The sequence below is a fragment of the Neoarius graeffei genome, chromosome 20, assembly GCF_027579695.1.
Source record: "Neoarius graeffei isolate fNeoGra1 chromosome 20, fNeoGra1.pri, whole genome shotgun sequence".
In the NCBI taxonomy this organism is placed as follows: domain Eukaryota; kingdom Metazoa; phylum Chordata; class Actinopteri; order Siluriformes; family Ariidae; genus Neoarius; species Neoarius graeffei.
In genome coordinates, this window is record NC_083588.1 from 7,859,338 (window position 1) to 8,103,130 (window position 243,793).

A 243,793-nucleotide genomic window follows, 5' to 3' on the forward strand; every position below is an offset into this window, starting at 1 on the left:
AGTTCTGTGGTCAAGACAACGTTTTAAGGTAAGGACGCTTGATTATTAATGTTTGCCCGCCGTGGCTTGTTGTTGACGAAAGGCCCACATGATTTTGCCTTATGCAGCTACTGCTAGCGTTATGCTTTGAACTAGGTTAAGCTCATTTGCGCTAAAGGATGGGTTTATTGAAGGACTTTGATGTAGCTAGTTTCTTTTTAAAAAATCGTATGCTCAAAACAGTATGCCCGTGTTCATCATGTTTAACTTTTTTCTTGATGGAGTGCGTGAAATATTGTTGCAAGTGGTATTTCAAAGCAGTCATGTCAAAAAGGCAGTTGAATGCACGGTCTTATTCAAGGAGAAGGAAGACTTGCATGATGCTTGAACATAGATCGGTAAAATAGACCCTAGTAGGACTTGGTTTCGTGTATTTCGGTCTGTAGAGTTAGGAGTTTGGCCGCTGTCCATGGTGTTTACGTTTCATGTGGCCGCCGAGCCAAGTACCTTGACTTGCAGTGAATGTTTGTTTTCATGCCGCCAAGCTATTTTTATGTATTTTATTTTTTAAAAGGACTTGTCTGTAGGTGTGTGTGTGTTTTATGTTTACAACACATAGGTCTACATTATAGCGCACGCGCGCTTGTGTGGTTTTCTCTGGCCATGCCCCTGCATGAAAGTTACGCAGTATCACTGTCCTGTCCGTGGTAATAATCACAACCAGCTCTGTAATGATAATGCACGCGTTCTTCTCTCCCTCTGTGGTCGGATGTGTTAAGCAATGTGAGCGTGGGCCTTGCGCAGCTACGCTGAGCCAAACGTAACCTATCGTAGGCTTCTAGGCTAATTACGCGCTTACACTGTAAATGCTTGACATGTATTGCAAATAAAATAAGAGTGTTTTCCTGGCCAACGGTAAGGGTAGGGTTGACAGGTAGCCTATGAGGGGCCTAGCCCCTGGGCCACGGGTGTTGATAAAGCGCCCCTGCTTGTGTGGCAGCATATGGTAAGGAGACACGCTAACCCCCATGACACAGCAATACGAAGATATTTTGGTTAACGGAGGGAAGACAAATGTTCGTTTAGCAAAATACCCGGCTATGTGTAAACAGCGCCATAAACTGCCTGTTCACTTACATTGTCATCTCGAGACTGTTTTCATTTGCAGTGACCCCGCCTTCTCATTTTGAGAGCATGGAGCAAACATACTGCATCCCTATCATATGCGTTCCCCCTCTCTTAATTTGGATACAGTGCTATTCTTATGCCTACTGTGTTTTCATCCTACCTTATTAATGCACCATTAATGTACTACAGTAATATGTTGGCACTTCCAACATGCTACAACTGTATTGATTGTCACAATCCGGTCACAATGTCTGTAAATTCAGTGAATTACAGACTTTTGCTTATCCCGTCCGAATGCGCCACAGAATAACACAGAGGTGTGGGGGTAATTGCGAATTACCAGAGGTCCATAGGTAATACTTATCCCGTGCGAATTGTACATTTGTCTCACAGTTCTTCATCGTGTTTCTACTGAGAAGCTGAAGTGGAACCAGTTCACACACACATGTCTTACTTGTTAGTCAGCTTTTATCCAAAGTGGACACCAGAATGTGTGTTCTCGCAATATTATGTCTCATGTCCTCTTCAAGATTACAGAGAACCTTCCAGAAGAACACACAGTCCTCAGATTAAAAGACAAATATGGAGCTGGAAGAATTCAGCATCTGATGAAAAACAGTAGTTTCACTTCAAATATAAGTTTGCAATTACATAATCAAATTTAAACCTTGATTAAACAACACTGCTCAGAAATCTCATCTCATCTCATTATCTCTAGCCGCTTTATCCTTCTACAGGGTCGCAGGCAAGCTGGAGCCTATCCCAGCTGACTACGGGCGAAAGGCGGGGTACACCCTGGACAAGTCGCCAGCTCATCACAGGGCTGACACATAGACACAGACAACCATTCACACTCACATTCACACCTACGGTCAATTTAAAGTCACCAGTTAACCTAACCTGCATGTCTTTGGACTGTGGGGGAAACCGGAGCACCCGGAGGAAACCCACGCGGACACAGGGAGAACATGCAAACTCCACACAGAAAGGCCCTCGCCGGCCACGGGGCTCGAACCCGGACCTTCTTGCTGTGAGGCGACAGCGCTAACCACTACATCACCGTGCCGCCCCTGCTCAGAAATCTCTCCTTAAAATGGAGCAGAGTTTTAGTCTCCCATGTCATGATGGAATAAATGTGTGAGTCCTGATGATGTAACAGAGGAGAAACATGCTGTATTTTTCCTGAATCCACTCATTAAACATTTATTCCAACTGTAAAATGAAGGGATTAATAATGGTTTTGGAAATTAAGTTTTTGGAAGGAAAAAAATCTGAATATGACAGGGTTAAAAAAAATTTTCTTCTCTTCCTCCTCCATACCCATTGCCTCTAGATTTTATTTGAAAAAATTTCTAGGTCCTGAAAATTTATGACTTTCAGTTTTACCAAAAAGCAAGCAAATAAATGAATGAAGGAATGAATGAATGCTTTCTTAAAGAGGCTTAAAGACAAGAGTCATTTTCTGACGATTTACTGACTCATCAAACAGTGTGGATTCTGCAGCCTGGTTTAATGAGACACTGATTTAATCGATCTGTAAGGTCTTAGCTTCATAACAATGTTGCAGTTAGAGTTTATGACTTTAATGTAAATCCCAGGAAAACATGTTCTCATATTTATTCCACTCTCTCAGTCCTTTGAAGCTCAGCATGTTGGGTAGATGTTGTGTGAATAGAGAACACGCGTCCCTCGCAGGCCTTAAAGCTGAAAGAAAAACACCATGTTCAGACATGTCTAATGTAGCTGCAGGATAAATATTACAGGAGAAACTAAAAGACCAAAGGTGGAGGAAACTTTTTAAATTTGACTGTTTATCAACAATGGAAAATAATTTGCATTTCTACGGGTGAGAAATGGCTGCAGTATTTTTCTCTAGCTGTTCAATAACTTATTGATGTCAGAGAACAGATTTATGGATGATTTACTCAACCTTCCTTTTTCCCCAGCATGCCTTTGGAGGAGAAGCTAAAAGTCGGTGGACAAATGACACATTTTCTGATCCTATACCGTATGAGTTACAAAAAAGGACAGACAACAGAACTGCACTTTTAGTGTTTTGTTGTAATAATTTACTCCACATTATTCTGATGATGGCACGGATGAGACCTCATGATGCAATGTATGACGCAACATGAGCAGTTTAACTGGCAAGCATTTGATAGATACGTATTAGATTTGAGACTGCCGACTGTTAATCGACTGTTTGTGTGATTAAAAATGCCACAAACTATTAAAACTTCATTGCAGTGGAAGAAAGTAAAAGTGTGTCTGAGATGGTTCATTAGTTGCATTGAGAGGATGTCTCGAACGAGTGTCTAAGTTTTTGTAAGGGGAATCCACTATCCTGTGTTACTGTGTGTCTCTCGCGCAGTAATACACAGCTGTGTCTTCAGTCTGCAGATTCTGTCCTCGAATTGTTATTGTGTTAGTAGCAGTGTCTCTGGAGATGCTGAACTTATTTTTCAGTTTTTCACTGTAATCTGTACCACCACTATTATAGATACGTCCAATCCATTCCAGAGTTTTTCCTGCAGGTTGTCGGATCCAAGCTGTATAATAGCTCGTAACTGAGTACGAAACCTTGCAGTGGATGGAGAGACTCTGGCCTGGCTGGACTGTCATGGAAGCAGGCTGAGTCAGTTCCTCACCACACACATCTGTGGAGAAAAACTCATGGTGATATCTCACACAATATATGCTGCACATTTATTGTTATTGTAGTAAATGAATGAATTTGATAAAGCACTCACAGGAAGCAGCTCCCAGCAGGAGAAGTAGAGATGGAGAGAACATGGTGTGTGTTGTTTGTACTGGGGTCTTCTCTGTTCTCCAAAGTTTAACAGAGACCATCACACCACATAAATAGAGCGATATCCAGCCCTGATGCTTGTATTTGCTTATCTGCTGATGACAAGAGGAGACCGGATTTCAAATTTATTTAAATCATGAGGAGGAGATTCATCTCAGGGAGAATGTGTGGCTTTTGAATGGAACAAATCTTTTCCATGAAAGAAAGCTCTTTACCAACTTCCATTATTTATAAATCAATAATAGAGGGAATTATCCATCGAGAGAAACTCACAACAAGGACTGATAAGTTGAGTTTACTCAAACAGTGTTTGGAAACTGGTTGCCTTGAAATTTATAGTACATTAAACTTCAGATGTCTTGTAAATGTAAATTGCTTTACCATGCAGCATGAACTAACCATTTTAAGTTTTTTGTACTTAAAAGCCTGATAAGTTGTATTTACTCAAACAGTGTTGGGAAACTGGTTGCCTTGAAATTTATAGTACATTAAACTGAAATATGTTTATTTGATTGAACTTAATATTTAAACTTTCCTAGAATTCATCTTTAGTGATTATACTTTACATTTTAACTTAACAAGAATTCGATTTACCTGTTAAAGCAATAAAACAAATGACAGTGTATAAAGTTTTTCCATTGCATTTGTATTTTATTAACAAGAAGTGCACAATAAACATTGAAACATGAAACATGTTTTTTCTTTAACCAGATATGTGCTAACATTAATACGTAGCCCCTTAACATTCCCCGTACTGCCAGCGGGACGCTGTATACTTACATTATCCGAAAAGTTTTCAAAAAAAAAAGTGTCTCATTCCAAATCCAGAGAGCTCTCCACAGTGACAAAAGCAACTTAGCCAACAGATGAAAATGACGTGAAATTGGTAAAATACCACCTGTAACTATCAAACTGTAAAACACGCGATTTCCACTGCTCTTAAAGTTAAAACAAACATTCCCACCGACAGTCAGGATCCAAAATACTAAGTTCAGAGAACAAACGTTGGCTGAAGCTCACTCTGAATTTTACCAAACCTCACGTAACTGCTGCTGATCTGTGAAAGTTAAAATGGTGGCTTCACAACTCTGCGCAGATTAAAAAAGAGGTGTGGTCATGACTAAAACTAGGAATTTTAAGGCCATTCAACTTAAACTTATTAACACTTTTGACTATGTGTACAAATTAGTAGAATATACTTAATATTTTTTAGTAATGCAATCAAACTTAAATTTTTACGTACATTGTAATTAAAACATTTAATTAAATACAAAGTCCGGGCTTACAGGGTGATGATTATTATCTGTGCTTGAGGACATAAATTCCTCTCCTGCCCACTTCTGCATTTATTTTTCTTTGCAATATTTTCTCACAAACTCTGTTGGTTCTTTTCCCCACAATATAAACACATTAGTCCTTGATACCACAGTGACGTGAATAAGGATGAAGAAGAAAACGTGTCACGCAGCATCACATGAGCTCCCAATACACTGCCATGTTCATGTTTCTGGTCTTTTGTGGCTCCCACAAGCTTCAAATTTGACCACATGCTGCTCTGACTTCATTAGAGCTGATTCCCCTCCTGATGCACACCTCAAGACTGTACTTTTCTCACAACTATTTTTTTTTTCAAAATGAAACTAATTCTAGCCACATTGTTGGACATCAGTCCTTTTAATCTCTCAGTCATTTTAACCTCAACATGTTGGGCAGATGTTGTCGAAGTAGAGAACGAGCGCCTCTCAGAGGACTGAAAGCAAAATGAAAAGCAGAATATTCATGCATTTCTAATGTCGCTGCAGATCTATAGAACCCAATTTCCAGAAAAGTTGGGATATTTTCCAAAATGCAATAAAAACAAAAAGCTGCCATTTGTTAATTAATGTGAGTTTTTATTTCCTCCGGGTGCTCCGTTTTCCCTCACAGTCCAAAGACATGCAGGTTAGGTTAACTGGTGAGACTAAATTGACCGTAGGTGTGAATGTGAGTGTGAATGGTTGTCTGTGTCTATGTGTCAGCCCTGTGATGAGCTGGCGACTTGTCCAGGGTGTACCCCGCCTTTCGCCCGCACTGAAAAAAGTAACCTATAGAATTTACCCAATAAATCTGAGGTAACAATTTGCATTGACTTGTTTGGGGTAGATTTCATTCCATATACTGAGTATAAAATAACTGAAATAAAAAGCTATGAAATACTTAAATAAATTGGGTAAAATTTACCTCACATTTATGTATCTATTCAACAGCTACTTTCTCATTGAAATTGGGTAAAGTTATCTCTTGTTTGCTAGTAGGTAATACCTGATAATTACTAATCAAAGGTAATTAATATGACTTAGTCAAAAGTCAAAGAGTCCCATATACGTTTTCATACATATGTTGGGGAGTGCCTGTTAGAGAGCACACTCTGTCTAGGCCATCGGCATGGTGAGGTAGGGTGGCCAGTTCCTTTCCTCGCCGCCTTTAAGTTCCCCAGTGTTTCCACCAGGTCCTCATTCACTGCTGGGTGGACAGGAGGCGAGCCCCAGATCACTGTCCGAGGCGAGGCTCGAACCGGGGACCGTTCGCTTAGCGGTCAAGCGCTCTAACCACTTGGCCACCTCGCCCTATATGACTTAGTAACCATTACTTATTCGGAGAAGGTAAGATGTACCCCCCAAAAAAAGACTTTCAGATGGTTCATCATCTCAATGTTTTTAATCCATAAAATCATCAAAAAAAAAAAAAAAAAAACCACAGAATAAAGTGCAGTAAAACAGCTTCACACAACATTTCAAGTAATGAACCTGTTTTATAACTCACTAACTAACAGCTTCAAATGTTGTTTCTGGACTGACCAAATCTGCAGTCCAGGTGCATTTATACAACAAATAACTGAACCGCCTTGTTTATATGCAGCAATGATGCACCAAATGATCAAAAAACACAGAATAAAGTGCAGTACAACAGCTTCACACAACATTTCAAGTAATGAACCTGTTTTATAACTCACTAAACTAACAGCCGGAGAGAGGAAGATGGCAGTCCGAGAGTTCCCTGTCCCGCTCACTCAAACGCGCGCAGTCTGACGCATGCGCAATTTGGAGCACAGGACTCACGGCTTTGGGGTAGATTTTACCGTATTTTTCCATGTAACGGTTGTTACTGTTAACGAATAGGTAGCATATGTATAATTTACCCATTACTTTATAATTCCTCGGCTGACTGCAATAATCGAGTAAATTTTTTCTGGTTTGCATAGATTATATTTACCACGCTCCAAAATCACTTCTTACAGTGCGTAGTAGTCAGCTGGGATAGGCTCCAGCTTGCCCATGCGACCCTGTAGAACAGGATAAAGCGGCTAGAGATGATGAGATGAGATGAGACAAAGAAAAGATTTTCAATAGTTTTACGGACCAGCTTAATTATATTTTCTGAATATGAACAAAGTTTGAATTTGATGCCTGCAACACACTGAAACGAGTTGGGACAGAAGCAAAATAAGACTAAAATGTTGATACGATATTCAAGTACCACTGTTTTGGAAGATTCCACAATAAGCAGGTTAATTGGAGAGATGTAACACGGACAGAGCTGCAGGAGGACCAAGTTCAGACCCAACGCTCTGTGAAGCCTGGAAGCATGTGTAACCTGTTGGGGGGAAAAAAAAGGGAAGAGAAACCTAACTGTTAAATTAGTTCTGTAACCTGTTGAGAAGGGAAAAAAAAGTGTTACAACATTTAGAAATATTTTTTCATTCATTGAGCATTATTTTCATTTAATTCCTAATCATAGCCTTTATTTAATTCTGCATTTAATTTATTAATTCATTTTATCCCAGAGGTCTGTTCCCACTTCAGTCGTGGTTCTGTGAGGAAAAAGTGATTTCATTCGTTCGTCGTGGTGTAGCTGAATTGCTATTGGTGGAAACAACTCATGTCCCGCCTCCTTGGCGCAGGTTAGCGAGACGCGTTGTGAGAGATACACAGAGCGAGAGCAGGAGGAGCAGAAACACGGGAGTTGGAGTGAAAAAACTCGTTAAAACACTTGATATTGTGCCTCGTGTTTAAAAAAAAAAAGAGGAAGGAACTGTTCGAGTTCATACGTGAGTGTCCGGTGAACCACGGAGAAGCGACCCTGGGAACCTGACCTGTGTTTATTCTTTTATTTTCTCGGTGAATACTGTGAAGCAGAAGGAGTTAGCATCACCTCATGGTGTGTTAGCCTCCAAGCTGGAGCATAAGCTCACAGTGTTGTGTTAATTGTCTTGTGATAGAAGAGAAAAACGTGTGTTTAAAAAAAGAGTATGTGTGCATGTTATTTACATTGTGTGAATAGAGAGAGACATCATTAAGGCCCCGGTCAAACCGCCCGAACTTTGCTGGAGCGTTCCTGGAGCGGTGAAAAAAATTCATCACCGCTCGTAACCGTTCACCACCGTTTAACAAAAGTTGGCCCCCGTTAAAGCAACGCCGTATACGCTCGGCCACCGCTGATGTTTCTCGAGGGGCCCTCCTACCGCTCCGAAAGTTGAGCTGCACAAAATATTGCGAGCGGTGAGGAGGGGGCAATTTTCCACCCCGGCAAAGTTCACCCCCGCTCCACCAACGCCCAGTCAAAGTTTGGCACCGCTAGACGCAAGTTCGTGGACGCTTGGGTCCGCTAGGCCAACGCAGAAATCTTGAACGCTGGACCACCGCTGCTTCGCCAGCGTTGCCCGGGCGGCGATTAAACGTTGCACAAACTTCGGTGGAGCGGTTGTAAGCGTTTTACGAGCGGACACGGGGTTGCTGGAACGGTGTCGGGCGTTGAAGCAGCTATCCATGGCGGCGATGAACTTTGGTTTGGCGTTGGTATAGAGGTGTCGGAGCGGGACCAGAATTTGGCTATAAATACGGGGAGAAATGGACCAGAAGCTCATTTGGAATCGAGCTGCCGTTGAGTTCAGACCTCATCTATATCGAATTTGCTCGAAGTTACAGTAAAACTGTATCACCATGGATGCTGAGAGACTTGCTATGATTGGTGCTAAACCAACTTTATACCCCCGCTGAGCCAAAGCCCGCATGCGCAGAACGCCGCTATACCAACGCTCGCATCACCGCTAAACCAACGCTCGCTACCGCTAAACCAACGCTAAAGCAACGCCGGCTTCAGCGGTGCACCGCTAAGCCAATGCCCGTGTTTTTGATTTTTTTCCCATTTTGTGCACGGTGACGAGCGTTTTCAAAATTCGGCCCCCCCTCCCTACCGTTCAAGGAACGCTCCAGCAAAGTTCGGGCGGTGTGACCAGGGCCTAAGATGAGTGTCATGGGTTCTGAGATTGCTTCATTCTTCTGTATAACACTGCTGTTGCACACAGGCACGAGATAGCAGGGTTGTGAAACAAACTTAGAACAAATTCATATTACATTATTTTACTTACCTTAATCCAGTGTGAGAAATTACTGTTGAACTGTGAGTGGTTTTATAATCATTTACATATGGGTTTCTTGACTGTTTATCAGTCAATTAATGATTTTATTTTCATTATAAAAAACTGTGAGGCTGATATTTCATATGCTATCACTAATGCAGCAGTTATCTTCTCGAAGTTAAGAGTTAAATGTTGTATTATACATTGATGTAGATCATAGTTAGAAACTGTACAGTGAAAAAGAAGTGAGTGGATTTAAGTCTGTTTTATATTGTACAGGCTGGGTTTTTTGGATACCCTGGATTTTGGATGGAACTGGATTCTCTCCCTGACGAGGGGCATGGTGAGCCAACAGTGTGAACATCTGGGCTGAAGAGGACCCTCTCCTCTTTTATCTGTCGTCCTGTCAGTGTAGTAGGATGGAGAAAGACTCACAGGAATTGAGAGGAACTATTCTTTTTTATTTTTGGAAAAGAAGAGACATTTTATTTTTTTTAAAGGGTGCACCCAATTTAAAAGACACTTCGAAGAAAACAAACTGAAAGCCGGCTGTAACTGTAAAAGCACTTTATTTTTATGCCTTCGCCACCGTAAGGTGCAGGAGGCATTATGTTTTTGGGTTGTCCGTGCGTGCGTGCGTCCGTCCCGAAACCTTGTGAACACGATATCTCAAAGGCTAATGAAAGGAATTTCACCAAACATTCACCATTTGTGCGCTTTGGGACAAACATGAACTGATGAGACTTTGAGATCAAAAGGTCTAAGGTCAAGGTCACTGTGAGGTCAAATGCCTGTCCGAACACCTTGTGAACACAATATCTCCAAGGCGAATGAAAGGAATTTCACCAAACATTCACCATTTGTGCATTTGGGGACAAAGACAAACTGATTAGATTTTGAGATCATAAGGTCAAGGTCACTGTGAGGTCAAATGTCTGTCTGAAAACCTTGTGAAAACAATATCTCCAAGGCTGATACATGTAATTTCACCAGGTCAAGATTACTGTGAGGTCAAATGTCCATCCCCAAATCACAACTTAAGGCATGTAGTCTACCGGGCTGAGGCATCTCCATCGACGCCATTGGCGTCGAGTTCTATCGAGTTTTTAATGTGTGTTAAAACAGTGATCTTGCTCAAACTTACCTCTGTGTGTTTCCTCTTACTCAATTGGTGGCAAATCCTATCCTCCATCATCACTTCTCCCTGTGAATCTAGAGAATTCTGGTCCAGTGGTAACTTGCCTGCCAGGTGGGTTGCACAAACAAACTGGAATCCTTCTGAATTTTGTCTGTTTTCTTGCCACAGTTCTTTTGACCAGTTTATGTGTCCTGTTTCACAGCAGAGTTTTCTTCCCTCATGTCCTTCATCCAATAAAAATACCAAAATATATTTTCAAACCTTGTGCTTTACATTTCATTCCAGTTGTGTTCTGTGCCATCAGACACACTGACTGAGTTGTTGATTAAAGTCTCTGATACCACAGTGCTGTTGAATTCTCAGTTCTGATTGGTCAGAAGGTGTTGATTAATTTTCTATAACAGCAGCTCTGGCAGTCATGCTGGCTGCAAGGTTGATATCTGTATGGCGCTCCATATCAATGGATATAAAATTTGTGTGATTGACATGGTCAGGTTTTCTCCAAAGAAATGTTTATTTAGCCTTCAGGGAAGGAGACTCCAGTGTCAGCACTTTGTTACAGTCAGAGGTAAAAGTGTAACTCAGCTTTTCAGAAAGTCTTCAGAATGGAAGGGTTTGTAGTTTCTCAGTGACAGAACAAGCTGCAACTTCATGAAAGAGAAATAAGAGAGAGGCTGGTGAGGGACCAACTGCTGATACTGCTCTAACGGAAGTGATAAAAGGAAATAACTTGTTTTGTGGACGTTTCATCAGATTACTTGTCACTGTCGCAAATAAAAAAAAAGTATACAATGTCTGGAATTCATAAAAAAAGCAATTCTTCCCAAAATGCTGTGATATCAGAGGGATAAAACACTTCATTGTGGATCCAATGACAGAGTGATAAAGTCCTGCTTTACTAGTAAATAAACAGACAAGCAGGGTTTATAGATACAGTCGGGAAGATGAAGGTCTCAGGAAGGGTTTGGGTGTGTTTTATGCACTTTGGAAATCTTTTCAGTTGTGTTTAATATCTGTGTTTATTTTTTTTCATACCATGCCTGAAATCTCTCTCTTTCTGATGTTTTAATTTTTATTTTCTAATTATTTTTTTCTATCTTCCTTTTCTTTTCTAGTTTGCTCAGATAAAGCCCTGACATACCATACCAGTCTCGCCTCTACAAAGCTGAGACAAAGGGTTGTGTCCAAAGTTGGCCTGAAGTAACCTTCCTGGCAGGTGCAGGCAGTTCAGGTTAATCAGCCTGGAGAATTCTGGGTAACTGAGTTCTCCTGCTTGGCTGCTCTCACTGTGCACCGCTGCCCCCTCTGCTGGCTGCCGACGGTGTAGTGCAACCTCTTCCAGTTCCAGGAACATCATCAACTTCAGCAACACTTTGTAACTCCACCCTGTTGATCATTATGTTCAGCATGTTTCCAAGTGTTTTATTGTTGCCTCGGGCAGAATATTTAATATTTGGGAGAAAAAAAATCTCTGATATGTTCTGAAGTGATCAGGACAAAAAAAAAGACAAACTTCCATATTATGAAGGGGTTGATGTTCAGCTCTTAAACCTCATGTGTCCCTGTGCTTCTCTAGCACCGTAATACACTGCAGTGTCTTCTGTCCTCACACTGTTCGTGTGCAGATACACCTGCATCTTACTGTTGTCTCTGGAGATGATGAAGTGGCCATTAACTGCACTGGAGTAATATTTGTTACTTCTGCCCTGTGAAACAGTTGCAACCCATTCCAGCCCTTTTCCATTTCTAGGCGCCTGTCTGATCCAAGCCATGTAACAGCTCCTAAAGTCAGTTTCTGAGACTGATCAGGGTTGATGATCACCGAATCAGACTCAATTGGTTTCTGAAAAACCAACTCGAGTTCAGTGACATTTAATTGTAGTTTATATTGTATGTACTGGACATTCTTTGTATTATGTATTAAATGTACTGACTCCCAGTCACCATAACTTTCTCAGACTTGTAATTGCAACATGGAGAGTTGAAGGTTAAATAAAAGTATATTTTTACTCATGATCCTCAGCAGTAGTCTTCCTGTCACGTTAACCACAACAGTAAATGCTATGATATCCTGCAGCCCCTTCATCCTGTTGACCAACAGAAAAACTGTCATTTTACACTTCCTTACATTATGCAAACTCAGTCCCCACCTTTACTTCAATAAAGCTGGACCGTCAAAGAGCAGATCTGACCAGTACAGCCTCATCTTCAACCATGTAGCTCCTTTATTCCCTGGTGCTGCTCGTCACTGCATCCTGGAAGTTCACACGTTGTAGTATCCATTGTTGCACTTTGTATATTTGTTGTTTAGAGATTTTCGAGAAATTAAATTACTTTTTTTTTTTTAAATTGCAGTTGCATTTGGTGCAATTGATTTTGCTCAATCAGGTCATGTGATTGTCCAGCCTGGACAGGCTTTGATCACTGGATTTCAAGTTCAAGTAACTTTATTTGTAGCCGACGGTAAACTTGTTTTGCAGTGAAGTGAGTCAGCTTTCTCTTCCACACCTGCCAAACAACACTTAAAACATCTAACATAAAACACAATGTGATGAACATATTAAAAAAAATGATAAAAAACATGTAACATAAAACACAACATTAAAACAACACATAAAACCCCACATGAAGCTAAGACTTATTAAAAAGGCTTATGGCAGCAGGAACAAAACTGCTTTTATAAAGCTTGGTTTTACATTGTGGTACTTTATATCTACGTCCTGACGGAAGAGGCTGGAGCTCACAATGTAATGGGTGAGAAGTAGAGTTGAGCCGGATACTTGGCTGAAACGAGTATCCGGTATGGATAAAGCACTTTTGCCGAGTACGAGTATTATACGAGTAATACGAGTCAATATCTGTGCTCAGCCTGAATGAAAATCCTCACACAGCATCACAGTGCCCCTCCCCTACAGACACCGCTCTGCTCACTCACACAGAGAACAGCTCTCTGTCTCTCCCTCAGTCACTCAGGTTTGCGGGTCTTTTGCGTTAATGTTTCAGGTTTCTTCAGCTTCAAGTTTGTTTTTATTTCAGTTTGTACTTACTTATAACCAGTAGAGTTCTGGTAAACGTGGGTTCATTCAGATGTGGTGCTTGGTAGAAAGCGACTCGCGCTGCGTCTCTGCCTGTTGGAGATTTTTTTTCTTTTTTTAACTGTCGGTTAAAAACAGGGTTTTTTTTTACTTCACGCATTGAGTGTCTGACACTTTCTTGCTGTAATACATGTAAAAATAAAGGTAGTAGTGGTATAAGTATTACAAATTAAGCTACACACACACACACACACACACACACACACTCTCTCTCTCTCTGCCGGTCATTGGAGGGTTTTTTTTTTAAACCGTCAGTTGGCTCTAACCAGTTTTATTTTACTTCACGCACTGAGTGTCTGACACTTTCTAGGTAGTAGTGGTATAAATAATATTACAAATTAAGCTACACACACACACACACACACACACACACCTGGTGTGGAAATAAAAAAAATTAAAAAAAACAAAAAAAATCACACTGATCATAAAAAAATTAAAAGTTAAAAAAAAGTTATGTTGAGTATGAAAACTCTTGTTCATTACATTTCATTTCATAATTGCAACCGCATGTGTTGTATTCATTGTTGCAAAACTTGTTCTGTAAATAGTTCGGTTGCTATCGTGATCAAAACCATTGACCTGAAGCTCAATGCTGATGCTGTCCTGTAAATAGTTTTCTAATCAGCAATAAATATAACAATTTCTGATCAACCCATATCAATTGCATGCTTAAAATAACAAACTGATTAAAGCCCCGCCCGTTTCAAGACAACCAGACCGACTTCCGGGTTAAAACTCCGCCCACTTCTGGGTTAAGCCCCGTCCACTCCGAGTACGGATACGGATACGGATAATACATACTGTATGGTTAACAGATACAGATAATGCTGTACTCGCTAATCCCAAGTGAGAAGTGCCCTTTAAAATTGATCCAGATGTCCTCTGTACCTGTCTGGATTACAGTGATTCTGGATTTAACTGCATCTCTCCCGTCAGCTTACTGTACTACTTCACTATTTGGTTCAGGCACCTCTTATTTTTAGACGACAGATTACCAAACCAAGACACCAAGCAGAAAGATAAAACCGATTCAGTAAAAGCATGATAAAACAGGGTCAGCAGTGTTTTGTCAATGTGAAATAATGACAGTTTCCTGAGGCAAAACAGACACTGGTTCCCCTTTTTATATACAGCTTCACAGTTTGCCTCAAAAGTCAGTTTACTATCAATGACTGTGCCAAGATACTTATATGTTTCAACACATTCTACTGTCTGACCCTTTATAAAAGTGAGTGCCTGTGCCTGGGGGAGTTTCCTGAAATCAATTAACATGTCTTTGGTTCTTAATATGTTGATCTGCAAAAAGGATTCGTCACACCACTGAACAAAGTCCTGAATGACTTGACCGTGGCAGGTTTCATTGTCCTTCAGCAGACTGCCAATGACGGAGTCATCTGCATACTTTAAAATGAATCTCCCCTCCCTGCTGCTACGACACATGTTTGGGTAAAGGATGAACAGGAGAGGTGACAGAACGCATCCTTGTGGGGAGCCAGTGGAGGAACAGACCTGATCAGACAGAGTGCCGTTCACTCTCACTCTCTGTGTTCTGTTTGTTAAGAAATCTAAAATCCAGCCCACAAGATCAAAACTTAGATTAAATTATTCTAAAAGCCTCTCTGTAAAATGTGGGGTTGAATGGTCTTAAAAGCAGATGAAAAATCAATGAATAAAAGCCTTGCATGTGTTCCCTTTCCCTCAAGATGTTGAAGAAGCAGGTTCATTAAAGTGACTGTGGCATCCTCAACTCCTCCAAGTGGTCGATAAGCAAACTGCAGAGGATCCAGGTCATTCTCTTCTTTATGATTTCAGACCTCACCAATTTTTCAAAGATTTTCATCACAATGGATGTCAGTGCAATGGGTCTAAAATCATTCAGGGTTTTTGGACCTTTTATCTGGGGAACAGGGACAACTACACCCAGATAGCAAGCTGATTGAAACGATGTAGAATCAACATTGCATTGTCGACGTTAAACCATTGAATCAACGTCAGATTTCGATGTTGATTTAACATCAGTTTGCACCCTCCGCTAACATTGAAACGATGTTGATTTATTAACTATGGACACACGTAACTTCAATTGTATTTCAATTCGCGTCGATATTGAAACAACATTGAAATTTCGACATAACTAAAAATCAATGCGCTTTCAATGTTATTTCAATTGATAGCCTACCAGAAATATCTGGCTCATATATCCTGGTTTATCTACAGCCAGGATCTCCATTTTAATTGCCTAAAATAGTAAATATGAAACACATGCCTTTTTTTTTAAGAAAACAAGATTTTTATTTTAAGTTCATTTAATTTTCATGTCTTTCGGCGTGAGCGACACCTCCAGTTCTGTCTGGCGCATATCGTAGCCATTTCTGCACAGCCTGGGTGAAGACCAGATCATTCATGCCAGGCTGTTGAGTGAGGGCATCTGAAACACACACAAAACATAGTTTTCAGTTACACATTGTACTACTGCTGCTAATAATAGGCTGCTACCAAAAAAAAAAATAGGCTATATATTTTGTGGAATACTATTATTTAAATGTCATCTATCCTCATAAAGGTCAAACACGCTCAGGGAGGGGGAAAAGATAACAAAAAGTAGGCAAGTAAAACTCGAGGATCATAATTACAGTAAACTAGAACGTCCGAGCTAGCTCGCTAGTGCTGGCTCGCAGCCGGCTAGCTCGCGGCGGCTCGGAGCCAGCGCTGGCTCGTGGCCGGCCGCGAGCTAGCCAGCCGCAAGCCAGTGCTAGCGAGCTAGCTCGGACATTCTAGTTTACTGTAATTATGATCTGGCAGCTATTTACACCGTATCCAGTGTAAATAGCTGCCGGAGCCAACGTCCGAGGTTCCGGAGCCAGCGCTAGCTCGCGCCCGGCCGGAGCCAGCGCTGGCTCGCTAGCTCGGACGTTGGCTCCAGCAGCTATTTACACTGGATCCGGTGTAAATAGCTGCCAGATCATAATTACAGTAAACTAGGATGGAATGTTAACAGCAATGTAATGCCTTTTCTGGCTAATTTTATTCGTCTTACCTCCAACAAAGTGGTCACTACACAAGCGTTGGTATGCCGCTATCCATCTTCTCTGTCGGTCAGCATATACCGGGATCCGATAAAACGATAACCCTTGCCTTGTTTGTTGATGGTTACTACATCCAGGTACACAACAATATAGTGGCATGATGGAAGTCTTGCTGAAAGTAAAAACTTTCTTTGCTGTCGTTCCTCAATGTTGGCTGTGGTAAACTACTGGTAGTACATGTCCAAAATGACGTGAAAAGGGCCCATACATTGAACTATGTGTAAGGATTAAATGCTGAAAGTGCTGCTTACCTGTAATTGATCCCGGATCCTAGAACGGGTGCCTGTGCGCCGCTGCCGGTCTTTGTCTCACGCTGTCCCCTGTCCCGTTCAACAATGATCGATGACTTTTCAATCATCTTTCCCGGTCAACTATATATCGATGGCTTTTCGACCATACGTGATTTCCCGGTCAACACAAAATCAATGACTTTTCAACATGACTGTTATCACCCGGTAAACCAAATATCAATGATACATCAATCATAATAAGGACGACTATGAATCAATGTTGTTTCAATATCACTGCTGTCAACTTTATTTTAGGTCGGATTACATCGGTTTAACAATGGTGATTCAACATCTATTTTGCATCAAGATTTCAATGTCGATCATTCTGATGATTCAGATGGAAAATCAATATCTATTCGACACTGGTTTCCCTTTTTATATACAGCTTCACAGTTTGCCTCAAAAGTCAGTTTACTATCAATAACTGTGCCAAGATACTTATATGTTTCAACACATTCTACTGTCTGACCCTTTATAAAAGTGAGTGCCTGTGCCTGGGGGAGTTTCCTGAAATCAATTAACATGTCTTTGGTTCTTAATATGTTGATCTGCAAAAAGGATTCGTCACACCACTGAACAAAGTCCTGAATGACTTGACCGTGGCAGGTTTCATTGTCCTTCAGCAGACTGACAATGATGGAGTCATCTGCATACTTTAAAATGAATCTGCCCTCCCTGCTGCTACGACACGTGTTTGTGTAAAGGATGAACAGGAGAGGTGACAGAACGCATCCTTGTGGGGAGCCAGTGGAGGAACAGACCTGATCAGACAGAGTGCCGTTCACTCTCACTCTCTGTGTTCTGTTTGTTAAGAAATCTAAAATCCAGCCCACAAGATCAAAACTTAGATTAAATTATTCTAAAAGCCTCTCTGTAAAATGTGGGGTTGAATGGTCTTAAAAGCAGATGAAAAATCAATGAATAAAAGCCTTGCATGTGTTCCCTTTCCCTCAAGATGTTTAAGAAGCAGGTTCATTAAAGTGACTGTGGCATCCTCAACTCCTCCAAGTGGTCGATAAGCAAACTGCAGAGGATCCAGGTCATTCTCTGTCTTCTTTATGATTTCAGACCTCACCAATTTTTCAAAGATTTTCATCACAATGGATGTCAGTGCAATGGGTCTAAAATCATTCAGGGTTTTTGGACCTTTTATCTGGGGAACAGGGACAACTACAGCCTCCTTCCAACATTTTGGGACAAGCTGAGTCTGTAAGGATTTATTAAAAATATAATAAAATATTGGGCACAGTTTGGCACACGATTTGAGCAGTCGACCACAGATGTTATCAGGTCCCTGGCTCTTATTTGTCTTCATGGAAGAGAAAACCTTCACAATGTCTATGTGTTCAATCTTAAAATGATGGTTGGCTTCAAGTTTATGACTCACTTCCTGCATCTCTTTGCTAAAATCAAAAACATCAACTCGAGAATAAAAAAACAATTAAGAGCATTTGCTAGATCAGAGTCTGAGTCAAAACCCTCTAAAGTGACAGTGCTTCTATTTTTTGGGTTACTTACAGTATGCCTGCTATGGCTTTCATACTTGACCAGGCAGAGCCAAGATTATTTGTAGCCATTTTGTCTTTCAGTTTAATTTTATAGTCCTGTTTTGCTTTTAAAATGTTAATTTTCGGCTCCTTAGTGGCTGTGTGCAAAGCAGGGACAGAACCAGACTTGAAAGCACATCTCTTAGTCTGTAAACTGGATTTCACAGATTTTGTAACCCAGGGCTTGTTATTGGGGAAAATTCTGACCTTCTTGCATGATATGACCATGTCTCTGCAGAAGGCCACATAGGAACATGTTACATCTGCTAGTTCATCTAAATCCCCATCACATGCCTCTTTCAACATATTCCAGTCTGTGCAGTCAAAACAGTCCTGCAAGCACTGCACGGACTCCTCTGTCTAGTTTTTAATGTCCTTTGTTTGGACTTTTTCCCTCTTTAGTACAGTTTTGTATGTGGGTAGAAGGTGGACACAGTTGTGATCTCCATTTCCCAGGGGAGGTAAAGGAAAAGATATATATGCCTCCTTCACTGACCCATAACAGAGGTCGAGAGTCTCATCCCACCTAGTGGGACATGTTACATATTGAGTAAAGTTAGGAACTGTCTTTTTAAGGGAAACGTGGTTAAAATCACCCAATACAAAATTTGGGGGGGCGGCACGGTGGTGTAGTGGTTAGCGCTGTCGCCTCACAGCAAGAAGGTCCTGGGTTCGAGCCCCGGGGCCGGCGAGGGCCTTTCTGTGTGGAGTTTGCATGTTCTCCCCGTGTCCGCGTGGGTTTCCTCCGGGTGCTCCGGTTTCCCCCACAGTCCAAAGACATGCAGGTTAGGTTAATTGGTGACTCTAAATTGACCGTAGGTGTGAATGTGAGTGTGAATGGTTGTCTGTGTCTATGTGTCAGCCCTGTGATGACCTGGCGACTTGTCCAGGGTGTACCCCGCCTTTCGCCCGTAGTCAGCTGGGATAGGCTCCAGCTTGCCTGCGACCCTGTAGAAGGATAAAGCAGCTAGAGATAATGAGATGAGAGATGACAAAATTTGGGGCGTCAGGTGAGATAGATTGAAGCTTCTGCACAACATCATAAATAGTTTTACAGGCAGAAGACGCATTGGCTTTCGGGTGAATATACACAACGGTGATAAAAAGCTGGGGAAACTCACGGGGCAGGTAAAAGGGGCGCAGAGATACTGATAAAAGTTCCACATCAGGAGTGCAGATGCGCTCTCTCAAAGTCACAGAAGTGCAGTATCTCAGGTTAGTGTAGAGGCAGACCCCTCCTCCCTGTGTTTTCCCCGTCACCTTAACGTCACGATCTAGACGGTGCAGTGCTCCAAAGCCACTGACTGACAGCTCACCGTCCTGGTCATGTTCAGTTAGCCAGGTCTCTGTGAACGCCCTCACGCAGCAGTCTTTAAAATCCTTCTGGAAGCAGACATTTCCCTGAAGTTCATCCACTTTGTTCCTGAGGGACTGAATATTCGCCAGGATCATCGAGGGCAGTGGGGTCCGGTTGAGCTGCAGTTTCCTCAGCCGTAGCCGGACACCCCCTCGCTTCCCTCTCTTCCGCCTTCCATTCTCCTGTGCTCTGCTGGATTTATTCTCGTGTCTTTGTCTCAAAATGCGGTCTGGAACCTGTAGCGTGACACTTGGCACACCAGCCGGCCTCACACAGTTCAGTTTCAGCAGCTCATTCCTGCTGTACTGCCTCCTGGCTTCGTTTGCACAACTGACATACAGCATGAACAGGAGAAAGAGTAAAACAAAACAGCTCAGGGCATAACAGATCCATATTAAGTCAATAAAACACAGCGCACACTTAAAATCTCAATAAAGAAACTTATACGTACTTAAAACCAGACAAAACAAGATAAAACAAGAATGAATGTGACGCTGACACAAGAGCGCCAACTCTCACTGCCAGTCGCAGCATGCGCGTGAGCAGGGCCGTGCAAAGACCTTTGGAGGGGCAGGGGCTCAACATTCAAAAAAGGGCACTTGGAACAAATTTTTCACACAAGTTAACTTTATTCAAAACTAAATTTCAATTGCAACTGAACATTCTGTGTGTCTTGATAGAATATGTTGTGGACGTCGTCATTCAGCCTTAAGTTTTCGAAGCTGCTAGAATATGTTATTAACGCCGTCGTTCAAACTAAAGTTTCCGAATCTGCTACGTTAATGAAATGGATGGAGCAAACAGTTTAAATATAGCCTAGGCGGCTTCATTAAATGATAAACAACCCTACGCATTTACTGTTGTGTTCTAAGCTGCACAATATTGCATGTTCAGATAAGAAATGAAAGGAGACTTTCAGTGTGACCTTACCATGCCGTTCCTCGCACTGTCTCCCACTGTCAACCGCCTGCATGCGCTTTCTGCATGGAGGTTCACTGAATGCATGACGTCACGGATTGATGCCCGCATTTACATAGAAAAATGTTATTTTATAAATCTATAATTTCATATATTATTGTCAAATTGTAGAGAATATTGATGTTGGAGCTAACTTATCTTTGAGAAATATTTAAAAAAACAACAACAACAAAACAGTCCCTATGAAAAGGGCACTTTGGACAGCAAACAGAAAAGGGGCAGGGGCTAGAGCACCTGTAGCACCGGTTCATTGCACGTGGGTGCGCGTGAGTAAAGTATATAGCTTGAATGATAGCAGCTATTGTACAAACTGGATCCGACATGCTCCAGGGAAAAAGATGCAGTGGACTTGTAGCAGTGGAAGCACAGGGTGCACAAATTATTATCAATGCTTGAGGATATTGGAATCATGATCGTGGAAAAATTCTCCTTCTCTTCAAAGTCATGACAAAATACTCTCACACTTTCTCACACATGATATACAAACTCTGATTTGTTGGGGTGATTATTTGTTCCCAAATGAGACTACAGTGTAACAAGTGCTTGTCAGTGATGTGATTATAATCATGTGTATAATGTGCAGCAGTGTTAGCGATGCAGCACTGTGGTTTCAAATCTACACGACAAACTGAAAAGAAAAAGGTGTGTGTGGCTCCTCTCTGTGCTGTAGCTGGAGGTCTCAAAGTGGGTGTAGAAAGTGTTGAGGTCATCCGACAGGCTGTCTGTGGAGCTGATGGTGCTGGTGGTGGTCCTGAAGTCTGTGAAGTGCTGCAGGCCATGCCACATCCGCCCGGGGTCAGCAGTAGAATAGAAGCTGTCCAGCCTCTTGGCTGCTGTAATGGCTTTCTTCAGTCCATACTTTGCCACTTTGTACTCCATTTCATTGCCTGATCTAAATGCAAGAGATAGAGCATGCAGCATGTGTCATACCTGACTGTTTACCCAGGGCTTTTGGTTGGGGAACTTCCTGATCTGTATGGTGGGCATGATGTTGCAGACCCTCACATTTTTAGAACAGCAGCTCTGACAGTAGTTTCGGCGACAAGGTTGACAGAACAGCGCTTGTTCTAATATGTTTTCATTTCTAAATAATTTACACAGACACTTATATTATGGATGCGCCACATAAATTTATTTAAAACATGGGGAGGAGATTCATCTGATGGAGAATGTTTGGCTTTCAATGGAACAGAAGCCTCTTTATCATATACTATAATTTTCAATCAAATATTCAAGAATCAGTGATATAGGCAATAAGGATTAAATACTGAATTTAGAATGATAATAATTATCAGTGCTTGAGGATATTGGGATCATGATTATGGAAAAATTCTACTTCTCATCAAAGTCATGACAAAATGCTCTCACACTTTCTCACACATGATACACAAACTCTGATTGGTTGAGGTAATTATTGTTCCTGAATAATACGACAGTATAACAAGTTCTTGTTAGTGATGTGATTATAATAACATGCAGAACGTGAAGCAATAATGGAGATGTCACACAGGGGTTTCAAATCTATGCTACAAAGTACTTAAAAAATAATTAACATGGAACTTTGTTGTAATTTGTGGGATTATTTATTTTTTAGTTTGACTCAGATCTACAAGACATTTTCAAAAGAAGAAGAAGAAGAAGAAGCCTTTATTTGTCACATGCACACTCAAGCAGTGAAATTCATCCTCTGCATTTAACCCATCTGAAGCAGTGAACACACGCAGACACACACCCACAGCAGTGGGCAGCCATAGTACAACTGCCCGGGGAGCAGTTCGGGGTTAGGTACCTTGCTCAAGGGCATTTCAGCCCAAGGCAACCCCATGAAGACATTCTGTTATACTGGACACTGTATGAGGTGTTTTTGTACAGGGATGTTGCTGATTTGTCTCACTGTGGAGAGCGAGCCCAATAATACACAGCTGTGTCTTCAGTCTGCAGATTCTGTCCTCAAATTGTGATTGTGTTAGTAGCAGTGTCTCTGGAGATGCTGAACTTAGTTTTTAGTTTCTCATTGGAATACAGACTCCCACCACTATAGATGTGTCCAATCCACTCCAGACTTTTCCCTGCAGGTTGTCGTATCTAAGATGTACCTTCACTCGTAACTGAATATGAAACCTTGCAGTGGATGGAGATACTCTGGTCTGGCTGGACTGTCATGGAAGCAGGCTGAGTCAGTTCCTCACCATGCACATCTGTGGAGGAAAACACATGGTGATTTCTCACACAATATATGCTGCACATTTATTGTTATTGTCGTATATGAATGAATCTGATAAAGCACTCACAGGAAGCAGCTGCCAGCAGGAGCAGTAGAGATGGAGAGAACATGGTGTGTGTTGTTTGTACTGGGGTCTTCTCTGTTCTCCAAAGTTTAACAGAGACCATCACACCACATAAATAGAGCGATATCCAGCCCTGACACTTGTATTTGCTTATTTGCTGATGATGGGAGGAGAACGGATTTCAAATCATGAGGAGGAGATTCATCTCATGTAGAATGTGTTGCTTTTTAATGGAACAAATCTTTTCCATGACAGAAAGCTCTTTAGAAACTTCCATTATTTATAAATCAATAATAGAGGGAATTAAACATTTAGAGAAACTCACAACAAGAATTAGAGACTAAATTTCAGGCAATAATTATTATCTGTGCTTGAGGACATAAATTCCTGTCCTACCCACTTCTGCATTTATTTTTCTTTGCAATATTTTCTCACAAACTCTGTTGGTTCTTTTCCCCTTAATATAAACACATTAGTTTTTTAAACCACAGTGACGTGAACAAGGATGAAGCAGAAAACATGTCACGCAGCATCACATGAGCTCCCAATACACTGCCATGTTCAAGTTTATGGTCTTTTGTTACTCCCACAAGCTTCATATCTGGCCACATGCTCCTGTGACTTTATTAGAGCTGATTCCCCTCGTGAAGCACACCTCAAGTTTGTACTTTTCTCACAACTATTTTTTTTTCCAGAATGAAACATAATTCCAGCCACACTGTGGGTGGTAGAAATGGGCAACTGGACTTGCTTGAAGATTCTTGAAAACGTTTCACCTCTCGTCCAAAAGGCTTCCTCAGTTCTGTCTGAATAATAGGGAGTATCAGATATTTATCCTCTCCTGGATCAGAATCAGAATCAGAATTCTGATGACCAGCTCATCGAAAGTGTCATTGAGGCATCATGTTGGTGTGGGTCACTGGAGGCTGGGTGTGAACGGCGAGTCATTAGGGTGATCAAAGGATTGCCCGTTAGGGTGATCAATGGCAATCTGACTCTCTCTGTCCTCCTGTGAGTCACCGAAAACAGCTGGGTCCTGGCGTACACCCAGCCGTCTGGGAAGAGTGTCCAAGACCGCCTTGTAGATGGTTGACAAATGATGTCTTAGACCCCCACCTCTGTTCAGTGATGGCCATTCCAGGTTGACAAAAATGGCTTCTTTAACTCCTCGCTCATACCAACGATCCTCTCTGGCTAAAATGCGTACATTACAATCCTGAAATGAGTGTCCTTTGTTGTTAAGATGAATGTAGACAGCCAAGTCCTGGCCTGAGGAGCTGGCTCTCCTGTGTTGGGCCAAGCGCCTGTATAGCAGTTGTTTTGTCTTCCCAATATACGAATCCGTGCAATCCTCACTGCACTGAATTGCATACACTACGTTGTCCTGTTTGTGTCTGGGTATTCTGTCCTTAGGGTGGACCAGTTTCTGCTTCAGGGTGTTACTGGGTCTGAAATGTACCAGAATGTTGTGTTTGTAGAAGATCCTCCTGAGTTTCTCAGATAGGCCAGAAATGTAGGGAATGACAATGTTCTTGCGTTTGTTACTGTTATCATCCTTGTCAGTTATGTTCCTTTTTATGCGCTTTAGGAAAGCCCAGTTGGGATAACTGCAATTCTGAAGTGCTTTCTTGATATGATTCTGCTCCTTCTCTTTTCCCTCTAATGTTGTAGGAATGTTCTGTGCTCTGTGTTGCAAGGTCCTAATGACCCCCAATTTATGTTCCAGTGGGTGGTGAGAGTCGAAAAGTAGGTACTGGTCTGTGTGTGTGGGTTTCCGGTAGACCTCGATACTAAGGCTTCTGTCTTGTCTAATGTGTACATCACAATCCAAGAAGGCTAGGTTATTCCCACTGACATCCTCCCGAGTGACATCCTCCCGAGGAACACCCTGAAGCAGAAACTGGTCCACCCTAAGGACAGAATACCCAGACACAAACAGGACAACGTAGTGTATGCAATTCACTGCAGTGAGGATTGCACGGATTCGTATATTGGTGAGACAAAACAACTACTATACAGGCGCTTGGCCCAACACAGGAGAGCCAGCTCCTCAGGCCAGGACTCGGCTGTCTACATTCATCTTAACAACAAAGGACACTCATTTCACGATTGTAACGTACGCATTTTAGCCAGAGAGGATCGTTGGTATGAGCGAGGAGTTAAAGAAGCCATTTTTGTCAACCTGGAATGGCCATCACTGAACAGAGGTGGGGGTCTAAGACATCATTTGTCAACCATCTACAAGGCGGTCTTGGACACTCTTCCCAGACGGCTGGGTGTACGCCAGGACCCAGCTGTTTTCGGTGACTCACAGGAGGACAGAGAGAGTCAGATTGCCATTGATCACCCTAACGGGCAATCCTTTGATCACCCTAATGACTCGCCGTTCACACCCAGCCTCCAGTGACCCACACCAACATGATGCCTCAATGACACTTTCGATGAGCTGGTCATCAGAATTCTGATTCTGATTCTGATCCAGGAGAGGATAAATATCTGATACTCCCTATTATTCAGACAGAACTGAGGAAGCCTTTTGGATGAGAGGTGAAACGTTTTCAAGAATCTTCAAGCAAGTCCAGTTGCCCATTTCTACCACCCACAGTTTACTATGACCTGGATGATTGAGAATCTTCACAGACAAAATTCCAGCCACATTGTTGGACATCAGTCCTCTCTCAGTCCTTTTAATCTCTCAGTCATTTTAACCTCAACATGTTGGGCAGATGTTGTCAAAGTTGAGAAAGAGTGCTTCTCAGAGGACTTGAAGCAAAATGAAAAGCAGAATGTTCATGATGATGTTTATCAGAAATGACTCTGGGGTTGGTGACACGGTGGTCTAGTGGTTAGCGCTGTCGCCTTGCAGGAAGAAGGTCCAGGTTCGAACCCCGTGGCCAACGAGGGCCTTTCTGTGTGGAGTTTGCATGTTCTGTCCATGTAAGTTTCCTCGGGGTGCTCCGGTTTCCCCCACAGTCCAAAGACATGCAGGTTAGGTTAACTGGTGACTCTAAATTGACCGTGAATGTGAGTGTGAATGGTTGCCTGTGTCTATGTGTCAGCCCTGTGATGACCTGGCGACTTGTCCAGGGTGTACCCCGCCTTTCACCCGTAGTCAGCTGGGATAGGCTCCAGCTTGCCTGTGACCCTGTAGAACAGGATAAAGTGGCTAGAGATGATGAGATGAGACTCTGGGGTTCAGTTTCCTGCTGAGGGAATGTTTACAGCTCATGAGGACGTGCTTGTGTAAGTTTTTGTACAGGTCTGGAGTCTGTTGTGTCAGTGTGACACTCGTGCACAGTAATAAACAGCTGTGTCTTCAGCTTTCAGACTCTTCACTTGGAGGTACAGCATGTTTTTATTGGTGTCTTTAGTGATGGAGAACTGGCCCTGCAGAGACTGAGCGAATATCGTGTCACTGTAAATGCGCCCGATCCACTCCAGTCCTCGTCCTGGTTTCTTACGGATCCAGTGCAAGTAGTAGCTGCCCACTGAGAATCCGGAGACAGTACAGGACAGAGTGACTGACTCTCCAGGTCTCTTCACCACAGATGCAGAGGAGGTCAGGGACTGTCCATAAGAATCTGGAAGAGAAGAGTATAACTCGCTAATGTTATAATGTTTATCAGGACAGAATGGCTATTTTTCATTCCAATAATCTCATGAAAAATCTGAAACTTACATGAAATGAGTCCAAATAAAATACACTGTCCGAAAATCATCCTTCTCTGAGTTCTGCTTCAGCCAGATTTAAAGTGTGTGGGAGTGTTATCTATCACACAGCTCACTGGAAACTCGAAGAGCCAAGAACATGCTGTTTATACCTGACTCTATTTGAATAGGGATTGTCCATGAGCACTATGGATGGATTAAACCCACAACCACAGGCTGCTCACTGTAGAGATGAGTGGATGATTAGAAGGTTCTATGTGGAACCCGACAACAGAATGTTTCACTCTTCGAAATAGTTCAGAGTAGAACCATTTTGAGAATGAAAAAAGGATATGATTTTCTCCAGTGTAACATCATACAGATTCACAGTTCATATGAGAAGTTTAAACAGAGGTTTATTTGTATAAAATTAGACAATCGATCAACTTCCTTCTTTCAATCCTTATGAATTTACCATGAAATCAGGTTCTCCAGAACAAAGAGCCTTATCTACTGATCAACACAACACAGGTTGCTGATATGCTGTATGTAATTATATTTAATCTGAGGGTCATGATTCACAGCAGAGTGTGAGAAGAAAAATGGCCTGAATGTGCAGAGAGCAACAGGTTGAGATGGTTGAGTTTGCACAGACTGCCCTCTAGAGGCACAAAAGTCCTGTTTTCAAAATATCCAGAACTGGAATGAGAGATTTTAAAGAAAAAGGTTCAAATGTTCTTGCTGTCAATAAAAAGGTCTCCCATGGAGCAGCGATCCAAATGAAGGAAGTCTGAATTCCAGATTGGAGCATTTGTATCAGCACGGTTTAAAAGAGAGAATGCATGCAGATACAGCATCAGTGGGAAATTAAGTCATTTATAACCGTGTCTTTATGAGGGAGTTTGTTCTTCACTCTCTGTGATGAAGCTTCTCTCATGTCATTTAAAGAGCAAAATAAAGAAACGTCCTGAAAGATTAATGAAATTGATGAAATGCATTGATACAACTGTGCTGCTGAATTCTTGAATCTGATTAAAGTGTTGATTCATTTTTTTGTGGTTTTTTTTTAGGTCGACTTGTTGGACACGTTTTGTATCTTGTGGACATTCTGTTCAACTGTACGAGGTGTTTTTGTACAGGGATGTTGTTGATTTGTCTCACTGTGGTGTTCGAGCACAGTAATACACAGCTGTGTCTTCAGTCTTCAGGCTGGCCATGTGCAGATACACTTGCTTCTTGCTGTTGTCTCTGGAGATGGTGAATCTTCCCTGAACAGACTGAGAGTATAGTTTAGTACTACCACTCGGAGCAGAAATATATGAGATCCACTCAAGGCCTTTTCCTTGAGCCTGTCTAATCCAGGAAATGTATGCATTGCCATCACTAATCCCAGAGTAGGTACAGGTGAGTTGATGAGATCCTCCAGGTTTAATGACCACCGGCTCAGACTCAGTGAGTGTCTGACATCCGCAACCTGTCAAATAGATTTCATCATTTCATAGTTTAACATCATTACACAGTTTATCTGAGTGAGACATGCACAAATAAGCTGTTACTCACGGGTTATGGTCAATAATGTCAAAATAAAACAGTAACTGATGAGTGGTTGCATGGCTGTTCCTGAAAAAACGTCTGAACTTAGTGGAAATAATGCAGCTGGAGTCTGTGCTTATAAACGGAAAGTCTCATTTGCATGTCCAACCTACAGAGGAGTTATAGATGATATGCTACATGATCACTTTAAGAAACAGGTGTTGTATATGGGAGGAAAAATGTCAGTCATTTGATCTTAGTGATGCGAAAGGATAGTCAGATGACATTTTTCACGCTCAGGTGCTTCATTAACACTGTGGGCCATGATTGTCTCAAGAAGAGTGAATGTGGAATCAGCTGAAAGCATGAAACATTTCAGTTAAACTGTGGACCCAGAGACAGAAAGCAGTGAAACCAGTGAGACTGTTGCTGTGCTTTTACTGACTCTGGAGTGAAATTTAACCAAATTGTGAGAATTTTTTTTTGTCTTAAAATCAGGTTGTCATTCCACCAAAGTCTTTCAAAGTCAAAAATGTTGAGTCAAATTGAGTTATTCTTCATAATTTGTGTTATTTTTCAAATATATAATATGCTCTTGCCTTGAGTTGGATTTTCTCGAGGCAAACGGGGTGGATGTGGCATCATGTCAAAGCAGTGTATCATGAAACCCTTCATGCCAAAAGTGTTGGTGATTCACTCAGGGGAACAATTAGTTGTTGTCTTGTGGTCTCCTGAACACAAATCATCATGGAACATGAACTGAAACTGCTCAGTTTGTGAGATTATTGTAGCTCTGTGGATTGAGTGAAGTGAACAGATGTGATTGAGCAGTTCTATAACCACAGTAAGAGAGAGATTATATTCATCATTTGTAAAAATGACAACAGTAATGATTCATTCAATAAAATACTGTGTTAAAAATATATGTCTGGTTTTTGTACAGCTGCTTCCTCAGCTCCAGTCACTGTGGGTCTTCAGGCACAGTAATAAACCGCAGTGTCTTCTGTCCTCAGACTCTTGGCCTCTAAGTACTGTGTGCTTGCTGGGACGTCTTCTGTCATGGAGAACTGGTTCTTCACAATCTCTGTGTATGTTGCTTGATTTCTGCCTGAACAGTGGTGCTTGAAACTTTGTGAACCCTTTAGAATTCTCTATATTTCTGCATAAATTAGACCTAAAACATCATCAGATTTTCACACAAGTCCTAAAAGTAGATAAAGAGAACCCAGTTAAACAAATGAGACAAATATATTATACTTGGTCATTTATGTATTGAGGATAATGATCCAATATTACATATCTGTGAGTGGCAAAAGTATGTGAACCTCTAGGATTAGCAGTTAATTTGAAGGTGAAATTAGAGTCAGATGTTTTCAATCAATGGGATGACAATCAGGTGTGAGTGGGCACCCTGTTTTATTTAAAGAACAGGGATCTATCAAAGTCTGATCTTCACAACACATGTTTGTGAAAGTGTATCAAGGCACGAACAAAGGAGATTTCTGAGGACCTCAGAAAAAGCGTTGTTGATGCTCATCAGGCTGGAAAAGGCTACAAAGCCATCTCTAAAAAGTTTGGACTCCACCAATCCACAGTCAGACAGATTGCGTACAAATGGAGGAAATTCAAGACCATTGTTACCCTCCCCAGGAGTGGTCAACCAACAAAGATCACTACAAGAGCAAGGCGTGGAAAAGTCGGCGAGGTCACAAAGGACCCCAGGGTAACTTCTAAGCAACTGAAGTCCTCTCTCACATTGGCTAATGTTAATGTTCATGAGTCCACCATCAGGAGAATGCTGAACAACAATGATGTGCATGGCAGGGTTGCAAGAAGAAAGCCACTGCTCTCCAAAAAGAACATTGCTGCTCATCTGCAGTTTGCTAAAGATCATGTGGACAAGCCAGAAGGCTACTGGAAAAATGTTTTATGGACGGATGAGACCAAAATACAACTTTTTGGTTTAAATGAGAAGCGTTATGTTTGGAGAAAGGAAAACACTGCATTCCAGCATAAGAACCTTATCCCATCTGTGAAACATGGTGGTGGTAGTATCATGGTTTGGGCCTGTTTTGCTGCATCTGGGCCACGACAGCTTGCGATCATTGACAGAACAATGAATTCTGTATTATACCAGTGAATTCTAAAGGAAAATGTCAGGACATCTGTCCATGAACTGAGTCTCAAGAGAAGGTGGGCCATGCAGCAAGACAATGACCCTAAGCACAGAAGTTGTCCTACCAAAGAACGGTTAAAGAAGAATAAAGTTAATGTTTTGGAATGGCCAAGTCAAAGTCCTGACCTTAATCCAATCAAAATGTTGTGGAAGGACCTGAAGCAAGCAGTTCATGTGAGGAAACCCACCAACATCCCAGAGTTGAAGCTGTTCTGTACGGAGGAATGGGCTAAAATTTCTCCAAGCTGGTGTGCAGGACTAATCAACAGTTACCGCAAACGTTGAGTTGCAGTTATTGCTGCACAAGGGGGTCACACCAGATACTGAAAGCAAAGGTTCACATACTTTTGCCACTCACAGATGTGTAATATTGGATCATTTTCCTCAATAAATAAATGACCAAGTATAATATATTTGTCTCATTTGTTTAACTGGGTTCTCTTTATCTACTTTTAGGACTTGTGTGAAAATCTGATGATGTTTTAGCTCATATTTATGCAGAAATATAGAAAATTCTTTAGGATTCACAAACTTTCAAGCACCACTGTATTCATCCAACCAATCCATTCCACAGCTTTCCCTGGTTTCTGTTGTATACAGTGTATATTGTAGCTCGTCATTGAATATCCACTTATTTTGCAAGAGATCTTCACAGTTTCTCCAGGTCTCTTTACCACAGCAGGAGACTGGTCCAGTCTGATCTCAGCACTGCAAAAACCTGCCAGATAAAACAATCAGAAACAATCATGAATGCATTCAATCATACACTCAGTGGGAAACATATAAAGAAGGCTCAGAGACCTTGTGTTAACATGAGGATAAAAATGCACTGCTGAATGATGCTCAGCCCCATAATCAAACTCTGTGATGGCTGGAAGTTCTGGAATTCAGTTGGGTGATATGAGCTTTAGCTGAGCAACAAGCTGATTTTTATGCAGAGCAAATAAGAACAGGATGGATTTGCATCGACATCTTTTTAACCAATAGAGTCGGGTCTATAATATGAAGATCCACAGGCTGATTTTGCATTTGCCGAGGATGAGAGCGATGACACATTTTACAGTTTGTCAGTTCAGTTTAGTGGTTGTTTTTAATAATTGGTGAACATGCAAGTGACCTTCAAAGTTCTTGTAATTTAGTAATTTCCTTCACTTTTAAGATGGTTTTTAATTATTAATGAACATACTGTATGAAATGAATAAATGTTTTTTTTCACTGTCTATATCAGTGTTTATAATATCCATGTTGAAGGTGTCTGAATTGATGTGTTGAGTGTGTAACTGTTGTTATTTAGATGATGTCTCTGCTCCTAATTCTGAGAGATAATACTTGTGTCTTTTCTCATTTCAGATAAAAAAAGCAAGTTTGATGAGTTTAACCTCAGGAGACGTGAGATACTGCCCTCTATAAGTGCAGAAACATTTACACATTTATTTTAACTGTTCATGAAATATTCTGTGAAATGAAGAAATGAATAAAAGGTTCAATATGACTAATCTGGAAAGAACATAATTTGAATGCAGTTCTTTGATTAAAACTATGAATTTTGTGTTTGAAATAACACAAAAGATTCAAACTTCATTCCAGTGAAATTTATTTAAAACATGGGGAGGAGATACATCTGATGGAGAATGTGTGGCTTTTAATGGAACAGAAGCCTCTTTATTAAATACTGTAGCTTTCCATCAAATATGAAAGCATCACTGAAAGAGGATTGATAAGTTTTGTATTTTGTGGACATTCTGTTATACTGTACACTGTATGAGGTGTTTTTGTACAGGGATGTTGTTGATTTGTCTCACTGTGGTCTTCGAGTGCAGTAATACACAGCTGTGTCTTCACTTTGCATGTTCTGTCCCCGTAAGGTCACAGTGTTACTGGAACTGTCTTGAGAGACAGCAAACTTGTCCTTCAGTGAATCTTTCTTATAACTACTCCCATCATAATAAATGGCGTTGATCCATTCCAAAGATTTTCCTGCAGGTTGTCGAATCCAAGCTGTTCCATAGTGGCTGCTGCTATCAGTGATCGAAGCTCCAGACACTCTACAGGTGAGGGTTAAAGTCTCTCCTGGCTTTATCACCACTGAGTCTGGCTGGATGAGCTCAGTAGCACAGAACACATCTGTGAAAAGAGAAAAAGAAAAGGTTGACATGTTGAACTGAAAGGATCAGATGAACTCATAAAGCTCTGATCCAAACTCTCACAGGGGGCGAGAGCCAGCAGCAGCAGTGGAACTGAAGCAAAAATGTTTGTGTTGAAGGAGGACGAATGAGAACCGCTTCCTCTCGAGATAAGCATGGTGCTAATATTACAAGAGGAGACGGAGATTTGCATAAACATGACAGAAGAGCTGTGTTGAGTGCAGCTCTGCAAATGTTCATCACAGTCACATCACATGTCTCAATTTAACATCAATTTAATGTGGGAAATAATTAATTTATGATTATTACTGGTAAGATTTTTTTTGGTTGAAAATAATGGTTCATAAATAAATAAATAATGTAATTCTCCCTTCTTATTTTGGTTGTCATGAAAAGTAAACAGAATTTTTGCCATAATACATCAATATAATAATAATAATAATGAGAAAAACAAGCTTTTATATCATTATCAGCCCTGTTCAGACTGCACTCTTGAGAATTGCGTGAAGACAGAGATCAATCTCATGTGTATGAAGATCCTAGTTTATGTTTAATGTTTATGATGGCAATGTCAAATCTAGAAGTTTCATTTATCGATCCAGAAGAGCAGTACATCAGTGAACCCCTCATTCTCATGGTGCTGGTTCTCAACTAACGAGCACCGTTATTTGTTGTCTTGTGGACTCCTGAACACAAATCATTCTGGTGTTGCTCGGAGTATGAATTTAAACAGCTAAGTTCGTGAAAGTATTTTGTCATTGTGTACTGAGGGAAGTGAACATCCTTTCCAAGCAACAGGAGGCACAAATTCTGAGCTCCGTCACGTCTGTAGACGAGATTTACCTCCAACTGATCAGGGCAGTTTAGAGAACTGGAATATGATCATCATTAAAGCTGTTAAAGCCAAACTTTCAGTGTCCAAAGACAGACATTATCTTAAAATTATAAACTGTGATGTTCATATCACCTGGCCTTTGGAGACTCTGGCCGAATCCCATTTCACCCCTTGGACATACCCCTTGGCCCTTCCCCTCCATTTTGCGCGTTCACGTGAAGGGGTAGGGGTATCCCAATCCCAGTTAACGCGGAGGGGTAGGGGAAGGGGTAGGGCTTCTGTACCCCTCCAAACGGAGATTTTCCTGGAGCTGACTCCGAACGAAGGGGTTTGAGTGATTTCCCACAATGCCATGCGGATTTCAGCGAGATTTCATGCGGATTTCAGAAAGATGGCGGTTCCCGCGGCGAAAGATTGTCATAAATGTATTTTCTCCATTATTTACGTGTTTTAAGTTGTTATCCAGAGGAAACACGCCGCTTGATTCGCTTTCGAGCTGAGAATGAGCAGCGATTTCTGAAATCCAAGCTGCTACTAAAAAGCTTCGGGAGTGAGTATTGTTTTCGGTTGCTTGACTGCGTACGTTTTGTTCTGTTATTCTCGCTTTTATTGTTTACATGAGTGTTCTGACACCTCATTCTGTCGGATGTGGTGCACGAAGCGCCAAAGATATCCCATTCAGTGGTGTTAGTTAACAAATCACACCCTGCCAGCAGAGATTTCTGGTTCTGGCTCTGACTGTAGCGGCTGGTCGCAGCCAATGACGCATTTGGTCGCGTTTTGCTAACGTAAACGCTGACGGAGGTACGCGATGACGTATGCGATCGTTGAAGGGCTATCCCAATACGTAGGGGTTGAATTTCAAGCCCTATTCCTTGTAGCTCAGTTTCAAGGGGAAGGGCCAAGGGGAATGCTGCAGTAACACTTCACCTCCTTCACATTATCTATAGATTGGAATGGAATGGAATGGACTGACAGATTATTCATGATAGATTAACTGTATATCCAACCTCATCTCATCTTCTCATCTCATCTCATTATCTCTAGCCGCTTTATCCTGTTTTACAGGCCAAGTTTACATTAGACCGTATCTGTCTCGTTCTCTTCGCGGATGCACTGTCCGTTTACATTAAACCGCCTGGAAACGCCGGGAAATGGGAATCCGCCAGCGTCCACGTATTCAATCCAGATCGTGTCAGCTCCGGTGCTATGTAAACATTGAGATACGCGGATACGCTGTGCTGAGCTCTAGCTGGCGTCATCATTGGACAACGTCACTGTGACATCCACCTTCCTGATTCGCTGGCGTTGGTCATGTGACGCGACTGCTGAAAAACGGCGCGGACTTCCGCCTTGTATCACCTTTCATTAAAGAGTATAAAAGTATGAAAATACTGCAAATACTGATGCAAATACTGCCCATTGTGTAGTTATGATTGTCTTTAGGCTTGCCATCCTTCCACTTGCAAGTGGTAAGTGATATGCGCTGGGATCACACACACAGCGGCTCAGTCACGAATCAGTGGTTGTGCACTTCACTCGCGTGCTCTGTGAGCTGCGCAGGGCCGGACTGCGCACCCTCCAGAGGGCACTCGCTGTTCAGGGCGGAGTGATTTGGAGCGCAGGATGCCTGCGGAGCCGAGCGTATCCGTGTATTGGTGTTGCTGTGTGCACGCAAATCGTGTATTGGTGTTGCTGTGTGCACACTAATCGTTTTAAAAACGTTAATCTGATGATCCGCTGATACGGTCTAATGTAAACATGGGCACAGGGTCGCAGGCAAGCTGGAGCCTATCCCAGCTGACTATGGGCGAAAGGCGGGGTACACCCTGGACAAGTCGCCAGGTCATCACAGGGCTGACACATAAACACAGACAACCATTCACACTCACATTCACACCTACGGTCAATTTAGAGTCACCAGTTAACCTAACCTGCATGTCTTTGGACTGTGGGGGAAACCGGAGCACCCGGAGGAAACCCACGTGAACACGGGGAGAACATGCAAACTCCACACAGAAAGACCCTCGCTGGCCAGAGGGCTCGAACCCGGACCTTCTTGCTGTGAGGCGACAGCGCTAACCACTACACCACCGTGCCACCCTCGTCTCATCTTAAAAAAAAAATCAAATGATTCCTGTTGCTGTAAATGAAGACAAACTGCTGGTGTTTTGTTGAGCTGAATGTATCGGCATAAATGGTTCAAACGCAGGATTTCATTTGCATGTCACGCCCACTAGAGATGTAAAAAGATTCACAGAGAAAGAGCCATAAAGAGAAAAAGTTGACAGTAAAACTCCAGCTGTGTTTCCTGCTGTCAAGTCCATAACTGCTCTTTACTCATGAGATCTCATGTCCTTTTAGTGCATCACTGTGTATCACTTTAACACCCAGAAGAACATGAAGTTTTCTGATCATCATTGAACAACACAAACTTTACAGATTTCATTTTCCAGCTGTGTCTCTAATCCAGATTATCTGAGAGAAACTGAATGTAGTTCCGGAAATAATTCAGCTCACAAATCATCACTGACTCATTCAGTCAGGAGCTCATGCCAACTCCTTGTCTGTTGCTAAAGCTTTCTCAGGTCTAGAATATGAAGATCCACGGGCTGATTTTGCATGTGCTGAGGATGAGAACGATGACACATTTTACAGTTTGTCAGTTCAGTTGAGTGGTTGTTTTTAATAATTGGTGAACATGCAAGTGACCTCCAAAGTTCTTGTCATTTCATAATTTCCTTCTTTTTAGAGATGGTTGTTAATTATTAATGAACATATTTTATAGAATGAATAAATGTTTTTAGTCACTGTCAATATCAGTGTTTATAATATACATGTTGAAGGTGTCTGAATTGATGTGTTGAGTGTTTAACTGTTGTTATTTAGATGATGTCTCTGCTACTAATTCTGAGAGATAATACTTGTGTCTTTTGTCATTTCAGAAAAAAAATGCAAGTTTCATAAGTTTAATCTGTGTGGCATCGGCTCGAAAGAGGGATCATACCGTAACTGGGTGCACAATCTCCGTGATCCTTTTCACCCTCGCCATGAATATATTGGTTAAGGCTGTGGAGACAGAGTGCAGAGGCCCCCTGTCCAAATTTGAAACCCAGCAGCCCCCCATCAGAGCCTTTATGGATGACCTGACGGTTACCACCACATCAGTTCCTGTATGTAGGTGGATTCTCCAGGGCCTGGTCAAGCTCATTTCTTGGGCTAGAATGAGCTTTAAACTGGCAAAATTCAGATCTATCATCCTGAAGAAGGGAAAAGTAGTGGACAACTTTCACTTCTCCATGGATGGTGCACTAATACCATCTATCAGTGAGAAGCCAGTCACCAGCCTCAGCAAGGTTTTTGAGTGCAGCCTCAAAGACACAGTGTCAGTCCAGACTACCATCAAGAAGCTTGAAACCAGGTTGTCTACAGTTGACAAGTCTGGTCTCCCTAGTAGGTTCAAGGTATGGCTGTACCAGCATTGCATTTTGCCCTGCTTCTTCTGGCCTCAGTGTATGAAGTGACAATGTCTACAGTTGAAACTCTGGAGAGAAAGATCAGCTGTTACCTTCGAAGATGGCTGGGTCTGCCTCATAGTCTCACCAGTGCAGCGCTCTATGGCAGGAGCAACAAACTTCAGCTTCCCATCAGCAGCCTGGAGGAGGAGTTTAGAGTCTCTCAAATAAGGGAAGCCCTAGCCAATTGTGACTCCAGGGACTCCAGAGTAGCATTGGCAGGTATTGTATTTTGGACGGGCAGGAAGTGGACAGCGCAGGAGGGGCTGGAGGAAGTGGAATCCCGGCTGAGGTACAGGGCACTCCTGGGCACAGTGGCAACCGGGCGAGCAGGACTGGGAACCATCCCACAACCATGATATGACAAGGCTTGTGGCAAAGTCAGACATCACCTGGTCCTGGAGGAGGTCCGAGCAGGTGTCAAGTATTCGGCAGCAGGGGGCATGGACGAGGTGGGAAGGAGCACTGGAGAAGAAACTGAGCTGGAATGGCATCTGGAAGGCAGAACCACAGTGCATCAAGTTCATGATCCAAGCTGCCTATGATGTGCTCCTCAGCCCAGCCAACCTGCACACCTGTTGCAAGAGTAGCATTCTAACTTGTCCAATCTGTTCAGGAAGGTTTTAAAATTAATTTCGGATTTTGGACCCTAGACCGGTCATGAGTTACAAAAGACACCTAGTGGTTTATGTTCAAATCTGTTTGGCCATTAATGCATTTATATACAAAGACTAAGTCTCTAATCTCCCTATCATAAGTCAGAGGAAGCAAGTGCAGGCTTCTGAGTCTGTCTGTGTAAGTAGCATCCCCAATACGCTGTTGTAGTATCCAGTGCGTTGCACGTCGTTGGACTCTCTCTAACAGGCTTCTAAGGTTGACACTAGCAGGGGACCTTACTCCAGACGCGTAACAGAGCTGTGACTTGATGAGTGACAAATATAAAGTACTCCTCACTTGAATTTCCGTCAGCAAGGGACAGGATCTTTTTAGAAAGCCAAGCATCCGGTTAGCCTTGTTGACTATTGAGCAGACGTGCAAATCCCATTTTAAATTACTTGAAATAACCACGCCCAGGTCTTTTTCTTTGTCGACTTGTTGAAGGCACGTGCTGCCCAAGTGGTAGTCGTGAATGATTGGAGGTTTTTTTCCACGTGACGGTCAATATTTTGCACTTGTTGGCATTATACTGCATGTTCGATTCATAACTCCACCCCTCGGCATTGGCTATATCACGCTGTAATTGCTCGCTGTCTTCGGATGTCAGGATAGTGCAAAAAAGTTTTGTGTCGTTTGCATATAGAGCGACTCCAGTTTCTTTATCCACGATCTCGGGAAGATCGTTGATAAAAATAATGAAAAGCACAGGACAGACCAGGCTGCCCTGAGGCACACCGGAGGTCACGGGCAGAGGCTTAGAGACCGCGCTGTCAATTACCACTCTTTGTGTTCTTCCCCTAAGATAATCTCGAAACCACTCTAGCGGATACCCATCGATACCGTACCATTTCAGCTTTTCGACCAGGATTGTATGGTCAACACAATCAAAAGCTTTTGCAAAGTCCAGATATCTCATTCTCATTATCTCTAGCCGCTTTATCCTGTTCTACAGGGTCGCAGGCAAGCTGGAGCCTATCCCAGCTGACTATGGGCGAGAGGCGGGGTACACCCTGGACAAGTCACCAGGTCATCACAGGGCTGACACAGACACAGGCAACCATTCACACTCACATTCACACCTACGGTCAATTTAGAGTCACCAGTTAACCTAACCTGCATGTCTTTGGACTGTGGGGGAAACCGGAGCACCCGGAGGAAACCCACGCGGACACGGGGAGAACATGCAAACTCAGCACAGAAAGGCCCTCGTCGGCCACGGGGCTCGAACCCGGACCTTCTTGCTGTGAGGCGACAGCGCTAACCACTACACCACCGTGCCGCCCGAAGTCCAGATATAAAATGTCCAATTGTTTGTTTTTGTCTAGAGCGTCACCGATTTTGTGAAGTACGGACAGAAGTTGTGTGACGTACGAGCGACTGTGCACAAAGCCATGCTGGACTGATGTTATTAGTCGCGAGATGTGATCATAAAGTCTGTTGCAAATGTAGTGGGGTGCATATTCACATTCTTTCTCCCCTCCACTAGGAGGAGTTAAGTCTCGGTCTTAACACAGGAACTAATTTTGGGCACTCTGGACTTTTTAAGGAAGTGGTGTGTGTTGTGATGGTAGGGGGCTGTTAGTTCCTGGTTGATGCAGTGGGACGTGTGGAGCAGCCTTGTTTAACTTGCAGCTGCTGCCGTGCTTACATTAGTTACTCTACAACAGGAGTACGCACTGGCTCCGGAGGTTGCTTTTTAGCGGAAGTTGTTTTCTTTCTCTCTGGTCTAGTGGAGCACTGTTCAGGTGCCTGTCCGATTTAGTCGAAGTACGTGTTGGCTTCGGAGTTTTTCTTCATGGTCCGTAGTGGAGCGTGAAGCACTGTTCATGTGGTATGTATCTGCTAATTTTCTTATCGTTTTATACAGGATTTATAGTGATCTAGTAATCGTTCTTCTTGCTTTGTCAGCTGGTCTGATTTAGTTGGAGCCGGTCTGATTTAGTCAGAGCACGTATGGAGCACTTGCATGTGACGTCACATCCGCTCCAGATTGTAGACAAACGCCATCTTGGCGGTCAAGCGCCATATTTCCGCCGCCTTTCCGATGCTGACTTTCATTTTTTTTTGCCGAAATATTCAAAAATTACCGTGCCACAATGCCGGATACTTGCATGGCATATAAATGCCACAACAGGAGAGGTCAGAAAACAGGAAGAAAGTTTCATAGGCTGCCACGGGACCCTGACAGGCGCGCAAAATGGATTGGTGCTATCGGCCGGGCTGATCCAAACAACAAGAACAAGGCATGGGTACCGACTGGAAGGAGCGATCACTGGCGCCTGTGCAGTGACCATTTCATCTCAGGTTCGTCATGTATTTATTTCAGTATATCCATGTGGTTATTTGCAGCATAAGTTTATGACTTGCTCTAATAAAAAAATTCCGGGAAGTGGGAGCCTGAGAAAAGAGGGTTGGGGTGGATTGGGTCTTTAGCGGTGTGGTACGAAAAAAAACAGTAAAGAGCTTATAAGAATTTACCACTGTCTTAGTAGTAAATCCTTATAAATATAAGGATCAATCCTTATAAGGACTTATAAATAAATATATATGCCCACACATCTTTAATTCTAAGAATTATGATTTATCAGTATTGCTAATTAAGGTAAAAACTAAGGAAATTAAACTGGACAAATACGTTTTTATTTCATTAAGCAGGTTTACCATATATACAGTAATAGTGATAGACTGATACTTGATCTAACTGATAATATAAAATATTCAACCATAATCGGCTGGTCAGTGCTATGCTAGATACTACTGATATATCTAGCATCAGTTAAGTGACTTACCCGGCCAATGACGATAGTTTTTTTTCTTCTTTACAAGATGCCACATCTTAGGGGGGCTGACAAATTCTGAATTTCTGTAGAGATAACTCTCCAGAGATTTATAAGCACGCAGTGCTTCACCACTGAACAGCGAAAGAAAGCTGATGAGGTAATTATACACGTCTGGGTATTCCACCTCCGGCAGTTCAAGATCCACTGACACGGTCGTGAAAACTCCGTCCGGAAAGCCATAAGGGTCACAAATCTGTAGACCGTTTATTTTAGACATGTATCTAATTATCTGTGCTTTAGAAAAATGAGCCGTGTAGTCCGTTGGTTGAAAGTGATCCATTCTGTACACGAGTGCAGCAGTATTCAGCTGTGTTGTTGCCCGACAAGATGGCGTCTGTGTACTTTCCGGTCACGTGACTGCAAGATCTCTATTGGCTTCAGAGTTTTTTTTTTTTTTCTTCCTGGTCTGTAGTGGAGCGGAAGTATTGTTTGCGTGGTATGTATGTACATGTTTTTTTTTTATTTTTTATCTTGCTATGTGTGGCTTATAAAGCAATTTAGTATTTTAAGTTTCATTTTGTTTTTCAGATTTGCATGTAAGCTGCTCGCCTACTGTTCCTATGGCTTTCGCTGCTGCTGTTTTGTCTCCCGTTTGATTTTCCACTGACAAATGGTGGTTGTTCGGCTTGCTTGCGGCTGCTTCACAGTTGCTGTTAGCCTGTAGGCTACTGCATACTTGGGGGCTTGGTGCAAAGCGGCTAAGTTGTAGTAATTAAGTGCTTGTTGTGTCTGTAGTTTTCTTTTTGGTTTTGCTTATTTGTTTTGTTTATGAAATGTACTACAGAGTGGGCTAATGTAGCTGTGCCTGTGGTGTTTTTTTTGTTTTGTGTGTTTGTGGGTGGATGTGTATGGTATGTGTGGGTATGATGCCAATTAAGTACATGTAGAACGAGTGTATGCATGTTTGTGGATCTGTATGACCTGTCTAATTTTGTCTCCTGTGACCAGGGTAGCTGTGCTGTGTGTGTGTGTGTTTTTTTTTTTTTTTTCCTTTTTCTGTCCAGTGGGAGCGCTTCGGGATAATATTCAGCCCTAGCTGTGAGGAAAGTTAAGTCACATTACTGTGCTCTAAGTATATTTAACTTTTTAGAATGCCAGTAGCTGCTGTAGGTATTTGCCTGATCTGTGTAATTTTCTCTCTCGTTTTGGACAGGAGTGTAGCAATCCAGGCGGGTCCTCGGCTGACCTAGAGGTGGTGGAGCCTTTTCACTTTTTCCTTTGTTGTGTCCACAACGGGTGATTTTGTTTTACAGTTGTGTGCTGTGATTTTGTTTGTGTTTTCTGGGCCTCTGCCCCTTTTCTCTTGTCTGTCAGCCTGGTGCGCTTGGTAAGCCCTAGCTCTGTCTTCGTTCCATTTATTACAGTAAGCAGTAGGTACTATGGCTAAATGGCTATGTGTGTGCAGTGTCTTGGGTTATTTGGAGTATGTTTAAGTGAGGTGTGAGTGGTTGTTTTAAAACCTGTATTTCTTTTATTGGTGCTTGTTATTCATGTGTTGTAATAAATATTGTGTGGAACATACCTCCCTGGCCTAAGAGTGTTTGAACCTGTGTTTATTTGTTTGTCATGGTTAATGTCTTGGTTAATGGTGTCTGGGAACATAATTCCCAGACTGGCATATGGCCCTTTTCCACTACCCTTTTTCAGCTCACTTCAGCCCGACACGGCTCGCGTTTCGACTACCAAAAACCAGCACGACTCAGCTCGTTTCAGCCCTGCTTAGCCCCTAAAACTCGCACCGTTTTGGGGTAGGGCTGAAGCGAGCCAAACCGTGCTGACTGAGGTTGGGGGTGTGAGCAGACACTCCCCTGTGCACTGATTGGTGAGGAGGAGTGTCCTCACATGCCCACACACGCCCCGCGAGCACGCTGGGATCTGTAAACACCGCAAACCCGGAAGAAGAAGAATTACGAGAATTTCTGAAGCCTTATGCGCCTCGCCTCATCTATACGCTCTTGCCAGTATCTGTTGGCGTTGTCAAGCCACAGCACCAAGACCAGCAACACTAACGACTCCATGTCCTCCATGTTTATTGTTTACTATTCGGGTCGTGAGACTACCGCTTAAAAGCTCACTGAATCAGTGACATACAGAGCATCGTGGACGAGTTCGCGGAGCGCAAGGCTCGTCGTATGCCCTTCAAATAATGCGCGCAGTAGGCTATTGATGTTTTATTATGAGCCATGTACAGTATGTCACCTAATGTTTTTTTGTTTCTGAGTTACATGCTCGTTTGAAGGACTTAATGTACAAAATAACATAGTTGCACCCCGGAGTGTTGAAATTGGTAAACACAGTGCATTCAGTGAGGTTTGCACCGCCCTCCTTTTATTTCTGACTCTTCCTGTCACCGTTGCAACCTCTGAGCGCTCATTCGTATGCCCTTCAAATAATGTGCGCAGTATAGGCTATTGATGTTTTATTATGAGCCATGTACAGCATCCTAATGTTTTTTGTTTCTGAGTTACATGTTCCTTTGAAGGACTTGATGTACTAAATAACATAGTTGCACCCGGTAGTGTTGAAATTGGTAAACACCGCAGTTGCGGACATTTTGTAGCCTAAAATGATGTTATGATAAGCTTTAATAAAGGGTCCGGTCATTTGCCCCGCCCCCGGCCCGGCTCTGACTTGTTCCGCCACTGTCACTGATCTCACTGTTTGCGCTGCTTAACGACATCACATGACGTCCACCCACTTTCGCTAACTCCACCCAATGTGTCCACCCACTTCCAGCCAGCACGGTTCAGCGCGGTTGTAGTCGAAATGCAACTCCAACAGCCCCGCTCAGCCCGACTCAGCTCGACTCGGCACGGCACGGCTCAGCCGCGTTTGTAGTGGAAAAGCGGCAATAGTCAACTACCAAAATTTACATTTAAAAACCTGGCCTGCGCTACACAAACACAGTGCTCCAAAACTTTACTTACAACTGGAAGCAAAGAGAGAGGTCTATAATTTGCAGCAGGCTCCTTTGAGTCCTCCTTGTGAACAGGAGTGACGTCGGCACATTTCCAGTTTGAAGAAAAGCGCCCAGTTTTTAAGGAGCGATTAAATAAATCACAAGGACTTGAAGCTATTTGTGAGCTACACTCCTTTAGAAGACGAGCAGGAATTCTGTCAGGACCGGTGGCTTTTGTTACATTTAGATTTGATACAGTCATGCACTTCGTCGACGGTTAGCATTATTTCAACTATTTTTTTTTTCCATCTGATCTCAAGGGACATGTATAACTGCAAAACACTTTATCTGAGCTGGGAGAAGTGAAAACGGAACCGAAATAGTTGTTAAACATTTCCGCTTTATCTGCGGGCTTACTAACGCTTTGACCGTTGTGAGTAATCAGTGTCTGTATTTGAGCGATGGTGCAGAATTGCTTTGTGATAGCTCCAAAACAGTTTTGGGTTGTCCCGAAAAGATCCTTCAATCCTAGCCCAGTAGTCACCATGTTTACATTTAACTAGGCTCTTGAGATCATTGCTAATATTTCAAAGTTTTTGTTTATGTTCGGACATTTTTGTTTTTCCTAAAGTTTTTTAGCGCTTGATATTTCTTCCGCATAAGATACCTGACCTCACCGTCAATCCAAGGCAGAGTGTTTGTATCGCGTATGATTTTAACTGGCACACACTCTTCTACCGCAGTTAGAAACAAATATTTCCACTGAGCCCAGGAATTATCGACATCGTCCGATAGAGAGAATTCAAGTGAGACCAGTTCCAGGCGTCTTCTGAGATCATCAAAATCGGCTTTACTGTAGTTGTACTGTACATCTTACGGTGCACAGTTTTGGATCATGTAAATTTTAGTCTTATGAAGAACTATCAGATAGTGATCCGAGGGAAATCCACTTTCAGCTGGAGTGTATGTTACATATTTAATAACCTCTGGAAAGTTACACAGCAACAGATCTAATTTGTTTCCCGCTATGTGAGTTGGTCAAAGAAATTATCCTCCATAAGAGTACGAAACGCCTCGTCTACTGAAGATACACCCGTGTTTGCTGAGGTAGATTCGTCCGGAGACCAGATGACAGAACGAAGATTGAAGTCTCCGACAAAAATAAAACAAGCTGTCTCGGGTGACTCTTGCAAAGAGAGGTTGAGCTCCTGTAGATCCTCAGGCCCCGGTTCAGGATGATAAAATGTATAAAGAATAACTGGTGAATTATTGTCCTTGTAGAGCTCGACTACTATGAACTCAGTATTGTCTCTCTCTAGTTCTTGCCGGCGTCGAGTCTTGATTTCGGGCTTAACTGCAATAAGTACACCCCCGCCAGTTTTGTTTACTCTATCCTTGCGAAAGATGGTGTATCCTGTAAAAATCTCTGAAGATAAGACTGACTCAACCAGCCATGTTTCACTAATGCAAACCACGTCGTACGAATTTCGGTAGACCAACTCTTGCAGAATGGCTAGTTTGCATATTTTACGTGAAGGGTTCTCTTCAAGTGGAATGAGAGCCTTGACACTTCTAGCATTTAAATATAGCGCGTTTGAACCACGCTCAGATGGAGCATTAGAAGGGCCAGGGTTGGGGCTCACGTCTCCTCTGAGCAAAAGCATGCCACTAGCGATTAACTTCAGCATGAGATCTTGAATTGAGTGACAGTGAATCCAAAATGGCCGATTGACGGCGGAGAGCCAAAGCGAAGTAGGCTTCTGATCCATATGGCAAATAGGCAGCATGTGACGGGCTGCCAAATAAAACAGGATGTAGATGGTGTCTTTGCAGAGGATTTCGCAGAGGTGTTTTACATCTGGCTAAAACTGTTAACGCACACAATGCGAGACAAAGCGGAGCTAGGAAACTGGTTTTCTGCATTTTTTTTGTGTTCAGTGTAGAAACAGGAAGTTCTTCCCCTCTTCTTCTTGTACTTGTACATTTTGTTGCGGTGCTTTTTACACATCCATGGTTTCCTCTGCTTGGCTCCCAGAGTGCTGATCTCGGAGCAGCCATCATAAACACAGCGCTTCGGCGTGCTCTCATCGCATGGCTTGGCCGGGCTCGGGGCGCTCTCCCTCGGCTCGGCTGTGTCCAGCGCGTCGCTCTCGTTTAGCCGTTCTGGCATTTTTTGTTTTGCCAGTTTCTCTGTTGACATGGTGTTCAGTCTGTAAACCGCCGTGTCGAGTTATTTAAAAATGCCGAATAAACCACAGGATTTGCGTTGCTTCAGTGAAAAACCGGTGGTTTTATCTATCCCCAATAAGCCTCAAGGTCTTGAGGACAGTGGCAGAGGCCACCAACGAACACATTGGCAGCCAAAGGAAGATCATCTTCATAAAGGCTGGAGAGAAGCCACAGCCAAAGCCCTTACCATCAGCCAGCCTGCTCTCAATGGCATCAGACTGGGAACTCTAGATTGACTTGGGCAGACAGCTCAAGTTCCCGGACTTCATAACACCAACATCGCTGAGACCAGATGTGGTGTGAACATCTGCATCTTCCAAGCAGGTCCTCTGACTGAAGCTGACAGTCCCTTGGGAGGACCGCATGGAAGAGGTCAATGAGTGCAAGTGGCTCAAGTGTCAGGAGCTCATTGGGGAGTGCCAGAGGAGGGGCTGGAAAGCTCACTGTGAGCCAGTTGAGATGGGATGCAGAGGCTTTGTTGCCCGCTCACTGTGCAAGATCTACACCCTGCTCAGCATCACAGGAGCAGCAAAGAGGAGAGCTGTCAAGTCCACCTCAGAGGCTGTGGAGAGAGACTCGAGGTGGATTTGGATCAAAAGGTCTGAGAAGTGTGCCAATAATGCCAGGACACAAGCCGGGGCCTGATGAACCCTGGCTGGGTCACCTGAGGGAGGGTGTCTGATGTTGTGAGACCCGAAACACCTGAAGATCTCAGGAAACATCACTGACTGTGTCCCAGTGCATCTCCAGATGTATCTACACATGAACCTCAGTAGAATGAGATACTGCCCTCTTTTGGTGCAGAAACATTTACACATTTATTTAAACACATTTATTTTTTTATTTGAAATGATGAAATGAAAGGGCGGCACGGTGGTGTAGTGGTTAGCGCTGTCGCCTCACAGCAAGAAGGTCCTGGGTTCGAGCCCCGGGGCCGGCGAGGGCCTTTCTGTGTGGAGTTTGCATGTTCTCCCCGTGTCCGCGTGGGTTTCCTCCGGGTGCTCCGGTTTCCCCCACAGTCCAAAGACATGCAGGTTAGGTTAACTGGTGACTCTAAATTGACCGTAGGTATGAATGTGAGTGTGAATGGTTGTCTGTGTCTATGTGTCAGCCCTGTGATGACCTGGCGACTTGTCCAGGGTGTACCCCGCCTTTCGCCCGTAGTCAGCTGGGATAGGCTCCAGCTTGCCTGCGACCCTGTAGAAGGATAAAGCGGCTAGAGATAATGAGATGAGATGAGATGAGATGAAATGAAAAATAGGTTCAATATGACTAATCTTGAAAGAATATCATTTTTATGCAATTCTTTGCTCAAAACTGCTGTTTGTGTGTTTGAAATGACACAAATGATGAAAAGTTCATTCCAGTAAAATTTACTGAAAACATGGGGAGGATATTCATCTGATGGAGAATGTGTGGCTTTTAATGGAACAGAAGCCTCTTTATCAAATGCTATAATTTTTAATCAAATATTAAAGGATCAGTGAAATAGGATGGATAAGTTTCGTATCTTGTGGACATTGTTATACGGTACTGTACACTGTATGAGGTTTTTGTACAGGGATGTTGTTGATTTGTCTCACTGTGGTTGACGAGCGCAGTAATACACAGCTGTGTCTTCAGTCTGCATGTTCTGCCCAGTTAATATTACTGTGTTGCTGGACGTGTCTCTGGAAACCTGAAACCTGTTTTTCAGTTTCTCGCTGTAGCCAGTGCTCCCATCATAACATATCCATCCAATCCACTCCAGAGTTTTTCCTGCAGGTTGTCGTATCCAGTGTGTACAGTAGGTACTTGTTACTGAATATCCAGACACTTTACAGGCCAGAGTCAGTGACTGACCAGGGGTTAATACTGTGGATCCGGTCTGGATCAGCTCAACACAGTGAACACCTGGGAAAGAGAAGTTATTTGAATGTTGGAAAAGCTAAAAGCTCTAAGGAAGAAAGTGTATTAAATGTCAAATGTAAAAACACTTACAGTGTACGGCTGCCAGCAGCAGCAGCAGGAGGGATGTAGAGATCATGGTGTGTTGAAGCAGAAGAAGTAAAAGCTCTTGGTCTTCACTGCTTAAATATATAAAAGGGAAGGACATTTGCATGGAGACACTCCTTATCTTAGACAGAGAGCTGAAGAAGTCAATCCCAGAATCTGCAATATTACCAGTCTCATGTCCTCATCTCAAGACGACAGAGAGACTTCTTGAATATACACTCCTCAGACAAAAGATAAACATGGAGCTCGATGTGTCTGATTCAGTGTCTGATGATGAAAAACAGTCATCTTTTATGAAAGAATAAAATGTTTGCTATTAAATTATCCAAGTAAAAAGTTCGCTGTCCCACCTGGAGAGAAGGGTGTACACGAGACAATGTTGAAATCTGATGACGTGAAGAGGTTTCCCAGTCCAACACACATTTATTCAGAGAGAACAAATAAACTGCTTGAACTTAAATTTGGTTGAATGTCTTTGAGTTCAGTCGCATGTTATGTAGTGATCACCTGTGAAGGACTGGGACTGGATGTGCTTGAATATATAGTATTTCAGAGATTTTATAAATTTATTTATTTTTCTGTTAAATAGTATAACCACACAAAGGGGTAAAAGATGATTCCTAATGTTCAATCAGGTCTTTGTCCAATGTTCATGGAGTGATATGACTAAACACACATGAAAGTGAACTCAACATAGTATAACCCTGGGAATGGTTTTTGGTAAAGGGAGATTCATCTGATGGAGAATGTGTGGCTTTTAATGGAACAGAAGCCTCTTTACCATATACTATAATTATCAATCAAATATTCAACTTTCACTGAAGTACCGGTAAGCAACAAGGATTAAACACCAAATTTAGAAGTATAATTAGTAATAATGCTTGAGGATATTGGGATCATGATCATGGAAAAATTCTATGTCTCTTCAAAGTCATTACAAAATGCTCTCTCACTTTCTCACACATGATACACAAACTCTGATTTGTTGAGGTGATTATTGTTCCCTAATGATACTACGGTATAAAAAGTTCTTCTTAGTGAAACTCAGTCAGGCTTTAAAAAATAACTTACATGAAACTGTCATTTGTATTCATTTTTTTTTCGTGAGACTTGGATAGATAAGTTTTGTATCTTGTGAATATTCTGTTACACTGTATGAGGTGTTTTTGTACAGGGATGTTGTTGATTTGTCTCACTGTGGAGAGCGAGCGCAATAATACACAGCTGTTTCTCCCAGTAATACACAGGAGCTTCTCCCAGCTTCCGAGGGAGGCGGGGGACATTGAGTCTGAGTGGACCATGTTCTTTGCCTCCATTGTCGACGCGGCTGTTCGGAGCTGTGGCCACAAGGTCTCCGGTGCCTGTCGTGGTGGCAATCCCCAAACCCGGTGGTGGACACCGGAAGTAAGGGATGCCGTCAAGCTGAAGAAGGAGTCCTATCGGGCCATGTTGGCCTCCGGGACTCCTGAGGCAGCTGATAGGTATCGGCAGGCCAGGCGTGCCGCAGCTTGGGCAGTTGCGGAAACAAACTCGGAACTGGGAGGAGTTCGGTGAGGCCATGGAGGAGGACTATCGGTCGGCCTCGAAGAAATTCTGGCAAACTATCTGGTGCCTCAGGAGGGGGAAGCAGTACTCTGTCAACACTGTTTACAGTGCGGGTGGGGAGCTGTTGACCTTGACTGGGGACATTGTCGGGCGGTGGAAGGAATACTTCGAGGATCTCCTCAATCCCACTGTCATGTCTTCCATTGAGAAAGCGGAGGCTGATGACTCAGAGGTGGACTTGTCCATTACCCAAACCGAAGTCACTGAGGTGGTTAGCAAGCTCCTCGGTGGCAAGGCACCGGGGGTGGATGAGATCCGCCCCGAGTATCTCAAGTCTCTGGATGTTGTGGGGCTGTCTTGGCTGACACGCCTCTGCAACATCGTGTGGCGGTCGGGGACAGTGCCTCTGGAGTGGCAGACTGGGGCGGTGGTCCCTCTTTTTAAGAAAGGGGACCGGAGAGTGTGCTCCAATTATAGGGGAATCACACTTCTCAGCCTCCCAGGGAAGGTTTACTCCAGGGTACTGGAGAGGAGAATTCGGCCAATAGTCGAACCTCGGATCCAGAAGGAGCAATGCGGTTTTTGTCCTGGTCGCAGAACACTGGACCAGCTCTATACCCTTCATAGGGTGCTCGAGGGTTCATGGGAGTTTGCCCAATCAGTCCACATGTGCTTTGTGGATTTGGAGAAGGCATTCGACCGTGTCCCTCGTGGTATTCTGTGGGGGGTGCTTCGGTAGTATGGGGTTCGGGGCTCTTTGCTAAGGGCTGTCCGGTCCCTGTACTGTACGAACGGAGCAGGAGTCTGGTTTGCATTTCCGGCAGTAAGTCAGACCTGTTCCCAGTGCATTTTGGACTCCGGCAGGGCTGCCCTTTGTCACCGGTTCTGTTCATAATCTTTATGGACAGAATTTCTAGGTGCAGCCAGGGGCCGGAAGGAATCCTGTTTGGGAACCACAGGATTTCATCTCTGCTTTTCGCAGATAATGTTGTCCTGTTGGCTTCTTCAAACCAGGACCTTCAGCATGCACTGGGGTGGTTTGCAGTCGAGTGTGAAGAGGCTGGGATGAGAATCAGCACCTCCAAGTCAGAGGCCATGGTTCTCGACCGGAAAAGGGTGGCTTTTCCTCTCCAGGTTGGTGGAGAAGTCCTGCCTCAAGTGGAGGAGTTTAAGTATCTCGGGATCTTGTTCACAAGTGAGGGAAGGATAGAGCGTGAGATCGACAGGTGGATCTGTGCGGCCTCCGCAGTGATGTGGCCACTTTACCGGTCCATCGTGGTGAAGAAGGAGCTGAGCCAAAAGGCGAAGCTCTCGATTTACCGGTCGATCTATGTTCCGACTCTCACCTATGGTCGTGAGCTTTGGGTAATGACCGAAAGAATAAGATCGCGGATACAAGCGGCCGAAATGAGTTTCCTTCGCAGGGTGGCTGGGCGCTCCCTTAGAGATAGGGTGAGAAGCACAGTCACTCGGGAGGAGCTCGGAGTAGAGCCGCTGCTCCTCCACATCGAGAGGAATCAGCTGAGGTGGCTCGGGCATCTCTTTCCGATGCCTCCTGGACGCCTCCCTGGGGAGGTGTTCCAGGCATGTCCCCCCGGGAGGAGGCCCCAGGGAAGACCCAGGACACGCTGGAGGGACTATGTCTCTCGGCTGGCCTGGGAACGCCTCGGTGTTCTTCCTGAGGAGCTGGCCGAGGTGTCTGGGGAAAGGGAAGTTTGGGCTTCCATGCTCAGACTGCTGCCTCCGCGACCCGGCCCTGGATAAGCGGAAGAAGATGAGACAAGATATAGTAGGATGAAGGTCTCAGGAAGAGCTCAGGTGTATTTTGTGCACTTTGGAAAATATTTCAGTTGCTTTCTTTTCAGGGTGTTTTTGTCTTTTTCTTTTCCTGGCCATGCTTTAAGTCATTCTAATACCTTCTTTCTACCACTTTCAATCTGTTTTCTTTTGTTTCTTTTCCATTTCTTTATTCCTAGTCTTATTTTGATTTCCAGTTTGCTCTTCGCTCATGGCAAAGCCTTGACATACTATACGGTACCAGTCTTCCCTCCACAAATTTCTGATTCTCAGACTTTTACTTGCAACATGATGTACACTGAAGTGTTGAAGGTAAAAAAAAGACATTTTTACTCATGATCCTCAGCAGTAGTCTTCCTGTCACATTAACTACGACAGTAAATGTTACAATATCCTGCAGCCCCTTCATCCTGTCAACCGACACAGAAAAACTGCCATTTTACACTTCCTTACATGATGCAAACTCAATCCCCACCTTTACTTCAATAAAGCTGGACCATCAAAGAGCAGATCTGACCAGTACAGCCTCATCTGCAACCATGTGGCTACTTTATTCCCTGGTGCTGCTCGTCGCTGTGTCCTGGAAGTTCATACATCTGTTGTCGTATCCATTGTTGCAATTTGTGTATTTGTTATTGAGAAACTAAATGACTGTTTATTATTTTTTTCCATTGCAGTTGCATTTGGTGCAATTGATTTTGCTCAGCCAGGTCATGTGATTGTCCAGCCTGGACAGGCTTTGACCATTGGATGTAAAGTGTCTGGATGTAGCTTGACTGATAGCAGCTATTGTACAAACTGGACCTGACATGCTCCAGGGAAAAAGATGCAGTGGATTGGATACATTTGTAGCAGTGGAAGCACAGGGTGCACAGATTCACTGAAAAACAGGTTCAGTATCGCTCAGGACACCTCCAGGAATAAAGTCACTCTCCCGGGTCAGAACATGCAGAAGGAAGACAGAGCTGTGTCTTACTGTTTGCGATACTATAACAGTGATATGTATCACTGGAGTGCCTGTACAAAAACCTCATGGATCAGCCTTGTGCTTTTTATCTTCATCTTTGCATTGTAAAGACATCCCATTGTTCACCTTCTGAATTTTAGCTTTATCTTATCATTAATTTGCTCAGTAATAGCAGCGGAGCACCATACCTAAGAAAAAATGGCAAACCCATCGAGTTGATTTTTTGTGATTTGTCCGTGTACGTGTACCACCAGTCATACACACGGCCTAGTGGCCAGTGTTAGTAATTACCAGTCATACACACCGCCTAGTGGCCAGTGGTAGCCAGTACAGAAATAAAACACAAGAGACTGGCTATGATATAAGAAAATTCTACAACCCAGAAACAGATGGGACCTCCGCTTTTAGGCAGTGCCTAAGTCTATATATTATCAGCATACTGTAACTGCATTGGTTAGAGTGGGACATGTCACACTTTTTACGCTTTCTTACATTTCCTGGGTGTGATACAAAACAAATGGGGATTCTTAATAATGAATTGAAATTACTTGAGAAAAAAAAAGCAGTTCATTAAGGCCGAATCCCATTTCACCCCTTGGACCAACCCCTTGGCCCTTCCCCTCCATTTTGCGCGTTCACGTGAAGGGGTAGGGGTATCCCAATCCCAGTTAATGCGGAGGGGTAGGGGAAGGGGTAGGGCTTCTGTACCCCTCCAAACGGAGATTTTCCTGGAGCTGACTCCGAACGAAGGGGTTTGAGTGATTTCCCACAATGCCATGCGGATTTCAGCGAGATTTCATGCGGATTTCAGAAAGATGGCGGTTCCCGCGGCGAAAGATTGTCATAAATGTATTTTCTCCATTATTTACGTGTTTTAAGTTGTTATCCAGAGGAAACACGCCGCTTGATTTGCTTTCGAGCTGAGAATGAGCAGCGATTTCTGAAATCCAAGCTGCTGCTAAAAAGCTTTGGGAGTGAGTATTGTTTTCGGTTGCTTGACTGCGTACGTTTTGTTCTGTTATTCTCGCTTTTATTGTTTACATGAGTGTTCTGACACCTCATTCTGTCGGATGTGGTGCACGAAGCGCCAAAGATATCCCATTCAGTGGTGTTAGTTAACAAATCACACCCTGCCAGCAGAGATTTCTGGCTCTGACTGTAGCGGCTGGTCGCAGCCAATGACGCATTTGGTCGCGTTTTGCTAACGTAAACGCTGACGGAGGTACGCGATGACGTATGCGATCGTTGAAGGGCTATCCCAATACGTAAGGGTTGAATTTCAAGCCCTATCCCTTGTAGCTCAGTTTCAAGGGGAAGGGCCAAGGGGAAGGGAGAGGGGAAGGGGGAGGGGTAGGGGTAGAAATTAGAATTGGGATTGGGCCTAAAAATTTTGGAAAATGAAGTGAAAAAACATTCAAAATGACAAATCTTGAAAGAATATCATTTTTATACAATTCTTGAATCAAAACTATTGTCTGTTTGAAATGACAAAAGCCATTCAAACTTCATCCCTGTGAAATTGATTTCAAACATGGGGAGGAGATTCATCTGATGGAGAATGTGTGGCTTTTAATGGAACAGAAGCCTCTTGAATGAGTCAGTTCCTCACCATGCACATCTGTGGAGGAAAACACATGGTGATATCTCACACAATATACGCTGCACATGTTTTATGTTATTGTAGGAAATTAATGAATTTGATAAAGCACTTATAGGAAGCAGCTGCCAGCAGCTTTACCAACTTCCATTATTTACAAATCAATAATAGAGGGAATTATACATATAGAGAAATTCACAAGGATTAGATACTAGATTTAGGGCGATAATTATTTTCTGTCCTTGAGGATATAAATTCCTTGCCTGCCCAATTCTGCATTTAATTTTCTCTGCAATATTTTCTCACAAACTTTGTTGGTTCTTTTTCTCACAATATAAACACATTAGTCCTCGAAATCACAGTGACGTGAACAAGGATGAAGCAGAAAACGTGTCACACAGCATCACATGAGCTCCCAATACACTGCCATGTTCATGTTTTTGGTCTTTTGTGGCTCCCACAAGCTTCATATCTGACCACATGCTCCTGTGACTTTCTTAGAGCTGATTCCCCTCCTGATGCACACCTCAAGTTTGTCCTTTTCTGACATTTTTTTTTTAAATCAAACATCATTCCAGCCACATTGTTGTACATCAGTTCTCTCTCAGTCTTTTTAATCTCTCATTGGGCAGATGTTGTCACAGAAGAGAAAAAAACGTCTCTCAGAGGACTTGAAGCAAAATGAAAACCAGAATGTTCATGATGATGTTAATAATAAATGACTTTGGGGTTCAGTTTCCTGCTGAGGGAATATTTACAGCTCATGAGGATGTGCTTGTGTCAGTTTTTGTACAGCTCTGGAGTCTGTTGTGTCAGTGTGAGTCTCGTGCACAGTAATAAACAGCCGTGTCTTCGGCTTTCAGACTCTTCACTTCGAGGTACAGAATGTTTTTACTGGTGTCTTTAGTGATGGAGAACTGGCCCTGCAGAGACTGAGCGAATATCGTGTCACTGTAAATGCGCCCGATCCACTCCAGTCCTCGTCCTGGTTTCTGACGGATCCAGTGCATGTAGTAGCTGCCCACTGAGAATCCGGAGACAGTACAGGACAGAGTGACTGACTCTCCAGGTCTCTTCACCACAGATGCAGAGGAGGTCAGGGACTGTCCATAAGAATCTGGAAGAGAAGAGTATAACTTGGTAATGTTATAATGTTTATCAGGACACAATGACTCTTTTTCCTTCCAGTAATCTCATGAAAAATCTGAAACTTACATGAAATGAGTCCAATTAAAATACACTGTCCGAAAATCATCCTTCTCTGAGTTCTGCTTCAGCCAGATTTAAAGTGTATGGGAGTGTTATCTATCACACAGCTCACTGGAAACTTGAAGAGCCAAGAACATGCTGTTTATACCCGACTCTATTTGAATAGGGAGTGTCCATGAGCACAATGGATGGATTAAACCCACAACCACAGGCTGCTCAGTGTAGAGATGAGTGGATGATGAGAAGGTTCTACGTGGAACCCAACAACAGAATGTTTCACTGAAAGTGTTCAAAGTAGAACCAGTTTTAGAATCTGAGAACCCTTAATTATCCACAGATCTGTGAAACCATCCAAATGTGTCTGAATGAAAAAGGATATGATTTTATCAAATGTAACATCATACAGATTCACATTTCATGTGAAAAGTAAAAACAGGGTTTTATTTGTATAAAATTAGACAATCAATCAACTTCCTTATTTCAATCCTTGTGAATTTTCCATGAAAACAGGTTCTCCAGAACAAAGAGCCTTATCTACTGATCAACACAACACAGGTTGCTGATATGCTGTATGTAATTACGTTTAATCTGAGGGTCATGATTCACAGCAGGATGTGAGAAGAAAAATGGCCTGAATGTGCAGAGAGCAACAGGTTGAGATGGTTGAGTTTGTACAGACTGCCCTCTAGAGGCACAAAAGTCCTGTTTTCAAAATATCCAGAACTGGCAGGAGAGATTTTAAAGAAAAAGGTTCAAATGTTCTTGCTGTCAATAAAAAGGTCTCCCATGGAACAGCGATCCAAATGAAGGAAGTCTGAATTCCAGATTGGAGCATTTGTATCAGCAGGGTTTAAAAGAGAGAATGCGTGCAGATACAGCATCAGTGGGAAATTAAGTCATTTATAACCGTGTCTTTATGATGGAGTTTGTTCTTCACTCTCTGTGATGAAGCTTCTCTCATGTCATTTAAAGAGCAAAATAAAGAAACGTCCTGAAAGATTAATGAAATTGATGAAATGCATTGATACAACTGTGCTGCTGAATTCTTGAATCTGATTAAAGTGTTGATGAATTTTCTAAAACAGCAGGTCTGTTAATTATAGAAAGACAACACACAGGTTAATATTAATTATTAATTGTAATAGTTTATCATTCCATAGGAACAACTGACACATGATTTGTATGGTGGATGTTTCACACAGATTTCAAAAATAAGAAAGAAAATAGTGAAATTTCATTGAATGTTGCTTTTTCCAGATGCTCTTCTCAGCATTGAGAAAAGTCATACAGTTCAGTTTTAGTCTCAATGAGTGCGTTTACATGCACAAAGAGAAAATCGAATTTCTGCCGTAGCTCGACTGAAATCGAAGTTCTAAATGGCATGGAAACACCTTAGCTAGGCTGAAACTGAACCAAACTTGATTTCTCGTAATCAAGCTACGCGACCTAGATTATGCGATTTTTGCCGAGCTACTTAGTGCATGTATACCCTGTTGAGCTACGTAGTCTAGCTACTTACTTCAGCACTGCCCCTTCCGGAAGTGACGAAACCACAAGCGGGAAACACAACAGCCTCGGTCGGCATGACACTTCACCTTAGCCACCACTTTATTAGGAACACTTGTGTCTGGGCATGTACGCACCCATTTCCAATTAGTTCAGTGCCATATTAAGCCAATGTGGTGCCCCTGGGCACTATACCTCAAGTGCCCCCCCCACCACCACCCTGCGCGCACGCGTTTAGTAACCTCCTGCACACACTCACAAACCTTGCCCTTTGCTGTCAAAAATAGTAGCATATACATAAACAATAGTACACATAAACAAGGCCATTCTTCCTCATTGAAAATTTATTAAGTAGGCTACATCAGGCCATCAAATTCACTGAAAACAACCAACGATATGCATGTAGGCATACTGAAATGTCTTATTCAAAAATGAGCAGCATATATTTGTTTGTCTCAATAAAAACCTTCAAAGCATCCATACTCTATCCATATTAAAATGTCTCAATTCAAAATGTGTATCAATTCAAACAGCATCAGCAATTTAAACAGCATCCATCTATATACAATACAGCATATTCAAATGTGTCAATTCAAAATATATATCAATTAAAATAGCATCGATCTAGGCAACATATTCAAATGTCTCAATTCGAAATATAAATTCAAATAACAGCCAGTACGGCATATTCAGATGTACAATGTACATATGTGTTTCAATTCAAAGAGTATCTGTTCTGTATGAACCTAGACATGTTCTCCCCATAGCGCAGGATCAGTTGAAATAGAGAAGTGTTCTACTGACGTCGGCTGCGCTGGGTTGACATCCATAACACCCTCGTCTTCCTTCTCGTCGCCATGGTGTGAACTGATCCCTACCTGGCTTAAAGTGGCTTCGCACATATCCTCCTCCCCGGCTTCAGCGCTGGTAGTGACAGCAGTTGTCGATGTTTTTATAAAAAAGCGATCTAACACTGGAACATTTTTAATTGCAGCTACACGCCTGGAGTCTTTTTTTTAATTTTCTCTTCGCACAACCACTCAAGTGATATCTATCCATTTTTCATTTCTACCGCGGTTTTTAAAAAAATTGATATATTTCACCATAGGTGGACTGGCTCAACTGACAGGTTGAGGAAAGGGGGGTTAATGGTCACATAGGCCACTCTTGCTCAGAATTATGATTATTGTTGTTCTTATGAAATTTAGTGTTCATAATGAATTACATATGACTATTTAACAATGTCAAGTGTATAACCATTTTAAGTGTACAAACATTCACAAAAAAATATTTTTAAAGTTTCTGTCATGTGATGCCCCCCCACTGGCTGTGAGTGGTTAGTGCCCCTGGGCACTGTGCCGCAGGCCCATATAGTTAATCCGGCCTTGAATTAGTTGGTAAGTTATTAGCATGTTAGCAGGCTAACAGTTAATATGTTCACTATTACAGATCAACTTCAACTTAGTGGCCATTTTATTAGGAACACTTCTGTTTGTACATACAAACTACAAACACTCTTCTTGTGAACACGGAACTGATAACTTTGTTTATACTCTTGAATAGCTCTTCTTCATGACGACAACCGGAAGTGTACCAACACGATGGGGCGTGTAGCGCCACCTGTGGCTTGGGTGCACAATGTACCTCACACAATAGCTCGATTTCCTTGTGTGCATGTAGGATTGGATTTCTCTGGCACCCCTGCTGGGACCCTTAGCTCGATTACCGACAGCAGCTCGATTTGGATGTGCATGTAAACGTACTGAATGTTTCCTTTGTTCTTAAACACTGATGATGAAAATGTGAGCTCACTTTCTGATGACAGCATGCATGTGTTTTTGTATTGACACCTCAGTAGAAGCATCAGTGTGGCTAACGAGCGCAGTAATACACAGCTGTGTCTTCAGTCTGCAGATTTTCTCCTCTCAGAGTCACTGTGCTGCTGGAGCCATCTTTAGAAATACTGAACTTGTTTTTTCGAGAATCTTTAGAACCAATTACTCCACCACCCCAAATGTGGTTTATCCATTCCAGGGTTTTCCCTGCAGGTTGTCGGATCCAAGCCGTGGCGTAGCTGTCATCAGTAACAGAGTAGCCAGATACTTTACAGCTGAGGGTTAAAGAATCTCCTGGCTTTAACATCACTGAGGTGGCCTGAGTGAGTAACTCAAAACTCTGCCTTGTCCCATCTCAAAGAATTCAAATGATTCCTGTTGCTGTAAATGAACACAAACTGCTGGTGTGTTGTTCAGCTGAATTTATTGGTATAAATGGTTCAAACGCAGGATTATATTTGCATGTCACGCCCACTAGACACATAAAAAGATTCACAGAGGAACAGCCATGAAGAGAAAAAGCTTACTGTAAAACTCCAGCTGTGTTTCCTGCTGTCAAGTCCATAACTGCTCTTTACTCATTAGATCTCAAATTAAATGACAAAAGCGTGCACTCGAATGACAATGACAGTGATTTCTGTCTGTTTTCACCAGTTAAAGCCTGCAGAGAACAGCGTACACTCGAATGACAATTTAACTGAGTCACTTTCTATTCCACAGTTTGATTATAATGTGAAATGTTGAGCCCAGGTTTAATGGCACCAATAAAAAGTTTTATCGACATGCTCTTCTGAAAACACTGCAATATTTCACCATGTGAGACTGGCAAAGATGGAAGCAGTTTCTCACAGCAGTTATTTTAACACCATCACATCTCCAACCCCAAATCAGAAAAACTCATGTCCTTTTAGTGCATCACTGTGTATCACTGTAACACCCAAAATAACATGAAGTTTTCTGATCACTGATCATCACTGAACAACACAAACTTTACCGATTTCATTTTTCAGCTCTGTCTCTCATCCAGCTTATCCGATAGAAACTGATATCCGTTGTTTCAACTGATTTCATAAACATGTTTATTAATAATAATAATAATAATAACAAGTTCAACTTATATAGCGCCTTTCAAGAAACCCAAGGACGCTTTACAATTATAGACTCATTCTCATCTCATTATCTCTAGCCGCTTTATCCTGTTCTACAGGGTCGCAGGCAAGCTGGAGCCTATCCCAGCTGACTACGGGCGAAAGACGGGGTACACCCTGGACAAGTCGCCAGGGGCCTCATGTACAAAGACCTGCGTGGATTTCCCACTAAATATGTGCGCACGTCAAAATCGGGAAATTTGCGTACGACCAAAAAAATCCGGATGTATCAATCAGTGCGTACGAAGGTTTCCACGCACTCTCCTGTTGTACATCCCAATCAATGTGGAATTCGGCGCACATGCACGAGCCCTGTTCCCAGCCCCGTCTCCTCCCTCAAATATTCCACACTGAATATGTTAATTAGGATAAATAGACCTGCAGTAAGGCCCGCGTTAGGTAAAAGACATGGCAACTTTTACTAACGCGTTAATGTTAATTAAATGTTAGAAATCTCGCGTTAATCAAATTAACATTTAACATTTATTATTAACATTTAACATTAACATTTATTCGCGTTAATCCCTGCCTTTAGCACAGTGTAATAGAATTCACATACATCACTTAACTGTTCTGTCACCTCCAATTAAAGTGATGTTCAAAGTGTATGCTATGAGACATGCAACGGTCACTGATTGTATGCCACTGAATGTGAATGTAGCCTATACCAAGATAACGGTATGATTCGCATCGTCCGCAGTGCCTGGGCCACAATGAGTGTCTATTTGAGTTACATGGGTTTTGAAAACAAAAAAACACCTTTAGTGCTCTAATGTGTACATTTTTTCGGGGACACCCTGTATTTGAGGAAATGTCTTCCTCTCTTAGTAGGCCCAATATTCCTAGCCACATGTAACCAGAAATAAAACGTGCACATATTTTCCACAATAGGATTTTAATGACAAATGTATTCTAGTAGGGTGCCAGGGAACAACAGGAGGCCCCCAGTCCATCCCACCCGAGCAGGAAGAGGACCCCCAGCTGAGCGGATCCAGCGTGCTGACGCGCGCGGTCCTTGAGTCGCAGGGGGAAATTTTAAAGGGGATAGAGGCGATTAACGACAACCTCGAGGGAATCCGCGAGGAATTGAAGGAACTGAATAACACATTAAAAGAATATCTTAAAAAATGAATGGTGTCCCGTGTCCCGTCTGTCCTTACCTTTTCACATTGTGGCTATTAAGCGCTGCCGGGTTTGTATGCCATGTCGCTGTGGCACCTCGTTGTGAGGCCCAGGGTCTGGGTCCTCCAGCAGGTCTCGCTCCATTATTGGCACGCCGTGCCGCTGCGCCACATTGTGTAACACGCCACACACCGCGGTTGTGTCTGATTTGTATGCACTTGGAAATCGTTTCATATATTGATCTTGGTAATTATGTGATAAGGCTACCCCATGCAACATCAACTAATAATATTTCAGTCTGACACCTCGCGGCAAATGCGCGAGGAAGATCTATTAAGCTAGCTGCAATGCATGGTCCTGCATGTGCATTCTTTAATTTAATTAATTAACCAATAGTCAATGGGAGTAATATCGAAATGATATTGCTGGGGTTTCTCATTTCCCGTAATTACAATATGGAAGGGATGGTTGATGGATCTGTTGGCATTTACCCAACAGTCTCGCATTATGTGTCTCGACAATGTCGTATGACTGACATACATTTCAATTCACGCATCCTGATGTTCCGATGCATTTTTGGATGCCTCTTATCGCCATGTCATGACTCTTGACTGAGTAGGCCTAAATGTAGTTGCGTTGCTCTGCCTCTAAGTGTCGCCAAGTACCAAGATGCACCAGAAATGTGCATACGCCAGCCATGAGGTTTGCGTAGAGTACCGCACTTTTCCACGCCAAGTCAATCTTTGTACATACGAATGTTTGCGCAGAAAGTGACGTACGTAGCTTTTTTGTGCATACGCAAGCTTTGTACATGAGGCCCCAGATCATCACAGGGCTGACACAGACACAGACAAACATTCACACTCACATTCACACCTATGGTCAATTTAGAGTCACCAGTTAACCTAACCTGCATGTCTTTGGACTGTGGGGGAAACCGGAGCACCCGGAGGAAACCCACGTGGACACGGGGAGAACATGCAAACTCCGCACAGAAAGGCCCTCGCCGGCCACGGGGCTCGAACCCGGACCTTCTTGCTGTGAGGCGACAGCGCTAACCACTACACCACCATGCCGCCCTACAATTATAGACAAAGAAAAAATAACAATAAAAAATAATGAATAAATAAATGAATGAATTAATAAATAAATAATAAAAAATAAAAGTAAAAAGTCCACCAAGTAGGGGTCAGGATGTAATTCCAGTGGTGTAGCAGCCACAGTCCCACCAAAAGGCGCATGAAAACAAGTCCCACATCTCCAGCACAGCCACCGTGACGCCGTCAGCCACATCACTCAAACACCACGCCATGGATCCACAAAGCGAGCAGAGAAGCTCCGCCATGCAGAGCGCTGGTGTGTCCCAAACCGCCTGCACAGCCGCCGCGACGCCACCGAGCAACATCGCTCGGAACATCACGCCAAGCATTAAAGCGCAGAGCGCTGGACAACCACGAATGTTAAATGAGCAGCAAGCTCACTGCAGTCCATAGCTGGGAGCGCAGGCATCGCCCACGGCGAACCAAGACCTGGAGGGAACCAACGCCCAAAACTGGGTCCGGAGCTACACCATAACCGGCGGACAAAACACTCAAACAAACATCAAACTACACAAACACACACACACACAAAAAAAGAAAACTGAAAAAGAAAGAAAATAAAAATTAAATTTAAAAAAAAAAAAGCTCTGGTGAGAAGCGGCAGCCAGAATGCGCACGATGTACTCTCAACCGGAAACGGAAACGAAAAAAAAAATCACTAGCATATGTGAATGAATGTTAAGAATTTTCTCATGAATTTGTTGACAAACTGGAGATCCTTGGCCCATCTTTGCTTATGCTTTGAAATCTTGGATTCTGATTTTTTTTTCACCAAATCCTGATTACAATCACTTGTTGGCATCACCTGTTTCAAATCACATCACTGTTTCATTGTTTTCCTCATCACGAACCCTAAATTGCTCCAGGAATGGATGGAAATGAACAAATGAAATGAAGTTGACAAGAAAACATGAAATATCTCGGGTTCATTCTTTCTGCAATGAAATACAAGTCAAAGAAAATTAGAAATCAATGCTTCCTTTTTTTATTGACATTTTCCATACCGTCCCAAGTTTTTCTGATTTGGGGTTGGAGATGTGATGGTGTTAAAATAACTGCTGTGAGAAACTGCTTCCATCTTTGCCAGTCTCACACGGTGAAATATTGCAGTGTTTTCAGAACAGCATGTCGATAAAACTTTTTATTGGTGCCATTAAACCTGGGCTCAACATTTCACATTATAATCAAACTATGGAATATAAGTGACTCAGTTAAATCATTGTCATTCGAGTGCATGCTATTCTCTGCAGGCTTTAACTGGTGAAAACAGACAGAAATCACTGAGTGATAACATTCGACATCAGGTGATTTTAAATTTTAAAAAATAATTGTGTTCTCCAGTGACCAGATGGCATGGCGAAAATCTAATATCTATCACCAGCATGAGACTGACACAGTTCTCTCTTCTGGTTCTTGTTTTTCTTTTTCTCTCAAAGGTCTAAAATAACCTTCTTTCAAAAATTCAATCAGGAGTGAGGCAGGCTTCTCTAACCTGCCTTGAAGTGTGAATGAGTGTGTGAATGTGGCATTATGTTCTGTATTTGCACTCAGTGTTCCTGGGATGGACTCTGGATCCACCTCTCTGACCAGGATAAAGTGTTTACTGAAGATGAACGAGTGACTGAATGAATGATACGATGTTTTGTGATTTTTAATTTTTGTATTTTTATTACAGTCTGAAAGCACAGACATTTGTTCTCTTGTCGAATTCTGAAGACAATTTTTTGCCTCAATTTCCATCAGGATTAATAAAGTATGGCTCTGTCCATCCATCCATCCATCCTGCAGTTGGGGAGATTGAACTTAAATTCTTCTTCTGCTTCTTCTTCTTTTGGCTGCTCCCAGTTAGGGGTCGCCACAGTGGATCTTTCATCTCCATTGCTTCCTGTCTTCAGCATCCTCCTCTACCACATCTGCCACTTTCATGTCCTCTCTCATCGGATCCATGTATCTCCTCTTTGGCCTTCCACATTTTCATTTGCCTGGCAGCTCCATCCTCAACATTCTCCTTCCCACATGCTCTGCATCTCTTCTCAGAATGTGCCCATACCATCTCAGTCTCATCTCTCTTAGCTTAATTCCCAAGCTCTCCACATGTGCTGTCCCTCTCATGTGCTCGTTCCTTATCCTGTCCAACCTTGTCACTCCCATTGCAAACCTTAACATCCTCAACTCTGCCACTTCCAACTTTGCCTCCTGTCTCTTTTTTAAGGGTATGGTCTCCAATCCATACATCACAGCTGGTCTCACTACTGTCTTATACATCTTACCTTTCACTTTTGCTGGGACTTTCCTATCACAAATGACTCCCGAAATTCTTCTCCAACTGCTCCACCCTGCCTGCACTCTCTTTCTCACCTCACTATTGCAGCCCCCATTTTCCTGCAAAGTTGATTGAACTTAAATTGATGAGAGCAATTTAGAGAACTGGAAGATGAACCTCATTAAAGCCAAACATACAGTGTACAGATACGGACATTATGTGTGATCAAAAATGATATCACCTGGCCTTTAGAGAGTCTGAAAGCTGTAGTAACACTTTACCTACTGACCATTCAAGAAAACATTACACTATAAGATTAATTCATTTGTCTCTGGTTGGGAATTGAAACAATTGTAAAGACAATGTGATTGAGCAGTTCTATAACCACAGTAAGATGGAGATTATATTCATCCTTTGCCTAAATGAAAAGTTTAAACCGGGATTTATTTGGAAAAGTAGACAATTGATCAACTTCCTCATTTCAATCCTTTTGAATTTACCATGAAATCAGGTTCTCCAGAATAAAGAGCCTTATCTACTGATCAACACAACACAGGTTGCTGATATGCTGTATGTAATTCTGTTTAATCTGAGGGTCATGATTCATCATAGAATGTGAAAAGAAAAATGCCCTCAATGTGCAGAGAGCAACAGGTTGAGTTTGCACAGACTGCCCTCTAGAGGCACAAAAGTCCTGTTTTCAAAATATCCAGAACTGGAAGGAGAGATTTTAAAGAAAAAGGTTCAAATGTTCTTGCTATCAGTAAAAAGGTCTCCCAATGGGCAGTGATACAAATGAAGGAAGTCTGAATTCCAGATTGGAACATTTGTATTGGCATGGTTTAAAAGAGAGAAAGCACTCAGTTACAGTATCAGTGGGAAATTAAGTAATTTATCACCCTGTCTTTATGATGGAGTTTGCTCTTCACTCTCTTTGATGAAGGTTCTCTAATGTCATTTCAAGAACAAAATAAAGAAACTTCCTGAAAGATTAATGAAATGTTTGAAATGCACTGATACCACAGTTCTGCTGAATTCTTGAATCTGATTAAGGTGTTGATGAAGCTTCTCCAATTTCATTTGAAGACCAAAATAAAGAAACTTCCTGAAAGATGAATGAAACGGATGAAATGCACTCATACCACAGTGCTGCTGAATTCTTGAATCTGATAAAGGTCTTGATTAATTTTTTGTGGGATTATTTTTTTTTAGGTCAAATTGTTGGATAAGTTTTGTCTCTTGTGGACATTCTGTTCTACTGTACACTGTATGAAGTGTTTTTGTACAGGGATGTTGTTGATTTGTCTCACTGTGGTCTTCGAGCACAGTAATACACAGCTGTGTCTTCAGTCTTCAGGCTGGCCATGTGCAGATACACCTGCTTCTTGCTGTTGTCTCTGGAGATGGTGAATCTTCCCTGAACAGACTGAGAGTATTCTTTAGTACTACCACTTGGAGCAGAAATATATGAGATCCACTCAAGGCCTTTTCCTTGTGCCTGTCTAATCCAGGAAATGTCCGCACTGCTATCACTAATTCCAGAGTAGGTACAGATGAGTTGATGAGATCCTCCAGGTTGAATGACCACCGGCTCAGACTCGGTGAGTGTCTGACATCCGCAACCTGTCAAATACATTTCATCATTTTACATCATTACACAGTTTATCTGAGTGAGACATGCACAAATAAGCTGTTACTCACGGGTTATGGTCAATAATGTCAAAATAAAACAGTAACTGATGAGTGGTTGCATGGCTGTTCCTGAAAAAATGTCTGAACTCAGTGGAAATAATGCAGCTGGAGTCTGTGCTTATAAAGGGAAAGTCTCATTTGCATGCCCAACCTACAGAGGAGTTATAGACGATACAAAACATGATTACTTGAAGAAAGAGGTGTTGTATTTGGGAGTAAAAATGTCAGTCATTTGATCTTAGTGATCCGAAAGGATAGTTAGATGACATTTTTCACGCTCAGGTGCTTCATTAACACTGTGGGCCATGATTGTCTCGAGAACAGTGAATGTGGAATCAGCTGAAAGCACGAAACATTTCAGTTAAACTGTGGACCCAGAGACAGAAAGCAGTGAACCCAATGAGAATATTGCTGTGCTTTTACTGATTCTGGAGTGAATTTTAAAGGTCTCATTGCATCGTTTTTTTATTAATTGTGCGGTGGTCTCTAGTATGAATGAATGCCCTGTGAGCCGGTTTTGGTGAAAAAAAATGCTGTGGTTCCCCTGTTTCAGTCTGTTCTAGTTTGGTGGAGGAGTGGGTGGTGGGAGAACGACAGGATTTCAGCTCTTATTCATTAATATTTGTAGCACCTTTCATCCTGACTTTGAGGTAAAAGAGATACTCACATCACTCTAGGTCCGGTCGGAGGTGCACCAGGAAGTGACTCACAAAAAGGAGTGGGTGTTGGCATTTGAACAGGTGATATTTTAATATAAATGCAAAACAAATAATAAAACATCAACAGCTTGGCTGTAGGCGGCACGGTGGTGTAGTGGTTAGTGCTTTCGCCTCACAGCAAGAAGGTCCGGGTTCAAGCCCCGTGGCCGACGAGGACCTTTCTGTGTGGAGTTTGCATGTTCTCCCCGTGTCCGCGTGGGTTTCTTCCGGGTGCTCCGGTTTCCCCCACAGTCCAAAGACATGCAGGTTAGGTTAACTGGTGACTCTAAATTGACCGTAGGTGTGAACGTGAGTGTGAATGGTTGTCTGTGTCTATGTGTCGGCCCTGTGATGACCTGGCGACTTGTCCAAGGTGTACCCCGCCTTTCACCCGTAGTCAGCTGGGATAGGCTCCATCTTGCCTGCGACCCTGTAGAACAGGATAAAGCAGCTAGAGATAATGAGATGAGATGAGCTTGGCTGTATTTTTATTTACCAAATTAAGGCACCACATAATAAAACAAAACAAACAAATAAAAAGAGTCCATAGAACTCGAGCTCTCCTGCTCAATATTCTGGTAGGTTCAGTTCAAGAATAAAGATCCAATGTGTGTGTATGTGTTCAGTGTATCAATGTCCATTCAGTTTCTTTGTCCTCAATTCCTATAAACTACTCCCCGGGTAGGTGAGGAGTGTGTGTGTCTTATCTGTTCTCAGTGTGAGACTCAGATGATCTGGAGTTATCAAGGTAGGTTCTGCAGCTGGCCACACTGCATCTCCCACTCTCTCTCTCTCTCTCTCTCTCTCAGAATCACTGGGCTGGGCTTGCCATCTTAATCGTTTCTCTCTATTTCTTGGACAGTAAATCAGGCGAGCAAAAAAAAAAAAAAAACAACCTACACAGAAGGTGCATAGTTGTAAGGAACTTCATCTGATTCTGTCTCAGCTTCTTATCAGTTTCTTATGATTTTCTTATGAGATCTCATCATTTTCTCAGTTCAAAGCATGAAATATATCACCAAAAATCAAGGAAATACATAAACACACAATAAATGAATTATTATGAATTAAAACTATTAGTTTTAACCATAAATGTACTCAATTATTCATGAATTATCACAACAAAAATACTATTTTTAACAGACACATAATGTATGCATCCTTTTAACCTCTATTTATCTTATATCATCAATTTTTAACTATTTTAATTCACCTTTTTAATATTTAACTCTAACATCATATGAATTACAGTTTTATCCACTAAAATGCAATTTCTTAATCAAAAATGAAATATACCACACCTTAACTGGTACTGTTACCCATTGCAGTGGCTAATAACACAAAATGAGCAGTTCAAATAGCATAAAAAAATAAATAAACTGCATCTTCCCAATGCAAAATGCATGTAGCTTAGTGATTAGCATAAACAATAGAGAAATTAGCATTTTGGCCTAGCGATTAGCATATCGCGGTCGCTTTTAGCATTAACTAGCGATCTTTTTTCAAACAATAAATTACGGTATAAAGTGCACAAAATCAGAAAAAAAAACATTGGAAAGCATTTTATGGCATATTTTAAGCACCATAGACCAACTTAAACCAAGTTAATAGCGCAATAATTGCATTTTTTCCTTCTGAGCAGCTATTGAATGATCGGCTACTGTGTGCTAACTCACCGGAGTCTCAAGCATTTACTCTCACAAAGTTTTTTTTTTTTTTCTCCTCGGCTCACAGCTTATCACGATGAAACCTGGATTTGCCTGTGACCACCGGGTTTGCCTGCGGACTTCTCTGCCTTTATCCGTGGCTGTTTACTACACTTTGCCTCGTGTTTTCTTTTTTTTTTTTTCTGCTACCGACTCTCGGTACGGTCTGCTCTGCTGCTGTCTGCCTCAGGTCTGAGAGAAAAATGGCATCTGCTCGCAGGTGCAGACTTCACGCGATACCTGACCTTGGTTCACTGGGAAAACAACACGAGCGGGGGAAACACTGCCCTCCTCCTGGAGGTTTACTGTAACTGTCTAAATGACAAATATAGGATTAGTGACCTGATTTTTCATGCTGGTTACATATTCATGACATGTAAACATGTTACCTCTGATTGGCTAACAGCACTGTGACGCTACCTCCAGTGGGTCAGAACAAGCAGATGTGGGTGTCTTTGTAAAAACTGTTTTGATTGGCTATTATGGTCTCGACATCGATGTTTTGACCAATAACAATGTAGATAACATGAATTTTACATCACATTCAATGAGATTTAAACGAGACTGAAGATGGCAACTTACAAATAATGTGTAAACATCGTTGAAGTTAATAAAGTTTGAACAGCATGAACGAACATACCCCAACCCCCCGAAATTAATGTAAAAAAATTCTCAACGGATTTGGCATAATATAAAAAGGTCTTTTTTTACTCAGAAAAAGCGGAAATCCGCCGAAAAGCGGAAAACTCTCATCCCTGCCTAGCTTGTGACCATGTCATGCATGCTAACGTGGAGAATATGAACATGCTATTTTGTAACAAAAACCTTTGAACAAAAAGTTCATGTTTTACTGACAGCTTGTGAGCTGGTGGTTGATAGTCTTGAAAGCACAGATCCAGGTATTAAAAACAGCCTCAAAGCAAAACCACTACTGAAGGCACCGAAGTTTGAAAAGTCACTGTGGTTGAAATGATCAGAACACAGTACTAACGTTGCATTATACTTCGCTGGTGGTGTTCCAAAGATAAATTCCAACCATTTCTTCTTCAGCTCTTCGATCTTGGGCAAGAAATGCAACGTTGATGTGTTACTGCCACAAATAACACAGGCATGAACTTGTTCTGCCATGTTTTCAACTTGCTGTGAGGTCCTCTTCGTTAGCTACTGATGAGATGGGCTCTGCTATCTCTCCTCGCACTTAAATCCGAACTTTTTTCCCGTGGGTGGTCGCAAGCCAAGGTGGGCGAGGCCATGACTACTAATTTTCAAACTTATGTAAGTTCTTAGGGCTTTTTCTGATTCGCTCATTTTTCTGACTATTTTCTTTCATAAGCTAATACAGGGAATGGGAGTAGAATTACATTTTCACATGCAGCATGCATGTGCAACTCGGAGTGAACTATGGTATTTCAAAAGGAGCCAATATTAAACGTTTTTGGTGGAATGGCACCTTTAACCAAATTGTGAAAAAAAAATTATATTAAAATTGGTTTGTCGTTCCAGCAAGGTCTTTCAAAGTCAAAAATCTGGAGTCAAATTGAGTTATTCTTCATAATTTGTGTTATTTTTTCAAATATGTAATATGCTCTAGTCTTGAGTTGTATTTTCTCCAGGCAAAGGGTGTGTATGTGGCATCATCTCAAAGCAGTATATCATGAAACGCATCATTCCAACAGTGCTGGTGATCAACTCAGGGGAACAATAAATTCTTGTCTTTGTGGTCTCCTGAACATAAATCATCATGGAACATGAACTGAAACAGCTCGGTTTGTGAGATTATTGTAGCTCTGTGGATTGAGTGAAGTGAACAGATGTGATTGAGCAGTTATATAACCACAGTAAGAGGGAGATTATATTCATCATTGACAAAAATGACAACAGTAATGACTTGTCCAATAAAATGCTGTGTGAAAAATCAGACCCTCCAAGATTTCGAGATGTTGTGATTTGCAAATTCAACCAATCCCCACGAATTCAGGGCGGTGTTGCAATTATATCCAATCACCGCAACTCTCCCGCAAGTTTGACCAATCGTTGGAGTCGTCTTGAGGTGACGTCGACAAACTACCTTCCGCCTTACTTCCGTGTATACGTTCAAGAGAAGCAGCATGTGCGAGTCAGTGTTTATGTAGGCTTAAATTCTGTTACTGAAAGTGTGTTATGTTTACAGTGAAGGACTGTGTGCACTTTACATTATTTTTTTTACTTAATACAAGAAATTAATGGATGCCAACATTTTTGCCAAAATGGCATTTTATTTTCCATTGTTTAGGCAGCTTCAGCATCATACTGTGAGGTTCTGTTCAAATTGTTTTTTTTTTCTTCGATGAAGCCTGAGCCATTTATTTTATTAGTTTATAATTATTGTTTAATTTAGTCTTCAGGAGAGACTGCCTGCACACAGTACTAGTATTAATAGTTTTTTTTTTCTTACATGAAAGCTGAGGCATTTATATTATATTTTAAGGTAACTTCATGTTGTGCTGTGAGGTTCTATGCACTTTAACTTTTGAACCAACAGGTGCATTTGGATAAGAAAAGCCTATTTTTCTGCATTTTTGTAGTCCTAGTAATCTTTTATATTGGTAAAGATGTTTATAGGACCATTTCTCAGTGTCTTTGTTTTTTTAATCAATAGTTTTTCAGTAATAACTTAATACTTAACATATCACTCAATTTTAATCACAAAAAAAGAAAATCGCAACAATTTCTCGCAACTTTCACTTCCTCCCGCAATGTAATCGCAACAAAAACCTAAAAAACACCACAACTTTCATCATAATTTTTTGGAACCCCCCCCCCGCAACAATCACAAAAAAGGCCCGTGAAATCCTGGGGGGACTGAAAAATCTGTGTCTGTTTTTTTGTACAGTTGCTTCCTCAGCTCCAGTCACTGTATCTGTTCGGGCGCAGTAATAAACGGCAGTGTCCTCTGTCCTCAGACTCTTGGCCTCTAAGTACTGTGTGCTTGCTGGGAAGTCTTCTGTCATGGTGAACTGGTTCTTCACAGACTCTGCATATGTTGCTTGATTTCTGCCTGTATTCATCTCACCAATCCATTCCAGAGCTTTCCCTGGTTTCTGTCATATCCAGTGTATGTTGTAGCTCATCATTGAAAATCTACTTATTTTACAAGAGATCTTCACAGTTTCTCCAGGTCTCTTTACCACAGCAGGAGACTGGTCCAGTCTGATCTCAGCACTGCAAAAACCTGCCAGATAAAACAATCAGAAATAATCACAAACACATTCAATTATACACTCAGTGGGAAACATAGAAAGAAGTCTCAGAGACCTTGTGTTAACATGAGGATAAAAATGCACTGCTGAATGACACTCAGCCCCATAATCAAACTCTGTGATGGCTGGAAGTTCTGGAATTCAGTTGAGTGATAAGAACAGGATGGATTTGCATCGACATCCTTTAAACCAATAGAGTCATGTCTATAATATGAAGATCCACGGGCTGATTTTGCATGTGCCGAGGATGAGAGCGATGACACATTTTACAGTTTATCACTTCAGTTTAGTGGCTGTTTTTAATAATTGGTGAACATGCAAGTGACCAAAGTTCTTGTAATTTAGTAATTTCCTTCACTTTAGAGATGGTTTTTAATTATTAATGCACATATTTTAGAGAACGACTGAATATCTTTAGTCACTGTCTAATGTATATCAGTGTTTATTAGATACATGTTGAAGGTGTCTGAATTGTCATGTTGAGTGTGTTACTGTTGTTATTTAGATGATGTCTCTGCTCCAAATTGAGAGATAACACTTGTGTATTTTCTCATTTCAGCAAAAAAAGCAAGTTTCATGAGTTTAACCTCAGGAGAAGGGAGATACTGCCCTCTATAGGTGCAGAAACATTGAGATTTTATTCATGAAATATTCTGTGAAATGGGGCGGCACGGTGGTGTAGTGGTTAGCACTGTCACCTCACAGCAAGAAGGTCCTGGGTTCGAGCCCAGCGCCCGGCGAGGGCCTTTCTGTGTGGAGTTTGCATGTTCTCCCCGTGTCCGCGTGGGTTTCCTCCGGGTGCTCCGGTTTCCCCCACAGTCCAAAGACATGCAGGTTAGGTTAACTGGTGACTCTAAATTGACCGTAGGTGTGAATGTGAGTGTGAGTGGTTGTCTGTGTCTATGTGTCAGCCCTGTGATGACCTGGTGACTTGTCCAGGGTGTACCCCAACTTTCGCCTGTAGTCAGCTGGGATAGGCTCCAGCTTGCCTGCGACCCTGTAGAACAGGATAAAGCAGCTAGAGATAATAAGATGAGATGAGATTCTGTGAAATGAAGAAAAGAATAAAGTGTTCAATATGACTAATCTTGAAAGAATATAATTTTAACGCAGTTCTTTGATCAAAACTATTTTTTGCATGTTTGCAATGGCACAAACTATTAAAACTTAATTCCAGTGAACTTTATTGAAAACATTGGGAGGAGATTCATCTGATGGAGAATGTGTGACTTTTAATGGAACAGAAGCCTCCTTATCAAATACTCATCTCATTATCTGTTCATTATCTTAGTGGTATTAGCAGCTAAGATGCTAATCACGAATAGCATTTACAATTTTCACACTGTAACGTACAGAAACAGCATAACATAAGCACACAGAAGTATTTACCTTCCGCAAGCCTCCTAATGACTTTTACCCGTCGGTAAACTCTGCATCCACCATGGTATTTGTCATAATTCTCCGACTCGGATATTCTCTCTGTATGTCCATTGATCGTCTCTTGTCTCTCTACTTCTCTAAACTCACACACACTACGGGGTCTCTGTGACATCCCGCCCCAACAATGATCTGATTAGGCTCCTAGTTTACCGTATCACATCCAATACATTAAAGAACTAGCAAGATAGACAGTTTGACGTGGAGGTTACAGTAGGTAGAAACTGAGCACGTTTTTACCTGTGTACAACAAGCAAGCTATTTGAATTTCAATTAACTTTATTTAACACATGACAAACATTTCATTATCAACTGTTTTTAGAATTATTTTACTTTGTAAATGTATTATAACTTTTTAAATAAACACCGTATATGAAGTTAAAATGTTTTAATTGCTTTTAACAGCATTTAACAAATTATTGATTACTTTTAATATTTATTTATTTTCTGTCTATACCTTTAGTAGGCTGGGCTACATATGGATGATTTACTCAACCTTCCTTTTTCCCCAGAATGCCTTTGGAGGAGAAACTAAAAGTCGGTGGACTAATGACACATTTTCTGATCAAATACAAATTACACAAAAGGACAGACAACAGAACTGCACTTTTAGTGTTTTGTTGTAATAATTTACTCCTGCGCTGGTTTCCCCCACAGTCCAAAGACATGCAGGTTAGGTTAACTGGTGACTCTAAATTGACCATAGGTGTGAATGTGAGTGTGAATGGTTGTCTGTGTCTATGTGTCAGCCCTGTGATGACCTGGCGACTTGTCCAGGGTGTACCCCGCCTTTCGCCTGTCGTCAGCTGGCATAGGCTCCAGCTTGCCTACGACCCTGTAGAACAGGATAAAGCGGCTACAGATAATGAGATGAGATGAGATGAGATGAGATTATTCTGATGATGCCATGGATGAGACCTCATGATACAGTGCATTACTCAACATTAACAGTTTAACTGGCAAGCACTTGATAGATATTAGACTTGAGCCTGTCGACTATTAATCGACTGTTTGTGTGATTAAAAATGACACAAACTATTAAAACTTCATTCTACTGAAAGAAAGTAAAAGTGTGACTGAGATGTTTATTAGTTGCATTGAGAGGATGTCTCTCACGTGTCTCAAAGTTTTTGTAAGGGGAATCCACTATTCTTTGTCACTGTGTGTATCTCGCGCAGTAATACACAGCTGTGTCTTCAGTCTGCAGATTCTGTCCTCGAATTGTTATTGTGTTAGTAGCAGTGTCTCTGGAGATGCTGAACTTATTTTTCAGTTTCTCACTGTAATATAGACTCCCACCACTACTGATGTATCCAATCCACTCCAGAGTTTTTCCTGCAGGTTGTCGGATCCAAGCTGTACGATAGCTCGTAACTGAGTATGAAACCTTGCAGTGGATGGAGAGACTCTGGCCTGGCTGGACTGTCATGGAAGCAGGCTGAGTCAGTTCCTCACCATGCACATCTGTGGAGGAAAACTCATGGTGATATCTCACACAATATACGCTGCAAATTTCTTGTTATTGTAGTAAATGATTGAATTTGATAAAGCACTCACAGGAAGCAGCTGCCAGCAGGAGCAGTAGAGATGGAGAGAACATGATGTGTGTTGTTTGTACTGGGGTCTTCTCTGTTCTCCAAAGTTTAACAGAGACCATCACACCACATAAATAGAGCGATATCCAGCCCTGACGCTTGTATTTGCTTATCTGCTGCTGATGGGAGGAGAAGGATTTCAAATTTATTTAAATCATGAGGAGGAATTTCATCTTATGGAGAATGTGTTGCTTTTCAATGTAACAAATCTCTTCCATGACAGAAAGCTCTTCACCAAATTCCATTATTTATAAATCAATAATAGAGGGAATTGTACATATAGAGAAACTCATAACAAGGATTAGATTCAAAATTTAGGGTAATTTTTATCTGTGCTTGAGGACACAAATTCCTCTCCTGCCCACTTCTGCATTTATTTTTCTTTGCAATATTTTCTCACAAACTCTGTTGGTTCTTTTCCCTACAATATAATCACATTAGTCCTTTAAAACACAGTGACGTGAACAAGGATGAAGCAGAAAATGTGTCACGCAGCATCACATGAGCTCCTAGTACACTGCCATGTTCATGTTTCTGGTCTTTTGTGGCTCCCACAAGCCTCATATCTGACCACATGCTCCTGTGACTTCATGAGAGCTGATTCCCCTCCTGGTGCACACCTCAAGATTGGACTTATCTCAAAACTATTTTTTTCTTTGTTTTTTTTCCAAAATGAAATATATTTTACATTTTGGACATCAGTCTTCTCTCATTCCTTTTAATCTCTCAGTCATTTGAACCTCAACATGTTGGGAAGATGTTGTTGAAGTAGAGAAAGAGCCCCTCTCAGAGGACTTGAAGCAAAATGAAAAGCAGAATGTTCATGAAGATGTTCATAATAAATGACTCTGGGCTTCAGTTTCCTGCTGAGGGAATATTTACAGCTCATGAGGATGTGCTTGTGTCAGTTTTTGTACAGCTCTGGAGTCTGTTGTGTCAGTGTGAGTCTCGTGCACAGTAATAAACAGCCTCACTGTGGTAGTACAGCTTCAGCTTTCAGACTCTTCACTTGGAGGTACAGCATGTTTTTATTGGTGTCTTTAGTGATGGAAAACTGGCCCTGCAGAGACTGAGCGAATATCGTGTCACTGTAAATGCGCCCGATCCACTCCAGTCCTCGTCCTGGTTTCTGACGGATCCAGTGCAAGTAGTAGCTGCCCAATGAGAATCCAGAGACAGTACAGGACAGAGTGACTGACTCTCCAGGTCTCTTCACCACAGAAGCAGAGGAGGTCAAGGACTGTCCATAAGAATCTGGAAGAGAAGAGTATAACTCGGTAATGTTATAATGTTTATCAGGACAGAATGGCTCTTTTTCCTCCCAATAATCTCATGAAAACTCAAAAACTTACATGAAATGAATCCAAATAAAATACACTGTCCTAAAATCATCCTTCTCTGAGTTCTGCTTCAGCCAGATTTAAAGTGTATGGGAGTGTTATCTATCACACAGCTCACTGGAAACTAGAAGAGTCAAGAACATGCTGTTTATACCCGACTCTATTTGAATAGGGAGCGTCCATGAGCACGATGGATGGATGAAACCCACAACCACAGGCTGCTCAGTGTAGAGATGGGTGGATGATTAGAAGGTTCTATGTGGAACCTGACAACAGAATGTTTTCCAGTTAGAAAGAGTTCCAAGTAGAAGCATTTTTAGAATCTGAGAACCCTTAATTATCCACAGAACCATTAAACCATTCAAATGTCTCTGAATGAGAAAAGGATATGATTTTATCCAGTGTAACATCATACAGACTCACATTTCATATAAAAAGTTTAAACAGGGGTTTATTTGTATAAAATGAGACAATCTAGACAATCGATCAACTTCCTTATTTCAATCCTTATGAATTTTCCATGAAAACAGGTTCTCCAGAACAAAGCGCCTTATCTACTGATCAACACAGGACAGGTTGCTGATATGCTGTATGTAATTCTGTTTAATCTGAGGGTCATGATTCACAGCAGGATGTGAGAAGAAAAATGGCCTGAATGTGCAGAGAGCAACAGGTTGAGATGGTTGAGTTTGCACAGACTGCCCTCTAGAGGCACAAAAGTCCTGTTTTCATAACATCCAAAACTGGAAGGAGAGAGTTTAAAGAAAAAGGTTCAAATGTTCTTGCGGTCAATAAAAAGGTCTCCCATGGAGCAGCGATCCAAATGAAGGAAGTGTGAATTCCAGATTGGAGCATTTGTATCAGAACGGTTTAAAAGAGAGAAAGCACTCAGATACAGTATCAGTGGGAAATTAAGTCATTTATAACCGTGTCTTTATGATGGAGTTTATTCTTCACTCTCTGTGAAGATTCTCGAACGTCATTTAAAGAGCAAAATAAAGAAACATCCTGAAAGATTAATGAAATGGATGAAATGCACTGATACCACTGTGCTGCTGAATTCTTGAATCTGATCAAGGTGTTGATTAATTTTCTAAAACAGTAGGTTTGATGATTATATAAAGGCAACACACAGGTTAATATTATTAACTGTAATACTTTATCATTCCATCGGAACAGCTGACACATGATTTGTATGGGGGATGTTTCTTTGTTATTTTTTCAATCTGTGTGAAAGTGGTGAGATTTCAGGAAATGCTGCTTTTCCAGATGTTCTTCTCAGCATTGAGGAAAGTCATACAGTTCAGTTTTAGTGTTTTTTCTAAAACGCTGATGATGAAAATATGAGCTCACTTTGTGATGGCAGCATGCATGTGTTTTTGACACCTCAGTCGAAGCATCAGTGTGTGTTGCGAGCGCACACTGTAAAAAATTTACCGTTAAATTTACAGTAACTTACTAGCAGCAATTAACCAGGTAATTACTGTAAATATAGTTTACAGTAGAAGTACTGTAATTCCATTTACAATCTTGATGTATTTACTGTAAAATAAACAATAAAATACTGTGATTTCAGTTGTATTTACAGTATTAGTAGTTTAACTGTAGACTAAATACCAATTAAATACTGTGATTTCAGTTGTATTTACTGTGCTGGTTTATTTACTGTACAAACAAAGCACTGTCATTTTTTTTAATGAGATTGTATATGGCAATGCAATACTATTAACAGTGATTAGCAGGTAATCACTGTAAATTCAGTTTCTCACTGTACAATTTGAATGCTGAATCACTGTGATTTAATATTAACCATTAATAGAATGACCCATATTCTAAAATATTTCACTCAACTCCAGAAAACAAGAAAATTGTTAACAGGATTATTTATTGCTTTGGTGAACAGGAACATAAAGCACAAGTTGCCAAACATTTTAGACAAAAAACATGGACTTGGAGACCCTTGGACTGAACTTGGGACCCAGAATCCCAATTGGAGCCCTGAAATTAAAGAAGAAAACATTAATAATTACATTTATTACAATTACTTTGTAATGCACCACGTATGAGATGAGGGTCTAAGATGGTGATGTCGGTATCATGTCAAGATACTTGTTCCTGATAAGAGGTGTGTCACTGGCTGCAGGAGCACTCAATTACATATTCTTCAATCAAAATGTGGGCTAACAAACTTAATGCAGCACTGTCAACAATATTTGCTCTTGTAACCCACTTTATCTGTGAATAATGTAGCTTATCCTCATGGCTTCTGTGTGAGCAGAATAAATGCAGAACATTATATATTGAACATTGGAGAGGGTATTTTAAATATCCTAAGATGACTGCTGCATTCAGTTTAAGGTAGCCTACATTTTGATTCAAGATGTAAATGAGTTTAGCAATGTGTTAAAATGCTGAAAGAGATGTTGAATAAACTGTGTTTTTAACATGTTTTTGATTGAACATGAATTACTGCATGTTTGATTTTTTCTGATGAGATCGACTCAAGAACCTTCATCAGTGGAGCATCATCTCAATCACCATTCAATCACTGTGACACAACCGTAGCTTAACACATTATTTAACCCTTATATGGTGTTAGGGTCTCTGTCCTCACATGGCCTGCTCTTATTGTGTGTGTGTGTGTGTGTGTTATCAGCACAACGTTCCAACATTGTTACATTTCTAAGTACCGACACCTGTGCATATTCCTGCACTTTTTACCCTCTGTATCCCAGCAAACTGCAAAAAAAAAAAAAAAATTGCAGGTGCAAATTTCTCTGCTCAGAGGGCAAAAATGCCCAATGTAGTTTGTTACTTGGACGTGAGGGACAGCAATACTCAAACCATGACATTTTTACATACAGTATAATCAACACTGCTGGCTATACACCAGAAAAAACACAACTGAATTGTTGATAACTTTCACATGAACTTGTACCATGATATAACTTTTACAGCACAGTTAAGTCTGAAACCACAGGTTTGAATGACTAAAAATCATTTATCACATTTCCGTAGCGAGCAGTCAACAGCTGGCCAAGGTGGCTGTCTCCACTAACGCAGTCAGTAACTATTATACATAAAAGACCAGAGTTTGGACATTTTTGTATTCAAATTTGAGACTAAATCTTTTGAAAAACATGTAAAAATCCATAAAGTTGAATTGCTTGGAACAGACCATTAACTGAACTCCTTGACATACGGTATTTCCTCTTTTTTTGCATTTTATCATGAAAAATCAGGCAACATTTTTATTAATATGAGGTAAATAATAAATATTATCCATATAATGCTGTCTTCATTGCTTGTAATTGGGATGAATTGAACATCTGGTAAGTATCTTTATATAAATTGTTATGGCTGTATTGATTTAAAAAGCCACCAGACCTGCAAACATTTCCAGTGTAACAAAAACAAAAATATGGACATCCCACAAGGGTTAATAAAACTATTTGAGATAACATCTTTAAATAAACCATCTTGAACTTCCAGTGCAAAAGCTATTATTAGAACCTCACCTCTATCTAGTCACTTCGCCTATTGAACTCAGTGAAGTCCCTGATGAAGGAGATCACATGGGGGTTCATATAGGAAGTCTTCCGCTTCACCACTCTCCCAGTCTTCCTGCTCATCCGCTCCTTGGCACTGCACTTAGTGGAGTCAGGATTAATCCTGACCAAAAACCTATGAAAATGAGTATAGGAGTTAGAGGGTGGGACAATATTTACATCAATGCGTCTTCTGTTCTCTAATAAAGCATTCAAGTTGTAAGGAGACTTCAACCTACACTATTTACATACTCAAGACCAATAACATTTTAAAGGAAGAGGGTGATTTTGAACAGCTTTTCAATTGTCAATTTGCTTTTACATTTCAATCTTTACAATCAACTATTTGAGATAGTTCATTCCTTTGAACAAACTCCAATGTTGTGTTGGCTTCCACCTGATACTCGAGGTTGAAAACATAGTAACAGGCGAAGAGAGCGGCCAAGGCAGTGGTGAAGTCAGTCAGGTGAGCAGCAGGTGGAATTATGACCCTCCTCTCGATCAACAGCATCCATTTTTTCGCAGTAAGGATTGTCTCTCCTTAGTCAGAGTCTGACATTACAAAAATTATATTTCACAGCAATACATTCCATAAATGATTTGCTCCACATGAATGACTGTAAAAACAGGTCAAGGAGCATACATATCTTCCAAGCAGTGCATAAAACAGATCAAAGGCGCAGATAAAGTAACTGGGTTGGTGAAAGATAAACAAAAAGTGACACATGCACAGCAAGCAGTCTGAAATAGCAATAATGACAGTAGAGGTGGCTACTAGGAATGAGTACACCATTATCTGTATCTGTTCATTCATTCATTCATTCATTATCTCTAGCCGCTTTATCCTTCTACAGGGTCGCAGGCAAGCTGGAGCCTATCCCAGCTGACTACGGGCGAAAGGCGGGGTACACCCTGGACAAGTCGCCAGGTCATCACAGGGCTGACACATAGACACAGACAACCATTCACACTCACATTCACACCTACGGTCAATTTAGAGTCACCAGTTAACCTAACCTGCATGTCTTTGGACTGTGGGGGAAACCGGAGCACCCGGAGGAAACCCACGCGGACACGGGGAGAACATGCAAACTCCACACAGAAAGGCCCTCGCCGGCCCCGGGGCTCGAACCCAGGACCTTCTTGCTGTGAGGCGACAGCGCTAACCACTACACCACCGTGCCGCCCTGTATCTGTTCAAATCAACTAAATTATCTATATTCATACTCTGAATGGGGCTTAACCCGGAAGTGGGTGTGGTTTAAAGTTTGGCTACTACATGGAGAACTAGAGGTCTTTTTGTGCTTCCGGCTCAAGTGTGAGGAAAAGGGTGAACGGACATGAAAATACTTTGAACAGTTAGTATAGGGGCATGACACTTTTTTGCCATCTTTAATAGGCCAATGAATATGTCCACATAAGGTTGAAAAATTTGCTGACACAAAGCTACAACCTTCAACAGTGCAAGCCAAATCAACTCCATCAATTTGCCTTTCAAGTCCTGGTTTAGCTGTCTTCTTGTGAGGGCGGTACATGTGGACTTGAATGGCGCCACGTTTAAAAAAAAGTGGCAGAGCATTCTGCTACCCCACATGGAAATCTGAAATTCGCTAGATTTCTGTGAATCCTCAAATGATGAACAAATGCAGGAATTGAAGCTGTGGTGAAATTACAGTACTTGCATGAGTAATTCATTTTGATGGCAAGGAAACTGGTTAACTCTTAGCTGGATACCTGTGGTTGATCACAGCCTGACAAGGGAGGCACAGAGTGTAAAACTTTTTTTTATTATTTTAATTTTATAGAACAAAATATATGAACAGGAAAATATTATCTGCTTACTGATTTTCTGGAAGTCCCGATGCTACTTGGTGGTGGATTCAGGATGAACACTCCCACAGAAGCAAAAGTTGGAGGGGAAAAAAAGGCGGGAAAAAACCCTCTCTCCCGCGCAGCCAAAAATGTTAAAACGGTGAAAAAAATGAACATAGACGATGCAAACACACATAAACGCAACAAAAATGAACACAAGCACAAAACAACGCCTTGTCTAACGAACCGATATTAGAGTGATTAGGAGCGATCATGAAGCTTTCCTTACTCTGACAGAGTCAGAACTGCAAGTGCTGTGTTCGAGGGTTGTCCAGTTTACGTTGACGTGACTGGCCCATTCGAAGCACTACCGTTGAACTCTCTTGTTCTTGTTCTTCTTTAGGGATTGAACTCTCTTGATCCTCATTGGATAAATTTATGTCACCCCATGTCAGCCAGTGAAAGAAAAAAAAAGATAAAACTTACTGTTAATAAAAAATAAAAATGCATTATGAGTTAATAATGCAATAAGTCATAAATATGATATAAAAAGTATGTGCCCAGATACTTTTTTGAATCTAATATATATATATATATATATATATATATATATATATATATATATATATATACAGTAGTTTACTTTTCTATTTACAGTACTATACTGGCTATTGTGATTTTCTTTACAGTAACGCTTTGACTACTGTGATTTTCACTGTAATACTTAGACTACTGTGATTTTGTCATATGGACAAGGTTTTATTGTAAAATTTACAGCATTCATACATACTGTAAAAATCATACACAGTAATGTTACTGTGTTTAATACAGTAAATAACTGTAGATTTCACAGCCATTTTTTACAGTGAGCTGTGTCTTTAGTCTGCAGGTTCTGTCTTCTCAGAGTCACCGTGCTGCTGGAGCCGTCTTTAGAAATACTGAACTTGTTTTTTAGAGAATGTTTAGAACCAATTGCTCCACCACCCCAAATGTGGTTTATCCATTCCAGGGTTTTCCCTGCAGGTTGTCGGATCCAAGCCGTGGCGTAGCTGTTATCAGTAACAGAGTAGCCGGATACTTTACAGCTGAGGGTTAAAGAATCTCCTGGCTTTAACATCACTGAGGTGACCTGAGTGAGTTCGACTGCACAGTCCACATCTGAAAAACATAAGAGACGTCACAATTTCAGTCAGAAATGTCTGTACAGTATGTTATCACTGCAATAATTTGCTCTGAGCTCTGAGTTCATGATTGAAGTGAAACTCACAGGATGAAGCTGCCAGTAGCAGCAAGAATGGAAGGAACATCGTTGAACTAAAAGCAGTGCTAAATTCTCCAGAGCTCGCAGTGACTGAGGCTGATATTTCTGTATATGTAGTTATAAGGAGGAACATTTTGCATCAACATTTGCATATTGGGATGCTGGTCCATTCAAAACAGCCTGCTGGTTTCTGTCCTCGACAGGTTTTAATCATCAGAATGAAAAAAAATATATATTTGGTGCTGAATTTGGTTTGTATTTGTTAAAGACTGAATATGGAAGTCAAATTTAGTCCTGTAAATGATTTTAAATATCCTTACTCATGGAAACTGGATGTCCAAATCTTCACACACTTATTTCAGAGGGTATTGTTTTGTTAAAACCTTGAACAAACTTGCTGATCTGAGCAGAAATGTCCATCAATGTCAATCATTTATCACTAAAAGAAAACAGCCAAGTTTTGGGAGGCACATCACATTAGAATGAAAAACTCCTTCATTCATTTACAGGAAACGCTTTATCCTGGTCAGGGTTGCGGTAGATCTGGAGACTATTCCAGGTAATACTGGGTGTGGTGAGGGGATATGTATGGGATGAAACACCATTCTATCACAGGCCACCACACACACATTCATCTGCTCATTCCCAAATATATGGGATTTTTGCTGTAAATAAACACAGACAACACAACATGCAGTAAAAGTCACTCAGTTATAACATGTCAGTAATACAGGAGACAGTCTAAAAGTTTTGATTCTTTGACCTCCATGAATACACTGCTGATGAAAGTGCAGAGGCTCCAACTCTCCCGCTGTGGGCGGGAGCTCTCCCGCTTGAGGGAACATTCAGAAAATCCTCCCGACCTCCCACTGACAACATAAAAATCTCCCACCCACCCTTCCTACACATGATTAGTTAAAACAATATATAACTTGATACGTTTATGTTGATGAAAATTTATAGTTGACTTTCCGCTTTTTGTGTGTCTGACATTGTATGGGTGGACTCAAGCGTGTACCTCGCGGTATATGCCAATTCCCTGGTCGATACACCGATTGGCGTAACGGGGGGATTGGAGTGAATGCCGGAGGCATGCGCACGCAGATCAAGCACACATATGAATCAAGCGGAATTCGGTATACCGCGGGGTCACACTGAGCCACCCAATGTCTTAGCAGTTACCGATAAAGCAAACAGATGGTGCTATTAATGATACGTGCGAGAGAACAAGAAAACCCGCGACACTCAACCATTTTGTTTGTTTTTTTGCATCTGCATTTCATCTGCATTTATCGCCTGCTCATCTTTAACTTCATGTTCTCTTGAATGAGATAATGAAACGAAGTTCCGTTGGTGGAAATGGCGAAAGCCAAACTACGAAGAAAAAATATCAGAAAATCACCAGGATAAAGTTCGGATCGCCCGTCACGATGGTCGCCAGGGACGAATGGCAGACTATTTTGGACGGCAGCAAGACGACCCTATATCTGACAAGGTTAGATCACCAGACCAGACGTTAGATTCTAACAAAATTGTCTGACTTTTTTTGTCTGACTTTTACTAACTTAGACTAAGAAATAGAATATTATTAGAAGAACATTATCACGATGGTGTAGTGGTTAGCACGGTCGCCTCACAGCAAGAAGGTTTCAGGTTCGAACCCAGCGGCTGGCGAGGGCCTTTCTGTGTGGAGTTTGCATGTTCTCCCCATGTCTGCATGGGTTTCCTCCGGGTGCTCCAGTTTCCCCCACAATCCAAAGACATGCAGTTAGGTTGATGTGGGGCAGCCTTGGGCTGAGGTACCCTTGAGCAAGGTACCTGACCCCTGACTGCTCCCTGGGCACTCTGGTGTGTCTGCCCACTGCTCTGAGTGTGTGTGCATGTGTTCACTGCTTCAGATGGGTTAAATGCAGAGGATGAATTTCACTGTGCTTGAAGTGTGCATGTGACCAAATAAAGGTTTCTTCTTCATCAGAGGGTGTACCATTGGCAATTTATAATAGTCATTATTGATATTAACCTTGACTTTAGGCATATTAAAGTTTGGTCTGTAGTCACTGGATTTATCTAGATCTATTACTATTAATAAGCTTTAATTGACACGAAATGTGGTGAATCATTCATATATATATATATATATAGATCAGCTGGATAGTACAGTGGTAACGCTCACTGACTACGACACAGAAGATCGGGGTTTGAATCCCGGTCGGGGCAAAACATCATTAGGCAAAACCCCTCATGATATATCAGCCTACCTCAGGAATGAGTGAAGACATAACTAATAGAGTCATACTGGCTCAGACCCGTCGCCCGGGTCAACAAGGTCTGCGTCAGTTGCTAGGGAACCAGGGCAAACTGATGAGAAATGGGCTACTGGAACAAGACATCAATGGACGAGGACAGAAAATACGGATTTGTTGGAATGCTACTATACAAGCAATCCCAGAGAGAGGGGATACATGCAGCGAATGTGGGACCATTGGATACTTCGAAACCCACAATCAAGGTTAACAAAGAAACAGCTATTAGCCCAGTGTTCCAACATCCGTAATCGAAATCTGCTATCACAACTAGATGCTATGGCAAGGGGGAGCCAGGAAGACAGGTCAGTGGGGAGATGTCATCATCCCCACAACCAGAGATTGGGTACCAAGCCCCAACAGCTAACAGCCTCAACACAAGAGCTGCTGACCTGAGAAGGAAGATCGTGACCCAACTGGAAACCTGGAGCCCCCGACGAATACCGAAGCTGAGTTGCCAAGTACCTTCAGAAGATCTACTAGTAGATGTGAATGCTGCTCTCACAATCTCCACCAGAACCATCACTGAGACCAACAAGCTGATACACAGTACAGCAACAGTAATCATGGAGATGCTTGGACACAAGGTGGGCTCGGGACATAAACAGTATCCACCATGGAAGAGACGATTAGAGGCCAAGATAAAGGCAGCACGGAGCGAAGTTAGCCAGCTAGCTGAACTACAGAAAGGGAACATGGTGAATAAAAGGGCACCCAGGAAGTACAACTCACTCTCCATACCAGAGGCACTCGAAACTGCCAAACAGCGACTAACAGCTCTGGCCACCCGGTTGAAGAGATACACCAAGGAGGGAGAGGCCAGGAGAATAAACAAGCTGTTCTCCACTGAACCAGCCAAGGTGTACTCTCAGTGGCAGGGGAACAACAACCGGTCAGACCCACCAAGAGCTGAGGTGGAAAAATACTGGAAAGACATATGGGAAAGAAAGGCATCACACAACACCGATGCCCAATGGTTAGTGGACCTAAGAGCTGACCACAGCAACCTCCCAGAACAAGAACCAGTAACCATCTCAATGGCAGACGTCCAAGAAAGAGTGTCAAAGATGAAGAGCTGGACAGCACCAGGCCCTGATATGATCCATACGTACTGGCTGAAGAAGCTAACTGCACTCCATGAACGCCTAGCAGCACAGATGAACCAGCTGCTGAGGGATGGAACCCACCCAGAATGGCTAACCCAAGGCAGGACAGTCCTAATCATGAAGGACCCCCAGAAGGACCCATCCCATCCAACTACCGGCCAATTACCTGTCTCTGCACATCAGGCATCATTGCGGCAAAAATGAGTAAGCATGTGGCTCAATACATGAGCGAGGCACAGAAAGGAATTGGCAGTAACACCAGAGGAGCCAAGCACCAGCTACTGGTCGATAGAACAGTTGCCCGAGACTGTAAGAAGAGACAGACCAACCTGTGCACTGCCTGGATTGACTACAAGAAAGCCTACGAATCAATGCCACACACATGGATACTGGAATGTCTGGAACTGTATAAGATCAACAGGAACCTAAGGACCTTCATCCAGAACTCAATGGAAATGTGGAAGACAACCCTAGAGGCCAACTCAAAACCCATTGCCCAAGTCAACATCAAGTGCGGCATATACCAAGGAGATGCGCTATCACCACTGCTGTTCTGCATAGGCCTGAACCCCCTCAGTCGGATCATCACGAAGAGCGGCTACGGATACCGATTCCGTAGTGGGGCAACAATCAGCCACCTGCTCTACATGGATGACATCAAGCTGTATGCCAGGAACGAGCGAGAAATAGACTTGCTGATCCACACCACCCGGATCTACAGCGATGACATAGGGATGTCATTCGGATTGGACAAGTGTGGCCGGATGGTCTCAAAGAGAGGCAAGATGATCCGGACTGAGGGGATTGACCTACCAGAGGGCAACATAGGTGATATCCAAGACAGCTACAAGTACCTTGGCATCCCACAGGCTAATGGAAACCATGAAGAGGCCACAAGGAAGTCAACCACAGCCAAATACCTCCAGAGAGTAAGGCAGGTCCTGAAAAGTCAGCTGAATGGTAAGAACAAGGTCCGAGCCATCAACATGTACGCACTACCAGTCATCAGATACCCCGCTGGTATCATAAACTGGCCAAAGGAGGAGATAGAAGCCACAGATATCAAGACTAGAAAGCTCCTCACCATGCATGGAGGGTTCCACCCCAAGTCCAGCACCCTGAGACTATACACTAAGCGGAAACAGGGAGGCCGAGGGCTAGTGAGCATCAAGACCACGGTCCAGGATGAAACATCGAAAATCCGAGAATATATCAGAAAGATGGCCCCAAAGGATGAACTGCTAAGTGAATGTCTCAGGCAGCAGAACCCTGATGAGAGTGCAGAGGAGGAACAGACAACCTGGAGAGACAAACCCCTACATGGCATGTACCACCGTCAGATAGAGGAAGTGGCTGATATCAAGAAATCCTACCAGTGGCTGGATAATGCAGGACTGACAGACAGCACAGAGGCACTAATCATGGCAGCACAAGAACAGGCCATAAGCACAAAAGTCATAGAGGCCAGGATCTACCAGAGTAGATCAGACTCAAGATGCAGACTGTGCAAAGAAGCCCCTGAAACAGTCCAGCACATAGTAGCAGGGTGTAAGATGCTAGCTGGATCAGCGTACATGGAGAGGCACAACCAAGTGGCTGGGATAGTATACAGGAACATCTGCAACCAGTATGGAATAGAAGTACCCAAGTCCCAATGGGCCATACCACAGAAGGTGGCTGAGAACAACAGGGCCAAGGTTCTGTGGGACTTCAGCTTCCAGACTGACAAACAGATCCTGGCTAACCAACCGGACATAGTGGTGGTGGACAAAGAGCAGAAGAGGGTGGTGGTGATAGATGTGGCGATCCCAGCTGATGCCAACATCAGGAAGAAGGAACATGAGAAACTTGAGAAGTATCAAGGGTTGAAAGAGCAGCTGGAACGGATGTGGAAGGTCAAGGGTTGCGTGGTCCCCGTGGTAGTGGGGGCACTTGGGGCAGTAACCCCCAAACTGGGAGAGTGGCTCCAGCAAATCCCAGGAACAACATCTGAAGCCTCAGTCCAGAAGAGCGCAGTCCTAGGAACAACGAAGATACTGCGCAGAACCCTCAAACTCCCAGGCCTCTGGTAGAGGACCCGAGCTTGAGGATGACATGGATACCACCCCCCCGCCGGGGGTGAGAAGGAGATTTTTTTTTTTATATATATATATATATATACACACACACACACACACACACACACACACACACATCATTATATATACACACACATATATATATATATATATATATGTAGGTGGCACGGTGGTGTAGTGGTTAGCGCTGTCGCCTCACAGCAAGAAGGTCCGGGTTCGAGCCCCATGGCCGGCGAGGGCCTTTCTGTGTGGAGTTTGCATGTTCTCCCCGTGTCCACGTGGGTTTCCTCTGGGTGCTCCGGTTTCCTCCACAGTCCAAAGACATGCAGATTAGGTTAACTGGTGAACTGGTGACTCTAAATTGATCGTAGGTGTGAATGTGAGTGTGAATGGTTGTCTGTGTCTATGTGTCAGCCCTGTGATGACCTGGCGACTTGTCCAGGGTGTACCCCGCCTTTCGCCCGTAGTCAGCTGGGATAGGCTCCAGCTTGCCTGCAACCCTGTAGAACAGGATAAAGCGGCTACAGATAATGAGATGAGATGAGATCCATATATGTATATAAAATGTGTGTGTATATATAATGTGTGTGTGTATATATATATATATATATATATATATAGATAGATAGATAGATAGATAGATAGATAGATAGATAGATAGATAGATCTTGCAGTCACGTGACCAGAAAGTACACAACCGCCATCTTGTCGGTAAAAACCACAGATGAATACTGCTGCACTCGTGTACAGAATGGATCAATTTCAACCGACAGACTACATGGCTCATTTTTCTAATGAACAGATAACTAGATATATGTCTAAAATAAACGATCTACAGATTAGTGATCCTTATGGCTTACCGGACGGAGTTTTCATGACTAGATGTTGAACTGCCAGCGGAATACCCAGACGTGTATAATTACCTCATCAACTTTCCCTCGCTGTTCAGTGGTGAAGCACTGCGTGCTTATAAATCTCTGGACAGTTATCTTTACAGAAATTCAGGATTTGTCAGCGACTCAGATGTGGCATCTTGTAAACAAGAATCCTCATTGGACGGGTAAGTCACTTAAGTATTGAGTATAGCACTGACCAGCCGATTACAGAATAGAATAAGGTAATTCCAGCTGTAATTCCAAATCGTCCATCTTGTTTACCATGGATCTGGCGTTGGAGAGGTAGAGGCTTGGCAGTGGAGATTTGAGTAGCTGTTTTCTGAGCTTAGTCAACAGGCCGGCTCTGCAGCCTCGCTTTTGCTTCCGCTCCCGGCGCCGCCTCCTTCACTTTGCTTCCGATAACAATCCACGGAGACCCTGCTGGTCGCGCTATCTCGTCCGAAATGTTGTGCATGCAATGGAAATCGCTACAAACCGTCATTTTCTGCTGGAAACCAATGTCCAGTAAGTCCATACGGTTGTAGTGGATATTGAAGTCTGGTACAGACGAACAACACGCAAAAATACACACAAAAAACATAAAAAAAACGTGCACAGGTAGGGAGAGCTTGTAGCCGCAGCCGTTGTAGTAGAATTTTATATAGTAGGGTTTTCCAGAAGAAAAGGTAGAAGTAAAAGCAGAAATAGAACCAGAAGTAGAAGTAGAAGGCGGAAATATGGCGTTTGACCGACAAGATGGAGTCTGTCACAATCTGGATCGGCTGTGACGTCACATGCAAGTGCTCCATATTTATATATATATATATATATATATATATATATATATATATATATATATATATATATATATATGAATAAGTCACCACATTTCGTGTCAATTAAAGCTTATTAATAGTAATAGATCTAGATAAATCCAGTGACTACAGACCAAACTTTAATATGCCTAAAGTCAATGTTAATGTCAATTATGACTATTATAAATTGCCATTGGTAGACCCTCTGATGATAATGTTCTTCTAATAATATTCTAAGTCTAAGTTAGTAAAAGTCAGACAAAAATAGTCAGACAAGTTTGTTAGAATCTAATGTCTGGTCTGGTGATCTAACCTTGTCAGATATAGGATCGTCTTGCTGCCGTCCAAAATAGTCCGCCATTCGTCCCTGGCGACCATCGTGACGGGCGATCCGAACTTTATCTTGGTGATTTTTTGATATTTTTTCTTCGTAGTTTGGCTTTCGCCATTTCCACCAATGGAACATCATTTCATTATCTCATTCAAGAGAACATAAAGTTAAATACAAGCAGGTGATAAATGCAGATGAAATGCAGACGTAAAAAAAAAACCAAAGAAAATGGTTGAGTGTCGCGGGTTTTCTCGTTCTCTCGCATGTACCATTATTAGCACCATCTGTATGCTTTATCGGTAACTGCTAAGACATTGGGTGGGCTCAAGTGTGTACCCCGCGGCATACGGAATTCCGCTCGATTCATATGCGCGCTTGATCTGCGTGCGCATGCCTCCGGCATTCACTCCAATCCCCTCATTACGCCGATTGGTGTACCAACAGGGGAATCGGCATATACCACGGGGTACACACTTGAGTCCACCCATACAATGTCAGACACACAAAAAGCGGAAAGTCAACGATTAATTTTCGTCAGCATAAATGTATCAAGTTACCTGTATATATTTTTTTAACTAATCATGTGTAGTAAGGGCAGACAGGAGATTTTTATGTTGTCAGCGGGAGGTCGGGAGGATTTTCTAAATGTTCCCTAAAGTGGGAGATCTCCCGTCCATGGCGGGATAGTTGGAGCCTCTGCTGTCTATATCAGTGTTTATAATATAAATGTTGAAGGTGGATGGCATGGTGGTGTAGTGGTTAGCACTGTTGCCTCACAGCAAGAAGGCCCTGGGTTCGAGCCCAGCGGCTGGCGAGGGCCTTTCTGTGTGGAGTTTGCACGTTCTTCCCGTGTCTGCATGGGTTTCTTCTGGGTGCTCTGGTTTCCCCCACAGTCCAAAGACATGCAGGTTAGGCTAATTGATGGCTCGAAATTGACCGGAGGTGTGAATGTGAGTGTGAATGGTTGTTTATCTCTGTGTCAACCCTGCGATAACTTGGCGACTTGTCCAGGGTGTACCCCACCTCTCGCCCATAGTCAGCTGGGATAGGCTCCAGCTTGCCTGCGACCTTGTTGAAAAGGATAAGCGGCTACAGATAATGGATGGATGTCGAAGGTGTCTGAATTAATACAGTATGTTGAGTGTGTAACTGTTGTTATTTAGACGATGTCTCTGCTCCTAATTCTGAGAGAAAAAAAAGCAAGTTTCATGAGTTTAACCTCAGGAGAAGTGAGATACTGCCCTCTATAAGTGCAGAAACATTTACACATTTATTTTTATTTGAAATGATGAAATGAAAAAAAGGTTCAATATGACTAATCTTGAAAGAATATAATTTTAATGCAAGTCTTTGATTAAAACTATTGTTTGTGTGTTTGAAATGACACAAACTATGAAAACTTCATTCCAGTGAAATTTATTGAAAACATGGTGAGGAGATTCATCTGATGGAGAATGTGTGGCTTTTAAAAGAACAGAAGCCTCTTTATCAAACACTATAATTTTCAATCAAATATGAAAGTGTCAGTGAAATAGGATTGATGTACACTGTATGAGGTGTTTTTGTACAGGGATTTTGTTGATTTGTCTCACTGTGGTTTACGAGCGCAGTAATACACAGCTGTGTCTTCAGTCTGCATGTTCTGCCCTGTTAATGTTACTGTGCTGCTGGACGTGTCTCTGGAAACCTGAAACCTGCTTTTCAGTTTCTCACTGTAGTAAGTGTTACCGTAACCACATATCGCTCCGACCCACTCCAGAGTTTTTCCTGCAGGTTGTCGGATCCAGTGTGTACAGTAGCTGCTATCAGCTACTGAATATCCAGACACTTTACAGGTCAGAGTCAGTGAGTGACCAGGGGTTAATACTGTGGATCCGGTCTGGATCAGCTCAACACAGTGAACACCTGGGAAAGAAAAATTATTTTAATATTGGATAGAAAAAAGCTGTCAGTAAAAATAAAACTGTATGAAATGTAAAAACACTTACAGTGTACGGCTGCCAGCAGCAGCAGCAGGAGGGATGTAGAGATCATGGTGTGTGTTGAAGCAGAAGAAGTAAAAGCTCTTGGTCTTCATGGCTTAAATATATAACAGGGAAGGACATTTGCATAGAGACACTCCTTGTCTTTGGGGAAATTTCATTGATGCATCTCCATGCGAAAACCTCCCATCTCTCAAACATCTCTAATCTGTGAGTTTAAATTGATTGTGATTTGGAACAATGTGTCATGCTGTTTTTTTTTTTTTTGTTTGTTTGTTTGTTTTAATGCTTTCACAAATAAGAAGCTTAAAACACATTTCGGCTGAATTTATCTGAAGACAACTGTGGCAGCGGGGGCGTGGTCAAGCGCCGGTCTGTGACAGGAGGGTGGAGCCGGGGAAGGTGAGTGGCAGAATCGCGACACCTGAGGATAATTAACCTGTTTGTGTGTGTTTTTTTTCCCAGTAACCGCTCCCTATTTAAGGAGGCAGAGAGAGAGGAGAGGGAGCGCAACCCGGGACCAGACGAGTGTGTGTGTGGGAATGAATGAGATTATTAGACTGAAAAGTTATAAAAATAAATCGCCTTGTCTGCCTCCAAACGCTGTCCTGCCGTCCTCTGTGCTCCACCCACACTCGATACACGCTACAGTGGTGCCGAAACCCGGGAAAAGGTGGAGCACCAACACAGCAGCCCCATGGAATCCTCCCCGTTCGCGGATTTGGTCCACGCCCTCGCCACGGCTCAGCAGAGCCAGCACCAGGCACTTGTCACGCTCCGAAAGGAGCAGGAGTGCCGCTTCGAAGCCCTGGTGCTGGCCCCGCAGGAAGATCGAGAGGCATTCCGGCGTCACCTCGCGTCGGCGGGGTCCACCAGTGCCCCGGCCGCGGGCCCGTCTCCCCTCACCGTGACCAAGATGGGCCTGCAGGACGACCCCGAGGCTTTCATCACATTGTTCGAGCGGGTCGCCGAAGCCTCGGGGTGGCCGATGGAGCAGCGCGCGGCGCGCCTCCTCCCCCTCCTGACGGGAGAGGCGCAGCTGGCCGCGCTACAGCTCCCCGCCGATCGCAGGCTGGCCTATGCCGACCTTCGCCGGGCTGTCCTCCAGCGCGTGGGGCGCACGCCGGAGCAGCAGCGCCAGCACTTCCGTGCGCTGCGGATGGAGGAAGTCGGCAGCCCGTTCGCGTTCGGCCAGCAGCTCCGGGACGCCTGCTGGCGGTGGCTGAGGGCCGAAGATCGCGACGCCGAGGGAATCATCGACCAGGTGGCGCTGGAACAGTTCATCGCCTGCTTACCAGCTGGAACCGCGGAGTGGGTCCAGTGCCACCGCCCGGCGTCGCTGGATCAGGCCGTGGGACTGGCGGAGGATCATCTGGCGGCTGTTCCGGCAGCAGGACAGCGGACGATAGCATCTTCTTTCTCCTCTTCTCTCTCTCTTTCTCACCCCCTCCTCCCGTGTCCCGTCCTCGCCCCATTCCCCCACCGCGGAGGCGGGGGCCGGCTCCACCCCAGCCGGCCTGCCGCACCCGTGGTGCCCTCCCGTTTCTCCCTTCTGTGTCTGTCTCTCCCCCCCCTCAGGTGAGTGAGCCCCAGAACACAGCTGCAGAGGGAAGGCCTGGGCCGGTTTGCTGGCGCTGTGGGGAACCGGGCCACCTGCAGCAACAGTGTGCAGTGATGGAAGTGGGGGCGGTGGTGCAGATCCCCGACGTGCCAGAGGCTGCCCTCGATCGGGCCGGAGCGTATTGCATACCGGTAAGTGTACAAGGGGCTACATATCAGGCGTTGGTGGATTCAGGTTGCAATCAGACCTCGATCCGCCAAAGCCTGGTGCAAGACGAGGCATTGGGGGGAGCACAAGGGGTGAAGGTGTTGTGTGTGCACGGGGATATTCACAGCTACCCGTTGGTGTCGGTCCACATACATTTCAGAGGGGAGAAATCGATAGTGAAGGCGGCGGTTAATCCTCGCCTTACCCACTCTTTGATCTTGGGGACTGATTGGCCGGGATTTCGGGGTTTAATGGCATGCCTAATAAAGAGTGGGTCCTGCCGGTTAACAGGGGAGGGTCCCGGTGTCGCTTTGGCTGGAGCTGCGGTCGCAGAGCCGTCTACGTCATCTCCGCGACAGAGTGAGGAGCCACCGGCCCCTCCTCTTTCTATTGGGGAATCCCTCGCGGATTTCCCACTGGAACAATCGTGAGACGAGACTCTGTGACACGCGTTTGACCAAGTGAGAGTAATCGATGGTCAGACGCTCCAGCCGGGCGCCACCCCCTCCTTCCCCTATTTTTCCATTTTGAAGGATAGGTTATACTGAGTGACGCAGGACACTCAGACGAAAGAGCGAGTCACCCAATTGCTAATTCCAAAGAGCCGCCGGGAATTGGTATTTCAGGCGGCTCACTTTAATCCCATGGCTGGACACCTCGGGCAGGATAAGACACTCGCCCGGATAATGGCCCGATTCTATTGGCCGGGGATTCGCGGCGACGTCCGTAAGTGGTGTACGGCGTGCCGCGAATGCCAGTTAGTAAATCCAGCGGCCATTCCAAAAGCGCCCTTGCGCCCCCTACCATTAATCGAGAACCCGTTCGAAAGAATTGGGATGGATCTCGTCGGGCCATTAGATCGGTCAACACAAGGGTACCGCTTTATATTGGTTCTGGTGGACTATGCAACGCGATACCCGGAAGTGGTGCCTCTTCGCAATATCTCAGCACGCAGTATTGCGGAGGCCCTCTTCCACGTCATCTCCCGGGTTGGAATCCCGAAAGAGATTCTGACTGACCAAGGCACCTCGTTTATGTCACGAACACTGAGCGAACTGTATGGGCTACTGGGTATTAAGCCGATCCGCACCAGCGTTTATCACCCACAGACGGACGGTTTAGTTGAACGGTTCAACCGCACCCTCAAGAATATTATCAAAAAATTCGTAAGTGAGGACGCACGTAACTGGGATAAGTGGCTCGAACCCTTGTTGTTTGCAGTGCGAGAGGTCCCCCAAGCCTCCACGGGGTTCTCCCCGTTTGAATTATTATATGGGCGTAAGCCGCGCGGCATCTTAGATGTACTGTGGGAAAATTGGGAGGAGGGACCTTCACAGAGCAAAAACTAAATTCAGTACGTTATGGATCTGTGCGCAAAACTCCACACGCTCACCCACCTAACTCAGGAGAATTTGCGGCAGGCCCAGGAACGGCAAGCCCACCTGTACAACAAGGGCACACGCCTTAGAGAGTTCACTCCGGGAGATAAGGTACTCGTCCTGTTGCCCACGTCGAGCTCCAAATTAATCGCCAAGTGGCAAAGACCCTTTGAGGTCACATGGCGAGTCAGGGACGTCGACTATGAGGTTAGGCGAATGGACAGGGAGGGGGCGTTACAGATCTACCACCTCAATCTACTGAAACGCTGGAACGAGGAGGTCCCCATGGCGTTGGTGTCGGTAGTTCCGGAGAAGGCGGAGCTGGGGCCGGAGGTCCAAAAAGGGTCATTGGCATCACGTACCTCTCCGGTCCCCTGTGGAGACCACCTCTCCCCGACCCAAGTTTTCGGATGTGTTCTCGCCCCTGCCCGGTCGCACTAACCTCATAGAACACCACATAGAGACACCCCCAGGGGTGGTAGTGCGGAGCCGTCCTTATAGATTACCCGAACACAAAAAAAAGGTGGTTCGGGAAGAACTTCAGGCCATGCTCGAAATGGGCATCGTCGAGGAGTCCCACAGTGACTGGAGCAGCCTGGTGGTCTTGGTTCCCAAGGCCGACGGCTCGGTCCAGTTCTGTGTGGACTATAGGAAAGTCAACGCGGTGTCTAAATTTGACGCGTACCCAATGCCTCGTATTGATGAGCTGCTCGATCGACTAGGCACGGCTCGCTTTTACTCGACACTGGATTTGACGAAGGGATATTGGCAGATCCCCTTGACTCCATTATCCCGGGAAAAAACGGCCTTTTCCACACCGTTCGGCTAACACCAGTTCGTCACACTTCCTTTTGGGCTGTTTGGGGCGCCCGCTATGTTTCAGCGGCTGATGGACCGGGTCCTCTGGCCCCACGCCACCTATGCGGCCGCTTACCTAGATGATATCATCATTTATAGTAATGATTGGCAGCGGCACCTACAACACCTGAGGGCCGTCCTTAGGTTGCTGAGGCGGGCGGGACTCACTGCCAACCCGAAGAAGTGTGCGATTGGGCAGGTGGAAGTACGGTATCTGGGCTTCCACTTGGGCAACGGGCAGGTGCGTCCCCAAATTAATAAGACAGCAGCGATTGCGGCCTGCCCGAGGCCCAAGACCAAAAAGGGGGTGAGGCAGTTCCTGGGGCTGGCTGGCTACTATCGTAGGTTTATACCTAATTATTCGGACGTCACCAGCCCGCTGACTGACCTCACTAAAAAGGGGGCGCCAGATCCGGTCCAGTGGACGGAGCAGTGCCAGCGGGCTTTCTCTGAGGTAAAGGCTGCACTGTGTGGGGGGCCACTTTTACACTCCCCTGACTTCTCTCTCCCTTTTGTGTTGCAGACCGATGCATCGGACAGAGGGCTGGGGGCCGTTTTGTCCCAGCAGGTGGAGGGGGAGGACCGCCCGGTCCTGTACATCAGCCGGAAGCTGTCAGTGCGTGAGGGGCGCTACAGCACAATTGAAAAAGAGTGCCTGGCGATTAAGTGGGCGGTCCTCGCCCTCCGGTACTACCTGCTGGGGCGCTCTTTCACTCTCTGTTCGGACCACACGCCCCTCCAGTGGCTCCACCGCATGAAGGATGCCAACGTGCGGATCACCCATTGGTATCTGGCACTCCAACCCTTCAACTTCAAGGTGGTCCACAGGCCGGGGGCGCAGATGGTCGTGGCGGACTTCCTCTCCAGTCAAGGGGGGGGGGAGTCGGCTGCGGGCCGGACGAGCGCCCGGCCTGAGTCGGGCGGTGGGGGTATGTGGCAGCGGGGGTGTGGTCAAGCGCCGGTCTGTGACAGGAGGGTGGAGCCGGGGAAGGTGAGTGGCAGAATCGCGACACCTGAGGATAATTAACCTGTTTGTGTGTGTTTTTTTTCCCAGTAACCGCTCCCTATTTAAGGAGGCAGAGAGAGAGGAGAGGGAGCACAACCCGGGACCAGACGAGTGTGTGTGTGTGAATGAATGAGATTATTAGACTGAAAAGTTATAAAAATAAATCGCCTTGTCTGCCTCCAAACGCTGTCCTGCCATCCTCTGTGCTCCACCCACACTCGATACACGCTACAACAACATTCTAGAATATATCCATATTCAGGGCGGATTAAAACACTTGGGGTGTGTTGTTCTCGGAAAATAATCAAGTACCAGGTGGTGTGATGGAGTGTGGACATGATAAAGAGTTAAACACACAAACAAACTACAGCAACAACAAAAGCTTGATCATGAGATGCTAAAAAAGTAAAAGTTCAATTGTGATACTCAGGAGGCAAAACAAGACACTGGTAAAAGTGATTAATAAGGCATTTGACATGCTGGGGCTGATGGGTCATGTAGTTGTCAGTTAAGATGCTGTAGCACCACCTGCAGATCGTGTGAAAATGGTGTGTATACTGAATGCACTGTTCTTTTTTGACACATCTGTGGGAAAATTTTGTACAGGTGATGAACATATTTGTCCTACTGTGGGATGCCACGCAGTAATACACAGCAGAGTCCTGTGCAGTCAAACCCGTCATCTTCAGATACACCATGTTACTGGAGTAGCTGCGATCAGTTAATGAATATCCAGACACTTTACAAGTCAGAAACAGTGCCTGACCAAGGGTTAATGCTATGGATCCGGCTCTGTAAGATCCAAGACCTCTTGGTGATAACTTTGTTTGCCCGGGCTGTCAATGTAGATCCCGATCAAGAAAAAGACTGATCAGCCACCGAAGAACACATGTCCATCAACACGAGTAAACTTAAGCTCAGAGAGACAGGAGATTCATCAACAATGACAGCTCAGTCCATCATCATTACACACACACACACACACACACTCATCTCAAACTATTAGAATATTGTGATAAAGTTAATTTTTTCACAATTTTATTAAAAATGGTAAACTTTCACGCATTCTATATTCATTACATGTAACGTGAAATATTTCAAGCCTTGTTTTAATTTTGATGATGATGGCTTTTAGCTCAGGAAAATCAGAAATCCAGTATCTCAGATTATTAGAATATTTTCTAAACATCAATCAAAAAAGGATTTACAATCCAGAAATGTGCAAATTCTGAAGAGTACGTTCATTTATACACTCAATACTTGGTTGGGGCTCCTTTGGCACAAATTACTGCATCAATGCAGCATGGCATAGAGGCGATCAGCCTGTCACACTGCTGAGGTGTTATTGAAGCCCACGTTGCTTTGATAGCAGTCTTCAGCTTGTCTGTATTTTTGGGTCGGGTGTTTCTCATCTTCCTCTTGACAATCCCCCATAGATTCTCTATGGGGTTCAGGTCAGGCAAGTTGGCTAGCCAATCAAGCATAGTAATATCAGGGTCAACAAACCATTTGGTAGTAGTTTTGGCACTGTGGGCAGGTGCTAAATCCTGCTGGAAAAGGAAATCGGTATCTCCATAAAGCTTGTCAGCAGATGGAAGCATGAAGTGCTCTAAAATCTCTTGGTAGGTGCTGCATTGACTTTGGACTTGATAAAACACAGTGGACCAACACCAGCAGATGACCTGGCACCCCAAATCATCACAGACTGTGGAAACTTCCCACTGGACTTGAAACACCTTGGACTCTGTGCCTCTCTGGTCTTCCTCCAGACTCTAGGACCTTGATTTCCAAATGAAATGCAAAATTTACTTTCATCTGAAAACAGGACTTTGGACAACTGAGCAACTGTCCAGTTCTTTCTCTCCTGAGCCCAGGAAAGACACTTCTGACATTGTCTCTGGTTCAGGAGTGGCTTGATATTAGGAATGTGACAGTTGTAGCCCCTTTCCTGAAGATGTCTGTGTGTGGTGGCTCTTGATTCACTGACACCAGCCTCAGTCCACTCCATGTGAAGCTCTCCCAAGTTCTTATTCGACTTTTCTTGAAAATCCTTTCAAGGCTGTGATCGTCCCTTTTGCTTCTGCACCCTTTCCAGCCAGCCTTTTCAGCAATGACCTTCTGTGGCTTACCCTCCTTGTGGAGGGCATGAATGATCATCTTCTGTACAATTGTCATGTCAGCAGTCTTTCCCATGATTTTAGTTGTGTGTACTCAACTAGACCAAGAAATACACTGAATTTATCCTGTTTTACTCAAACTTGAAAAGAAATATCCTCATATTTTGAGTTTTTTTGCCATCAGCCATAATTATCAAAATTAAAAATAAATGCTTGAAATGTTTTAAATTCCATGTAATGAGTCTAGAATAGGGCGGCACGGTGGTGTAGTGGTTAGCGCTGTCGCCTCACAGCAAGAAGGTCCGGGTTCGAGCCCCGTGGCCGGCGAGGGCCTTTCTGTGTGGAGTTTGCATGTTCTCCCCGTGTCCGCGTGGGTTTCCTCCGGGTACTCCGGTTTCCCCCACAGTCCAATGACATGCAGGTTAGGTTAACTGATGACTCTAAATTGACCGTAGGTGTGAATGTGAGTGTGAATGGTTGTCTGTGTCTATGTGTCAGCCCTGTGATGACCTGGTGACTTGTCCAGGGTGTACCCCGCCTTTCGCCCGTAGTCAGCTGGGATAGGCTCCAGCTTGCCTGCGACCCTGTAGAAGGATAAAGCGGCTAGAGATAATGAGATGAGATGAGTCTAGAATATTTAAAGGTCCCATGGCATGAAATTTTCACTTTCTGAGGTTTTTTAATGTTAAAATGAGTTCCTCTGACCTTCTTAAGTCACCCCAGTGGCTAGAAATTTCATAATGTGTAAACCAAACTATGCCCAATATTTGTGAATGGCGCGTCAAAACGGCGCGTTGAGAAGCTCTTCCCCTGCCGACGTCAGCAAGGGAGATGATCCCCATGCCCCCCCTCTGGATTCCCACCCACTGTATGGATTGCCCGCCCAGCTCAAAAGTTGCCACCAAACATGGAAGTTGCGCTGTACATGGATGTGACAACACAGAAAGGAGTCTGTTTTTACTGCCAACGGGAGAGCCCCTGAAGATGCAGTGGCTTAATTTTATTTACTTCAATAATACGCCGTCGAGTCTACCTAAGACGGTGTATGTTTGTCGGAAGCATTTTCCTGATGAATGTTTCCACAACTTGGGACAGTACAGGGCAGGTTTTGCACATCAACTGTCACTGAAGCCTGGGTCCGTACCAAGCATCCCTGCCGCATCAGCCACAAACAGCGAACAAGTAAGTGTATAACTGTTAAGTCGTTTTGTCGTGTTTTAAAATCGGTGCATTAGCCTTGCAATGGCTACATTAGCTGTGCAGCTAACCGCTTCCTGCAGTTAGCCAGGTACTCTGCGCTACAAAACCAAAAAGCATGCAGCATGCTCTGTTATAATAGCCAATCAAAACAGTTTTTACAAAGACACCCACATTCTTTTTTTTAAGTCACTCGTTCATTTTATTTGTTTGTTTGTTCAGTAAAAACCCAAACATTTGTTGAATTTATTTTATTTCCTTGCGTCGCACCTTAATGATGTCAGCGCGCGGTATTTTTTCCCTTCGCGGTTTGTTCCTTCTCTCTCGCCATAGTAAGACACCCACATCCGCTTGTTCTGACCCACTGGAGGTAGCGTCACAGTGCTGTTAGCCAATCAGAGGTAACACGTTTACATGTCATGAATATTAATGATAAGACCCGCCCCCACCCTCTACCCTTCCCCGCCTCCTGCTTCTCATTAGCAAAACGACGCACTGGGAAAAGCACTGAAATGGGGCTTTCTACCAGGAGGCTATATCTACATGCCGAGGGTTCATTTCAAGAAAGGCTGCGGATATAACATCCGGAAACCTCCACGAGCCCGTTTAAAGCATCAACAAACCACCATGCCATGGGACCTTTAAAATTTTCACTTTCTTCAATAACTGATGGAAAACATGGAACTTTTTCATGATATTCAAATTGTTTGAGATGCATGAGTACACCAGGAGTCACTGGGGACAAGTGGACTGCAGAGAGATGAAAATGAACAGGGATGTTTTTGTACAGGGCTGCAGTGAGTTTGTAGTGCTGTGTCTTTGTCGCAGTAATACACAGCGGTGTCCTGTGCAGTCAAACCCATCAGCTTCAGATACACCATATTACTGGAGTTGTCTCTGGTAATTTCCAAACATTCTTAATGTGTTTGGCATATACAGTTTTTCTGGGATCATACCAGAAACCCCAATCCATTCCAGTGCTTTTCCAGCTTGTGGCCTGATCCAGTGCATGCCAAAGCTACCAAAGTTAAACCCAGATCCTTTACAGGAAAGACTGAGAGTTTCTCCAGGTTTTTTCACCACTGATCCAGTGGAAATGGACTAAAGACTTTGACACCGAATACCTGGCAGAAAAAAAAGAAAAACATGAATGTATTTTTCAAAAATGAATGTAAAACATATTTGAGATTGAGCATGAGAACTCACTCATGAGGCTGATTAGTACCAGGAATAAGGAGGGTGGGATCTTCATGGTGAGCATTGATGAGACTCGACTGCTCCACTCAGCTCAGCTGCACATAAATACTGCTTGGACACACAGCACTGTGGATTTGCATCATGACGTCATGATCAGGAAATAGAACAGGGGCAGTGTTTCTGTTGATCAGAAACCTGTGATGATCATCATACAAGATTTTTGTCAGAAATCAAATCAAATCAAATTTATTTGTACAGCGCTTTTAACAATAAACATTGTCGCAAAGCAGCTTTACAGAATTTGAACGACTTAAAACATGAGCTAATTTTATCCCTAATCTATCCCCAATGAGCAAGCCTGTGGCGACGGTGGCAAGGAAAAACTCCCTCAGACGACATGAGGAAGAAACCTCGAGAGGAACCAGACTCAAAAGGGAACCCATCCTCATTTGGGCAACAACAGACAGCCTGACTATAATATTAACAGTTTTAACAGGTATAACCCTCAACTGTCCTCATGCGGCCGTCCTTCACAGGAGTGGGGCGATAAAACTCCGACCAGACACAGGGCACCAGGATGGATCAAGCAGGTCCGAGGGGCAGAAGAGGCCAGCATCTCAATCCCAGGATCAACATGTAACTCAGAGGGACAGATGGGGGGGGGAGAGAGAGAGAGAGAGAGAGAGAGAAAGAAAACACATTGTTAGGTATGCCCTAAAAATGACAAGTATTAAATCTGTGTGGTAGGCTCGCAGAGACGAGAGTCTTTACATCAGGCATAACACACAATGGCATGTTAATATGGTAAAATATATCATGACCTGCTCTGGCTGGATGCTTGATTGGGTGATGGGAGCACACTCCTCAGCAATGATGAGATGCAGATGGAACCCTTAGGGCTGGCCAAGACAATTCAGTTACATTTCACTGGGTCTGGGACATGCGACAGAAAGTCTGACGGCCGATTCCCTGCAGGCTACGATAGCAAGTTGAGGTGTCCACCGTCTCCACCAAAAGATTTCCTGTTGACTCCATGTAACTCAGAGGGACAGATTTGGGGTGGGGGGGAGGGAAAGAAAACACAGGTGGTTAGGTATGCCCAATGTCACCTGAATAAGTTGGAACAGTATACATATTGCACCGAGTACAATCAGGGACTCCGGCAACTAACTATGACAGCATAACTAAAAGGAGAGAGCCAGAAGGTAACACAGGCATGAGGGAGCCCCGGGACATAAAGCAGCCAGCCACTACACCGTCAACAAACTCGAGTGAGCAAGCGAGTGGGGACTGACAGCATCCATACATCCCAGTTTACCAAAACACTCTATGTCTGAGGACCCTCCAGATCTACTCCTTTACCTCATAAACACCATTAACAAAAGGCTTGACTAAACAGATATGTTTTCAGCCTAGACTTAAATGCTGAGAAATGAGAAATGAAGGCACGATGAGATACAGTATGTCCTCTCTTTGTAGAAATGTTTGCGTTACTTGTTTTTTCTTCCTTAGAATTTATTTCATGATGAAGTCCTGAAGCGTTTTATTCCCTTTCTACCACTTGTCAACTGCATTGTTTATTCACTAAACATGGTCCCATTATACTTTTTATCCATTGATATTGATCCTTTTACATTTCATGACAAGTTATTTCCTGTTTTGTTGTAACAAATAGTTGTTCCTTCACCAGACTCTCTGATTTCCTTTCAAAGAGAGAGAACAAACTTAAAAAAAAAAAGTGGCTTGACATGTTACTGAGAAACCAGAAAGGACAAACTCCTCTGTCCTGAAGAATTTCCTGAGAGTTACTGGAGTAATGATAACAGAGCAGAATGTGCACATTAATAGAAACCTGCGATTTGAAGCTTGCACTACTGTCAGAGCCGCCAGGATCTCATCTCATCTCATTATCTGTAGCCGCTTTATCCTGTTCTACAGGGTCGCAGGCAAGCTGGAGCCTATCCCAGCTGACTATGGGCGAAAGGCGGGGTACACCCTGGACAAGTCGCCAGGTCATCACAGGGCTGACACATAGACATAGACAACCATTCACACTCACATTCACACCTACGGTCAATTTAGAGAGTCACCAGTTAACGTAACCAGCATGTCTTTGGACTGTGGGGGAAACCGAAGCACCCGGAGGAAACCCACGCAGACACAGGGAGAACATGCAAACGCCACACAGAAAGGCCCTCGCCGGCCACGGGGCTCGAACCCAGACCTTCTTGCTGTGAGGCAACAGCGCTAACCACTACACCACCATGCCGCCCAGCTGCCAGGATAGAAAATTAATTAATTTCTGACCAATCAGATCTGAGAGCAGCACTGTGGTATCGTCTATTACCAGAGTCTACACTCGGCATCGGAGTCTATTAGATACACCCAGGCCTGAAGGAATAAATGTTGGATTACTGTTGTGTAAAAACCAGTTTCTGAAGTCGTGTGTGTCTTTCAGGCTCAGTGATACACAGCTGTGTCTTCTACAGTCAGGCCAGACAACCTGAGGTATGAAATGCCTTTACTGTTATCCTTTGATATTTCAATTTGTCCTTCAACACTTTTACTGTAGAATGTGGCTCCACTTGCAGTACTGTTGTGCGCAATCCACTCTAAGGGCTTTCCACGAGGATGTTGTATCCAGCTCATGCCATAAGCTCCAAAATTATATCCTCCAGCTTTACAAGAGAAGCTAACCGTTCCACTAGGATTACTCAGGCCTGCATGACTAGGAATAATAATAATAAAAATAATAATAATAATTTCAATTTATATAGTGCCTTTCACAAACCCAAGGATGCTTTACACAGAAGTTACCAAAAAAAAAAACCTAGGAAGAATAGTGTGAGGTAAAGAGAAAAGTTTTCAAGTTAGCTTTGAAGGAAGAGAGAGTGGAACAGTCATGAAGCGATTGTGGTAATGAGTTCCAAAGTTTAGGAGCACCAACATTGAATGATCTGCCACCCATAGATGCCAGTTTAAAATGTCAAACAGTCAGAAGTCCACAGACAGAAGATCTGAGGGAGCGGGAGGGACAGTACAAATGAATTAGCTCACAGAGATACAGTAGGAAGGGGTGAAACCATGAAGATCTTTATAGGTTAAAAGCAAGATTTTGTATTTGATCCGAACTGGAACCAATGCAGTTGCTGTAAAACAGGAGTGATTTGAGCAGTGCGCTTGGTGAGTGTGAGGACTCTTGCTGCTGAGTTTTGGATGTACTGCAGGCGATTGAGCAATGTGGCAGGGAGACCATAAAAGATAGAATTGCAGTAGTTAAGATGAGAAAAAATAAATGCATTGACCAACATTTTGGCATCAGTTTCCAAGAGAAAAGGGCGGAGACGTGCAATATTGCGGAGGGGAAAGAAAGCATTCTTCGTAATTAGTTTAAGATGGGGTTCAAATGTAAGGGTGGAGTCAAAGATAACTCCAAGGTTTTTTACAACCCCGATTCCAAAAAAGTTGGGACAAAGTACAAATTGTAAATAAAAATGGAATGCAATAATTTACAAATCTCAAAAACTGATATTGTATTCACAATAGAACATAGACAACATAACAAATGTCGAAAGTGAGACATTTTGAAATTTCATGCCAAATATTGGCTCATTTGAAATTTCATGACAGCAACACATCTCAAAAAAGTTGGGACAGGGGCAATAAGAGGCTGGAAAAGTTAAAGGTCCAAAAAAGGAACAGCTGGAGGACCAAATTGCAACTCATTAGGTCAACTGGCAATAGGTCATTAACATGACTGGGTATAAAAAGAGCATCTTGGAGTGGCAGCAGCTCTCAGAAGTAAAGATGGGAAGAGGATCACCAATCCCCCTAATTCTGTGCCAACAAATAGTGGAGCAATATCAGAAAGGAGTTCGACAGTGTAAAATTGCAAAGAGTTTGAACATATCATCATCTACAGTGCATAATATCATCAAAAGATTCAGAGAATCTGGAAGAATCTCTGTGCATAAGGGTCAAGGCCAGAAAACCATACTGGGTGCCCGTGATCTTCGGGCCCTTAGACGGCACTGCATCACATACAGGCATGCTTCTGTATTGGAAATCACAAAATGGGCTCAGGAATATTTCCAGAGAACATTATCTGTGAACACAATTCACCGTACCATCCGCCGTTGCCAGCTAAAACTCTATAGTTCAAAGAAGAAGCCGTATCTAAACATGATCCAGAAGCGCAGACGTCTTCTCTGGGCCAAGGCTCATTTAAAATGGACTGTGGCAAAGTGGAAAACTGTTCTGTGGTCAGATGAATCAAAATTTGAAGTTCTTTATGGAAATCAGGGATGCTGTGTCATTCGGACTAAAGAGGAGAAGGACGACCCAAGTTGTTATCTGAACATACGTTCAGAAGCCTGCATCTCTGATGGTATGGGGTTGCATTAGTGCATGTGGCATGGGCAGCTTATGCATCTGGAAAGACACCATCAATGCTGAAAGGTATATCCAGGTTCTAGAGCAACATATGCTCCCATCCAGACGACGTCTCTTTCAGGGAAGACCTTGCATTTTCCAACATGACAATGCCAAACCACATACTGCATCAATTACAGCATCATGGCTGCGTAGAAGAAGGGTCCGGGTACTGAACTGGCCAGCCTGCAGTCCAGATCTTTCAGCCATAGAAAACATTCGGCGCATCATAAAACGGAAGATACAACTAAAAAGACCTAAGACAGTTGAGCAACTAGAATCCTACATTAGACAAGAATGGGTTAACTTTCCTATCCCTAAACTTGAGCAACTTGTCTCCTCAGTCCCCAGATGTTTACAGACTGTTGTAAAGAGAAAAGGGGATGTCTCACAGTGGTAAACATGGTCTTGTCCCAACTTTTTTTGAGATGTGTTGTTGTCATGAAATTTAAAATCACCAATTTTTTCTCTTTTAATGATACATTTTCTCAGTTTAAACATTTGATATGTCATCTATGTTCTATTCTGAATAAAATATGGAATTTTGAAACTTCCACATCATTGCATTCCATTTTTATTTACAATTTGTACTTTGTCCCAACTTTTTTGAAATCGGGGTTGTATAATTTGGGAAGGACGAATAGACACACCATCAACATCAATCGTAAAACTGGAGAAATTCTGAACCTGTCTTTTGTTACCTACTAATAGAACCTCCGTTTTGCCAGCATTAAGTTTAAGGCAGTTCTTATGCAGCCATTACTTAAGGTCAGTGATGCAAGTCCTTAGCAGCTGAACAGAGGCTATGGAAGGGGTGATAGTGATGTAGATTTGAATATCATCAGCATAACAATGAAAGTTAAGGCCATGGTTACAAATAATCTGGCCTATAGGAGAAACATATAATATAAAAAGAAGGGGACCAAGGACAGAACCCTGAGGCACACCTTGAGCAACAGTAGCAGTGGATGATTTATGAACACCAATAGAAATAAACTGTTGCCTGTTTGCTAGATATGACTAAAACCAGGATAAAGCTAAGCCAGTAATACCAAAAGAAGACAGTCTGGAAATGAGTATCTCATGATGTACAGTGTCAAAGGCAGCTGTGAGGTCCAAGAGAACAAGGACATTGAGATGACCAGCATCAGTTGAGAGCAGGAGGTCATTAACAACTCTTAAGAGAGCAGATTCAGTGCTATGAATATTGTGAAAGCCTGACTGAAAGGGTTCATAGAGATCATTACGAGCAAGGAAAGTATGAAACTGAGAGGCTACAACTCTCTCCATTACCTTAGCTAGGAAAGGGAGATTTGAAATGGGTCTGTAATTGGACAGTGAAAGAGAACCTAGACCAGGTTTCTTTAGTATTGGTGTAACTGAAGCAATTTTGAGGGAGATGGGAACAGTGCCTAAAGCAAAACACTGATTAATCAAATGAGCAATATAAGGGGAGATAGCAGATACACAGGATTTAAGAAGTGCAGTGGGTGCAGGGTCCAACAGACATGATGAGGAGGAGGATGTAGTCATAATTTCCAATACTTTAGAAGAATCAACAGGAGAGAAAGCAGAGAGACAGCAGTCAGCTTTATGAGAAAGAGCTACTAGCAGGACAGAAGAATGAATTTCAGAATGAAAGTGTTGTTAAATACTGTCAATCTTATCCTTGAAAAAATCCAAAAAAGCCTGACACTAAGCAGGGGAACTGGGAGTGGTTGAGGAAGGAGGCTGAAGAAGTTTATTTATTGTATTAAACAGAGTTTTGGGTCTATGATTGCCACTCTTAATGATGTTAGCATAGTAGGAGGATCGGGCAGCATTAAGAGCATCCTTATACTTTGCGATGTGTTCAGAGAAGAGTGAAAGATGAATAGTAAGGCCAGTTTTCTTATAAAGGTGCTCTAGCCGCCTTCCCTTGGCCTTCATGGCCGTAAGCTCAGAGGTGAACCAAGGAGAGGCGCGATTTGCAGAGATCTGTCTAGTTTTAAGGGGAGCGAAAGTGTTGTGTGTTAGATATAGGATTATTGTAAACAGCAACCGTATCATCAGGAGAGGAAACCTCAGCAAATTTACAAAAAGAAGAGAGGAGAGAGGCAGAGAAAGAATGCACATCAATAGAAGAAAGATTACGGAAAGAGACAGTAGAACGCAGAGGAAGTTTAGAAGAAGGCACACTGAGACAACACTCAATCAACTTGTGGTCAGTAAAACCTACATCAGAACCTGATACAGATACAATTTTTGTACCAGCAGAGCAAAGCAAATCAAGTATATGACCATGATTATGTGTGGGAAAGTCAACATGCTGAGTTAAACCAAAACATTCAAAGACAGTCAAGAGCTCATCAGTAAACTAATATCAACATGAATGTTAAAGTCGGGCGGCACGGTGGTGTAGTGGTTAGCGCTGTCGCCTCACAGCAAGAAGGTCCTGGGTTCGAGCCCCGGGGCCGGCGAGGGCCTTTCTGTGTGGAGTTTGCATGTTCTCCCCGTGTCCGCGTGGGTTTCCTCCGGGTGCTCCGGTTTCCCCCACAGTCCAAAGACATGCAGGTTAGGTTAACTGGTGACTCTAAATTGACCGTAGGTGTGAATGTGAGTGTGAATGGTTGTCTGTGTCTATGTGTCAGCCCTGTGATGACCTGGCGACTTGTCCAGGGTGTACCCCGCCTTTCGCCCATAGTCAGCTGGGATAGGCTCCAGCTTGCCTGCGACCCTGTAGAAGGATAAAGCGGCTAGAGATAATGAGATGAGATGAGATGAGATGTTAAAGTCACCCAGAAGAATGAAAGCAGTACTGACAGATGAAGCTACAGTTAGCAGTTCATTCAGTTCAGACAGAAAAAGAGATGTTGATGATTTGGGAGGTCGATAGATTAAGATCAGCAACATCGGTGTGGGAGTGGAGGTTTTCATCTCATCTCATCTCATTATCTCTAGCGACTTTATCCTGGGGGCGGCACGGTGGTGTAGTGGTTAGCGCTGTCGCCTCACAGCAAGAAGGTCCTGGGTTCGAACCCCGGGTCCGGCGAGGGCCTTTCTGTGTGGAGTTTGCATGTTCTCCCCGTGTCCGCGTGGGTTTCCTTCGGGTGCTCCGGTTTCCCCCACAGTCCAAAGACATGCAGGTTAGGTTAACTGGTGGCTCTAAATTGACCGTGAGTGTGAATGGTTGTCTGTGTCTATGTGTCAGCCCTGTGATGACCTGGCGACTTGTCCAGGGTGTACCCCGCCTTTCGCCCGTAGTCAGCTGGGATAGGCTCCAGCTTGCCTGTGACCCTGTAGAAGGATAAAGCGGCTAGAGATAATGAGATGAGATGAGACTTTATCCTGTCCTACAGGGTCGCAGGCAAGCTGGAGCCTATCCCAGCTGACTACGGGTGAAAGGCGGGGTACACCCTGGACAAGTCGCCAGGTCATCACAGGGCTGACACATAGACACAGACAACCATTCACACTCACACCTACGGTCAATTTAGAGTCACCAGTTAACCTAACCTGCATGTCTTTGGACTGTGGGGGAAACCAGAGCACCTGGAGGAAACCCACGCGGACACGGGGAGAACATGCAACTCCGCACAGAAAGGCCCTCGCCGGCCACGGGGCTCGAACCCGGACCTTCTTGCTGTGAGGCGGCAGCGCTAACCACTACACCACCGTGCCGCCTGGAGGTTTTCAAAGCCAGATATTCACAGGATGTACCATCGTGAAAAACAATCTCTTTAAGTTTCAAACCACATAGACTCCAAACTTTGGCCTTTCACACCTAGTAGAGAAAGATTGTGAACAGGACCTCATTAAAAGACCAGCATTGAAGCTATACAATTTATTAAAAAAGAAAATCAGCAGAAAAGCTCACTGGGGACACACAGACTGATTAGTAGCAGGAATAAGGAGAGTTTCATCTTTATGGTGAGTGTTGATGACACTCGAGTGCTCCACTCTGCACTCAGCTCATTTGCATCATGACATCATACTCATGGAAAGACCTGAACAAGTGATTTTCTCAGGAATAAAGGCATTATGAGATACAGCACATGGAGAAATGTTAATAGAAATGCCTTCATTACTTTATTTTCTCTTCCTGTCAATGATTTAATCCCATGATGATGTCAGGGACAGGGAGGTATCATTCTGTAAGAACTGATAGTCTGATATGACCTGAAACTGAAAAGCAAAAATAATAGAATAGAATAGAATAGAATAGAATACCTTTATTGTCACAATACACATGTACAATGAAATTAAAAACAACTCCAATCACAGTGCAAAACAGCATAAAAATATGCAATATAAACACAGAACAAAGAATATACTGCAAAAAAAGGGGTGCTATGTACAGTGTTGTGTTCAACATTATGGAGTGGGGTATTGCACATTATAAGTATTGCACAGAGAGAGTCCAGGTATTGCACATTATAAGTATTATAAGTATTGTACAGAGAGAGTACGGGTATTGTGCATTATAAGTATTTCACAGAGAGAGTCCAGGTATTGCACATGATAAGTATTGCACAGGGAGAGTCTGGGTATTGTACATTATAGGTATTGCACAAAGAGAGTCCGGGTATTGCACATTATAAGTATTGCACAGAGAGAGTCCGGGTATTGCACATTATAAGTATTGCACAGGGAGAGTCCGGGGACAGGGGGGTTAGACTATAAAGTCAATGCATATTCGAGTTCAGGGTGGTTATGGCTTTTGGAAAGAAGCTATTTTTGAATCTATTTGTTTTTGTCTTGATGCACCTGTAGCGCCTCCCTGAAGGCAACAGGTCAAGCAGATCAAAGCCAGGGTGGGAGCTGTCCATGGTAATGTTCTTAGCTCTGCTGAAGCAGCGAGAGGTTTAAATATCCATCAGGGAGGGGAGAGGGCAGCTGATGATCTTCTGTGCTGCCTTTACTACTCTCTGGAGCCTCTCCCTGTCTGCAGCAGTGCAGCTGCCATACCATACTGTGATACAGTACATCAGCAGCCTCTCAATGGATGAGCGGTAGAAGGTCAGCAGCAGGTTGGAATCTAGGTTGTACTTCCTTTTTTTTTTTTTAACTTATTTTATTATTATTTGCAGCCATACAGTGCATCCAGATTTTAACAAAAAACAATAAAAAGATGAATGTCAGATATGTCACTCTTAGCAGGTACAAACAAGTATGTCTTAGTCCACAGTTTAAATACACACAACAGTCCTTAGGGTTGTATCCTTCCAACATCAATTTACATCGTTTCGGTACATACATTTAATTATCTTAATATATGGTATTATTCCTTAACCTCAGTCTTCATGTTTCAACAAGTAGTATATATACACATAAATAAAGCAAAATCAAGGAAAGAAAAGAGAAAAGGGAAAAAAAAAGAAAAGGAGGGAGATAAAATTGTTATAGTTAAATCAAGTGGAGATGCATAACAATATGTGTCCAGTTGTAAAGGAATGATTCTAATTTGAGCTGTAAGACTGCAGTGATCTGTTCTATGTGATACATGTCCTGAACTCTATCCCTCCATTGGGCTATTGTGGGGGGTTTTGTGGTTTTAGCCAGGAGGCCGTAATGACTTTGTTTGCAATTAACAGGAGTGTCCTTAACATTTTTGTCTGATTATTCTCCAGGAAATCTTCTGGTACTATGCCCAACAAAAAGTATATTGGTTCCAACGGTAGATCTATAGAAAAGCATTTATTTATTTCTTTGTGTATATTTTTCCAATATTCTGTTAGTTTTGGACGATCCCAAAATATATGTGTGTGGTCCCCTATTGAGCCACACCCCCTCCAGCACTCAGGTGACATGTTATTCCACCTTGATGTTACAAGTGGTGTTCTAAAGTATCGCATCCTTAACTTCCAACCATATTCCCTCCAGCTTTGACTACTTGTTACCTTATGTCCCTTTTCACAAGAAATTTCCCATTGCTTATCTGTAATGATTGTATTCATCTCCAATTCCCATTTTTCTTTAATATCTAAGTTATTTTCACCCATATCTTCTTGTATAGCCTTATATAAGTATGATATTAAGTGTTGTGTCACTGTTCTCTTTATAAATGAAATGAAGATATGTTCTATTTTAGATGGCAGGGAACAGAGCTTATCCCATTCTTTATGTTTCTTTAGATAATCTCTTAATTGTAGGAATCTGAAAAAGTCTTCATTTCTTAAATCATACTTTTTCTTAAGTTGCTCAAATGACATTAATACTGTTCCATCAAATAACTGATCCAATACCTCTAAACCTTTATCCTTCCACCTTTCAAATCCTCTATCAAGTCTTGCTGGGGTAAATTCTACATTTTTAGCAATACTTATGGCTCTGGAAATTGTCGTAGGTAACTGTATTTTTTTCCTTACACTTAACCATACTCTTAAAGTATTCTTAACCCATATATTTGTGAGTTTTTTTATTTTATCAGTTTGTAAGTTAAGGAATGTGAGTGAATTCAATGGAATTTTTAGGCATTCTGACTGTTCCATTCCTACCCAAATAGTATCTTCTTCGTGATTTATCCAGCAGACTATGGGACGCAGTTGGGCTGCCCAGTAATACTGCCTTAAATTGGGTAGGTTAAGGCCTCCATTCTTTTTTGTACATAATAATCTTCTAAATTTAAGCCTAGGGGGTTTGCTTTGCCAAATGAATTTAGAGAACCATCTTTCTATAGTGATGAAAGTACTTGAGGGGACAGGAATAGGTAGAGATTGGAAGAGAAAAAGTAGTCTAGGAAGTATATTCATCCGGATAGTCTCCACTCTCCCCAGTTTGCACTTCCTGAGGACTCTCAGGAAGTGTAACCGCTGCTGAGCCTTCTTGATGACTGCCGTGATGGCCTCTGTCCAGGAGATGCCGGCGGAGATGAGAACGCCGAGAACCCGGAAGGTGTGGACCCTCTCCACACACTTGCCGTTGATATGAAGGGGGGCTAGGTCAGTGCTGTGGTTCCTGAAGTCAATGATGATCTCTTTGGTTTTCTTGGTGTTCAGAGCAAGGTTATTCTCTGAACACCAGGCTGCCAACTTCAGGACCTCCTCTCTGTAGGCTGCCTCGTCTCCCTTCGGGATGAGTCTGACCACAGTGGTGTCGTCAGCAAACTTGACGATGAGGTTGTTGTTGTGGGTCGAACTGCAGTCGTGGGTGTAGAGGCACTACAGGAGGGGGCTCAGCACACAGCCCTGTGGAGAGCCGGTGCTCAACGTGCGGGTGGAGGAGAAGTGGGGGCCAAGTCTCACAGTCTGGGGCCGGTGGGTGAGAAAGTCCTTTATCCAGGCACATGTGAGATGGGGAGGCCAAGAGTGTCCAGTTTTCTGATGAGAATGTCCGTGATTATTGTATTAAAGGCTGAACTGTAATCCACAAAGAGCATCCGGACGTAGCTCTGGCGCTGCTCCAGGTGGTTCAGCGCAGAGTGGAGAGCTACGGCAATGGTGTCCTCTGTGGATATGTTCGCACGATATGCGAACTGGTGGGGGTCGAAGTCTGGGGGGAGGTAGTCCTTGATGTGCTGAAGAACTAGTCTCTCGAACAGGGGCGATTCTAGCATCTGATCTTTGGGGGTGCTTAGCCCCCAGAGCTGACAGAGGCACCTGGCTTGAACGACAGTGTTTCCACGTTTATTCCGCATTTAGACTAGACTTAACTAGACAAGAAGACTAGACTAGACAAGACTAGACTTATGCAATGTTTTAACAGAAGCTGACCCAATAAACTATGATATCTACACATTTACAACCACTGACACAAATATTTACGTTGTATTTTTAACTAAACAAGACCTACTACTGCATTTGTAATGTTGGAGCTATTCATTTTGAACAGTGCTAATTGTTAATTAATGTGTTATTGTGTATTGTGTAATAATAGTGTGTATTATTATGATTTTACATTAGTTTACATTAGTTTATATTTTTTGTTGATAAGCATGATAAACATGATAAGAATGATAAGCAAACGTAAACGCTATGTTACATTAAATAAAATTGACTAACACACAGTGGTCTAGCACCGTAGCACTTGTACAGCTGTGCACAAAAGTATCTCGATATGGATGATAAATGTCGTTTTTATCATTCTGTTCATAGACCAGGGAACATCAATATTGCATTATGCATATTATTGTGTTGTGTTTAACAATTGTAACTCCAGTCCGTACCTTCAGATCTCGCTATGCCAGTAATACTCAGGTGCTACTTCGAGTTCCTCATCGGTGTGGAATCCAGTTAAAAAAAACACCATGTCGTAGCAAGCACTCGCGCGTACAGGCAACCCAATCAGAGGTGACGCAAGGAGGAGAGGTATTTTACTGGTCATAGAACTATCACGTAACAGGTGAATTCAAGAACACACACATGCCCGCGCACACATTCATTGCGCAGTGCGCAAGGGCACTTATTTCTGAAAATTACGTCCAAAAGCAGTGTTTTTGAGGGTGCTGAGCTAGGGGATGCTGAGCTCGTTTTTGGGGGTGCTTGAGCACCCCCAAAAATAGGCTAAACATGCCCCTGCTCTCGAAGCACTTCACGATCACCGGGGTGAGGGCTGGTGACGGGAGACTTCTTTGGCACTGGGGTTATTGTTGCTGATTTTAGGCAGGGCGGGATGACTGCCTGAGCCAGGGAGAGGTTGAAGATCCTGGTAAAGGTGAGGGCGAGCTGATGAGCACACGCTCTGAGCACTTTACCAGGTACTCCATCTGGACCAGTGGCTTTCTTGGGGTTCACTGCCAGGAGCATCTGTCTGACATCGTGCTCCTGTACAGTGAATGGAGTGGTGCAGGAACCGGGTGGGGGTGGGGGCAGGGCTGGAGCAGATGAGTGCTGCTGGGATGTTTCAAAGCGAGCAAAGAAACAATTCAGCTCCTCTGCCAGCGGCGCACTCAGGTCTCCTGTTGATGCATCACAGTCTCTAAAGTTTGTGATGACTTGTATACCCCGCCACACCTCCCGTGTGTTGTTGCTGGACAGGTGGGACTCTATACTTATCCTATGGTCCACCTTGGCTTTTTTAATTCCTCTTTTCAGGTCAGCTCGAGCAGCTCTGTACAGAGCTCTGTCACCTGACCTGAAGGCAGCATCGTGGGCCCTGAGGAGTGAGCGGAACTGGCTGGTCATCCAGGGTTTCTGGTTTGGGAAAACCCGGACGTTTTTGTCCACTGTCACATTCCCGATGCAGAACTTGATATAGTCCAGTACCGTTCCTGTGAATATCTCCAGCTCCTGGTGTTCAAATAAGTCCCAGTCTGTCTGATTGAAGCAGTCTTGTAGTTTGCAAAGTGCATTGTCAGGCCAGGTTATAACATTCCTAATGGTGGGCCTGGCTCTGCATCTGAGGGGGGTGTAGACTGGGGAGAGCAGGAGGGAAAGATGGTCTGATTGGCCAAGGTGGGGGAGGGGTATGGCTCTGTACACATGCCTGATGTTGGAGTAAACATGATCCAGAGTGTTCTCCCCTCAAGTAGAACACTTGACATGTTGATAGAACTTCGGCAGTACAGTCTTCAAGTTGGCCTTATTAAAGTCTCCCGCAATTATGTGAACACCGTCGGGGTGGGCTCGCTGCTGTTCATTTATGGTGTTCAGCAGGAGAGAAAGCATTCTGTTTACACTGCGCTTTCTCTATAACATCATGGTGTGGACAGACAAAGTACAAGGGCGCCCCTTATCATCCCATTGTGTTCTCCTTTCTCCTGCAAGTCAGACGCACGGAAACACGTGATCAACATATCCAGGAGAGTGTGAATTTTTGGGGGAAATTTGGTGGAAAACTTTTGATCAGTTTTGCTTTCACAAACATTTACTCACACATTATAGAGCTTTCCTGTAAGCCTGATAAACGAGGCCCAAAGTCTGTTTTCCATGACCCCAATATCCCAGAATCATCTGCTCACTGCTGCCATCTAGTGCTAAAAGTGAAAATTGTGTACATGCTGAAAGAAAACCAGGACACAGAGTCATATCTAAAATGCCCATTCTTGCTCTTGTCTTGTTCTAGATTTCTAACCTGACTCAGTCATCCAGGTTTCTACTTTACAACCTGAAGAAGCTCTGGTCATTTCTCTCCATGGAGAACACTCAGCTGCATGTTCAGTCCCTCGTCATGTTGAGATCAGGCGACTTCCTCCTGACAGGTCTTCCACTGGGTGGAAGCACATCCCTGCAATTTCACCAGAACACAGCTGCATGGCTTGAGCATTTGTTCCAAAGCTGTCAATCAGGAGATTTTACACACTGCAGCCGGGCTCAGGAGATGTGGGCAGCTCACACACACACACACACACACACTGACTGAAACAGCCTCAACACATGGACTGAAGTGAATTATCAAAGAAGAAAACACAAACCAGCCTTAATCTTAACAAGAGCCCTGTGTATCATGAGTCATAAAAAGCCTCAGAGCATTAATGATTCAACACCAGCTACAGTGCCTGCCAGAATTATTGGCACCCAGAAGAAAATGAGCAAAAATTATTTGCAGAAATTCCACAAGAGAAACTATTTATCTATTTTTTCCAACAAAAACGATCTGCATTAAAGCCATTTTTAACTGAAGTCATGTACATATTTAACATAACGTTTTAAATCAAAGTAATTCTTGAAAAACTTGTATGATTTTCCAGGAAGTATGTTGTTGCCATTGTCTCCATGTCCTCAGGTAAGGTATATAAAATTAGTTCATGGTGACAAAAAGGACTCATGCCATTAAAAATGCACAGTTAAACATGATTATGTCCAGATCAAAAAGTCAGATCAAAATGTCTGAAATGACTGGAAATTTTGACCCATGAGCACATGGTTTCCCACACAGTGAACAGGATGGTGAGTTCATGGGAGAAAATGTGACAAATGATGAAAACACTGAGTATGTTTCATGTTTTTGACATTAAGAATGAACAGGTGATCTGTGGTTGGTTTTAGATTTTTCATTTTGGAGAAAGCACAGGTGGCAGTGTGGGTTCGAGAACAGATGCATCCTGTTCCTGTGACTGTAACCGTGATAGATGCTTTACTGATAATAATCTTATACACTGACCTACAGGTTAAATGACATATTAAACTGTTAGTAAGTGTATAAATGCGATTTCTATTTGATTCATGTATAATGTTTTACATTTTGTATATTACATGTGTATGATCAAAATATATTCTGGTGCATTTTAGTTGCGTCTAATTTCTTTACTGCACAATACAGTTGAATTCAACTCCATGGTCATCTTGTAGGAAACAAAGACTACTTTATCACTAATGTAAAATAACTGCAGGTCTACACAGGTGAAGAATGAAGACTGAGTGAAGCAGAACGATGGACAAAATGTATCAGGAGAGTAAAAATGTAATAAATTACATGAATGGTCATTTACATGGAGGCCATTTGAAATGCAAATTTTCTTGCATAAAGTTTCGATTCACAGTTTCTAATCTCTTCTCTCTCCAGCTGTGACTATCAGAGCCTGAAGCAACACACAGATGCACACCGAAACACACACATTTTGAAGAAGTGAGCTCAATCAAGCGTTAAAGTTTTCTGCTTTGTTAATCAAATCAGTTCAAGCTGTTCAGATTCAAGCCACAATGAGTTCATGATTAAATGTTACACAGGAATACACATGGGCAAGAATTCAACAAACAAGCTTTCACGAATAAAATAAAATATATGGATATAAAATATCACGTACTTGCTGATGGACTGAGGAAAGGTTAAACTGGGAATTGATCTCGACACCATGGAAAGTCTTTCACTCTGTAAACACTGGAGAAACTCTGCTTTCGGTGATCCACATGTGGTTCCTTCAAATTGTACAGTGTGAAGTTTAGTCAACAAAAAGTGTAATATTTCACTCATCATGTGAGAGGCAGGTGATGTACAAACGGCCAAGTGTACTTCACAATTTGAAGTAAGTGTGTGTGTGCTGTCAGCTCTGGACTGGGGAAAATTGTCTGCGTGTTAATGTTAATGTCATTTTCATGTTGATATTTTGTCAGACTAGCAGTCGTAGAGTCATTGACTATTACTGATCATCTCAGGCGATTAATAACACACTGTCATGATCTTTTATTTTGAGTTTCAAAAGTCTGAACAAAATGAACGTTAAATATCTTCCTGGGAAGTGAGACACATGGAGTTGTTGGAAGTGAAAAAGAATTTTGCATGTCTTATTCTCAGGGATGTACATGTGCATCTGAATTTCATTTGATTCAATCATTTATTTTTTATATATATATATATATATATATATATATATATATATAAGGGCGGCACGGTGGTGTAGTGGTTAGTGCTGTCGCCTCACAGCAAGAAGGTCCTGGGTTCGAGCCCCGGGGCCGGCGAGGGCCTTTCTGTGTGGAGTTTGCATGTTCTCCCCGTGTCCGCGTGGGTTTCCTCCGGGTGCTCCGGTTTCCCCCACAGTCCAAAGACATGCAGGTTAGGTTAACTGGTGACTCTAAATTGACCGTAGGTGTGAATGGTTGTCTGTGTCTATGTGTCAGCCCTGTGATGACCTGGCGACTTGTCCAGGGTGTACCCCGCCTTTCGCCCGTAGTCAGCTGGGATAGGCTCCAGCTTGCCTGTGACCCTGTAGAAGGATAAAGCAGCTTGAGATAATGAGATGATATATATATATATATATATATATTTTTTTTTTTTATTTGAAAGTTTGAGACATGTCTTCATCTTCTGGTGAAAGAGTGAATAATTAATCAGCAAAACTCCACTGGCACTGCCGTGAACAAAAGATTTAACAATCTCATCTCTCATCTCATTATCTCTAGCCGCTTCATCCCTCTACAGGGTCGCAGGCAAGCTGGAGCCTATCCCAGCTGACTACGGGTGAAAGGCGGGGTACACCCTGGACAAGTCGCCAGGTCATCACAGGGCCGACACACAGACACAGACAACCATTCACACTCACATTCACACCTACGGTCAATTTAGAGTCACCAGTTAACCTAACCTGCATGTCTTTGGACTGTGGGGGAAACCGGAGCACCCGGAGGAAACCCACGTGGACACGGGGAGAACATGCAAACTCCGCACAGAAAGGCCCTCGCCGGCCCCGGGGCTCGAACCCAGGACCTTCTTGCTGTGAGGCGACAGCGCTAACCACTACACCACCGTGCTGCCCAGATTTAACAATAAACAAAACACACGAAAAAAACACACGAATACAAATGTAATTCAAATTAAGGAAAGGATTTGAATATATGTCTTTCAAGACTCAGAGGTAAAAAAATAAAAACAGCTGAAAAAAGCTCCAATTTCCATGATCAAACAACAAGTTCATTTTTTTCCTTCTTTATTTTCCTTTTACTCACTGCATCTATCAACTTAGAGATTAAAAAGATTCACACAAGTACAACAACACAGCAATAAAGCATGACATAATGTAAGGATTAAACGCGAGTCTAAAAGACGCCCGAAAGAGCTGATCATGCCATCTTCACTTTGACCAGAGTCATTGAACATCCATAGACGAGAGAGATGACAAAGAGGATGATGAAGGCACAGGCCATGTTCCAGGTTTCCTCAGCCTGATCCAGTGTGCTAGTTTCAGACTTGTTCTCATCAAAGTATATCGTCTCTTCAATAAATTCTGGAAGAAGAAAGGATGTGGAGTTATTTTGTCACTGAAGGAGAACCGAGAAGTAAAGAGCTGCTTCATGTCTCAACTTCATGAAATTAAGGGCAGAGTTTGTGCTTTTGCTCTCAGATGAAGTAAATGTATTTATACTGATTCGGATTGGTCAGGAGGTGTTGAGTCATTTGAAATTTGACTCATAGATATCTGAGTAAACACCAAAGACGCTAGAATTCTTCAACAGAACTGTTTATGATACAGGATCGATCCCAGGACTACGCTAATAGATTCCAGAAATAAATAAATAAATCACCTGTTTTGGAGATGCTGCGATTGATGGTGCCAGTGACGTGCCTGACATGGCATGTGTACGTGGCTCCAGGTGCCCATTCAGCGGCCTGGACATTCAGGTGGCTTTTAATGCTGAATTTCCCATCAGGCCCTTTGGCAGAGCTGCTGGTGTTGTCCTCATGATGTACGCTCACACTGTTCAGGAGCCAGGTGATGTTAATGGCTGACGGGCTGAAACCGTACACCAGACACACCAGCTCATCTCGACCCTGCAGCAGCTCCATAGAGGGAGGATGTTCGTTCACAGAGGCTGCAAGAAACACGCAAATAAATCAACAAAGAAAACAGCAAATCAACGAAACGAGCCGCTTCCACCAGAGACAGGACATGACACGTTACTGACCAGCTAATTCACAGGGACTTGGAGAAAATGCTTCACAAAATTGAAATAGTCAAGCTTCCTGTTCATGGAAGGAGACGCCAGTGTCAGTGCTTTGGAACAGCCAGAGGTAAAGCTGTTGCTTTAAGTTGAAGGATGGATGTTATACTGTGTTTCAGAACTTTTCAGTAAAAAGCTGCAACTTCAAGAGAAAGTGAGAATACGACTATTTATAGCTGTGGGTGAGAACTAACCTGTTATGCAGCCATTCCACAATATTTCATTTCACTACAAATGGATAAAGTATCACGGTAGTTTTTTTTTTATGAATAAATTGTCATTGTTGGCAAATTGCTGTAATAAAAGAAGAAGAAACATGACAATTTGAGACATGCTTTTATGATTTTCCTATCAGAGCATGCCTCCAAGTGTTATATTTTTGGAAAAAGCGGCATCGAAGCCCTCAACATGCTTTGGGAGTCTGATGTCAGGTGTGTGTGATAAATGAATGCAATGTGATATGGACTAAATCATATTTATGGCTGTTCACGTTCATAAAAATAATGAATTTCAGAAACTGAGTCAAGCACAGAAATGGTTTTCTTCTCTTTTCACAGAAAACTCAATAAAATGGTTCCTTAAAGGTCAGTGTTTGTGAGCACTTGCCTCTGGTTTTTGAGATGTTGTGTTGCTGTGCGTTCTTGGAACAGAGATGTTTCACCTCACAGGAAACAGTTGTGTCTTTTTTCCACTCTGCAGCCGGAACATTGAGAACACTTTGGACGCTCTGTGTTCCGTTGCTGTGCTCTTTAGGAGTTTGTGTGGTCGCATTCTGAGAGTAATTGTCCTTTCCTACTTTCCAAATAATGGAGAAGTCCTTGAGCCTGCGGCCCAACAGCAGACAGGTGACGGGGACCAAATCCTTGGTTCTCATATCAGTGATGGAGGGACCCAACAGGTAAACCTGTGCCATCGGAGCAGAAGCTGGAGTCACTGGAGATAAAGACATGATATTAGTCTCGAGACGGACGTCGACAAGATCTACATTTGGTATCAACATCATGAACTTTTTGGACACGTGGTCCTTTATTCGAATACCTGCACAGACACTGGTGCTCTTCTGAACAGGTTTGTGATCCTGATCGCTGACCTCACATGTAAATTCCCCTCCATTATTCCAGTCCTGCTGTGGAAGCGATATCTCGCTGGACACTTTCACACGCCCGTCTGCTTGCACCGTTACTTCACGGAGATCATTCAGCACAGATTTGGGGAGCCACTTGATCTTTGGGTTAAGTCCAGTTCCAGAGCAAAGAAGTTTTTGTGTCTTCGATGCAGATTTATCCACAGTGGAAACAACTGAAAGTTCCACTGAAGGGTCACCTGGAGAGAGGAGAAGCTCAAACATTTGAGCACAAACTGGAAGGATTTAATTTCTGGCTCCACTGATTTGTTCCTGTAAATATTACCGATATTCAAACAGTAAAGACATTGAGGTTGAAATATTTCTCACCAAAAATGTTTCCTGTAGAATTGGACTCCCACTTATTGGTACTGCTTTGCTGAATCTGACAGGTGTAACGTTGGTCTTTGGATTGTGTCGTTTTGGAAACAGTGAAACGTGCAGTCAGAGTGTCCTGGCCTTTGGGCAGGTCCACATACTGAGTATCAGAGTGCTTGGCTTCGTTGGCCTGGAGGGTGACGGCGAGCTCACCAGAGGGCAGATCTCTTGCGGCACACACCAGCACTGCGCTGTCTCCCTTCTCTCCATCTGTAAGAATCCTCCTGATCACCACTGTCGGAGTTTTCTGCACAGGTCCTGAGGAACATCAGGGAAAGGTTTTTCATTTCACATTTTCGATGAAATTAAAATATTTTAAGTGACTTTTCCAAACTGGAACCAGTTGAGGATGATCCCCATGTACCTAAATTCATGTATCTACTCTTTTAATCACTCATGTACTGTATGTGAGGCAACCTGGACAATCCCGTCACACATCAAGTTGTAAAGTGTGGCCTTTTGTATCTTGCTTCTTGCAATATAAATGAACATATAGATTAGAAATACAAGTTTGATGTTCCTGGAACTGGAAGAGGTCGCGCTACACCACTGGCATCTAGCAGAGGGGGCAGCGGTGCACAGTGAGAGCAGCCAAGCTGGAGAACTCAATTACCCAGAATTCTCCAGGCTGATTAACCTGAACTGCCTGCACCTGCCAGGAAGGTTACTGAAGGCCAACACTGGAGGCAGTACTTTCTCACCTCTTTGTGGAGGGGAGATTGGTATGGTATTTCAGGGCTTTGAGAAGTGCAAACTGGAAAATAAAATGAGGCAAGGAATAAAGAAGTGGAAAAGAAACAAAAGAAAACAGATAGGAAGTGGTAGAAAGAAGGTATGAGATTGACTTAAACATGGCCAGGAAAAGAAAGCAACTGAAACATTTTCCAAAGTGCACAAAATACACCCGAGCTTTTCCTGGGACCTTCATCCTATGATATCAGTTTAACTTTTGGAGCTGTATGTACACATTATAACCCTCATCCTCAAAGTTAAAATTGAATTTAAAAAAAATTCTGGACACTTATTAAAAATTAAGTAGAGAAATTCCTGGTGTAGTTCAGTGATCAGCCCTTTGGAGTGTTTCATTATGAACTTGCTCCAGTGCAACCCATCAACTTGGAGATCAAAGGCCAGGTTAATTGCCCCATCTGTCATCAATTGGTTTTGAGGATTTCATCCACACTCAGGCTACGTTTACATTAGACCGTATCTGTCTCGTTTTCTTCGCGGATGCACTGTCCGTTGACATTAAACCGCCTGGAAACGCCGGGAAACGGGAATCCGCCAGCATCCACGTATTCAATCCAGTTCGTGTCTGGTCCGGTGCTGTGTAAACATTCAGAATACGCGGATACGCTGTGCTGAGCTCTAGCTAGCGTCTCATTGGACAATGTCACTGTGACATCCACCTTCCTGATTCGCTGGCGTTGGTCATGTGACGCGACTGCTGAAAAACGGCGCGGACTTCCGCCTTGTATCACCTTTCATTAAAGAGTATAAAAGTATGAAAATACTGCAAATACTGATGCAAATACTGCCCATTGTGTAGTTATGATTGTCTTTAGGCTTGCCATCCTTCCACTTGCAAGTGGTAAGTGATGTGCGCTGGGATCACACACACAGCGGCTCAGTCCCGAATCACAGCTTGTTCACTTCACTCGCGTGCTCTGTGAGCTGCGCAAGGCCGGAGTGCGCACCCTCCAGAGGGCACTCGCTGTTCAGGGCGGAGTGATTTGGAGCGCAGGATGCCTGCGGAGCCAAGCGTATCCGTGTATTGGTATTGCTGTGTGCACGCAAATCGTGTATTGTTGTTGCTGTGTGCACACTAATCGTTTTAAAAACGTTAATCTGATGATCCACTGATATGGTCTAATGTAAACATGGGCTCAGAATACACACTCCCCATGGTCATCTTACCTCACCTTTTAACAGACTTGACCTGGCCCTCTGTGCCTGAGATCCAGTCCCAACGCCACACCCAAATATTCCTCCATAATCGTTAATACTTAGCCATACATATTAGGAAAGGGAGGATGGAAGCTGGAATCTCTTATCTCTGTTTGTTTATGTACTTCATTTATTAATTTTTCCCTCCACTCCCTCTTCTTCCCACCACTCCCTCCCTCCCTCTGCTACCGTCTTCCCTCCCCCACTTCATCTACTCCTGTTATACCTGGGCATCTGGGATGGCGTGGAAAGCCTTACCCTGTCTGGCTGTCAGGTGGGACTGGCGTTGGTTGGTGCCATTGGGAGGGTTGATGGGTCAGGGTTCCCCTACGGGTCAGGGTCCCGAGGTCCTCTCAGCGCCCCGCCCACCCACCCCCCCAAAAAAAGAAGAAAAAAAAAGAAATACAAGTTTAAATTATATCCATTATATCCTTACCTGTAGTATCGATCGTCTCCTCTACTTTGTTGAAACATGGATGTTTAGCGATGCATGTGATTTTCTGCACGGTTTTCCAGTCTGCTGTAGAGATGGTCAGATTGCTGACCGTCTTGCCCAGTCTCGTCGCTTCTGTGCTCGTCGTGGCCTCCTTTTCCTTTCCGTCTACAAGCCATGACACTTGGGTGTTGAACATAGTCTCAACAACACAGGAGACTGTTATTTCTGAATCTGTCAATACTGACACAAGACGAGGTTTCTCCAGACGTATCAGCGGTTTGGATGTCGGATGAGCTGCAATATATCAGCGCAAGATTGTTCATTTCAATTTTGAAATCATGGAAGATTTTTATTTTGCATTTTTATTTTGCATTTTTCTTCTGTGGAACTGACCTTTACATTTGCTCCATGTTTGTTTGAAGGTCTTGGAATTGTGTGTGGCCTGACAGGTGAACTCTGTCCCTTCGTTCCATTGCCCTGTATTAATGCTGAGTTCACGGAGTGCAGCAAATATCTTTTCTCCTTTGCTGGAAGCTTCGAATACTTTCAGGGTCGATTTCTCTCGGAGTAGCTCCTCACCCTTGTACCACTCGACTTTCACTTCTTTCGGACGAAAACCATCCAACCAACAAAGCAGATGAACGATGTTGTCTGCTGTCGTGATGCTGATGGTGATGTTGGGCTCAGTCACAGGCTGAGCTATAAACAACGAGATACAAGCAATTCAAGTGCATGACATTTATATTATTGATATATTTAGTGATGAGTCAAACTTCCTCAAAGTTTCTTCATCTTTCATTGTGTATTAAAACACCGACAACAATTTTTTTCAGGAACTCAAACTGTAATTAGATTAGATTAGATTAGATTAGATTAGATTAGATTAGATTAGATTAGATTAGATAGAACTTTATTGATCCCTTTGGTATGGTTTCCTCAGGGAAATTAAGATTCCAGCAGCATCATTACAGGATAAACAGAGAATAGAAAATGGAAAAAAAAACCTTCTAGATCTCATCTCATCTCATTATCTCTAGCCACTTTATCCTGTTCTACAGGGTCGTAGGCAAGCTGGAGCCTATCCCAGCTGACTAAAGGCAAAAGGCGGGGTACACCCTGGACAAGTCGCCAGGTCATCACAGGACTGACACATAGACACAGACAACCGTTCACACTCACATTCACACCTACGGTCAATTTAGAGTCACCAATTAACCTAACCTGCATGTCTTTGGGCTGTGGGGGAAACCAGAGCACCTGGAGGAAACCCACGCGGACACGGGGAGAACATGCAAACTCCGCACAGAAAGGCCCTCGCCGGCCACGGGGCTTGAACCCGGACCTTCTTGCTGTGAGGTGACAGCACTAACCACTACACCACTGTGCCACCCAGCAGGAGAGATATTGCACTTTATATTGCACATTATATTGCACATCGTCTAGTATTGCTTATTGTTAGGCTAGGCTACTGCTCCTTCCCGTCCTCTGTCCTCCTGTTACCCTTCCTCCCCCCCAGAGAGGAGTTGTACAGTCTGATGGCATGAGGGACAAAAGAGTTTTTAAGTCTGTTTGTCCTGTACTTGGGAAGGAGCATTCTGTCACTGAACAGGCTCCTCTGGTTGTTGATGATGGTGTGCAGAGGGTGACTGGCATCATCCATGATGTTCAATAGTTTGTCCATAGTCCTCTTCTCTGCCACCATCACCAGAGAGTCCAGCTTCATGCCGACCACAGAGCTGGCCCGCCTGATCAGTTTGTCCAGCCTGGATGTGTCCTTCTTGGATGTGCTCCCCCCCAGCACACCACTGTGTAAAACAGGACACTGGTGACCACAAACTGATAGAACATCCACAGGAGTTTCCTGCAGATGTTAAAGGACCGCAGCCTCCTAAGGAAGTATAGCCTGCTCTGTCCTTTCCTGTATAAGTGATTGGTGTTGCAAGTCCAGTCCAGCTTGCTGTCCAGCCACAGCCCGAGGTACTTGTAGGAATCCACAGCCTCCACCTTGACTCCCTCGATCAGAACTGGTCGTGACCTTGGTCTGGACCTCCCAAAGTCAATGACCAGCTCCTTGGTCTTCGAGGTGTTGAGCTGCAGATGGTTCCTGTTGCACCACACAGCAAAGTCCCTCACCAGGTTCCTATACTCCTCCTTCCTGTCATCACTGATACACCCAACGATGGCTGTATCATCGGTGAACTTCTGAATGTGACACAGCTCCGAGTTGTAGCAGAAGTCTGCGGTGTACAGGGTGAAGAGAAGAGGGGCCAGCACCGTGCCCTGGGGTGCTCTGGTGCTGATAATCACAGTGTCAGATGTGATGTCCTTCAGCTTGACGTACTGCGGCCTGTTGGTGAGGTAGCTGGAGATCCAGGTGACCAGGCAGGGGTCCACTTGCATCCTGTTCAGTTTGTCCTGAAGCAAAAGAGGCTGAATGGTGTTGAAGGCACTTGAGAAGTCCAAGAAGAGGATCCTCACTGTGCCATTTCCCTTATCCAGATGCGAGTGGGCTTGGTGTAGCAGGTAGAGGATGGTGTCTTCCACGCCAACACCTGCCCGGTACACAAACTACAAACAGTCCGGGGCATGTTGTTCCTGGGGTCTGAGGAGGCTGAGGAAGAGCTGCTCCCATGTCTTCATCAGATGTGAGGTGAGTACCACAGGTCAGAAGTCGTTCAGCTCGCTGGGCCGACTCTTTTTGGGAACTGGAACCATGCATGATATCTTCCAGAGGGTGGGCACTCTCCCCAGCTGCAGGCTGAGGTTGAAGATGTATTGAAGTAGTTTACCCAGTTCAGCAGCGCAGGTTTTCAGTAGTCGGGGACACACCTTATCCGGGCCTGCTGCTTTCCTGGGGTGAAGCTTCCTTAGTTGACCTCTGACCTGGTCTGCAGTAATCATGGAGGAGTCTGTGTTGGCGTGGGGGAGGAGGGGGCTGCTGCGATGACTGGGGGGAGGTGTGTTGAGGGAAGAAGGAGAGATGGCTGCAGTGGGGGGAGGGTGGGGGGGACTTGGGCTGGTTGAACTGGTTGAAGTCATTATTCAACTCATTCACCCTCTCTACTGTCCCCTCAACAACTCTGGTCTTCGTATTGTGGCCTGTGATGGTTTTCACACCTTCCCAAACCTCCCTCATGCTGTTCTCCTTCAGCTTCTGCTCCACCTTTCTCCTGTAGCTGTCCTTAGCTTCCCTCACCCAGCGTTTCACCTCCTGCTGTGCTACTTTCATCGCCTCCCTGTCCCTGCTCCTGAAGGTGGCCTTCTTCCTGTTGAGGATAGCTTTGACTTCCTGTGTTACCCATGGCTTGTTATTAGGGTAATACAGTACAGTCTTAGTGGGGGAAACCATGTCTGCACATAAGTTGAGATAATCTGTCAGACAGTGTGTCAGCCCCTCTATGTCCTCACAGTGTGGGCGAAGCAGCACATCCCAGTCCGTGATGTCATAGCAGTCTCTGAGGGCATCTTCCATTTCAGGGGACCACCTCCTGATGGAGCTAGTTGTTGCAGACTGCCTTTGAACCAGGGGGGTGTACTTTGGCTGTAGATGAACCAGGTTGTGGTCAGACTTCCCTAGTGGGGGGAGGGGTGTGACTCTGTATGCATCCCTCACATTAGCATACAGCAAGTCAATTGTCCTATTGTTCCTTGTTGGACAGTCCACAACCTGGTAAAAAGCAGCCAAAGTAGAGTCCAAAGTAGTGTGATTAAAGTCCCCAGAAATGATCATAAATGCCTCAGGGTGCTGTGTCTGCCGCCTTGCTGTGACAGAGTGAATCCTCTCGCATGCAGTGGCTGCATCAGCCCTCAGAGGGATATAAACACCGATGGTGATCATGTGACTGAACTCCCTTGGCAGATAATATGGCTGCAGGCTAACAGCTAGCAGCTCCAAGTCCAGGCAACATAAAACTGTCTTTATGGAGATATGTCCCAGGTTACACCAGCGGTTGTTCACATAAATGATGAGTCCCCCACTTTTGCCTTTCCCGCATGGTTTCGTGTCTCTGTCAGCTCTCACAGCAGTGATTCCCCGCAGGTCCACGTTAGCATCCCGTACAAGGTGTGTTAGCCATGTCTCCATAAAGATAAATAAGGTGCTCTCCCAATAAATATGCTGGTTGTTCAGTGCAGATAGCTCGTCGACCTTATTCGGCAGCGAGTTCACATTCCCCATGATAACGGAGGGAATGGATGGTTTGTAGCACCACTGATTGTCCGCTAGCCTAACCTTTTGCTTAGCTCCAGCTTTTCAGCCCCGGGGTTTCCTCCTGAGCTCCGCTGGGATGGGGTGTCGTATTCCGGCTCGTCCCATTTTTTTCAGGGCCAGCAGCTCCTCTCTCGAATAAGCGAGAAAACTGGCTCCTGGTCGCATGTTAAAGTTAAAAATATCCACGTGATATAAGTAAAACACACTATGTCTTCGGAAGAAGAGCAGAAGAGTAAAAAAGGTGGAAAAAATATTGGATAATAAACATAATGATGATGTCATAAGAAATATGACTGCATCCAATACACCACAAGTAACTCTGTTTGAAACACACCTGGCACAAATCAGAGAAGATGGCATTTCTGTTTGTTCTGTGGATAAATAATTGAAAGCTATATTATATATTTTTCAGCACTTTTTAAAACTCCTGGCCCATCAGATCATGAGTTTGGTGAGAGACGAGTGAGAAAAACATATTGAGCACAACGTGCCAGAGCCTCATTAGCGAATGAATATCAGCAGATTTACTGTCCATTTCTGTTCAATCAAAAATATTTAATTTTCACTTCAATAATCTGACATTGCAAAATAACAAAATCAAAACTTGGTAATTTTTTTGTTCTTGGAAATTCACAACATCTTTTCTTTTAATTTTCTGCCCCCAAAGTTACAGCAAAGCCAAACAACCTCATCACCAGAGTTAAAAGTTTGACCAGTGTTTATTTCATCTGCATGACTGATCATAATAAATCTCATCGACAGAGCAAGCGAGACTGGAAGCGAGGACTAGTTCATAAACAAGTTTTTTTTTCCTTTTCCTTTTGACTCATTATATATCTGTGTTTATTTGGTTGTGTGTGGGAGTTTTCAAAAACAGAATTCAATGGAACAACTAATGACAAATAACTCTGTGTTTAGAATAAAGTGCCGGATTTATCACAGTAATCACTCTGTGTGTGTTTGATCTCGGTCTCCTCTTAGTTTTTTGCATGATTAATTTAAAGAACAACATCAGTATAATTCTTTGTGTGTGTGTTTGACAGTGTGTGGTGTTTTGTGGTGTGGTTAGAGGAAGGAGAGCAGGACAGGCTTCAGCGAGCACAGCACCCAGTGGATGGAAGCAGCAGTGAGGCAACAAGCAGGCCAAAGTTAAACGGCACAATCTTCCGAATGAAGAAGTGAAATCATCTGTATCTCTGAGATGGAGTGAAACACACCTGCACAGGAAGAAGTGCAACGTTTGCATCCATTATTCAACCATTTACATGCCGTGTTTTGCCTCTTATCTAAAGAGTGTTTTTTATTTTCTTTGTTTGCTCAGTGACATGAAAAAGCCTTTGTAAAAATGCACAAGAAAGTTTTGCATCATAAAAGAATAAATCAGAGAACAAAACACTTGGGCAGCACGGTGGTGTAGTGGTTAGCGGTGTTGCCTCACAGCAAGAAGGTCCGGGTTCGAGCCCTGTGGCCGGCGAGGGCCTTTCTGTGTGGAGTTTGCATGTTCTCCATGTGGGTTTCCTGCGGGTGCTCCAGTTTCCCCCACAGTACAAAGACATGCAGATTAGGTTAACTGGTGACTCTAAATTGACCGTAGGTGTGAAAGTGAGTGTGAATGGTTGTCTGTGTCTATGTGTCAGCCCTGTGATGACCTGGCGACTTGTCCAGGCTGTACCCCGCCTCTCGCCCGTAGTCAGCTGGGATAGGCTCCAGCGTGCCTGCGACCCTGTAGAACAGGATAAAGCGGCTAGAGATAATGAGATGAGAACAAAACACTTTTACTCCATTTACAGAACAGAAACTGAAGGAAATACGAATGTCAATTGTTTAGAAAAATGAAGCCAATTAAAATAAACACTCGACTCATGGAAGGAGTCTCCAGTGTCAGTGCTTTGGAACAGCCAGAGGTAAAGCTGTTGCTTTAAGTTGAAGGATGGATGTTATACTGTGTTTCAAATGTTTTCAGTAAAAAGCTGCAACTTCAGGAGAAAGTGAGAATACGACTGTTTATAGCTGTGGGTGAGAACTAACCTGTTATGCAGTCATTCTACACTATTTCATATCACTACAAATGGATAAAAATGCATCACGGTAGTTTTTTTAATGAAGAAATTATCATTGTTGGCAAATTGCTGTGATAAAAGAAGAATAAACATGACAATTTGAGACATGCTTTTATGATTTTCCTATCAGAGCATGCCTCCAAGTGTTATATTTTTGGAAAAAGCAGCACCAAAGCCCTCAACATGCTTTGGAAGTCTTATGGCAGGTGTGTGTGATAAATGAATGCAATGTGAAATGTACTAAATCATATTTATGGCTGTTCATATTCATAAAAATAACGAATTTCAGAAACTGAGTCAAGCACAGAAATGGTTTTCTTCTCTTTTCACAGAAAACTCAATAAAATGGTTCCTTAAAGGTCAGTGTTTGTGAGCACTTGCCTCTGGTTTTCGAGATGTCATGTTGCTGTGCGTTCTTGGAACAGAGATGTTTCACCTCACAGGAAACAGTTGTGTCTTTTTCCCACTCTGCAGCCGGAACATTGAGAATACTTTGGACGCTCTGTGTTCCGTTGCTGTGCTCTTTAGGAGTTTGTGTGATCACATTCTGAGAGTAATTGTCCTTTCCTACTTTCCAAATAATGGAGAAGTCCTTGAGCCTGCAGCCCAACAGCAGACAGGTGACAGGGACCAAATCCTTGGCTCTCGTATCACTGATGGAGGGACCCAACAGGTAAACCTGTGCCATCAGAGCAGAAGCTGGAGTCACTGGAGATAAAGATATGATATTAGTCCAGAGACGGAAGTTGGCAAGATCTACATTTGGTATCAACATCATGAACTTTTTGGACACGTGGTCCTTTATTCGAATACCTGCACAGACACTGGTGCTCTTCTGAACAGGTTTGTGATCCTGATCGCTGACCTCACACGTAAATTCCCCTCCATTATTCCACTCCTGCTGTGGAAGCGATATCTCGCTGGACACTTTCACACGCCCATCTGCTTGCACCGTTACTTCACGGAGATCATTCAGCACAGATTTGGGGAGCCACTTGATTTTTGGGTTAAGTCCAGTTCCAGAGCAAAGAAGTTTTTGTGTCTTTGATGCAGATTTGTCCACAGTGGAAACAACTGAAAGTTCCACTGAAGGGTCACCTGGAGAGAGGATCAAACATTTGAGCACAAACCGGACGGATTTAATTTCTGGCTCCACTGATTTGTTCCTGTAAATATTACCGATATTCAAACAGTAAAGACATTGAGGTTGAAATATTTCTCACCAAAAATGTTTCCTGTAGAATTGGATTCCCACTTATTGGTACTGCTTTGCTGAATCTGACAGGTGTAACGTTGGTCTTTGGATTGTGTCGTTTTGGAAACAGTGAAACGTGCAGTCAGAGTGTCCTGGCCTTTGGGCAGGTCCACATACTGAGCATCAGAGAGCTTGGCTTCGTTGGCCTGGAGGGTGATGGCAAGCTCACCAGAGGGCAGATCCCTTGCGGCACACACCAGCACCGCGCTGTCTCCCTTCTCTCCGTCTGTAAGGATCCTCCTGATCACCACTGTTGGAGTTCTCTGCACAGGTTCTGAGGAACATCAGGGAAAGGTTTGTCCTTTCGCATTTTCGATGAAATTAAAATATTTTAAGTGACTTTTCCAAAGTGGAACCAGTTGAGGATGATCCCCATGTATCTAAATTCATGTATCTACTCTTTTAATCACTAATGTACTGTATGTGAGGCAACCTGAACAATCCCGTCACACATCAAGTTGTAAAGTGTGGCCTTTTGTATCTTGCTTCTTGCAATATAACTGAACATATAGATTAGAAATACAAGTTTAAATTATATCCATTATATCCTTACCTGTAGTATCGATCGTCTCCTCTACTTTGTTGAAACATGGATGTTTAGCGATGCATGTGATTTTCTGCACGGTTTTCCAGTCTGCTGTAGAGATGGTCAGATTGCTGACCGTCTTGCCCAGTCTCGTCTCTTTTGTGCTCATCTTGTCCTTCTTTTTCTTTCCATCTACAAGCCATGACACTTGGATGTTGAACATAGTCTCAACAACACAGGAGACTGTTACTTCTGAATCTGTCAATACTGACACGAGACGAGGTTTCTCCAGACGTATCAGCGGTTTGGATGTCGGATGAGCTGCAATACAGTATATCAGCGCAAGATTGTTCACTTCAACTTGAACATCATGGAAGATTTTTATTTTGCATTTTCCTTCTGCGGAACTGACCTTTACACTTGCTCCATGTTTGTTTGAAGGTCTTGGAATTGTGTGTGGCCTGACAGGTGAACTCTGTCCCGTCGTTCCATTGCTCTGTATTAATGCTGAGTTCACAGAGTGCAGCAAACATCTTTTCTCCTTTGCTGGAAGCTTCGAATACTTTCAGGGTCGATTTCTCTCGGAGCAGCTCCTCACCCTTGTACCACTCAACATTCACTTTATTTGGACGAAAACCATCCAACCAACAAAGCAGACGAACGATGTCGTCTGATGTCGTGATGCTGATGGTGATGTTGGGCTCAGTCACAGGCTGAGCTATAAACAGCGAGATACAAGCAATTCATGTGCATGACATTTATATTATTGATATATTTAGTGATGAGTCAAACTTCCTCAAAGTTTCTTCTTCTTTTGTTGTGTGTTAAAACACTGGCACAACAACACTTCATCAGGAACTCAAACTGTGATATTGGACAATAAACTTCATGATGATGATGTCATTAGAAATATGACTGCATCCCATACACCACAAGGAACTCTGTTTGAAAAGCACCTGTCACAAATCAGAGAAGATGGCACTTCTGTTTGTTCTATGGATAAATAATTGAAAGCTATATTATATTTTTCAGCACTTTTTAAAACTCCTGGCCCATCAGATCCTGGGTTTGGTGAGAGACGAGCGAGAAAAACATATTGAGCACAACGTGCCAGAGCCTCATTAGCGAATGAATATCAGCAGATTTACTGTCTGTTTCTGTTAAATCAAAAATATTTCATTTTCACTTCAATAATCTGACATTGCAAAAGAACAAAATCAAAACTTGTTTTTTTTTTTTTGTTCTTGGAAATTCGCAACATCCTTTCTTTTAATTTTCTGCCCCCAAAGTTACAGCAAAGCCAAACAACCTCATCACCAGAGTTAAAAGTTCGACCAGTGTTTATTTCATCTGCATGACTGCTCATAATAAATCTCATCGACAGAGCAAGCGAGACGAGTTTGTGAGATTGGAAGTGAGGATTAGTTCATAAGTGTTTTTTTTCCCTTTTTCTTTTGACTCAATCTGTGTTTATTTGGTTGTGTGTGGGAGTTTTTAAAAACACAACTCAATGGAACAACTAATGACAAATAACGCTGTGTTTAGTATGAAGTGTCAGATTTATCACAGTAATCACTCTGTGTGTGTTTGATCTCGCTCTCCTCTTAGTTTTTTGCATGATTAATTTAAAGAACAACATCACTATAATTCTTTGTGTGTGTGTTTGACAGTGTGTGGTGTTTTGTGGTGTGGTTAGAGGAAGGAGAGCAGGACAGGCTTCAGCGAGCACAGCAACCAGTGGATGGAAGTAGCAGTGAGACAACAAGCAGGCCAAAGATAAACGGCACAATCTTCCAAATGAAGAAGTGAAAATCATCTGTATCTCTGAGATGGAGTGAAACACACCTGCACAGGAAGAAGTGCAATGTTTGCATCCATTATTAGATCATTGACTTGCCGTGTTTTGCCTCTTATGTAAAGTGTATTTTTTATTCTCTTCGTTTGCTCAGTGACATGAAAAAGCCTTTGTAAAAATGCACAAGACAGTTTCACTTCATAAAAGAATAAATCAGAGAACAAAACACTTTTACTCCATTTACAGAACAGAAACTGAAGGAAATACGATTGCCAATGAAACAGTTTAGAAAAATGAAGCCGATTAAAATAAACACTCGACTTCAAGGTCAACAACGATTCAAATAAAGATGGAAAAAACAATGAGACTTTTAACTGCATATTTTTCAAAGACCTTTATTTGAGATTTGAGTAAATGCATGAAAAAAGTCCAACATTTAAATGTCCAAAAGGTATTTACAGATATAAAATATGTGGAAAGTAGGCGAGTAGGCAACAGCAGAAAGTATAACTCAGAACAGTATCATGAAGAAACAGAGAGAAAACCAAACTCGTTTCCGTGCACTTTCTGTCTTCATTTCACCTGAAATCACAATTTTAATCTGATTAGATCACAAAAGTACCATTCGTCATGTGGGACAGAAATATATTGTCTTTGTTCATTATGTAATGAAATCAAAGTATCCTGGATATTCATCTCTCTCTCTCTCTCTCTCTCTCTCTCTCATTAGGGTGAATTCAAATGCTAGTGCATCTCAAAAAATTTGAATATTGTGAAAAAGTTCAATATTTTCCATCAGTTATTTAAGAAAGTGAAAATGTTATATATTATAGACTCATTACACATAAACTAAAATGTTTCAAGCATTTTTCTATTTTAATTTTAATCAGTATGGCATACAGTACAAAAACATTAAAAAAACATCTCAAAATATTAGAATATTTAATTTCGAGTTTGAGTAAAACAGTATGAACACAGTGTATCTCTCGGTCTAGTTCAGTACACACAACCACAATCATGGGGAAGACTGTTGACTTGACTGTTGTCCAGAAGATGATCACTGATGCCCTCCACAAGGAGGGTAAGCCACAAAAGGTCATTGCTGAAAAGGGTGGCTGGAAAAGGTGCACAAGCAACAGGGATGGCCGCAGTCTTGAGAGGATTGTCAAGAAAAGTTGATTCAAGAACTTCAGAGAGCTTCACAAGGAGTGGACTGAGGCTGGTGTCAGTGTATCAAGACCCATCACGAACAGACATCTTCAAGAAAGGGGATACAACTTTTGCATTCCTAATATCAAGCTACTCCTAAGCCAGAGGCAATGTCAGAAGTGTCTTATCTGGGCTAAGGAGAGAAAGAAATGGACTGTTGCTCAGTGGTCCAAAGTCCTCTTTTCAGATGAAAGTACATTTTGCATTTAATTTGGAAATCATGGTTCTAGAGTCGGGAGGAAGAATGGAGAGGCACAGAATCCAAGGTGTTTGAAGCCCAGTGTGAAGTTTCCACAGTCTGTGATGATTTGGGGTGCCATGCTATCTGCTGGTGTTGGTCAACTGTATTTTATCAAGTCCAAAGTCAACACAGCCATCTACCAGGAGATTTTAGAGCACGTCATGCTTCCATCTGCCAATGAGCTTTTTGGAGATGCTGATTTCCTTTTCCAGCAGGACTTAGCACCTACCCACAGTGCCAAAACTACTACCAAATGGCTTGCTGACCATGATATTACTGTGTTTGATTGGCCAGCCAACTTGCCTGACCTGAACCCCATAGAGAATCTATGGGGTATTGTCAAGAGGAAGATGAGAAACACCCGACCCAAAAATACAGATACGCTGAAGGCCACTATCAAAGCAACCTGGGCTTCAATAACACCTCAGCAGTGCCACAGACTGATCACCTCCATGCCACACCGCATTGATACAGTAATTCATGGTAAAGGAGCCTCAACCAAGTATCGAGTGTATAAATGAATATACTTTTCAGAAGTTGGACATTTCTGTATTGTAAATGCTTTTTTGATTGATCTTAGGGAATATTCTAATAATTTGAGATACTGGATTTCTGATTTTCATGAGCTATAAGCCATAATCATCAAAATTAAAACAAAAAAGGCTTTAAATATTTCACTTTACATGTAATGAATATAGAATATATTAAAGTTTACCTTTTTGAATTAAATTATGAAAAAAAGGAACTTTTTCATGGTATTCTAATTTTTTGAGATTCACTAGTATATTGGGACAGTTTCCACACCATTAATTGAAACAAAATCCCCAACACACGACACATTTCTGATATTTTCATAATGAGATGAGATGAGTTAACGTGTGTTTATAATATTCTAAAGAAGCTTCAGACATTTTTCCTTCATTCCCATTTTCATTCAGCACTTATTTTTATCCCCAGCAGACTGACTAAAAACATCAAGCCAACCATCCCATATTACAGGGACATGAACACAGCACAGTCTGGAAAATTATATAAATACAGGATATGAAGTAAAAAGATATGCAGACTGCTTTTATTGATTTATTTGTTTGTCCCAGTCAACCTGAATTCACCCTGTTTGTTTCTTGGATCAGGTCTCACCTTGATAACAGTCACTCCGATGCTGTAGAAGAGGGTGATGAGGAAGAGGAACACAAACGTCAAGGCAGTGTTTACCATGCTGTCATCCTCCATATCTGTCTCATGGTAGAACATCTCGGTCAACCTCAGGCCATCTATTACTGTACACATACACACACATTTGTACATGATGAGAATAAGAACAGAAAGAACATACGTATCAGTTTACAGATGATGTACACCACAACTTACACACTCTATACAGTGTAAAGGATTAAAAGTGGACTCGACATACTGAATATGAAGCATGGAATTTTCCAGTGCCAGTCTCATGCAACATGTTTTCCAACATTACATCAGCTTCGGCTCTCGTTAAATGGAAACGTTAACATTTAAAATGGCCAAAGTGGGTATATTTAATGTAATATCCTGACACTTATTTCATTTCATCCCACAGTGCTGTTGAATTCTCGACTCTGTTTGGTCAGATGATGTCGATTTGCTTCTATAACATCAGTTCTGGCTACAAGGTGCTTGTTCTAATATGTTATTTTTCTGTAGTAACATGCACATGAATGGATTTTTAAAAAAGGGTTTGGACATGTCGATATGGTCATGTTTTCTGTCAGGAGACACTGATTGAATATTTATGGAAGGAGTCTTTAGCGTTGGTTTTTGTACATTCAGAAGTCAAGCTGTAATGTTCAGTTTTCTGACATGGGAATGTCTTTCGAACGTACGGCTTTGCACTTTGCAGTTTCTTGCTTTTGTGACAAGTCGCACTTTGAGGTCAGTTTTGTTCATCCCAAAACAACAGTTTTGTTGTTTTGGGATGTGCTTTACACATGATAACAAATACTCCCCACTGTCCACTTTATTAGGAACACCTGTACATTCCTGTAGTTATCTCAATCAGCCAATCATGTGGCAGCAGTGCAATGTATAAAATCCTGCAGATACAGGTCAAGAGCTTCAGTTAATGTTTGCATCAAACATCATAAAGGGGGAAAAGTGTGACGTCTGAGACTTTAATCGTGGCTTGGATGTTGGTACCAGAAGTTTGAGTTTTTCATAAACTGCTGATCTCCTGGGATTTTCACAGAAACAGCCTGTAGAGTTTACACAGAATGGTGCAAAAAACTAAAAACACTGAGCGAGCGACAGATCTGTGGGTGGAAACGCCTCGGTGATGAGAGAGATCAGAGGAAAATGGACAGATTGGTTCAAGCTGCCAGGAAGAACATAGTAACTCAAATAGTCACTCTACAACCGTGGTGAGCAGAAAAGCATCTCAGAACACACAACCCATCAAACCTTGAGGTGAATGAGCGACAAGAGCAGAAGGCCACATCAGCTTCCACTCCTGTCAACCAAGGAAAGGAATCTGAGGCCATCATGGACACAGACTAACCCTCTGTATGCATTGTACTGCCTGCCACATGATTGGCTGATTAGATAACTGCATGAACGTGCAGGTGTACAGCTGTTCCTAATAAAGTGGACAGTGAAAGTATAACAGCAAATAACTGCATTTTATTTCTTGACTAGGTTACCGAGGTGTGTTTAAAAAAAAAATCTTTCAATGGATTTCATGTCTTTTGCAATTTCTCATGATTGGGGAGAAAACTCGTGTTTCAATGGTTCCTGATCAAAGTGGTGTCACTGTTCAAAATCAGCAAAAGGTTCTTGAGCCAAAGTGCCTTCACAGGTTCTTGTTTGTGTTTCTCTCAAATTAATATTGCATATCTTGATTCGTCGATGTTTGAATGCATGGTATTATGAAAGCTACGCATGAAGGTTTGTTAATTGAAACCGGTGACCACCAACCTGTCAAGGAAAAGGGGAGAAAAAATTCTCCACATTATATGAAAGTCTGAATGTCTTGGCTTGTTGCAGATAAAACAGCATTAAACTCAATCGTTGCAGCATTTTGATTTACGGCCTAATCAAGGATATATTTACGAATAGTCATCAACACAGAGCAACAGAAAAGCTTGACAAATATTACAGAAAGACACACACACACACACAAATTGTCACAGAAAACTGCAGAATTCTCTGATATTTAACAGAATGAATAGTTTATGAATGGATTTGTCTTTCTTAAATTTTATGAAACTACTTGAAATGATATTTGATGGACCTTTAAAGTCCATATTAATTATTTGCTTCTTTTTGATTGGAAATTTGAGCATTTTGGAAGATCCTGTCCAGTTTTAGGGAAAATGCAGTCCAACATGTCCCTTAACTAAAGACTGATGTGTTGAGAATATGATGAAGGAGGACTTTAAACCAGCTGTAACTAAAATGTCTTCAAACAAAGCCAGTCCAGGTGCAGCCATGGCATTATTTTACACAATCCACATTTAGGATATGGTCGGATCATGATGTCTTAAGTTAGTGTAATATAATAACATCATATTTCCGTACTGCACAGGGTACATGCTGAAGGATTTTTTTATTGTCATTGTTTCAGTGTAATATTGCATCAGACATATTCCAAAGACCAAGGACACACAAGCATCAGACAGACTTCAGGACAATGACATTGCATTAATTAAAAAAAAAAAAAGGACATGGAAGACGGGGCAAAAATAAACATAAAACAAGCATTAATAGCAGACAACACAGTTTCTAATACGTCTGGCAGGTCGGGGGAACATTCAGGTTGAGATTCACTAAGGTGGGTGGAGTCGCTTTGTTATTGATGGATCTGGATATGAGGCGCACAGAGTCCTCGATGGACTCGTGATAAACCCTGCAGCTGAACACAGCGCCACTCTCCCATTCTGTACTGCTGACAATCAGCTGGCTGTACACTGAAAACAGGTGGTCTCTCTCGAGAACCCGAGTGGTGTTGTGCTTATAGCCTTTCGCATCGTCCACTTGATTATCGTCAACAAGCCAAGACACATACACCTCCTTAGGGTAGAAGTCTTTTACATAGCAAGTCAGGGTCACCGATTTGCCTGGTCTCTCTGGTGGCGGGAGCAAGTAAACCTTGGGGCAGTGTTTTTCGCCTACAAACATGAAATCACAGTTAAGGTCAGTTTCAGTGTTCAGGAACATTGGTCATGCGTGAACTCAAATCAGAATTTGGACACAATTTCAATATTATTAGAGATCACCTCTGAAAATGTGTTTCTGCTTCCTAAAAGAAATTCCTCAGAGATTAATCAGACAAAATTAAGAGCAAGAGTATATATAAGTAATAAAAGCATTTCCTACCACTCGTTCTTTGGTAGACGACTGATTTATACTGCTGGATGAACGCTGAATTTTCCACCTCGCAGGTGAAATTGGTGCCTTTGCTCCAGTCATCGAAACTGATCGAGGTGATGAGTCTGACCTTGGAATCCGTTGAGACTTTTTTGACAGAAGAGAGCTCCTCACCCTCGTCATTAATCCATTTAATGCTCTTGAAACCCGAATCCAAGTCGGTCCTGCACTCGAGCTCGCCGGCGCGATCGAACAGTATGTCCCTGGTGGAAGGTGGGCAGATGCTCAGCTCGGGCTGCTTTGGAACTGACACTGTTAAGAAGATGTAGAATTTTTTTTTTCATGAAACAAGCAAGTATTTGAATAAAAAAAAAACAGTGAATAGATTAATATATGGTACATTTTCAGATTCTACAAAGTTTTAATGCAGATTAAACAAAATAATCATAACTGATAAATAACTCAGTTTCCAATGACAGCATTTCACAAGTGCTTTGTAGTCTTTCCTTAAAAAACAGTCTCTCATATTATGGTGTGAGAGTACCATCAAGCTCAAACCCCGTCACAGGAAGTTTTCATTTAGTTCAGTAAAACTGACTGCTTCTTTAGAAGAAGTGAGTCATTCAGCTGTTTGGACAGGTTTCAAATTGGTAGGTAAAAGTCATCAAAGTAGGAGTAGAAGAATCGTATAACACGTACCATAATTCGCCTCTTCGGATCCTTTCCATTTCTTCTGCTGGAATTCGCACTTCACTGGACCCGTCCATTCGAAGGCCTTGATTTCCAAAATACTTATGGCAGTGTAAGCACCTTTATCTTGGCTTAATATGGTGTCTTTGACCTTCGAACCGAGGTCCTGGTTTTCAAGAGTCCACTTAAACGTGTGTGATTTAGGCGAAAAATGTGCAGCTAAGCAGATGAAGGTAGCTGTTCCATTGTCTAGTTCTTTTTGGGTGGGAGTTGTTAGAAGCAGAGATGTAGGGGGGTGCTCGATCACATCTGCAAAAAACACACACAGGTCCATATGCAGCAGCAATGGGCACAGCAGGTTTTGCAGTCGAGGAATAGATTGTGTTGCCACAGTATATCAAGTCCACAAAAAGTGCATTTTTTTTCGACCAAATAATATCTGAATGGATATCAGTGCTGTCAAATTCTTACATATTCTATACGTTGAAACTTGGAATATTAAAATTTCCGGTTTCTCAGTAAAAGAAGCTGTGGATATATTTTTTTTATTAACTTCGAGAGGGATCAAACATTGTCAATCACCAAATTGCTGATTATTTTCCTATCACAGCACCCCTCATGTTTTCTTTCTGGCTAAACAAATGACATGGATGGATTCGAGCAGGGTTCAGGAGAAAACTCTGAGCTGTACAGAGCACTGGATCTCTGGGACTGAGGCCGAGAACCCCTTCAATTAGAGTTTCCCAGTCTGTAAAATCGAATCGATCTCATAACTGTTGATGCCACAGCAAAGTTTTGCAAGGATTTTTGAGAGCATACTGTGGCAACAAGCATGCGAGAAGTCATAAGCTACAGGTGAAAAAAGGGAACAGGCTTTGTTGAGCATTGGCAGAGAAAGAGCACACAGTGTACGTCAGCTTTGGAATTTAAAGTGTTTGACTGTGGATATGAAATATTCCGGTGCTGATTGAAAAAAAATGGACAGACATTTTAGGAATAATAAACTTTTCGTCAGACACTTTAAATGGTCAAAGCAGACTGTCTCGGTGTGATTAGACATGCAACATCCTCTTTGAAAAGGACTCGAAGGAATTGAAACTGTTGTAGACATTTATTCTTGTCTAATTTACAGTCTAATTTCATGTCCTGTGCAGAGTTTTCTGAAAGAATAATGCTCACACCGAGACTGGAGTTAGATTACACATGAAGCTGAGAGAAATATTCACACTAATTATTCTCAAGTCATCGCCATCTCTCTGGCCTTTGAGGCTGCTGGGAAAACAGTCAAAGTGTCGGATCTGAATTTTTGATCTCTTGGATTGACTAACCACAAACTCTGATTGGTGCCAGGAGAGAAAAGAAACTTCAGTCTATCACGATTAAATGGTTGGTTTCAATTCTTCTTTTTAAATGATGGAGTTTTACAGGAACTTCACTTCAGCGCTCGCTAAAACCGTGTTGAAGAAACACTTTCAAATGGAGTACAGAAGATAACATGATCATCAGTGTTTAAGCATAGTTATACACGTTGTAGCATATTTATTACTGTTTGCTTGCTTCCGAGGCATTATATATAATGTGTGTTTACATTCACTGACCATTTCATCAAATCCACCTCCCATATCCAGTGTCAGTAATCCTGTAATCTAGACAAACTGTTTTCTCTTGTCACTGGGGTGATACCATCAAGGGCTCGTGTTTTCTACAATGAATATGTCCATTTTACCAAGGAAGATGCATGTCGAGCCCCTTTCATTACCTTTCAGAGTAAAGCTTTAAATGTGCTGCACATCCAGGGGCTTTAAGGTCCAATTATGGACGTTACATTCTTTTAAAATGTGCACTATATTCACGTTTCCACGGAAAAGATACAGACTGAAGGGCTAAAAACTGCCCCCCTGACGGTTCCACCCCAGTGACAAGGAAGGTTTAGTCCCAGTTTGTTTCTGGGAGTGTGTGTATATGGGGCAGGTTGACAACAGGTTGATGATTTCTAAGTTTGATTCACTAATCATTTCTAATTAATTTGAATATTTGCATTTACAGTGTAGGTTTCTTAACCCTTACATACTGTTCATATTCCATGCCTTCATGGTATGGTCTGGGTCAATTTTGACCCAGGCAAAGAATACCCTACTAATAAGAGTCCACACCCAATTTTGAGCTCCATATCTTTTTAAAACATATAAATGACCAATCTGACATTAATAAATGGTTGATTAATCCTTAATCAATGTTTCAGAAAGCAGAGAGAGTGTATTTTTTATATATTTACACTACCCGATTTTGGATAGAAACATCTTTCACACATTCTTTTTTACCTAAGACATGAAAACATAATAGTCATAATGATGTTAATATATTTTATTGAAAGTACAGTTTGCAAAAACATTTATAACTCTTTATAACATTTATAACATTTATTAACTCTTTACATAGGTCTATAGATTTTGTTACATTTCTGGTGCAGGTGCAGATCTCACTCCTGTTTCAAGGCACCCTCTGACCTCATATGACCTCTGTTCCTTATGTTTACTATGTATGATCACTGTGCAACTGTTTTTTTCACTGTTTCGAGATTCCCCATGACTCTTCAAAAACTAACAGGTACATGTTCCTATGGAAACCATATTTTCTGTGAGAAAATATGGTGGGAACATGTAAAGTTCCCGAGACAGGTTCAAGTCCCCCCTTGAACACTGTCATAACTGTCCCATAAGTGATATACAAGAACATGGCATGTACTGTCCCTCCCCTCCCACCCTTTACCATGATTTAACACACTCTGGGAAGTTTAAAAGACATTCAAATGAATATGGGTCAAATTTGCCCCAGAACAGCCTAAGTGTACAAAAAATTGTAACCCCCCTGTAAAATTATACCAGTTTAAAATATTTTCAGTTTTGTGTATTTTGGATCACTTTAGGAAAAGTCATACGATATCAGGCCAAAAAAATGACATTTAGGGTATTTTTATTGCTGTCAAATGTTAAAATGGGTCAAATTTGACCCAAACAGTATGTAAGGGTTAATCAAGTGGCCACCGATTGGGGAAAAAAAGGGTGTTTTCAGGTGTTTCTGTCTTACCTATCTTTTGTAAGGTCGCTTCTTTGGAACCGAGGCTATTTTCCACTTGGCACGTGAACTTCTTGCTCTGGTCCCAGTCGGCAGCCTTGACGCGCGCGTTGCTCACCGAGGTGAAGCCTCCGTTCGCGCGCACCGCTGGGTATTGCACGAAGTCAGTCAGCGCGCTCCCGTTCGCATCCGTCCATTTGAAGCTCAGTCCGTCGGCGGTGGCCAAATCGCTCGTGATGCAGCCCAGAGTGACGTAACCGTCCGGGGACGAGCCGCACTGCCACACGGGAAACAGGGACTTCGGCGCGCTTGGCACTGCTGTAGATAGATAGATCAGACAGATCAGATCGGGAGATAAACAGAGCCGCAAACCAACACGGTATTTATTCTGCGCCTGGAAGCTTCAAATGCAACCGATTTTATTCCCAAATCAACATTTTTTTTTATCTCCTTCCCTTTTCAAAGTGGACTTTATTCTCCTTTCCAATCAGAGAACACACGGACATTTTTATTGGCCTCCATTTTAAATTATTAATCATCTACAATTCATTCGGACTAATGATTAATAATTATTATACATTCGAATGTTTAACTGCAATAATTATACTTATTTTACACACACACACACACACACACACACACACACACACACACACACACACACAGTAACATGAGAAACTCGGTCTCACCGCTCGCGCAAACTCCGGCCGCAGTTTTCCACCTGAATGAGATTTTATTCCTTCATTTCAGATCGACGCTGTGGGCCGGAAAAAGGGTCCGATCACTAAACCCGCCCATTTCTTACGATTTAATTCGTTCTCGGAATAAACGAATTGTGCCGAATTTTCAAAACATGAGACAATTCAACAAAACTAATTAAATTAATTTCCTTCCATGAAAAAAAAAATATAAAACTCCGATATAACAAATACAATTTAGTCTCTTTAAACAAATAGAAAGCATTTACTAAGAGTTCGACCGATTTATTTATTTACTTATTTATCGAGAATTTTCGACCATGAAGGTCGGCGACTTGAACCAACTGACTCATAATAACCAACAAAACACAAAGCAAAGGCTAAATACATTATTATTATTATTATTATTATTATTATTATTATTATTATCATCAGTAAACCCACTCGGATTATTTGTCAAGATTTTCTTCCACAGAATCTCTCTTTATGTTTTATTCTAATTCTACATTTCCGCTCCTTTGGAACAACGGACTCCTCTAAAGCAGAAAAGCGCAAAACAAAATAAATCCATCATTTCAAATCGTTCAGATTTTTCACACCAAATTATTTTATAAACGATGAGAAGAAGCGAAAACAGACACACAACGTTAAAGGGATTTTGTCTCTTCTTTCCCCACTTTTCCCTCCATTATTCCTCTCCACAAATCCGTCTAAAGCAGGAACTCATCACATTCATGCACACTTTATTAGACGGAGTAATAATCATTCACTGACTTTAAATACAGTCGTCTCGCAAACTTATAACGAGGAAAAAAAAGCCCTAAAATATGATGCAAATAACCGACTTTTTAACGTCCCTTAACTTTCCCGCAGCTTTACATTTTAGACCATTAAATCTCGCTTTATGACAGAAATAAAGCTGAAGGTCAAATCTCTGAATTACTGACCGCTTGTTCCGGTGGCAGCTGAGTCTCTTCCCCAGTAATCAGAAGCCCAGTTCCACAGTGTTCAAGCTCACAGCCCACCTCAATCCACTCAACTCAACTCAACTCAACAAAACCAAACCAAACCAGGGACATTATCGCGCTCACTGACGCTTCAGACGCGCATCATTAAAAATCAACCAAATAGAGAACTTTATTCAGTGAAACGCTGAAAATATCCGACAGCTTATTTAAAAAATTAAAAAAAGGTTTTTGTTTTAACCAGAAAAACCGCGATCTTGTAGGATATTAACAGCATTATCATGTTTACTAAAACTGACCTTGAAAACTCAAAACCTTGAAGTGAACATTTTTAAAGTTTGAAGAGAACTGAAGCGTTATTTTCTGTGTTTTCTCCAGAAGAGTAGTCAAGGCTCATTAGAAAACCTCACAGCGCACAGTCATTACCACCAGTCTGCAGTCTGATCTTTTTTAAAGAAAAGAAAATAAGGGGAAAAAAGTTTCATGTTGGTTTCACGGCACGAATAGATTAAGATGTGGCTCTTACCAGAAGTAGCGGTGACCGTCGTTCCCTTTCCCCAGTAGTCAAAAGCGTCGTCACAGTGACACAAATCCACTCTGACATCGTTCAAAAACACCTGCTGTCCGATCTCACGATATATTACTGATCATGTCTCAAAGTCACTCACAAAAATCAGATCCGAAAAGTTGTAAAGTTTCTCAGCGTTAAAGATCCACCAGGTGTCATTTTATATTCAGAATAAAAACTTTACAGCACATTGCTGATCGATGCTGGGTTTATACGAGAAAATAAAATAATAATAAACGCACATTAAAAAACATACACGGACGTGCTATTTTCTTTATTTTCCCCAACAATCAGATAAATATTTATCTTTTAAATGAAGTGCGACTTTTTCACATGAACCCCATTTTCTCATCATTTTAATGAAACAATTGAATTGCTCCAGTTTTTCTTGTAATATTGTTGGTGTTCGAGGAGGCGAATCGAAAGAGGTTTGGTTTGAATTTCTTACCTGAAGTCACAGTCACCGTCGTTCCCTTTCCCCAGTAATCAAAAGTAGCGGCACAGTGAGAAAGTTTAAGGCGCTACTCAGACAATATGGGGACCAAAAGTGGAGACTAATCTATTTTCTAAAATGTTGTAAATTTAAGGTGATATTAAACGTGTCTAACAAATGTAATCCTACCTGAAGTCACGGTCACTTGAGTTCCTTTTCCCCAGTAGTCAAAGTAGCCGTAGTAGTCACAGTGAGTAAAGAGGCTGCGTCTCTGTACAAAATTGCCCCGAGGCTCTGTTTTTGCAGAGCGGTCACTATTTTCTCCCTCTTTTTAATTTTTTTTATTATTATTTTTACGGACGACTCAATTTTGACCTTTAATATTTGTATTCTTCTTTAAATCGATATTTGTTTCGAAATAAAAACAAGAACATTAAAACACTTACCTGAGGTCACAGTCACTTGAGTTCCTTTTCCCCAGTAGTCAAAGTAGTAGTTGTCACAGTGAGTAAAGAGGCTGCGTCTCTGTACAAAATTGCCCCGAGGCTCTGTTTTTGCAGAGCGGTCACTATTTTCTCCCTCTTTTTAATTTTTTTATTTTTTTTACGGACGACTCAGACAGCCTTGACCTTTTATGTTTGTATTCTTCTTTAAATCGATATTTGTTTCGAAATAAAAACAAGAACATTAAAACACTTACCTGAGGTCACAGTCACTTGAGTTCCTTTTCCCCAGTAGTCAAAGTATTCATCACGTTGGTTAAAACCTCGGAGCAATCGAGCAAAAACCAATATCTGTGCCTGCAAGCCTCAAATGGATTTTTCTTTTCCACCAAGTAGTTTTTTCCCCTCTTTATCAGATAATACACATGTATTTGACTGTATTCCATTCGAGGAAATGGTATTGTTTATTTATTTAATTAATACGAACTAATGAACTTCCTTGAATCCTCTAATTAAGATAAATTATTCATTCAGAATTATAATTGCAAAAATAAGTAAATCAAAATATTATTAATAAAATTAATGATTTAAATTAAATGTGATTTGTTTTACAACCACTAATTGTGATCCCTAGACTTCTTATTCTTCTTCTATTTTAATAATGCAAGTGCCATTTCAGGAGAAACTTCATTCAAAATGTTTTGTAGGTCATTTTGATATTCCACCGGCATCCATCTTTTTTTTTTTATCTCTCTATCCGTCTGTATTTTCCCCATAGACTTTGAATGGGAACATTTTCAAACTTGCTCGACATGTTCTGGGAAATGTTACAAAGCTCTTTTTTTCCCTCTATAACTCCTGCTTTCTATTTTTTATTCTTCACTTTTCCTCCCACTGGCTTCGGTTCATTTTTCAAAGCCTAACTGTTCCTTGAGATTAAAACCTAGGACCATCGAAGTTGATATATATAGTTAAGTTGTCATGACATAGGTCAATACTGCATTACCTTTTCTCTGCTCCTCTTTGGTCCTTTCTTTTTCATCCCAATATCCTCCCATTAGAAACCAATGATTTTACAACTCCAACATCTTTTCAGGGGGAGTGATGAAACTTGGTCTGTGGACTCAACTGCAAAAGTACAGTACTGAATCGCTTTTCGGTGACACCTGTCTCACCCTTCTATTCTTTCTTTCATCCCTCCAGAGCAATCCAGTAATTCTAAGTCCTCCTTTAAGTTTTAAGGTAAACTTGCCAACTGGATGTAGATTCAACTGCTGAAATAAAGCACACTGTTACTCTGTGTATCTCTCTCCATACACTCTAAAAAATAATGGGGCCAGTACCGGTTCTTCAGGGCGATGCCATAGAAGAACCTTTTTCAGGGCTTCAAAGAACCGTTCATGCAACAGTTCTTTAAAGAACCATTTAAACCATTTGTTTGAGCAGTGAAGACAGATTTGTGTAAACATAGCCTATGTGCATTGACCAGCAAATGGTAAGAGAATGCCAGGCTCTGAAGAACCATTTCCAATGTGAAGAACCTTTCGTATAATGTAATGGTTCATCACAGAGTTTTGACTCTCCATGGAACCATCCAGAGATTTGAAGAACCACTGAAGCACCTTTATTTTTTAGAGTGTAGCTTCATCAACTTTCCCATCTCGTGCTTAATTTCTTTGAGTCTAAATTATGTCCGCTCTCGTTTTCATTCAGTGCTAAGACTTATAAAACTCTGGGTGATAGGGCCTTTGCTGCAGCCTCCCCGTTTCTCTTCAATGCACTGCCTCGCCATAGAGAAGAGAACAATTGCAACAGATTTAAGACTTCAGTAAAGACATTTTTATTTAGAGTTGCTTATGAACATTGAGTATTTATATTTTATGTATATAATTGCCATAGAGAACAATTACAACAGATTTAATATTTTAGCAAAGACATTTTATTCAGAATTGCTTATGAACACTAAGTAATTATATTTTTTATAATCCATTATCAATCTTTGAATTATTTTCATTCACATATTCATATATAGCTGTATTATTGATTTAAAATATTTGTAATATCTTAAAGTTAGCAATTTATTGTAATTTGTAAGGCACATTTGATCATATATACATGATATATGCGCAATATAAATAATAAAGATTATTATTATTCATTTCATTGGTCTTCAGTAACCACTTTATTCTTTTCAATTTATTCCGGCAACATGACAGGATGGGAGAATTCACCCTGGAAGGGAAAACACCCTGGATGGGACAACATCAGGTCACCATTCCTCACACAAATTAACGCCAATGTTCATGTTCACGAGTGACAATGCCACAATTGTCGATGTCATTATGAAGCATATTACAGGCAGGAGGACACATGCTGGGGGAAAAAAAGAAAAACAAATTCCCCAGTAATTAACATACAGTGGTTGCTTGAAAGTTTGTGAACCCTTTAGAATTTTCTAAATTTCTGCATAAATATGACGTAAATCATCAGATTTTCACAGAAGTCCTACAAGTAGATAAAGAAAACCCAGTTAAACAAATGAGGCAAAAATATTATACTTGGTCATTTATTTCTTGAGGAAAATGATCCAATATTACATATCTGTGAGTGGCAAAAGTATGTGAACCTTTGCTTTCAGTATCTGGTGTGACCTGTTTGCCCAGCAATAACTACAATTAAACGTTTCTGGTAACTGTTGATCAGTCCTGCACACTGGCTTGGAGGAATTTTAGCCCATTCCTCTGTACAGAACAGCTTCAACTCTGGGATGTTGGTGGGTTTCCTCACATGAACTGCTCGCTTCAGGTCCTTCCACAGCATTTTGATTGGATTAAGGTCAGGACTTTGACTTGGCCATTCCAAAATATTAACTTTATTCTTCTTTAACCATTCTTTGGTAGAACGACTTGTGTGCTTAGGGTCATTGTCTTGCTGCATGACCCACCTTCTCTTGCTGCATGACCCACCTTCTCTTGAGATTCAGTCCATGGACAGATGTCCTGACATTTTCCTTTCAAATTCGCTGGTATATTTCAGAATTCATTGTTCCATCAATGATGGCAAGCCATCCTGGCCCAGAAGCAACAAAACAGGCCCAAACCATGATACTACCACCACCATGTTTCACAGATGGGATAAGGTTCTTATGCTGGAATGCAGTGTTTTCCTTTCTGCAAACATAATGCTTCTCATTTAAACGAAAAAGTTCTATTTTGGTCTCATCCATCCACAAAACATTTTTTCAATAGCCTTCTGGCTTGTCCACATGATCTTTAGCAAACTGCAGACAAGCAGCAATGTTCTTTTTGGAGAGCAGTGGCTTTCTCCTTGCAACCCTGCCATGCACACCATTGTTGTTCAGTATTCTCCTGATGGTGGACTCATGAACATTAACATTAGCCAATGTGAGAGAGGCCTTCAGTTGCTTGGAAGTTGCCCTGGGGTCCTTTATGACCTCACTGACTATTACATGCCTTGCTCTCGGAGTGATCTTTGTTCGTCGACCACTCCTGGGGAGGGTAACAATGGTCTTGAATTTCCTCCATTTGTACACAATCTGTCTGACTGTGGATTGGTGGAGTCCAAACTCTTTAGAGATGGTTTTGTCATCTTTTCCAGCCTGATGAACATCAACACTTTTTCTGAGGTCCTCAGAAATCTCCTTTGTTCGTCCCATGATACACTTCCACAAACAAGTGTTGTGAAGATCAGACTTTGATAGATCCCTGTTCTTTAAATAAGAACAATCAATCCCATTGATTGAAAACACCTGACTCTATTTTCACCTTGAAATCATTGGTTCATCCTAGAGGTTCACATACTTTTGCCACTCACAGATATGTAATATTGGATCATTTTCCTCAATGAATAAATGACCAAGCATAATATTTTTGTCTCATTTGTTTAACTGGGTTCTCTTTCTCTACTTTTAGGATTTGTGTGAAAATCTGATGTTGTTTTAGGTCATATTTATGCAGAAATAGAGAAAATTATAAAGGGTTCACAAACTTTCAAGCACCACTGTAGGTGCTGACTGCACCAGAACAAGTTATGGCTCACTTCCATTAAGGACCCATGTACAGTCTCTTGCAAAAGTATTCATCCCCTTTGGTGTTTGTCCTGTTTTATTACATTCCAAGCTGCAATTAAAATGGATTTCTGGGGGTGAGCACCATTCGATTTACACAACATGCCTACCATTTTCAAGGTGAAAATTGTTGTTTTACTGTGACAAACAATAATTGAGATGAAAAAAGAGAAATCTGGAGTGTGATTGGTATTCACCCCCAAGTCAATATTTTGTCGAGCCACCTTATGCTGCAATTACAGCTGCAAGTCTCTCGGGGTCTGTCGCTATTAGCTTAGCACATCTAGCCACTGGGAATTTTGCCCATTCCTCAAGGCAAAACTGCTCCAACTCCTTCAAGTTGGATGTATTGCATTGGGGTCCAGCAATCTTCACAGATTCTCAGTTGGATTGAGGCCTGGGCTTTGATTAGGCCATTCCAATACATTTACATGTTTCCCTTAAACCACTCCAGTGTAGGTTTAGCAATATGTTTAGGGTCATTGTCCTGCTGGAAAGAGAACCTTCGTTCCAGTCTCAAACCCTCTGGCTGACTCAAACAGGTTTTCTTCCAGAACTGAGCTGTATTTAGGGTCATCCATTTTTCCTTCTACCTTACCAGCTTTCCTGTCCCTGCAGATGAAAAAAATCCCCACAGCATGATGCTGCCACCACCATGCTTCACCATAGGAATGGTGTTCTCAGGGTATTGGGTTTCCGCCACACGTGGTGTTTCCCACAATGGCCAAAAAGTTCAATTTTAGTCTCATTTGACCAGAGAATCTTCTTCCATATGTTTGAGGAGTTTGCCACATGTTGTCAGGCAAACTTCAAATGTGTTTTCTGAAGGAATTATTTATTTTTTTTTTCTGGCTGCTCTTCCATAGAGCCCCGCTCTGTGGAATGTATGACTTAAAGTGGCCTTCTGGACAGATACTCCCATCTCCACTGTGGATCTGTGCAGCTCCTTCAGTGTTATCTTTGGTGTCTTTGTTGCATCTCTGATTAATGCCCTCCTTGCCTGGTCTGTGAGTTTTGGTGGGTGGCCTTCTTTTATCAGGTTTGTCGTGGTGACATTCTTTCCATTTTGCTATAATGGATTTAATGGTGCTCCCTGGGATATTCAAAGTTTGGTATATATTTTTTTTTTTTTCTCTTTTTTTATTTTAATTTACTACAAAACCAAGATGTGTGTAACAAACAATATAACAAAAAACATACAACATTAGTGAACCAGGACATAGGACATTCAGTAAGGGCTAGGGACATGGTACTGGGGGGGGGGGGGGGGGGGGGGGTATTAAAATGTATGTGTGTGTCTGTGAGTGTGTTAGAGGGGGATGTTTGAGTGTGGGTGTGAGGGGGGTATTTGTGTAAGCGTGTGTGTGTGTGTGTGTGTGTGTGTGTGTGTGTGTGTGTGTGTGTGTATACATGAATACATATGTATATTATCAGTTTAGCAATTATGTAAATGATATGTGAGCAGAAAAGTCCAGGGCATGGGGGATTAGGATGAGTCCCAGTGGGAGGGAGTGGAGGAAAGGAGGAAGAGACAAGGGAGGGAGAAGCAGACTTCGGGCAAACTGATGCACCCCCCCCAGACACAATCACACACCCAAGAGAAAAAATAAATAAATAAAATAAAATGGAGGGGGGGTGGTGGTAAGATGACTTCCTCTGACCACTCCAAGCCCCAGTGCATCAGAGGTACAAGCCGAACCCTAGCAGGAGGAGAGGACAGGAAAGGGCAGCCGCAGAGCCCCCCAGACCACCCCCACCCCCGGCCCCCACCATCCCGAACAGAACAGGAGCCCAAGGCTCCCCCAATCCACGCGCCTCACTGGCCCTATGATGTGTTTTATCTAATGTCTAAATGCATTAAAAAGAGGGGGGGCAGAGCAGAGAGAGAGCCTTACTAAAGACTCCCCCCCCGACCCACCCCCACCTTTCCAATAAATTGAGATTGTGATTTTTCTAAGATGTGATGCATTAAAAGAAGTGAGGCGCAAGCTGATTCGGGCCTTTTTACAGGCCACTCTACAAAGCGCCCCACCTCGGCCCTTACTTACTGGAGGTGTTTGTGTTATTGAGTGGGAATGTACCTTCCGAGTCAGCTAATGTGGAGTGTTAAAAAGTGAGACATGCAGAGTGGAGGCAACCCGGTCCATTCCAGGGGAGGATGGGGTCCGCAGCAGAGGCAGAGAGGCCCCACCACGGCCCCACCATGGCCAGAACCCCCCCACACAAGTCAGCCAGCCCCCGACCCCTGGAAGCCAGAGCAGTACAGAGGAGAGACTGATGTTATGTTGTGTTTTGGATGGGGGGCACGGGGGAGGGGATAGATAAACAATGGAAAAGGGGGGGTAGGGGTGGGCGGGGGGGATTGGGGGGAGGGGGGGTGGGTCTCATCCTGTCTCAGGCAGAGAGGGCCAGCAGAGCGGTTATAACTGTAAGAAATTGGAAAGTGATGACCAGGTTAGGTTATTATTAGATGGGATATTAGAGGTTTCTAATGATATGTGGTCCAGTAACAAGTTTTTCCAGGCAGATATGTGAATTTTGTTCTTTGATTTCCAGTTCATGAGGACAGTTTTCTTGGCGACAGCTAGTGCAACCAATAGGATGATGTTGTTAAAGTGATTCAAGGTGGATACAGTGGTATCTCCAAGCAAACAGAGCGATGGAGAGGTTGGGATGCAGCAGCCAAAGAAAGTGGAAAGTAGATCTGTTGACAGTTTGGAGTCCGATCCCTGCAGAACGGCTGAATGGCTGTGTGAGTATCGCGAGAACTCAGAGGTGAGATTGAACATGGCGGCGCACAGTTGTTGACAAACGGGAGATACAGCACTAAAGATCCTACCAAAATAACCCCTTTTTTTTTCGGACTAAATCAAACCAATACTCAGTGACTTTTTCTCATACATAATCCAACTTACATTCCGATTACACTCTGGATGAATTAACGGAATTGGAGGCTTTCATCGAAGACCATTGTCTACATCTTCAGACAACTATGAACCCGGACCAGATTCACTCAACTCCGAATGCAACTCAGCCCGACTCCAAAAGAAGGAAAAAGAGACTCTGCAACAGACACAACCGATTTAACAACCCAGGAAGTCGAGGTCAGTGTACTTACAAACATCAATAAAAAGCTGGACATGCTAATCACCATACACGAAGAGCTGAACGATATCCGTAACAGTCTCGAATTAGCACATAGTCAAATTGCAATATTACAGATTTCAAACCAAGAGCTTCGAACTTCGGTAACTTCACTCACTCAACAAATGGAATATGTCACCGCCGAAAACAAAGTAATGAAAGAAACCATACTGGACATTCAAACACATTCAATGCGCGACAACCTCATATTCTCAGGCATCCCGGAACCCAAAGACCCCGTTAAAACACCTGACAATCCAGAGCTACTCATAAAAGACTTCATGCTAACACAACTCAAACTGTCTAAGGACACTGTCAATCTAATCACATTCCATCGAGTTCACCGTCTTGGCAAGCAGCAAAAGGACAAACCCAGACCCATCATTGCAAAGTTCGAACACTACAAGCAGAAAGAAATGGTAAAAAACAAAGGAAAAGAACTCAAAGGCACCAACTACGGAATGAACGACCATTTCCCCCGTGAGATCAACGAAAGAAGAAAGATTCTATACCCAATACTTAAAGAAAACAGGAAAAAAAAAAACATCCGCGCAACTCTGACAGTCGACAAACTCTACCTAAATGGACAGTTATTCAGGAATCCCGACACAACTCCTTGGCTTTTCTAAGTATACACACCCATGCCATAATCTACATTAATTCTATTATCCCTCCACACCTCTTTAATAACCAGCTCCCCACTAGCCCATACAAGTGCGTTACATATCTGTGTTACTGTATTCTTCGTTAACGTTGTTTTTTTCATGTCATTGATAATTATGTTTCTGTTTGTACTTGTCATCTTGTCCACTCTGCCCCATGTTACCCTCCTCTCCCTATCCTGTTTTACATTCCAGCCTACACATTCACACTCACTTAGCACCACTACACACACACCCCCATTTGCATCATTTCACCAATACATCTCTCTCATTTACCACAATCAGACGTTAACCATATTAGCATGTCCAAGCTAACCTTCCTAACTTGGAATGTCCGCGGCATTGGATCTCAGGCAAAGAGGGCCAAGGTATTTGACCAACTTAGTAAATTACAAGCAGATATTTGCCTCCTTCAAGAAACCCATCTATCAGAATTTGACTGCAACAAAATCAAATCTGCTCAATATAATCAAGCATTTTCAGCCAATTATAACTCAAAACAAAGAGGTGTTTGCATATTAATTCATAAAAAAAAAATCTCATTTATTCACAATACTACCATTTCCGATCCAGAAGGACGCTTTATCATCATTAACATCTCAATTAACAATAGCCCAATTACAATCGGAAACGTGTATGGCCCAAACTCAGATAATCCAGCTTTTTTTCAATCCTTCTTTTCTTCAATAGCAAATATGACCGACTGCCCAGTAATAATTGCAGGAGATTTGAATACTGTCTTAGACTCAACAATTGACCGCTCTAATAATTCAAAAAACAAACAAATTTGGCAATCCACCTCAACTATCAAGCAGTTCATGGGTGATTTTGGTCTTGCCGACAGCTGGCGCATACAACACCCATACAACAGAGAATACTCATTCTTCTAGTCCGTCCACCACTCCTACTCTCGTCTGGACTTTTTTCTTACAAGTAACTCCCTTATTCCCAATATTTCTCAATCAATAATCCACCCAATCATCATCAGTGACCATGCCCCTGTAACAATTAACTGGTCTATGAATCAACCACACAGATCAATCCCCGGATGGCGCTTTAACATATCACTCCTCCAAGATACATATTTTGACACCCTTATCAGGAGAGAGTGGGCACTCTTTCTAGAGATGAATGACTCCCCGGAGTCATCACCTTCTCTTCTGTGGGAAACAGGAAAAGCAGCGCTTAGAGGAGTCATCATCTCATTTTCCGTCTTCAAAAAAAAAATAGAAAAGCAAAAGGAAACTCAATTGGAAGAAGAAATTAAACATTTAGAGAATATTAATATGACAAACGCATCAGTCGAAATTCAAAACAAATTAGATAAATACAAATTAGAACTCAATGAAATCATCAACAAACGGACCCAGTTTTTAATACACCGACTAAGACAGGAACATTTTCACCTTGACAATAAATCTGGCAAATACCTGGCAAACCAAATTCAAAGAAACAAAGAAAAATCTACAATCACAACGTTACAGGACTCAGCAGGGAAGCTTACTCACTCACCAACTGAAATCAATCAGATTTTCTACCAATTCTACGATAAGCTCTATTCATCAGAAAAAAACCCAGATATTAAAGACATTAATCATTTTCTGGACCACATTCAACTACCAATAATTGACAATGACCAAGAAACCCCGATATTCGAAGACGAATTACATGCTGCACTAAAGACAATGTCAAATAACAAGGCCCCCGGTCCAGATGGCTTCCCTGCTGAGTTCTATAAACGTTTCTGGTCAACTTTAGCTCCACTTTTCTACCGGATGATCCATGAATCAAAACACAACTCCAGACTTCTGCCATCCTCTAATAGTGCTTCCATCTCACTTCTACTCAAACCCAATAAGGACCCAACATTACCATCAAGTTATAGGCCAATATCGCTAATCAATGTTGACACTAAAATTATCGCCAAAGCCCTTGCAATCAGATTAGAAAAAGTTATTACCTCTATAATTCATCCAGATCAAACAGGATTCGTGAAAGGCAGGCTATCTTCGAGTAATACACGCAGGTTATTTAACGTAATGCACCACTCAATAACTCAGGAAAACAATACAGTCATCGTTACATTAGATGCAGAGAAAGCATTTGACAGAGTCAATTGGAAATTCCTGTTTTCCATATTAGAGCGGTTTGGCTTTGGGGACTCATTCATCAACTGGGTCAAACTGCTATACAATTCACCATCAGCCACCGTCACTACAAATGGGTGAGTTTCCCAAAACTTCACTTTGCACAGGGGGACTAGACAAGGATGCCCACTCTCCCCCTTATTATTCACTATTTTCATTGAACCTCTAGCTGCAGCCATACGCCAAAACACGCTAATCACAGGTATTCAGACTAAAAACATGCATCATAAAATAAGCCTCTATGCAGATGATATTCTACTTTTTCTTCAAAACCCAGTAAGTTCATTCCAAGAAACAATAAAAAGAATAAACTCATTTGCTAATATTTCAGAATACTCAATCAACTGGAATAAATCATCAGCTCTTCTTCTAAAACCACAAAGTGGGAATGCAGCAGCCAACACCCTTCCTATCTCACTATGCACCGATCACATCACCTATTTAGGAATAAGAGTTTCCCCCAGGCTGTCTGATCTATTCACTTTAAACTTCCCCCCTTCTAAAAACAATTCAGGATGATTTGCAACGCTGGACAAACCTTCCACTCTCCATCATGGGCCGTATATCTGCTATCAAAATGATAATTCTACCCAAAGTTAATTACCTCTTTTCAATGATCCCAATACAACCACCCACATCCTGGTTTAAATCTCTAGATTCAGCAATCACAAAATTCTATTGGAAAAACAAGACACCCAGAATTAAACTAGCAACCCTTCAAAAACCCAAGTCCCTAGGAGGATTAGAAGCACCAAATTTCATTCTATATAGTCTGGCAAATCATCTCCAATATGTGCACAGATGGACCCATCATAACCAATCCGATACTATCTGGCTGGACTTAGAACAGACAATTTGCAATGACCTTCTGATTTCAGATCTGCCATTCCTTACTCCATCAATCAAAAAACACCCCTGTTTCAAAGCCCCTACCATCTGTTCGGGTCTGACAGCCTGGTGGAAATTCCACAACATCACTAACACAAAGCACTCACTCTCAAAGCTCACCCTGATTTGGAGTAACCCAGATTTAATTTACAACAAATGAACACTTAATTTCTGCACCTGGAAAGATAAAGGCATTACACACCTACAGCACTTGTTTATGAACAGCAAATTTTCCACATTTGCGGACTTGGTCCAGAAACTCGGCATCACCAACAAGCACTTTCTACAATACCTACAGATCAAATCAACAATCACATCCACAATGAATACCTCAACACCCAATTTCGAACTCACTACACCCATCTCAAATTTTATTAATATTTCTTCTTCAAAAAAGCTATTATCCAAAATTTATAAGTTATTGATACAAACTGATACCAGTATGAGCTTACCATCTGCCAAATGGGATTCAGATCTCTCTATCTCTACTGATGCCAATTTCTGGACTCAAGTCTGCAAAAATACCTTTCTCATGACCAAAAATACCAACCTACAATTAATCCAATACAAGATTATCCACAGGACTCATCTCACAGGCCACAAATTGTTTTGCATGGGTTTTTCCACAGACATCTGCCCTCACTGTATTCAAAACTGCCCGGACACCTATATTCATGCACTCTGGCACTGTAGCCCCATCAAACAATTTTGGGAGATGGTATATATTTTTATAACCCAACCCTGATCTAAACTTTTCCACAACTTTGTCTCTGACCTGTCTGGAGTGCTCTTTGGTTTTCATGTTGCTTGCAGAGTGTTGCAGAGTCAGACCCCTTCCAGAACAGGTTGATTAATACAGACATCTTGTGACGGATCACGTGACACTTCGATGGCACCCAGGTGGATCTTAATCAACTAATTATGTGACAAAGGAAGTTAATTGGTTGGACCAGCTCTTATTTAGGGGTTTCATACACAAGGGGGTGAATACCTATGCACACTCCAGATTTCTGTTTTTTCATCTGAATTATTGTGTCACAATAAAACAAAAAATTTTCACCTTTAAAGTGGTAGGCATGTTGTGGAAATCAAATGGAGCTACCCCCCCCCAAAAAAAAAAAAAAAAAATCCATTTTAATTGCAGTTTGTAATGCAACAAAATAGGACAAACATCAAGGGGGATGAATAATGAATACTTTTGCAAGACACTGCATTGTGGGGCTGGGGTGCCATTGGAGCAGCACAGTCAGAGCAGCAATGCATCTGAGCAGTTTCCAAGGTGCATGGGCCAAACAATGGTTCAGTTTGTTTCTGAAAATCCAGAGTGGCAAAAGTTGCAGAAAGCCAATGTCACAAGAGTGGCTGTCATTCAAATCCAAACTAGACCTGTGTGAGAGACCATCCCAACCCTATGTTTTTTAAGCTTCATTCCAAGGCTATGATACATGCAATGCCAGGGGAATGTGGGGGGACAACAAGACAGAATGCCAGGAAAACATGTTTGGACATGGTGGACTCAAGGCAACATCAAGTTTCAGTTTAGAGGAGCAACAGCAGCAGCAAGCAAGCCTGCCTAAGTGACCAAAGAAGAGGTGAAAGAACTGCAGCAGAGAAGTAAATAGAGATACCAAGAAACAGATTGTCAGGAGTTGAGAAAGCTGTTCAAGGCCTGTCTGGACTGGCTTGGTCGAGCACCACACATACACCAATACAACAGCCCCAAAACACCTCCATCTTCATTATCTCTCTTTGACACGTGACAAGTAGTTGAGTGAAAGATAAAGCAGACAGCTCCAGTCAGGATTATTGACCCAAGAAGTGGCACATGGGCCGCCCCAGCCATGCCAGTCAAGAAAAGGAAGGATGGGGGCATGTGGTTCTGCACAGATTACTACTTCCTCCACAGAGTCACAAAGCAAGACTCTCACCCACTGTCTCACACCAATGATGCCCATGACTGTGTTGCTGTTTCCAACTGGTTCAGCTCCTTGGACCTGCACACTTGGCACTCCAGAGGTGCTCCAGATGGAAAGAAGAGACAGCGAATGGTGTGCTTTCATAGGTCAATGGTATGAATTCTGACCAAGTGGCCAAGGAGTACTGCATGGTGTGTTCACCATGCATATGGACCATGCATCCATAACCTGGAAGATGTTGTTCAGTGAGTGAGAGGGACAGATAGCATGCGGGATCATCATGCTGCAGAATTATTGGTCTGCCATCCACCTTCATTTGAATATTATCCCCTTGTCCTGGCAGCCTGGTGTTCAAGGGCATTCCCATGATTATGAATGGTTGGAATCTAAGCAAGAATGAGAAGAAATGGCACTGAGTGATGGAACTGTTCAAAGTTTCAGTAAAGGGGTTTTAGCAAGGGGAAAATGCAGAGATGGCAAGGCTGCATAGGTGATTGAAAGAGAGGTAGAGGCCAGCTTACCCCCCATAAAGGAGGGTTACGCTGCACTTGCAGTGCGGTTGCTTGGCTGGATGCAAACACCTTCTATATCAGTGCTGGGTGGATACAATCTCAGGCAGTATCATTTGCATCAGGACTGCACGCAGACAGCAATGGCCTTGAGTGATTTAACAGAACAATCCATCACCATCCATCTGGCCATTGATACTAACTGGCATCAGTGCAATTGAGACAAGCATTTTCATTTTGTGCTATGGGAGTCTCTCTTGCCAGTGCAGGAGTCCATGTGTTTCATGCTGGCAGTACTGATGTTCGGGCATTATTCAGGTTCCCACATGCACCTGGTGTTTGGAACACCACCAGACACAGATGGCAGATCTGAAATGCTACTGGGTTATGATCAAAACCTCAATGCCAGGATGAGAACTGTCCAGTTCCTTGCAAGACAGCAGCAGCAGGGGGCAAGCAGCTACCAACAGCAGGCTTATGACACTCAGTGCCAAGAGGAGCCTATATACGTGTTTTGGGAACTGGGTGTGGAGGTTTTCCCCACACCAACACAAGAGATGCTGCTCCAAACTTGGCAAAGAGGGGACTCTGTGTGGTGATGAGCAGGCTCACAGTGTTGTTGATCAAGCTGGAGGACTGGAGTGGTATACCAGGTTAAGCTTACATTTTATCGGCCCCAGGAAAGCACTTTGGATGTCGTCCAGGACTAGTTTTGTCATCGATTGTTCCAAAATCTCAATGTACTTTTGCACATAAATGCTGCCATCACAGAAGTGTAAGGTACCTTTGGCAAGGGCCCTGACACAACCCTCTACCATGACAGACCCTGGCTTTTGGACTTGTTGCTGCGAACAGTCTGGACGGTCCTTTTCATCTTTAGTCCCGAGCATACGGCGTCGATTCCATTAAAAAACAACCGAGTTTCATAATGAACTGAAATTTTCAGATTTTTCAGGTGCACTTTCAAACTGTGAATTTACAGCAATACCACATCCTAAAGCTGTTCAATAGAATTCGGATCCAGTGACTGGGAAGACCAATGGAGAAATAATTCTCATGTTCATGAAACCAGTTTGAGGGGCACTGACATACCAGAAATTGTCATTGAAAGTTGGGCAAATTATGGCCATGAGAAAACACTTGGTCAAAAAAAAACCCTCAAACTGGCTGTGGCAGTCAACTAAAGATCGACTGGTAGTAATGGACCCAAAGTGTACCAAGAAAACCTTCCTCACACCATCATATCACTTCCACCAGCCTGGACTCTTGACAAAGTCGGCTGGGTCCATGGCTTCATGCTGTTGGCACTAAATTCTGACCTTTACTTCTGTGTGCCTCAGCAGAAATTGAGATTCATCAGACCAGGAGACATTTTTCCAGCCTCAAACTGTAATTTTGGTGACCCTGTGCCCACTGCAGCCTCAACTTTCTGTTCTTGGCTGACACAAGTGGAACCCATGCAGTGTTCTGCTGTTGTCGTCCATCTGCCTGAAGGTTCGACGTGTTGTTGTTCTGAGATGCTTTTCTACTCACCACAATTGTACAGAGTGGTTATGAGTTAGTGTAGCCTTTCTGTCATCTTGTACCAGCCTGAATATTCAGAGGCCTCTTCAGGAAACACCTGCATCATGGACAGCAGCGTTTCTGTTTCCGGTGCACTCCTTAATATTACACGAATAACCCCTGGTTCACTTACAACCTTCACACCACTGTAACTACTTAAAACTTTGACTTTAAACTTTAATTGAAGTTTTTATTTCCTAAAAACAGAAGACATTCTCGAAGCAAAGTATACTGGAGTAATAATTTTCTTGTTTGCAAAAATATAAAACCAATGTTCAAAAAATAAGTGATGTAAAAGGCGAGACATATTTTAAGAGTTTATGAACAGTTGCACTTTTCCTGTGAACCATGGCAAAAGAAGGCCAGAAGAAAAAGCTCCAAACTCCAACATATACCATATTAAACCTACTAACTTGAATAAATATTTTAAACAAAGGCTCGTGACCCTCACAAGGGGGTCTCCTCTCGCAGAATAATAGGAGACTCACTTCCTTACTTTTCTTCACTGTACCTGAGGAGAAAGTGCACATAACACTTGTGACAGCTGATTCACATACAATAAACTGGAAAGAAATCTCCAGTGTTGAATTATTTGTGGTGTTCCTCATTGAATTAATTAAGAAAAAAAACTTGAATTATTCAGTTCATGACGTTATAAAGTAATATTCAAATAAACACATTCACAACTGGGTGCAAATTAACAGCTCACCAGGGTCTTGAGTTCAAGTCTGATCTTGGGTTACTGTCTGTGTGGAATTTTGAAGCCTCTTCACATGGATTTCTTCTTGAAAACATGAATGGAGGTAAATTTGGGACTCTCCTGCCTTCCATTCTGTGAATGTATTTCGAATCTGTTGATGGCATTGGAGAAAAGAAAAAAAAAGCATCTTTGAATGAAATGCAACAATGTTTAAATTAAGGCTTATGTGACAGGATGATAAATAAACTGTCAAATATTTTTTCTTTACAAAAATTATTATTGTTAACCTTCCTCAAGGCAGTCAGAGACCGTCTGTATTTTTTCAACATGAACTCACTTTATTGATCATTTTTAAGATGAAAAATGTGCATCAAGTGTGAACTCCTTAAACTGTACTCTACATTCTGAAGCATTCAAGGCAGTTCTTAAACATGAAACATCAGAGTTCAAACTTGATTCACTGATGTTCATCAGGCTTCAGTTTCACCAACAGGTTTTTGTCATGGCATAAACCACTGTGCTCCAGCTACTGTAGCACAGTGATGCACTCTGTGACAAAAACTACTCCCACATGTCACACAGGAACAAATGTCCTACATTTACCACCAAAATTGGTTCAATTCAAAATTGATTTTAGAAAATAATAAATCCACAATTAAGCTGACTGAATAATTAAATAATTTACTTGAATGAAAAAAAATATACATCTTTCTCAACTCATTAAAAAAATTTTGCTCAAGATCCCCCTGTGGACATTCTTGGCCCCCAGAAGGATATTTAAATAAGATGGATTTTATTTTATTGCCTTTTGTTTCCAAGAACTATACTGTTCCCATTTCTTGTATCTCTGAAGGATAAGTATCAATTTGCACAACTGAGAAAGCACCATCATTCAGCATGATGTGAAAAACAAAAGGGCTTTCCAAAAACGTGGTTGACCGAAACATGAACATTTCCAAAGCACAGTTTAATCGATTCATGAAGTTCTCGAGTCTACTCACAGACTCGACATGTCCATAACATTCATGAAATCTATCAGTCAAGATTATGGCCTCATGACAGTACTGAGACAGCACTTTTAAAGTGGTAAATGACCTACTACTGGCCTCTGATCACCAGTGCGTCATTTTACTCCCTTCGATCAATGAGAAAATGTTGTTGGAGTGAATGAAACAGCCCTCTCCTGGCTCAGGTCTTATTTGACTGATTATTATCAGGTTGTCGATGTAAATGGTGGCTTCTCCGTGCAGAGTAAAGGAAAGTTTGGTGAACCAAAAGGTCCTGCATTAGGCCTACTGCTTGTTTCCTCAATATATGCTACTTCTGGGTACAGTTACTCATAAACATTATATTAGCTTCCACTGTTATGCTGATGACACACAGCTATACATTTCAGCCAGATGAGTGACGCCATATTAATAAAGTTAAGGAACGTACAATGGACATGACACATTACACATGACTCAGTCTTTCAGTCTTGGTTGAAAACCTTTTTGTTTATTCAGGCTTTTTGTTCAGAGCTTTTCTCTTGGGTAAAGGCACAGATCTGGAGAGTTCATGGGCTTTGTGTTTTGGGAGAATGGTTTGGTCCCCCTTGCTTTGTGACAAGGTCCATTGTTCAAAGCACGATACAAAACAATTGAATAGAAAGCTATTATTAGCCGATCTTAAGTAATCAAAACACAAACTAACAAACCACTGACAAACTCATTATTAATTCTTGCAAACCTGTGTGGGGGGAAAAAATGTCTCCCAGTGGCCTCATGTCCCCCTAAATGCAAAATTCTGCACGAAGCCCCTGTTGTTTTCAGATCAGGATCTGTTGGCATTTTTTTCCTCCAAAAATGTATTATTCTTGTCATTGTGACCATAAAGTGAGGGAGCAGGGCAGCAGGACACAGTTGCTATAATTTATAGTACTTTTCAGTTAGTGCATCGTGCAAATGGTTTAAAGGCCACATCAGGAAACACCTGCATCATGGAGAGCAGAATGATGAATTTCCAGCAGTCTGCATAATATTACACAAGTAACTCAGATACTTAACTGACCATTTTAGCAGTGGGGGTTTGCCATTTATTCTGTAAAAGATTTCTGAAAAAGCCCCCCTCAAAACAATGTGAATGTTGTAAGCAGAAGTACACAGCAAGAGTAATTCTTAATTAATTTACTGTATAAACCATTTTTTAAAATGAGTAAATACTTTTAATAACTCGATAAGACACACAGTGTTGAACTATAGTTCGGCGTTCCAGTAATGCAGTCTGCAGTGGACTGACATCCCATCCAGGATGAATTTTCCTGCCATGAGGGCGATGGCTCCATGGTGTTGCTTGAATAAAAATATGACATAAGTATTAAATCAATTGTCGATAATTCATTTTACAGTTTATAATATACAGCAATTCTTACCACCTGATACAACATGAAAAGAACGATTGTAGATCCACTTTAGATCACAATATGCAGTCTTGGGGAACGCGACTAATAAAAAATTTACGTCAGAAAGAAAGAATTATATTATTTTTAAGGCAGACTGTTTCAATAATCTTGTAAACTGACTGTTGGTAACGATATTCAAATCTTCTGGAATGTTATTTTCTTATAAAAATATTAGTTATTTGTATTTTAAACACGAAAAGAGACTGAAAACATGATCTGCACAGGCCGATGGGTTTTTGTAATGGCATGAAACAATGTGGCCCCCACTATATCACCGTGATGCACTCCATTACAAAAACCACTCCCAGATGTTAACTAAGCAGTACAGAGAGTCAATGCCAGAATGTGAACTCAAAGAATTAAAATAATAAAGAAATGATTCTCATGTTTGTCCTTTTTTAAATAAATTAATTCATATGACATTTTTTTGAAAATGTTTTTCATCAAAATTCTCCAAGTTTAGCAAAATTCTTGGCATCTGAAATAATTTTTTAATAAAAGGCAAATCAGACCTGAAGCAAATGTCTTTTTTAATCTCTTGTTGATCTTATTTACATTTTTTTCATTCTTTGCTCCAAATGTTGCTCTCAGTCTCTTGAAAAAAATGCAATCTTATTTAAACAATCAAATTAAAGTCTATCGCGCAATATCTGTGTCTAACTATATGTATGTTTATATCTGTCTGTCTGGACGTATATTTATTGATCCTAATACTCTCATTACAGACTCGTATTATAATCGGCCTGTCAACTTTTATATGCATTTCACTTCGATGCAAATTTGCACTTCTGATTGGATCCCAAATGCATTTCTTGTTTTAATACTTGTACTTGTTCAATGCCAAAGTTGAATCTCAACTAATAATCAATATGATGTTGCAGCTCTGTAAAATCCATCCAACACGATGTGAAAAATCAAAGAGGTTTTCAGTCCAAAGACAGATTGTCAGAGCAGTACACAAAACTCAGTGCATGTAATTCACTCAACATCACTGGAAATACAACAGGAATCATGTGTCAGATGGAAAACTTTTCGTCCACACACACTTGTGCGATGTTGGTGAATGAAAGGGGACTGCATCGACGAAAAAGCACCTGATAACTGCTAGAAAATATGAAAGCGTCATGGGCCGTTTTGCAACGAGTGCAGGGGTGCTTGTGAAATTGATGGAGCGAATTCTGCTGAGTATGAGTGTATTCACGCTCGCTGGTTGCCTCTGCCAGAAGGTTAAGACTTGAAGGATCAGTCTACGGTCAACAAGACTGCAGGCAAGAAGACATCAAGATGCAAACACATCGAAACAGAAATAGTTTCAGGAACACAGTGTTTCAGTCCACAGACAAGACTTGTAAATGATATTGTGCTTGAAACGTGTTGAAACATTCTTTCATTGAACAAGTTTCAAGCAATACTTGATGAGACACACTATCAAATAGATCGAGATCGTTTAATTTATTCATTCATCTTCACAAACCACTTTTATGATAAAGTTACTTATAAAACTCCGCAAAGTACACGGTTACTCATATTATAGGTGAACACTATTAATCACTTCTCTCAACACATTTTATGAGTCCACAGAAGTTCAGTCTCAGCAGCAGGTTTTTGTAATGGCATAAAACACTGTGCTGCCACCCCATCACAGTGGTACACCCCGGTACAAAAACATCTGTCTGTGTGAATACATTAACTGTGGCTTTCAATTCTAATTCATTCTTCTAATGCCAGAGTTATACAAATAAAAACTGCTACCTACATTAAGAAACCACTTTAAAACATTATTAAAGCATTTTACCTTCATATAATTTGTTGCCTTTTTCACATTTTGCAATAAATAAAAAAAAATGAATTTGTGCATCATTATGAAATTATTTAATGATGTTTAATATGTAGAGCCTCAACATTTTCAGTCTGTCTGGACTTTTAAATGACTGCATTTCTGTCGCCGTGTGTCAAAGTTCCTGCTGTACTGGACGTGTAAAAACCTTTAAACCTGACAGATACAGGAGAAATACATTTACTGACTTATTTAATGACTTTTTATGCGTTGGGAAATATTTTTGAGCTCTTCACATCCATGAAAGAAGAAAACCCCACAAAATTTACATGTAAATTATCACATTGGTGATTTTTAGAAATTACACATGATGCATTCCACAGTTTTTAATCACACGGAAGGGGTGTGTTTATTTTTTTGCATGTGATTAACACCATTCACTTATTTTCACAGGTTTAATTTTGGACATGTGGGGTTTTATTTTTCATTTTCTCATGATCTCGTATTATTCACAGGAATTATTGGGTTTATTTAAGTTTACAGTAGAACATGTTGAAATGAGCTTTATGGGAGCACATGTTACTCGCACGTGAAAAGCACAAGATCACGTGTGAAATGCGATTTTTCCTGAAAGACTGATGCTCCTGATATTGGTGCAGGATCAGAGATGAAAATGCTTACGAAAATCTACCATGGTTTACTATGGTTTTACCATGGCTTTTATGTAGTAACCATGGTTATACTATGGTTTTTATGTAGTAACCATAATTCTACTATGGTATCTCATGGTCATTCTAAGTACTATGAACCAGCCATAGTATTACTATGGTTCATCCATGGTAGTAACCATGGTTCTACTATGGTATTTCATGGTGATTCTAAGTACTATGAACCAACCATAGTATTACTATGGTTTATCCATAGGACTGCAGTAGCTGTGGTAGCATCATAGTTGTATGTGTAATAGGTCATAATAACTATGAAATTAGTTTAAAAAGGGATAGTATGTTTTTTAAAAGGATGCACTAACTGTAGTATTACCATGCTTTTGTCCAACAGTCAATGCTGTAGAGAAGGATCTCGATTAACAGCCCAGATACATTAACATTTACTTAGAACCTAAAAATTTAAGTGAACATTGAGGTAAAATGCATATCGTACATCCTAAACAACAACAATAATAATACACTCTAAAAATACTGGGTCAAAAATAACTCAACTTTAACCCAACCACTGGGCTAATATTGCACGAACTCAACACTAGGTTATCTTAGCCCAAACAATTGGGTTGAAACGATAGGGTGCAATCAACCTAAGAGTTGGGTTGACGATTTAACATAAAGACTGGGTTATTTTAACTATACTGTTAGGCTAATGTTACATAATTGTTGGGTCAGTGTTTTTTCAACTCAACATTTAAATGAATAGTATTTTTTAGTGTACTTTAATATATTCCCATATTACTAAATTATAGTGACACTACATTGATGCAAAGTAGTATGTTTTAAAGCAATTTCCTGCATGTAATTTTAAACTAAAATGTAGGAAAAATTGTAAATGTAAGACCATAATAGTAATAATAATAAATTAGCCTACAACAAGAAGAATGTGTTTTTTTTACATGGCGCCTTTCAGGTCACCAAGATTTAAGATTAAAAAAAAATAAATATAGTTAAAGAAGTTGTATTGAGTGACAGACGAAACAACAGACCTGTTTTTTTTTTTTTTTTTAAGAGTTTTACTGCTGATTACATGAGAAAAGACATGGACCAATCCAGGAATGGAAATTCAGGGAACAATAGTCCACCCTGCCACAAGAAATACAAATACAAACAATACAAGTACAATACAATAAATACAATACAAAACAAAACTTTGTAGATAAAAGAAAACTTTAATCAGTTTCAATAATGTTCACTAAAGGGACGACATACTGTCTTCTGTTGATTTCTAAGAAAACACATTTTTTATGTAGTGATGAAGCCGTAACAGCAATGGTTTCTTTTTTCTCACAGACCTCTACAATGAAATCAATACAGATTCTCAACTGTCTGTCTCTGCACAACACTTTTTGTTTCACTTCAAGAGGATAACCGAAAATCACGGGTATCTAATTACAAGTACATTTAGCTAGAGCACAACTACAGTGAATTTTCAGAAGGGCAAAATCCTGAATTTGAATGAAGCTTCCATTGCATAGCATCACTACTGAGTTAGTACGTTTCTTCATACGTGTGTATCCTGCTGTTGTATAAAGTGTTCCTAAAAACCTTTTAAAGAATCGTACAGGCTCTTTTTCAAGTAAAACATTAAAACTTCTTTCAACAGCTGCACATTGTCTTGGCAAGAGGGTTGTAAATGTAGGTGCACCAAATATATTAAAATCGCCTACAGTCAAATGCCTCTGGACTACTCTTTTCCCAAGCAGTTTACTACAGTAGTCAAACACAGTAGAATTTTTATCCTTGATGTAACTGGGAATGTTTCTAATGTCACGCCACAAAAGAAAAGTTCGGCATATCTGTCTAGGTACGCACTGGGTTCCATGGAAATATTGCATCAAATTATGATTATTGCCCTCAATTGTAAACGCAGATATGCACCATAGTGGGCCCCATAACTTCACACTCTCACATAAGTGAGTAAGCTGATGAACATTAAAGCTATGTTCCTTTCCATACAATAATTCCACCTGTAGAACAAATTTGTTTAACGCAATATCAGCCTTTTCCATGACCTGCCGATGGATGTCGTTCATTAAGAGTGTATACAGTGCATAAACCAGAAGTGCCCAGTGATTAAGATACTGTGTCGGCAATATACCATTCAGGGTAATCATAGAATAATAAAGAAGCCAACTTTTGAACTCGGAAGCTTTCCAAAATTTCATTTTGTCAAGTGACGAAGGTGTACGTGTAAGCTCTTTAGGGGGTTTCACAGTTAGCAATCGTCTGTTCAAGACATTTACTTTAGTGCCAACGTACCAGGGTTGAGTATGGTATGAGCTGTCAATCCATAAAGTAAGAAATTGCCGGACGATACCCAAAAGGACAGCATGCATATAATCTGGTATGAAACTAGTGATTAACAGTGGTAAGAAAAGAAGAGGGGACACACCTTTCACGCCATGAACAGGGCGGCCCTCCCGTGAGGCCTGAATTGCGTCATCTTCTCACATATTTAGTTGTCTCATATCTGCAGGTGGATCTAGATAGGGGTACGCATTTACATAGCCGTGACCTTTAGCTACTCTTTCACCAGGATGAAGACACCAGTCACAGCCATGCTTTCCATTAAATTGTGTACTGTGTTTCAGTAATGGCCTGGCTACAGAATCACAAGCACTAACAACAGCAAACACTCTGCTTTTACTAGTTACCTCACCATCAGTCCACTCAAAGCCACAATCCTTCAAACTTTCCATTTCATCTATGAACGGCTTAAGGAATGTGTTCATGACTGACTTTGATTTGCCAAACCAAAGTGTAGACAATAGGACATGTTCTTTCCTAATAGTAGGTGGTAATTCATTTATTGTGAATTGGATTGGCCACAAGGAGCATTGGGAAGATTCAAAGATGGGCACACCATCACAATTCCATAGAAGTGATAGATCAAATTTCCCCATCATGCCATTTTGAATATAACTTTTCATGATGTCCCCATCAAATATATCACATATTTTGTCATCCCAAGTCCACGAAGTCTTGTCTATAAACGTCTGCACATTTTTTAATTGGTTCTCTAGTACATCTCTCAGTTGCCCTGCTAATGGTAGATAAATGAAGAATGACCCATTCCTAAGGTTCTGGGTTTTGTTGAAAGGATTTTGGCATTCTTGACACACATCAACTATGTTGTTCTCCTTACAAATGTACTCTTGACAAGATTCACAGTAGAAGTGGATCTCAAAACGATTGTTGATGGACACAAAACATTTGTCAAAAAGGAATTTTGTGGCAGGAAGAGTACCAGGTAACATAATATCGAGTAACATTAGGAAATCACTTAGACCTTCTCCACTTAATCTGGTGACGTAGAATGAAGACCAAGATCATCAGGATGGTTTGACCTTTGGTGACAGCACTCCCTGGATAAATTGGCTCATCACTTCCATGAAGATGGAAAGGTTCCTAAAATACAAAAAGCCATTTAACTCAATGGGAGTGCATCCCTAATGCCCAGTAGGCCTAACACCAAGAACAAGGGAGTGAAATACCTACATACCTCTGTGCTTCTTTGGTACTGTATGTGAATGTCATTCTCGTCCGCATCATCATCTGAGAAGTCATTGATGTAATCCTAGGAAACATGAATCAAAACATGAATATTCATCTCATTATCTCTAGCCGCTTTATCCTGTTCTACAGGGTCGCAGGCAAGCTGGAGCTTATCCCAGCTGACTACGGGCGAAAGGCAGGGTACACCCTGGACAAGTCGCCAGGTCATCACAGGGCTGACACATAGACACAGACAACCATTCACACTCACATTCACACCTACGGTTAATTTAGAGTCACCAGTAAACCTAACCTGCATGTCTTTGGACTGTGGGGGAAACTGGAGCACCTGGAGGAAACCCACGCGGACACGGGAAGAACATGCAAACTCCGCACAGAAAGGCCCTTGCCGGCCACGGGGCTCGAACCCGGACCTTCTTGCTGTGAGGCGACAGCGCTAACCACTACACCACCGTGCCGCCCAACATGAATATTAAAAGTGCAATTTAAAAGTGCAACGCTACAAAGAATAGTAAGGGCTACATAAGAATGGTGACAGATGATTACAGGAAAAGTAATGTCATAAACTCAATTTGAAACAATACAGAAAAGAGAGAGAAGTGCTTTGTCCAGGGTGTCTGCAGGCTTGAACAAGTTCAATTTAAGACTTTTTAAGACCTTTTAAAGACCATAGCAGGTTAAATTTAAGACTTATGCCGCACAAAAAAATAAAGAAAATTGGGAGAGCCTGAATTACTTTCGAAATAACAAAATTTATTATCATTCACCAATGAACTCATTACATCCCTAGGGTGCGCTCTTGCATTAATGAGGAACTAAGTTGCAGTGGAGCCAAAGACATCCCGCAAATCACTTGATGAGGCATTTGATTCTGTACGGTTTGCGTGTTGTAGCGTTACAGTTCGCACGGAGTTAGCTGATACACCGTCTCGAGATGTGCTTGGACCTGACAACGGTGAACAAAATTGAGTGATGGCATGCGATTGTTGCAGACTTTTATGGGCAGCCTGGTGCTTCTCCGCTTTCGCATGCGATTCCGGTGCCTTTACACCCAGGGTGCTGAGTTTGAGTGTTCTTTTGCACAATGTGCAGTACGCCTCAAACGGATTGTTTGGTACACGTTTTAACCAGTCTACGAAATCATTGCGTTCAAGCCAGCAGTCGTTAAACTTGCATTTGCCCATTTTGCTACAAAACGTGACAATAGGGCTGTGCGATATGGAAAAAAATGAATATCCCGATACATTTTCTCCATTTCACGATATACGATATATATCTCGATATATTTAAATCTCCTCTAAAGGACCCCATGAAATCTAACTTTTACTCTTTACTGTTTTCATTACAATCCCTGCAGATTAAATAACATTCTTGGTTAACTTTACAGGTGGTTTTCAACAACACATTTTAAATTTTCATGTTGGTGATTAATCATAATTGAATTGAAATAAGACTATTTTTATTCAACAAAGATGTGGCACAAACTGCAAAAACAATCTTGAAAATTGCAACAAAGGGGCAATACAATACAGAGCTGCTCAGAGCTCAAACCAATAAAGTGCAAGCTCAACACTGAGAAAGACATTTAGCCTAAATAAGAAAAGTGCTCTTTCATTAAATTATTTTAAAAAAATAGATCTCCAAGCTATTAACCTGACTACTGAGAACCACTGGAACATTCACAATAGAGAGAGAGATTGAGGGAGAGAAGAGAGAGATCTGCAAAACATCATTTTCCTCTTTGCACACTTTTGAACTGAATGTTTTCTGGCTCTGCCTCTCAGATGTGTATAATTCCGGTATTCCCTTCTCTGTAAAATGTCTGCGACCAGGCAACTCATATTTGGGATCGAGTGTGTTTGGTAATTTTTGGAAGCCTGGTTTTTCCACTATACTAACTGGGATCATGTCTTCGGCAATGACGTTAGTGATTGCATCCGTTATAGCTCTCCATCTCTGACTCGTTTTCTCATATGGGGTGGCTTTGGAGAACGAGGCCGCTATGGTCATTTGTTTAGCTCGTGGGGGGTTTTAGCTTGTGGGCAAGTAGTTCGGAGTTTAAGAGACTCTTCATACTGTACCGGGTGAGTTTCAGGTGATGGAACATATTTGTAGTGCTGCTGCCTTTCGTGATGACAGTTTTTTTTGCACACTTTACAAACTGGCATTTGCTGTTCCACGTCCTCCTCGCGATATCCAAAAAATGCCAGATGACTGACCCCTTACTAGTTCTTTTAGGAACCAATTCGTCCACTTCCATTTTTAATTTGTCGCTGAAATTGACAGAGCTTACACGGTAGCCTACGCAACACCAGCAGAACCAGGAAATCTTCGCAGTGTTGCCAGATACTGCTGACGTTTTCCAGCTCAAAATATGTTCAAAACCCACTAAAATGCACTTAACACCGCCCAATCTGGCAACACAACCGAAACTAGAAAATCTTCCCGGAAGTTCCTTTCAGCACCGAGATGCCAACCAATCCCGGGTGACATCTAGGTGCTGAAAGGAACTTCCGGGAAGATTTTCTACGTGCAGAATAATTCTGCACGTAACCTAGGTCTTAAATTACCCAAATGAGATTTTAGACCAACAGTGCAAAATATCTCTGTATTTTAGACTTTTTTAGGCCTAAAATTGAAAATGTGTAATTTTAGACTTTTTTAGACTCCGTGGACACCCTGTTTGTCTACATACCTCACTAGGGTCTCCCTCAGGGTCACAAACCTTGTCGTCTTCAAGTTCAGAGGGGTAGTTGATGTCTCCCTGATACAACACATACAAATGGTGACAGATGATTAAAAGTAATGTCATAAACTTGTGTTTTTCTCCTTTATAATTAAGGTGACTGTCTACAATGCCTACATATTTAGTAAACATTAGCCATACCTCACTGATGGCGACTGTGATCAATATGAAACGATGCAGAATAGAGAGAGAAGTGCTTTGTCTACATACGGTACCTCACTAGGGTCTGTCTTGGGGTCTCGAGCTTCATCGTCTTCAAGTTCAGAGGGGTAGGGGATGTCTCCCTGATACAACACATAAAAATGTGACAGATGATAACAAGAAAAGTAATGTCATAAACTTGTGTTTTTCCCCTTTATAATTAATGCCTACATATTTAGTAAACATTAGCCATACCTCCCTGTTGGCAACTGTTATCAATTTGAAACAATGCAGAGTAGAGAAAAAAATATGATGGGAAGGCACTAGCCAACAAGCTAACAGTTAAAGTTACAACATTAGCCAAGCTTGCTTGCCAATTACCTAAAGCCTTACGTAAAACAGACAAAACATCAATACTTAGAGGTATATGCAATCTTCTTCGCGTGGTTTCTCTTGGACTCTTGACAACACACAACGTCAAACAAACAGCGTTTATGTGGACCCAATCGTAACATTTGACGTTAAGGCACTAGCCCATTAGCTAACTAAAGTTATCATGGTGGAGACGGCTGTAGCCACGTTACCCAAAGTCTCAGAAGTGAAACAGACAAAAACACTAATACTTACAATTACATTCAATCTTCTTCGAGACGTTTCTCTTGGGATGTCGACATCAACATCACTCAAATATCTTTTGTATGGACCCAATCGCAGAGATGCCTACCCCAAATTTTGAATTTCAGTATTCTTGAAAACATTTTTCAGCATTTTGGAATGACTTTCAGTAACATTAATTTATGCACATTTCCATTATAAGAGGTGTATACACCAATATGTCTCATCTCATCTCATTATCTCTAGCCGCTTTATCCTTCTACAGGGTCGCAGGCAAGCTGGAGCCTATCCCAGCTGACTACGGGCGAAAGGCGGGGTACACCCTGGACAAGTTGCCAGGTCATCACAGGGCTGACACATAGACACAGACACCCATTCACACTCACATTCACACCTACGGTCAATTTAGAGTCACCAGTTAACCTAACCTGCATGTCTTTGGATTGTGGGGGAAACCGGAGCACCCGGAGGAAACCCACGCGGACACGGGGAGAACATGCAAACTCCACACAGAAAGGCCCTCGCCGGCCCCGGGGCTCGAACCCAGGACCTTCTTGCTGTGAGGCGACAGCGCTAACCACTACACCACCGTGCCGCCTATACCAATATGTTTAACATTTAAATTCTTAAAAAGTACTGTTTTGTGTGAATTGAATAAACAAAACACGAGCAGCCATCTCAATTGAATTTCCACTCAACAAATTTCTAAAGCATACAATATATCACATTTTTCTAAATACAATAGTGTTCCCTGTTTGCAGACATTACAGTTGACTACCAATCATTGGTATTGAATGTAACTCCTCAAAAGTATTATATTATATTGCCTGGCAAAATGTTCTACCTGTTAACGGATTCTAATAATTTTTTAAAAAAATTTCTTATTTCATGCCAAAGAGAGTCTGACATTAAGACAACAATGTCCCAATATATAAATACTTCAGCATAATGCTTCAGAAGAGACATTGAATAAAATGACATTTATAATTGTATTTAAAACAGTGGAATGATCAATTTTTTGCCACAATCCCAACAACACTAATCATAAAATTCTGTTTTTGATCATACTACATGTACATTTGTACTTGCAACACTGAAAAGACTTTGAATTAAAGAAGTACAGCCAGTGTTTGATATTTCAGTGAATAAAAATCAGACGTGTAAAAAGAAACTGAATAAGTTTAACTCACATTTCATGGCACTAATCGGCAAGTTCAACTCCAAGCACAGGTCAGCCATCACCGCTTCAGCATGTGTCACGTTCCGTGTCTTTTCATCCACAGATTTCGTAAAAAACTGCTGGATACCCCCAGATTTACTTTCCGCCTGACTCGCCATTTCAGCATACTCCATATGTTTTTTGTAGTTGACATGCCGCCTGCAGTCATTGCGACCACCATGAGTGATGTTAATGTCAGTTCTACACAGTTTGCAGTGCGCGTATCCATTGCCCTTTTGACTGGGTGTAATGCACGGCCATTCTACCGTATATCGTGGGAGGAACACCTGAGACCTGTGAAAATAGCGCGAACAAATGTGCGGTATCTGCGCATGTCACACACAGCATGTGCGGTATCTGCGCACATAGACATATAAACATAGACGCCGCATTGAGCTGGTGGCCCGTTGCTGGGATACGTCAGAGTGTCCGCCATATTGGATGTGGCAAAACTTCCCCGTAAACCAATGCAAGTAAATGGACTGAACTTCATAAAGCCCCTTTCTACAATAATATTTAACTCGATGCCTTTTATTCACCCATTAAGACACACACGTATATATTTGGGAAACAAACAGGCATCAAAACAACATATATAACTTTTAATGTGATGGTTATAAATAGTGTGCGAAATACCCTGTACACTGAAAACTAGTGACAGATACGTGATAGATAGCTCAGGTAAGCTAATCAGTCAGCATACCGTAGCAAGCTACCAAAACCTGAGGCCACAATAACCAACCTACAAGACTGAATATGATAAATGATGGAAATGGTGGAAAAACTGGAAATAGTGAATGAAAATAAAAATGTACTGTTTTATTTATTGAGTCACCACACAGACCTACTCTCGTTGAATAAAGTGAGCTGAATGACCGCCAAACTGAGTTCGGCCCGGTTCTAACGTCATACCAAAACAAAATACGTCACTGATTCCTTCACATTCAGAAAGGTTAAAAACATTCATCATACGTTCAAAAACGTTCATCATAGTGTGGCACTGTATTATCTAATTCTCACTGCTTATAACTATACACCTACCCGGTGGAGATGAGCTGGGAAACTGAAGACTGAAGGAACAGTATTGAAAAGTATTTTTCCAGTCTCACCTGTGAAAAGGTAATCCCATGTGATCTCGTTTGAACGGTAAACCTGTTGGTACAATTAAATGCAGCACATCATGAATGAGGCATCTTTATTCTTGGCTACTGTCTAGATGCTATACCAGAGACGGTTGAAGACTCTCCACTTTGCCACATCCAATATGGCGGCGAGGATGACGTATGATTCTACGCAGAATGCAGCGTCTATGTTTATATGTCTATGTCTGCGCATGTCACACACAGCATGTGTGGTATCTGCGCATGTCATGTCACGCATGTCAGCATGTGTGGTTGTCGTAAAAATAAATAGCCGTGAATCGCGCATGGATTGAAAAAGTCGCTTGGACATTTAAAAACAACTCACTGGAATTTTTTCAGACTTTATAATAATTCAATACAGAATAACACTGTTTGCCGTAACATTGTATTTACGTAACTTTTCCGTACAAAATACGGCCAATCCGTACTAGTAGGCATCTCTGCAGTGGCAAACATGTACAGTTTATTTAGTTTTTTCGAGGAAAATACTTTAGGCATTGGGCCATTTGGTCAATTTGGCTGGCACGGGTTTAAGACCAAATGCTCTTAATCCAAAGGACTGGCCAAATAACCAAGAAGTCATGGTCAGATGGGGGAAGGACCTGTATCCAGCAAAAATCCTGGACATGTCAGGTAAGAAAAACATATATAGACAACTGGCAATTTCACCTATGATAAATAATCCAAAAACACACCAAAATGGTATCCAAAATGTGTAATTCAAAATGTTAGCCAACATCCAGTACAGCTACTGAGATGTACAAGGCCTTAGGACTGTATTATGATAACCTTATGCCCCTAGGCAGGCCACAGGTTGGTGTTGCTCATTTAAATATTTGTTTATTACTGATTTATAGCTGATTTAATAGTGTCTGTGTTGCTCAACCACATAAAATATTTGGTGTTGTGCCATATTGTATCTTGTAGCCTATCTTGTATATTGACAAACCGGTTTTGTTTTTATTCTCAAGAAAATGAGCAAACACTTGTAGCCAAACGAGAAGAACTCATAAATGCCTCAGGTGCCGAGGAGTGTGGCAGAGGGAGGCGGAGGAAAAAGCCAACTCAATATTCCTCGGAAGATGAAAAAGAACAGCCGAAGAGAAAAAAGGTACCTTACATTTGTCCTAACTATAGACAATTTTTTTTTTGCCCAGACTAATTCACTGGCCTAATGTTTTAAATAAATTCTCTAATCTATTAATTATCCATGTCTAAGACTGAAAAGAAAGGCCACGCTTCATCATGCCACTTGGAAAAATTACTCCACAAAAGGCAGCAGAGATTTAGTGTAAGTTCTTTCATTTGTCATCAAATTGTTTGAAATGATCTGGACCATTGGTTTATTTAAACCACAACAAGGCTACAAGTTGCATAACTATGTAGGCCTATTCTCTAAAAGACTGTTATGACAAAAAAATCATGCAATTACATCATGTCTTTCCTTTTCAATCTATTTCAGGGTGAAGAACCCAGGAGAGAACAAGTTGCTGTAAGAAGCCTAATTCATCAAGCATGACATGAAAAGAAAGAAAGAAATCAGTGGGTCTTTGAATAGTAACAAATGGTATTACCTGAATAGGATGTCACATTGTTATTACATGGTTCCCCAGAGGGGGTTTGGCCAGGTATTGCAATGACCCCTATTGTTACTGTATGTGACACTTTGGGCCATGTTGCCATCTGTGATTGCGCCTGTTCTTTATTATTTTTAAGGGAAAGGACTGTTCAAAATGTAAACGCCTCGAACAGCGTGTCAGAGAACTGGAGGAAGATCGGCAGCGGTTAAGCCGGCAGCTGGATACATTTAATGGTAAGTTTGGACTTGATAAATTTATTGGCCAGATTTTGAAGCTTTTACTCTCTCTTTCTTCAAATAGTGTAGTAACTTAGTTTAGACACATCCAAAATCTAAGTCGGACTAAAATATTTGAAAATGCAGATGGTAATAGTGATTTCTTAGATCTGAGAAATATGCTGGCTGAGGTCTTGGCCAGCCATCGCCAGCCTTTGCCAGCCATCACCAGCCCCCAACCAGCCATCACCAGCCCCCAACCAGCCATCACCAGCCCCCAACCAGCCATCACCAGCTCCCAACCAGCCATCACCAGCTCCCAACCAGCCATCACCAGCTCCCAACCAGCCATCACCAGCCAACCAGTCAACCAAGAACAGGCAAATGATGATGTAAGTGAATTTTGTAAGAGCATCCATTTACCTCCCAAGCAATAGCCTTGAGCCAGCCATCCCTCAAATCAAATAGCCTGCTGTCAAGTCAAACAAGCCTGTTGTTAAAATGTCCAAATGTTGTGATCAGTAAATTTATAGTAGATCATGAAGTTAAGTTCAGAATTGTCAGCCAATGTTAACTGATGGGGGTGAGGAGGCTTCATATAGCCTATATAACAAGTTTGTGATTTTTCTTCTGAATTTCAAGGTTGTCATTAGAGGAACCCTCAGGGTCAACAAAATTAAATTACAAAGATGCAACCACCAACTCCTGACCAAGCTGGTGTGCGACCTGCTAGGAGTTGTATTTTCAAAAAGAGAGATGGCCACCTCGTCCCTGACTGGACAAAAGGGCAGTGCAAAGACGAAATAAAACTACCACTGGAGGCCACCGCGGTCAAAGCTATTTTTGGTAAGTTTAGCCATTTTGTGTGTCTAAGATATACAGTATATGCCATTTTTGCAAATTAACACCACTACTACTGCCATTATGTTTATGTTGTACCGCACCATTATCACAAAAGAAACTGACCTTTAGAATGTTGCCATGTCTTTTACTGTTTAATCACATATGGGATTATGTTTTTCACATTACTTTGCAGAATACACTCTGCAGAAATTTCCCAATGTGGAACTATCCGTCCTGAGGGGAGCCGTCAGGAATAAGTTAAACAACGTCAGCAAGCTGTTCAAGAAAACACAGTAAGTGTACTCAACAGTGAACACACACACACACACACATCAGGAAGGTCACCACAGTCTTAGACCCCGTCCACACGTAGCCGGGTATCTGCTAAATTGAAGATATTTTTCTACATTTTGGCCTGTCATCCACATGAAAACACATCTAAAACGAATATTTAAAAAAACTCCGGGCAAAGTGAAGATTTTTGAAAACTCTGTGTATGCCTTTTCGTGTAGACAGAGATAATCGGAGTTTTGCGTTTTAGAACGTCACAATCTGCGCCAAAAAAATGACAACAAATCTGCCCTGACGTCAAACGTGCGACCTTTGTTTACTGCAGAAGCCAGATTAAGCATGGACAAAGAGTAATGGATCGGAGTAGTGCCTTGAAAGCGTTAATTATTGTGTAGGTGCTATTTACATGTTTAATTTTAGAAGCCCAACTACTGACAAGATTCCCAATCAACGTTTTCTTGCGTCTTTTGAAGTTTATACTCCAAAATTGTATTTAGAAGCAATTCTGTCTCCGAGTCTGTCCAGACGAACGAGCTTGGCGCCGTGTTTTATGTTTAGGCGGAAGTGACGCCAACAGAGGGCTATTCTGATGTGATTAGGGGGTAGGTGAGTCGTTCCAAGATGGCGACCGAGTAAGACGTCCTTTGCTGAGCTCCTGCACAAAACTTTAAAAAACAACGGAAAAGAAACGGTAATACGTAAATACAGACGAACCCAGAACAATTTAACAACGAAATATCATATAACTACCTGCCGCTACCAAATGCCTAATCGTGAAAGGAAAAGACACAACGTCGTAGACGATGCACCAGATAAAGCTAATGCTTTGATAGCATCCTGTCATGACTACAGCCTCGTGTCTACAGTAGCAGTGATGGCTGACGACTTTCCACCCATACCAGTGACACCGTCCAAATCTCCAGTTGCCAAAAAAGCTCTGTACGGTAAGGATGAGGAATCTACACAGGACAACAAGGTTATCCAAACTTTGTCCAAACTCATTAACGACCGCGCTGATGCCATCGAGAGGTTGGTGAGCGAAAATTCAAAGAAAATTGATGACAACACTATGAAAATAGAAGGCTTAAAGAAATCAGTGGACTTTGCATTCAGTGAAATAAAAGATACTCAGAAGAAAGTAAACAATGTTGACACGCGACTCAAAAAAGAAGAATCGAAAATGGCTAAACTCCAGGCACGTATCTCTGATATGGAGTCATACTCAAGAAGATGGAATTTGAAGCTGTATGGCGTTCCTGAAAGCCAAAACGAGAACGTGAAGGAAAATGTGGTGCAACTATGTCAAACCATCCTCCAGAAGGAAGACAAAGCTGATGAGGCCATCGACATCGCACATCGCCTTGGGAAAATGAAGCCAGGGGACACGAAGCCGAGGGCCATCATCATCCGATTCGCCCTGCGTTCATGCAGAGATGCTGTTTGGAGGGCTGCAAAAAATCATCCCTTCATGCATGACCACAAGCTCCGATTCGCCGAAGATCTGCCGAAATCTGTGAAGGATTCCAGAATGATCCTGTGGCCTGCGGTGAAGAAAGCGCGTGATGAAGGAAAGAATGCCTACTTCGTAGGGGGACGTGCATTCATCGGTGAAGATGAACTTTTCCCCAATCTTACTTGATGTGACCTCTAGTCTGCAGGAGGCTGGACTACGAGTTGCTTGTTCGCCTTTCGGTCAAGACGTTTTCTCTAGACCATGTAGACCTACCTCAAAGACTAAGAGCTAAGAAAGTTTTCTCAACTGTGGGTTGTCTTAACCATAAGTTTTAGGTTTATAGACATGTTCGACCATTTGGCCTGCCTAATTCATATTAGGCTGTGTTTTTTTTTTTTCCTGATGGTAATGTTAACAGTGCAGTGCTGGCTCAGTGTGCCAGATATTACAATTTATCTAGCTACTTCGTTCTCAAAACATTTCTTTATCTATTCTTTCGTTAAATGCCAGGGGTTTAAGAAATATCACTAAACGTAAAGCACTTTTTTTGTTTTCAAAACAGCTAAATACAGATTTATGTTTCTACCAGGAATCTCATTCAGTTTCTAAGGACGTCAACTTTTGGAGAAGTCAGTGGGGATATGATCTATGGTTTTCTCATTGCAACGAAAGATCTGCAGGTGTGTTAACCTTAAAGCATAGGTTTAATGGCAATATTGTGCACACAGATACAGACCCAAATGGGCATTACATTTGTCAAGTAATTAATCACAATAAGGTTACTTTCATTATCATAAATGTGTATGGGTACAACTCATATGTCGAGAACACTCAACTATTTGTGGACATAGAAGACAGACTTAAACACTGGTTGTCTAAATCACCTAATTCTCATATAGTAATGGGAGGGGATTTTAATGTAGTTCTAAATCCTCAAATAGATAGATGGCCTCATGTCTGCAGCACGAGAAATGCTTTTCTAAAATCATTCATGGAAAGATTTAACTTAGTGGACATATGGAGAGCTAAATTTCCAAATACTGCTATATACACCTGGAATAACAAAGATCATACAAGGTTATCACGTATTGACTTCTGGTTAGTCTCTAGTAATTTAAAAGAGCAGGATATCTCAATTAATATTCTTCCATGTCCCCTCAGTGATCACAAAGCCATATCTATCTCTATAAACTTACTGCCTTCAAATAGTCGCTACATCAAAGCCAACTACTGGAAATTAAACAACTGTCTTCTTGAGCATGAAGAAGTAAAATCTCATATATTGCAACTAATCAAGCATTTCCTCACCAAAGCTAAACATGATAATTCTTTTGGTTTAAACTGGGAGTTATTTAAATATGAATCTTCTAAGTATCTTAGGAAGTTTGGTAGTAACCTTGCCAAGATTAGGGCTGCTGAAGAACAGAACATCATTAGCAAAATCGCTGTGCTCTCCCAGATACCTCCAGACACCCTTACAGATGAACAGAAAGTAGAGCTGGTTAATTTGCAAGAGAACCTAGATGGAGTGTATAAAAGGAGGGCTAAAGGTGCCTTTATTAGATCACGGAGGCGATGGTTAGAGGAAGGTGAACAGAACTCTGCCTATTTCTTTAAACTGGAGAAGTATAGAGCCAATATGAACTCTGTATCTGAACTTAAAATTAACGATGATGTAACTGATGACCCCAATATTATTTCAAAATTTTGCTCCACCTTTTACAAAACACTATACAAAACAGAATACTCTGACAGTGACGCACAAACATTCTTTAACTTGTTACAGGATATTCCCCAACTTGATGAATCAGAAAAAAAACACGTGTGATCTTCCCTTATCTCTATCAGAGGTTAAGAATTGTATTAGTCTTTTAAAGGATAACAAATCTCCTGGTACAGATGGCTTAACGTCTGAATTTTATAAATTATTCTCTCTACAGTTAGCACCTTTTTTATTAGAAGTATTTAATGAGAGCTTATCAGTCAGTACATTGCCATGGAGCATGACTCAAGGTTTAATAACACTTATTCCAAAGCCTCAAAAAGACATACTCTTGATTGACAACTGGCGTCCTATTTGTTTGCTGAACAATGACTACAAGTTGCTGGCTATCATTTTCGCCAAAAGAATTAAAGCTGTACTTTCTTCAGTTATTGATGAGGCTCAAACTGGGTTTATGCACAATAGGCATATCTCTGACAACATTAGACTGGTTTTAGATCTTATTGACTACTCTCACTTAATTTATGATGATAGCTTTATTTTTTTCTTAGATTTCCGCAAGGCCTTTGATACAGTTGAGCACAACTTTCTCTATGACGCACTTAGAAAATTTGGTTTTGGTAACTTCTTCTGTAATGCTATAAAAACACTCTACAACAGAGCAAACTGTTCTATAAAGCTTAAACATGGATCTTCAGCTAGATTTGAGGTTCAGAGAGGCATCCGTCAAGGATGTCCTATTTCACCGTACTTATTTTTGCTTGCTGCCCAACTTTTGTGCACTTATATTAAATCAAGCAACCTACAAGGTATCACCATAGCTGATAAAACTATTTTCATCAGTCAATTAGCTGATGATACAACTTTGTTTCTAAAGAACAGTTCTCAAGTCCCTTTAGCCATCAGCCTTATGGATGTGTTTTCTAGGGCATCTGGTCTTCACTTAAATCTAAAAAAGTGTGAACTACTAGCTATCAAGGACTGCGATGTTGATTCTGTTTCAGATATTCCTGTTAAAAACTCTGTAGTTTATTTGGGTGTCACTATAGACAAGCAAGACTTTCATAGATGCTCAGTTAATTTCTCTCCCATTATTGATAAAACAAAAAAAAGATTAAATCAATGGCTTCTTCGTGATCTGTCTTTAAGTGGCAGAATTTTACTTTCCAAAGCAGAGGGGATCTCCAGGTTAACGTATGCTGCTCTCTCCTTGAGCGTAGATACACAAACATGTAAAGCTATAGACAAAATTTTATATGACTTTGTCTGGAAAAACCGTACTCACTTTGTTAAAAAATCTGTCATAATGAATGAATACTGTAAGGGTGGCCTTAACTTTCTAGATTTTTCCACATTGAATTACACGTTTAAAATAAACTGGGTTAAGCGTTTTTTAAGGCATCCAACATCACTGTGGAACTTTATTCCCAATTACATTTTTTCTTCTTTGGGGGGTCTGAACTTTGTCCTAATGTGCAATTACAATATTGATAAAATTCCTGTAAAACTTGCTTCTTACCATAAACAAATCCTGTTGGCCTGGTCACTGATATATAAACACAACTTTAGCCCACAAAGATTTTATATTTGGAACAATAAGCATATTTTATTTAAAAATAGATCACTCTTTTTAAAGCATTGGTTTGATAACAATATCATTTTAGTTAATCAACTCTTCAATCAAGATGGTCATCTTTATTCCTATTCTGAGTTTCTTCTTAAATATGGTATCCCTGTCACCCCGAAGGACTTTTCTGTTGTTTTTGATGCCATCCCTGCGGGCATAATTTCTTTATTTAGAGGCCTTAAGGGTCAGTTATATGACCCTGTCGTGCGTGATGTTGCTGAGACTAATGTTGGAAGAAGTTGCTTTTCAAATCATAAGAATTCAAACAAAACAATCCGCCAACTTTTCCAACAAGAAATCACCACTGCGCCATCTTCTTTATCATTCTGGTCCAGTTATGTAGGGGACATTTGCTGGGATAAAGTGTGGCTGCTACCACATAAATTCTGCTTGACTAATAAGGTCAGAGAGATTTCTTTTAAGTTGATACATAGGTTTTACCCAACTAACCACTATTTACAGAAACTTAAAAAAGATATTGATGTAAACTGCACCTTTTGTAGGGATCACAGAGAAACACTTGTACACTTATTTTGGTCATGCTCTCATACAAAGACATTTTGGTCTAAACTATCAAGATATATTATAGATTCTGTCTACCCTGATTTTGCTTTGAAGTGGGAAAATGTACTCTTTGGTTTTGTTACTCAAGACAGGAATGCCACTTCTGAGTTTTACTTAATTAACCTCATTATCATTTTAGCCAAACATTATATACACAAGTCAAAATTTCAAAATGTAAAGCCAACCTTTATTGAATTCTCCATTTATGTAAATCATTATATAGCGTCCATCTCTTGCTCTCTTAATAAGAAAGCTGTGAAGTCTTATTCCCTTTTTGTGCTGTACAATGCATTCATGTAAATTTATTTATTTTCCTGTTTCTGTTTTTTTTTATTATTATTATTTCCATGCCATAACCCCTGGCAGACTGTTATATATGTTTTTTATACAAAATGTATGCAATGCTAACTGACAATAAAAAAAAGAAAAAAAAAAAAAGATTAGGGGGTAGGATTTGGGGAAATAATGCCATCTACAGGTTTGGAATGCTTATGAATGTGATTGAAAACGCAGATGTTCGGTTATGTGTGGAAGGGATTTTTTTCGAAGACGAGGTGGTGTGGATAAAACATTTTTATAAACGGAGGGGGGGGAAATGTTCGGTTTTAAAAATACCCGGCTACGTGTGTACATGGCTACATAGTCAGCCTGTGTAGCTCATTGTATAATTAAAGGAGAATTCTGGCAAATTTTTAAATGTAAACAATCCATGCCCTATGAGAATGGCCAGGATAGGGCTTAACAAAAAAAAAAAAAATACTGCAATACAACTGCATGTTGAAATTGGCTGGAATTCTCCTTTTAGGCTAGCATTTCTTTTGACCCACTGACACTGCCGTAAAATAGAAATCCATATACATTAGTAGCCTATGGCAAACATTGTATTATATCTTTTGCTAGCTAAATAAATAAATAAATAAATAAATACATACATACATACATACATACATACATACATACATACATAAATCATTAATCTGTATTATATCTCTTTCTCTGTGCCTCTCTCACACACCTAGGGCTGAAGCTGGATCCGATGGACCCTGATCCCTCAGACATTGATTTATTAGTGGAAAATAAAAACTTTAATTATATACAGATTGATTCTTCTGTTTTTATGCATTTTAGGCAGATGGAAGCATGAAGTCATTTAAGTGGGTTTTTTACGTTTGTGGATATAATTAGGCTATTTATTATTGTTTGCTGTGTGAATTATTGTAGCCTACTTTTGAAACTTTTGAATAAGAAAACCATGGTTTAAAAAGCATGGTTTGGTTGAAAAAAAAAAAACATGGTTTATGGCAAAAATTATACCATAGTGAAACCATGGTTAAATCATGGTTAAACCATAGTCATGAACCATGGTTTTCATGGTTACCCAAAAAAAAACCATGAATAACTATAAACCATCGTAAAATCATGGTTAGTTTTCAAAGTAAAACCATGGTTAATTTTCGTACTCCGTCCTGAGCCACATGTACAGTTAGGGGACTCGGGGATGAGCCTCTTTAGTCTTTATCAGGCTTCCAGGAGGGTTTTTTTCTCCTCCCCCGATGTGAAACTGCTCGTGACTGGAGGTTTTTGTGCTTGTGTACATCACCGTGGTGGTAGTTACCACAACGATAAACTGCTGGACAAAAACCTCTGTCACAGCTGGACTTCGGGCTGCAGGGAATTCAGGAGAGTCAGGTTTAAATCCGGATGCACTTTTGGAAGACGAGCCTCAGATTATTTTTCATGATTATTATTATTATTTTCCGTTTCATGCAGTTATTTGGAACGAATTCTGAACATTTTTGGTTCATTTTCCTGAATCCGTCTGGGCAAAGCTTCGACTGAATGGAGGATTCATTCCTTTATTCATTTGGGTTAGAGGATTTATCACAAGCTATTTGTAAGTACACGAGAATTTATTAATAAATATGAATTTATATTATATGACTGCCTCATCACGCAGGTTATGTTTTCACTTCCGTTTGTTTGTTTGCAACGTAACTCAAAAAGTAGTGAACGGTTTTTCATGAAATTTGGTGTCCAGTTATTACTACCACCGTTTTTAGTCCCACAATGAAAAGTATTAACCAGTTACAGAGGCAAACTATTTATAGGTTTATAATAATGTGTTGTTACAAATATATTTAAAAAAAAGTTACAATTGAAACAGATTCCGAAATAATAATAATAATAATAATAATAATAATAATAATAATAATAATAATAATCAAGAAAGCGGTTCTGGGAGTGGGATAAGACAGAAGAGATGGACTGTCGGTTCTGGACTGTGAGTTGCAGTGGGTTTGAAATGGATCTGGGTGATGAAGCAGCTTCTCTTCCAGCCATTTAAAAGGAAATCGGTGCAACATTTGCATGACAATAAACCCATCAAGGAACAGAAGTCCTTTCATTCATTCCGCAGTGTGACTCCTGAACAGCAATGGACTGTGAACTTGATCTCTGTAAAAGGTCTTTTTCCCCCTGAAACTAGAAATGCGCCTCGAACTTTAATCTACAAGGGAATTACGGTTCAATTCTGGATCTCCAATGTGTGCTCGCCTGAATAATGTCCGACAACCCCAGTCATTACACAGGCTTTTTTCTTCCTTTCTCTCTAAAATGGAGCCTATAATCTGGATAACGGAGCAGTTTGAGCATGCTGGGCTGATTTTATTTTATTTTTTCGATGTGGTGACACGAGCAGCTTTTTATCAGCACAAAGGAAGCTTCAGGCAGCGATTTTTCTCCACAAAAACACGCCGTGTGAAAGCGGTCTGATCAACATCATATCAGCGGACATTATTAAAACCACAAGTGACAAATAACAACAGAGGATTAGCAAGAATTCAACTCCACAAAGAAACTCGCTCGAAGTAACAATAATGATTAGAGAGCAGCCATAAATCAGTGACTCAAAATGTGAGCTGTGAATATAATTATGAATAACTTGAGCTCGTGTACTTGTTTGTCAGCAGGCTAACGATTATCACACACAGGATTAGCATCAACTCGACTCCAGTGCTAGTGAGCTAATGTTGGACAGAAAACGCGAGATCATTTTTAACGAGCTGGAAAATAAACAATAACCCTAAATTAATGTTAAATGTCAGTTAACACTAATTTACCTAATTTAAGGCTGCTGTATAACAACATTTCCCCTCAGCTCACGGTAACTGCTGTACATTTTGTCAGCAGGCTAATATAGAGTGCTTCGAGGTCAGCGCGAACCCAGCGGCGGCCATATTGGAAGTCAAAGGTCGCTGTGTCAGTGCATTGTTGTTGTTCAGCGAAGCAAAAAGGGGTGACAATGCCGAATACGTGTGTCATTGTTGGCTGTAGTAGCCGGGGGGAAAAGGGTGGCAAAAGCTTCCACAGACCCCCTAAAGTCGTGACTAACCAGGGAATTGCAGCACAGGAGAAAAGCGAGCGGAGGAGACGACAGTGGCTGGCTGCCATTAACCGATCAAATTTAGGACAACTTGACTGTATCCGGATTTGTTCGGATCACTTTGTGACAGGTAGGTTAAATTGTCTTGAATTTCATAGTTACTAAAATAAATGTGATACAAACTATTATCTTTTCTATGTACTTTCAGCAATGATTAATGGATATATTTGTCACATTAGGTAGCTTATGTCTACTGCAGTGCATTGTTGCATCAAATGGCATTTTAAGATCTAGGCCTGACATGTATGCATTGTGCGCATGCGCCTATATAGAACGTTGATGTTATGAATCAAATGCATGCACGTGCCTGTAAGCACGGGGGGAGGTGAAATGAGTTACAAGTTACACTCAGCTGTGTATATTGTCTTGTCCTTAAAATAAACCCGAATCGACGAAGCACCGGAGTCGTCCTCGTTTTATATACAAGCTGAGTCTTGCACATGGTGTCAGAAGTAACGCGAATCTACAATGGCAAAGTTTCATCCACCTGAAAGTTTGGATTTTACTCGACCGGAGCAGTGGCCAGAGTGGCGACAACAGTTTCAGAGGTACCGGCTAGCAACAAAGCTAAACGACGAAAGCGGTGCCGTGCAGGTGAGCACTTTGTTGTACACACTCGGCAGAGAGGCAGAACAAGTTTTTAACACCTTCGTCTTTGGTGAAGAGGAGGATGAGGATGATTATGACATGGTTTTGGACAAGTTAAACACGTATTTCATCCTGAAAGTCAATGTGATTCATGAGCGAGCCCGTTTCTACCTTAGAGGGCAGAGACAAGGGGAATCCGCAGAGGAATACATTCAGACACTGTATGAATTAGCAGAAACATGCCAGTTTGGGCCAGTTAAGATAGAAAACATTCGTGACAAGCTGGTAATAGGGATCCTCGACAAGGAGTTATCCGAGAAACTCCAACTGACAGCCGACCTAACGCTGGATATGGCGGTTGAAATGGTGCGGCAGTCCGAGCAAATCAAGGGGCAAGTTAGCCAGCAGGCTAAAATTAGCTCTTCAGAGGCTAGCTACCTGAGCGAAGTGGCGAGAAGGCAGGCTCGAGCTCCGAATCTCCGCTCCGGCGTGAGGGGAAGACATGTTTACTCACAGGACACAGAGGATATCAGAAGAAGAAGAGACCAGCTCATGATTCCTCTGCTGTACTCGAACAAACACAGAGGCTGCTGTGGATTTGCAGTGGATTTATATCTGTCTGATGTTTGTGGGGGATTTGCATGCGGCATGGGTTTTATATTTATTGGTTATTATGGCAAGCTTTTGACAGAACAGCTTTTCTTCAAACATTTTCATTCATAAAACTGTGTCGACCAAAAGATCCCAACTTCTTAAAAGGAACAAATGAACAAAAATGATCAAACAGATTGAATCTGAATATATTTTCAGTCTTGTGTTTGAAGAAAAGAATCATTTCGCAAAAATATGTGTGTTTCAGTTATATTTAGGAACTAATAAATTAAATAATTTTTGAAATTAATTTTTTTTCTGAATTAAACTCCTTTTATTACTTCATGTGTTTGTTTTTAATTTATTTTTTGAGGAAATATTTCCAGCTCATGAGGACGTGCATGGATAAGTGTCTGGAGTCTGTTGTCAGTGTGGCGATGAATCAGTTATCTGTTTGGTACTCCATATGAACAGAAGAAAAGATGTGTGTAATTGTTGACATGGTAAAGTTTTATTTGAGAAAATTTATTTCACATTCTTGGAAGGGGGGCGGCACAGTGGTGTAGTGGTTAGCGCTGTCGCCTCACAGCAAGAAGGTCCGGGCCAGAGTGGCGACAACAGTTTCAGAGGTACCGGCTAGCAACAAAGCTAAACGACGAAAGCGGTGCCGTGCAGGTGAGCACTTTGTTGTACACACTCGGCAGAGAGGCAGAACAAGTTTTTAACACCTTCGTCTTTGGTGAAGAGGAGGATGAGGATGATTATGACATGGTTTTGGACAAGTTAAACACGTATTTCATCCTGAAAGTCAATGTGATTCATGAGCGAGCCCGTTTCTACCTTAGAGGGCAGAGACAAGGGGAATCCGCAGAGGAATACATTCAGACACTGTATGAATTAGCAGAAACATGCCAGTTTGGGCCAGTTAAGATAGAAAACATTCGTGACAAGCTGGTAATAGGGATCCTCGACAAGGAGTTATCCGAGAAACTCCAACTGACAGCCGACCTAACGCTGGATATGGCGGTTGAAATGGTGCGGCAGTCCGAGCAAATCAAGGGGCAAGTTAGCCAGCAGGCTAAAATTAGCTCTTCAGAGGCTAGCTACCTGAGCGAAGTGGCGAGAAGGCAGGCTCGAGCTCCGAATCTCCGCTCCGGCGTGAGGGGAAGACATGTTTACTCACAGGACACAGAGGATATCAGAAGAAGAAGAGACCAGCTCATGATTCCTCTGCTGTACTCGAACAAACACAGAGGCTGCTGTGGATTTGCAGTGGATTTATATCTGTCTGATGTTTGTGGGGGATTTGCATGCGGCATGGGTTTTATATTTATTGGTTATTATGGCAAGCTTTTGACAGAACAGCTTTTCTTCAAACATTTTCATTCATAAAACTGTGTCGACCAAAAGATCCCAACTTCTTAAAAGGAACAAATGAACAAAAATGATCAAACAGATTGAATCTGAATATATTTTCAGTCTTGTGTTTGAAGAAAAGAATCATTTCGCAAAAATATGTGTGTTTCAGTTATATTTAGGAACTAATAAATTAAATAATTTTTGAAATTAATTTTTTTTCTGAATTAAACTCCTTTTATTACTTCATGTGTTTGTTTTTAATTTATTTTTTGAGGAAATATTTCCAGCTCATGAGGACGTGCATGGATAAGTGTCTGGAGTCTGTTGTCAGTGTGGCGATGAATCAGTTATCTGTTTGGTACTCCATATGAACAGAAGAAAAGATGTGTGTAATTGTTGACATGGTAAAGTTTTATTTGAGAAAATTTATTTCACATTCTTGGAAGGGGGGCGGCACAGTGGTGTAGTGGTTAGCGCTGTCGCCTCACAGCAAGAAGGTCCGGGTTCGAGCCCCGTGGCCGGCGAGGGCCTTTCTGTGCGGAGTTTGCATGTTCTCCCCGTGTCCGCGTGGGTTTCCTCCGGGTGCTCCGGTTTCCCCCACAGTCCAAAGACATGCAAGTTAGGTTAACTGGTGACTCTAAATTGACCGTAGGTGTGAATGTGAGTGTGAATGGTTGTCTGTGTCTATGTGTCAGCCCTGTGATGACCTGGCGACTTGTCTAGGGTGTACCCCGCCTTTTGCCCGTAGTAAGCTGGGATGGGCTCCAGCTTACCTGCGACCCTGTAGAACAGGATAAAGTGGCTAGAGATAATGAGATGAGATGAGATTCTTGGAAGGGGTCCCCATTGTCAGTATTTTGGAACAATCGGGGTAAAGATGTCAAGTCTACAGAACAGAACGGTTTGTGTTTTCAGTCACATAAACTGCATCTTTGAAAGAGAGAGGGGAAGGGGAGGGAGCTGGGAAGGAACCAACTGTTGATATTTTGGATCACTATCTTGTGAGAAGATGAACCACCTGCCCACCAGCTGTCTCGCAGAAAGGCACAGGTTTTCGTCAAGAATTTGCTTGTACTTGACAGCTTCCATTTTCCCTTCAGTTCTTATCAATTGCCCAGTCCCCAGTGAATAGAAAACATCCCCGCAATGTTGCCACCACCCTACTTCACAGGAGACTTTTTTTTTTCCTAAAAGTGGGTTGTGGTTTGTTTTTGCCAAATATCGCACTTGGATTTTAGTCCAAAAAAGCCAGTTTTGGTCTCATTTAACCAGAGCACCTTTTGCTACATAGTATCAGAATCTTTGAGATGTATCTCTGCATCATGCAAACAAAAGTAAGGCACATTTTTAGAAAAAAAAACAGCTTCTTTCTTAACACCCTGCCAAACAGGCCAACTTTGTGTAAAGCTTGTGAGATTGTTGGAACACGTACAGATGACCAGTCCCAGCCATAAAATCTTGTAACTCCTTCAAAGTTGCAGCTGACCTCTTGGTAGGTTCTTTGATCAATATCCTCCTGGCTCAGTCATCCAGTTTGGATGTACAGCCTGATCTCGACAAGATCATGGTGGTGTCATACACTTTCTACTTCTTAATGATGCTCTGAACCCGACTCAGAGGCAGAGTGAAAGCCTTCAGTACCTTTTCTCGCTTTCTCTTATCTTGTACCTTCCTACAACTTTATCCCAGAGATCTTTTGAAAGTACTTTCCCCAACCATGGTGAATTCTTTACAGGACCATACACTACTAGCAGTTGAATATTCAAGAAGGATCTGGTTTTATACTGAAATCGTTAAAACCAATTGATGTCAATTGGGGCAATTAGCCTGGCTTTTGATCTACAAGTTGGTGGTGTGCACTGGAGCAAGTTCAAAATTAAAACACTCCAAAGGGCTGATCACTGAACCACACCAGGAATTTCACTACTTAATTTTTAATAAGTGTCTAGAATTTTTTTAAATTCTATTTTAACTTTGATGATGAGGGTTATAATGTGTACATACAGCTCAAAAAGTTAAACTGAATTGAGCTTAATTTCCAGGCTGTAATGTGACAAAAAGTAAAGATTTCTCCAGCGTAGGATGACTTTTTATAGGCACTGGATATAGTTGGATGAAGGTCTCAGGAAGAGCTCGAGTGTATTTTGTGCACTTTGGAAAATGTTTCAGCTGCTTTCTTTTCATGGTATCTTATCTTTGTCTTTTTCTGGCCATGTTAAAGTCAATCTCGTACCTTCTTTCTACCACTTCCTATCTGTTCTTTTGTTTCTTTCCACGTCTTTATTCCGAGCCTCATTTTGTTTTGAGCAATTCCAGCGTTATGGACGTGACACTTGAACTCAAAATGGCAACAAATGACCCAGTGCATGTTTTATTGTCTCCCAGTATTTAAACAGGTGTTGCATATTTTAAGGCTGTACCATACTGGAGAAGTGATAGAACAAGAACAATTCCCATAGTACATCTAGGGCATGCCAGAAAATGCCAATAAAAGATGCGTTATGGATGTGACAGAAAAAGTATCACTTTTCTGGGGTGACTGTACATTTTTATCAAACTCTGTGAAATTGTAAACCTAATGTCGAAATGGAGATATCCATTTGATAGAGGGGTCCAAGGTGAATATTAAAAAATCTTTGTTTAAAATATTTTGTATTTCATGCAGAGTTTCGGAAGGAAAAGTCAGCGTTATGGATGTGACGAAATTCCGTTATGGATGTGACGCGTCTGAAATAGACATGGCATATGTTTAGAAAATCAGCAATTTAACCACCATAACCCTTTGAAAAACTCTCTAAATATCAGCTAAAACTATCAAAGTTCTTAAATAATATTTAGGATGGCTATTGTTTTGCTGTTTTGTGGATTTTAGCATACATTTCTGTGGCTTGTGGCAATAATATAGAATTGTACATGATCAAAGTTGATTTTAGCTTGGGTTTTACATTATAAGAAAGAAAGACTGACAGTGACATATTAGATTGGTTCAACTTATTCACATCTGTAAAATACAGGCCTAGGTGATATCTCTGGGAGTGGTTTTGATGTATTACATGTTGCTTTATTTTTGCATGGTGAGGTTGACATTTACATGGAATTGCCCTTTTCCAGTTTGCTCTTCGCTCATGGCAAAGCCCTGACATACCATACCAGTCTCATGTCCACAAATGCCCCTTTTCCACCAAAGCAGTTCCAGGGCTGGTTCGGGGCCAGTGCTTAGTTTGGAACCGGGTTTTCTGTTTCCACTGACAAAGAACTGGCTCTGGGGCCAGAAAAACCGGTTCCAGGCTAGCACCAACTCTCTGCTGGGCCAGAGGAAAGAACCGCTTACGTCAGCGGGGGGGCAGAGTTGTTAAGACCAACAACAATAACAAGACCGCGAAAGATCGCCATTTTTAAGCAATGAGAAGCAGCAGCTGTACAAACGCGAAGTCAGCCATTATTATTATTATTATTATTATTATTGTTGCTGCTGCTGCTTCTTCCGTGTTGTTTTTGCTTCGATATTCGCGCCAAGGTTTATGCAAACGTACCGACGTAACTGACGTATACAGCGACGTAATGACGTGGCTTCCCTTAGGACTGCGAGCTATGGAAAAGCAAGCTGGTTCTCAGCTGGCTCGCAAGTTGAACGAGTTGTGAACCAGCACCAGCACTGGAACTGATTTGGTGGACAAGGGGTAAAAGAGGTGACAAAGCACTGCCTCCAGTGTTGGCCTTAAGTAACCTTCCTGGCAAGTGCAGGAAGTCCAGGTTAATCAGACTGGAGAGTTCTGGGTAACTGAGTTCTCCAGCTTGGCTGCTCTCACTGTGCACCGCTGCCCCCTCTGCTGGCTGCCGGCGGTGTAGCACGACCTCTTCCAGTTACAGGACCTTCATCAGCTTCAGAGATAAAACATATGATGTCATTATTCATTCAACAAAACATTGCGATTTGTGGCACATTCCTGTTGTACTGTTGTTCTGTTGTCGCCTGTCAGGGATGGAGTGGTGTTCAAGTGGTACTTCTCTAGACTTTATTTTCGGCTGTAATTTGCAAGACTGTTTGTTTTTCCCCTACTCATAAAGTCATTATAATTTTTGTTTGTATCTGTCTATGATCTTTGACTTAGTTCTGTTTTACAAAATATCAGCAAATCTTATTGAAACCACTGCAACCCTGATCAGGCAGGTACTGAAGATGACTGAATGTCCACTCATGCCTGTGGAAAAGAAAGATACCTCCTACTTGGGAAACTTGTTTGATGGGATCAGTCTGGATGCCACATGCCCTGTGAACATTACTGGAAAGATATTAATTAATTAATTAATTAATTAATTAATTAATTAATTAATCAATCAATCAATCAATCAATCTTACTCCCATGTCTGTATTTGTATCTGTTTTGAATCAAGTAAATGTTTTGTTCCAAAGAATGTATTCTTTTTCGGACAGGAAAGTTTTTTTCCTTGATATTTTCCCTGTAATTGAAGCCTCGGGGCAGTTGTTGATTTCTGATGGTAAGTTTTAACCAGTGTAGATATTTGGATGATACAGACATGAGAAAATGTTGACCACTGCTCTGATGGTTTTGTTCAAGTTTCTAAAATTTCAGTTCCGGTTCTTTCCCCAAAAGGTTTTGTGGTGTCCATGCACAGACAATTAGAAAGTAATGGATCACGACACATTCCTCATTCTGAAAAGAATGAACTCCACCCAGAATCATGACATCAGGCATTTTGCATCTTGAAAAGTTTTTTTTTTTTTGAGTTGTGGACCTCCAGTTTCAAAGACAAAGGCCCTACAACAGCAACTATTCTATATGGGAGTTGGTGGCTTTCTTGAGCTCACCCTTGACTCCAGTGGTTGTAGACTCAAATTTGTGAGAAAGGGTGATTGAAAATAAACAGTTCTTTTCAAGTCTGGCTTTTGACCCAAAGGGAAAAAAAAAGCTATGAAAATGATAACTAAAAGACAAAAGCCCAATAAGCAACTGTGTGTCCTGCCCTTCCATGGTGGAGTGGTTTACATCATGGTCTGCTGGGCTTGAAGGCTTTGGTTTTATATTTGCCTCAATTTAGCACAGGATTTAAGTACCGGTATACACAACTGAAAAGGGAACTTAAAAACATGATGTGGCTCAGTTAGATGAACTTTACCTCTGGGTTGAGAGGTTGCTGGTTCAAACCCCAGCCAGTTCTCCAAGATATGTGTGGAAAAGGTTGAGAAGAGAGTGGAAGAAGGTGCAGGTTGGTTAAAGGGTGTTGGCTGGGGGTAATATCTGAGCAGCTGCTCCCTCAGGGTCAGAAGAGAAAAACAGATGGGGTTATGGTGCTCAAAGAGAGGGGTTCGACTTAGGTTTTTCACAGCATGCCCTATATTTTGCAAAAACCTCACCTCACTTTTTTTCTTGATTTTTAAGCCTTTTCATTTTCAGCCATAGAGCTCTTGTAGTCCTCCCATCAACCCCTACCACTCAGTCCATTCATTTATTTGGTCAACCCCCTGTGAGAACAATCCAGGTTCCAACCAGCAACCTCTAGTCTCACAAACATCACTTTTACCACAACACCACGAGGCACCTGCTGTTATAGACCCCTTCGCAGTAAATGTCATTCATACGTAAGCGGAAATTGCGCGCGCAGCCTGGACCCAAAAAAGACTCAGAAATGCCTAGTTGTTGTGTTGTCGGGTGTCAGAATCGTAGCAGTGATGGGGTTAAAATGTTCAGAATTCCAGCAGGATCTCACCCATTCCAAAAAAATCGCCAACGTCTATGACTACTGTACAAGCCATCAAACGTGGAGACTGGGATGAAAGCACTATCAAAAATGCGTGGGTTTGCAGCGCCCACTTCATCACAGGCAAGATCAGGCTATTTATTAAATCTCTCTTTTTTATTCTTTCTAGTCTTCGTTTATTGATGTAGCAAAATACTTTGGTAACGTTTGTCTGATTAGCTGGGTCATAGTTACACAATGTAATGATTATTGTTAGCATGTTAACTTAGCTTTGCATGCAATTTTGTTTGTAGGAGAGGTCTCGCTTGACTCAAGCAGTCCAGATTTTGTGCCATCATTATTTGTGTATGCCGAAAATCACAATTTTAAAGCAAGGATGGAAAGGTAAAATTGTGTGCCCTCACTCTAAATGCCAACTTACGTTGACTGCTCTAACCTAGCTCCCGCCCCGTTCAGTTTCATTTCTGGTCCCTGCCTCTCGCTTTTTACGCAGCTCTGATTTCTCTTAGCTGCACTCTTTACACTATCATTCCTTTCATGCCATTACCTCCTGCAAATTGCTGTTTAGTGTTGGTATTTGCTGTTGTCGCTAAAGCCACATTGCCATCACATCACTGGCATAATTTGATTAAAACAAAATGAATATGAATGTCCCATTGTTCATTAAGTTGTACATGCCCGCACATAACATAATCATATGCGTCTAAAGACTTGTAGGCACGAAGTTTTTCGTGGGTGTACACTGAAGTCTTGTCAATAAGGTACGAGTATATATCTGGACATTGTATACCAGGGAACTTACTAACATCGTCCGTCCACTCTTTAATTAAATGTGGATCCGGTAGGCGATGTCCACTTGTTAGAGTTAACTTATTTATGTAGCATTCTCGATCTTGTAACGACAATTGTTTGGCATAATCTGACAGCTCATAATGCCGGTCTATGGGCAGCGCCATTGTTTCTGAGTCCAGGCTGCGCGTGCATCCTGGCAATGGTCGGTTTGTTTACAAACATGCGAAGGGGTCTATAGTCTTTTAAAATTAGAACCGCAAAAATACTGCTCTATATTCCCCTCTAGTGGACAAACAGAGACGAGTTTCCCCCCGCAAATATTTTAATTCAATTCGGGTCCAAATTCATCTGTTAATTCTCTGTTAATTTGTTGGTCTGGAGGCAGACTGTTTGGCATCTCTGATTCAAACAAAATTTGCTATTTGGGACAGATGAGGTTCAGCCTCCACCAAGTCTGTCCTTTTTCCTGTTGATCATTTATTACGAGTCTGGAGAAAGACACAAAAGAGACACACACAAACAGTTGTCAGGTTCTGAAATCTGAAGCTTCCTGATAAAGCATGAGTCCATGTGGAACTCTTCTCAAGCAAAGTGTTGATAAATGCATATTGAAAGTCAAGAGGAGGTGAGGGTTGTGACGTTTCATGCATGAGCACAAATCCCCAAACTGATTCTGACTCTTGGCACAACACAGACCGAGTTTGTGTTCCAGGACAATTGATGACTCAGAGCAGCTCAGGAACATCAGATTGGGAAGGATTTCTTTCCTCCCTGATGCAGTCATCATTTTTCAACTTTCAATTTTAAAACAAGAAGACACAATTTGCTGCATTTTTCGCTGTTTTTCATTTTCAAATTCATTTTTAAGGTAAATGGCAATGTGAAGCTTTTGAGTGAAGATTGTTGATTCGAAAAACAAATGTTTCCAAAATGAAAAATACAAACCAGAATCTTTTTGGTGCCTTTGTGTTTTCAAATTAAAATGGTTGAAAGTTGAATGAAGTGAGAATCAAGGAATTTTTTTTGTGACAAAAACTGTGTTTTACAGTCTGTAATGATTTTAGTTATTCATTTAGAAATTAAAATTAACACCCGAATACCTGTTACAATCATTTGCCATGATTAAAAAAAACATACAGCTCCAATTATTGTGATAATTACAGTCCTGTGATTCTGACTGGAAGAAAAATTCCAGTATTTTATAGTAACTGCAATGACATTCACAGGAAGCAGTAAACATCCTGTGAAACGTACTACAGTCATTGACTCGCTACTTCCTGCCAGCCAATGACTGAACATTTCACAGCGTCCTTTTTAGTGTTGAGCTCATGACTTTAATGTAAATCCCAGGAGAACATGTTTTCATATTTATTCCACTCTCTCAGTCCTTTGAAGCTCAGCATGGTGGGTAGATGTTGTGTGAATAGAGAAAGAGCGCACCTCACAGGCCTTAAAGCTGAAAGAAAAACATCATCATGTTCAGACATTTCTAATGTGGCTGCAGGATAAATATACAGGAGACACTACAAGACTAAAGGTGGAGGAAACTTTCGAAATTTGAATGTTTGTCAAAAAAGGAAAATAATGTGCACCTCTACTTGTTAGAAACGGCTGCGTTATTTTTGTCTGGCTGTTCAATAGCTTATTGATGTCAGAGAATAGATCTATGGATGATTTACTTGACCTTCCTTTTTCCCCAGAATGCCTTTGGAGGAGAAACTAAAAGTCGGTGGACTAATGACAGTTTTTGATCAAATACAAATTACACAAAAGGACAGACAACAGAACTGCACTTTTAGTGTTTTGTTGTCATAATTTACTCCACATTATTCTGATGATGCCATGGATGAGACCTCATGATGCACTGCATTACTCACCATTAACAGTTTAACTGGCAAGCATTTGATAGATATTAGATATGAGCCTGTCGACTATTAATCGACTGTTTGTGTGATTTGTGGCTTCCACAAGCTTCATATCTGACCACATGCTCCGGTGACTTTATTAGAGCTGATTCTCCTCCTGATGCACACCTCAAGATTGTCCTTTTCTCAGCAATTCTGAGAGTAGTTCCAGCTGCATTGTTTCTACAGTATATGATTGACACAGAGACTTATGTCATAGATGCTCCACATGAATGGATTTAAAAAAAAAAAAAAGTGTTTTATTGTTGATATGGTGAAGTTTTGTGTGAGGAGTCATGATGGAGAGATCTGAATACATTATTTGGAATGAAGAGGTAGAAATACAGAAGGGAGGTTTCTTAAAGATAATCATCAGCAGAGTGAAGATCTTCTCAGTTTGACATATAAAGAAGTCTCAGGTACCTTGTGTTAACATGAGAACAAAGATGCAGTACCGAGTGACCCTCAGCCCCATCATCAAGCTCTTTGATTCAGTTTTGTGATGTGAGCTTTGGGTGAGCAAGAGGCTGATTTTTATCACAGTATAAATTTGCATCAACACCCTTCAACGAATAGATTTTATCCTTTCATGAATCCTTATTCTGAACAAGCGAGTTGCTGCTTTCTACAGATTATTTTAATTCCAGCAGTTTGGAGTCGTGATGCTGGACAAAACCGGTCCATTTCCTTTTCTCTCTCATCAGATTCTGTGCTGCTGAACAGACTCAGTGTTTATAAATTCAGGAAATTAACCATGGACCTGTAGTGTTCCTGCAGCTTCCATCTCAAACAGCAGCAGCCACTTTACAACAACTTCACTTGGAAATCATGTTGAAGAGGGAGCATCCATGACCACTGTGGAGGATTAAACCCAAAACCACAGGCTGCTGAATGAGTCACATGAGAAGGCAGTGTGTAGATTCACTTTATTTATTGAGCTCTGCTGCCTCCTTCAGCAGTTTCAGAAATTTCCCTGAAAACTCCGAGTACAGACTGTGTGTTAAACACAACACACTGCTAGAAACATGCTGGATTATTCCACAGACTCAACAGTTATTCCAAGTCTTTATTCAATATTCTGGACTAACTTCTCCATTAAATTGTTTATATGATGACTGTGTGTTTAAAATGATGTGGATGAAATGGATTTTAAATCCGTGTGTGTTTGTAGACACAGGAACATTTTCTGTCAAGCATTGTTTATGGATCCTTTATGAAAGGAGTCTCCAGTGTCGACATTTTTGTAACATTCAGAGGAAAAAAGTGTGAATAAGTTTTCTGCACCTGGAAAGTGTTCACCATAGAGAAGTTTGCATTTACAGAATGGCTGTTTATATCAGGCAGTAAGGAACTAATCAAAGAAACTTATCTTTTGAAAGCTTCACAACAATTAAATGTAATTATAAATGGATAAAGTGTATGATGTGTCATTCTTTAATCAATAAAGCATTGTAACTGTGAGCACACGGCTGTGGTGTAAGACACAACAGGATGAGCTTTTATAGAACAATAAGCAAATTGAATTTGGTAACATTACCCCATAAATCATAAAATCAAATTGGTCAAGATCCTTTGATTGTGTCTGAAGAAAGTTCAGCAATGTTTGAGATGATGGTTTTGTTGTAAAACTGCTTAAAATCGACGCTGCAAACTCATCATAAAAATAACTGAACTGAACCTATTAGGTGTCATTTGTGTGATTTATGTTTCTTAAGTTGAGTGGAAAAGTGTTGTCCTTGAGATCAGATTGTGATAATGGACACTTTTTTTTTCATTCAGAAGTTCTAGTAGGACTTTGTACAGGATGTTTTTGTACAGGGTTTTCATTTATCCATCTCGCTGTGGTTCACGAGCGCAGTAATACACAGCTGTGTCTTCAGTCTGCATGTTCTGCCCTGTTAATGTTACTGTGCTGCTGGACAAGTCAATGGAAACCTGAAACCTGCTTTTCAGTTTCTCACTGTAGTAAGTGCTACCGCTCCCACAAATCTGTCCGATCCACTCCAGAGTTTTTCCTGCAGGTTGTCGGATCCAGTGTGTCCAGTAGCTGCAACCAGTTAATGAATATCCAGACACTTTACAGGTCAGTGTCAGTGACTGACCAGGGGTTAATACTGTGGATCCAGTCTGGATCAGCTCAACACAGTGAACACCTGGGAAAGAAAAGTTATTTTCATGGTGGAAAAGCAATAAAACAAACTGTATTAACTGTCAAATGTAAAAACACTTACAGTGTACGGCTGCCAGCAGCAGCAGCAGCAGGAGGGATGTCGAGATACACATATATAGACACATATAACAGGGAAGGACATTATTGCTTTTCCACCATGAAAATAACTTTTCTTTCCCAGGTGTTCACTGTGTTGAAGCAGAAGAAGTAAAAGCTCTTGGTCTTCACTGCTTAAATATATAACAGGGAAGGACATTTGCATGGAGACACTCCTTATCTTAGACGGAGAACTAAATAAAGAGATATCAGTAGATGCAATATTCACAGTCTCATGATTACAGAGGAATTTCGAGAAGAATACAGTATACACTCCTCAGACAAAAGAGAAACATGGAGCTCGATGTGGATGATTCGGTGTCTGATGATGAAAAACAGTTGTTTCCTGTGAAAGAAGAAAATGTTTGCTTTTACACTATCAAATTTAAAGGTTCACTGCTCCACCTGTTCCAAACTGTAAAATCTCATCTCATTATCTCTAGCCGCTTTATCCTGTTCTACAGGGTCGCAGGCAAGCTGGAGCCTATCCCAGCTGACTACAGGCGAAAGGCGGGGTACACCCTGGACAAGTCGCCAGGTCATCACAGGGCTGACACAGACACAGACAACCATTCACACTCACATTCACACCTACGGTCAATTTAGAGTGACCAGTTAACCTAACCTACATGTCTTGGGACTGTGAGGGAAACCGGAGCACCCAGAGGAACCCACGCGGACACGGGGAGCACATGCAAACTCCGCACAGAAAGGCCCTCACTGGCCACAGGGCTTGAACCCAGACCTTCTTGCTGTGAGGCGACAGTGCTAACCACTACCCCTCCATGCCGCCCCCAATCTGTAAAATGTAAAATATAATTTTAATGACATACAGTGGATATCTCTTGTGTTTGCACAGAACAGGGATAATTCCTATCCAGGCCTCTTGTCAGGCCTCTTGTCAGCTTCTGATTAACATTGCAGATCGAGATGGTGACTTTGGAAGACGTGCTGATATTTATTGCACCGTTTCAGTCTGTTGAACCTGAAATGGTGCAATAAATATTGGGTGGGTGGATATTGTGTAAAAAGAGAAAGAGCGCCTCTCACAGGCCATAAAGCATCATGAAATAATATTTTAAATTTCTTTTGAGGATGAAGAAATCCAGGACAAGGAGAAAGATTGTGTAGATTTGATTGATTGGATTGGATTGGATTAACTTTAATCAACTTTAACTTGAATTATGGAAAACATAAAAATAATTTGCACTTCTGGCCAAATGTTGGTCCAAATCGACATTTTTTTTTTAAATCCATCATTTTTTTATGCTTTCAACTTGTCTGTAATCATTGGATATTTCAGTATATACTGTATGTAGGTTGTGACAAATTTCCAGAAAGGGTTTATGTCAAGTTTTAAATCAGAATGAACCTCACAAATATGTGGAGTGGTCTGGCCAAGATCTGAGATGGGAACAACAGTCAGTGAGTGTAATTTCCTCACCAGAGGTGATTCTAGAGTCTGTTGTGGCCCCAAGCAAAAATTTCCAGGGGGCCCTTCTGACCAGTGTTCATCACCAATATGTTATAAATAATCTGACACCAACGAAAAATGTATGAAACCAAATTTTGTTAAATTCCAAATGTGAAAATATAATGGTAAAGAACAATAAAAACAATAAAAAACAAAATAAATAAGCCCTCGGGCCCAGACTCTCTGGGGGCCCCTGGGCCAGGGGGCCCCAAGCAGTTGCCTGCCTTGCCTGTTCACAAGCTGCGCGTCTGTTCCTCACACAGTGAATGTCACACGTTCATCACATTGTTGGATCATTACATGCCACAGTGAAATGGACATGAGTCAAAACAGTTCAGTTTGTAATCAGATATCAAAATGTCTGCGATGTTCCTGCACCACAGTCAGAATGAAATCTTGAACTGCGAGAACTTTACTTGTGGTTGAGGTCCATGCAAAAGAGAAACAGTTCAGGAAAAGAAAGCCTGGAGTTATGAGAAATATCTACTGTATGTGAGACAATGTCCAAATCTGCTCACAGGAAGTGTTTTCCCAGTCCAACACACATTTATTCATCTCATCTCATCTCATTATCTCTAGCCGCTTTATCCTTCTACAGGGTCGCAGGCAAGCTGGAGCCTATCCCAGCTGACTACAGGCGAAAGGCGGGGTACACCCTGGACAAGTCGCCAGGTCATCACAGGGCTGACACATAGACACAGACAACCATTCACACTCACATTCACACCTACGGTCAATTTAGAGTCACCAGTTAACCTAACCTGCATATCTTTAGACTGTGGGGGAAACCGGAGCACCCGGAGGAAACCCATGCGGACACGGGGAGAACATGCAAACTCTGCACAGAAAGGCCCTCGCCGGCCACGGGGCTCGAACCCGGACCTTCTTGCTGTGAGGCGACAGCGCAAACCATTACACCACCGTGCCACCCCGTCTTTGAGTTCAGTTGCATGTTATTTAGCTCCCACTTGTGCAGGACTGGGACTGTATGTGCCCGAATATACAGTATTTCAGAAGTTTTATAGATTTATTTCTTTTTCTGTTCAATCAAGCGACCACATAAAGGTCAAAAAGATGATTTCTAAATGTTCACTCAGGTCTTTGTCCAATGTTCATGGAGTGATTTGACTAAACACACCCTGAAGTGAACTCAGCACAGCACAACCCTGGTTTTTGTCCAGCTGTACCAGTAACATGAATGAGTGTGTCTCTTGTGCGCAGTAATACACAGCTGTGTCCTGCGTCTCAAAATGTTGCCCCTTTAAAAACACTGCTGCTGGAGACGTCTGCAGAGATACTGATTTTGCTCTTGAGGGAGTCTTTTACAGAAGAGTTGCTGCTACACACATATCCAGTCCATTCCAGAGTCTTGGATGGTGTTTGTCGAATCCAGTAAGGACAGTAGCTGGAGATTGAAAACCCAGAGAATTGACAGGAGATGGTAAACGCCTCTCCAGGTCGTACAACTATATTATCAGACTGAGTAAATTCAACCGAATTCACACCTGTAAAGATCAACAGAATAAAACGCTTTATTTTGAACACAATCAATGCTTTTTCAGATCAATAAGAGATGTACAATGAAACAGAAAGTCATTTCAGTGAGTGAGAACTGTGCTTACAGGACGCAGCTGCCAGAAACAGCAGAAAAGAGATGGAGCTCATGGTGTTTGGACTGGCAGCTGTACGGTGACTGCTCTTGAATCTCCACAGCTCACAGAGATTTTTATTACCTCTCAGTTCCTGACTTGATGAGAAAAAGGGGGGAGACTGAGACTGACATGCAGATTTTACAAATGAGGTTTTGTCTTGCACAGTTTGGAGTTTTCCCTCCTCCAAACACACCTGATCCAACTGATAGAGCATTTACAGATTCTCCAGTGTCAGCACTCTGTAACGATCAGGATGTTTTTTAGCACCGTGATTTCTCAGTATTCAAGGGAGAGGCAACATAGGTTGGTGTGAGAATGACTGTTTATAGCTGTGATAACATAAGTGAGAACATTATTGTTATTAAAAATAAACTGTTATTAAAAATGACACAAACTTTCAAAACTTGATTACAATGGAAGAAAGGAAAAGTGTGACTGAGATGGTTTATTAGTTGCATTGAAAGGATGTCTCTGATGTGTCCAAAAGTTTTTGGAGGGGGAATCCAATGTTCTGTGTCACTGCGAGTCTGAAGCAATAATTTAAAAAAAAGCCTCCTTGATAAACCTCACTGACAGTAACTTTTCATATAATATTGAAAACGCATTGGGGAAAAAAAGACTTGAGGACGTGCTGTTACTGGAAATCAACTTTGAACAGTTTGAAAAGTAACTCCTCTTCATGTCAGTTTGCATCACATCAAAACAATGTTGATTATTTTCTGAAAACAGCACACCACTGTAATGTGTCTTAATGTGTGGCAGGACACAAACACATCAATTCACTGTTGCTTTATTCGAGCAAAACTGAAATCATACTCAGAGTCCAGTCGGGAACACGTCTGAGAAACAGAAAGGTTTCAAAATAAAACACTGTACTGGGAGAGTATTGTTTTTGCTGATACATTCTTTTCACGGGCGATTGCTCTAAGACAACGAGGGAGGCTCAGCCTCCTCTAAAAATGACAAACATCATGTAGGATGAATTGCGCTAGGCTTATGTTATAGCCGACCTTATAACATTGCTATTTCAGATCCAGAATCATAGAAATATATGTGCTCAACCCAACTACAGTGCAAAATCATTCCGTTATAACTTTCCCCAGTGCGCCTAATGTGTGCGTGAGTTTTTCCCCCTTGTGACAGCGTGATGCAGCCCAGCCTCAGTGGATTGGGAGCTCTGTGCTTGTCAGTCTCAAAATGCAAGACGATTATTGGACAAATACTGCGAAAATGCCCGCCCACGGAGTCTCATGGACTCCCAGCCTCAGTGGACTTCAACGGCATTTGGGAGCTCTGCGCTTTTCAATCTCAAAATGCAAGACGGTTATTGGACAAATACTGCGAAAATGCCCGCCCACGGACTCCGAGCCTCACATGGGAGGGACATGGCAGTTTCCGCGAGGAGACTGGTGATTGGTGAAAGCGGCCGGATATTTTCTTTGATTGACAGCTCGTTTCAACTATAGACAGGCAGCGGTACAGTGTTGCCAGATTGGGCGGTTTTAAGTGCATTTTGGCGGGTTTTGAACATATTTTGGGCTGGATAACGTCAGCAGTATCTGGCAACATCAGTTCAGTCCCATGCAGATTCGCAAGTGCTGTGGTGTATTGTAAGAGATCGGCTTACATTTCGATTTCATTCATTACATACGGTTTCTACCAGCTTTTTTAGTTTGTATATATTTTCATTGTAAATAAAGTGTAAATATAGTGTTGTCAAGTTTGCTATCTTAGTTCCAGAAATTTTGTTTATTTGAGTGACTGAACTTGAACTTGAGGGGGCTAGTCAGCTAGCAAGAAAGCTGTGCACGGATGACAAGCATTGCTGATTTAATTTTGGTGAAGCCATTTGCCAGTCTTCCTTTCGAGGAAAAAATTAAAATTAAAGAGCAGGGTAGACCAACGCCTCAAATTGACTTGGTGAAAAAGGTAGGGAATAATACTCGTTCCTTTCAGCTCTCCTGGTACGAGAAAGTGAATTGGCTAACAGCAAGTGACCCACATCAACAACAGTAAATAGGCTACTTTAGTAATATGTCATAGATGGACAAAAAATATAGACTCTATTTAAAATGTTTATGCTGAGTATATTATATTGGAATATATGTTTTTCTGGATATGAATTAAACACAGCTACAATTTGGAAAACATTTTTAAACAAAAACACAGCCGAGGTCAATTTTTAAACAACATGCCACAATTTTAAAATATAAAATGTTAAAATATTACCCCCCCCCAACACCACCATCATGTATATTGGACAGTAGGCTAATGGGCCAAAAGAACCTGTTATTTCACAGTTTGTGACCCTGCCAACAATCAGCCAGATCAGAGGCAAGAGTATGGGCAAAACTGATGTGTTTTTTCTTTTAAAATCTGGAAATATCGTAACCGACCAGCCTCCCCTGTTTGAAAGACTACCGGCCGCCACTGATTCTTTTTAAGTCCTGGGTGTTTTTGTACAGGGATGTTGTTGATTTGTCTCACTGTGGTTCACGAGCGCAGTAATACACAGCTGTGTCTTCACTCTGCATGTTCTGCCCTGTTAATGTTACTGTGCTGCTGGACGTGTCTCTGGAAACCTGAAACCTGCTTTTCAGTTTCTCACTATAGTAAGTGTTACCGCTACCACATATCTGTCCGACCCACTCCAGAGTTTTTCCTGCAGGTTGTCGTATCCAGTTTGTACAGTAGCCGCTGTCAGTTAAAGAATATCCAGACACTTTACAGGTCAGAGTCAGTGACTGACCAGGGGTTAATACTGTGGATCCCGTCTGGATCAGCTCAACACAGTGAACACCTGGGAAAGAAAAGTTATTTTCATGGTGGAGAAAGAAAAAGCAATAAAAAAGTGTATTAAATGTCAAATGTAAAAACACTTACAGTGTACGGCTGCCAGCAGCAGCAGCAGGAGGGATGTAGAGATCATGGTGTGTGTTGAAGCAGAAGAAGTAAAAGCTCTTGGTCTTCACTGCTTAAATATATAACAGGGAAGGACATTTGCATGGAGACACTCCTTATCTTAGACTGAGAGCTGAAGAAGTCGATCCCAGAATCTGCAATATTACCAGTCTCATGTCCTCATCTCAAGACTACAGAGAGATTTCTCGAAGAATAGACACTCCTCAGACAAAAGACAAACATGGAGCTCTATGTGTCTGATTTAGTGTCTGCTGATCAAAGTTCAAGGTTGGCTGCCCCACCTGGAGAGAAGTTTGTATCCAAGACAATGATGAATTCTGACCACGTGATGTGTTTTCCCAGTCCAACACACATTTATTTAAAAAAAAACAAATAAACTGCTTGAACTTAAATTTAGTTTAATGTCTTTGAGTTCAGTCGCATGTTATGTAGCGATCACCTATGCAGGAATGGGACTGTATGTGCTTGAATATACAGTATTTCAGAGATTCTATAGATTTATTTATTTTTCTGTGAAAAAAGCAACCACACAAGGGGTTCAAAGATGATTCCAAATGTTCAATCAGGTCTTTGTCCAATGTTCATGGAGCAATATGACGAAACACACACTGAAGTCAACTCAACACAGCACAAACCTGGGAATGTTTTTTTTTTTTTGTAAAGGGAGATTCATCTGATGGAGAATGTGTGGCTTTTAATGGAACAGAAGCCTCTTTATCATATACTAGAATTTTCAATCAAATATTCAACTATTAGTGAAATAGGCAACAAGGATTAAATACTAAATTTAGAATTATAATTATTATCAATGCTTGAGGATATTGGGATCATAATCGTGGAAAAAAAATTCTACTTCTCCTCAAAGTCATGACAAAATGCTCTCACACTTTCTCACACATGATACACAAACTCTGATTTGTTGAAGTGATTATTGTTCCCAAATGATACTACGGTATAACAAGTTCTTGGAAGTGAAATTCAGTCAGTCTTTAAAAAAATAACTTGGATGAAACTCTGCTGTTGTTAGTGTTTATTTTTATGCTTCCACCACCGTAAGGTGCAGGAAGCATTATGTTTTCGGGTTGTCCGTCTGTCCGTGCGTCCGTGTGTGTGTCCGTCCCGAAACCTTCTGAACGCGATATCTCAAAGGCTAATGAAAGGAATTTCACCAAACTTGCACCATTTGTGCGCTTTGGGACAAACATGAACTGTTTAGATTTTGAGATCAAAAGGTCTAAGGTCAAGGTCACTGTGAGGTCAAATGTCTGTCCGAGAACATTGTGAACACAATATGTCCAAGGCAAATCAAAGGAATTTCACCAAACTTTCACCATTTGTGCATTTGGGGACAAACATAAACTGATTAGATTTTGAGATCAAAAGGTCTAAGGTCAAGATTACTGTGAGGTCAAATGTCCATCCCCAAATCACAACTTAATAAGGCGTGTAGTCTACCAGGCGGAGGCATCCCCATCGATGCTGTTGGCGTCGAGTTCTATCTACTGTAGTTTCATGAGACTTGGATTGATAAGTGTTGTATCTTGTGGACATTCTGTTATACTGGACATGGTCTGAGGTGTTTTTGTACGTTACAGGGATGTTGTTGATTTGTCTCACTGTGTGGATCATGGGCACAGTAATATACAGCTGTGTCTTCAGTCTGCAGATTCTGTCCTTGAATTGTTATTGTGTTTGTAGCAGTGTCTCTGGAGATGCTGAACTTGTTTTTCAGTTTCTCACTGGAAGAGGTACTCCCATCATAATAGATGATTCCAATCCACTCCAGAGTTTTTCCTGCAGGTTGTCGGATCCAAGCTGTACCATAGCTCGTAACTGAGTATGAAACCTTGCAGTGGATGGAGAGACTCTGTCCTGGCTGGACTGTCATGGAAGCAGGCTGAGTCAGTTCTCCACCATGCAAATCTGTGGAGGAAAACACATGGTGATATCTCACACAATATACACTGCACATTTAATGGTATTGTAGTAAATTAATGAATTTGATAACGCACTCACAGGAAGCAGCTGCCAGCAGGAGCTTCTCTGTTCTCCAAAGTTTAACAGAGACCATCACACCACATAAATAGAGCGATATCCAGCCCTGATGCTTGTATTTGCTTATCTGCTGCTGATGGGAGGAGAACGGATTTCAAATTTATTTAAATCAGGAGGAGGAGATTCATCTGATGGAGAATGTGTGGCATTTTAATGGAACTAATCTTTTCCAGGACAGAAAGCTCTTTACAAACTTCCATTATTTATAAATCAATAACAGAGGGAATTATACATATAGAGAAACTCACAATAAGTTTTAGGTACTACATTTCGGGTGATAATTATTATCTGTGTTTGAGGACATAAACTCCTATCCTGCCCACTTCTGCATTTATTTTTCTTTGCAATATTTTCTCGCAAACTCTGTTGGTTCTTTTCCCCACAATATAAACACATTAGTTCTTGAAACCACAGTGACGTGAACAAGGATAAAGCAGAAAACGTGTCACGCAGCATCACATGACCTCCCAATACACTGCCATGTTCATGTTTCTGGTCTTTTGTGGCTCCCACAAGCTTCATATCTGACCACATGCTCCTGTGACTTTATTAGAGCTGATACCCCTCTTGATGCACACCTCAAGTTTGGACTTTTCTGATAACTATTTCTTTTTTTCAAAATGAAACATTATTCCAGCCATATTGTTGGACATCAGTCCTCTCTCGGTCATTTTAACCTCAACATGTTGGGCAGATGTTGTCGAAGTAGAGAAAGAGTGCCTCTCAGAGGACTTGAAGCAAAATGAAAAGCAGAATGTTCATGATGTTTCTAATAAATAGCTCTAGGGTTCAATTTCCTGCTGAGGGAATATTTACAGCTCATGAGGATGTGCTTGTGTCAGTTTTTGTACAGCTCTTGAGTCTGTTGTGTCAGTGTGAGTCTCGTGCACAGTAATAAACAGCCGTGTCTTCTGGCACCAGACTGCTGATATCCAAGTAAAGCACACTGTTGCTCGTGTCTCTGGAGATGCTGAAGCGAGTTTTAAATGAAGCTCCAGAGTCTATGCTTCCACCACTCCATATGATCCCAATCCACTCCAAGCCTTTTCCTGGAGGCTGTCTGATCCAGCCTGTGCCGTAGCTAGTGAGGGCATAGCCAGAAACCTGACAGGACAACTTCACTGAGGCTCCAGGAGGTTTAACCTCAGCAGGAGATGAGGTCAGACTGATGCCATGCACATCTGAGAAGAGGAGAACAGTAACACATCCAGAAACAATTAAATTCACCTCACTTCTTCAACTCAGACTGAAATATGGAGCGTATAAAAAGGTAAGTTGTGGAGAGATGCGTTTACTCACAGGATACAGAGGATATCAGAAGAAGAAGAGACCAGCTCATGATTCGGCTGCTGTACTTGAACAAACACAGAGGCTGCTGTGGACTTGCAGTGGATTTATATCTCTTGGGGGGGTGGATTTGCATGCATTGTGTGTTCTGTATTTAATGGTTTTTATGGCGGGCTTTTGACAGAACAGCTTTTCTTCAAACATTTTCATTCATAAAACTGTGTCGACCCAAAGAGCCCAGCTTCTGAAAAGGAACAAATGAACAAAAATGAATAAACAGATTTGATCTGAATATATTTTCAGTCTTGTGTTTGGATAAAGGAAGGAACCAACTGTTCATAGTTTGGATCATTGTCTTGTGAGATAATAAACGACCTGCCCACTAGCTGTCTTGCAGAGGGGCACAGCTTTTCCTCAAGAAGTTGCTTGTACTTGGCAGCATCCATTTTCTCTTCAATCCTCATCAATTGCTCTGTCCTCGCTAAAGAGAAAGCACCCCCACAACATAACTTTGCCCCCACCATGCTTCACAGTAGGTCCCCCCCCACATGGTGGGCTGTGGTTTTGTTTTTTTTTTTGCCAAATATAGCACTTGGATTTTCATCCAAGAAGGTCAATTTTGGCCTCATCTAACCATAGCACCTTTTGCTACATCACATCAGAATCTTTGAGGTGCATCTCTGCATCATGCAAACAAAAGTGTGGCACTTTTTCAGAAAAAAAAGCTTCTTTCTTGACACCCTGTCAAACAGGCCAGCTTTGTGTCAAGCTTGTGAGATTGTTGGAACACGTACAGTCTGAACAGTCCCAGCGATAATGTCTTGTAACTCTTTCAAAGTTGCAGTTGGCCTCTTGATAGCTTCTTTGATCAATAGCCTCCTGACTCAGTCATCCAGTTTAGATAGACAGCCTGATCTAGACAAGGTGTTGGTGGTGTCCTACACTTTCTACTTCTTTATGATGCTCTGAACCTGACTCAGAGGGATAGTTAAAGCCTTCAGTACCTTTTCCTCACTTTCTCTTATCTTGTGCCTTCCTACAACTTTATCCCAGAGGTCTTTTGAAAGTACTTTCCCAACAATGGTGAATTCTTTGCAAGACGATACACTACTAGCAGTTGAGTCTTCAAGAAAGAGCTGGTTTTAGACTGAAATCCTCCAAACCAATTGATGTCAGTTGGGGCAATTAGCCTGGGCTTTGATTTCCAAGTTGATGGGTTGCACTGGAGCAAGTTCATTATGAAATACTCCAAAGGGCTGATCACTGAACCACAAGCAGGAATTTCACTACTTAATTTTTAATACGTGTCCAGAATATTTTAAAACTCTATTTTAACTTTGATGATGAGGGTTGTGTGTACAAACAGCTCAAAAAGTTAAACTGAATTTAGGTTCATTTCCAGGCTGTAATGTGACAAAAAGTAAAGATTTCTCCAGTGAATGATGACTTTTTATAGGCACTGGATATAGTAGGATGAAGGTCTCAGGAAGAGCTTGGGTGTATTTTGTGCACTTTGGAAAATGTTTCAGTTTCTTTCTTTTCAGGGTGTCTTTGTCTTTTTCTTTTCCTGGCCATGCTTTAAGTCAGTCTAGTACCTTCTTTCTACCACTTTCGATCTGTTTTCTTTTGTTTCTTTTCCATTTCTTTATTCCTAGTCTCATTTTGATTTCCAGTTTGCTCTTTGCTCATGGCAAAGCCTTGACATACCATACCAGTCTCCCCTCCACAAAGAGGTGATGAAGCACCACTTCCAGTGCTGGCGGTGTAGTGTGACCTTTTCCAGTTCCAGGAACATCATCAACTTCAGAGAGGGAAGAGTAACTCAGTAACACTTCATAACTCCACCCTGCTGATGATTATTTTCAGCATGTTTACAAATGGGCGGCACGGTGGTGTAGTGGTTAGCGCTGTCGCCTCACAGCAAGAAGGTCCTGGGTTCGAGCCCCGGGGCCGGCGAGGGCCTTTCTGTGTGGAGTTTGCATGTTCTCCCCGTGTCCGCGTGGGTTTCCTCCGGGTGCTCCGGTTTCCCCCACAGTCCAAAGACATGCAGGTTAGGTTAACTGGTGACTCTAAATTGACCGTAGGTGTGAATGTGAGTGTGAATGGTTGTCTGTGTCTATGTGTCAGCCCTGTGATGACCTGGCGACTTGTCCAGGGTGTACCCCGCCTTTCGCCCGTAGTCAGCTGGGATAGGCTCCAGCTTGCCTGCGACCCTGTAGAAGGATAAAGCGGCTAGAGATAATGAGATGAGATGAGATGTTTACAAATGTTTTATTCTTTCCTCAGACAGAATATTTAAGATTTGGGGGAAAATAATTGTCCTTATATGTTCTGAAGTGACCAGGACAGAAAAAGACAAGCTTCCATATTATGAAGATGTTGATGTCCAGCTCTCAAACTTCATGTATCCCTGTGCTTCTCTAGCGCTGTAATACACTGCAGTGTCTTCTGTTCCCACGCTGTTCGTGTGCAGATACACCTGCATCTTACTGTTGTCTCTGGAGATGATGAAGTGGTCATTAACTGCACTGGAGTAATATTTGTTACTTCTACCCTGTGAGACAGTTGCAACCCATTCCAGCCCTTTTCCATTTCCAGGTGCTTGTCTGATCCAAGCCATGTAACAGCTCCTAAAGTCAGTTTCTGAGACTGATCAGGTTTGATGATCACTGAATCAGACTTGATTGGTGTCTGAAAAACCAACTCAAGTTCAGTGACATTTAACTGTAATTTATCTTGTATGTACTGTGTATTCTTTGTGTTATGTATGAGATGTACTGACTCCCAGTGACCAAAAATTTCTGATTCTAAGACTTTTAATTGCAACATGATGTACACTGCAGTGTTGAAGGTTAAAAAAGTATATTTATACTCATGATCCTCAGCAGTAGTCTTCCTGTCACATTAACCATGGCAGTAAATGTTACGATATCCTGCAGCCCCTTCATCCTGTCGACCGACACAGAAAAACTACCATTTTACACTTCCTTGCATTCTCCAAACTCAGTCCCCACCTTTACTTCAATAAAGCTGGACCATCAAAGAGCAGATCCGACCAGTACAGCCTCATCTGCAACCATGTGGCTCCTTTATTCCCTGGTGCTGCTCATTGCTGCATCCTGTAATTTCATGCATCTGTTGTTGGATCCATTTTTGTAATTTGTGTATTTGTTGTTGACATATTTTCGAGAAATTAAATGACTGGTTCTTATTTTTTCATTGCAGTTGCATTTGGTGCAATTGATTTTGCTCAGCCAGGTCATGTGATTGTCCAGCCTGGACAGGCTTTGACCATTGGCTGTAAAGTGTCTGGATGTAAAGTGTCTTGACTGATAGCAGCTATTGTACAAACTGGATCTGACATGCTCCAGGGAAAAAGATGCAGTGGATTGGATACCTTTGTAGCAGTGGAAGCACAGGGTGCACAGATTCACTGAAAAACAGGTTCAGCATCACTCAGGACACAACCAGTAACACAGTCACTCTCCAGGGTCAGAACGTGCAGATGGAAGATGCAGCTGTGTATTATTGTGTGTGATACGATAAGACAGTGATATGTATTACTACTGGAGTGCCTGGACAAAAAAACCATGGATCAGCCTTGTGCCTTTTATCTTCATCTTTGGACTGTAAAGACATCCCATTGTTCACCTTCTGAATTTTAGATTTATCTTGTCATTAATTTGCTCAGTAATATCAACATACTGTAACTGCATTGGGTAGAGTGGGACATGTCATACTTTTTACACTTTCTTATATTTCCTTGTTGTGATACAAAACAAATGGGGATTCTGAATAATGATTTGAGAAAAAAACTGTTCATTAAAAATTCTGGAAAATGAAGACGTGAAAAATTAAAAAAATGACTAATCTTGAAAGAATATCATTGTCCTGCAATTCGTTGATCAAAATTACTGTTTGTGTGTTTGATATGACACAAAATATTAAACCTTTATCCCAGTGAAATTCATTTAAAACACAGGGAAGAGATTCAACTGATGGAGAATGTGTGGCTTTTAATGGATCGGAAGCCTCTTTATCAAATATGATAATTTTCAATCAAATTTTAAAGGATCAGTGAAATAGGATAAGTTTTGTATCTTGTGGACATTCGGTTGTACTGTACACTGGATGAGGTGTTTTTGTACAGGGATGTTGTTGATTTGTCTCACTGTGGTTCACGAGCGCAGTAATACACAGCTGTGTCTTCAGTCTGCATGTTCTGCCCTGTTAATGTTACTGTGCTGCTGGACGTGTCTCTGGAAACCTGAAACCTGCTTTTCAGTTTCTCACTGTAGTAAGTGCTACCATCAGAACATATGTCTCCGATCCACTCCAGAGTTTTTCCTGCAGGTTGTCGGATCCACTCCGTACAGTAGCTGCTATCAGTTAATGAATATCCAGACACTTTACAGGTCAGAGTCAGTGACTGACCAGGGGTTAATACTGTGGATCCGGTCTGGATCAGCTCAACACAGTGAACACCTGGGGAAAAAAAGTTATTTTAATGTTGGAAAAGCAAAAAAACTCTCAGAAAGAAAACTGCATTAAATATCAAATGTAAAAACACTTACAGTGTACGGCTGCCAGCAGCAGCAGCAGGACGGATGTAGAGATCATGGTGTGTGTTAAAGCAGAAGAAGTAAAAGCTCTTGGTCTTCACTGCTTAAATATATAACAGGGAAGGACATTTGCATGGAGACACTCCTTACCTTAGATCAAAAGCTGAAGAAGTCGATCCCAGAATCTGCAATATTACCAGTCTCATGTCCTCACCTCAATATTAGAGAGAAATTTTGAGAAGAATAGACACTCCTCGGAAAAAAGACAAACATGGAGCTCAATGTGTATGATTCAGTGTCTGATGATGGAAAACAGTCATTTCATATGAAAGAATCAAAGATTTGCTTTTTTGCACTTTCAAAATGAAAAGTTTGCTGCCCCGCCTGGAGAGAAGTTTGTACACGAGACAATGTTGAAATCTGACCACGTGAACTGTTTTCCCGGTCCAACACACATTTATTCAAAAAGAACAAATAAACTGCTTGAACTTAAATTTGGTTGAATGTCTTTGAGTTCAGTCGCATGTTATGTATCGATCACCTGTGCAGGACTGGGACTGTATGTGCTTGAATTTACAGTATTTCAGAGATTTTATAGATTTATTTATTTTTCTGTTAAATTAAGCAACCACACAAAAGGTTCAAAGATGATTTCTAATGTTCAGTCAGGTCTTTGTCCATTGCAAAATAACAAAACACACACGACAGTAAACTCATCACAGCACAACCTTGGGAATGGTTTTTGGTAAAGGGAGATTCATCTAATGGAGAATGTGTGGCTTTTAATGGAACAGAAGCCTGTTTATCATATATGATAATTTTCAATCAAATATTCAACTATCAGTGAAATAGGCAACAAGGATTAAATACTAAATTTAGATATATCATTATTATCAATGCTTGAGGATATTGGGATCATGATCGTGGAAAAAATTCTACTTCTCTTTAAAGTCATGACAAAATTCTCTCACACTTTCTCACACATGATACACAAATTCCATGATTTATAAATCAATAATAGAGGGAATTATACATATAGAGAAACCCACAGCAATGATTAGATACTAAATTTAGGGCAATAATTATTTTTCTGTGCTTGAGGACATAAATTCCTGTTCTGCCCACTTCTGCATTTAATTTTCTTTGCAATATTTTGGTTCTTTTCCCCACAATATAAAGACATTAGTCCTTTAAACCACAGTGACGTGAACAAGGATGAAGCAGAAAACGTGTCACGCAGCATCACATGAGCTCCCAATACACTGCCATGTTCATGTTTCTGGTCTTTTGTGGCTCCCACAAGCTTCATATCTGACCACATGCTCCTGTGACTTTATTAGAGCTGACTCCCCTCCTGATGCACACCTCGAGTTTGTCCTTTTCTGACTTTTTTTTTTTTTTTTAAATCAAACATCATTCCAGCCACATTGTTGGACATTAGTCCTCTCTCAGTCCTTTTATTCTCTCAGTCATTTTAACCTCAACTCACTGGGCAGATGTTGTCACAGTAGAGAAAGAGCGCCTCTCAGAGGACTTGAAGCAAAATGAAAAGCAGAATGTTCATGATGATGTTTATAATAAATGTTTTTGGGGTTCAGTCTCTTGCTGAGGGAATATTTACAACTCATGAGGATGTGCTTGTGTAAGTTTTTGGACAGCTCTGGAGTCTGTTGTATCAGTGTGAGTCTCGTGCACAGTAATAAACAGCCATGTCTTCAGCTTTCAGACTCTTCACTTCGAGGTGCAGCATGTTTTTATTGGTGTCTTTAGTGATGGAGAACTGGCCCTGCAGAGACTGAGCAAATATTGTGCCAGTGTCAATGTGCCCAATCCACTCCAGTTCTCGTCCTGGTTTCTGATGGATCCAGTGCATGTAGTAGCTGCCCATTGAGAATCTTGTTCTCCAGAACAAAGAGCCTTATCTACTGATCAACACAACACAAGTTGCTGATATCCTGTATGTAATTCTGTTTAATCTGAGGGTCATGATTCATCGCAGAATGTGAGAAGAAAAATGGCCTGAATGTGCAGAGAGCAACGGGTTGAGATGGTTGAGTTTGCACCGACTGCCCTCTAGAGGCACAAAAGTCCTGTTTTCAAAATATTCAGAACTGGAAGGAAAGATTTTAAAGCATATACTGTACGCAGAGCCATGGCCTCACTTTCATGAGTGTGCTTGCCAAAGGCAAGCACACTATTGTTCTTCTTAAGTTTACTTATTCTGCTTTATTCCGACACGTTTTTTGGATCCACTACTCACCTAGGGCCTTCGAGATAGAGACACCGTTCCAACTCTGAGACGTCTGGCCCGAAGTGGTGCAGTGTGCTTGTATACAGCTTTTGGTCAACGTGCTCGTTCTCTTGTTCTTGTCATTTTTCTTTTGTTTTTTTCCCATAGAGAATGAATAGGACTCATGAATCAAATCGTCCTACTCAGACACGCTCCATCACAAATGCACCAAACCTCATGTGATACTTCAAGCCAACTCCCCCGACACATAGATGCAATTGGTTCTGACCCGCACTCATATTTTTCCTTTCTTTTTGCTCCTCCTTTTTTCCTCCATAGGCTTGCATTGATTTTTGGCCCCATTGAAAATGAATGGTGTTTCAGGAGAAAAACTTTCACTCTCCACCAACTTTTTTAACCAAGTGACCAAACTTCAAGAAACTTCACTTGATGCCTCAGGCCAAGTCCCCGCACAGATCCATCCCCTCATCTGAGACCTGCATTCGTCTTTTCCTTGGTTTTCACGCATCTCTTTTTACCTCCATAGGCTTCCATTGATTTTTGGCCCCATTCAAATGAATGGAGTTTTGCTCAGTAACACTTCACCACACATCCACCAAACTTCATATGGCACCTCAGGACAAATCACCCATCACACACATGATATCAGTTCTGAGCCGCACTTGTCTTTGTCTTGCCTTTAATCCGTCCATTTTTTCTCCATTTTGCCGTGAATCAATGGAAGCTTGACTGAGTCATTCCTCCCTTCCCCCATAGGTGATGATGCATTTGGCAAGGATCTGCTCATTTGAGACTTTGACAGCAAATCAACTTCAACTCAATGGCCACTTTATTAGGAATACTTACACGCACACATGATAGCAATTAGCATATAAGCATTCATGTGTTACCATGCTAGCCATTAGCATGTTACCCATTACGATATCATGCCTGCTGTTAGCTCGTGAGTTGTTAGCATGCTGTGGGTGGTAAAAAAGAGCAACTGGACTTGCTTGAAGATTCTTGAAGATGTTTCACCTCTCATCTGAAAGGCTTCTTCAGTTCTGTCTGACTAATAGGGAGTATCAGGTATTTATCCTCTCATGGATGAAAAGCAATCCTTCGGTGTTGTTGAGCCATCCTGTTGGTGCTGAAAGATGAATGAAAGGATGAAATGCACTGATACCACAGTGCTGCTGAACTCTTGAATCTGATTAAAGTGTTGATTCATGTTTTGCGGGATTTTTTTTTTGAGGTTGACTTGTCACATAAGTTTTGTATTTTGTGGACATTCTGTTCTACTGTACACTGTCTGAGGTGTTTTTGTACAGGGATGTTGTTGATTCGTCTCACTGTGGATTATGAGCACAGTAATACACTGCAGTGTCTTCTGTCCTCACGCTGTTCATGTGCAGATACACCTGCTTCTTGCTGTGGTCTCTGGAGATGGTGAAGTGGCCATTAACTGCACTGGAGAAATACTTTTCAGCACTATCATGTCTTATAGTTGCAACAAATTCCAGCCCTTTTCCAGGAGCCTGTCTGATTCAAGCCATCCAGGAGCTCCCAAAGTTAAATCCAGAAGCTGTGCAGGTCAGTTTGAGACTGGTCAGGTTTGATGATCACTGAATCAGACTCGATCAGTGTCTGACTGCAGGAATCTGAAATACAAGAACACACAAAGACAGGTGTTACAGTTAAAACAACAGAAATAAAGAAGGAAAAAATGTTATTTCAATTGTGAAATCAAGAATACTAACATTGAATGAACATTGCAAGAGCAAAGTAACTCAAAACTCTGCCTCGTCCCATCTCAAAGAATTCAAATGATCTGTTGCTGTAAATGAACACAAACTGCTGGTATGTTGTTGAGCTGAATGTCTCGGCATAAATAATAGAAAGGCAGGATTATATTTGCATGTCACGCCCACTAGAGACATAAAAAAATTCACAGAGGAACAGCCATGAAGATAAAAAGTTTACTGTAAAACTCCAGCTGTGTTTCCTGCTGTCAAGTCCATAACTGTTCTTTACTCATTAGATCTCATGTCCTTTTAGTGCATCACTGTGTATCACTGTAACACCCAGAAGAACATGAAGTTTTCTGATCACTGATCATCACTGAACAACACAAACTTTACAGATTTCATTTTTCAACTGTGTCTCTAATCCAGATTATCTGAGAGAAACTGAATGGAATTCCAGAAATAAATCAGTTCACAAATCATCACTGACTCATTCAGTCAGGAGCTCACGCCCACTCCTTGTCTGTTGTTTAAGCTTTGTTAGGTCTATACAGTAATATGAAGATCCACGGGCTGATTTTGCATGTGCCGAGGATGAGAGCGAGGACACGTTTTACAGCTTGTCAGTTCAGTTTAGTGGTTGTTTTTAATCATCGGTGAACATGCAAGTGACCTTCAAAGTTCTTGTAATTTAGTAATTTCCTTCACTTTAGAGATGGTTGTTAATTATTCATGAACATATTTTATAGAATGAATCAATGTTTTTAGTCACTGTCGATATCAGTGCTTATAATATACATGTTGAAGGTGTCTGAATTGATGTTGAGTGTGTAACTGTTATTTAGACGATGTCTCTGCTCCTAATTTTGAGAGATAATACTTGTGTCTTTTCTCATTTCAGAAAAAAAAAGTTTCATGAGTTTAACCTCAGAAGTGAGATACTGCCCTCTATAGGTGCAGAAATATTTACACATTTATTTTTATTTGAAATTAAGAAATGAAAAAAGGTTCAATGTGACTAATCCTGGAAGAATGTCATCTCATTATCTCTAGTCGCTTTATCCTGTTCTACAGGGTCGCAGGCAAGCTGGAGCCTATCCCAGCTGACTACGGGCAAAAGGCAGGGTACACCCTGGACAAGTCACCAGGTCATCACAGAGCTGACACATAGACACAGACAACCATTCACACTCACATTCACACCTATGGTCAATTTAGAGAGTCACCAGTTAACCTAACCTGCATGTCTTTGGACTGTGGGGGAAACCGGAGCACCCGGAGGAAACCCATGCGGACACGGGGAGAACATGCAAACTCCGCACAGAAAGGCCCTCGCCGGCCACAGGGCTCGAACCCAGACCTTCTTGCTGTGAGGCGACAGTGCTAACCACTACACCACCGTGCCGCCCCTATAATTTTCAATGAAATATTAAAGGATCAGTGAAACAGGATGGATAAGTTTTGTGTCTTGTGGACATTCTGTTGTACTGTACACTGTCTGAGGTGTTTTTGTACAGGGATGTTGTTGATTTGTCTCACTGTGGTCTTCGAGCGCAGTAATACACAACTGTGTCTTCAGTCTGCATGTTCTGCCCTGTTAATGTTACTGTGCTGCTGGACGTGTCTCTGGAAACCTGAAACCTGCTTTTCAGTTTCTCACTGTAGTAAGTGTTACCACTCCCACATTTCGATCCGATCCACTCCAGAGTTTTTCCTGCAGGTTGTCGGATCCAGTCTGTACAGTAGCTGCTATCAGTTACTGAATATCCAGACACTTTACAGGTCAGAGTCAGTGACTGACCAGGGGTTAATACTGTGGATCCGGTCTGGATCAGCTCAGCACAGTGAACACCTGGGAAAGAAAAATTATTTTAATGATGGAAAGAAAAAAAGCTGTCAGTAAAAATAAATCTGTATTCAGTGTCAAATGCAAAAAAAAACCACTTACAGTGTACGGCTGCCAGCAGCAGCAGCAGGAGGGATGTAGAGATCATGGTGTGTGTGTTGAAGCAGAAGAAGTAAAAGCTCTTGGTCTTCACTGTTTAAATATATAACAGGGAAGGACATTTGCATGCAGACACTCCTTATCTTCAGGGAAATTTGATGGTTTCTTCAAGATGAGAAAACCTCCCATCTCTAATCTGTCAGTTTAAATCTATAATAATTTGGACCAAATATTTGAACAATTAAAAAGATGAAAACAGTTGTTCAGGGGTGAGCTTATGGACTATTACCTGTTTTCAGGTGAATTTATATGAAGCAATCATATGAGAATATCACCACATTCAGGAATGAATAAAACACAACAGTTATAGAGTGTGCAGTTATAGAAAAATAATCAACAATGGGGGGAATTGAAAAAAATCAAAGAAATCCACGATAAGATTCACTTTTTATATAGAAATTTCAAATGACTGCATTCCATTTTCTCTCAGCATTCATTCATTTCTTGATGTGAGAAATTATTCTGACACATTGTCCTACCAAAGTACAAATCACACAAAAGGACAAACATCAGAGCCATAAATTTAGTGTTTGTTTGTGAAACTTTGTTTATCATGTTTGGCATTTGGAGGAAGCATGGCATGAACCCAGTAGAGGATTATAGACTTGAAACACTGAGAAAATTAGAAATGATAATTGCAACTGTCTGTCTGTCTTTAAGTGTGTGTATTTGTCTTCCACACATCATTCTTATCCTGCCATCAGTGAGACCTCATGATATAATTTATTACTCAGCTTAAATATATTCGATGTCAAGTGTAACCTGTGTCTTCAGGTAAGTGTACTGATAACTGATTTAATTAGCTATGAATTAAAGCTGGGCTAACATCAGAAAACTCTAGGTACGACTACACAGCCTAAAATAATTAGAGGTCAGCAGAGAACAGAACGCAGAGCACGTAAGTTTGAAAAATGTATTATACAAAATTATAGACAGTTATTCACATTCCCTACCTATCTAAGCCGGCTTCCTGAGTGCACAGGCACACATTAAAGGACCCAAAAATAAATAATTTCAAAATAAAATGTCCTTTTGTGAGATTCTTCTTGGAGTTAAAGGAAACAAAGTTGGTTCATTGTCTCTAGTTCTTGGTGTGCGTGTTTCTTGAAATATGTATGTTCTTCTACTACCCGGGTAGGTTTACGTGTGATCTTTTCTGTATCTCAAATGAAGGAGAGTGATAATGATGGTTCCAAAGACGCCACGGCTGGCCACAGCAGGCTCTTGGCCCGTTCACTGTCAACTTCTGCGGTTGGCTTGCCACTGACCGCCAGGGTCAGGTTCAAATGATCTCCCTCTCTCTTTCTCTCATCAAAAAAAAAAAAAAACAATCTATGCATACAGTACAGAATGCATTATTTACTATTGTCATTTCAGTTTATATCCGATCAATTTATCTCCATTCAAATGTCAAATCAAGTATAACCAATTGTAAAGGATATAAATACTATAATCATTATGTAAACGAATAGGTACACATCACATAAGATAGGTCAGTTCCACTGAAAAATCAATCATGTACTTCCATCTCACAGCATAGAAATAAAATCATGACAGTTCTGAAACCAGATTTGTTTTTTTAACCCTTTAAATCTATTTATGCTTTTTAACTGCACTTTAAATATAACATTTTTAATCAACCATATATCCTTTAATATATTCACCTTTTTTTAGACTTAAGATGAACTGCATAGCTCTTTTGTATTCATATCGAACACATTTTAACCATTAAATGACATAAATCAATGATATCTGATGAATAAAAGGGCAAGTGCTCCTTCAATGAAATAACTTTAAACTCAAACAACTAGGTATAGGCACCTTCAATGGTGTGAAACTATTGATGATCTGCTACAGCGATAACTAGCTTAGCTGGGCTAGCAGCAGAGCTAAAACAAGTTCACATTCAAATGCTTAGCGATTAGCATGCCGCCAACTCGATTAGTACACTGCTAGTGCGATTAGCGATCTTTTATAAGCATCTTCAACAACATAAAACAACCTGTATCTGTCTCTACATGGTATCAAACAGCAAGTATCAGGGTCACAACTCCGATTGGTTTTAAAAGAACGGCGTTCCATGACAAAATGGAGCTAGACAGTTAGCATAACACTCACATTAGCATCCTTACCGGAGGTACCTTGAGGAGCTCGCAGATTCATGTGGCTCAACTCTCTCTCACACAGCTTTCAACCTAATGGACACACAATATTTCAATATTTGGTACGAGATATTATGATTTTCTATCCCTCGGAGGATATTTCCATACCAGTAGTTCTCAGTAGGATGACTATATGCTCTCGGGCAATGTCTCGATCCAAAGAGAGTGTCTTCTTCTTCTTCTTCGAGGTTTTACGGCAGCCGGCATCGAAAAAGTTGCATTGCTGCCATCTACTACCACCTTCGTGCACTATATCCTGCTATATATACCAGTGTCCGTTAAGAACTTGAAAAAACATCGTCTTCCCCTCCTGCTTGACCCTAATGCTAAAATACCTTTCAGAGATACTTCTTCCAAGCCAATCTCCTGCAACTGTCTAATTAAATCTTGCCTTTGGTGGTCACACTTTCTACAAGAAATCAAAACATGATGTACTGTCTTGCGCTCTTGGCAAGAACACAGGCCATTTTGATGCTTTCCCAAAGTAAATAAAGTGCTGTTCAGAAATGTGTGACCTATCCTCAATCTAGAAATAATTACCTCTTCCTTACGTCTAGTCCCCCCTCTTTTACAGACATTAACTGAATCAGTTACCCTACTGACAATTGAGAATAGATGCCTCCCTTTGTTTTCTTGCTCCCCAAGCTATTGCCATTTTAAAATTGTTTCCTGCCACACTATACTTTTACCCTCCGCCTTGGACAGATTTATGTTGACATCTATGGGTACCTTTTGAGCAGCTTCCTTAGCCAACTTATCAACCTTTTCATTTGATGCTATACCTACATGTGCTGGGACACATACAAATGATATTTCTACCCTTCTCACATCTCTAATTGCCAGAAGAATATCATATATAAGGTCTTGTCGGCTCTTTGATGACCCTTTCCCAATACTTTTGATTGCTGACACAGAGTCACTACATATCAATACTTTATGGTTTTGAATCTGTTCAGCCCATTGTACTGCCATCAGGATTGCATAATTCCACTGTAAATACACTTAGAAAGCTTGAGGTTCTCTTAACAGCTTGGATATTCCACCTCTGAACAACAAAAGCTGCTCCTGTAGCACCCGTTTCTTGATCCTTTGAACCGTCAGTAAAAATTAATATGTATTTCTGATCCCTTTCTCTTACATGACATTGAAATTCATACACCAAATCTGCCTCTGGATTATCTGACTTAATCTCAAGCAATTTTAAATCAGTCTTTGGGGACTCCAATTGCCATAGAGGAACTGATGGCCACATTACTCCTGGACAAAAGTTCTTGTCAAGAATAGCCATTTCCTGTGCCACTGTCTCTCCTACCCATCCAAAACTTGGACGTCTCGCCACCTCTCTCTCCCAGCTTGCCTGAATTATACTTTTAACTGGGTGATCACACCTTTGACCCATCAGATTAATCCAGTAGTTAGCCTGAAGCTGCTTTCTCCGCAAACAGAGTGGCATTTCTCCTGTTTCTACCTATAAGGAACATACTGGGGAAGATCGCACAGCTCCTGTACATATTCTCAGTGCCTTAGCTTGGACTATATCTAACCCAGCTAAAACTGATTTGGCTGCAGATCCATAAACCAAACATCCATATTCAATTCTTGCTCTCATAAGATATATATAAATTTGCTTCAAAGAAGCTACATCTGCTCCCCATTCTGTGCCAGCAAGGCATCTCATTAAATTCATAACCCTTTTACATTTGTCTAATACTTTCGATACATGATCTCTCCATGTAAGTATTGTGTCAAAAAATACACGAAGAAATTTAAAACTTTTAACCCTTTCCAAAGTCCTACCATACAGTTCCAGTTTTAACTTTAATCTATTTTCTTCCTAGTGAAGAACATCACCTTAGTCTTTTCAATAGATAGTCTAAAACCCCATTTCCTTCCCCAATCCTCCACCAGGGTTAGAGCTTCCTGCACCTTCTTCAGGGTGTACTTCACATTCTTCCCCCTTTTCCATATGCTACCATCGTCTGCAAATAGTGATGTAACAGTTCTTATGAAGGGGTGGAGCACAGAGGACAGCAGGACAGAGATCAGGTTCAACAATAGTTTTATTGCTACACTTTTCAGTGGTCTCTCATAAACATACACACACAGCCAGACACACACGCACACACATCAGGTGTCTGGTTCGGGAGCAATCCTCTGCTCTCTGCTCTCCCTCCCTAAATAGGGCGCGGTCACTGGGAAGACACACACAAACAGGTTAATTGCAGTCAGGTGTAGTGATTCTGCCACTTACCTTCCCTGACACCGCCCTCCTGTCACAGACCGGCGCTTGACCATGCCCCCGCTGCCACATACCTCCACCGCCCGACTCAGGCCAGGCAGCCGTCCGGCCTGCAGCCGACTCTCCCCCCCTTGATGGAAGAGGAAGTCTGCCACGACCATCTGCGCCCCCGGCCTGTGGACCACCTTAAAATTGAAGGGTTGGAGTGCCAGATACCAACGGGTGATCCACGTGTTGGCATCTTTCATGTGGTGGAGCCACTGGAGGGGCGCGTGGTCCGAACAGAGGGTGAAAGGGCACCCCAGCAGGTAGTAACGGAGGGCGAGGACCGCCCACTTGATCGCCAGACACTCTTTATCGTGCTGTAGCGCCCCTCACGCACTGACAGCTTCCTGCTGATGTACAGGATGGGGCGGTCCTCCCCCTCCACCTCCTGGGACAAAACTGCCCCCAGCCCTCTGTCCAACACATCGGTCTGCAACATAAAGGGGAGAGAAAAGTCAGGGGAGTGTAAAAGTGGCCCCCCACACAGTGCAGCCTTTACCTCCGAAAAAGCCCGCTGGCATTGCTCCGTCCACTGGACCGGATCTGGTGCCCCCTTTTTAGTGAGATCAGTCAGTGGGCTGGTGACGTCCGAATAATTAGGTATAAACCTATGGTAATAGCCAGCCAGCCCCAGGAACTGTCTCACCCCCTTTTTGGTCTTGGGCCTCGGGCAGGCCGCAATTGCTGCCGTCTTATTAATTTGGGGACACACCTGCCCGTTGCCCAAGTGGAAGCCCAGATACCGTACTTCCACCCGCCCAATCGCACACTTCTTTGGGTTGGCTGTGAGCCCCGCTCGCCTCAGCAACCTAAGGATGGCCCTCAGATGTTCGAGGTGCCGCTGCCAGTCATTACTATAGATGATTATATCATCTAGATAAGCGGCCGCATAAGTGGCGTGAGGGCGGAGGACTCTGTCCATCAGCCGCTGAAACGTAGTGGGTGCCCCAAACAGCCCAAATGGAAGGGTGATGAATTGGTGTAAACCAAATGGTGTGGAAAAGGCCGTTTTTTCTCAGGAAAGTGGAGTCAAGGGGATCTGCCAATATCCCTTCGTCAAATCCAGCGTCGAATAAAAGCGAGCAGTGCCAAGTCGATTGAGCAACTCATCAATACGAGGCATTGGGTACACATCGAATTTAGACACCGTGTTGACTTTTCTGTGGTCCACACAGAACCGGACCGACCCGTCGGCCTTGGGTACCAAGACCACCGGGCTGCTCCAGTCACTGTGGGACTCCTCGATGATGCCCATTTCGAGCATGGTCTCAAGTTCTTCCCGAACCACCTTTTTTTGTGTTCAGGTAGTCTGTAAGGGCGGCTACGCAATACTACCCCCGGGGGCGTCTTTATGTGGTGCTCTATGAGGTTAGTGTGACCGGGCAGGGGCGAGAACACATCTGAAAACTCAGTCTGCAACTGGGCAACCTCCGTGAGCTGGGTCGGGGAGAGGTGGTCTCCACAGGGGACCGGAGGGGTACGTGATGTCAATGCCCCTTTTTGAACCTCCGGCCCCAGCTCCGCCTTCTCCGGAACCACCGACACCAACGCCACGGGGACCTCCTCCTTCCAGAATTTGAGTAGGTTGAGGTGGTAAATTTGTAGCGCCCCACCCCTGTCCGTTCACCTCACCTCGTAGTCGACGTCCCCGACTCGCCGTGTGACCTCAAAGGGACCTTGCCACTTGGCGATCAATTTGGAGCTCGAAGTGGGCAACAGTACGAGTACTTTATCTCCCTGGGTGAACTCCCTAAGGCACGTTCCCTTGTTGTACAGGCGGGCTTGCCGTTCCTGGGCCTGCCGCAAATTATCCTGGGTTAGGTGGGTGAGCGTGTGGAGTTTTGCGCGCAGGTCCATAATGTATTGAATTTCGTTCTTGCTTTGTGAAGGTCCCTCCTCCCAATTTTCCCACAGCACGTCTAGGATGCCGCGCGGCTTACGCCCATATAATAATTCGAACAGGGAGAACCCCATGGAGGCTTGGGGAACCTCTCGCACTGAGAACAACAAGGGCTCGAGCCACTTATCCCAATTTTGTGCATCCTCACTTACGAATTTTTTAATGACATTTTTGAGGGTGCGATTGAACCGTTCCACTAAACCGTCCATTTGTGGGTGATACACACTGCTGCGGATCGGCTTAATCCCTAATAACCCATACAGTTCGCGCAGTGTCCGTGACATAAATGTAGTGCCTTGATCAGTCAGAATCTCTTTCGGGATTCCGACTCAGGAAATAACGTGGAAGAGTGCCTCTGCAATACTGCATGCTGAGATATTGCGCAGAGGCACTGCTTCCGGGTATCGCGTTGCATAGTCCACCAGAACTAATATAAAGCGGTATCCTCATGCTGACCAATCTAATGGCCCGACGAGATCCATCCCAATTCTCTCAAACGGGGTCTCGATCAATGGAAGAGGGCGCAGAGGCGCTTTTGGAATGGCCGCTGGATTTACTAACTGGCATTTGCGGCATGCCGTACACCACCTACGAACATCGCCGCGAATCCCCGGCCAATAGAATCGGGCCATTATTCGGGCTAGTGTCTTGTCCTGCCCTAGGTGTCCAGCCATGGGCTTAAAGTGAGCTGCCAGGAATACCAATTCCCGGCGGCTCTTTGGAATTAAAAGCTGTGTGATTGGCTCTTTCGTCTGAGTGTCCTGCGTCACTCGGTATAACCTATCCTTCATAATAGAGAAATAGGGGAAGGACGGAGTGGCGTTCGGCGGGAGCGTTTGACCATTGATTACTCTCACTTGGTCAAACGCATGTCGCAGCATCTAGTCTCGCGATTGTTCTAACGGGAAATCCGCGAGAGATTCCCCGAGAGAGAGAGGAGGAGCCGGGGGCTCCTTGCTCTGACACGGAGATGACGTAGACAGCTCTGTGACAGCTGCTCTCGCCAAAGTGACACCGGGACCTCCCCCTGCTAAATGGCAGGACCCACTCTCTACTAAGCGCATCATCAAACCCCGAAATCCCGTCCAATCAGTCCCCAAAATTAAAGAGTGGGTAAGGCGAGGATTAACCGCTGCCTTCACTATAAATTTTTCCGCTCTGAAAAAAATGTGGACTGACACCAAAAGGTAGCGGTGAACATCCCCGTGCACACACAACACCTTCACCCCCTGTGCTCCCTCCAATGCCTCGTTCTGCACCAGGCTTTGGTGAATTGAGGTCTGATTACAGCCAGAATCCACCAACGCCTGATATGTATCCCCTTGGATACTCACTGGTATGCGATACGCTCCGGCCCGATCGAGGGCGGCCTCTGGCGCGTCGGGGATCCGAACCACCACACCCACCTCCATTGCTGTGCGCTGCTATTGAAAGTGGCCCGCTCCCCGCAGCGCCAGCAAACCGGCCCGGGCTTTCCCCCTGCACCGGTGATCTGGGGCTCACTCACCTGAGGTGGGGGAGAGACAGACACAGAAGGGAGAAATGGGAGGGCACCGCGGGTGCGGCGGGCTGGCTGGGGTGGTGCCGGCCCCCGCCTCCGCGGTGGGGGAATGGGGCGAGGACGGGACACAGGATGAGGGAGAGAGAGAGAAGAGGAGAGAAGAGAAGAGAAGATGCCATCTGCTGTCCTGCTGCCAGGACAGCTGCCAAATGGTCCTCCGCCAGCTCGACTGCCTGATCCAGCAACGCCGGGCGGTGGCACTGGACCCACTCCGCAGTTCCTGCTGGCAAGCGAGCGACGAACTGTTCCAGCACCACCTGGTCGATGATTCCCTCGGCGGCATGGTTGTCGGCCCTCAACCACCGCCAGCAGGCGTCCCGGAGCTGCTGGCCAAACGCAAATGGCCGGCCGACTTCCTCCAAGCACAACGCGCAGAAGCGCTGGCGCTGCTGTTCTGGGGTGCGCCCCACGCGCTGGAGGACGTCCTGGCGGAGGTCCGCGTAGGCCAGCCGGCGGTCGGCGGGGAGCTGTAGCGCGGCCAGCTGTGCCTCTCCCGTTAGCAGGGGGAGGAGGCGCGCCATGCGCTGCTCCATTGGCCACCCCGAGGCTTCGGCAACTTGCTCGAAGAGCATGATGAACGCCTCGGGGTCATCCTGCGGGCCCATCTTGGTGACGGTGAGGGGAGACGGGCCCGCGGTAGGAGTGCTGGTGGACCCCGCTGATGCAAGGAGGTGCCGGAACGCCTCTCGATCTTCCTGTTGGGCCAACACCAGGGCCTCGAACCGCTGTTCTTGCTCCTTTCGGAGGGTGAGTAGCGCCTGGTACTGGCTTTGCTGGGCCATGGCGAGGGCGTGGACCAGTTCAGCGAATGGGGAGGACTCCATGGGGCTGTTAGGCTCCTGTGCTGCAGGTCCCGGGTTTCAGCACCACTGTAACAGTTCTTATGAAGGGGTGGAGCACAGAGGACGGCAGGACAGAGATCAGGTTCAACAATAGTTTTATTGCTACACTTTTCAGTGGTCTCTCATAAACATACACACACAGCCAGACACACGTGCACACACATCAGGTGTCTGGTTCGGGAGCGATCCTCTGCTCTCTGCTCTCCCTCCCTAAATAGGGCGCGGTCACTGGGAAGACACACACAAACAGGTTAATTGCAGTCAGGTGTAGTGATTCTGCCACTTACCTTCCCTGACTCTGCCCTCCTGTCACAGACCGGCACTTGACCACGCCCCCGCTGCCACAAGTGACTTTCCAATCCCTGGCTGAACATTCGAAAAAATATCATTAATCATTATTTTGAAAAGTAATGGACTAATAGCACTGCCTTGTGGAATCCCATTTTCAACCACACACCTTCTTAGTATTTCTTTCCCTATTTTCAACTGAATACTTCTATTACTTAAAAAGTCCATTACCCAGTTTAACAAATTTCCCCCAATCCCTAGCATATGCATTTTGATTAAAATACCCTCTACCCATAGCATATCATATGCTTTTTCCACGTCTAAAAATACTACCACAACAGTCTCTTTCTTTACTTGTGCTTTTCTTATTTCATCCTCAAGACATATGATTGAATCAATAGTACTTCTCCCCTTTCTAAAACCACTCTGATAGCTAGCCATCAACCCCCTTTCTTCAATAAAGTGCATTAACCTTCCATTAACCAACCTTTCCATTAATTTACCTAAATGAGAAGTTAAAGCTATTGGCCTATAATTTGCTGGGTTACTAGCATCTTTTCCCGGTTTTCTTATTGGAACAATGACTGCCTCCTTCCACCCTGTAGGAATCTTTCTTTTCTCCCAAACTTTATTAAATACATTTAAAACCTTCTGAATTCCCTTATCACTTAAATGTCTTAACATGTGATAACAAATTTCATATTTACCAGGGGCTGAATTCTTACACCTATCCAATGCATTTCTTAATTCTCTCAGTGTGAATGGAACATTATATTTATCTTCTAATTTTCCCTTCTTTTGAATAACCTCTGCATATATGCTCCTTGTTTCTTCCCTACCTCTTCTTTCTTCTTCTGATAGATTATCAGAACTATGCACCTTACTCAGTGTGTTTACCATCATTTCTGCTTTCTCGAGGTTTGATATAGCCAACTGATTTCCATCTGAAAGGATTGGGTAATTCCACTCTCTTCTATTACCTTCCATCTTTTTAATCATTCCCCATACATCATTTACTGTATATTAGTAGTGTTTCCAATTGAACTACAATAATCCCTCCAGTATGATCTTTTCCTTTGTCTTATTGTCCTTCTCACTACTGCCTGTGCTTGCTTATAATCAATCATATGTTGAAAGTTATGAGTTCTTTTTAACCTTCTAAAGGCTAGATTCCTTTCTCTAATAACCTCTTCACATTTAACATTCCACCATGGGACCGTTTTTCTTACTAGTTTTCCTGAACTTTTTGGTATTGTAGTCACTGCAGCCATATTAATACTCTGTTGCAACTCAATTTCATCAACATCATCTGTTTATTGGACTGAATTGAGATACAAATCACTTATTTCCATAAATCTCTCCCAGTCTGCCTTTTTGAAAATCCACTTTCCATGACTATCTTCTGTGCTCAACCTTACATCAACATCCAGTTTACATGTAATTGGATAATGGTCACTTCCAATAGTGCTTTCTCCATACACTTCCCACTCACACTTTGGTTCCAATTTACTGGACAAAAACATGAGGTCTAGTACTGATTCTTTACCAGTTCTTATATCTATCCTAGTCCCTCTACCATCATTCACACAAACTAAATTCCTATCATTTATTATCTCCTCAATCACCTGTCCATTATTGTCTGTCTTTTCCCCAAAGAGAGTGAAAACGGGCTGAAGATTTTCTTTCCAGTGCATGCGCCACCCGCTGGCAGGGCAAAGGATTGCAGTACCTCACAAAAGCGTAAATTCCCCTCCTGCCCACTTCTGCATTTTTTTTTGTTTTGTAATATTTTTTCACAAACTCTGTTGGTTCTTTTCACAACAACATAAACACATTAGTTTTTTAAACCATAGTGACGTGACCAAGGATGAAGCAGAAAGCGTGTCACGCAGCATCACATGAGCTCCCAATACACTGCCATGTTCATGTTTCTAGTCTTTTGTGGCTCCCACAAGCTTCATATCTGACCACATGCTCCTCTGACTTTATTTGAGCTGATTCCCTTCCTGATGCACACCTCAAGATTGTACTTTTCTCACAACTATTTTTTTTCAAAATGAAACTATTTTCAGCCACATTGTTGGACATCAGTTCTCTCTCAGTCCTTTTAATCTCTGTCATTTTAACCTCAACATGTTGGGCATATGTTGTTGAAGTAGAGAAACAGCGCCTCTCAGAAGACTTGAAGCAAAATGAAAAGCAGAATTTTCATGCATTTATCATGTCGCTGCAGATCTCTCGATCCCCATTTCCAGAAAAGTTGGGATATTTTCCAAAATGCAAGAAAAACAAAAACCTGCCCTTTGTTACATTGTGACATACTCACTAAATTTTGTCTGTTTTCTTGCCACTTGGTTTTTTTGACCAGTTTCTGTGTCCTGTTTCACAGCAGAGTTTTTTTTTTCCCTCATGTCCTTCATTCAAGAAAAATACCAAAATTGTTTTCAAACCTTGTGCTTTCCATTTCATTCCAGTTGTGTTCTGTGCCATCAGATACACTGAATGAGTTGTTGATTAAAGTCTCTGATACCACAGTGCTGTTGAATTCTCAGTTCTGATTGGTCAGAAGGTGTTGATTAATTTTCTATAACAGCAGCTCTGGCAGTCGTCCTGGCTGCAAGGTTGATATCTGTATGGCACTCCATATCAACGGATATAAAATGTGTGTGATTGACATGGTCAGGTTTTCTCTGATGAGATGTTTATTTAGCCTTCAGTGAAGGAGTCTCCAGTGTCAGCACTTTGTAACAGTCAGAGGTAAAAGTGTAACTCAGCTTTTCAGAAAGTCTTCAGAATGGAAGGGTTTGTAGTTTCTCAGTGACAGAACAAGCTGCAACTTCATGAGAGAAACAAGAGAGAGGCTGGTGAGGGACCAACTGCTGATACTGCTCTAACGGAAGTGATAAAAGGAAATAACTGACTAATGTGAGAGGTGGCTAACCTCATCTCATTCACTAGGTCACTAGGTAAAGCAAGGTGACTTCCGGTGGCGCAGCACTGTTGCGACCCGGGCATGGGAGCTCGTGTGATTATTTGTTTGTTTTGAGTTTTTTATCGTGTTTTAAGAGTGCTGTTTGTCAAGTGTGAAAAGTCTGTAAGTTCATCTGCCAGTATGTGGAGGACGATTGTGTACGGACTTTTGGTGATCCTGATTATTACATCCCTTGTTTGGGCGGAATATGCCGACGGGATCAACAGGTCACCTGGAGGAAGCGAACAGGTGCTATGCTACAGAAGGGAATAGAGTGCTTTGAGATCAGCGCGAACCCGGCGGCGGCCATATTGGAAGTCAAACGTCGCTGTGTCAGTGCATTGTTGTTGCTCAGCGAAGCAAAATGCCGAATACGTGTGTCATTGTTGGCTGTAGTAGCCGGGGGGAAAAGGGTGGCACAAGCTTCCACAGACTCCCTAAAGTCGTGACAAACCCGGGAATTGCAGCACAGGAGAAAAGCGAGCGGAGGAGACGACAGTGGCTGGCTGCCATTAACCGATCAAATTTAGGACAACTTGACTGTATCTGGATTTGTTCTGATCACTTTGTGACAGGTAGGTTAAATTGTCTTGAATTTCATAGTTACTAAAATAAATGTGATACAAACTATTATCTTTTCTATGTACTTTCAGCAATGATTAATGGATATATTTGTCACATTAGGTAGGTTATGTCTACTGCAGTGCATTGTTGCATCAAATGGCATTTAAGATCTAGGCCTAGTAATGTTTAATGTACACATGCTGTTAGTACAAGTTACATACTAGGACTACATTTTATTCACTGACTAAAATAATTGATAATTATGCGGCAACAAGCTGGGGTCAGCTTTCCATTCCTTCTCACTAACAGTGTATGGATCTACATTCCCAATGAAATGTACCTTCTCAGCATAACGCTCCCATGCCTGCTTATCCAAACTTTCACAGTAGTGCTCCATCACTTCAGATGTCTAAATTCTTAAAAAATCCAAGCTTCTAAGCCCTCTAACGCGGAAACGAATCGCTAAATGTGTACTCTATGATGTGTACTCTATGATGTGTACTCTATGCGCGCTCTGGAGCGAGTGACTTCCAAGATGGCCGCGCCGACCGCATGGTTACTATTTTTAGCATCATCTCGGAGCACTCTATTGCTCTTAGCACTGCGACCAAGAGCTACCCCGACGGCTGGAATTTTAGAAAATGTCCCTGGCTATCTGGTTCGGCGGCGAGAAAGACAGAGGCCGCGTAAGCGGGGCAGAAGAGGAGGCATTCGGCAACGACTCCAGCGGAGACGCGACAGACCACCTTTGCCCTCAATCATCTTTAGTAACGTGCATTCACTAAGGAATAAATTGGACGAGCTACGCTTAAATGCCAGGATTTGTCATGAATATCGGGAGGCGTGCTTGATGGCATACACGGAGACTTGGTTCCAGGAGGATTTCCCAGATCAGCTGACCCAGGTACAGGGGTTCCCTAACGTCCGGTTGGACAGGGATGGTAGCTCAGGTAAAAGGAGGGGTGGTGGTGTCTGTATCTACATCAGGGACTCCTGGTGCACAAATTATGCTGTTAAGGATAAAGTCTGCTCTCCCGATGTCAAACTACTGTGTTTAAGTTTAAGACCTTTTTATTTACCCAGGGATTATGGGAATATCTTTGTCTGTGTTGTATACATACTGCCGAGTGGTAATGCAGCGAAAGCTGCTTCTCGCATTGCAGACTGTGTTCACCAGCAATTACAAAACAAGCCCGACGCACCAATCTTCATTATGGGGGACTTTAACCATTGCAACCCGAACAGCGCACTACCTGGGTTTCAGCAATATGTTAAAAACAACACTCGAAAGGACAGATTACTGGACAAGTGTTTTGGTAATATAGAGAATGCATATGCTGCTAAAATCAGGCCTCCGCTCTCAAACTCTGATCATAATATCATTCAATTAATCCCCGTGTTTAAACCAGCTATTAAAAAAGGCAAACCAATCACTAAAACAGTCAGTGTGTGGGCGGACTCATATAAAGAGGAACTGAGTGGTTGTTTCTTTGCGACGGATTGGGATGTCTTCCACCAGGAGAACAACTTAGACTATAAAGTGGACGTGATTACGGATTACATCAATTTTTGCGTCGAGACGGTGGTGCCGAAGAAAACCATAAAAGTTTACCCCAATAATAAAGACTATGTTACCCCAGACATTAAAGACTGTATTAAGCGTAAACAACGCGCCTTTCTGAATAATGACGCATTAGAACTAAGGAGCGCCCAAAAAGAACTGAAATGGAAACTAAGGGAGGCACGGGAACAATATAGACTAAAGATTAAAGAAACTTTCCTAACAAAGGACATAAAAGAGATGTGGGACTGTATAAAGGACATGACAAACCTAAATAATAGGGCAATGACTCTTAATGTGTGTAATGAAAAGGAGCGTGCCAATGAGTTAAATTTATTTTATAAAAGGTTTGATATTGTGGATGATGGGAACAGGGCAGTTAGACTATCATGTAATGTCAATGCTAACAATATAGTTATTGGCACTTCTGCTGTTGTGAAGGCATTCAGGGCTTTGCATACGAGGAAAGCAAGTGGGCCAGATGGGGTTTCTCCATTAATCCTTCATGATTTTGCTCATGAACTTGCACCAGCTTGGGGCCCATTGTTCCAGCTCTCTGTAGACACATATTGTATACCCTCAGGTTGGAAGAAAGCGGTAATAATTCCTGTACCTAAGAAATCTTGTCCACGTGAGAATAATGATTTTAGACCTGTTGCGTTAACATCAGTGGTAATGAAATCATTTGAGCATATAATGCTGGGTGAGTTAAGAGCACAGGTCCAACATCTCCTTGACCCCTATCAGTTCGCTTATAAGGATAGGAGAAGCACTGATGATGCCTTATGCACTACATCTCACCTCATACTCAAACACCTAGAAAACACAAGGGCATATGCTAGATTACTTTTTATGGATTTTAGTTCTGCATTTAATACAATTGTGCCTCAAATTCTTTTAGAGAAGTTACAACGAATGGAAGTCAGCCCTGTAATGATAAAATGGTACCATGCATTTCTCACTGACAGAACACAACAAGTCAAAATTAATTCTACATTCTCTGACACACTGACAATCAACACTGGAGTCCCACAAGGCTGCATGAGTTCTCCTCTGTTATTCACTTTATACACTAATGAATGTAGAAGTCAGTATATAAATAATTACATTATCAAGTTTTCAGATGACACAGTCATTCTTAGTCTGTTGACACAGGATTCTGATGCATCTGTCTTTCAGTCAGAAATAGACAATGTTGTGCTGTGGTGTGAGTCAAACAATTTGGTTTTAAATGTGAGCAAAACAAAAGAAATCATCTTTGACCCTAGATCCATAGGTAACCATAATTTGGTGACACTAAATGGGGAGGCAGTGGAGCAGGTATCCACATATAAATATTTAGGTGTTTTATTTGACTCTCAACTAAAATGGTGCCAGCATGTTGACTTTTTATGTTCAAGGATCAGTCAGCGTCTTCATTTTCTGAGGAGGTTGAGAGTGTTTGGCGTTGAGAAAGATATTATGATGGCCTTCTATAGGGCTTTCATTGAATCCATCATCAGATACGGCATCATAATATGGTTTGGGAACCTGTCTGTTAAACTGAAAGCTCAATTGCATACCCTTATTAAGAGAGCTGGGAAAATTATGGGCATGCCCCCTCCTACATCATTGCAAGCTTTATTTGATGAAGCAGTAAGGAGACAGGGATTAAAAATCTCAGTGGATGAGGAACATATTTTGTATGGCAAATATGAAATGTTACCCTCAGGAAGGAGATATAGGCTCCCAAACTGTAAAACAAATAGGTTCAAACCCTCAATGGTTCCTTGGTCAATTAAACTACTTAATAGTAGGTCTTAGTGTGGTGCGAGTTGGGGGGGGTATTATTTTTAGGTTGTGGTGTAATTTTATGCAATCATTTTGTTTTATGTGTAATATTTATTATTATAATGATATCTCTCTGAGCAATGTTTGTGTTAAGTAGCTCGGGGAAATGGCTGTGTGCAATACCTATGGACTGTAATACAAGGGGCTGTCTGTTTGGGGGTGTGTGGAGGCAGATGAACTAGGATGTATCCATGTTTGCATGTTACTTGTTTAGTGTTACTTGTTTAGTTTTTAATTAGTTTAGTATGCTATATTTATGTTATATGGTTCTGTAAAATCACACTCTCTTGTTTGCCCAAAACAAATTTCTCTCAAGTAGAGATAATAAAGGCTCATCTATCTATCTATCTATCTATCTATCTATCTATCTATCTATCTATCTATCTATCTATCTATCTATCGATCTAACTTGTTTTGTGAACATTTCATCAGATTACTTGTCACTGTCACAAATAAAAAAGTATATCATGTTGTCTGGAATTCATAAAAAAAAGCAATTATTCCCAAAATGCTGTCATATCAGAGGAATAAAACACTGTTCATTGTGGATCCAATGACAGAGTGATAAAGTCCTGCTTTACTGATAAATAAACAGACAAGTAGGGTTTATAGATACAGTCAGGAAGATGGTCGTCTCAGGAAGTGTTCGGGTGTGTTTTTGTGCACTTTGGAAATCTTTTCAGTTGTTTAATATCTTTGTGTTAATTTATTTATTTTCTTCATACCATGCCTGAAACCTCTATCTAGTCCTATCTTTCCTACACTTTCTTTCTGACTTTTTTTATTTTGTTTCTTTTTTAATTCTTTATTTTAATCTTCCTTTTCTTTTCCAGTTTGCTCAGGTAAAGCCCTGACATACTGTCCCGGTCTCCCCTCTACAAAGGTGAGATGAAAGGCTGCATCCAAAGTTGGCCTGAAGTAACCTTCCTGGCAGGTGCAGGCAGTTCAGGTTAATCAGCCTGGAGAATTCTGGGTAACTGAGTTCTCCTGCTTGGCTGCTCTCACTGTGCACCGCCGCCCCCTCTGCTGGCGGCCGGCGGTGTAGTGTGACCTCTTCCAGTTCCAGAAACATCATCAACTTCAGAGAGGGAAGAGTAACTCAGCAACACTTCATAACTCCACCCTGTTGATGATTATTTTCAGCATGTTTACAAGTGTTTTATTCTTTCCTCAGACAGAATATTTAAGATTTGGGAAAAGAAAAAAATCATGTTCCTTATATCTTCTGAAGTAACCAGGACAGAAAATAAGACAAGCTTCCATACTCTGAAGGGGTTGATGTCCAGCTCTTAAACCTCATGTGTCTCTGTGCTTCTCTCGCGCCGTAATACACTGCAGTGTCTTCTGTCCTCGTGCTGTTCATGTGCAGATACACCTGCATCTGACTTGTCTCTGGAGATGATGAAATGGCCATTAACTGCACTGGAGTAATATTTGTTATTTCTACACTGTTCGATAGTCGCAACCCATTCCAGCCCTATTCCATTTCTAGGCACCTGTCTGATCTAAGCCATGTAACAGCTCCTAAAATCAGTTTCTGAGACTGATCAGGTTTGATGATCACTGAATCAGACTCGATTGGTGTCTGAAAAACCAACTCAAGTTCAGTGACATTTAATTGTAGTTTATTTTGTATGTACTGTATATTCTTTGTATTATGCATTAGATGTACTGATTCCCAGTCACCATAACTTTCTGATTCTCAGGCTTTGAATTGCAACATGGAGTGTTGAAGGTTAAAAAAAAGTATATTTTTACTCATGATCCTCAGCATTTGTCTTCTTGTCACATTAAGCATGACAGTAAATGTTATGATATCCTGTAGCCCCTTCATCCTGTCAACCAACAGAAAAACTGTCATTTTACACTTCCTTACATTATGCAAACTCAGTCCCCACCTTTCCTTCAATAAAGCTGGACCATCAAAGAGCAGATCCGACCAGTACAGCCTCATCTGCAGCCATGTGGCTCCTTTATTCCCTGGTGCTGCTAGTCACTGTGTCCTGGAAGTCCACACATCTGTTGTAGTATCCATTGTTGTACTCTGTGTATTTGTTGTTGAGATATTTTTGAGAAATTAAATTACTGTTTATTTATTTATTTATTTATTTATTTATTGCAATTGCATTTGGTGTAATTGATTTTGCTCAATCAGGTCATGTGATTGTCCAGCCTGGACAGGCCTTGACCATTGGATGTAAAGTGTCTGGATATAGCTTGAATGATAGCAGCTATTGTACAAACTGGATCCGACATGCTTCAGGGAAAAAGATGCAGTGGACTGGATACATTTGTAGCAGTGGAAGCACAGGGTGCACAAATTATTATCAATGCTTGAGGATATTGGAATTATGATCATGGAAAAATTCAACTTCTCTTCAAAGTCATGACAAAATGCTCTCACACTTTCTCACACATGATACACAAACTCTGATTTGTTGAGGTGATTATCATTCCCTAATGAGACTACAGTATAACAAGTCCTTGTTCGTGATGTAATTATAATCATGTATATAATGTGTAGCAGTGTTAGAGATGTAGCACTGTAGTTTCAAATCTACACAACAAAGTGAAAAAAACCCCACATGAAACTCTGTTGTACAACCCCGATTCCAAAAATGTTGTGACCAAGTACAAATTGTAAATAAAAATGGAATGCAATGATGTGGAAGTTTCAAAATTCCATATTTTATTCAGAATAGAACATAGATGACATATCAAATGTTTAAACTGAGAACATGTATCATTTAAAGAGAAAAAATAGGTGATTTTAAATTTCATGACAACAACACATCTCAAAAAAGTTGGGACAAGGCCAAGTTTACCACTGTGAGACATCCCCTTTTCTCTTTACAACAGTCTGTAAATGTCTGGGGACTGAGGAGACAAGTTGCCTAAGTTTAGGGATAGGAATGTTAACCCATTCTTGTCTAATGTAGGATTCTAGTTGCTCAACTGTCTTAGGTCTTTTTTGTCGTATCTTCCGTTTTATGATGCGCCAAATGTTTTCTATGGGTGAAAGATCTGGACTGCAGGCTGGCCAGTTCAGTACCCGGACCCTTCTTCTATGCAGCCATGATGCTGTAATTGGTGCAGTATGTGGTTTGGCACTGTCATGTTGGAAAATGCAAGGTCTTCCCTGAAAGAGACGTCGTCTGGATGGGAGCATATGTTGCTCTAGAACCTGGATATACCTTTCAGCATTGATGGTGTCTTTCCAGATGTGTAAGCTGCCCATGCCACATGCACTAATGCAACCCCATACCATCAGAGATGCAGGCGTCTGAACTGAGCACTGATAACAACTTGGGTCGTCCTTCTCCTCTTTAGTCCGAATGACACGGCGTCCCTGATTTCCATAAAGAACTTCAAATTTTGATTCGTCTGACCACAGAACAGTTTTCCACTTTGCCACAGTCCATTTTAAATGAGCCTTGGCCCAGAGAAGACGTCTGCACTTCTGGATCATGTTTAGATACGGCTTCTTCTTTGAACTATAGAGTTTTAGCTGGCAAGGGCGGATGGCACAGTGAATTGTGTTCACAGATAATGTTCTCTGGAAATATTCCTGAGCCCATTTTGTGATTTCCAATACAGAAGCATGCCTGTATGTGATGCAGTGCCGTCTAAGGGCCCAAAGATCATGGGCACCCAGTATGGTTTTCCGGCCTTGACCCTTACGCACAGAGATTCTTCCAGATTCTCTGAATCTTTTTATGATATTATGCACTGTAGATGATGATATGTTCAAACTCTTTGCAATTTTACACTGTCGAACTCCTTTCTGACATTGCTCCACTATTTGTCAGCGCAGAATTAGGGGGATTGGTGACCCTCTTCCCATCTTTACTTCTGAGAGCCGCTGCCACTCCAAGAGGCTCTTTTTATACCCAGTCATGTTAATGGCCTATTGCCAATTGACCTAATGAGTTGCAATTTGGTCCTCCAGCTGTTCCTTTTTTGTACCTTTAACTTTTCCAGCCTCTTATTGCCCCTGTCCCAACTTTTCTGAGATGTGTTGCTGTCATGAAATTTCAAATGAGCCAATATTTGGCATCAAATTTCAAAATGTCTCACTTTCGACATTTGATATGTTGTCTATGTTCTATTGTGAATACAATATCAGTTTTTGAGATTTGTTAATTATTGCATTCCATTTTTATTTATAATTTGTACTTTGTCCCAACTTTTTTGGAATCGGGGTTGTAATTTGTGGGTTTATTTATTTTTTTAGTAAGACTTGGATATTTAAGTTTTGTATCTTGTGGTCATTCTGTTATACTGTACACAGTATGAGGTGTTTTTGTACAGGGATGTTGTTGATTTGTCTCACTGTGGATAACGAGCGCAGTAATACACACCTGTGTCTTCAGTCTGCAAATTCTGTCCTCTCAGAGTCACCGTGCTGCTGGAGCCATCTTTAGAAATACTGAATTTGCTTTTGAGAGAATCTTTATGATAACTACTTCCACCTCCCCAAATGTGGTTTATCCATTCCAGGGTTTTCCCTGCAGGTCTGTTATCAGTAACAGAGTAGCCAGATACTTTACAGCTGAGGGTTAAAGAATCTCCTGGCTTTAACATCACTGAGGTGACCTGAGTGAGTTCTACTGCACAGTCCACATCTGAAAAAAAAGAGATGTCACAATTTCAGTCAGAAATGTCTGTACAGTATGTTATAACTGCAATAATTTGCTGTGAGTTCATGATTGAAGTGAAACTCACAGGATGAAGCTGCCAGCAGCAGCAAAAATGGAAGGAACATCGTTGAACTAAAAGCAGTGCTAAATTATCCAGAGCCCACAGTGACCGAGGCTGATATTTCTCCATAATGTAGTTGGAAGGGGGGAAATTTTGCATCAACATTTGCATATTGTGATGCTGATCCATTCAAAACAGCCTGCTGGTTTCTGTCCTCAACAGGTTTTAATCATCAGAATGAAAAATGTTCTTTGGTGCTGAATTTGGTTTGTTTTTATGAAAGACTGAAAATAAGCATGATAATTATTTTCAATGCTTGAGGATATTGGGATCATGATCATGGAAAAATTCTACTTTTCTTCAAAGTTGTCACAAAATGCTCTCACACTTTCTCAGACATGATACACAAACTCTGATTTGTTGGGGTGATTATTGTTCTTTAATGATATAACAGTAGAACAAGTTCTTGTCAGTGATGTGATTATAATAGTGTGTATAAATGTGCAGCAGTTTGAGAGATGTAGCACTATTGTAACCCACATCAGGTTACAGAGCTTGCTTTTGTGAGGTACTGCAATCCTCTGCCCCGCCAGCGGGTGGCGCATGCGCTGTAGAGAAAATGTGGCAGATCACAGAATCCAGGGACACATGTCTCCCCGGGGGCATTTTGAGTTATTGACAGATTCAGAAAGTACAGTTTCTAAGCTTTTCAATGATGCCTTCCATGTGGAGATCTGACAATATTTGAAGAATGTGTGGCCTTTTGAAAGTGTATACTTCTTAAAACAGAAAAGGGAGAAAATCGCCCTCAAAGTTTTCCATCTCAGCTACTCTGGGTGTAGGGCGGGCACATAATGGTGCTCATCTGCATGACATTAAGGAAAGCCCTACCCCCTACTAGCTAGCACGATACTACTTTCATGTAAACAAAGATCACCACGTCAATTTTCCTTCCATGCAAAGTATGCCCAAAACAATTATGAAGTACAAAAATAAGTCCTAAAGTATACTTTAACGTTTTGTGGTTGAAAAATTACTCACACCGTAAGAAAGAAAGATAGCACGATGATGACACAACTAACACAACACTAGTTTCATGTAAAGCCTCGGTCACAACCGGCCGTACAGTACGCGCTCGTACGGCCGGTCTACATGCAAAAAACGCAAGAAACACACGGAGAGCGCGCATGAAACGCACGAAAGCGCGTGTGTGATGTGCTGATTTTCGAGCCGCAGACCGGCCGCAGAGGTTCTTTGTCATGTCAAACAAACTCTACAGGCGCTTACGTTTTTTTCAGGTTGCAAGACAAACTTACGGCCAATGCGCGTCTTTCTCCATGAAAAAAAAAAACGCAGCGATTTGGGAAACGCCAAAAATCACATGGCCAAAAAATCGTACATCCGGTTGTGACCTAGGCTTAACCAAACCACAACACTCTCCGTTACATGCAAAAATAACCACACAGCCTTAGATTAATAAACTTACCCCATCAGAAAGAGAAACGGCACCTTGCACACACCAATGCCTCCGATGGAATGTAGTCCTAGAACGGTCCGTGTATCATCCGATCATTCAAGTATTCCATTCAATCTGGAAAACGAGGTTGCGGGGTTTTTTTGCTAGAAATGGTCATCTCTGATGTAAATACCAAGTGTCTGTTTGCTTCGCGGTGTTTGTTCCTCTGCGCTCTGTTTAGCTTGCTCATTCCATAGTGAAATTACATGCCTGTATGCAGTTAAGTCGCCATGCGCTCAGCCCGAATCATACAGCTGATTCGTGAAAAAAAAAAAAAAAAGACTTAAATCATCATGTGAATGGCCCATATGGTAATTTACCCACACACCCCAGCAGGCTACAGTCCTGACAAAAACGAGACAATTTGCAACAAAAAATGTATGCTTTTCCAACAAAACAATCTATTATCTGAAATACTGATTGCATTCTTCAAGATCTCAACTTGCACATGATGGAAAAAAACAAAAATCACAAATTTCTAAAAAAAAATGCTTCTTTTGCGATTATCTCAGATTCGTTTCGGCCGACATGTGTCCCTGGATTTGGTGAGGGGTCACAAATCTTCAGCCCGTATTCACTCTCTCTGGATCGAGACATTGCCCGAGAGCACACAGTCATCCGACTGAGAACTACTGGTATAGAAATCTCCTCTGAGGAAAAGAAAATCATAAAATCTCGTA

At 41.9% G+C, this 243,793-nt stretch overlaps 1 protein-coding gene, 2 pseudogenes and 6 gene segments (V, D, J or C); all 9 read right to left on the reverse strand.

The window, feature by feature from the left end:
• Nucleotides 1-3,456: 3,456 nt before the first annotated feature.
• On the reverse strand, nt 3,457-3,929 carry LOC132868330 (Ig heavy chain V region 5A-like). The segment is given in 2 exon segments: nt 3,457-3,764; nt 3,858-3,929. Coding segments are annotated over 2 exon segments (351 nt in total).
• A 50,353-nt stretch (nt 3,930-54,282) lies between these two features.
• LOC132869403 (immunoglobulin heavy variable 3-74-like) lies at nt 54,283-54,774 on the reverse strand. The segment is given in 2 exon segments: nt 54,283-54,587; nt 54,686-54,774. Coding segments are annotated over 2 exon segments (345 nt in total).
• Nucleotides 54,775-96,990: 42,216 nt separating this feature from the next.
• Nucleotides 96,991-101,048, reverse strand: LOC132869405 (immunoglobulin heavy variable 3-30-like; annotated as a pseudogene).
• Nucleotides 101,049-118,756: 17,708 nt separating this feature from the next.
• Nucleotides 118,757-136,149, reverse strand: LOC132869406 (titin-like). Its single transcript, XM_060902727.1, has 11 exons — nt 136,008-136,149; nt 132,063-132,368; nt 131,678-131,971; nt 131,093-131,398; nt 130,683-130,967; nt 123,600-123,893; nt 121,169-121,474; nt 120,754-121,038; nt 120,322-120,648; nt 119,299-119,586; nt 118,757-119,000 (listed from the first exon to the last, which is right to left on the reverse strand). The coding sequence occupies exons 1-11, from the start codon at nt 136,147-136,149 to the stop codon at nt 118,837-118,839; spliced, it is 2,997 nt and encodes a 998-aa protein (XP_060758710.1). The 3' UTR covers nt 118,757-118,836.
• Nucleotides 136,150-138,453: 2,304 nt separating this feature from the next.
• Nucleotides 138,454-215,011, reverse strand: LOC132868332 (Ig mu chain C region membrane-bound form-like). The segment is given in 8 exon segments: nt 138,454-139,034; nt 139,243-139,545; nt 139,933-140,232; nt 143,011-143,316; nt 145,852-145,933; nt 184,264-184,268; nt 208,685-208,972; nt 214,966-215,011. Coding segments are annotated over 8 exon segments (1,716 nt in total).
• On the reverse strand, nt 203,721-204,140 carry LOC132868345 (Ig heavy chain V region XIG8-like). The segment is given in 2 exon segments: nt 203,721-203,980; nt 204,098-204,140. Coding segments are annotated over 2 exon segments (303 nt in total).
• LOC132868336 (immunoglobulin heavy variable 1-46-like) lies at nt 209,975-210,454 on the reverse strand. The segment is given in 2 exon segments: nt 209,975-210,285; nt 210,404-210,454. Coding segments are annotated over 2 exon segments (351 nt in total).
• A 1,617-nt stretch (nt 215,012-216,628) lies between the features above and the next one.
• LOC132869407 (Ig heavy chain V region 914-like) lies at nt 216,629-218,995 on the reverse strand (annotated as a pseudogene).
• Nucleotides 218,996-220,475: 1,480 nt separating this feature from the next.
• LOC132868343 (Ig heavy chain V region 914-like) lies at nt 220,476-241,661 on the reverse strand (the record flags this gene model as incomplete). The annotated part of the segment is given in 2 exon segments: nt 220,476-220,780; nt 241,622-241,661. Coding segments are annotated over 2 exon segments (345 nt in total), but the record flags the coding sequence as incomplete, so codon positions are not given.
• Nucleotides 241,662-243,793: the final 2,132 nt, after the last annotated feature.

What these genes read in the sequence shown, in the direction of transcription:
- LOC132869406 (XM_060902727.1), bottom strand. Translation starts at nt 136,149, where the DNA reads ATGTTCTACCATGAGACAGATATGGAGGATGACAGCATGGTAAACACT. An exon ending in TGATCCAAGAAACAAACAGG is followed by an intron (nt 132,369 to 136,007) that starts GTGAATTCAGGT and finishes CGCTGTTTATAG; the next exon opens with CTCAGCCTGTGACTGAGCCC. An exon ending in AACATGGAGCAAGTGTAAAG is followed by an intron (nt 131,972 to 132,062) that starts GTCAGTTCCGCA and finishes ACTGTATTGCAG; the next exon opens with CTCATCCGACATCCAAACCG.